This window comes from Lepus europaeus, chromosome 8 (assembly GCF_033115175.1).
Source record: "Lepus europaeus isolate LE1 chromosome 8, mLepTim1.pri, whole genome shotgun sequence".
Lineage (NCBI taxonomy): Eukaryota > Metazoa > Chordata > Mammalia > Lagomorpha > Leporidae > Lepus > Lepus europaeus.
In genome coordinates, this window is record NC_084834.1 from 15,183,472 (window position 1) to 15,432,184 (window position 248,713).

The following is a 248,713-nucleotide window of genomic DNA, read 5'->3' on the forward strand; positions in this document are numbered from 1 at the left end:
GTAATTTCAGCTCTATCCTCTGTTTTTCCTTCAGTGGAAGAGTTTTGCTTTACTTGTTTTTACATAGTGACCTTTTAATTTAAAATTGCCCTAGGCATTTTCTTTGTTTATCTACTATAACATATATACTATAGTATATCTACTATAGCATACAGTAGAAATGTATATCTACTATAGCATACAACCAAGACTCATCAGACTTAGTAAAACATTTTCTATCTATTTTGAGGATAATTTTGTGGAAGAAATAATAATGATTTCTATTTCTAGAAGGCACTTTACACTTTTTCAATGAAATGCATGTGCTGAGTGAAAATTTTACACTAACTGAAAAAAAATGTTTGGTAGTAAAAGAAATCTGAAAGGAACTGAAATACAATTTAGCCTAGAAAAACAACTCAAATAATTTATTTTGGGGGGCAGGAAACAAAGTATATTTATTTCCTGCTGTGTTTTCAGACCTAGGGAAGATGGATGATTTTAATGTCTTGTCATGAGTTGCCAAGGCTATGGAAGCATTTTGAGTTCGCCAACTCCGATCTTATTTAGACAAGATCATAGTCAAAGTAGAAGTTCTCTCCTCCCTTCAGAGAAAGGTACCTCTTTCTTTGATGACCTGTTCTTTCCACTGGGATCTCACTTGGAAAGATCTTTCATTTAGTTTTTTTTTTCCAGAGTGTCTTGACTTTCTATGCCTAAAATATTTCCTAGAGTAATATTTCAAGTCCTTACATGAGGATAGTAATACTATTAGATAGGAGCAGTTTAAAAATGTGGCTCAGTTTCATGAGGTTCTTACAGATCAATCATTTTTCTTCCTATTTAATTTATTTCTTATCTTTTTTATTATGGCTATGCTTACAGAAAAATGGAATTGACAGTGAAATGTTAAAAACATGAAATAACTTAAATAAACCACTCATATCAAAGCAATTATCTGAGTAAAATTTATTTTTGAAAGGCAACTCAAAAGCAGGATGTTTTCCTGAATTGTCTGTACAACTCTGAACTCTACAGTTCATTCCTGGGAAGAGAAATGACCTGAGTATCATTTTCACTGTACATTCTTTGAATAGGATGAATGACAAAAATCAATGCATGTCTCTTAGCTTATAGTTAGCCAAATGCAAGCATGATTTTTATTTTTCTCCTATATGTCCATTTCCTAGTGCAAAACATGTGAATTTCTCTTCTGGAAAATGGCATAGGTGGTATTAAATGAAGGATTTCTGGAATCACAATCAGTTGGTAATTTATTTCATCACCTGTAAAACTGGGCTATTATTAGTACCTGATTCACAAAGTTGTAGTAAGGATCAAATGAGTTAAATCTAGTAAACACTCAGAAAATAATTAAAGCAGAAACTTGTGTATTTTTTAAACATTTATTTTATTTGAAAGGCAGAGTTACAGAGACACAGAAGTAGAGAGAGAGAGGTCTTCCACCTGCTGATTCATTCCCCAGATGGCTGCAATGGCCAGAGCTGCGCAGATCCAAATCGGGGCCCAGGAGCCTCTTCTGGGTGCAGGGGCCCAAGGACTTGGGCCTTCTTCCACCGCTTTCCCAGGCCATAGCAGAGAACTGGATTGGAATCGGAGCAGCTAGGACTCGAATCACTGCCCATGCAGAATGCTGGCACTGCAGATGGTGGCTTTACCCACTATGTCACAGCACCAGCTCTTAAAGCAGATTCTTAAAGAACCTCATGCTCCCAGGTTCATGGAATATTATTTACAATAGTTAAAGCTGGAAGTTAACCAGATGTCCATTGATGGATAATGAATAGGGAAAATATGGTATGTACAGGATATTTGGCCCAGTGTGTGTGTGTGGGGGGGGGGGAATAAAAACTAAGGAAAAATAGAAATGGGAGGAAATTTCTTTTAAAAAATGGTAGATTTTACATGTAATTTGCCGCAATAAAGCAGAAAGGTAATGGGAAAATTTTAGATGCAAGGTCTTATTTTACCTTCAAAAAACCTACTTATGACAAAGGATTTCAATAAAAAATAACTATGGTTTTTCTTTCTTTTGGAAATTTTCTGATGCAAAATTATTTCCTTTATGGTATCACATAGACATTTAATAAGCATAGGAGCAAATCTCTGGATTCAAATGGAAAGAAGGAACTGATATTTTTTAGGGTTGTTATAGGGGCCCTGGGTGGGTATAAGTCCTGTGAGGAAGGAAACGCTTGAAATCTGATATCCAGGCAGGGATCAGAAGTACAAGTGCTGTGCTCACTGTGGGGTGGCAGTATAAAAGGTGACAGTCAACCATTGCTTATGGAAAGGAAGGAGGGCTACTAGTGATTCTAGCTCTTGGTCCAGCAGTAGGTCACTGTAAACTCTCCACAGGTCTTAAAAGGAGTATAAGATGTGGTCACTGTCAAGCACATGAGGAAGAAATGATGTTTGCCAGACCTATGGTATTCAAAGCTCACAGCCTGGGTACTGCTCAGAGCTGCAGAGGGACTAAAGAACACTATAGGACACAAGAAACACAACAAAGGGACCTAACCATTGGAGAAGGGCCTATGAATTCCAAATACTTTGTAGTAAACTCAGTATGAGACATGCAGTGGTGACAGTAAAGAAAAGCACAACATTTTAGCGAGGAATCTAAAAGAAGCTCTAAATAAATGTAGTAAAATACCTTGTTCTCATACAGCAGGTGTGCACCCACGGCCATTGCTCTGCTTGCTGTGCACGCATGCCAGTGCTCAACACGACCACCATGCAGCAGTTGGTAGAAAGGCGGCATCTGGTGCTCAGCCAAGGCTTTCAGGAAAACATGAAGGAATAGGAGTGGGAGGGACCAGCTCTGTGAAAAACGGGTGAAATGGTGAAACAAGATTGTGTCATCACTTAGCACGGCAAAATCCTCATCATAAAAACTTTAGCCCTGGGAGAGAAATTTAAAGAAACTACAGTTGATGGCAGAAAAACTCAGACTATCTGCACTTTCACAGACCTCGAATTGGCTTAGTGTGGTGGGATGGTTTATCTGCGGTAGGATGGGAGGGAAAGCACAATAGCAAGGGTCTTGCAAGATGGGAAATTAAAGGTAGACTAAGTCATGTGCATTGTCACCTGCCATCAGGTCTATGAGAAAGCAGAATAAAAATCTCATAATTACTTTCAACAGGCATTAGCTACAAGATTGAACAAGCTCAGTTCGAGGCCCAAATCTGGACCATTGCAGCTGTTTTCTTTTTTTTTTTTTTTTTTAATTTCAGGGCTAGGTTCAATTATCTTTATCACAAATATTTTGTATGCAACTATTCTGAAAGTGTTGGTTTAATTGGAATCATCTCTGGGCATTACATAATGTGCTTGTGTGGAAAAAAAAAAAGAACTTTGTTCTTTGATGACAAGAAATTGTTAAATTTCATACTTCCAGAATATAAAAAAGCAAAACCTTGAAAATAAAAATTTCAAAATTTCAAACTTACCACTAGAGTAATTTTACATTGATAATAATAAAGTAATTCCCTTTAAAATTCCAATTCCAAAATTTATGTAACAAAAGAGTAGAGTGGAATTCAAACTTTAAGCAAAAATATCTCAACAGTGTAATTCTGGCATGATACCAGAGGGTTCAACGAAAAAGATTCTAAGTCCAATGACACATCCAAACTATAGATGGACTTAGAATTAGTAAATTACTTTTCTATCCAATAGGAAAGTGTAGGATTTTGAGAAATAGTTGCTTTAAATTTTTAACTCTGGGAAGATACAGTCATATTTATTATCTACCAGCACATTTATCATACATTTGGATATGTTTGTGTGGTATCAACAATATATGATGCTTGTTTATTGTGTTAATTTATTTTTAAAAAACCAAATGGCTAATATAAATTAGAAAAAATTGTAATTTGAAAGTGCAAATTAAAATAATGCGATATGTATTTAGACCATTCTATTGGCATTTAAAAAATGATAGTACAGGGGCCGCCGCCATGGTTCATTTGGTTAATCCTCTGCCTGTGGCACCGGCATCCCATATGGGCGCCCGGTTCTAGTCCCGGTTGCTCTTCTTCCAGCCCAGCTCTCTGCTGTGGCCCAGGAGGGCAGTGGAGGATGGCCCAAGTGCTTGGGCCACTGCACCTGCATGGGGAGACCAGGAGAAGCACCTGGCTCCTGGCTTCAGATTGGTGCAGCACTGGCTGTGGTGGCCATTTGGGAAATAAACCAACACAAGGAAGACCTTTCTCTCTGTCTCTCTCTCTCTCACTGTCTATAACTCTACCTGTCAAATAAAAAATTGACAGTACAGGTGCCAATGAAAAGAAAATATGGTATATATACACTATGGAATACTATTTGGCCATAAAAAAGAATGAAATTCTGTCTGTTGTAACAAAATGGATGCAACTTGAAACCATTATATTTAGTGAAATAAGCCAGACCCAAAAAGACAAATATCATGTTCTCCCTGATCTGTGGCAACTAACAGAGTTCAAAAAGATGTAATGTATATGAGTGAAATTGACATTTTGCGATTTGATTATTGTTTACAGCCCTTGTCTCTACTGTTGAGGAACAGTGTTTTTTTTCTTTTCTTTTCTTACTATTTCTTGAATTCTTTATTTAGTGGAGCTTATGATTATAAAATCAACTTAATGTATGTCATTGTAAACATTAAAATAAAGAATAAGAAAGGAAGGAGAAAGGAGGGTGGGACTATGGGTGGTTAGGGTGTTCCTAAATTTGTATACATGAAATATACAAAAGTTGTTCACCTTATTATATTAACAAATTTTACAAAGAAACCAGGAAGATTTCAAAATCTAGGAATATTATGAATATTATACAACCCAAATATCTTTCTGCTGCAAAATGCCCACAAATATCAGATTAAAAATAAATTTATTTTGGTACTGCTGGGGGAAAGAATGAGGAAGGGGGAAGGGAAGAAGGACAGGGAAAAGAGGAGAGGGGAGGAACGGAGGAGGGACAAGGAGAGGAGGAAAACAGAACCAATGAATTTATGAGTTGAAGCTTCAACAGCCTCAGAGGAGTTCATTAATATCATAAATCAAGGGACACTTTTATTTGACACATAATAACTATGCATGCTATGGAGTACAAGGTGACACTTTAATATACATATGCAATGTGTTATGATCAGAATAAGTGATATATATATCACTTCAAGCATTTATCATTTCTATTTATTGGGAATATTCAAAATCCCTGCTACTAGTTGTTTTAAAATACACAGTTATTTTCAACCATAGTTATCTTATTGTACTATAGAACATTAGAAGTTATTCCTTATATCCTACTGCACCCTAGTACCTATTAACCACCCTCCCTCTGTGCCGCCTTCCTCCTGTCACCCTTCCCTTATAACTACTTTTCTATTTACTTGCATGAAAGCAAAATTTTTAGATTCCACATACAAGCAAGAACATGCAGTGTTTATGTTTCAGTGTTGGACACACTATGTCATCTATGTTGTTGAGAATGACAGAATTTCATTGTTTTTATGGCTGAATGGTATTCCATTATGTTTATATTTGTATCACATTTTACATTTTCAAAAACAGCTTTATTCATTTATTTGAGATTCAGAGAAAAAGCAAGAGAGATGAGCAGACAGAAGAGAGAGTTCCCATCTGCTGGCTTACTCCCCAAATGCCTACAATGGCTGGGACTGGGTCAAGACAGAAGCTGGCAGCTGGGAACTCAATCCAATTCTCCCCCATGGGAGACTGAAACCAAATTATTTGAGCCATCACCTCTGTCTCCCAGAGTTTGCTTTGGTGAGAAACTGGAGTCAGGAGCCAGAGCCAGAATTGAACCCCAGCATGATGTGGGATGCAGGCTTCTTAATCACTTAGGCCAAACATTCTCTCTGTTACCATTTTTTAATAATCCACTCATCCATCAACAAACACCTAAGTTTATTCCATATCTAGGCTTTTCCGAATTGTGCCACAATAAACGTGGGAGTACAGATGTCTTTTTGACATACTGATTTCCTTTCTTTTCGACATATACCCAGCAGTGAAATTGCTAGATTATACAGGTTGTTTAAATTTTAGGTGGCTTTTTTTATTTTAACACCTAAATTTTAGGTGTTTTTTTTTTAATTTCCATACTGTTTTCTAGAATGACTGTACTAATGTACATTCCCTCCCACCAGTGTATGAGAGTTCCAGGGACCTCTTTTACATGTATGACATAGATTGAAAAGTTTCAAAAGTCAAGCCTTATAAAAGACAGGTAGGGAAAGACTTATTTTCAAAACTTTCTTTTAACTACTCTCTAAAAGCAGTAATTGTTATCAGTTTCTTATGTATTCTTAAAGTCTATGTTTATTGTTACATATATGTTGAACTGTTAAAACTTCATATGACAGCACAATATACACTGTTATACACTTTGCTTTCTTTATTATAATAAACTATTCCACTCCTACATACAGAAATGTTTCTCATTCTTTTTTATAAACAATGCACAGTACTTTCTTTAATGGTTGAACCATAATTACTTAACCAATAGACTATAGGAAGGCCTTTAGATTGTTGCCTATCTTTATTTTAAAGAAAGTTTCAACTGGTAACATTGAGCATAGTTTATTATGCACTTACATAAGTGTGTCTGAAGAAAACAAAATCCTAAGAAGTAGAATAGCTGTATAGAGAAATACAGTAATTAGATTCACTTGGCAGAGTGGTTAAGAAACCTGCAGCACATATCAAAGTGCTTAGATTTGAGTTCAGCTCTCCTCCTAATTCCAACTTCCTGCTAACACAACACCCTGGGAGGTAGCAGGTGATGGGTTAGGAACGTGGACCCTCCCATCCACTTGGGAGATTTGGATTATACTGGGTCCCCAGTTCCCAGGCATTTGAGGAGTGAAACAAGGATGGGAAATTATCTCTCTTGCTCTCTCACTTTCTCTCTCCCCCAACCCCATGCTCTCTCTTAAATAAAGAAATAAATAATTTTAAATTTTCCTTGGCTATTTTATCAAGCCAATCTCTACACCTACTATCTGTGGGGAAGACTATAACCATAAACTCATACTCTGAACATTGTTATGAAATTTTTGCATCTTTGCCAATTTAAGAATGGAAAAATATTGTCAGTAGTGCTCTAATTATAGCTTTATGAGTGACTTTGAATATCTCTTCCTAGGTTTAAGGACCAATTGCATTTCATTTTTCATGAGCTGCTCATATCTTTTCCTTACTTTTCAGTTGTATATCTGGGTTTTTCTTATGAATTTGGTAGAAGACTTTATGTTGTGAAATTTGGGAGCAGTATTGTACTGAGGTTTGTTAAACAACTTCTTTGGACTCTTGCATCTCATATCAGAGGGCTTGTTTGGGGTGCTGGCTACTCCACTTCTGAGTCATCTTCCTGCTAATGTGTGTCCTGGAAGACAGCAGATGATGACTCAAGTACTTGAATCCCTGCCACGTACATGGGAGACTCAAACTGAATTTCAGGCTTCTGGCTTCAGCCTGGCCCAATCCTGGCTATTGTAGACATTTGTGGAGGGAACCAGTGAATGCAAGAGATTCTCTCTCTTTCTCTCTCTCTCTCTCAAATTAAAAACAGTGTTTTCAAAAAATCTTCAACTCAAAACCTAAATTGACGGTTCCTATTTCTAATTTTGATGACTAAGATTTTTTTCTTTGTATTTCTTAACATCTCTTCTATTCTAATGACCCTTTAATCATTATTGTGTACTTGCCCAATTAGTTGTTGTGCATTTAGTCTTTTACTTCTCTTCTATTGTATTTTCTCTTTTTAGATTCCCCCTTATAACTCTTTCTAAATCTTAACCCACATTTCAACTTTATTAGAAAACACATGCTCTTTTTCACTCAAAATCTCATGTACTACTTACTTGGAAGCAAAAGAAGACCACTCAATCTTGAGTTCAGTTTGGAATGATGTGATTTAAATATTTCAAATAACATGGTAGTTTCAGTCAACCTACATTATCTAATTCTGTTGTAAAATTGAGTGCTTCTTAGTTAATTCAATATAGGCAATATCCAACACAAATAGACTAAACCATCTTATATACTTTTTCAAACATAAACAATTCTTTTTCTATAATTTACTTTAGAATAGATATTCCTTTTGCATGAATTTCATTGACCAACTTTGACTTAAAAATGTCACCAACTGTAGAGAAACCAGAGATGAAGATGTGATTCTTCCTTTAAGGAGTGTTTAACAGATCAGGAGATCAAGTGTTTGTAAATAAGCACCTCCCCCCCACACCTCAAGACAACAAGGAAAACTAAGTTTAGTGCTTCTGTAAAGTTACTAACAAAGTGCCTTGTGAAAAGACAGCATGTGTGGATGGCAGGGCAAATCTGTACTAAGAAGTAATTTGAGTTATTAAAGAGGAGGAAGTGCAAGATCATATTACAGAGAAGGGCACAGTGACATGAAAGGGTGTGTGGGTATAACGTGTATGTTGTAGAAATTGTCAGCATGTTTATAACATGTTAAGTCATCCAGAGTGAACAGGGATTGTGTAACTTGGAATTTGGGGAAATCAAAACTTGGAAGAACTTGTCTATGATCCAGTAGTACATACTCTTAAAAACAGAGATGAGCCAAGAATGGGTGACATATATAAAGCCAACAAGATTGTCTGTGTTTGGGAAAGACAAAGTGGCATTGAAAGTTAGGAAGGAGCACAGAATGATGATGTTATAAAATAACCAAATTGTAAACAAAAATACTATGAATGTGTGGGTGCTGTTAAATTTCAATATGTTTACAGCAACAAGTTAAAACCAGGCAAATTTCAAATCGCTGTAAGTATATTTATTTGAGTCATGTAGTAACTTATTAGTCATCTACTATTGACCATGAAAAAATGAAGCTGACATAATGCAGCTACTTTTTATTAGTTACTATCTAACCTGCTTTCTTATTCCCAGTGTTTATAAGACTATCTAAAATTATGAAATTCACATATCTTAAAGCAAAGAGAGAGTACAGCATAGTGATGACATCTCAGATATGAACGAAATACAAGGAAGGTGACAAACAGCATTAAAATAACCATGACATCTAAACAGAACAACCATAGGACCCAGTATTTTCACTTTTGAGTAGATATCTAAGGAGTTGAAAACAGGATTCCGATAGACACTTGCATAGCACAACAACCAGAATGTGGAAACAGTCCTAGATTGTCTATCAATGGAGAAATGGATAAGCAAAATTGTGGTATACATGACAGTGATTCAAAATACACCCTCATGACTACTTACTATGAGGAGGATCCTCTGCTCCAAATGCCCACCTCCTAATATCACTTTGGGGATTACGATTTCAATATATGAATTTTGGGGGTACACATTCAGTCCATTCATTTACCAATTTATCTTTATAACATTATGCACACAACTGATTATTTTAGAGATAGCCTCAATATGAGAACATCAGTGTTTTCTCTAAGACCACAAAGTGATCACTGGTGGTAGGTACATTTTAGAGGGAAATCTTAAATTAAAAACTGTATGTTATCATTCCTAAAGTGAACAAACCAAGCAGATACCTCATCAAATGGAGATGGTCACTTCTTCAGATAGGTGCCCAGTCTTGGAAAATGAGCATACTTAAGACACACCAGAATGCAACAATTGCATGTACACTCACTTCATGAAGTCTCATCGCTGCTATGACCTGATCCTCCAAAGCTCCAAACCCATTGTATTTGACACTTCCCTACAAGTGAAGAAGGCTTTCTTTGTGTGGATGACTGATGGTGTGCCAGCTCCACTTTGTGGGATAGTAAGAAGAAAAGTTGTGGGCAAGCTGATTGTTGCTGACTTCATCAATATCCTGCACTGCTGCTATAAATCAACCTTGGGACAAATCTATGAGCTAGAAGAACCTAAGATAGAAACTTGGAGAGAAGTGTACCTACAAGATTCCTTCAAACCACTTGTCTGTATTTCTCCTAATGCCAGCTTGTTTGATGCTCTCTCTTCATTAATTCTAAACAAGACCCACAGACTGCCAGTTATTGGCCTGGAAGTAGGCAACACCTTGTTTGTCCTCATCCACAAGAGCATCCTCAAATTTATCTCCGACCTCATCAAGCTGCAATCCATGTCCAAATCTCTAGAACAGCTACAGAATAGCACATATACCAATATTGCTATGGTCTACACAAACACCCCCATCTTTGTGGCTCTGGGCATCTGTATCCAGTATTGAGTTTCAGCCCTGCCAGTGGTAGATGAAAAAGGGCTTGTGGGTCACATCTACTCCAAATTTGAATTTAGCATTCTGGCAGCAGCAAAGATCTATAATAACCTAGATGAGTCTGTGACTAAAGCCCTGCAGCCTTGGTCACAGTACCATGAGGCTGTTCTTAAGCGCGACCTGCGTGAGATTCTGGAGACCATCATCAACAGACTGGCAGAAGCAGAGTTCACTGACTTGCAGTGGTGCACCAGATGTGACCAAGGGTATTGTATCAATACCTGACATCCTGCAGGCCCTAGTACTCACAGGAGAGATGTCATACAGAGGATATGTCCATTCACTGCCTGGCACAAGCTCTGGGAATCAGATGAAGCCTTGGGAGAATTCTGACTGTTCACTGCTGAGCAGCCCCTTGCCCTTGTCCCTCGGGAGTGGTGGAGGCTCAGAGGGAAGGAGGCTAATGGATGTTTGGCTGCCTTACCCTTATACATACCTGAGAAAAACTTTTGGCCTAGATGACTCAGCCCCTGTTCTCTTAGACATAGCTCCTTTCTCGGTGATCTGTGAACTGTCCCCATCTGGCAAACTTTGATCTCTAAGCGATCCCAGGACCTCACCCACCTTTGCCTCTGACTGTCTCTGCCATGACTCTATCCTAAGATAATAGCACAACAGAATACTTTGTAGAGATATCCTTACTCATCCTCTTTCGTGCTATGTAGAGGAGGTTGAGTCCAGTTAGTGGCATTTCCCATCATGCAAGTGAGGATTGTGGACAGGAGGGCCCTGGGGTTCCTGTGATATGTTCTTGTAAAGGGACTGGGAAGGCAGGAGAGGAGGGCAGGCTGGTTAGCCACAAAGTTATTGCTTTTCATGGCAAATCAGATTAACTAAGATTCTCTTCATGGCAGAAACAAACAAAACTATACCAACTATATCTTATTACCAAATCAATTTGGATGTTTTAAAATCTGTGGGACATTTGGTGAAATTGGAAGAAGAGCATTAGTCACAGAATATTAATAATGTTAACACCTTAGTTTTAGTAATTGTAGCATGGTTTATAGAAGATACTACCTTTTGGAGAAACTGGTTGAAGTCCATACTTGTATGCCACAGTTCTGAAGGTCTGAAATTACTAATTTTTGAATTAAAAAAAGTAAGTGCTAATTTCTCCATACATAACTGTAAACTTCTGAGTAAAGCATAGATTTCCCCTTTTGCAATCTCAGGCTTTGTGCAAGAAATACTGAGAAAGCACATAGTCTAGGACAGTAAACATAAAAGGGTAGTGATCGTGGTCACCCAATGCCTGCGCAAACAGCAGCGAATATGAGGAGTTTCCTCCCAGAGACTCAGCTGCCTTTTTGATGTGCACAGGAAGGCTAGGTACCAACAACCAAAATGATACACCTGTCAAGTTGTCAATTCATGACTTTTTCATAACAATGACATTTTTATTTGCAAAAGTCAAATGAAATGAGGAACTTGGAGCCATGTGGAATATGCAGGAAGGTGGGGATTAGTGGCATTTTAATTTATTGTTAGTATGCAAGAAAGTTTACAAATTAATGCTTTGTTAGTCTTCCTAATAATAGAACATAAGTAGATTTTTATGAATTTCTTCTTGGTACTTTCTTTCTGTGTGTCTGCATGAGTTTATTACAAGTTCTCCCTGTGTTCAACAAAGCTGAGGTAACTCTTGACCTTTTGTTAGGTAAATAATAACACCCTGGAGTCTTTTTAAAAACAGAGTGGCCATCAATTTCACAGTCATCATTAGATAGTAACAAAGCATGAGTCTTATTTTAAAGATAAAGTTCCAAGATGTAGAGCTTGTATGAAATACAACAAAAGGTTAAGTTGATAGGCTTCAAGTCAGTGACCAGAGGAAAATTCAACGAACTATTTTGTTGAGATGGTGCCAAACACCCAGGTGCTGTGAAGTAGATGGTTTTACAACCTGTTAGGTTCTTTTTCTACCTTCCTAATGTGTCAGTGAGTTGAATACAGGGCCAGCTCATGAGCTTGCAAACTTTGCAGTAGCATCACCCTTCCTTCTTTTTTTTATTTTTATTTTTATTTTTTTATTTTTTATTTTTTGATAGGCAGAGTGGATAGTGAGAGAGAGAGACAGAGAGAAAGGTCTTCCTTTTTGCCGTTGGTTCACCCTCCAATGGCCGCTGCGGCCGGCGCACCGCGCTGTTCCGATGGCAGGAGCCAGGTGCTTCTCCTGGTCTCCCATGCGGGTGCAGGGCCCAAGCACTTGGGCCATCCTCCACTGCACTCCCGGGCCACAGCAGAGAGCTGGCCTGGAAGAGGGGCAACCGGGACAGGATCAGTGCCCCGACCGGGACTAGAACCCGGTGTGCCGGCGCCGCAAGGCGGAGGATTAGCCTGTTAAGCCACGGCGCCGGCCTACTTAAGGTTACCAAATATCTCTCAGTACCTATTACAAAGTAAGCCCCCAATTAATGTTTAAACAAAAGTCTCTAAGACTGTTATAAACAAAGTAGAAGAGAGTCACTTCCCTCGATGTTCTCCAAATGCCAGCACTGAAACTGCTGTCTCTAGGCAGGGGATTAGCAGCTGTATGAGAAGCTAAACTACTCAAGAGAAAAGATCTACAGATTCTAACCTTTGGGCATCCAAACTGGAAAACTCCTCTGGTCCTCCAGACATGTGCTGATGGAAGTCCTTTACCTGCCTCCAGAACTTCCAATCAATATTTTAGAGCTTGGCCATGCAAAAATTGCTGGGTATTTAAAACAGGTCTCCCACAAGGATGAGAAAGATCACAAACAAGTTTTGAAGAACTAACGAAGAAAGTTTTTGAAAGAAGAAACAATGAAGGAGAAAACTTCAATGAGACCATGACACTATGATTGATATCCTTAGGGATTTAATTCTATTGTAGTCATTTGTTCCTAATGTCTTATCAGAGAATAAAACAAAATTTTTGAAAATTACAAATGAGTAATAGGAAAAAAAAAGGATGTGGAAACTTTGCCAGGTAAAGTTGAGGAAATAACTAGAAAAAGGGACAAAAGGAAAAAAAAAAAGAAATAAGAAAAGTATTTCTAAAAATCTAAGATACCCATATATGTCTTATAGAAGGGTTAGAAAAATCAAAATATAAATAAAAATATGAAAGGAGGAAAGTATCAATAAGGCCATAGGAGGATATCTACAATAGATGAAAATGGCTGCTCTTCTTGAAAGGACTATTATATTTATATATGACTGTCCAGATTGAAACACTGCCATGGTGATAAGATGTTTACCTGAGTAAATTCTTAAGGAAATGCAGATCAACAAAGATAGGAAAAAAATTATAGATAGAATAAGTGTCACATTCAACAGATTTTAGAGATAATGATATCAGACTTTTCAATAGCATTGTTCAAAATTCTAGGGAGATACAAGTTTTGAATTAGACTTCCAAGAAACTGACCAAAGCAATAGAAGGATACCAGGATGCAAGCTTGCAAATGTAACACTGAGTAGAACTGGAAGCCTCTTGCCTCTTGTACAGCCTCTATCAGAAGTAACCGGAGGATATGTTGCATCACATCAGATGCAAGACTTGAAAGAAAAACAAAGAAATGCAGGAACAGTTGAGATTCCAACAGATGTGAAGGATGAGAAGTTCCCATTGGAGCAGGAGGAACAGCGGTCCCAAGGCATTATCTCAGTAGGTACAAGAGCATGAACTTGTTTGTCCTGTGGTAAGAGACAGCCTGTTTGTGCATGGCTCACAGAACCCACTGTGCATCTCTTTTCCCAATGCCACATTCAGTGACATCACATGAATACCTTGTAACCTATGATTGTAGGAATGTTTTACACCATGAAAAAATAGAAGAGTAGCTATTTGTTGCCAAGGTTGTCCCCACTTGAGTTTCCCACATCCCATATCTCAGGGCTTGGATTTGAGTTATGGCTCTGTTTCTGATTCTAGCTTCCTGCTAATGCACTCCCAGGATGGCAGCAATGATGGCTCATAGAGCTGAGTCCCTGCCATCCACATGGGAGATCCAGATTGGGTTCTGGATCCTGGGTTTGGCCTGGCTTGTCTTCAAATGTTGTGGGAATCTGGGAAGTGAACCAGGGGATAGAAGATCTCTCTCTATAAAACAAAAGACAGTATGTTACCCCAACTCTGGGAGAGTTGGTAGTTAAGTATTTATCAGCTCACTTCTAAACTTAGCAGGTTTGATATAAATTTGACACAATGGAAATTTATAATGAGTGATATTTTACAGAGTTAGGGAAAATTGTAGAAAATTTTCTCTATCAAGTCAAAGAAAAATAGAGAAATAGAGGCAATTAACATCCTTAGGACCAAATTATTTGATAAATGTAATTTTGTGTATTATCTGGCTCAGATATGAGCAAAATTACACTAACCTAATAATGAAAGCAGTGAATATGGATGTAACCCAAATGTGCATATAATTATATTGGAGGGAACAATAAAGGGAGGGGTCTGTGTAAAGTAAGTGAAACCCTCTGCTATCATATTGCAAGTGGCAGCAGGCATGAGAATGCCCTTTCTCAGATATCCAACTGCAGGGGCATAAGTGGCCAAAGGGCCCATTGCACTGTGAAATCCATCACCACTCTCACACAGAGGCCATGCTTAGCTATGGGCCATCCTCAGCAAATGACGAGGAGCAAAAGGTATACTGTGGTAGGTCAGTCCCTGGGACACAGTGGCGGCCTCAGAAGGGAGACTGAGGCTTGAGGACTTATTAACAGCTTTGCAAATATTCCCTTAGAACTGCTCTGCAGCCCAAATTGATTCTACCCCACCCTCCTCCCTTCTCTGTCTCCTGTCCTTGGTGAGACATCCTGCATGACAATCTGTCAGCTCTTACACTGTGTCCCCACTTGTGTCTCCATTTCTTCTCAAGGGGACTTTCCTAATAAATATCTGGCTTTTGTAGCTGGCTCTTGGAAGATCTGAACTAACACAGAAGTCAGTTAATATCTAAAATTGATTAATCAAAAGATGGCTATATGTGTCAATTCTTCTAGAAATATGCATGTCAGCAACTGAACTCATGGCTAAGAGGGGTGAAAGAGGTGGAGGGAACATATCTTTTTAAAATCTTCAATGCAACTTGGCTTTTTAATATTCTATATGTACATCAATCAACTGCTTCAAAACAAATTGTTTAAAAAGTGAAAGACCACTGCCTTAGAACTGAGGACTTCAGGTTAATGAGAAAAAACAATTTTCACCTAAACTTTATCATTTGTACTTCTAGCAGACAATGAGTCTGAACAATGACTCCTTTCATTGTCAGTGTATTAGCGGTAACAGCTGATTCATTAAACTCTTTGCAGACAGCTCCTCCCAGAGGCAGCAAAATGATCTGCAGTGTAAGCATCCAATCTGAGATGAAAAGCACTACTGACAAGGACTTTGAGTTGTTTCAGGGTGAAACACACACATGGAAGCATAATACCTTAACATTTTTATTTCAGAGGAAGAGAGATAGAGGAAGGGAGAGAGATAGAGGAAAGGAGAGAGATAGAGGAAGGGAGAGAGAGGAAGGGAGAGAGAGATAGATAGGGGGAGAGAGATAGATAGATGGGGGAGAGAGATAGATGGGGGAGAGAGAGAGAGAGAGAGAGATAGATAGAGGGAGAGAGATAGATAGATAGGGGGAGAGATATAGATAGATAGATAGGGGGAGATAGATAGATAGATAGATAGGGGGAGAGAGATAGGGGGAGAGATATATATGTATATATATATATATATATATAGAGAGAGAGAGAGAGAGAGAGAGAGAGAGAATGAGAGAGATCTACCATCTGCTCATCTGCTGGTTTACTTCCCAAATGGCTGCAACAGGCAAAGTTGGTGAGGGATGGCAGAAACCAGGAGCCAGGAACACAATCCAGGTCTCCACATGGGTGGCAGGAACCCCAATTACTTAGGCAATCATCATCATGTTCCAGAGTTTGTGTTGGTCAGAAGCTGGAACCAAGTGCCAGGGCTGGGGCCGGGCAGATTAAGCTGGGGCCTGCAGGGCCGACATCCCATATGGGTTCTGGTTCGAGTCCTGTTTGCTCCATTTCTGATCCAGCTGATGTGCCTGGGAAGGTATCAGAAGATGAACCAAGTCCCTGGGCCCCTGGGCCCCTGGCACCCATGTGGGAGATCCAGAGGAAGCTCTTGGCTTTGGCCTGGACCAGCGCTTGTTTTTGCAGCTATTTGGGAAGTAAGCAATGGATGGAAGATCTCTCCCTCTCTCTCCCTCTCTCTCCCTCTCTCTGCCTCTCTCCCTCTCTCTGCCTCTCAGATAAATAAATATTTTAAAAAAAAAATATCTGGAGCTAGAAGTTGAACCCAGGTGTCCTTATGTGGGACATGGATATCTTATTCACTAAGCTAAATGACTGCTCTCCCCCCCAAAAAATATTTTTAATACAGAGAGGCAGAGAAAGATACAGAGATCTCCTATCCACTATTTCGTTCCCCAAATGCTGGCAATAGCCAGGACTGGGCCAGGCCAAAACCAGGAGCCAGGAACTCAGTCCTCGTCTGCTACATGGGTGGGGTAGCAGGAACTATACAACTTGAACCATAACCTGCTGCCTCCCAGGGTATGCATTAGTATGAATCTGGGATTGAGAGTGGGGCCTTGACAAACCTAAGCACTCCCTAATGGGATGTGGGTACTCCAAGTGGCCTTTTAACTGATGTGCCAAATGCTCACCCTATGGAAGAATAATATTTAAAGATACTGTGTTTTCTTCCCTCTTCTCATTTCAGGTAGATAAGCCTTAAGTTTTACTTTGTCTTGGGGATTTTTGAAAATGTTGCCATGAAAATTTATCTAAATACTCAAAAATTTCCCTAGAATATTTAAAAAATATCCAGGAGGTTCATTTACACCTCTAAAACAAATATTTGCAATTGTAGGACAGTTTACTGAGATTCTACTTTATTCTCAAAAATAAAAAAAAAACACCATTCACATAATTCATGGTACTTGAAGAATATTTTTCCATGTTGTGCTCAAATATTTATGAGAAAGCAGCCTAATTCTAAATTCTCTAATTTAAAGTTTAGTGTGACATTCTTGCGAAATTAATAGGCTGAAACATAGACTTACCACCAGTCCCTCTCACAACTCCTCTAAAATAGCAAGGAAGCAATCTTTAGAAGGTACAAAGTTGCAGGACATAGAAAAGAAAGATTACAGCAGAGAGTAAAGAAAGCAGATGAATGTTTGGTGAGCAACCTAGCTGAACAGAGAAAACTGAACTATAAACTCCCAAAGTGGGAAACCAAGAAGAATTAAACTGATCTGCTTTGTACATAAATTTTTAGAAAATAAAAGCAAAAAAGCAAGCAAATATCATAATATACTCAAAGATAAAAGATGTGGGGCTGATATTATGGCCTAGTGTGTTAAGCTGCTGCTTGTAACACCTACATATCGTATTGCAGAGTCTGGGGTCAAGTTCTGCCTCTGCTTCTGATCCAGCCTCCTGCTAATGTGCCTAGGAGGCAGCAAATGGAGGCTGAACTATTTAGGTTCCTGCCACGTACTTAGGAGACTCAGATGGAGTGCCTGGATCCTGGCTTTGGCCTGGTCAAGCCTTGGCTGTTGTGCATATTTAGAGAGTGAACTGGCACATCTCCATCCCCATCCCCATCCCCATCTCCATCTCCAGTCTCTCTCTGTCAGTTTGCCTCTCAAGTAAATAAAGGGGCTGGCATTGTGGCACAGAGGGTTAAGCTGCTGCCTGCAACATCACCATTACAGTCTCTGCTGCTCCACTTCTGATCCAGCTCCCTGCTCATGCACCTGGGAAAGCAGCAGAAAACGGTTGGAGTGCTTGGGCCTCTGCCACCTATATGGGAGAGCAAGATGGAGTTCCTGGGTCCCAGCTTTGGTCTAGTTCAGGCACAGCCGTTGTTGCCATTTGGGGAATGAACCAGCGGATCGAAGATTCATTCTCTCTCTCTCTCTCTCTCTCTCTCTGCAACTCTACTTTTCAGATAAATAATTTTTAAAATTTAAATATTTTTAAAAGGATAAAAGATACTATATATCCTTAAAACAAGAAATACTATATATTCCATTTTGTAAATAAGTAGCATATAGGAAATCAAAGGAGAAATATTGGATATTTAAACACATTATTATAGAAATTATAAATGCACCAAAAATTTCAAAAATGAAGTCAATGAAATCTTGCATCAAGTAAAACAGAGAGACCTGAAGTAAAACTGGAAGGCTATAAGAAAATAGGAAAACTGATGGTGTCCCTGTGAGTGGAAGAGAAATAGGGAGGAAATTAGAAAAGAACAATTACCCCAAAACACCCCTATTCACCTAGCTGTGAGGTTGTTTATTCACTTTGTATTGGGTACTTACTGTGTGCCAGGCCTGGTGCTAGGTGATGAGAATTCAGCAGGAAACAACAATAGTGATTTCCTGGAGCTTCCTTGGCAACGAAGGCTGCAGAGCCCAGTGAGCGTCACATGCAATAAAGGAAAAAAGCTGGCAGTGCGGCACATCATCAAGACAGCATCAAGGGTTTTCAGACACCATTGGTGATGACAAGCACCTAAAATCTTCCAGAAAGAGAAGACTGTTCATAAACAAGATTGTGAGCACCAACAAAATTAGTGAACTTCTCATCACTCACTTTGGAAGCTAGGAGACAATGACTCAATCTTCATAGTCCCTGGGGAAATAATTTTCTAATTAGAATGAAATTCCCAACCAACTAGTCAATGTAAGAGTAAAATATAATCATATACAGGTATTCAAGAATTGTTTAATCCTTTCTCAGGAAGCTTCTAGAAAAAGTTCTCTTCACAATGGGAGGTAACCTTCACAATGGGAGGTAGGATCAAGAGAAAAGGGAACCTAACACAAAGGGGTAAAGGAAATTTTAGGTCTGGAGTTGTTCCTCATCCCTAGAGAACATCCAGTCCCAACAGAAAGAGAGTGCCATGAAAGGAGAGAGTGTTTATACAGGGAGCCAGACTGAAGGCTTATCTACTGCAGAAGAGGAGTGGGCATTTGACCTACAAGTTAAGACCTCCAAGGTCCATGTTGGATGTACTTGGGTTTGACCCTTGACTCTAGGTCCTGATTACAGCTTTCTGATGATGCAGATGCTGGGACAGGTTGGTGGTGGCCCACATGACTGTGTCCCTACCACCCACATGGGAAACCTCGATTGAGTTCTCAGCTCCAGGCTTCGCTCCACACCATCCTCACTGTGGGGCATTTGGGGAGGTGACTCAGTGGATACAAGCTCTATCTGACCATCTCTGTGTGTCTGCCTCTTAAAAACACTATTTTTTTAAAGGAAGAGATTTACCCTGCTATCATGGATCATGCATAGGGACGAACGCTGTGGCATGGTTAGCTAGGCCTCTGCCTGTCGCATAGGTTGGTGTGCAGCTGCTCTTTTTCCAGTCCAGCTTTCTGCTTATGGCCTGGGAAAGCAGAAAATGGCCCAGGTCCTTGGGCCCCTGCAGCCAGGTGTGAGACCTGGAGGAAACTCCTGGCTCTTGACTTTGGTTCAGCTCAGCTCTGGCTGTTGCATCCATTTGGGGAGTGAACCAGTGTATGGGAGACCTTCTCTGTCTCTGTCTCTGTCTCTGTCTCTTTCTCAATTCTGCCTCTCAAATTTAAAAAAAAAAAAATAAAGAATCATAAATAAATAAACAGTGGGCAGACTAAAGGACTAAGCTAAGATAAAGGCTACTACTAATTCTTTTTTTAAAAAAAAAGATTTATTTTATTTTATTTGAAAAACAGAGTTACAGAGCGAGGTAGAAGTAGAGGCAGAGAGAGAGGTCTTCCACCTGCTGGTTCACTCCCCAGATGGCCGCAACAGCCGGAGCTGAGCCAGTAGCCAGGAGCTTCTTCCGGGTCTCCCATGTGGGTGCAGGGGCCCAAGGACTTGGGCCATCTTTTACTGCTTTCCCAGGCCATGGCAGAGAGCTGGATAATAAGTGGAGCAGCCGGGACTCTAACCAGAGTCCATATGGGATGCCGGCGCTTCAGGCCAGGGTGTTAACCCACTGCACCACAGTGGTGGCCCACTATTAATTCTTAAGGGAAAAGGAAATATATAGTCCACGAATAGTTCACTTGTGTATAATGCTTAAGAATTGATAATAAGGTGAGCTCTCTGGGCTTCAGTCAAAAGGACCATTTACCTATATTGGGAAATTGGAGGGTAAACCATGTGTGTCACTGTCCTGGCCGAGACGGCCAGCACTGGCTACCACTGGCTACCTGATGATCACTATCCCAAGCAGGTGGTGGCCGGGTTTGGGCCCTTTGGCTAAAGGGCTGTGTCCAGGAGTCAGACAGAGTCTGAGCACAGGATGTGCACCCGCGTCCCAGTTTCTCACCAGATTCTCAAGGTCCAGGCGACTCGCCCGCTATGCTTTCCACACTCTGCCCTTCTTGTTCCTCTGCTGCAATCCCAATCTGTCCCCAACGCCCAGGAAAGCAGTACACTCCCGTGCCCCGGCTGCGCACTGAGCAGCTGCCTCCAAAGGTTCAGGCTTCTTCTGCCTTGTCTTCAGCGGCCGCTGCCGCGGCGTTTGACCACGAATCCCGGAGAACTGGCCTCCGAGGTCTCTGTGGACGCGTGGTACCAGCTAGTCCTCGGTTCTGTCGCTACGGTGCCCCTCCTCCCCCCAGCCCCCATGCGTCCGTTTGGAGCTCCCCACAACCCTCAGGCCAGAGCCTTCCTTTGGGCGGCACAGCCCTTAGCAGAAAAGCGAGGACAAGGAGATTCGCAGGCCCATCCAGGGCATGGGATGGGGACAAACGCTGACCGCTGTCACTAGGGGGAGGCTTGGGTGGGTGCGGCGGGGAAGGGTGACAGCTTTTGGGCTTCCCCTAGCTTCCCCACCACGCCAGGCCAGGGAGAGGTACAGAGGGGCAGCGGAGCCGCTGGGACCCTGGAGGACCCTGCCGACCTGCAGAGTGCGGCATCAGACAGCGTTTTAGGGGAATGGAGGTTGGGGAAAACAGGAGGGCTGGAGGGACGCTGGAGGAAGGCGTGTGAGCCGGGATGTTGGAGAAACGTCTTTGTTGCGGGGACACTGGGGATGGGGCGGGACAGGAACGCACTTTGGTATTGGAACTTTGCTTTAAGAGGAGCGCGGAGGGGCGGGGCTTGCTGCAGCGGCGGGTAAGGTGGCAGTTGGGCCAACGGCCTCCCGCGTGGGCGCCCAGCCTCCCAGGGCCTCCTCTCCAGCTGTGGGTCCGGTCCCCTTCTGACTAGCGTCCTGCTCCTGCTCACCCTGGGAAGCAGCAGGTGACAGCCAGTGGTGATGAAGTGAAAAACCCAAGTAAGGAGACGCCCTTGCGCCGTGGAGGGCTGCACCCTCCGCTGTTGCATGGGGCCCCACAGGCACAGGCCCCTCACGTTTCTCCCCTCAGGCTCCGGCAGTCGCCTTAGGCAGGCAGCCTGCAGCATTGCGGTGGAAAGAGTAGGGGTTTCCTGTGATGTCTAAGCAGGTTAACTCGTTAACTCCGCCGCTTGAAATAGGTCCACAATGTCCCACGGATGTCCGTCATGTCTTTCAGCGAACTGAAAACAGCTTGAGGTGCTGGGAATTCCAAGCGCCCAGTTGACTCCTGCTGGGACCACATAGATTGTGATATTTAGCCCCGATTCGCTTTCCCCGCTGCTTCCTAGGTCACTACACATGCCCTTCAGATATACCGTGCACTTCCTTATCCCTGAGCCTTTTGTGATGCTGTGCAAACTCAATCTCCACTTCCCCCCTAAATCTCTTTGCAAAGAAATCTCATATTCACCCCTGCAAGGCCTTCCGTGAACATCACCCCCCTCGTGGGAAATTATCCCCATGTTCATACCTCTGAGCAAACTCATCTGTATTTCCAATTTAGTTTTCATCATATGCCTTAGTAAATACTTCTGGTCCCTGATGTCATCCATGAGTCCCTGTATGGCAGACTCTGCCTTGTTCATAATTGTGTCTTCCTGGCGCACTGGGCAGTTCTTTATTGATCAATGGCATTCAGGAAATGTTTGTGACTGTAAACAAGAAATTTTAGTGCAGAAAATGTGAGATGCTCCTACAGTAAGAATTTCTGAGAATTATCAGAACATTTGTTAACTGCACAATTGGGATCTCCTTGGGTTAGAGATATGTATATTTTTCAAAGGGCAGATTTCCTGGAATTTGCTATGACATTTTCAAAGTGGTTGATACCAGTTTCTGCTGTTAGTGGCAGTGTATGAGACTTGCAGTTGCTTCATATTTGCACTAACATGTCTAAATGTGTATAGCTTGATTTGGTGTGTGGGTGATGTTTCTAAGTATCAACTGATTTCTGTCCTTCATTGGAGCATTTCATCCATTTTAGTTTCTTTGAGAAGAAAGAGATCTTTCACTCCCTAAGTGACCTCAACAGCCTGGGCTTGGCCAGGCATAAACCAGGGTCCCAGAACTCCATCTGGGTCTCCCACAAAGGTGGAAAGGGCCCAAAGACTTGAGCCATCATCCATTGCCCTTGCCCTGCCCCCAGGATGCATTAGCAGGAAGCTGGATCAGAGGCAGAGTAGCATAAAGTTTCAATAGGCACTCAGACATGGGATGTGTCTGTCTCAAGTGGTTACTTAACCTGATGCAGCACCACCCCACCACTCTGCTCTACTGATACTCATATTTGCACAGTATATATAAAAATATTCCAAAGATTTCTCTACTACTACCTTAGCACCATGGCACAAGTGCTGAAATGTGGAATTTCATCACTGTCCATTTGTATTCTGACTTGTATTAAGTGTTCCCACATAACTTGAGAATCATTTCAAAGTATGGTCTTTAAGTTCCAATATGTAGACTTTGGGAGATGATTTTATTGCCTCTGCTCAGAGAATGACCTTTGCATCATATTCATTGCCTTTCCATTGCTGAGCACTGCTTTAAGGACAGATACGGGTACCTGTGAAGTGAATGCGCTCTCTCTTTGTTGGCTCCTGTATGTGCCCACGAGAGCAGGCTTACTACTTGATTAAGCCCATTTATTTCTTTGTTTGCTTAGTCCATAAATATCCAAGAAAGGTATATTAAAATCCCTCTCTATAATTGAGAATGGGTCCACTTCCTGGTTTTCTACCATTTTTCTTTGTAAGTGTATCAGCTATATTTGAAGTTGATACAGGTTCAATACTGTATATATGTACATATATGTGCATATGTAATTAGAAGTGGATCCAGATTTAATATTTAATATTATTAAATTATTATTATTATTAGTTTAATATTATTAGTTGATTTTATGTTTATGGCATACAAGATAATATTTTGGTATGTATTTTGTGACTGCACATATTTTTTTCTTTTTTTGTAGTAAAACATTGAAACTCTACTCTTAGCAGTATCAAAACATACAATATATTGTTATTAGCTATTAATACACGCATTCCATACAATGAATGTCTTGACATTAGTCCTCTTGTCTCATTGAAATTTTGGACACTTTGACAATTCTCTAATTCCTCTACCCCACAGCCTCAGATAGCCTCCATTTTATTTTACTCTTTTTCTATAAATTTAATTTTTAAGGTCCCACATCTACGTGAGATCATGGAGTATTGCTTTTTCTGTGCCTGAGTTATTTCACTTCTCCAGGTTCATCCATGTTGTTGCAAATTAGAGTATTCCCTTCTTTAATAATCCTAAGTAGGATTCCAGCATGTACAACATATACACTCTTTTTTCATCCACTCAGCAATTGATAGACACTCAGTTTGACTCAATCTTGCATATTGTAAATCATGCTGCAATGAACATGGCAATGCAGACATCTTTGACCCACAGATTTCATTTCCTTTAGATAGAGATCTAGTAGTTGTGTTGCTTGATCGTATGGTATTTCTATTTTGAATATTTCGAGGAGCAGACATCCTGTCTTCTATAATGCTGGCATTAATTTACATTCTAACCAACAATGTGTTAGTGTTTCAACTCAAGGGAAGCATTTGGTGCAGGAGGTAAGATGCAACTTGGCATGCACACATCTCAGGATTAGTTGGGTTGAAGTCCCAGCTGTTTCCCAATTCAAGCTTCCTGCTCCTGTGTATTCTGGGAGGATGGCTCAAGTGCTTGGGTCCTGCTACCCATGTGGGAGACTCAGATTGAGTTCTGGGCACCTAGCTTTTCCCAGAACTTCTTAAAGAGGGCATTTGCAGATTGAACCAGGGGATAAGAATCTCTTCTCTTTTTTTCAAATAACTAGTAAATGAATGAATATAGAAGGGTCTCATTTCTCTACATCCTCACCAACACTTGATTTTCTTTCGTCTATTTGAGAATAGCCATCCTGGGGTGGATGTTTGGCTCAGCCTTGAAGATACTGCTTGAGATGCCCACATCCAATATTGCATTCCTAGGGTTTGAGTCCCAGGCCTGCCTTGGATCCAGCCTCCTGCTGATGTGCATCCTGGGAGGCAACAGGTAATGACAAGTAGTTGTGTGCTGCACCTACATGGAAGACCCACATTGAATTTCAGGTTCCTGGCCACAGCCCAACCCTATTGGTTGTCAGCATTTAGAGAGTGAAGCAGCAGATGGAAAGTCAGTCTCTCTCTCTCTCTCTCTCTCTCTCTCTCCCTCTCTCCCTCTCTCTCTCTCTCTCTCTCACACACACACACACACTTTGTCTCTGTTTCTCTGTCTTCCCAATACAGTGAAATCAAACAAAAATGTAAAGATAATAGCTATTCTAGCAGTTGTGAGGTGATTTTTAAAAGATTTATTTATTTGAAAGGCAGAGTTGCAGAGAGAGAGAGGGGTGGGAAAGAGAGAGGTCTTCCATCCGCTGCTTCACTCCCCAGATGGCCACAACAGCTGGAGCTATGCTGATCTGAAGCCAGGACCCAGGGGCTTCCTCTGAGTCTCCCTCGTGGGTGCTTTCCCAGACCATAGCAGAGAGCTGGATCGGAAGTGGAGTAGTAGGGACTCGAACTGCAGGTGGCAGCTTTACCTGCCACTTCACAGTGCCAGTCTTGAGAGGTGATTTTAATTGTAGTGTTAATGTGAATTTCTCTCGAGATTAGAGATGCTAGGCATCCTTTCATATATACCTGATTTCCATTTGTGTATCTTTTGAGAAATATCTGTTCAAGTTATTTATCTTTTTTATCTGATTGCTTTCTCACTATTGAGTTGTTTCAGTTTTTTTTTTTTTACTTTTTATTTATTTTTTATTTGACAGGTAGAGTTAGACAGTGAGAGAGAGAGAGAAAGGTCTTCCTTCAGTTGGTTCACTCCCCCAAATGGCTGCCATGGCCAGAGCTACGCCAATCCAAAGCCAGGAGCCAGGTGCTTCCTCCTGGTCTCCCATGTGGGTGCAGGGCCCAAGCACCTGGGCCATCCTCTACTGCCTTCCTGGGCCACAGCAGAGAGCTGGACTGGAAGAGGAGCAACTAGGATTAGAACCCTGCACCCATATGGGATGCCGGTGCCACAGGCAGAGGATTAACCAAGTGAGCCATGGCGCCGGCTCCATTTTTTTTAATTATTTTATTTTTTTATTTTTCAAATTTCAGTTTCTTATATATTTTATATATTCATTTCTTATGTACATGGTTTGAAAATATTTTCTCCTTTCCATAGGTTGTTTCTTCTCTGAATTGTTTTCTTTGCTGTCCAGAAGCTTTATAGTTTGACATAAACACAGAGTCTGTTTTTGCTTACCTTTGGGTTCATTGCCAAGAAATCATTTCCCAGACCAATGTCATGGAGCTTTTTCTGTTTTCTTCTAGTACTTTGGCTGTTTCTGGTACTATGTTTTAGTCATCAGGGTGTTTTGAATTGATTTTTGAATGTGCTAGGAAATGCAAATCTAAATTTATTCTTCTGCATGTGGATATCCAGTTTTCCCAACCCCACTTATAGAATAAACTTGCTATCCACATTGAATGGTCTTGGAACCTCTGTCAGCAATCAATTTATGATAAATACATGACACTGAACTTGTTTATTCACAAAAATTCTGATACTAACACAGCCACCTAAATTCATGTGTCACTGCAACAGCTTAGCATCTAGTTTTGAACATTACTTGCACTTGTTGGTGCCCTCATGTGTTAGGCGTCTCCTTTTTGAACAGAGCTATGGCTAGAGTCTTCACATTCGTTTGGAAAGGCTTTGGTAGTCTCTTTTAACTTGAGACATATTTATATTAATTAAAAATTGTCATAATTTATTTCCACCTTTTGTTGGATAATTTATATGTATGATGGCTTTTGCTTCTTTTTTAGTAGCCCACCATAAATAACATTGTGTTAGAATTGGGCAAATTTTATTGATTTCCTTTTACCTCTTTCTTCTTTAAAATATACATTTCTTTTTTCTGTGGCTGAGTTGTGTGGAGATTGGTCATTACTACAAACCACAATATCCAAACAATATATAAATTAATTCAGGCTGCATCCCAAGTGGCAGTCATTTCCTTTGAGCTCATTATAGGAGCCATGATAAATCAATAGAGATCTCTTGGCAGAGGTGACTTAATGAGTAGAGCTGCAGGTATTGTTGGGTCCAAGGTTCTACCTTTGTTTATGGTTTTGTTTTGATTCTACTTGGTGCATAACCAATATAGTGTTCATCATGGATTTTAGAAAAGATTGAAAATTATTGTAATGGCTGAACATTTGACAAGTAATGTCCTTGACAGAGATCAGAGAATTTGTATTTTTTTTAATGCATCTAAATCTCGTTGGAAAGAAGAGCTCTTTGAGTTGTTAACTGCTATGAATCTGTATTTCTGTATACCCTTTGACCTGCTACAAATTATATATGACAACATATGGAAGCTGTTGCATGTCTGCAGATGGAAAATGTCCTTATCTCTCATTGTGAATGTATAATATTTTCTTATGTCCTTGGATATGTAATTAAGCTTTGTAAATTAATAAATATCAGGTATTTTAAAATTTAGGTCAATTGTGTTTAGTTGATGGGAAACAAGAAGTGATCACAAAAAACAAAAAACTCCAGGAATGGTTTAACCAGTCTCCATCACTCTTTAGAAATTTTTTCTTGCATTTAATGCAGCCATTGGGACAAGTTGGAATTTTACATAATAATAACATTCACTTAACATTTAAGAACATATGAATGATATATTCCTATGTATTGTGCTTATTTTCTATGATTAAACTGAAGCAATTAGATTCAGATCAGGAAAATAAAATTAGGTTTAGCCAGGAAACTAAACTTCAAAGAAGGAAAACAAATCATCACTAAACAATAGAACATTGTAGTGTTTTGTTTGTAAGCTGGTTCCCTTTTTGTTTTTGAAATCCTTCTTGTGACTCAGCACACCTTTTCTTTTTTTAAGAGTTTTATTTCATTTTTATTTAGTCTTTTTTTAAAAAAGATTTGTTTATTTATTTGAGAGTCAGAGTTACACAGAGAGGAGAGGCATAGAGAGAGAGGTCTTCCATCCACTGGTTCACACCCCAATTGGCTGCAATGGCTGGAGCTATGCCGATCTGAAGCCAGGAGCCAGGAGCTTCTTCCAGGTCTCCCACATGGGTGCAGGGGCCCAAGGACTTGGGCCATCTTCTACTGCTTTCTCAGGCCATAGCAGAGAGCTGGATTGGAAGTGGAGCAGCCAGGTCTCAAACAATGCCCATATGGGATGCTGGCACTTCAGGCCAGGGTGTTAACCCACCGCGCCACAGCACCAGCCCCATATTTTTATTTAGCCCTAACAAATGCAATATAGATACAATTCTTGGGAATAATAGAGAAAGGAGGAGAAAGGGTGGGAAAGTGGATGGGAAGAAGGGTAGGGTGGGAAGTCTCACTACGTTCTTAATCTGTACATGAGAAATACATGAATTTTATTTACCTTAAATAAAGTCTAATAAAAAGTGTTAAGTAAACATACATTTTTCATGTATATAATATATGCAGACTTAGGAGCATAGTAATATTTCTTTCTGGTCTCCCACATGGGCATAGGGGCAAAAAACCTGGGCCATTCTCTTCTGCTTTCTAAGGCATATTAGGAAGGAGCTGGATCAGAAGTGGAACAACTGCTACTCAAACCAGCACTCATATGGGGTGCCAGTGCTGCAAGTTGAAGCTTAACTCCCTATACCACAAAGCCAGGCCCAGTTCCCCTTTCATAGCAGCTGTCACAATTATAATTTATATTTTTAGTGGGATGATTGCATAGATGACCATCTCCGGTGCTCTTCTCTAGCATCAGTGTGTTCATAATGCACTCATCATCCAGTATTTTGTGTGGTATGAATACTGTGAATTTTTTAAGATTTTATTTAATGAATACAAATTTCATAGGTACATCTTTAGGAATATAGAAGTTCTTGCCCCCATACCCACCCTCCCACCTCCCAATTCCATCCAAGCTCCTGCTACTTCTTCCATGCCATTCTTTATTAATATTAATTTTTACTTCTCTTTATATACAGAAGCCCAACTCTGTATTAAGTAAAGATTTCAACAGTTTACACTCATGCACACACATGAAGTATAAAGTACTGTTTGAAGACAAGTTCTACAGTTAATTCTCATAGTAGAACTTGTTAAGGACAGGGGTCCTACATGGGGAGTAAGTGCACAGTGACTCCTGTAATGTTGATTTAACAGTTGACACTCTTATTTATGATATCTGTGATCACCTGAGGCTCTTGACATGAGCTGCCAAGGCTATGGAAGCATTTTGAGTCCATGAACTCTGTCAGTATTTAGACAAGCCCATAAGCAAAGTGGAAGTTCTCTCCTCCCTTCAAAGAAAAGTTCATCCTTCTTTGATGGCCCCTTCTTTACCCTGGAACCTCATTCACAAACATCCTTCATGATGATCATTTTTTGCCACAGTATCTTGGCTTTCCATGCCTGAAATGCTCTCATGGGCCTTTCAGTCAGATCCAAATGCCTTAAGAGCTGATTCTGTGGTCAGAGTGCTGTTTAGGGCAATTGTCGTTATATGAGTCTGCTGTGTGGACTGCTTTCCACGTTGGATCATTCTCTCCTTTTTAATTCTCTCTATTGTCATTTGCAGACACTTGGTCTTATTTATGTGATTCCTTTGACACTTCATCCTATCTATATGATCAGTTACACACTTAATATGATCACTTTGATTAGTAAGATGGCATTAGTACCACCCAGCTTCATGTGATTTGGAGTCCCATGGCAAGTTTTTAGCTTTACCCTTAGGGGTAAGTCCATGGAAACTTTTTGCTGAACTGTACATCTCTTCTCTTTCTTATTCCATTTCTTATTTTTTTTAACTGAGATCTATTTTCAAATGGATTTAAACAACTATGATTAATTCAATGTTAAGAGCTCAACCAATGGTATTAAGTAGAAAAAGAGCATAGTGAAAACAATAAAATCATAAACTGTTTCTCGACAGTCAAGACAAGGGCTATTCAAGTCATGGCTTCTCTTAGTGTCAATTTCACTTCTGGAGGTTTCCTTTTAGGTGTTCTGTTAGTTGTTACAGATCAGAAGGAAAGTGATATTTGTCCCTTTGGGACTGGCTTATTTCACTAAGTATGGTGTTTTCAAGATTCCTCCATTTTGTTTCAAACGATGGGATTTTTTTTTTTTACCGCAGTGTAGTATTCCATAGAGTACATATCCCATAATTTCTCTATACAGTTTTCCATGGATTGGCATTTAGGTTAATTCCACGTCTTAGCTATTGTGAATTGAGCTGCAATAAACATGGAGATACAGATAGCTCTTTTGTTTGATGATTTCATTTCTCTTTGGTAACTTACAAGGAGTGGGATGGCTGGGTCATATGGTAGGAAAATAATCAGACTTCTGAGGCTTCTCCAAAGTGTCTTCTAAAGTGGTTTTACCAGTTTGCATTCTCACCAATGGTGGATTAGGGTACCTTTTCCCCCACATCCTCACCAGCATTTGCTGTTTGCTGATTTCTGTATGTGAGCCATTCTAACTGGGGTGAGGCGAAACCTCATTGTGGTTTTGATTTGCAGTTCCCTGATGGTTAGTGATCCTAAACATTTTTTCATGTGTCTGTTGGCCATTTGGATTTCATGTTTTGAAAGTCCTTGGCCCATCTCTTAACTGGGTTGTTTTTTGTTGTTAGGGAGTTTCTTGATCTCTTTGTAGATTCTGGTTATTAATCCTCCTTAGTTATATAGTTTGCAAATAATTTCTCCCATTCTTTTGGTTGCCTCTACACTTTCCTGTTTCTTTTGCTATACAGAAAGTTCTCAATTTGAAGTAATCTCATTTTTAATTTTGACTCTGACTGCATGCACCTCTGGGGTATTTTCCAAGAACTCTTTGCTTGTGCCAATGTCTTCCAGGGTTTTTCCAATGTTCTCTAATAATTTGATGGTGTTGGGTCATAGATTTACGTCTCCAATCCATGTTGAGTGGATTTTTGTGTGAGGGGGTATGGTAGGGGCCTTGTTTCATACTTCTGCATATGGAAGTCCAGTTTTTCCAGCACCATTTCAGGAAGAGACTGTCCTTGCTCCTGGGATTGGTTTTTTTAGCTCCTTGATCAAAGATAAATTGGTTGTAGATGTGTAGATTGATTTCTGGTGTGTCTAGTCTGTCTATTCCATTGTTCTATCCATCTGTTTTTGTACCAGTACCAGACTGTTTTGATTATAACTGCCTTGGAGTATGTCTGGAAAACTGGTACCGTGATGCCTCAGGCTTTATTTTTGTTGTGTAAGCTGACTTGAGCTATTCAAGGTCTCCTGTGTCTTCAAATGCATTTCAGCATCATTTTTCTAGATCTGAGAAGAATGTCTTTGGTGTTTTGACCAGTATTGCATTGAATCAGTAAACTGATTTCAGAAGAATGGACATTTTGATGATATTGACTCTACCAAAGCATGAACATGGAAGGTTTTTCCATTTTTTGGTATCTTCTTCTATTTCTTTCTGTAATGTTTTGTGATTCTCATTGTAGAGATCTGTGACATCCTTGATTAAATTTATTCCAAAGTATTTGACTTTTCTGTCTTGGTTATGAGTCTGTTTAAGTTTTCTATGTCTTCATGCCTCAATTTAGGTAGCTTATATGTATCTAGGAATTTCTTCTATGTTTCCCAGTTTGTTTGTATATAGCTCTTTATAGTCATTTCTGATGATTTCTTTTATTTCTGTGGTGTGTGTTGCACATTTCCTTTTTCATCTCTAATTTTATTGAATTGGGTCTTCTCTTCCCATTTTTTTTTTTTTTGGTTAGTTGGTGTGCCAATTTTGTTTATTTTTCAAAAAACTAGTTCTTCAATTTTCTGATCTTTTATATTTTTTATTCAATTTTGTTGATTTTTTTCTCTAATTTTTTTTTCTTTATTCCTACTAGTTTTGGGTTTGGTTTACTGTTGTTTTTTCCAGTTCCTTGAGATAAACTTAGCTCATTTATTTGGTGCTTTTCTAGTTTTGTGATGTAGGCAGCTATTTCTATATACTTTGTTTTTAACACTGCTTTGCTATATCCCATAAGTTTTGATATGTTATGTTGTTGTCTTCATTTGTTTCCAAAATTTTTTTGATTTCTCTGTTGATTTCTTCTTTGACCTGCTGCTCATTCAGGAGCATGTTTGTGGAGCATGAACACGGCCATGGCACATCCAGGCCAGGCCCGGGGGCCCCGCATGTGTAGCTGCCTCCCGGGTGCCCCTGCCCGAGCTACGTGGAATGGAGCCGGGTGGAGCCAAGCCTGCAAACTAACCCGAGCCAGGGCCGGTGGAGCCAGCTGGCGGGTGTCCTGGGGATGGCAGTGCAGGGAGGGACCTGGTGTGCATGCACATGGCCCCGGCCACTACCATGGCAGACAGTGACCCCGCAGGGTGCGGGGCGGTGGCAGCTCTAGCCCCTGGACCGGGCGGCACCAAGGAGGGGTCAACATGGAGCTTGCCTAGCTCCAGGAGGTGCAGGACCAGCTGCAATGCCTGCAGGAGGACTTCATCTACAGCCTGCAGGCACTGGAGGAGCAGGACTGTGGGCTGGAGCATGTGCACAGCTACTGCCATGATGCCACTGTGCCCAGAGCCAGCCATGAACAAGCTGCTGTCGTGCGAGGAGGGGGAGTGGATCCTGGAGCAGCTCGTGCGGCTGCCACAGCCCTCCCTCCTCCCAGCAAGAGGACTGTTGGGAACCAGAGAGGGACCAGGCTGCCGACAATGATGCTGGCAGCCTCCTCTCCAGCGGGCCCTGCAAGAGGGGAAAAGAAAATGGCGCCCAGGGGAACTCAAACGCTAATTGGCTACACAACATCAGGGGAGGTAACAAAACTAGTAACAAGTGTATAGACATATGGCTAGTCCTATAAAAATCCCCCCATAAAGTGATCTTTTAAGTGATTGGTTGGTCCTTAGCCCTGCCCCAATGACTCTGCAGTTTTGTGCTATAAAAGGTTCTGTTACGCATGAAATAAATGAGTCCTTGCTACTAGAGATGGCTCCCCGCTGTGTCTGATTGTCTCCGGGATCAGGAGGCTGGGGAATGGGCGAGCGGCATACTCACCTTTCCTCGGACCCAGTCCATCCTGTACAGGTGGACTAAGACCCTGCACATGTTGTTCAGTCTCCATGTTTGCTTATGCTCTAGAGATTTCTGAGTTGCTGATTTCCAGCTTCATTCCATTGTGGTCTTAGGAGATGCATGGTATGATTTTGATTTTTTTTTTTAGTTTGCTAAAACTTCCTTTATGACCTCATATGTGGTCAGTCCTAGATAAAGTTCCATGCACTGCTGATAAGAATGTGCATTCTGTGACTGTAGGATGAAAAGTTTTATAGATCTCTGTTCGGTCCATTTGGTGTATAGTGTCAATTAAATCTGCTGTTCTCTTGTTGATTTTCCTTCTGGTTGATCTGTCCATTGCTAAAAGTGGAGTATTGAAGTCCCCCATTACTGTTGCATTGGAGTCTAATTCTCCCTTTAAAGCCTTTAACATTTCTTTTAAATGGCCAGTTGCCCTGAAATTAGGTGCATATATGTTTATAGTAGTTACATGTTCCTGTTGAATTGATCCCTTAATCATTACATAGTGCCCTTCTCTCTCCCTCCCCCCCCTTAAAGATTTATTTATTTGATAAAGTAGCTATCTGCACTTCAATGTTTATTGCAGCTCAATTCACAATAGCTAAGACATGGAATCAACCTAAATGCCCATCAACAGTAGACTGATAAAGTAATTATGGGATATGTACTCTACAGAATACTATACAGCAGTAAAAAGAATGAAATGTGGTCATTTGAAACAGAATGGAGGAATCTGGAAAACACCACGCTGAGTGAAATAAGCCAGCCTCAAAGGGACAAATATCATATGTTCTCCCTGATCAGTGACAACTAACTTAGCATCTAAAAGGAAATCTGTAGAAGTGAAACGGACACTATGAGAAACAATGACTTGATCAGCACTTGTCCTGACTGTCAAGGAAAAACTTACTATTTTATTCCCTTTAGTAATTTTTTTGTTCTGCTTAATACTAGTGGTTGAACTCTTTAATTTACACACAATTATTCTTAGGTGTTTAAATTTAACTGAAGAGTGATCCCTGTTAAATATGAGTGGGAATAGGAGAGGGAGGAGATGTATAGTTTGGCACATGCTCACTCCTACTTACCCCAATGGTAGAGCTAGAAATGTTCCATGGGATTCCAAATCAGTCCCATCAAGGTGGCATGTACCAATGCCATCTTACTAGTCAAAGTGAGCAGTTTCAGCTCATAATTGATCAAAAAGATAGGATTAACTGTCAAAGGGATCACATAAACAAGACTAGTGTCATAAATAAGAGTGTCAATTGTTTTATCAACAACAGGAGTCACTGTACACTGTTCCCAATGTAGGATCTCTGTCCCTAATATGTTATACTATGCGAATTAATGGTAAAACTAATCTTCAAACAGTACTTTATATTTTGTGTATCTGTGTGGGTGCAAACTGTTGAAATCTTAGTATATACCAAGTTGACCTTCTGTATATAAAGATAATTGAAAATGAATCTTGATGAAGAATGGGATAGGAGAGGGAGTGGGAGATGGGATAGTTGCAGATGGGAGGAAGGTTATGGGGGGGAGGAAGCCACTATAATCCAAAAGTTGTACTTTCAGAATTTATATTTATTAAATAAAAGTTTTTTTAAAAAGAAAAATAAGATTTATTTGAAAGTCAGAGTTACATAGAGAGAGGAGAGGCAGATAGAGATAGAGAGAGAGAGGGAGAGAGAGGTCTTCCATCTGCTGGTTCACTCCCCAGTTGGCTACAATGGCTGGAGCTGTGCTGATCTGAAGCTAGGAGCCAGGAGCTTCCTCCAGGTCTCCCACACAGGTGCATGAGCCCAAGAACCTGGGCCATCCTTCTTTTTAAAAATTTTTTTGACAGGCAGAGTTAGACAGTGAGAGAGAGAGACAAAAAGGTCTTTCTTTTCCATTGGTTCACCCTCAAAATGGCTGCTATGGCTGGCGCGCTGCATCAATCCAAAGACGGGAGCCAGTGCTTCTTCCTGGTCTCTCATGCAGGTGCAGGGCCCAAGCACTTGGGCCATCCTCCACTGCCTTCCCATGCCATAGCAGAGAGCTGGACTGGAAGAGAAGCAACCAGGACAGAATCTGGGGTGCCAGTGCCACAGGTGAAGGATTAGCCTAGTGAGCTGTGGCACCAGCCCTGAGCCATATTTCTACTGCTTTCCCAGGCCATAGCAGAGAGCTGGATTGGAAGTGGAGCAGCGAGGTCTCAAACCAGTGCCCATATGGGATGCTGGCACTTCAGACCAGGGTGTTAACCCACTGTGCCACAGCACCAGGCCTATCCTTTGTCTCTTTTAACAGTTTTTGTGTTAAAGTCTATTTTGTCTAATATTAGAATGGCCACACCAACTCCTTTTGGTTTCTGTTGGCATGGCATATCTTTTTCCACCCTTACACTTTCAGTCTGCATGCGTCTTTCTTGATGAGATGTGATTCTAGTAGGCAGCAAATAGATTTTTTTTTAAATCCATTCAGCCAGTCTGTACCTTTTAATGGGGGAGTTGAGGCCATTTACATTCAAGGTGACTATTGATATGTAATGACTTTTTCTGCCATTCTCCCAAAAATATTCTTATTTTTTTACTTCAAATTTTCTTTGAATTTTTACTGATTCATTTTCTTCCTTCACCTTCTTTCATAGTGATGACAATGTTTCTGTGTGCAACTCATCCTTAAGCATTTTTTGTGGGCTGAACAAGTGGTAACAGATTGTTTTAATTTCTCTTTGTTAGGGAAGGTCTTTATTTCACCTTCATTAATAAATGAGAGCTTTGCAAGGTATAATATTCTGGGATGAGTTTTTTTCTCTTAAGACTTGGACTATATCTCACCATTCTCTCCTAGCCTATAAGGTTCTGATGAGATGTTTGCTGTGAATCTAACTGGAGATTTTCTGAAAGTAATCTGCCGTTTCTCTCATGCACATTTTAGAATCTCTGTTCTACTGTGGTGAGTTTGATTACAATGTGTTGTGGTGAGGATATTTTCTGGTCATGTCTGTTAGGTTTTCTGTGTGTTCCCTGTACTTGGATGCCCTTTTATCTCTCCAAACTAGGGAGGTTTTCTGTTAATATTTCACTAAAAAGGTTTTCTAATCCTTTTTCTCTCTCCATGCCTTCAGGAACTCCTAGAACCCAAATGTCTATGTTGCAACACCCAGGTTTGGCATGATAAATCTCGTCCTCTCTTTTTTATCAGAAGGGAAAGTTATTCTGCTCAGCCGAGCTCCTCTCCTTAGGGAGACCAGTGCCTTAGTGCTAGCCCCAGTGGCTATAATATTCATCCACTCTGTCCCAAAGAGCACACAATTCCTCAGTGTAAGTTCAGATTCCCCAGCGATGTCTCTCTTCAGGTAACCAGGAAGCCCTGAGCATGTGGAGTTTCCCAGTGTGAGTGTCCAGAGTCCCAGCCGTGCTCCCTCCCACACTCCCTCAGTTTTTTTCACAGTCCCAGTAGAGAAGCCTCACATAGTCACAGGCTCCTATCCCCCTTGTTAGTTCTCCCCACCAGTCAGGGTCTCCATTTGGCTGTTGCTGGGCACAGACATCAGCTGGCACAGCTGTTACATATGTTTAAAATGGTGCCTGCTCTATCGGCTTGTTACAGGATGCCATTGTAAAGTGATTGTCCTTTTTTTATTTCCCTCCTCTAGTTTACCTGGTACACTATCCCCCATGGGGTTCCAAACACCTCCTTCCTGGCAGAGAGCCGAGGATGCCACCGCAGCTCCAGAGCACAGGCCAGGGGTTCGGGACCAGGAGTCGCTAGGCGACAGCTTGCCAGTCCCGGAGGGAATAGGAAAGCCACCTTCTCGCTCCAGGAGCTCCGGCAACCCCACGGGCACCCAGGGGCAGAAGACACAAGACACCCGGGCCCCTACCGTGGTCAGGATCTGTGTGCATCGTCGTGGTCGTGAGTGCCGATGGCACGTCCGGCAGAGGTTCCCGGGCCAGGCTCGGCGTCTGCGGAAGAAGAAGAAGAAGAAGAAGAGACATAGCACACTTGGCCTGAGTGAGGGTCTTTTCAGACAACACACCTGCCTCCGCCTAGAGGACCAGGCAGAGAAAGGTTCTCCCAGGCCCACACCTCCCCACGCCTAACGTGGGTGCCTAGGTCGGTGCGCAGACAGCATGGGCGCCTGCCGAGGCCACAAAGACTCCCGACCAAGGGAAACTGATGGCACCAGGGCCAGGGCAGGGCGGGAAGTCCCCCTGCGTTGGGCCGCACGCTCAAGGCCTTGTTGCCACCCGACCCTCCAAGTGGGTTCCCCTCCTTGGGCAGGGCTCGCGGGCTACGAATGGCCCTTCCCTTCCACAAGGCAAGGCGCCGAGCAGGGGAAGTCAAAGGATCCAGGAACTAGGCAAGCGCCACCTCCGGGTTCCAGCAGGAGCCAAGAAAGAACCTGACGGCACCCAGGCCCTGTCTCAAGGAGAGGCCAGGTGGGTCCACCTGGAGCAATCCTCTGGGCCCTCCAGGACAGTAACTGAGCACTGTGTCCAGCATGGGCTCAGTCCAGCCAGGCAACGCTGGATGGCTCCCCCCATGCGGGTAAGAGGGGAGAAAAGCAGACAAAGCGACGGCGCCCTCTCTCATCTGCCCTCACTCAGGGCACAGAGGACAGACGGGCAAGCATGGCTGGCTACACACACCAGCCCGGGTCTGGTCTTGTGCACGAGCGGACGACCGGCAACTGGCCCATCCAGGACACTGGGTCTGATTCTCCCGTTGGCCTGACGGACTACGCGGCGGACAACGCCCCGGATGACTGAGGGCACGGCACGGCTGGAGAACACACGCTCGTGCCAGCGTCAGAGGGCAAATGGATGACGTGTCCTCAGGAAGCAGCCACGCCTCCTGGACGCTGTCCCGGGAGCCCGGAGGCCAGCCAAAGCCAAGAGGAAGGCAGGGACGACATCGCAGGAGAAGCAGAGGCCCAGAGAACCATCCTTGCGGAGCCCAGCGTGCCTGCGCCTAAGTCCCCTGTGCACACTGGGCCACCAGGGGCAGTGGGGCACTCCACGGCGGGTCCCATGAGCCTTCTGCACTCGCAGCCTGCGTGGCAACTCAAGACATGCTGGTGGGACTGTTGCACCAGAGTCATGGCAGGAGCAGACGTGGGGAACACGAAGCATAGCCCCCTCCCGGACGGGTTAGGAGACCCAAACGGAAAGAAACGGACGATTTGCGCACAGGCTCAGGCAGCATGCAGCCAAGCCGAGAACCCAGGAGGACACAAGGCCCCATGTCGGAGCACCTGACTCACACAGCGGCCCCTCTGTCTGCCCTGGAAGCACATCCTTCCTTGGCAGAGAGCCGAGGACGCCACCGCAGCTCCAGAGCACAGGCCAGGGGTTCGGGACCAGGAATCGCTTAGCGACCGCTTCCCGATGCCAGAGGGAATTGGAAAGCCCCCTTCTCACTCCAGGAGCTCTGACAACCCCACGGGCATCAGGGGCAGAGGACACAAGACACCTGGGCCCCTACCGTGGTCAGGCTCGGTTTCAGCGGTCACGGTCATTGTTGCGGGCGGCACGTCCGGCAGTGGTTCCCGGGTGCCGGACTTGGTGTCTGCGGAAGAAAAAGAGACATAGCACACTTGGCCTGAGTGAGGGTGTTTTCAGGCAACACCTGCCTCTGCCTAGAGGATCAGGCAGAGAAAGGTTCTCCCAGCCCCACACTTCCCCACGCCTAACGTGGGTGCCTAGGTCAGTGGGGAGACAGTGTGGGCACCTGCCGAGGCCACAAACAATCCCGACCCAGGGAAACTGGTGGCACCAGGGTCAGGGCGTGGAGGGGCTGGGACAGGGTGGGCAATCCCCAGCGTTGGGCTGCACGCTCAAGGCCTTGGTGCCACCCGACCCTCCAAGTGGGTTCCCCTCCTTGGCCAGGGCTCGCGGCCTACCAGCGGCCCTTCCCTTCCACATGGCAAGGCGCCCAGCAAAGGGAAGTCAAAGGATCCGGGAACTAGGCAAGCGCCACCTCTGGGTTCCAGCAGGAGCCAAGAAAAAACCTGACAGCACCCAGCCCCCTGTCTCAGGAGAGGGGCCAGGTGGGTCCACCTGGAGCAATCCTCTGGGCCCTCTAGGACAGTAACTGAGCACCGTGTCCAGCATGGACTCAGCCCAGCCAGGCAACGTTGGATGGCTCCCCCCATGAAGGCAAGAGGGGAGAAAAGCGGACGAAGCCACCGCACCCTCTCTCAGCTGTGCTCCCTCAGGGAACTAAGGACAAGACCGGCAAGCATGGCTGGCTACACACACCAGCCCGGATCTGGTCTTGTCCACGAGCGGACGACTGGCAACTGGCCCATCCAGGACACTGGGTCTGATTCTCCCGTTGGCCTGCCAGACTACGCGGCGGACAACGCCCCGGATGTCTGAGGGCACGGCACGGCTGGAGAACACACGCTCGTGCCAGCGTCAGAGGGCAAATGGATGACGTGTCCTCAGGAAGCAGCCACGCCTCCTGGACGCTGTCCCGGGAGCCCGGAGGCCAGCCAAAGCCAAGAAGAAGGCAAGGACGTCTCAGGGAATGCAGAGGCCCAGAGAACCATACTTGCAGAGCCCAGCGTGCCCGCACCTAAGTCCCCTGCACACACTGGGCCACCAGGGGCAGTGGGGCACTCCACGGCGGGTCCCATGAGCCTTCTGCACTAGCAGCCTGCGTGGAAACTCATGGCATGCTGGCTGGGACTGTTGTATGGGACGGTGACATGGTAGGAGCTGACATGGGAAACACGAAGCATACCCCCCTCCCGGACGGGTTAGGAGACCCCAGCGGAAAGAAACGGACGCCTTGCACACAGGCCCAGGCAGCGTGCAGCCAAGCTGAGAACCCGGGAGCACACACGGCCCCACGTCGGAGCACCCGACGTGCACCGCGGCCCCTATCTCTGCCAGGAAGCACAAACTTCCTGGCAGAGAGCCAAGGATGCCACCGCAGCTCCAGAGCACTGGCCAGGGGTTCGGGACCAGGAGTCGCTGGGCGACCGCTTCCCGGTCCCGGAGGGAATAGGAAAGCCCCCTTCTCGCTCCAGGAGCTCCGGCAACCCCGCGGGCATCCAGGGGCAGAGGACACAAGTCACCCGGGCCCCTACCGTGGTCGGGCTCGGTTAAAACGCCGGTCATATTTATGCATGAAGGCGGCACGTCCAGAAGAGGTTCCCAGGTGCTGGGCTAAGTGTCTGCGGAAGAAGAGGAGACATCGCATCCTTGGCCTGAGTGAGAGTCTTTTCAGACAACACACCTGCCTCCGCCTAGAAGATCAGGCAGAAAAGGTTCTCCCAGCCCCACATCTCCCCTCGCCTAATGTGGGTACCTAGGTCAGTAAGGAGGAGCATGGGCGTGCCTACGCAACAAAAAATCAGCTCAGGAGAAGGAGAGGCCCAGAGAACCATCCTTGCGGAGCGCGGCGTGCCCGCGCCTAAGTCCCCTGCGCACCCTGGGCCACCAGGGGCAGTGGGGCACTCCACGCCAGGTCCCGGGAGCCTTCTGCACTCGCAGCCTGCGTGGCAACTCAAGGCATGCTGGTGGGACTGCTGAACCAGACGGGGCCACGGCAGGAGCAGACGTGGCGAACAGGAAGCATACCCCCCTCCCGGACGGGTTAGGGGACCCCAGCGGGGAGAAACGGACGACTTGCACACAGGCTCAGGCAGCGTGCAGCCAAGCCGAGAACCCAGGAGGACACACGGCCCCATCTCGGAGCACCTGACTCACACAGCGGCCCCTCTGTCTGCCCAGGAAGCACATCCTTCCTTGGCAGAGAGCCGAGGACGCCACCGCAGCTCCAGAGCACAGGCCAGCGTTTCAGGACAAGGAATTGCTTGGTGACCACTTCCAGGTCCCGGAGGGAATTGGAAAGCCCCCTTCTCGCTCCAGGAGCTCCAGCAACCCCGCAGGCATCCACGGGTAGAGGACACAAGTCACCCGGGCCCATACCGTGGTCAGGCTCGGTTTCAGCGGTCACAGTCATTGTTGCGGGCGGCACGTCCGGCAGTGGTTCCTGGGTGCCGGGCTTGGCGTCTGCGGAAGAAAAAGAGACATAGCACACTTGGCCTGAGTGAGGGTGTTTTCAGGCAACACACCTGCCTCCGCCTAGAGGATCAGGCAGAAAAGGTTCTCCCAGCCCCACACTTCCCCATGCCTAACGTGGGTACCTAGGTTGGTGCGGAGACAGTGTGGGCGCCTGCCGAGGCCACAAACAATCCCGACCCAGGGAAACTGGTGGCACCAGGGTCAGGGCAGGGCAGGCAGTCCCCCTGCGTTGGGCCACACGCTCAAGGCCTTGGTGCCACCCGACCCTCCAAGTGGGTTCCCCTCCTCGGCCAGGGCTCGCGGCCTACCAGCGGCCCTTCCCTTCCACAAGGCAAGGCACCGAGCAAGGGGAACTCAAAGGATCCGGGAACTAGGCAAGCGCCACCTCTGGGTTCCAGCAGGAGCCAAGAAAGAACCTGACAGCACCCAGCCCCCTGTCTCAGGAGAGGGGCCAGGTGGGTCCACCTGGAGCAATCCTCTGGGCCCTCCAGGACAGTAACTGAGCACCGTGTCCAGCATGGACTCAGCCCAGCCAGGCAACGCTGGATGGCTCCCCCCATGAAGGCAAGAGGGGAGAAAAGTGGACGAAGCCACCGCACCCTCTCTCAGCTGTGCTCCCTCAGGGAACTAAGGACAAGACCGGCAAGCATGGCTGGCTACACACACCAGCCCGGATCTGGTCTTGTCCACGAGCGGACGACTGGCAACTGGCCCATCCAGGACACTGGGTCTGATTCTCCCGTTGGCCTGCCAGACTACGCGGCGGACAACTCCCCGGATGTCTGAGGGCACGGCACGGCTGGAGAACACACGCTCGTGCCAGCGTCAGAGGGCAAATGGATGACGTGTCCTCAGGAAGCAGCCACGCCTCCTGGACGCTGTCCCGGGAGCCCGGAGGCCAGCCAAAGCCAAGAGAAAGGCAAGGACGTCTCAGGGAATGCAGAGGCCCAGAGAACCATATTGCAGAGCCCAGCGTGCCCGCGCCTAAGTCCCCTGCACACACTGGGCCACCAGGGGCAGTGGGGCACTCCACGCCAGGCCCCGGGAGCCTTCTGCACTCGCAGCCTGCGTGGCAACTCAAGACATGCTGGTGGGACTGCTACACCAGACGGGGCCACGGCAGGAGCAGACGTGGGGAACAGGAAGCATAGCCCCCTCCCGGACGGGTTAGGAGACCCCAGCGGGAAGAAACGGACGCCTTGCACACAGGCCCAGGCAGCGTGCAGCCAAGCTGAGAACCCGGGAGCACACACGGCCCCGTGTCGGAGCACCCTACTCGCACCGCGGCCCCTCTCTCTGCCAGGAAGCACATCCTTCCTGGCAGAGAGCCGAGGATGCCACCGCAGCTCCAGAGCACAGGCCAGGGGTTCGGGACCAGGAGTCGCTGGGCGACCGCTTCCCGGTCCCGGAGGGAATAGGAAAGCCACCTTCTCGCTCCAGGAGCTCCGGCAACCCCGCGGGCACCCAGGGGCAGAGGACACAAGACACCCGGGCCCCTACCATGGTCGGGCTCGGTTAAAACGCCGGTCATATTTATGCATGAAGGCGGCACGTCCGGAAGAGGTTCCCAGGTGCCGGGCTAAGTGTCTGCGGAAGAAGAGGAGACATCGCATCCTTGGCCTAAGTGAGGGTCTTTTCAGACAACACACCTGCCTCCGCCTAGAAGATCAGGCAGAAAAGATTCTCCCAGCCCCACATCTCCCCTCGCCTAATGTGGGTACCTAGGTCAGTAAGGAGAAGCATGGGCGTGTGCCTACGCAACAAAAAATCCCAACGAAGGGAAACTGAAGGCACCAGGGCTGGGACGGGGAGGGGCCGGGGCAAGGACAGCTCAGGAGAAGGAGAGGCCCAGAGAACCATCCTTGCGGAGCGCGGCGTGCCCGCGCCTAAGTCCCCTGCACACACTGGGCCACCAGGGGCAGTGGGGCACTCCACGCCAGGCCCCGGGAGCCTTCTGCACTCGCAGCCTGCGTGGCAACTCAAGACATGCTGGTGGGACTGCTGAACCAGACGGGGCCACGGCAGGAGCAGACGTGGGGAACAGGAAGCATACCCCCTCCCGGACGGGTTAGGGGACCCCAGCGGAATGTAACGGACTTTCACACAGGCTCAGGCAGCATGCAGCCAAGCCAAGAACCCAGGAGGACACACAGCCCCATCTCGGAGCACCTGACTCACACAGCGGCCCCTCTGTCTGCCCAGGAAGCACATCCTTCCTTGGCAGAGAGCCGAGGACGCCACCGCAGCTCCAGAGCACAGGCCAGCGTTTCAGGACAAGGAATTGCTTGGTGACCACTTCCAGGTCCCAGAGGGAATTGGAAAGCCCCCTTCTCGCTCCAGGAGCTCCAGCAACCCCGCGGGCACCCAGGGGCAGAGGACACAAGTCACCCGGGCCCATACCGTGGTCAGGCTCGGTTTCAGCGGTCACGGTCATTGTTGCGGGCGGCACGTCCGGCAGTGGTTCGAGCTCGAGCTTCTCCCGTGACACCTGGCAGGCTTGCAGTCTGGTTCTTAGCAAAGCAGTGAAATTCTCCCAGAGAACCTGGCACGCTGGCCCTAAGATCCCACCTCAGGGAACTCTCACCTAGGCCGGCAGCACTCTGCCCCGCAGTGGCGATGACTTGCCGGCTACTCTCTCCAAAGTTTCTTTTGGAATTCATACAGCTCTTCTTAGACTTCTGGTCATCTCCAAATATTCTGGGATAACTTGCAATCATAAACTCCACAAGGGAAATCTGTGACACAAAAGGGTGGACATGGGGTGCTCTTTTCCACTTGGTCTGTTTAGGAGCACAAGTCCTATGTGAACTGTGAACATCACAAAAATGTGAAATTCTGGATTCTAACAAAAATTTGCACTTGACATTAACACATACGAACCAATTTTATCTCCTAAATGACAGTTACACTTTCAAGAATACTATGTACTTTGTCCAAAAACACTTCTCATTAGAAGACCAACATATTTTGTGGCCTAGTTGAATGGCTAATATTTTGATATCACTTGCTTCTTTGGCAAAAATAGGATAACTGTCAGTTAACCTATGCAGGATGTTTGAAGTGAAGATGTAATCATTCCACACTAAAACATGTCAAGTACTCGAGAGAAGAACACATGTGAAATGTGCTTCTCAAGTGAATTATCTTAAGCTTGAGAAGCAGAGTTTCTTTGTGGATCCTTTGACGTGAAAGGAGTCAGTGCAAAGAAACTGTCTGCTTGGTTAGCTGAAGTCTCTCCACCAGCATGGCTCTGACTCAACCCAGCATTACATTCTGCATGAGCTTGAGAAGAGCTGTGAGTATACTGGAGATGTTATGGGCCCACTACAATGCTCCGGAAACCTTGATTCACCTTCACATTCCAGTAGCAGAGATGAAATTGCACACCAACATTTCTCTGAATGAGCCACAGCAGGTGGATGAAGGTCACTGGTGGAAGGAGAAGTGTGCTCATCTTGCCCAAGCACACAAGGCAGTGTCACTACTGACCACTACTGACCACTATTATCACCACTGCCATCACTCAGCTCAGGAAGCCATGAAGAAAACTTGGTTCAAGTCTGCATGGCTCTCAGTGACAGAGACAGAATTGCACCTTAGATTGCCCAACTACCAAAACTTGGTTTCCTTCTATCATGTTACATGAGCTTCTTCTCTCTCCATGTTTAAGTCATATCACTCTTCTGTTTCCTACATAGGAAAGAAGTAACTCACTGCTATCAATTTCCTGCATAACACCCCACCCTTCCACAATTCCCAATACAGAATAAGTGACCTGACACTGTAAAATGGAAGTCTTCACGGTTAAAAAAAAAAAAAAAAAGGCTCATCAGAATGCAAATCCTGACTTTCACTTTCCCAATGGGACTGTGCTCCTCAACACATACAAACAGGGTACCTCATTACCTTTCTCCTCAATTCGCCTTCGAGGGCTGGGCTTGTTGAAGTAGATCGCCAGACACACAGAAGGCTCGGGGTGATGCACAAAGCTAACTTTGATGTAGTCATTTGATTGTATGATGCATTACGTGAGATTGCATATAATGATGAAAACAAGTGTCTTAGGACAGCTGCGTTAGCTCTGGGCAGATGGGCTAAAAGCCTAAACACAAAAAAAATGGAGTCTTGTAACAAGTCACATAATCCAATGAAAATACAGACAAAAGAAGCTGTAAGTCTTAAAAAAATTCCTATGATTTTTTGCTGTGTTTTCACTTGGGATAACTCTGTCAATATCTAATTGAACACAGGTATATTAAAAACAGATGTGTTACAGAATGTTCTCAGGTGAGAGCTTACTGAGGAAACTCAACAGCAATTAATTGAAAGCATTGCCCTTCTTTGAAAGGTAATAGTGCAAGAATGCTGCCTCAAGCCAAGAGTCTAAAGTAGTGATGGAACAAACACAACCCAGGCATGAATGTATACAAAAGTGCTTGACTGACTTCAATTCCATAAGCACACACAGCGATCTCCACTTAGTTGCTCCTGACAATATGACGGTCAGACCCGTGGTCAACTGTTCTTGTACCATGTCTCTGACACCAGCAGGCTTCCTCTCCACCAATGTCATACATTTAGAATGTGTACAATATCAACAACTCGATAACAACACTATTTGGGGAGAAATAAGAACTCAATGACAATGGTAGAGTCTACATGTCTTCTGATTCTGGCTGTGGTGTGTGGGACTACAAGAACCCTCTTCACAATGTGCACTCTTTTAGTGGTTCATGCTCGAGAGCAGAAGAGAATCTTTTTCTCAGACTATGTCGGTTGCTTTCTGAGGCATGTCTGGAGTACAGTACCAATTATATATAATCACCTCTGGATGTCTCTGGCCTCCTCGTCATTGCCTTCATCAAGAACATTCAGCCACTGATCATAGAGGTCAGCTGAAAACAGTGTGCTAGGAAAGGCTCGAAGGCAATCCTTATAGAGATTAAAAAAGAAGTTATATCAATTTGTTGGCAAGTATAGACTGGAGAAGTTACAAAGAAAACATTTAATTGCAATATTTCATTTAATCTCCGCTTTTTCTCTAGACGCTCAAACTGTGACCTCCATAGAGTTTGGCCTCTCATTCCCACCATTGTGTACATGCAGAAACAGGTGCTTCAATTTCTTCTGAGTTTCTTCTGACTTCTCAGAGTCTGAGAAGTTTTGGAAGGGAAGAAAAACCTCATCTTATTGTCTCAATCATCTTTTGGGGGGTAGTTATTATGGCATAGTGGATTTATCTGCTGCCAGGGATGCCATCAACTCATATCAGAGGGTCACTTCAATTCCTGGCTGCTCTACTTCTGATTCAGCACATTGCTGAAGTGCCTGAGAAAGCAGTGGGTAACTGCCCAAGTACTTGGGGCTCTGCCCTATTTCAGAGACCTGAAACAAGTTTTGGGTTCTGGCTTCAGGTTGGCCCAGCCCAACCTGGGCCACTGCAAAAAACTGGGGAGTGAACCTACATGTGGAAGATTGATATCTCTGTATGAGCATGTGTGTGTGTGTGTGTCATTGTAAGCTTATTTATTTATGTAAAAGATGGAGTTGAAACACACACACACACAGAGAGAGAGAGAGAGAGAGAGAGAGAGAAACAGAGAGACAGAGAGGGAAACAGAGAGAAATCTTCCATACACGAATTTACTCTGCAAATGTCCACATTGAATCCACAAGCCAGGAACTCCACCCAGCTCTGCTATGTGAGTGGCAGGGACCACAGTATTTGGGCCATCTTTTGCTGCCTTCCCATGTCCATTCGTGGTAAGTTCAACCAGAAGCAAGCAGCTGGGACTCAAATCAGTGCACATATAGGTTGTCTGTGTTGCAGGCAGTAGGTAAATGCACTGTGCTACACTGCCAGACCCATACGCGTCTCTTTCTATCACTCTGCCATTCAAACATATAAAACAAATCTCTATAGTCTTCTTTGCCTATATTTTAGCAAAATAGTACAAACTGACAGATCTGCTTATGGGTCATCCTAAATCATATTATGCACTGAGGACATGTAAACATACATACTTCACATTTTGATTTCAGACTAATCCTTTTAAGTCTTAGCAGCAAAGGTTCCGAACCAAATGAACTAAATATACACACGTGTACTCACATAAAATAGGAAGTAAGGACTGGACATTTTGACTATGTCTGTTCCCTGGGGCAAAATACTCTCCTAATAGCCTCATTCGACTTTCCTTTTCACTAGCTGATCCGATGGCAGGAGCCAGGTACTTATCCTGCTCTCCCATGGGGTGCAGGGCCCAAGCACTTGGGCCATCCTCCACTGCACTCCCTGGCCACAGCAGAGAGCTGGCCTGGAAGAGGGGCAACTGGGACAGAATCTGGCACCCCGACCGGGACTAGAACCCGGTGTGCTGGCGCCACAGGCGGAGGATTAGCCTAGTGAGCCACGGCGCTGCCCTTGATCAACTCTTCACAAATATAACCAGACGATGGTGGGATTTATATTTCCAGTTCATATCCCGTTGCTAGCTTTCTTTCCACTGGTCTTACTATATGGCCCATGACACGTTTAAATAGCAGTGAGTGTAGGAAACGCCTCTCAGTAAGTGTTGTGTTCATAATCCAGACATTGCTCGCTCATTCTAGTATTTCTTCAATAGTCATTTATGTCATATCCAGTTTGGACTACTGGGGATAGAACAGTGAAGAAAATGGACAAAATCCAAGCCCTCTTATACCTTGACTATGTCACTCGTGTCCAATACTCTCCCACTGTAGTTACAGCCTTCGACTGTTTCCCAAGGAGTATGTCCAATATGTGTGGAGCTCTGAATGATGTGGAAGTCTGGGATGGTTCAGGAGTAGCTTTGTCTGCTGAGTACTTACTTCCATGCATGTGGGGTATGTGTCCTCTCTTGGCTTTCCCTGTGCTGCAGGATGAATAGACGGGGCATGTTGTGGAAGCCACACTGTGAGCCAAGAGAATATGTGAAGACGATTTGCTGTTGTACCTCTGCTTCTAGGTAGCTCAATGGCAAATTCAACTCGATGATTGCATTTATTTTTAGCCTGGACCAACTCTCCAGGTGATTCACATGGTATTTATCAAAAATCAGACTCCAAAGTCCTCAGAGGGGTAAACCCTATATCTTGTTGGAAAATGACATCAACTCCATGTACAACAGAAACACCACAAACATGTGACTGTCTAACCTAGTGTATATTTTTATGATTGAGTGATGTACGTGTGGGCCTGTAAGTCATTACAGAAGTGTAACCATTTAACATGTGGCCAAGCATTGATGGAGGGTAAGGAAAGAGCAAGTGTAATGAGTGTTTCGAAGAATGTAAGGATACTTTTTGTAGTGATTATGGCATTACCACATGTTTGTTTCACAGCTGTTGAAAATACCAACAATTCAATTTTCCCTCATAGAAATGAACCTGGATACTTGTGATTTTACCATGTAACTTTGAAATATATGTGTATTTTGCATCACCTTGGTTTTTAGAATTCTTTGCTCGGGGCTGGCACTGTTTTGCAGCAGGTTAACTCCTTGGCCTGAAGTGCCGGAATCCCATATGGTATGGGCACGGGTTCGAGGCCCGGGTGCTCCTTTTCCAGCCAGGTTCTCTGCTATGGCCTGGGAAAACAGTGGAAGGTGGCCCAAGTCCTTTGGCCCCTGCACCCACGTGGGAGAACCAGAGGAGGCTCCTGGCTCCTGGCTTCAGATTGGTGCAGCTCTGGCCATTGCAGCCAATTGGGGAGTGAACCATCACATGGAGGACCTCTCTCTCTCTCTCTCTCTCTCTCTCTCTCCCTCTCCTCTCTGTGTAATTCTGACTTTCAAATAAATAAAAAAAGAAAATTCTGTGCTCAATGGGCAGAGGCACAGAGAGCGAGACACACATGCACATACACACACACTGTTCATGAATGAGGAAGAGAGACAGAGAGAGATCCTACATAAAAGAATGGCTGCAAAATCCAGTTCAGACCCTGGTTGAAGCCAAGAGCATCATCCTTGCCTCTCACATGGGAGGCAAGAACCTCAGTACCTTGGCCATCTTCCACTGCCTTCCCAGATGCATTGACAGGATGCTGGATCAGCAGCACAGCAGCCAGGACTCGAATTGGTGCTCTGATACACGACGCCAGCATTCCAATCCCCAGCATACCCTGCTATGCCACAACACAGGCCCAACATTTTAAAACTTCTAATGTAGCTTTGCCTGCTGCAACACTTTCAAAGTCAGATTTACAAGCTGAGCTTTGTGCTGGGGCTCGTTGCTATGTAACTATAACTATGAGTATTGGCTTAAGTACAATGGAAATGAACATAAGATGCCAACAGTAGTCAAAATGAAGGCAGCTCCAAATAGCAGAGTCCTGATACCATGTGTGAAGCAAAGGCATAAGAGACAGGGGAAAGAATGACAATGGAAAGAATGGAATTTTCTTGGCATTTATGTGTATGTGTAATTCATTTTTTTTTACAATGGCCTCCCCCCTCCCATAACTTCCCTCCCACCCGCAACCCTCCCCTTTCCCGCTCCCTTTCCCCTTCCATTCATGTAAAGATTCATTTTCAATTCTCTTTGTATACAGAAGATCAGTTTAGTATATATTAGGTAAAGATTGCAACATTTTGCCCATATAGCAACATAATGTGAAAAAATTACCATTGGATTACTAATTATAGCATTAAATAGCAATGTACAGCACATTAAAGACAGAGATCCTGCATAATTTTTTTTTCAAATTAATTAATTTTCTATGCCATTTCCATTTTAACACCAGGTTGTTTTTTTTTTCATTTCCAATTCTCTTTATATACAGAAGATCACTTCAGTATATAATTAGTAAAGACCTCATCAGTTTGTGCCCACACAGAAATGCAAAGTATAAAAATACTGTTTCAGTACTAGTTATAGCATCACTTCGCTTTAGATGACACATTTGGGACAGATCCCACATGGGGTGTAAGTACACAGTGACTCCTGTTGCTGATTTAACAATTTGACACTCCTGTTCATGGCGTCAGTAATCTCCCTAGGCTCTAGTCATGAGTTGCCAGGGCTATGGAAGCCTTTAGAGTTCGCTTTGATCTTATTCTGATAGGGTCATAGTCAAAGTGGAAGTTCTCTCCTCCCTTCGGAAAATGGTACCTCTTTCTTTGATGGCCCCGTTCTTTCCACTGGGATCTCACTCACAGAGATCGTTCATTTAGGTCTTTTTTTTTTTTTTTCCATGATATCTTGGCTTTCCATCCCTGCTAACTCTCATGGGCTCTTCCGCCAGATCCGAATGCCTTGAGGGCTGATTCTGAGGCCAGAGTGTTGTTTAGGACATCTGCCATTCTATGAGTCTGCTGTGTATCCCGCTTCCCATGTTGGATCTTTCTCTCCCTTTTTAATTCTATCAGTTAGTATTAGCAGATACTTGTCTTGTTTGTGTGATCTCTTTGACTCTTAGACCTATCAGAGCTATCAATTGTGAGCTGAAATTGATCACTTGGACTAGTGCGATGGCATTGGTACATGCCATCTTGATGGGATTGTGTTAGAATCCCCTCGCACATTTCTAACTCTACCATTTGGGGCCAGTCCGATTGAGCATGTTCCAAATTGTACATCTCCTCCCTCTCTTTTTCCACTCTTAGATTTAACAGGGATCACTTTTCAGTTAAAATTTAAACACCTAAGAATAATTGTGTGTTAATTACTGAGTTCAACCAATAGTACTAGAACAACAACAACAACAACAAATACTAAAAGGGATAAAGTATTACATTATACATCTAAAGTCAGGACAGGAGCTGATCAGTTCATTGTTGCTTATAGTGTCCATTTCACTTCAACAGGTTTCCCCTTTGGCGCTCAGTTGTCACCGATCAGGGAAAACAAATGATATTTTTCTCTTTGGGACTGGCTTAATTCACTCAGCATGATGTTTTCCAGATTGCTCCATCTTGTTGCAAATGACTGGGTTTCATTGTTTCTTACTGCTGTATAGTATTCTATGGAGTACATGTCCCATAATTTCTTTATCCAGTCTACTGTTGATGGGCATTTGGGTTGGTTCCAGGTCTTAGCTATTGTGAATTGAGCTGCAATAAACATTAATGTGCAGATGGCTTTTTTATTAGCCAAATTAAGTTCCTTTGGGTAAATTCCAAGGAGTGGGATGGCTGGGTTGTATGGTAGGGTTATGTTCAGGTTTCTGAGGAATCTCCAGACAGACTTCCATAGTGGCTTAACCAGTTTGCATTCCCACCAACAGTGGGTTAGTGTCCCTTTTTCCCCACATCCTCTCCAGCATCTGTTGTTGGTAGATTTCTGAATGTGAGCCATTCTCACCGGGGTGAGATGGAACCTCATTGTGGTTTTGATTTGCATTTCTCTGATTGCTAGTGATCTTGAACATTTTTTCATGTGTCTGTTGGCCATTTGGATTTCCTCTTTCGAAAAATGTCTATTGAGGTCCTTGGCCCATCTCTTAAGTGGGTTGTTTGTTTTGTTGGTGTGGATTTTCTTGATTTCTTTGTAGATTCTTGTTATCAATCCTTTATCTGTAGTATAGTTTGCGAATATTTTTTCCCATTCTGTTGGTTGCCTCTTCACTTTCCTGACTGTTTCTTTTGAAGTACAGAAACTTCTCAATTTGATGCAATCCCAAATGTTAATTTTGGTTTTGACTGCCTGTGCTGTTGGAGTATTTTCCAGGAAGTCTTTGCCTGTGCCTATATCTTGCAGGGTTTCTCCAATGCTCTCTAATAATTTGATGGTTTCGGGTCGTAGATTTAAGTCTTTATTCCATGTTGAGTAAATTTTTGTGTAAGGTGAAAGGTATGGGTCTTGCTTCAAGCTTCTGCACGTGGAAATCCAATTTTCCCAGCACCATTTATTGAATAGACTGTCCTTATTCCAGGGATTAGATTTGGATCTTTGGTCAAATATAAGTTGGCTGTAGATGTTTGGATTGATTTCTGGTGTTTCTATTCTGTTCCATTGGTCTATCCATCTGTTTCTGTACCAGTACCATGCTGTTTTGATAACAACTGCCCTGTAGTATGTCCTGAAATCAGGTATTGTGATGCCTCCGGCTTTGTTTTTGTTGTACAGGATTGCTTTGGCTATTCGAGGTCTTCTGTGTCTCCATATGAATTTCAGCATCATTTTTTCCAGATCTGAGAAGAAGGTCTTCGGGATCTTGATGGGTATTGCATTGAATGTATAAATTGCTTTTGGGAGAATAGACATTTTGATGATATTGATTCTTCCAATCCATGAGCATGGAAGATTTCTCCATTTTTTGGTATCCTCTTCTATTTCTTTCTGTAAGGTTTTGTAGTTTTCATCGTAGAGATCTTTAACGTCTTTGGTTAAGTTTATTCCAAGGAATTTGATTGTTTTTGTAGCTATTGTGAATGGGATTGATTTTAGAAGTTCTTCCTCAGCCGTGCCATTGCCTGTGTATACAAAGGCTGTTGATTTTTGTGCATTGATTTTATATCCTGCTACTTTGCCAAACTCTTCAATGAGTTCCAGCAGTCTCTTAGTAGAGTTCTTTGGGTCCCCTAAATAAAGAATCATATCATCTGCAAAGAGGGATAGTTTGAGTTCGTCCTTCCCGATTTGTATCCCTTTAATTTCTTTTTCTTGCCTAATAGCTCTGGCCAAAACTTCCAGAACTATATTGAATAGCAGTGGTGAGAGAGGGCATCCCTGTCTGGTACCAGATTTCAGTGGAAATGCTTCCAACTTTTCCCCATTCAATAGGATGTTGGCCATGGGTTTTTCATATATTGCTTTGATTGTATTAAGGAATGTTCCTTCCATACCCAGTTTGCTTAGAGTTTTCATCATGAAAGGGTGTTGTATTTTATCAAATGCTTTCTCTGCGTCTATTGAGAGAATCATATGGTTTTTCTTCTGCAGTCTGTTAATGCAGTGTATTACGTTGATTGTTTTGCGAATGTTGAACCATCCCTGCATACCAGGGATAAATCCCACTTGGTCTGGGTGGATGATCTTTCTGATGTGTTGTTGCATTCTATTGGCCAGAATTTTATTGAGTATTTTTGCATCTATGTTCATCAGGGATATTGGTCTGTAATTCTCTTTCAATGTTGCATCTCTTTCTGGCTTAGGAATTAAGGTGATGGTGGCTTCATAGAAAGAATTTGGGAGGATTCCCTCTTTTTCGATTGCTCTGAATAGTTTGAGAAGAATTGGAGTTAGTTCTTCTCTAAATGTCTGGTAGAACTCAGCAGTGAATCCATCTGGCCCTGGGCTTTTCTTTGTTGGGAGGGCCTTTATTACTGTTTCAATTTCTGTGTCAGTTATTGGTCTGTTTAGGTTTTCTATGTCTTCCTGGCTCAATTTAGGGAGGTTGTATGTGTCCAAGAATCTGTCCATTTCTGATAGATTTCCCTGTTTGCTGGCATACAAGTCCTTGTAGTAATTTCTGATGATTCTTTTTATTTCTGTGGCGTCTGTTGTTACGTTTCCCATTTCATCTCTGATCCTATTGATTTGGGTCTTTTCTCTTCTTTTTTTAGTTAGTTGGGCCAATGGGGTGTCAATTTTGTTTATTTTTTCATAAAACCAGCTCCTTGTTTGGCTGATTTTTTGTAATGTTTTTTTGGATTCAATCCTGTTGATTTCTTCTCTGATTTTAATTATTTCTCTTCTCCTACTGGGTTTGGGTTTGGTTTGCTGCAGATTTTCTAGATCCTTGAGATGACTTGAAAGGGAGGGGGGAAGCCATTGTAACCCATAAGCTATACTTTGGAAATTTATATTCATTAAATAAAAGTTTAATAAAAAAAAAAAAAAGAAAAGCTAAAAAATACAGTTGACATTCAAACTAAGTGGAGTCTCATAATCTACTTCATGCTAAGTCACCTTTCCCTATGAGATTTCCTGTTTGGTAGTCTGAATGCCCAACCTCCAGCAACTCACTCCCATCAAAGAGATCTGCACTTCATGACACAAGCTCCCTGATATCACTCCACCAGCCTCTGCCTCCCTCCCTCACTCTTCAGGGTTACAAAGCTTAACCTGTTCCCCAGGTGACTTGATTCCACCTTCTTCACCTGGTTCCCAAACGAGTGGCAGGATCCCACGCCGAGCCGTCGCGCGTCGGCGAGCTCTTCCAGCGCGACCTGCGCGACCTGCGCGCGCAGCTGGAAGAGGCGAGCTCGGCCTCGAGCGCCGGGTTCTGCGTCTCCAGCTGGTGCACCTTCTCGATGAACACGGCGAAGCGGTCGTTGAGGCCCTGCAGCTGCTCCTTCTCGTTGGTGCGGATGATCTTGTACTCGTTGGTACGGGCCGCCGCTTGACTCAGGTCCAGACCGTCGGACGCCGGTAGCCGGCGGTAGGCCAGGCCCAGGCCGAGGGACGAGGCCGAGGAGCAGGCGCCCGAGGAGGCCGCATTGCAGCGGGTCAGCGACTGCGAGCGGAAGCCGCCTGCGCCGCCGGCCCCGGAGAGGCGCGCGGACAGGTGAGAGCCGTCCCCGAACACCTTGCGGTAGGAGGAGGCGGAGCACAGGTAGTGCTCCGAGCCGAAGCTCATGGTGCCGGGATCGACGCCGGGCGTGCGGCTGCGGCTGGAGGTACGGAGCAAAGGCGAGGTGGGCAGGCGGGGTGATATGGTCTGTTCTAGGAAGAGGCAGAATAATGGAACTGAAATGGCTTTTAGTACAGAACATGAATCCTATTACTATAGTTTACATCTCTCTTTGGGCTTTTTGCACTTATAATATTCCCTTAAACCCAGAGCTTAGAAACCAAAATATACTGTGCTTGTCTCAATTCTGTTTAAAAAAATTCTTAAAACCATCAACATTTAAAATTACTGCAGTTGGATATTAGGTTTCCCTGACACATAATATTTGAGTATAGGGTGTAGTATGTTTAGTGATCAGTGACTAAGTGTATTAGGTAGAAATGTTTAGATGCTTATACATTTGGATAAATAATCAGAGAGGAGAAGGCTATCTGTGTTGTGGTTTGGGATTTAAGAGATTTTCTGTTTGCCTCATCAACTGCAAATTCATAAATATTGATTCAATGCACCTGCAAGTTGGCAGAGTTCAACAAAATTTTTTCAGGGGAAGGTATTTGGTCTGACAGTTAAGATGCTCCTTGCCACACCTGCATCCCGCCTCAAGGTGGCTGGGTTTGAGTCCTGTCCAGTTTCCTGTTAATGCAGACCCTAGGAGCAGCAGGTGAGGGCTGAAATAGTTGGGTCCCTGCCACTCGTGTGAGAGACCTGGGTTGAGAACTGGCTGTGATCTCAACTGTTTACAGCCTCGACTGTTGGTAGTAGGGAAGTGAACCATGAGGTGGGAGATAAGTGTTTCTTCCTATCCCTCCACCCTATCTCCCTCCCCCTTTGTCTTTCAGAGTGAATAAATACATAAATAACTATTGTAAAAGTCTTTCCTGGGCCGGCGCCGTGGCTCACTTGGCTAATCCTCTGCCTGTGATGCCGGCATCCCATATTGGCACTGGGTTCTAGTCTCAGTTGCTCCTCTTCCACTCTAGCTCTCTGCTGTGGCCTGGGAGTGCAGTGGAGGATGGCCCAAGTGCTTGGGCCCTTGCACCCACTTAGGAAACCAGGAGAAAGCACCTGGCTCCTGGCCTCGGATTGGTGCAGTGCCGGCTGTAGTGGCCATTTGGAGAGAACCAACAGAAGGAAGACCTTTCTCTCTCTCTCTCACTGTCTAACTCCATCTGTCACATAAAAAAATGTCTTTCCCATGACCTTCAATCAGAACCATAGTCATAAATGTTTCAAATGCAAGAATTTTTAAATTCCCCACATTTCCCTAGACACTCAGTTGTAGCCATAACTTGTTTTTAAACAAACAAACAACTGAATCTTCAAAATGAACTCTGATGAATATTTACTTTCAAAAGCTTCCACATGCACTGGCCAGTCCTTATGAAATTCAGTCATTGATTTCCCTGCCACATAATATTCTGGTCCTTGATTCTTGGACAGTCACCTAGGTACAGAATTCAACTTCCAGAACTCTAAGGTCATCCAAGGGAGAAGATTCTACCCTGTAGACCCTGGCCATCAACTTGAAACAGCACCCTGCACCATTCTCTTTTCCTAGCAGCCTGATGATTCTGGAGCTGCTCGTTAGCCTCCAGTGGAGCAGATGTGCACAGGGAAATGGAACTTTACACATCAATGTCTTGACAGGCAAAAGACTCCCTGCCCCTCAGCCCCACGAGGAAGGAGGGGAGGATACAGCTTCTCTTCACCAGCCCTGAACTCCTTCAAAAGGTCATGCGTTCCCTTGTCAGACTGACACTCATGGGTCTTACCCTTAAATAGAGGCCAGTCCGCAGAGTGGACACTTGCCTGTTTCTAATCACTGCCTGCTTAGATAAGTCTAGGGTGAGCACGCTGCGGGGGGATCAATCTGACAGTGACCTCAGAAGCTTCCTTGGTAGTGAACGGAGCTTAAAGGAATCAGAGACGGAGGAGAGAATAGAGAATTCAGGGATGGAAGTATTTACAGAAAGGACTGGGTGTGGGAGAGTGCAGGGGGTTCTGTAGGGATGAAGAGGTTAGAAAGGATGTGGCTGACTTAGTAGAATAGGAAATGTGGTAGGGACGTGGCAGGGGTGAAGAGGTGACGACTGGAACCAAGGGTGCATAGAGAAACATTGAAAAACGATAACTGAGTGTAGTAATAAGTGCTTTCTATAAAAATATTGGTTTGTAGGTTATTATTAATATTAAAGTCATGACAAGTGAAGAGTTATTTCATACATAAAATTAGAGAAAACTATTAGCTGCTCAGAACAACTGCTTTGTCATCCTCCAAGGGCATCCGTCCTGCTTTGCTCAATTGATTGTTTTTTTGCTAGAAAGTTCATGAAGTGTGGCAGCCAATTCACTTAAATGAATGAGCTGGGTCCTGTCGCTTGGGATTTCAATTCTTGAGATGGATGCTCTGAGCATTAGAAAACCACAGTAGTGGCTTCTACCATGGAGCTTTGTTTTTCACAGCAGTACGTTATCATCCGTTCAGAGTTGTGACAAACTTAGTCTGCTGCAAAAGCCAAGTCACAGAATTGATTCCTTTAAAATAATAAATAAATCTGGAGCAATTTACATGGGCGGTCAGCTTCTCTTTTATTAAAGATTTATTTATTTGAAAAGCATAGTGATGGTGGAAGGAGGGAGAAGAGAGAGAGAGAGAGAGAGAGAGAGAGAGAGAGAGAGAGAGATTGAGGTTTTCCATCTCCTGGTTTGCTTCTCAAACAGCTACAGCAGCTGGGGATGGGTCAGACCAAAACCAAGAGCCTAGAATTCCAGCCACATATTCCACACGTGGGTGGGCAGGGGCCCAAGAATCCAGGCCATTTCCCTGTGCCTTCCAGAGAGGAGCCGGAACTGGCGCCAGCACTCTGCTATGGGAAGCTGGTTTCCAGAGCAGTGGCTTAACCAGTTGTGCCACAGCACTGAAACACAAACATCTGATGCGAATCAGTGTTCATCTCATTCCTTTCTTTGCTGTATTGGACAAGTATTAGCTTCCTTTCAGAGTATCTGAATCAATTTCTCAGTAACTGATTATTGTAAGTGATACTGTTTTAAATCTACAATACTTTATGACTTTCATAGTTTATTCTATTGTGAATTTTAAGTTCCAACCTAAATGGGACCAGCCACCTCCACATATCTGTGATCAGTGTATATAATATGTTTAAGAAGACAGAAAACAAATTTTAAAGTTGTCTCTAACAGAATCATTTCACATATTGCTCATAGGTTTTATGTTAACATTAGTGAACTTGAGGGACATTTTTTGTCATGGGGGAAATCACAAAAGTTTTCGCCAGTTTTATGTCTTCTATAAACCACCTAATTTTAAAATGTGACAGTAAAATTATTGCACTTGTGGGCATTTACTTCACAATAGAAAATGTGATTTTTTATTTATTTATTTTTTATTTATTTATTTATTTATTTTGACAGGCAGAGTGGACAGTGAGAGAGAGAGACAGAGAGAAAGGTCTTCCTTTTTGCCATTGGTTCACCCTCCAATGGCCGCCGCGGCTGGTGTGCTGCGGCCTGCGCACCGCGCTGATCCGATGGCAGGAGCCAGGTGCTTCTCCTGGTCTCCCATGGGGTGCAGGGCCCAAGCACTTGGGCCATCCTCCACTGCCTTCCCGGGCCATAGCAGAGAGCTGGCCTGGAAGAGGGACAACCTCTTCCAGTCCTTAAGCGGGCCCCTTCCGTACAGCCCCTCCAAGCCAGGGGCCTTTCCCACTCAGGGCCGGGCCAGGGTCCCGTCCTCAGCAGATAGGGTGCGCGAGGCCCTGGCGCGCGTGAACCCGGCCCTTGCTCCTGGCGCCATGGCCTCGTCAGGAAGGCTGGCCAGGACCTAGAGCCATCTGCGCCTGCGCGGGCCGGCGGGGCGGGGCCAGCCGGGGGCGGCCTGGGGCGTGGCCTGCGTGCGCAGACGCAGTGGGCTCCGGCGCCTCTTTTCGACGCAAGGGACGCTGGGAGTCACTTCCGGGTTGTCCTGGAAGCCGGGGCCAGGCCGGGGGGCGCGGGCGGAGCGCGGGGCGGGCGGCCTCCCGAGACGCTGCTTCCAGGAGCTGAGCGCCCGGCGAGTCAGGTGCCCGGGCCGCTCCGCAGCGGTCCGGAGTGGCCTGTCATTCAGCCGCTTGCAGCCAGCAGGGGACGGCTGGCTCTGCCGCTGGGCGGTGCGGACTGGAAGCGCAGTTGTCGCTGGACTGCCGTGGGCGCCGCCTGGCCTGCTGTCCTGTCCTGGGGCTGGCCGTGGGAGACGCGGCCGGCCCATGGCACCTGCTGCCCGAGCGCGCGCCGGCAGGGCGGGGGCTGCGAACCGGAGGCGCCCGCTCAGGGGACCGCTTTTCCCCCGTGGATCCGTGTCCCGCGCTGCCGGCAGCCGCTTCCACCGGCTCACCACGGTTCCTGCACACCCCCCGCAGGGGCTGGCAGACCGTGCCCTCGGGGTGCCAGACACCCGCGAAAAACCTGAGGGCAGCGGCAGAGCCAGGGCCCCCTCAGACGGTACTTAGCGCCTCACAGTGCAGCCGTGGCTGCTGAGCGCCTGCCCTTTCGAGCTTCCTCTGCAGACGCTTCCAGTCAAGACTGAAGCTTCTTGGCAGTCGTGCGGCTCTCACGGGCCTCCTGTCGCCGTCCCGCTCGACTCTGGCACAGGAGACTTGGGCAGCTTGGATGTCAACTGAGGGTTCTGGACCTGGCCGAGGGCAGGGCTGGCTGGTGGCAGAGGGCGCAGGCAGGTGCCTGGGCCCTGGATCTGAGCTGTTACCCGGAGAGGCTTCGGTACCCGGTTAACATTTCAAAGGACGTTTTCTCACTTGGGGGAAACAGGTCCGTAGGCCCACGGTTTGGAGAATGTAAGTTCTTAGTGGGCTGTTAGAAAGCAAGGCTGCTACTGTGAAGTCCTGACTAAAGCTGCAACCCTGGGGCCGGCGCCGCGGCACAGCGGGTTAAGCCCCGGGCCTGCAGCGCCGGCACCCCATATAGGTGATGGTTCGAGTCCCGGCTGCTCCGCTTCCGATCCAGCGCCCTGCTAATGTGCCTGGGAAAGCAGCGGATGATGGCCCAAGTCCATGGGTCCCTGCACCCACGTGGGAGACCTGGAGGAAGCTCCTGGCTTTGGATTGGCTCAGATCCAGCTGTTGCGGCCATTTGGGGAGTGAACCAGCAGGTGGAAGACTTTTCAAAATAAATCAAATGAAAAAAAAAAAAAAAAACCCACTAAAACTTATTTGAGAGGTGAGTTGGAGGAGAGACAGAAAGGTGTTCCACCTGCTGGTTCACTCCCCAAATGGCCGCAACAGCGGGAGCTGGCTGGGCCAGTCGTGCCAGGAGCTTCCTCCAGGTCTCTCACGTGAGTGCAGGGCCCAAGGGCTTGGACCATCCTGCGCTGCCTCAACATCAGCTAGGATTTGTCACTGACCAAAGCCACCCGAACGGAGGAGCGCAGTGCACAGGTTGTCTAGAAATCCCCAACCACGGTGTTGACGGCATTCACCCCGGAACCCCTGGGGAAAAGGAGGTTTCACACTACGGTGAGTCACGTGAGCTCACTAGGGGAAGGCGTTTAGCCTAGTGGTTCGTGCTGACATGCCCACATCAGGGTACCTGGGTTTGATTACCGGCTCTGGACTCTGATGCCAGCTTCCTGGGACGCAGTGGGGACAGCTCAAGTGACTGGGTCCCAGCACCCACGTGGGACACCCGGACGCAGTTTCTAGCTCTCAGCTTCAGCGTGACCCAGCGCCAGTTTGGAGAGGGAACTGGGATATGGGAGCCCCCACCCTACCCCCGAAAACTAAAAGGAAATCGCTAGCTCATCCTCTCTGACCAAAGGAAATGAAAGCGATTTTTGGGATGCCCCTTGTACCCGCCAGTCAGAGGGCACGCTGCTCCGCCAGGCCTGACGGGGCCGTGGGAGGTGCCCTCACTGCGGGCCCTGACGTGCAGGGTGGGTCAGGGGCTCTGCTGATGGTCACGGAGCCGGCTGAGGGGCAGGGCTTCACCAGAACCTGCAGGTCCTCCTCCACTACGGAGATGGACGGCCAGGCTCCTGGACCACGTACAAGGAGCGCTCCGCATGCTGGCTAGAGGCTTTCCTGCTTGTTAGTCTGGAGAGGGCACTTGGCGAACACGGAGCCGTCTGCCTTAGTGACAACCTGGGGCCGGGAGGACCAGAGCGGCCTCACTCCACTGCTGTCCTAACACTTCCCACGGCTGCTGCTGGCAGCGACGGCCCTAACACGGCGTGAGCTCACGGACTAGAGTGCCTCGCTTTATTTGAACACTCCGGCCTGTGATTTCTGCAGAGTAGACCGGGGGCTATCACTTGTGCGTGAACTTGCCAGGTGTGACGAGTAACGCAGCCCACCCCACAGATGTTAGAACGCGACATTTGTCTTCTGGGGCCACCACTGTGGCACAGTAGGCCACAGGGGCAGCAGCCCGTGCTCCACTTCTCATGCAGCTCCCTGCAAATGCGCCTGGGAAAGCAGTGGACATTTGCACCACCTGGGAGACCTGGATGGAGCGCCAGGCTCCTGGCTTCAGCCCGGTCCAACCCTGACTGTTGTGGCTGTTCGGGGAGTCAATGGTGGGTGGGAAGTCTCCCTCTCTCTCTCTCTGCCCTCCAAATAAGTAAATTAATGAATTCAGAACAAAACAGAACTAAACTTGAGCTTTTCCCACTTACTCCTTGTGTGCTGGTGATGACCCGAGGGCTGAGAGGCAGACGGGCTTTGCTCACACATACACCCGCTAAAGCAGCCCTACTTTTAAAAGGGATGGGGTCCGACGTAATGCAGTGAGGAACAGGTGGACCCTGTAAGGGGCAGGGGCGTGCTCTCCACTGGCTTTTGCACACCCCAGCTTCAAGTCTCCTCCTGGTTCTGAGAGCGCCCCGTCCCTGGACACACACTAGACTTGATGGCTGCAGCCGCGTCAGTAGAAACCATTGAAGTTTATTGGCGGTCACAATGCGTACACCGTAGGCAGCAAACACCCTCACACGTCTATCCCAACCTGATCACGCGAGAAAGGAGTCACCGCAGTCGCCAGAGAAGGGAGGAACTCGACAGGCTTGTTTCGGGGTGGAGGAGAAAGAAAAACAGAACCCAATTGATGAGTGCCCGTGGCAAGAGCTGAGCCGGAGGTGGGTACAACCAGCAGCGACAGTTGCGGGGAAAGTACAAGGCGCGTAGCTTTCTCCGTTGCTTTTCCTCTGTAGGTTCATTCTTTTTAAATATTCCAAACATTTACTATGGTTCTCATTTTATAAAAACGTATACTTTGAAGGGGGGGGGAGGCTGCTGACTGCTCCATGCTAGGTAGGCCTTGTCACTGAGAACCCCTCCTCCAGTCCGTACATTCGCGAGTGCAGGTGCATATATAAATATCCACACGCATACGTCCACACGCACTGCCTCAGGGCTGGGGAAGACAAAGGTATTGGCCACACGCAGCTGGCCTCTGGTGGCCTCATCCAAACTGCTCCGCACGAGAGCACCCGGCGCCATGACCTCTCTGCCAGAACCCCTCACACACACTGACACCCAATGAGCAGAGGCATGTGCGGGAGGCTGAGGGAGCCCCGCGGGAGGGAGGGTGGAGCGAGGACACCGAACACTGTCAGGTGGGCCGCGCGGCCCTGGGGGGCCGGGGCGCTGCTCTGGCATGGCTTAGAGTCCTTAAAGACCAGGGTTCATACAGTAACAGGGCGTGACCACTGCCGGGGCGAGGAAAGGGCGATACGAAAAAATAGACATTTGGGATTTTTACTTCTGCCTCTCTACACTGCGTCACTGAACGTGCGCGCTCACACACCCCTGTCCAGTAAAGCTGCAGGCCACCAGTAACACGTCTGCACTCGCACACAGCCCTCACACCAGCACTGGAGCACTAGACTCTGTAGAAAGTTTTCAGTCACACTTTTTGTTTTTAAACTTGAGTCAATATAAACCTTGTTCAAAATGTTATGAAAAAATGTACATGTTTATACAAGGCAGGCTGTGGCAGGACACTGGGGGTTCTCCCCCTCGGGAGGCCCCGGGAGGAGGGGCTGGAGGCGCAGGCGTCCTGTCTCTGGCTCCTCTCCTCCCACCACCCTCCCCACCCCGTCCCCAGGAACCAGCAGCGCCCTGCCCCGAGTTGAGTGCACTCACACCCGTTCCCCGGGGAAGCAGCCAGGTGACCTTTGCCCTCTCCCCCACACCCCGGGAGGAGGGAGCCAGGAGCAGCCAGGCCCTCTCCCTTGCAATTGTTCACCCCTCTGGGCCAGACCCGAGGGACGCTGCTCTGTACAGGTAGAGTCTGGGGAGGTGTCAGCTCATCATGTCATTGCTGTTCACGCCGTACGTGGAGCTCTTCATCGAGTCGTTGACTTCTCGACGGAACGCCGACAGGTTCTGGGTGAATCTGCGGACAGGACGCGTGGGGGCTGGTGGGAAGCCGAGCGTGGCACGGTGCTTCTAAGCCCGCAGGCAGCTCGGCGGCACTGCTGGGGGCGCAGGGAGCCCCGCAGGCTGAGGGCAGCAGGAGGAGGAAGCTGCCGGGAGAGCAGTGGGCTCGGCGGCGCCGCCCAGTGTGGGAGCGCTCACCACACAGCAGTGGGCAGCGCGGCCAGGGCAACCCAATGAGGTAAGTTAACCATTCATGGAAGCCCCAGATGTGCAGTCTGGGCCCAGATCAGGACTCTCCAGCCTAGCGCCCGAGTCAGGGTGCTCTGGGTACGTGCACGGTAGATGGGGTTCTGAACACTCCGTGCCGTGAGAATGTCCAAATTCTCACACCCTGACATCCGTATCCTTGGCTACAGACTCTCGGAACCTTCAGCTGTCGGCTTTTCTGCTGGACGGCGGGTCTGAGGGAGCGGCCCCGCCCCCCGTGCCCAGGGCCCCTGCGCTCACCTGTCTCTGTTTTTCGTCAGAAGATTGCGCTCGATGCCTTCCATCAGGTTCTCGAAGCACAAGTGCATAGCCTGCTGCTTCTCTGGTGGCTGGCTGTTCACGATACTGTTCCTTAGGTCCGAAAAATACTGCGGGGCAAGGAGTGGGAGCGAGGGTCAGAGGCCGTGGGCAGGACGGCTAGTCCTGTCGCCTGCAGGGCTGTGGGAGACAGCTTCCGCTAAAACTGGGTCCTTGGAAAACAGTCAGGCAGCCACTGGCAGGACGCCTGCATCCCGCTGCAGGTCACCAGTGCGACATCTGGCCCTGACTCCTTCCAGGCTGTCCGGACCGGCCCCGTCGCCGGCAGGCAGAGGCACACTCTCCCTGTAAAGGGCCTCGCACACTGCCCAGAGGAAACCCCGCCTTCCACCCAGGCGGACTCTGACCGTCAGTGGGTGGGTGGGGTTCCACGTTAGTGACCGCCTCCTTTTCCCTGCTTTACCATCCCTGGGTATTGCTCTTAAAACGTTTATTTCTTTGTATTTATCTGAAAGGCAAAAACACACAGGGAGAGACTGCCCACTTTCTGGTTCACTCCCTAAATGCCTCCACCGGCCAAAGGCTGCACGTAGCAGGCAGAAGCCAGGAGCCTGGTGTCTGGCGCCCAAGCCAGGCCTCCCGTGTGCGGGAGCCGTCACTGCTGCCTCCCGGGACGCTGGAGTGGGAGCAGGACTCACACACTCCAGCAGGATGAGGGTGTGAAGTGGGGACTTTCCACGCCTGCCCCACACGCCTGCCCCAGGGCGCTTCTGAGAGCTGCTTTCCTCTGTGCCTGGCCCCTGAGAGCGAGGCACAGCCAAGCCCTGCCTCCTGTACCTTTTCGTTTAGGAGTATCAAGCCAAGCAGAGGTCGGGACATGGACCACTGGTTCCTACAGTCTTCAAAGATGATGATGTTCAGCACCGTGGACAGCATCTAGAGGGCGAGAGAGAGGCTCGGAGGCAGAGGCCCAGGGGGTGCTGGGCTGCAGGAAGGTGAGCCGGCAAGCGTCGCGTCTTCATTTCAAGGTCAGCTTCTGTCTGTGCTATTTCCGTTCCTGTCTTTACAGTGCTCTGATGACCCCATCACAAGGGGGCCACTCCGGTTCCCCTGACTGCAGGGAACCAGGCAGTGTCTCTGAGCAGACCGTGTCCTCGTGGCCGGCACGCTGTTCTGTCTGGCAAACAGCAGCACAAGCCAGAAGCGGGCTGGACACCTGGCAGCTCACGCTCTTCCATGGGGGAGGGACAGAGCTCAGGAGATGGGTCCCAGGCACATGGGCTGCTGTAACACTCAGAACCTGACTGCATCAGATCTCCTGCATCCGGCAGTTACTTGGCCAGCTCGGCATCCCCTGCCACCTGCCATGTCGACCCCCAAACTTCACCGCGGCAGCACGAGCCCGGGGAGGTGCTGTCGCCCGGCCTGGCCTCTGGCCGGCAGCGCTTCTCCCTGTTTACCTGCTGGATCATCTCCGGATGCTGCTGCATGATGTGCAGAAAGCGGTCGCTCTCCTGGCTCAGGGGCGTCGTCCTCTTCTTGGTGCTGCGCGACAGCTGCTTGAAGAGGTACGTCACGATGTGGTCCAGGCAGGAGCAGCAGCCCGTGCACACCATGGTGTCTGCAGGGAGAGAGCGGGGACGCAGCACAGCTATGGAGCTGCCCGTGGACTGCGGCGTGTCCGCCAAGGCCACGGCTCAGGGTGCTGCGGCTGATTTGTAAGTCTGGAAGCGAGTGTGTGCCACAGGTCACATGACCACAAACAGGATTGAAACCACTTTTTAAGCAGATTTGAAAGGCAGACCTATCTTCCTCCTGCTGGCTACTCCACAGACGGCTGCCACAGCCAGGTCTAGGCCAGGCCAAAGACAGGAGCCTGGAACTCCATCCTGCTTTCCCAGAAGCATCAGCAGGGAGCTGGACCGGAAGTGAACCAGGGGGGACCTGAACGGTGCTCTGATACGGGACGTCAGCACCGCAAGGCGGTTTAACTCGCTGCGCCCCCATGCCAGTCCCAGACACAGTGCTGAGCTCCCTACGGGTACGCCAGGAGGCAGGTATTCCACTTCACACACAAGGGAACCAGCGTTTGGGAAGGTTATGCTGCTGGTAACGGAAGAGCTGTGCTCAGATGCCAGGAGTCAGAGGTGAGCCCGTGTTCTGGGTTACCTGGGGGAATCTCATGAACCCCACAGCCCACTGCACAGCCGTGGCATCTCTGGGGGAACCACAGATTTGGAACAAGAACACACCCTGCACAGAGCCAACACTGTGACTGCTGGAGGGCTGACGGTTTACGCAGTGGCCCCTGTGTTTCCCAGAAGCAAGCTGTCCTGCCTTGACTGGGTTGCATTAAACACGGCTGTCACCAGATGGCGCTGAATGACAATCAAGTGGTAGTGGTGGTGGGGCTGGAGCTGTGGCATAGCAGGTAAAGCCATCGCCTGCAGTGCCAGCATCCCATGTGGGCGCTGGTTAGAGTCCTAACTGCTCCACTTTTGATCCAGCTCTCTGCTGTGGCCTGGGGAAGCAGTAGAAGATGGCCCAAGTGCTTGGACTCCTGCACCTGCATGGAGACCCGGAAGAAGCTCCTGGCTTCGGATCAGCCCAGCTCCTGTCATTGCGGTCATCTGGGGAGGAAACCAGCAGATGGAAGACCTCTCTCTGCCTCTACAACTCTGACTTTCAAATAATAAATAAACCTTTAAAAACTTCAGTAATAAATACTTTCTTAAAGTGCAGTGATATAGCTCCCTCACCACAGATCATCCAAGTCATTCTGTCTAACTTCATTTATGGTCTGCTCAGCCTAACACACACACACACCTATTAAGACAGCTAGAAGGTAGCCTAGAAAACAGTGGGTGGGGGCCAGTGCTATATGGGTGCCAGTTCGAGTCCCAGCTGCTCCACTTCTGATCCAGCTCTCTGCTATGTATGGGAAAGCAGCAGAGGATGGCCCAAGTGCTTAGGCTCCCCCTGCACCCGCATGAGAGATCCAGAAGATCCTGGCTTCAGATCAGCCCAGCTCCAGCCAGTGTGGCCATTTGGTTCATTTCCCAACAGATGGAAGATCTCTCTCTCTCTGCCTCTCTGTAACTCTACCTTTCAAATTTAAAAAAAAAAAAAAAAAAAAAAGTTTTTAAATGAAAACCATGTGGGGCAGAGCCATGGGGATGACAATGGAAACCTCACTGGGCAAGGGGCTGGAGCCTCCCCACCCCATCCGTGGCCCTCATGGGGCTTCGGAGCCACAGGCCTGTACCTGGGTGCGGTGGCGCCAGCTGCCTGGCTTTCTCCTGTCCAGACACAAGTGCCTGCTGCTCCGACTGTCGGGGCCCCCTCCTCCTAACCCGGGCAACAGCGTCCAGACGCCGCTGTCTCTCAGCCCTGCTCAGGCCCTTGTCGGTCAGCTTCACCCAGCACAGAGGCTGTGCTGCACCTCACTGCCCCACTGCCTCCCATGGTGCCCGGTACCGGGCGGTCTGTGTGCTGGGCGCAGGGTACGCAGCACGTCAGGGCACGCTCCCCTCGTTACTTAGCTAGGAGACGGGCGGGCCAGCCAGGTGCTTACCAAGCGCAGTGAGGCCTTCAGAAATGGAAGAGAGGATATACATGATGACGTGAGGCTCCAGGCTGGCAATGAAGTTCATGTGGTCCTGGGTGAGCACTTCCAGTAGTGAGTAGTAAGACTGGCTGAGCTTGGGGTAGTCCTAGAGAGAGGAGGAGGAGCTCGGGCGCTGCGCACCTCAGCGCCAAGGAGAACATCTGAACCAACGGCTCCGCCCCTGCAGCCAGCCCAGACGCTTACCAGGAGGTCGCTGTGCGGAATGGAGAGGAGCAGCTTGATGAAGGTCTGCAGGGCGTTGTCCAGGGCGTCGTCGCCGTAGAGACGGAAGACCCCGAAGTTGACGTAGCTGCCGCTGAGGGCCGCCTTCAGCATGGAGAAGCAGATGGAGATGCCCTTGAGCTTCAGGGCGTAGACCTGGTCCTTGGGGACCTCTCCCAGTGTCAGGATGCGATTGCCTGGGGAAACACGGGCTCAGGTGTTCAACCACGTCGGGACGGACGGTTTTTATCCCCCACAGGCTGCAGGGATGGCTGGCACGCCAGAGGAATGCAGCACGCCGTAACACTGTCCTGGCCACGGCGCTGCTCACGGTGTGGCCAAAGAGCTCAAGGTCCCCGGCAGGGCCAGTGCCTCTGAGCACTCACCATACATGGTTATCATCTTGCTGGTTTCCCGGAAGAGTAAGATGCCGTTGGGAGAAGAGACATCGAACTGCAGCCGCTGGGACCTGAGCGGGGCACAGCAGGGAACAGTCAGAGGTGTTGTCGGGCACGGACTGTGGCACTGCAGGCTCTCGGGAGTCCCCAGGCTGCTCTGCAGTGAGACACGCAGACGCCTATCTAACGTGAGAACCAAGCTGGCTGCAGGTATGTAACCAGGGGCCGGCACTGTGGCTAGCAGGTAAAGCCACCACCTGCAGTGCCGGCATCCCCTATAGGGGCCAGTTCAAGTCCCAGCTGCCCCACTTTCGATCCACCTCTCTATTATGGCCTGGGAAAGCAGCAGAAGATGGCCCAAGTGCTTGGGCCCCTGTAGCCACATGGGAGACCCAGAAGAAGCTCCTGCCTTCAGATCAGTGCAGCTCTGGCGGTTGCAGCCAATTGGGGAGTGAACCACGGATGGAAGAGCTCTCTCTGCTCTCTGCCTTTCCTCCTCTCTCTGTGTACCTCTGACTTTCAAATTAATAAATCTTAAAAAAAAAAAAAAAAGTATGTAACCAATGATGTAGCTTGTGTCTTAAAAAAGTATTTAAAAGGCAGAGAGAGAAAAAGATATCTGTTTAATCTGCTAGCTCATTCCCTAAATGCCACAACAGCTGGGGCTGGGCCAGGCCAAAGCCAGGATCCCCGAATGTCACCTGGGTCTCCCATGCAGGCGGCAGGGACCCAAGAACTTGAGCCACACCTGCTGTCTCCCAGGCCTCCTTCAGCAGGAAGCTGACTTGAACCAGGCACTCTGACAGGGACGTGGGTATCCAAGCAGCTGCACCACAATGCCCAACCCCGCCTGTTCACTGTTCACTGGATTCAAGGGGGTAAAAGGCTCCCATCCGTGGTTCTTCTCTCCCGTGTGCCCCTGAATCCATCCACTGCCTCCCCTCTGCCCCACCATGGTTCCTTCCTTCACACAGCAGGTGGCTAGGACGGCACCACTCAATACTGTAAATGAGCTCACTCACCCCTGCCTACACCCTCCTGTAGCTCCCCACGTCAGTGAGGCTAAATGCCCGCCCCGCCGTGGGGGAGGGTGTGTGTGTGCGTGCACGTGCCAGGTGCCACGCTGTTTAGAACAGTCCCTGTCTGTGCAGACGACCAGAACCTTACCTGTCATCCGGATCCCAGCACGAGCGTCAGTCTCCAGGCCTCCCCCGCCCCCAGTCCGTTCTGTGTCCCTGCCTTGTTTTACCCTCTCCACAGCACGCGTTACTACCTGCAATCATCTCTGGTTTCCCGTCTCTCCCACTGTCTGTGACGTCAAGGAGGCAAACAGCTAGGAAGGTGTTTGGCAAGAATAGCTAGCTGCTTCCACAGGCCGGAGCTGTGGCGCAGTGGGTTAAAGCCCTGGCCTGAAGCACCGGCATCCCATATGGGTGCCGGTTCTAGTCCTGGCTGCTCCTCTTTCCATCCAGCTCTCTGCTATGGCCTGGGAAAGCAGTGGAAGATGGCCCAAGTCCTTGGGCCCCTGCACCCGCGTGGGAGACCTGGAAGAAGCTCCTGGCTCCTGGCTTCAGATCTGCACAGCTGTAGTCGTTGTGGCCATCTGGGGAGTGAACCAGTGGATGGAAGACCTCTCTCTCTGTCTCTCTTTCAAATAAATCTTTAAAAAAAAGAATAGCTGCTTCCAAATACATCTTCTAGTGAGTACCTCAGAACACAAGCCTCACCGTGAGGTACAGCCCATTCCCTCACTCGGGCAGCTTCAAAATGACTAACTCTCAGGACGACCGTGAGAGGCAGACACAGCAAAGCTAAGGTGCTTACTTTTTCCTTCTTACCATCTCTATAGTATTGGGAAAGTCTACAACTTAAACAAATATATTTTCCTTTTATTTGAAAGGCAGAGAGACAGAAGTTTTCGTGTGCTGGTTCATTTCCCAAATGCCTCCAAGAGCTGGGGCTGGGCCAGGCTTCGGTGAGGAGCCGAGAACTCCATCCCAGGCTCCCATGTGGGTGGCGGGGAACCAAGCACTTGGGCCTCCACCTGCTGCCTCCCAGGCTGCGCGTGAGCAGGAGGCTGGATAGGAAGCAGAGGAGCCAGGACCAGAACCGGGCACTCTGGTAGGGAAAGCGGATGTCCCAAGTGGTGACTTAACTGCTGTGCCACACTCACCCCTCCATTAAAAAAAAAAAAATCTAAAATGTACAGAGATCCTCCATCTCCTGGCTTACACACCACATGCCTGCAACAGCTGGGACTGAACCAGGCCAAAGCTAGGAGTCTGGAACTCCACCCATTTCCCACACAGGTGTGGGAGGCAGCACCTGAGGACTGGACCCCCCTGTGCCTCCCAGGGTGCACATCAGCAGGAAGCTGGCACTGGGAGTGGAACCAGGACTCGGACACAGGCCCTTCAACGTGAGATGTGGCTGTCCCACGTGGCATGCTAACTACTGGATCAAACGCCTGCCCCAAAGCGGTAATTTTGTTTTGGAAGTCTCTCACTTAAAAAAAAATCCTTACTGATCCACCTGTAATTTACTGAATACATGCCCTTCCTGAGAGAGGGTATTCTTGGACGCATCCTATCGTTTTCAATGGTCTCTATGAACTAAGAGAGGGCACTACTGCCACATGCTTGCCCTTTGGGTATTGGTAACAAGTGCTGTCAGATGACCCAAAACTCCTTTGTCTGTACCCTTCTGTGCATTTCATGGTACGTATGCTGTATGTTTGAGACTCTCGTCAAAGCGATTTATCTCCTGCAGGCAGCTTTGTGTGGTGGGCGTATCTCCCTTCATACACACACACCTGAGCTCTCCCGTTGGACAGCAATGCATCCCACCCTGTCACAACACGTCCCAGCGCCAGGTAAGGCAGGTTCTCGCCCATGAACAAGCAGCCCTGCTTACCTGTTGTGAACGAGTTCCGCCATCAGCTTGAGCACGGGTGTGGTGCAGGCTGGGTCGTGGTACCACAGCTCGATCGCCCGCTGCAGGATGGGCATGTAGGACGGGTATCTGGACGAGAAGCTAAGGCAAACTCCCTGCACCCAGACGGGAAGCGCGGCTCGAGCACAGCACCCGCTGCACTTCTTCCGTTCCTGCGCCTTGCATTCTAACCTTGGGGCCCGACCAGAAGGCGCTCGAGTGACCGTCCTTGAACAGGCTTCTGGGAACGCGTCCGCTCACACAGCGCCGCCTTCTGAAGAGCACCGTGTGTGTCACACTGCTACTACTTCTCTGAGGGGACAGGGCAGCAGCTACTCCCTGGCACGGCTGGAGAACAAGGCCCCAGGTCTGAGATGACCCGGTCTGCGACGCTGGGCCTGCCGCCTTCTAGGAGCTGATTCTGCAACAGGCCGAGATGTTTCTCCTTCCTGCAACACTGCACGGCCGCTGTCTACCTGGGGCCACCCAAGGAACCAGGAAGCCACCTCCCTTGTGCGCGTCTCAGACAATGCTACGCCACCGGGCCACTGCAGAAGGCTGCGTAGACCTCTGGGGATCGCTGCCACCTTCTGGCCACACCACACCTCGCTCCCCTCCCCCAGTGCCCATCAGCTGCGGCCTGCTGGGGCCGGCTCCTGGACTGAGGCAGGATACATCCATTCAAACAGCATCATGAAGCTGGTCTTGGCGTTGAAGGCGAAGGCTATCCCCCTCAGGTCTCTCACCAGGCCAACTAGAGTGCGCTGCAACAGAGGGCAGAAACGTGTTCACAGGAGAAAACCAAACCCGGAACCAGCCGACCAGGGTGGGGGCGGGGTCTCCCTCCCACACAGCTCCACAATATTCCAGGTCAATCTTCACCATACCAGAGCGGAATCTTTTCACATAAAAGCTAGCTTTGGAAGCTTCTTCTAAGAAACAGGATGGTTACTGGGCAACTGTAGCGAAAACAGAGCCTGAAAAGCTTTCAAGATACTAAAGTGATAAATCGTGTGTAAAAAGCTGGAAGGCAAAAAGGCCCGTCCAACAGGCAGGAAAGCGCTACATCTTCAAGGCCGTGTCCCAGAGGGACGCCAATGGAACCCTGCCCCCAGGGAAACAAAGGGGAGCCTGTGTGGCTCTGTCCCTTCGGCTGGGGTGCCTGGCCATCAGGCGTACAGCCTGCAGCGGCACAGTGCTCGCCCACGGTGGTGCGGCTAGCTGGCAGGAGGGCCCGGGCGAGGAAGCTCAGCAACGTGCACTTGCTGGCCAGGAACAGTAGTCAGGACTTTTTTTAAAAAAAGATTTATTTATTTGAAAGAGTTACAAAGGGAGGTAGGAACACGAGAGAGATCTTTCATCTGCTGGTTCGCTCCCCAGATGGCTGCAATGTTGCTGGAGCTGAGCTGATCTGGAGCCAGGAGCTTCTTCTGGGTCTCCCGGGTCTCCCATGTGGATACAGGGGCCCAAGGACTTGGGCCATCTTCTACTGCTTTCCCAGGCCACAGCAGAGGGCTGGACAGGAAGTGGAGCAGCCAGGACTAGAACCGGTGCCCATATGGGATGCCGGCACTGCAGGCGGCGGCTTTAAGCTGCCGCACCACCGCGCTGGCCCCTAGGACTGTTTTTAAAATCAGGAAGTCACCAGGGTGGTCGGAAAGGTAGCAGACGCGGTGGTCCCACCTCACTTTGGCAACAACCACTGCACTTCTTTTTTAACAATGTGCTATAAAAGCAAATAGTTTGGGGGCCAGGGCTGTGGTGAAGAAGTTAAGCCTCTGCCTGCAGTGCTGGTGTCCCATATGAGCACTGGTTCAAATCCTGGCTGTTCCATTTCCAATCCAGCTCCCTGCTAATGGGCCTGGGAAAGCAAAAGAAGACAGCCCCAAGTGCTTGGGCCCCTGCACCCACATGGGAGACCTAGAAGAAGCTCCTGACTCCTGGCTTTGGCCTGGACCATCCCCGGCCATTGTGACCATCTGGGGAGTAAACCAGAGGATGAAGATCTCTCTCTTTCTTTCTGCATTTCAAATGAATGAATAAATCTTAAAAAAAAAAAAAAAAAAAAAGCTGTGTTGCTAAGAGCAGTCTTCCAATCTACATGGGACATGACACATGTGGGAGACAGCTATAACCACCTGTGAGGCGATTCTTCTGGTTTATTCTACTTGTGCTGTGCTGGGGACGGCGCTGGTGATCCCTGACAGCTCTCAAGAACATCTGTCTACTGATGGGTGCTCTGGCTTCAGTCCCCAGCGTGTTCCACCTTCACACAGCCCTGAATGGTGACTGCCTCAACCCCAAACCCCAAACCGACGTATGGTCATGCGCTGCTCAGTGAGCGAAGGTGAACTGAGACCTGCCTCGGCATTCGGCAGGTGCCTCCGCCGTGGTGTGGACACACCCACACGGTACAGCTGCTACACACCTAGGCTACGGGGAATAAGCTGTCATGGAAGGGGTCCAGTGTGGACGGAAACGTCGTGAGTGGTGCAAGACTGGATAAGGAGCCGAGCCGGGCAAAGTGGTGCTGCTCTCTGACTGCCCTGCTGATCTGGAGACAAAACCCAAGAGGCTTTCCAAGCAGGAGGAAGGAGAACCTGGGAGTGAGGTGCAGCCTGTCTCCTTCCTAGCTACGCCGACCGTGTGGTGGCTCCAGGGCGAGGCTCAGTGCCCAGGGGCACCAGCTCCAACACCCTGGGGCCGCTCCTCTGCGGCAGAGGCGGCGCAGGCTCAGGAACACAGGTGTGTGTGCGCAGGACAGGAGGGCAGCAATCAGGAAACGACTACAGCACCTAACAGTCCCTGTGTACGGAAATGCACAAGGCTTCCCCGTGACCGTGTGGCAAAGGAAAGAATGTTAATGGAAACCAGCAGCTATGAAGACCCAAACGACAATGCGTCCCATACACTAACCCTGTGGGCTCTGCTTCACAGTGCTCAAGCACTAACCACCAACTCAACTACGTCAAAATGACCAAGACGGCAAATTTGACAGTTTTTTACGTTAAAAAGCTCCTAAATACGTGGACTAATATACACAAAATTTTTGGGCAATTTTAAATGATTATATTAGGAAAGAAGAAGGGGGCTGCAAACGAAGAGGTTAGAACCACAGATAACTCCAAGGAAAAAAATACACACAAACGATGAAGAGTAAAAATTGGATAAAACAGAAAACAGATAAAATGCAGGCAAAAAAAGAAAAAAGTGATGGAATTATCTGGCCAACAAAATGCAGTGATTTCTTACAGACTAATAAAATGGATAAGCTTTGGGAGGACTGATCTAGAGAGAGTGAAAGCAGGAGTAACAGTATTAAAAATGAACAGGGCAAATAATTAAGATGCAACAGAGATGAAAAGGACAGTATGAAAACTCCAAATAACTTTATGCTGATACATTTGAAAACTTAGAAAAACCCCTCAGAACTGCTCAGAATGTAATGTAAAAGCAGCATCTATAAACCTCTGCTGTTCTTCAGTGAGCTCCCGGAAGCCCCAGCCTCCAGGTAAGAAGCGGAAGCAGGGCCGGCTCCCGCTCTGCGCAGTGCGGGCAAGCCCGGGCCCCAGCAGAGGCGCACAGCTCCCGGCCCAGGCCTCACCTTCGCTTCCTGCTCGTTGAAGCTGTTAGTGCTGAACATCTGGGCCACAGCCTCGAACGCCGCTGTGAGTGGCAGCATGAACTGCTCGTACTGATCTTCGTCCTCTCCTGCAAGGGAGACAAGCTGGGTGTGGCCGCACACCAGCTACTCACGGCTGTGGGCGCACAGAGATCTGGGAGACCCAGGGAAACTGAAGGGGGTTCCTTTACTAACCCAACAGGCTATCGGTAGTACGTGGGGAATAACATGTACACACACAAGCAACTGTTAAGCCAGAACACAGCAGAAATCAGTAGTCTAGGGATGTCCCAAGTGGACCAGACTCCCAAGTGTGTGAAGTGCTATGTGGTTCGTTTGTTTTCTATGAAGTGACGACCAGGTGAGCTGCTTGTGGAGACTTTATAGTCGTGAGCATTGTCCCCCGTCATCTCTCCTAGCCTCCAAAGGTTTTATAATGTCATTTTAAACTTAAATAGCTCAAAATGCAAATGGCATCTTCGAACTTTAGTGATTAGCTACCCACACACTGCTCTCACGACCACCAGAGCCATAGAGGTGACTGAGTTCCTGGTTCATATGTGTTACAGACAGGATGATAAGAAGTTGGCTGTCTTAAAAGCAAGTTTGCAGGATCAGCATCATGGCAGAGAGCGTTAAGCCACTGCCTGAAACGCTGACATCCCATATGGGAGCTGGTTCAAGTCCCGGCTGCTCCACTTCCAATCCAGCTCCCTGCTAATGCACCTGGGAAAGCAGCAGAGGACAACCCAAGTGCTTGAGCCCCTGCACCCACATGGGAGACCCAGAGGAAGCTCCAGGCTCCTGGCTTTAGACTGGCCCGGTTTTGAACACTGCGGCCATTTGGAGAGTGACCAGTGGATGGAAGACATCGCTCTCTCCCCTCCCTTTTGGTAATTCTGCCTTTCAAATAAATAATAAATCTTAAAAACAAGTGGGCTTGCACTTCAGTGTGGAATGATGAGAGCTATCTGGCCAAAACGCATGTAAGAAGCTCACTGTGCAATTCTCTTCCTTTTCCAGGAAAGGAAACGAGAACATTCACGTTACAGCTAGCGCCGTCAGACGGAAGCCTGCAGGGCACTGTCACTCTTGGCCAGTTACAGGGACCGTAAGGGCATGAGGGGTGCTTGGTGCCATCTGACTGCTGTTTCAGATGGCTTGGCTACTGCTGAAACGGCAAAGACTTCCCGAATCTGGCCTCTGTCCTCAGCTAACAACGTAGAGCAGTGCCAGGTGGCTTCGTAAGCCTTAGGATTTACTGCAGTACCTAAATCCACCATGAGGAGACGCCCGAGTGCTGTGTAGAAGGTAGTCCGACACCGCATGTCTGTCAGGTTGGATTGATTGTTAATTCCCAAAAATGAAAAGTGCTCGCTCTATTGGGGGAGAAAACAAAACCAAAAACACGCCATCACAGGTTAGAGGCGGAAGGCCAGCCAGTAATCTGAGAGTTCCGGAGCTCTTTCGCGCACAGGGCTACATGGTTGTTTCTTCAGGACCTGAGGGCAGAGTCTCTGTGTTGAGATGATCCCTGAGGTGAGCACAGTCCCAGTGACTTCAGCCTAACTCAGCCCTCTGGATCCCCAGTGGCACACAGGACCCCCCCACGCGCCCCGTGGGGAGCAGTGGGCGGGGTGGCTGTGGAGGGGGCGTAGGCGCTCACCGAGGGACTCCCCCCACGCGCCCCGTGGGGAGCAGTGTGGGCAGGGTGGCTGTGGAGAGGGCGTGGGTGCTCACCGTGGGACTCCCCCCATGCGCCCCGTGGGGAGCAGTGTGGGCAGGCCGTGGAGGGGCGCGGGCGCTCACCGCGGGACTCCCCCACCATGCGCCCCGTGGGGAGCAGTGTGGGCAGGCCGTGGAGGGGCGCGGGTGCTCACCGTGGGACTCCCCCCATGCGCCCCGTGTGGAGCAGTGTGGGCAGGGTGGCTGTGGAGGGGGCTCCGGCGCTCACCGTGGGACTCCCCCCACGCGCCCCGTGTGGAGCAGTGTGGGTGGGGTGGCTGTGGAGAGGGTGTGGGTGCTCACTGCAGGACTCCCCCCACGCGCCCCGTGTGGAGCAGTGTGGGCAGGGTGGCTGTGGAGGGCACTCTGGCGCTCACCGCGGGACTCCCCCCATGCGCCCCGTGTGGAGCAGTGTGGGCAGGCCGTGGAGGGCGCGGGTGCTCACCGTGTGATTGTTCAGCATGAACTGCACGGCGCTGAGCTTCACCAGCTTCCTGACGCTACTGTAGGTGAGGACCACGGAGGAGTCAAGGAAAGGGGCGCACACTGCGAACACGGCAGGCAGAAACGTCGCAGGATGCACGCGCGACTGACACCTGGCTTCTCCACATCGCTCGCCAAACAGAAAAGAGGTGTTCTCACCTAAGCAATAGGTCACTGACCCAGAAGAGAACACCTATTCCAAACTCCTGTCTGGAGAAACCAGGTAAGCTCCAGCGGTCTCCCTGAAGAGCCACCACATCCCAGGGCGGCTTTCCTCAGCAGGGAGTCGGGTTCCCCTGCATTGCCCAAGGCATCACCAAGGACAACAAACCTGTCACCGCCCTGCAGAGCAGTCGCTCTGTACAGCGACAGCCAAGCGATCTCACGGGCTGGCCTTCTCCTGCAAAGCCCTGTGGACCAAGTTCTCCTGGAGCACGCACTCTCAAGCAGGCATCTGTCACAGAGCCTGCCGACGGGACACCCCCAGAGGGCTGTGCCGCCTGCAGAGGGTGCACCTACGGGAAAGGCCCACGGGGTGTTTCTGGGCCTTACGATCAGCCAAGGATAAACCTGTAGTTGACGATGAGGTTGTGCGCTGGCTCATTCTGGAGTCTACGGTTATTTCTACACCGCGCTGTGGGTATTGCCTTTGACTCCAAGGAATACAGAAGACGCTGGAGCCCACAGCTGAATGAGTGAGAAGGCCACAGGAGGCCATGACTTCGCGCTGCACGCACTGCCTGCTGTGCACAGGCGCTGGCTGAGCAAAGGATATCCAATGGACAGGTCGTTGAGAAGCTGCAGGGTCTTGGAGGTGATGGGTTCACAGCGGCCCCAGTACTTCAAGTTGGTGATGCTGGGGGACACAAAGAGAAGAGAGCAAGAGCCACTTTTGACTTGCCTGCTTTCCTCGAGCACCGGGAGAAGAAAATCATCCATCAAAAGTCACCACACATCTGCATCACCAAGTCACAGACATCACGACCACAAAAAAAAAACAAAAGAAAAAAAAGAAAAAAGGGCATAAAATCTCCGTACTTACATTTGGCGGACTAGAAAAATTATCCTTCAGATTATCTTCACTACTTGGTTCCAAAGCTACACTGGCCCATACCCAGGCCCTTGGAATTCTGGGGCACTCCAGGGCAGAGTTCTGCAGCAAGGGCAAGAGATTTCTGCGGCAGTGACGACATGCAGACGTATGCAGTTCTGACCTGCACCATCCACTGCCAGCTGCAGAGCTCTTGTAGCCCTTGCTTCTGCATTCTAAGCTGGCAGAGTCCTGTAGACCCCCTTGGCTCTTCCTCTGACATGATCAACCAGCTCACCGACATGAGAGTTTAGGGCTAGGATGGCTGGAGGACGCAAAATGTCACATCGCACACAGCCCTGGGTAATGCAGTTGGCTCCTAGTGTGCTTTGGTGAACCGAGCATCCTAAGAAGTGGGAAAAGTTAATAAAGGGGCACAACTTAAAAAAACAAACAAAAAGGGGGGGGAGCCAAATAGGAGCGCCACCTTTGAAAACAGTTCAAACAACAGCACTGCACTGGAGACTCGAGACGCTCAGAGGCCCATTTACAGTGGGGCTCTGCTCCCAGGGGATGCCAGAGGCACTGGGCGGCAGAAGCGGATGGCCGCGCTGGCAGCCCCGGCGGCGCGGCAGAGCCCGATCGCTCAGCAGGGAGGGCTGTCTGTGAGTGCCGCGCCAGGGCGGCACCCGACCCCAGGGGCTGAAGAGAGCTTCTGCAAGAGCAGCGCGAACCCTCGCCTGGGCAAGCCTGCAATGCTCTGGGGCCGGGCCATGTCTCTAAGCACAGCTTGTCACACACGCAAATGCACAATGTTCGGACGCAAACCATCAGTGCTGCAGTCCCGAGGCACTGGCAGCACAAGGCCAAGCTCACAGTGAAGCTGTGACAGGACCGCGAGGGGCGCCTGCTGGCGGCCGGAGCACTTACATCTTCCCTATGAAGACGCTGAGGACCATCGTCTCGTCACTCAAGCCCAGGACCTCGGAGAGTCGGCGGTACAGCTGGCGTCGAGTGAAGGGCAGACAGAGAACCAGAGAATACGGATCAGCATGCGCCCCTTCACTCTGTCCACACTCGAGGGTAAACAGGCGCAAGAAAATGGACCACAATCCTGGGAGGCTGCGCGGACGGGGCGACTAAGTACCGCCACGTGAGGCAGAGGTGCTGAGCTATCTCACTGCTCCCCGCAACCCTGAAGTGACCGAAACGCTGCCACACCCTTTGCTGTTCTGAGCAGTGATCCACTGCCGACGAAGGGGGGGACAGCAGATGCTACGACTGCCATTTGGTAAGCATATGGAGCACCAGAGAAAGGGGCCCAATCCTTCAATGAGCTTCCCAGAATTCTACAGACTGAGAGAAAACATTTAGACCGTCCCGCTACCTCAAATCAGCAGGCTGTGTCTGAACTGCTACCAACTGCCTCCCTCCATCAGCCATTCCACAAGCAAGGGAGAACGCAACGGGGTCGACTGTGACTGTGTTTGTTACCTTGGAGGATTTCTGCACCTGGTCCCCAATGTAGATCTTACGAAACTGTTCAAAAAAGCTCAGCATGGCCAATTCTAGCTTCTCGTTACCCGCCTGAGCCAGGCGAGAGTCTGTCAGGTTCATGAGCTGCAGCACCCTAGGGGAAGAGGAGCAATGATTCTCGCAGCAGCAGGATATCCTGGTCACTCCAGACACCCCGAGCTCCCTCGCCGTCCACACACCGCCTCTCCTCACCTGGCCTACCTGACGGGCATTCCCTGCAGGCCCTACGCTCTGGGGAGGGAACACGTTTCCCCATTTCTGCCCCACGGGAACCACCGTGGGAGAGTGAAGGGGGAGATGGTTACCCACTGACACAGCGGACTGGGGAACACAACAGCAGCGTAAGAACAGTGGCAAATGCTGGCAGGCAGCGTAATGGTCTTTCCTGAAGCTTCTGTGAGACCTGGGCAGAGCAATTTCCCGTGTCCCCGTGCATCTGTGTAAACGACGGAGACGGCACGAGGCCAGCAGTTCTGGGTCAGTTTTGTCACAGAGCCATGAAAGGAACGCAGGCACATACAGATGGCGTCCACAGGCAGGTGACCTGTGACTGCACCCCTCTGTCCTGAGGAGAGCACACTGGAGTGCACGTGAGCGAGTGCCGAAGGCCTGAGAACGACGCTACGGTGAGCGAGGCATCGGACAGCCCGCTCGTGTGAGCAGAGGCAGCACGCTGCCGCGTCGTGAGTGGGGCTCAATCTGTGCGGGAACGCCCACGCTGACAACCCGACTAGAAGACACTGTCTACACTGAATGCACACTCTGAGCCACACAGGAGCACCCAGGCTGCAGGCCGGAAAGGGACTACATCCCACTCTTAGGAAATCTTTGCCCGGGTCTCCAAATACGGCAGTCAGACAAGGCCACAGAGACTTGTCCGGATCCAGGCTCCTGAGGGCAAATGGGCGCGTGATAAACAAAAAGGAGATAGAAAGATACAGACGGGGATTTGCAGAGGGAGAATATGGACTCAGACACCCAGAGACCAGCGCAGTCCACGGCATCCTGTTACACTGGGCTCCTTCTGAAAGCGAAGCCTTTAGGTTGGTGGCCCTCTGCCAGGTCATGTAACCATGACACTGGAATATTTTCCGCCCTTTTCACTTGCCTTATCTCACGACACAGGGGTAGCTTCCCAGAGGCTACAGGTCATGTGACATCACAACAGGCTGGATGCGGAAGCAGGGCTGAGAATCCAGCTGACTTCCGTCACGCCAGACATTAAAACTTGCAAATATGCCAACCACTGCCACTCTTCTCATTCTTTACAGTATTTTTCATAAAATATATTATGCATTGATCCTTAAAGTGAACAGACAGATTTTTTAAAAAATTATTTATTTGAGAAGCTCCTGGTTTACTCCCCAAATGCCTGCAATGGCCTTGGGCTAGGGAGGCCACCAGGAGGTGAGAACTCAACTATGTGAGCCGTAATCACTGCCTCCCAGGGTCTGTGTTAGCAGGAAGCTGGAGCCAGGGATTCTGATGTGGGACAAGGGCATTCTAGCCAGCATCTTAACTGCCCTCCCAATAAGTACTTTTTTTTTTTTTTTTTTTTTTTTGACAGGCAGAGTGGATAGTGAGAGAGAGAGAGACAGAGAGAAAGGTCTTCCTTTACCGTTGGTTCACTTTCCAATGGCCGCTGCGGCCAGCACACTACGCTGATCCGAAGCCAGGAGCCAGGTGCTTCTCCTGGTCTCCCATGGGGTGCAGGGCCCAAGGACTTGGGCCATCCTCCTCTGCCTTCCCGGGCCACAGCAGAGAGCTGGCCTGGAAGAGGGGCAAGTGGGATAGAATCTGGCGCCCAACCGGGACTAGAACCTGGTGTGCCGGCGCCGCAAGGCGGAGGATTAGCCTGTTAAGCCACGGCACTGGCCGCCCAATAAGTACTTTTAAATCAAATGTTCTTTGAGGTCTTCATGCTTTTTAAAAAAGTAAAACCTGAGATCAAAAAGTAAAAACAAACAAAAAAACCTTGAAAACCCCCTATGTTAGGATATTTTTAAAAACCCTACACTGGGACCAGTGCTGTGACACAGGTTAAGGAACCGCCTTGCCATGCTGGCATCCCATATTAGAGTGCTGGTTTCAGTCCCAGCTGCTCTGCTTCCAATCCAGTTAGCTCCCTGCTAACGCATCTGGGAAAGCAGTGGAAGATGGCCCAAATACTTGGGCCCCTGTCACTCACATGGGAGCATGGGAGGTCCACACAGAATTCACGCTTCTGCCATGCCCAGCCCTGGCTGTGGCAGTCATTTAGGGAGTGACCCAGCGGATGGACGACCTCTTCCTTTTTCTCCCTCATTCTTCCAAATAAATAAACCTCAAAATCAACAAACTTTTCATGGGGCAACTTACTGTGCATCCAAAAAAATATTCTTTTTATTTTTGTTATGTAAATTTTTAGAAACCAGTAATGATGTTAAGTTTTCTTCTCTTCAATTTAGAAATACAATTTTCAACAAGCTTTAATGCTCACGTAAATGCTTTTATGAGAGAATTACACAGATACAAAATAACCTGAAGTCCTGGAGGTGGACAGGGAATTTTAAAGGTTGCAGGAACTGTCAGTCTCCTGTTTGGCTGCCTCAGAACCATGGTTTCCTCTACTTACCCTGGCCCGGCAAAAGCAGCCTGCATTTCACCTGCCGGGCTACTGTCTACATGGAGCAGCTACTCCGCACTTCAGTGTTCCTACTTCTGCATCCATCATCTCCTCGAGGACTTACACATCAAATGTTTTCTCAGTAAAGACTTTAGGCAGAATTCTCGCTGCACTTAGAAGAGCCTCGAGGTGGCTCTGCCAGGCCTCATAGGGCTATGTTGTGTAAATGGGGAGGAAAGCGTTCATGGGCAGGCGGTCAGAGCAGCAGGTGAAGACGTGCAGGGAGGCACTTACCGACAGACAAGCTCGCCGTCCATCGCATCCTGCTCATCAGTACTCGCAAAAGACACGCGGCCGCCAATCACCGCTCCGATGATGTACACCAGCCACGTCAGCCTTCCTGCAGCGGGAGCGAGAGCCTTCAGTCCAGCTCCGAGCCGGCCCGAGAAGACGCTGCTCCCTCTGCCCGTGCTCAGTCCTCAGAGCCCCGGGAAAGCCGCAGGCTGCCCTCCTCAGAGGACGGCGGACACTGCTCTGCTGCGGCAGTGCCAAGGGGGCAGTTCACCAGGTGGTCAGCGTTCCTCTCTCAGTCATGTTACCGTAGGTGGCAGTACTTCCTTAGGGCTACCAACACCCACTGCGGACAGATTTGTTATTCTCCCTAGTGTCTTGGGGCTGGTACTCACTCACCAGTATTCTCTTGTGTATATGAAGGTAACTGAGATGCGAGAATCCCCGGGAAGGAGGCATGGCAGGGAGCGAGAAGTACCAAGGCACACCCTCCCGGGCCCAGGGCTCCCTGCACGCCGCACTCACCCTCCTGCACTGCAATGTCCATCGGGCTGGCGCTGGCGCTCTGCAGCAGCTCCTGGTAGGACTGGGCCGACTGGTCGAACAGCTGCACAAGGAGTGCACACGTCTTCTCGTACTCACAGCGCCCGATGGTGGACAGCTGGTCCAACTGCTGCTGGACCAGCCCCGTGTCCTCCAGGGGATCTTCCAAGCCATCTCTGCTCCCGAGGGAAGAAGGAAGCAGCTCTCTTAGATCACACACTGACTCCCCAAGGCAGCGGCCTCCCCAAGGCAGCGCTGCTTCTACTGACAGAGGCTCCCGTGTCAACACTGCCTTTCTCCCAGGGAGAATGTTTAAACACCGTGAGCTCTCCTGTCCTAGCATCGGCCTTCCCTTAGGTACCCCCTGCTGGCCGCAGAGTGGCCTTCCCACACTTTAACACCTGCTGTCTGCCTGGGCCTCGCAGTCCCAGGCATCTCTCTTCTGAGCTCCTGGCTTGTTCCTGACTACAGTATGCTCCAGGACTGCCAGCGCACAGCCCTCGTGTGAGGCCACTGCGGCCAGTGGGCTCTAGAATCCAGACAGCCTCAGAATGGGGAGGCAGTATGATGCTCTACCACATAATGTACAAACCTCAATGCTTTCTGGGGCACACCAAGTTCAACATTCCTGTAGCACAATGATGACTACCATGAAGTAATACTAAGTCGAATTTTTGAAAAAAGTCAGTAAATGATCTAATAATGGCTTATGATAAGCTCTGCCATCAAGTAAATTCTGGTGCCAAGCCGACGGGGAAACTGTCTCACATTTCGGATTTCAGGGCTACAGGTGAGGCACTGTGGATCTGTAGCAGCTCCTGCCTTGTGGGCTGGTCCCTGGGTTTTAACACGTCCTGTGATGAGCTCTCTCTACAGTCACAAAGTGTGACAATGCCAGCGCCAACAGCACGCCAGCATACAGCAGCTCACTGCGGTGTGCTCACCATGTGCTACACTCTATTCCACTCACAGTAATCCAGTCGTTCTACGAACTTTATTAGATAGGTCTGCTACTTGCATTTTACAAATGAGGGAACCGAGAAACCTGCTTGCTCTCTGAGCCCCTCCCCAGAGCACCCCACTGACAGGACAAGGCCTTCCAGGGACCTTCATGAATACTGTTTCTGAGTGACTCAGATCACAACTAAGGCTGTAACATGTAACAGGCAAAATGCGAACTGAGCATCTGACTTAACCAAAGTAGTCTCATTCTACACAGGTCTTTTCTGAAGGCCTGACATTGCTTTAGCTACAGGTTTCTGGTCCAGGTAACAGGCAAGGTAGAAAGAAACTGTTACTGTGATGCAATCAATCAGAGATGAGCCGCTGAGAACTGCTATGTCTTCTAACAGGCACTAGAATCAGAGCTGATACCTAGATGGCCTAATCTTGCCTGTCCACTTGTTTCTTTAGGAGTTCACACTGAGCACCCAGTTCACTGTATGCTGTAAGGGCTTTCCATGTCTGAAGAAAATCAGTGGTAAGGACAAACAGTACACGGGCATACTTGGTAGTCAGACATTAGTATGGATGCCAAAGAGGGAGACACAAACAGGATGTTAGAGAGGAAGAATTCTTTCAGACTTATACTCTCAAGTGCTACTCTGCTGTCAAAGCAAATGAACCAGTAACAGTGTCAGCGCTGCTACAGCTCACGACAAGCCCTCTGCTAGCCAACCGGGTGTCGGACAGCAGACCAACGAGACTATCAGTGGGCGCCTTACCGCAGAATGATGTGCACACTCTCCAGGCGGGATGTGATGTAGGCTTTGGTGACCTCGGGGGTGTAGGTTTCCAGCATGTGGGGCTCTGTGGCTTTGACGTATGGCACAGAGGCTGCCAGCCGCTGCCACAGGCTTAGCAGATAGTGTACACTATTTGGGGCAAATTCCCAGTGCTAAAGGAAACCAGAAGAGCAAAAGGCACATTTTTTATTTCTGTACACATTAGTCTTATGTCCCAATACAAACGGTAGAGGCTTTTTTTGAAAAAAGATGATGGGGGGCAGGGCCGGCACTGTGGTATAACAGGTAAAGCCACTGCCTGTAGTGTCAGCATCCCAGATGAGCGCCGGTTCAAGACCTGGCTGCTCCACTTCCGATCCAGCTCTCTGCTGTGGCCTGGGAAAGCAGTAGAAGATGGCCCAAGGCCTTGGGCCTCTGAACCCACATGGGAGACCAGGAAGAAGCTCCTGGCTTCAAAAAGGCACAGCTCAGGCTGTTGTGGCCAACTGGGGAGTGAACCAGCAGATGGAAGGACCCCCCCCCTCCACGCGTGTAACTCTGACTTTCAAATAAATAAATAAATCTTTAAAAAAAAAAAAAAAAAAGATGGAGCAGGCATTGTGGTGCAGCGAGTTGATAAGCCGCTGCCTGTAATGCCGCAAACCATATGAGTGCCAGTTTGAGTCCTAGCTGCTCCACTTCTGATCCAGTTCCCTGATAATGCACCTAGAAAGGCAGCGGAAGACAGGCCAAGCACTTGGGTCCCTGTACCAACATGGGAGACCTGGAAGAAGCTCCAGCTTTGTGGCTCCGGCTTGGCCCAGCCATGGCTGTTGTAGTCTTTTAGGGAGTGAACTAGTGGACGGACCATCTATCTCTGTCCCTTTCTCTTAACTCTGCCTTTCAAAATAAATAAATACTTTAAAAAAAGGGAGGGGGTAAACCCTGATGGACTTTGTTCCACGTATGGCAAGTAGTTTAAGGTCTTTATTTTTAGTAGTATTTTGGAGACGAAGTCTCCACCGAGAAGAGCAGCTCTGTGCTGCTTGTGTAAACCTTACCACAAGGAAAGGCGGACACAGTGGCTCTCAAACATTACCATGAGGGCCGGCACTGTGGCGCAGTGAGTTAAAGCCCCGACCTACAATGCCGGCATCCCTTATGGGCACTGGCTCTAGTCCTGGCTGCTCCACTTCTGATCCCGCTCTCTGCTATGGCCTGGGAAAGCAGTGGAGGATGGCCCAAGTCCCTGGGCCCCTGCACCCGTGTGAGAGACCCAGAAGAAGCTCCTGGCTCCTAACTTCAGATCGGCTCAGTTCCAGCCATTACAGCCATTTGGAGAGTGAACCGTGGATAGAAGACCTTTCTGTCTCTCCCTCTCTCTGTCTGTAACTCTAACTCTCAAACAAATAAAAACCTTTAAATAAAAATTACTGTGCATGAACATTGCCTGGCAACTTGTCAGACCTACAGCCGCCAAGGCTCCACCCTGGACCAGCGAACCAGGAATTATGTATTTTCCATGGAGCTGCCAGAGGATTCTGATGCAAGTCAGAAAGTAAGACCCACTGTCCTATACTGCATGACCAAGGGACAGGCACTAACGCTCTCTCCCAACTCCTCTCTCGTCCCCACTCCACCCCTGCCTTTTTCAGGGTGATGCTGAGGAAATTCTCTCTGCCTTAAATCTGAATATTATCCTTTTGGTTGCCATGGTCTAGCCACACCACTGCACTTTCATACACGCAGATTTATGAAAAGATCTCAGTAGCAACTACTCCCTAGGCTTCTCTCTCTCACACACACACAGTCACCCTTCTGGGAAAAAGTATCTTCTTAGGAACTAAAGCCTGGAGCACGCAGAGAGGCCCTGAGGAGGAACGAGCCGATGGCCGACACACACCTGCAGGCTGGTCACGGTGAAGTTGGCTATCAGCCGGATGACCTCGGGGTAGTTCTCCACCTTCACCAGCTCTCCCAGCTGATAGTTACTCTTCAAACGGGCCAGCAGTCTGCAAAACTCATGGTAATTGTTTGGGTCTGACAAACTCTGCCAACAGCACATGAGGAAAATAAGATACAAAACGTGATTCAACATATTTCCAAGAGCGACATAAACTTGAGGTGGCGCCAGCAAGGGAGAACTCTGCTCTGTGCTTCTGTGTGGAAGACCACGATTCAGAATGACAGCCGTGAAGTATTAGAAGCAATTTTGTAGATGGGACGGTTTCCTGTCCTGTCTCACCTGCTCCTAACACCCACCCTGTGAGGGGATCATCAGCCCCGGCCGAAGGAGTTGGAAAGCCCAGGAGGGGCCACTCCTGGCTTGAGGTCGCACGGGTGACTGACAGCAGAAAGGGCACCACCTAAGACGTGACCGGCTTGCTCGCTTGCTTCTCGTCCATCAAAGGAAACGGAATGAACTTTCCCTCCCATGTGTCAAGCTGATCACCAAGCACAACGGCACGCTGACACTACAGCGGCAGAGCTGCGTCCGAGTCTCCTGTACTTCCGTTACGCCGTCACGACTGTAACACACTCACGCTCTGTCGGTGTGTTACTGTATCATGCACTTACATGAAGCACTGATTTGCCAACACATCACACCAGCGTGTGTCTCCCTGTGTCCTCCTCTAGCGGTCCCTGGTGGCACAGGTCCCTGGCACAGAGTAGCGGCTGTATAGTTTACTGAATAGTAAATGAGAGCAGGAGTGGGCACTTGGTGCAGGAGTTTGATGCCACTCGGGACACTATATTCTACACAATTTGAGTCCCCAGTCCGGCTTCCTGCTAATGTGCACCTGGGAGGCAGCAGATGACGACAAGTGCTTAGGTCCTTACCACCTCTGTGGGCGACCTGGACTGAGTTCCAGGTTCCAGGTTTGGCCTGGCCCACCCCTGGCTATTGTGTGGAAATAAATAAATAAAAATAAATAAAAATCTTTATTTAAAAAGGAGGGACAGAACTGAGTGTATTTAAAAACTGCTTTTGAGATTTTTTTTTTCTATCATTAGAGGAGTGATACCTCGAAAATTGTAGGAAGTGGCTGAATTTTGGGGACTGAAAAAAAAAGTAAAAAGGGCAACTGAGTTTGGAATGAAAATTTGAAAACGGAATGTCCCTTCCCACTTCAATGCAGCCCTGCACACTCAGGTGAGCAGTAAACCTCAAAAAATTTAATGAAGACAAAAGAAAATTTCCCTGAATTTAGTTTTGTTTCTTGGAGAAAAAGACCGACTTTGTTCCTGATTTCCCGCATCAGCGTGATCGTTTCCCACAACACACCGACTCTGAAGCTGGAGAACACAAGCCCTTCTTTTGGGCAAACGCTCGCAGCATAAACCTGCAAATACAGGTTCACATAAACTCTCCAAACACAGAAGTTCTTGTTTGGAATTTGTGCCATGTGCAGCTTCCGGGTGGATGTCTTCTGACATCCGAGGCACACACCAATCCGATACGTACATAAATTCTCAAAAAAAGCTTACCTGTGGATTTTCCAGTATTCGCTTAACACCATCGACAAGATGAGAGAGAAACTTGGCCCTCTCTGCGTTGTTAAATAGGGACCTCCTGACGGAGGCGATCTGCACTAAGCAGGATAATACCTGAAATCAGGGCACAACACAACAAGGGATGAGCACGGCGCGGCTATTCCTGCACCACACCTTCCCCCTCCTACAACACTCCTCAGCACGTCTGAAGCAGCTTTATTAAAGACAAGAAAGAAGAGCATTAGATCCAAGTCGATAACAGCAACTAGGCAAATTCAGTTGGGAAAATTCTCGTGGGTACTACTCTGACACAGGATGTGGGAGTCCCAAATGGTATCTTAAGCACTAGGTCAAATGCCTGCTCCTGATTCTTGCTAAGCTATATGCTTAAGGCTTGGAAATATCCATCAAGTTACAATCTAAAACAAAGCTTCAGCCCTGTTTTATTAAGGCTCTTGGGCTCCTTAGGCTTGCTACATAGCGCTATCATGAGAGAACCAAGTCAGCCCTATGGCCTTCCACACAACCGCACTCTCTGCCCGCCCTCCAGATCTGTCTGCCGTCCTTCTCCACCCTGTGCGGCCCCTTGTCCCCTGGCTCCGAGCTGGCTTCACCCACTGTGAAACGAGGCGGCCGGCCGGGCGGTGGGAGGGGCAGTCTCCCTGTGGGGGCCTGCTCTTGCTGTGCAGCCCTTCCCTGAGGCTCGGCTCCAGCTCTCCTCCCACTCCCCTGCTCTGGGCCCTGGGGGCTCACTCCTGGGGGCGCAGGGGATGGGCACCGCAGCCTTTGCTGGGTTCCCCTAATTCTGCCCACATCCTTACAAACGGCCCACTCAGTCATCACTCCTCTTGACTGGGCTCTCTTCTCCTGTAGTCACCTTAGTGATACACACTCACTGAATTCACACTTCTGCTAAAGCTAATGACAGGAAAGTAGTCGGCTGCAGAAACACCCGTTACTTCTCTGTGTCTTGCTGAATATCTGAACTATGCACCAAAAGCATTTTACAGCCTGCATGAACTTCAATTATTTGAGGTCAGTGATGGCATTAAGGGAGAACTACACTATTCCTGGGAGATTTCAAAGGGCAAGTATGCAAATCAACCTCCCACTGGGGTTTCCATCTGTCACGCTGTAATGTGAGCCTGAGGGGTTTCCAACAACCTTCTCAGTCAAGACAGTCTTAAAGGCTCAATCAGACAATCTCAGGTGACTGGGGCACTGCTCTCCAGCCTGCGGTGACCTGGGGTCAGGCATTAAGATACAAGAGGACACCAGAAGAGTTGGCCGCCCACAGGGACTGCCAGCAGGCAGGACCCATCTAGACACCGTCCAGGCTCTATGCCAGCACCTGAGGCGACACACTGACAGGCACACAGCTAGTAACAGCCCCAGTGTTCCCAGGCTTTCCTGCCATGATTTTGTACAGCAGACGAACCCAAGGTTCATTCGACACTGCTACTTTCTAGAAACAAACTAGCGCTGGAAATGGGGTCCTGACTCACCAGAGGTGAAAATGAAGGAGGGATGGAATGATACAGGTCAAAAAACAGCTGCAGGGTCGAAGAATCCAAGAATGCTGAAACAACACCAACAAGACGTCATTGTAGCGCGCATGTCGCAAAGTGCTGTGGGCACACTGCTGCCACCAGACATACCAGCAGCAAGCCCTTCGGACGCTTCGCCTTTCAGAATGCTTACTCCTTGGAGAGTGAGAAGCCAACAGAGGCTTTTTGTTTTCCGCTTCTTTTTTAAAAAGTATGTACTAGTATTAGCTCCTCTAAGAAACATTCTTTCAATTTTCTGGGCACTTAAGACAGTCCAATAGCTCTTTCCATCCCAAGAATTTTACATTTTTATCTTTAGACAGAAGCACAAGTTCTTCTGTTTGATTTTGTTTATAAAGACAGATGCTACCCTAAATAAATAGATAACAAAAGTCTCTAGGCAATTAAAGCAAGATGGTAAAATACATACCCAGGATTCCTCCGTAATCAGGGGTTCTCCCACCGCCTCTAGCGCCCCTCCCCCCATGCCCCTCGCGGGGACCAGCGCGCCACCTGATCTCCAGCTGGTGGGGATCTGCACCGTGCACAGGTCGTCTGAGGACTCGTCCGTGGACGTGCCGATGAAGTCAAAGTTCAGGCAGTTGTGGGTGAGCTTGAGCAGCTGCATGAGCAGGCCATGCTGACTTTCATCGTTCAAGTTCAGATTCTTCCCTGAAGCCTGCAAAAACGACCACAGAATGAGCCCCACGCAATCGCTCCTCCTTTCCCAGCTCGCTCCCAGACTCCCAAGAAGACGGCTAAGCTGGAAAACCGAAGTCCCCCTGCCAACATGCTACGTTCTGTCACCTGACTGCTACTAAAACACCAGGCTCCTCACTGGCCCTCCTGCCAGGGAGCTGGTACGTACAGAACGCCTCCTTCTAACATGTACTCTTGCCCTGCTGCAGGCAGAGTGGCCACAGGCAACCAGGATCATGCAGGGTGTGGCTACTTCACTTGCCTGTGAGATCTGGTTATTTCTGGACAGGGTGACGACTACATTCTGGAGGGAGTTTTGAGACGGTTTATATGCTGCTCCACTTCCTTCTTTCCTGCTATTAGTGCCGCCATCACCACCAGCACCCACAACCTCTCACCCCACAACTAAAACATGATCACCGTGGGATGGTCTATTAACACAACTGCAGTGCCTGATACAATCACTGAACACTGGCCCGTAGCTACTGGGATGCTGAGACCCCCAGGCCATACCAGCGCGGTCTCAGAGCTCAGACACTGGCTTGCTAATTATTGGTTGTTGATAATATCACTTTTAGTTTTCTCAAAAGCTTTCCCCTAGTGGGTATAAGAGCTCTTGCCAGGCAGCCTGCCTAACCTGAGGAATGTCTTCCAGCTCTCTGCTATGGCCTGAGAAGGCAGTGGAGGATGAACCAAGTCCTTGGGCCCCTGCACCCGCATGGGAGACCTGGAAGAAGCTCCTGGCTCCAGATTGGCTCAGCTCCGGCCACTGTGGCCATTTAGGGAGTGCATGGAAGATTCCCCTCTCTCTTTCTACTTCTTTCTGTAACTCTTTGAAATAAGTAAATCTTAAAAAAAACAAACCCTGAAATTGGGGAATAATGGAAAATGGAGAAACACAAAATGCCAGAAGGCCAGGCCAGAGGCTAGTGGCAGTCAGCGTCCCAGGGGGACTACACACCCAACTCCGGTCAGGAACACGGGGGACCCTCGGGTGGCAGTTCTTCCTCACTTCAACTCTTATCAATAAACAAACAGAAACACTAGCTTTCCACTTCAAAACAGGTAATTTCCTTATGTGACACCGTCTACCCCTTTAGGTTATTAAATCTAAATGGATGGTAAAAACTCAAACTCCACTTTTCCTTGCAGATGCTGCCTGTCTCCTGGCTGCTGTTAGCTCAGCAGGGGTGGGGGTGAGCCCACTTCTGTACGTGACAGTGCAGTCTGAGCCGCTCTGAGCGCCAAGAAGCCAAACACCATAAAGTCAACACGCTGTCACCCCATCCAGAAGATTTTATGTGGCTATAAAAACCCAAACAACAAAACCCAAACTTCATGGCAAAATGTGTTCCTTCAAGACGGGAGCATGGGATAAGGGTTCACGTATGGCTCTTCACCTAGGGGACAGATCCAACACAGGGAAACACAACCGTGTCTCTCGCTTCAGTGCCCAAGCTGGCACCTTCCCCCAGCAACTCTGAGATGACGACGAAGTCCTAGCGGTCAGCTAGAACTGACGCCCAGCCAGTTCTCAGTCGTCCTCCCCAGCGTGACGGCCGCGTGACCTGGCCGCAAGCTCACCTGTTTCAGTAAACTGCAGGACAGTGTGAAGATGTCGAATAACGATGAGTCCCGGAAAGAAGAGGCTATCTTCCTGTGCTTGGTTAGAGGATGGCTGGTGTCTGCCTGGGAGAAAATAATGAATCGATGCAAGTTTTGGAATTAATTGCCATAAAAAATAAATAAAAATAATTCTTTACATAGACTTCACATAAACTGAAGATTTCCAATAAAAAAACACAAGTACAAAATACATTTAAAAAAAAAAATTTATTTGAGAGGCAGAGTTAGAGAGAGAGGGAGAGACAGAGAGAGGGGTTTCCAAGTGCTGGTTCACTCCTCAAATGGCCACAATGGCTGGAGCCAGGAGCCAGGAGCTTCTTCTGGATCTCCACAGGAACAGGGAGCTGGACTGGAAGTGAGCAGCTGAGACTCAAGCCAGTGCCCATATGGGATGCCGGCGCTGCAGGCAGAGGCTTAACTTCCTATGCTACAGCACCGGCCCCACAAAACACATTCTTAGATCTCAGTTACTAAGGCCGGTGCTGTGGCACAAAAGGTTAAGCCCCCGTCTGCAGTGCTGGCATCTCAGGTGGGTGCCGGTTTGAGTTTCAGCTGCTCCACTTCTGATCCAGTTCCCTGCTAATGCACCTGGGAAAGTAGCGTAAGATGGCCCAAGTGCTTGGGCCCCTTCCACTCATGTGGGAAACCCGGAAGAATCTCCTGGCCCCTGGCTTCAGCCTGGCTCAGCCCCAGCCACTGCTGCCATTTGGAGAGTGAATGAGCGGATGGGAGACCTCTCTCTCTCCTTCTCTGTAACTCCTTCAAATAAATAAACAAATCTAAAAGAGCAGCAGAGTTATTGTTACAGTGAACCTGACAAGAGACGCAGAGCAGGTCCACTGCTCACAGGTGAGCAGGCATCCCTTCTCTGCAGCTTGCATCAGGAAGACAGGAGACGGGCTGTTTCCTCTCTCCTCACCAAGGTACAACTTCTTAATGGTAATTATGTAATTACTGCCAGACACTGCTAACAATGAGTGTCATGTCACACTGAGGCTTGGTCTTAGAAACAGCAAGTAATAAGGCTTCAGTTTTGGCAAACAAGCCATCCAGGGTTGACGTTACTGCAGCATTTACAAAAACAGTCATTAGCTAACAGCCATGAGCTTCAGGTAAACGACAAGAGCCTGTCCTTCTGTCTTTGTCCAGCCGACTTGAAGCTACAGGCTGTACCTTGCGATGAGAACTCACTTTAACTGGCTGGATTGGTCTCTCACTCCTGGACTGCGGTTAAGGACTAAATCTTTTACTACTTTGGTATGCCTCTATTGTACACAGTAGGCACTCAAGAAGTGGCATCAAAGAATCCCAAGGTTACTAAGGGTGTCTCTGATCTAACCACCTGTTGACAGCATCCATCTCTTCTACTGATGGACTGGCTTATTCACAAGTAACACTCACGAGTAACACAGCCAGATTTCTGTCGAAAAAAAAGTCTTCCTTGATTTTATTTCTAAGTTCAGAGAGGAATGGTGACAGAAATATACTCATATTGACATCTGACAACCAAAAATGCAATGGTGCGCTAAAGTTATTTAGAGGTCCAACAAGACTCCCTCAACTCCAGCCTCAGTGTCACTGCTACCACACGCATCCCTTACACGGCGGCATCCTGCTGGATCATACAATGTACTACACACTTGAATAACCCGTCACCCTGGACGCAACACAGGGATAATCACGTTAGGTGACAGACAGATCTGCATCGTCTTTGTGAGGAAGACACGGATGTCTTGGGCAGACCCCGTAAGCCCACGCCGCCCTTGCTCGGTCAGCGCTTGCTCTCCATGACAAAGGTGACAGTGGTCACACAGGACGCCAGCTGTTAACACTGTAGGCTCCGAAGCAGGACACCTCTGCTTGCCATCTGTGAAACCTCAGGTGGCAAACTTAGGTAACCTTTAGATGCCTCAGTTTCCTTACCCAGACAAAGGTACCCACATCACAGCGGGCTGTGAGAACAAAACCAGTTAACGCACGTGCCATGCTCCGAACAGGGCTGCCACGCAGGAACGCCGCTGCCGTGTTAGCTGTTACTGCCTTGGTGACTACTGATCACAGCGGGAACTACAAGGATTCGGAACACAGCCTGCAGAGCTGGCCAGGCTGCAAGCCAGGACTGCCGACTCAGAGTCAACATGTGCACAGTTCAGAAAATGTCTGCGTAGTTAACACAACAGCAACAGCACTTCTCACGTCCTTAATACGCTGACAAGGGTGAGATGCTGCCACTAACATTAGTACTGGCCTGCTCAATAATTAACGGAATTTTAGCTAGTTACAAAAGTAAATCACTGAAAAATATAATAGCCAGCAGGGGGCGGGGAAGCCAGCGGTGTTTCCTCTGTAGTACTCTGTGACAGCAAAGACCAGCCACCAACTTGACTGGGATCTACAGCAGAACATGGCTTGCACTATGAACAGATTACTGACACAATTTTTAACAGCAGCACAGGACGCTGGATGCTGAAATGGTTCTAGAACTCATTAACACACACAGGACAGATGACACACAAGTGACACTGGTCCATTCGATCTCGTGTTTGGGTGCCTCGCCATCAGCGAGGCAGTATGTCATGGTCGTTCTGACTAATGAGCACCGCTCTCATCTCTAAAACAAACACGAAAGCTAACAAGGAAAAGGTGAGAGGGAGGGTCAGACACCCTGAAGAGAAAGCAGACCAGGACAGTCAGGTAGGTTGTACCTACAGAGGAAAACCAAGGAGCTCGTTTGTTCAAAAGGGCCTTGGCACTTACCGCAAAAGCGCACACCTGCCAAGCGCGGTCACCCACACACAGCAGAAAACACCAACACTAAGAGAAAATATGGCACTTACTTCAACGAGGAAGGCTGTAGCACTTACTTGATTAATTTCATTGGTTAGCTGAGATAAAATTGTGACGCCGATGATGCAGTACTCAACACTATCCTGGTAATGAAATGAGGGCAGAGAACTGTATGGGTATTTGACTTGGCATCGGAAACGCACACATACGCTTGAATGGCAGATTCCTGGGTCACCAGGAAAGCTGCCGAGACAAGGCAGCAAGGAATTATAAAGCTGCTTCCCAGGATATAAAAGCTAACTGCCATAAAGGAACACTGTGAAGTCTGCCTTCATTGAACAATTCAAACTTTCGTATTTCAAAAATTCCCCTAAGCATCAGAGCCTACATATCATAAAAAGATAAACTGCAGAACAGTTTTAAGGTAAGTGATGAATGAGTAACCCAGCTTACAAAGAAACTGTGTGTAACAATAAGAAAAAGGCAAAGAATCTGAAAAAAATGAACATAAGATGTAAACAGATGATAGGGCTGGCGCTGTGCTGCCGTGGCAAAAGCCGCTGCCTTCAACGACAGCATCCCTGTAAGCGCTGGTTTGAGTCCTGGCTGCTCCACTTCTGATCCAGCTGCCCAGTAATGTACCTGGGAAAGCAGCGGAGGACGACCCAGTGCTTGGGCCTTGGCCATTCATGTGGGAGCCCCAGATGGGAGTTCCAGGCTCCTGACTTAGAGCTGGCCCAGCCCTGGCCATTGTGGCCTGGGGAGTGAACCAGCAGATAGAAGATCCCTCCCTTCCTCTCTCTGTTTAACTCTACCTTTCAAGTAAGTAAATAAATCTTTGAAATTAAAAAAAAAAAAAAGATTTTAATAAATAGATGGGGCAGACGTTTGGCACAGTAGTTAAGACCTGCTTGGGACGCCTGCATTCCATTTGGGAGTCCCTGGCTGGAGTCCTGGCTCCGCTCCCGATTCCAGCTGCCTGCTAATTCACACCTGCCGGGGGCAGCAGGTGACAGCTTACGTACTTGGGTTCCTGTCTCTCATGGCTGTGGCCTGCCCAGTCCTGGCTGTGGTGGAGAATAAGTTAATGGGCCAAAGACCTCTCTTTGTACCTTTCACATCAAAATATACATAAATAATTTAAAAAATTAACAGTGTAAACAGGAAGGTCACAGAAAAATGTAAGCAGTAAAATACAATGAAAATTTGTCCAGTTTCACTCATAAACTAAACAGTGAGACACGAATTCTTCACCTATTAAATCGGACAAATAAACACCTTTGCAAAGCAAGTACCCTGACAAAGGGTTGGCAGAAGTGTAATCAGGTGTAACTTCTTTGAGGCGGATTTGGAAATACGCTTGAAAGGAAAAATACATACATTCCTTTGATGGACCAAGTCCAGGTTCAGGCCAGGAAGTCACTCCACAAACATGCAAGATGTACATAATAGAATATCTACTCAAGTACCTCCTTAACAGCCAGAAACTGGAAACAAACTCAGTGTCCATCTACAAGAAATTAGTTAACTGTGTTATTTTAGCTGGGAATAGTATGTACGCCTTCAACAGAATGAGGCAGGGTTTGTTTGTGGTAACACGTAGACACTGCCAAGACATGTTAAGAGTAAAAAAAAAAAATGCAGAAGAGAACATACCAAATAATTCCATCTGTGCAGTTTCTATGCCTATGCTGCTGTGCCACACCTTCACATCCAATACACACATCGTACCTGCAAAAACCTCGTGACGTCCGTGATCGCGTTTCTGAAGACATAGTCATCCTTCTGACAGTCAAACCAGCCCAGCTTTGTGATTCTGGCGTACAACTGGATGAGCGCTTGTGTCACAAAAGTAGCCAACTTTGGCCGGGTGGCAAGGTAGTTGAGCACATAGTTCCCTGTGAAACAGAAACGATCCCTGGAATGGAGAGCTCCACAGCACAGGCTGGCGGTGAGGAGGCGGCTCAGACAGTGCACCCTAAAGCCTTCCTAATTCTTCATGCTACAAGAAACCCAGACTAGATATTCCGCATGCTTTGCTTAAATTTAAGCATGTTATCAGGCAAACTCATAAACTGAACTTCTAACACACCATAAGCAGACTGAATTGTTCTCCAGACAGACGGGAAATTCTGTACTTACGAATATCTATGCGTTGCTCCAGTGGCAGGGGGTTGTTTGTGCGCGACACAAGCTTCGTCAGGCATGTAGCTGCCAGTAACTGGGAGTAAGAAGACTGTGAAGAGAGGGGGGAAAGACTTCAACTTGCATCGTCACAAGGTTTGCCAGCTGCACGTTCCCAAGAAAAGGGAACCTGTTTTACTTTATTCAGTCTTTCAGATGCTAGAGGGTCTACCACTCTGAGGAAAAATGAGTCCCCTCGAGCACAGGGCTTAGCTGACTGCAATGCTGGACGAGGGGCGAGTGAACAGCCTGATGGGCCTAATCCAACATGGACACCGGCTTCCCTGAAAACAGACACTAGAGGGCACCTTTCAGAAAGCTCCCACAAACCAAGAACTCTTCCCCTCAATACCCCTATTATCCTGATGTCTCAAAAGGACTACAGCATCGCATCAGAAGGAAGAAACAGAACTCTGAGGAACCCCACAATGCTATCTACTTAACCCCCAAATTCTCTATCAGCACAGCCATTTTATCTGCTATAGCTTTTGGGATAGCAGATGAGTTTTAAAATAAACTGAAAAGACATTTGTTGAGAAAGAAAACTTAGGTCCTAAGCACCAGAGTAGCATTATCATATTTTCAAATGTGATTTTTAATGAATTTTCATTTTATGAAGAATTAAAGCATTCCATCTGGTCATAGGATATAAGAATCATGTGACAACATTAATTACATAATGTCACACAACAGAAAGAGAATGAGAAGTAGTAACTAACTTAATCCAGGGTCAAAGATAATTTTTCATGAAACTAAAGGTCCTTAAGGTAGGAGGCTATTCATTTATTAAAAAAATTTAATTATGGAAAAACATCATGTCTTTGACATGTGGTTTTTATTCAACATACCTGAACACGACTTAGACTGATTAATGCAGGCATGTGAAACCATGACTAAGAGACTGTTCTAACTTTGCACATAATATATAACTGTATAATGAATATATGTTCTTAGATATAATGCAATAAATCTGACAAGTCATTGAGAAGTCAACAGAGATTAAAAAGGCAGAAACCACTCTGGTTTCAGCATTGTCTCAGTTCTGTGTTCTTCAACTTGTCAAGAGTCAACAGGCAGGAGCTGGAGCTGACAGTGTCAAAGTCTGCACTGTGGGTTGGCACCATGGCTCAACAGGCTAATCCTCCGCCTTGCGGTGCCGGCACACCGGGTTCTAGTCCCGGTCGGGGCGCTGGATTCTGTCCCAGTTGCCCCTCTTCCAGGCCAGCTCTCTGCTATGGCCCGGGAGTGCAGTGGAGGATGGCCCAAGTGCTTGGGCCCTGCACCCCACGGGAGACCAGGAGAAGCACCTGGCTCCTGGCTTCGGATCAGCGCGGTGCGCCGGCCACAGCGCACCGGCCATTGGAGGGTGAACCAACGGCCAAGGAAGACCTTTCTCTCTCACTGTCCACTCTGCCTGTCCAAAAAAAAAAAAAAAAGTCTGCACTGTGGTGGGGGTGGACTGCAGAGCTTGCCATGCGCCTCCCACAGGACACATTTAGGTGGATCACTCCCAACACCGAGTGATTTAAAAGAAGTATACGAAGTAGTACTAGTACGTGTACAACTTACAACAGACTACTACATAATCTATCACTTTGCAGTCTTCAGATATTTGGAAAAAAGAATTCGATCTTTAGCTATTAAAGGATAATTCTAACTAACTCTTTGTCGCATAAACACAACTGTGACACTAATGAAAACTCAAAAAGGAAGTCAGTTAGAAGTCTATCTGCCGCAACAATTTTTTTTCACGATTTATTTATTTAAAAGGCAGAGTTACAGAGAGGGAGAGACAGATAGAGACTAAGATCTATCTTTTGGTTCACTCCCCAAACAGCTGCAATGGCTGAAGCCAGGAGCCAGGAGCTTCATTTGGGTCTCCCAGGTAGGTGCAGGGGCCCAAATATTTGGGCCACCCTCCACTGCTTTCCCAGGAGCACCAGCAGGGAGCTGGAGCAGAAGTGGGACAGCCGGGACTTTAACCAGCACCCACACAGCATCACAGGGCAGAGGCTCAGTTGGCTGTGCCACAATGCTGGCCCTACTCCCTCAACAAATTAAATGCTTTTATTTGTCCACATCTCCTTCCAGTCCAAAGGATTTTTTTTTTTTTTGAAAATGCTATGTTATTACCCAGCTCTTCAGGGATATACCTCTGTTCAGGACACAGCACTGCACCATCACTTCCACTTTTCTTTCCCTTTTTTTTTTTTCTTTAAGATTTATTTATTTATTTGAAAGTCAGAGTTGCACAGAGAGAGGAGAGGCGGGGGGGGGGGGGGTGTCTTCCATTTGCTGGTTCACTCCCCAATTGGCCGCAACGGCCAGAGCTGCACTGATCCAAAGCCAGGAGCCAGGAGCTTCCTCCAGGTCTCCCACATGGGTGCAGGAACCCAAGCACTTGGGCCATCTTCCACTGCCTTCCCAGGCCATAGCAGACAGCTGCAATGGAAGTGGAGCAGCCGGGACACAAACCGGCGTCCATATGGGATGCTGGCACTGCAGGCAGAGGCTTCCCCGGCTATGCCACAGCACCGGCCCCATGACATTTGAGACATCCACTTTCATCTCCAGCCCGCCAACAAGAGCGACAGTGAGGCCTACTGGCTGCACAGGGTACACAGGCCAAGGTGCCTGAAGACCTGTGTGAGCACGAGGGAAAAGGAGGACTGCACCTGACGGCACGCTCTGTCACAGAGGGTCAGTGCTGCCCACTGCAGGCCTGCTCTGACGCCCTTGCAGGACTTCCTCTCCATTCTGCCGAAAATAGTCACTTTATCAAGTTAGGTCTCAATCGAAGCATCATTTTGATCACTGCCATGCCATTTCTAGGCTGGCAGGGGTTTGAATTCCATTTAAAACCTACAGTTTCCTGTCAGTCATTTTTCCTAGACTCACTGTAAGGTACAGAGGAGGAAGACACAAAGAAAACTGAGGACCTTGTAGAGTGACAAGGACTCAGGACCAGAAGGATCACTTATACCCAGCCCTGCCCTCCTGTAATAAACAGGAGATGGCAGGGCTGGTGCTGTGGGGCAGTGGGCTAAGCCTCCACCTCTGGCACCAGCATCCCATATGGGCACCAGTACATGTCCCAGCTGCTGCTCTTCCGATCCAGCTCCCTGGGAAAGCAGTGGAAGATGGCCCAAGTGCTTGGCACCTGTAGCTGTGTGGGAGACCAGGAAGAAGTTCCTGACTCCTGGCTCCAGATCTGCCCAGCTCCAGCCGTTGCAGCCAACTGGGGAGTGAACCAGCAGATGGAAAACCTTTCTCTGTCTGTAACTCTGCCTCTCAAATAAATAAAATAAAACAGGAGGTGGCACTTATGCATCACAACAGAAAGCAAAGGGCAGTGTATGGACAGCGGGTTAAGCCCCTGCCTGTGACATGGGCACCCCTTACCAGAGCACCGGTCCCAGTCCTGGCTGTTCCGCTACAGAACCAGATCCCTGCTGGGACAGCAGCAGAGGACAGCCCAAGTGCTTGGGCCCCTGCACTCACGTGGGAGGCCTGGAAGAAGCTCCTGGCTTCATCTCTCGGCCGTTGATGCCATTTGGGGATTAAGCCAGTGGATGTAAGACAGATCTCTCGCTCTCCCTCTCCCTCTCTGCCTTTCAAATGAATAACATAAATCTTAAAAAACAAAACAGAAAATGAGTCCCTGAAGTTTATTTCAAGATGGGAAACAACAGGACAGAAACGAATGGTCAAATATATTTTCCTGGTGGGGTTTTTGGCCTTTCTCACCAACCTGGCAAGTATGGCACTTTTTTTTTTTTTTTTTTTTTTTGGGGACAGAGTGGACAGTGAGGGAGAGACAGAGAGAAAGGTCTTCCTTGGCCGTTGGTTCACCCTCCAATGGCCACCACGGCCGGCACGCTGCGGCCGGCCACCGCGCTGATCCAAAGCTAGGAGCCAGGTGCTTAACCTGGTCTCCCATGGGGTGCAGGGCCCAAGCACTTGGGCCATCCTCCACTGCACTCCCGGGCCACAGCAGAGAGCTGGCCTGGAAGAGGGGCAACCAAGACAGAATCCGGCGCCCCGACCGGGACTAGAACCCGGTGTGCCGGCGCCGCAAGGTGGAGGATTAGCCTATTGAGCCACGGCGCCGCCTAGTATGGCACTTTGTAAAAGTAAAATGAAGAAGGCAGGACCACCTAGAGAGTCAGAGAGCAGAAGCTCTCCCGATCCATCCCTCGCCTGAGAACCGGAGTACAGTCTCCTAAACTGCTCTCTTGCCTTCAGGATGTTTCAAACCTTACGTACACTTCCTCTCTCAAGGAGTAGCTGGCACTTGCTCAGGCAGTCGGGGCTGTTGGTGAATTCCACCAAGGCTTTCTCCGCCTGCAGGCGAGTGGTTGTGTCTGTTGTTTCATACAGCTGTTTGCACAGGTTTTCTAGTTGGGCCAGGCTCTGGAAGAGATCAGTGGAGAAAGAAATTAGTCCAGTCTGTTATATCCACAAGGAAGTGCGCTCGAAATCACCGGGAAGAAATAAATAATACTTAGTGAGCAGAGACCTGTTCCTGATCCTGAGGACAGCCAGGGGGACCGTGATCTGCTAATAACCACGCCAGCTCTCAAGACAAAGTGACAGGCTTAAAACATGCATACACGCGGTCTCTCTATCGATCACAAATGCTATTTTCCCCCATGCCAATACCCATCCCGCTACGCTTTTTGAAAAGGCTTCCAAACACTCAAAACTTACTTGTTCTGCCATTAATTTAAAAAATACAAATACGCTGCCACTACGACTAAGCACATGATGTAAGCACCACACATAGCTCCATGTAGTTCAAACACTCGCCCCTTGAGGAGCTGCTATGAGCACCCACTAAGTGTGTGCCTCCAGACGATGGCCAGCCTCCGTGAGCAAACCTGAGGGCGGCACAGCAGAGATCTTACCCACCTGCACCCCCGGGTCCCTCATGCTGAAGTTCGGCAGACACGCTGCTCCTGCTGCACTTTAAACTGGCTCCGGTTCCAAATTTAAAATGGAAGGGTCAAAATAAATTCAACCCTAGCATATGCTCACCCACAGATAAGACAAGGGACACGCCCCCAACAAACCCTGCTCTACAAATCTTGAACCGGCTCCAGCAAGGCAGGGAGGGTGTGGGGGTGTGTGCGCTTTGGTCAACGCCCCACAGGGATTCACATCTACTTCCACTTAGCGTGAGGTCGCTAAAGGCAAAGTGGAAAGGCACTAGTTACGAACACACTTGGCTATCACTCTTCACCTCCCGGAGAAGAAACTCAGCATTCGTTAGCCTTGAGTGGTTTGGACTTTAGGAAGTTGTCTGAGGCCACTGTCACCAGCGGTGACAAGAGCTGGTTTCGTTTGAGGAGTTCCCCCTTCAGAAATGACCATGCTTACAAGAGCGAACGCAGCAACAACAGTTAAACAAACCAAGCTGTGTAAACTGCCTAAAACATAGTATATATTGCTAGTCTGTCTAAGGCCTCTCACCGTCACTTTAACGTATTTATACGCTGTAGCTTTATAAACCACAGCTTTCCCACTGGCCAGGAAAGCCCTCAGGGCAATCCCTATTTTATTCAACCTGATTAATAAGTTTCCAACATTAACCCAAAGCAAACAAGGAAGACAAATACTGACAGTCTGGATTGTCAGTCTCACTTCAGAGAGCTCCCACTGCCCCCAGACAACCCCCATCCTCAGAACAGAACACAGAGCTCTTCAGTCAGCCCGGACTCTGAACGTAGGCCTACTACGTGCGACTTCCTCCCTGACTCCAGTGGTCCGCGGGAACACCTTCATTCAAAAGCACAGAGACGCTGCAGAGGCCACGTCTGACCTCAAGCAGGGAGGCAGCGCTAGGCGTTTCACATGGCACATGAACACCAGCACACCTCCGAGCCGGGCTCGTGAAGGTCATTTCTATGCTTGCGTGTACTGGCTCAGGACTACTGAAAATGTAATCAGTTTGACTATAAATCCCTACGTCTACTGCACAAGTCTGTGCTTTACTCACTCCCATAAAACAACACGCTTAAAAGAAAAGGTGATACAGACGACATCAACAGAAGGCCATGGCAATAAAATGTTAGGGTGAGCCTGGTTATGAGGTGCTGGGCCAACAGCAACCTCACAGCCTCCACAGCCAACACCCCGCACACACTCCCTGCTTGGGGCGTAAGGATGCTCAGTGCTGCCTGATCAGGCAGTGGGTGCGGCGGCTCCCCTACCGTGGGACTCTTGTTTATGTTTATTACAGCAAAGCTGTTCACACGCGATGGCTAAGCATCTGTCACAAGGTCCTTACTGCTAGGTTAGGCTATGGTGGCTTTTGTTCTGTTTTGATTTGCTTTAATTCAGCAGACAAAACACACTGCAGGGTAAGTCTGGTAATGAGTTCTCAACTCAGGAAACAAGACTTTAAAAAAGAAAACAAGTAATGCGACCATTTATACAACAGTTTGAAGAACTACAGCTCTAATTCTCTGTTTTCAGAACAAATGGGAAACAATTTTGTTTCTCAAACAATTAGTGGAAGCCTCTAAGACACACAGGTGAGCATGATTCTATTTGAGTGCCAAGACTGCCACGGAAGGGTGAAGGGATCAAAGGTGACATTCACGGTCTTTGGGTTCCTACGGCCTCCAAAGCAAACCTAATGTTAGGATCATTAAACTTCCTCCTTGGGGGCTGGGTAGAGAACCAACATAAAACAATCTACGTGGGGCTGACGCTGTGGCGCAGCGGGTTAAAGTCCTGGCCTGGGGGCCGGTGCCGTGGCTCACTTGGTTAATACTCTGCCTGCAGCCCCGACATCCCATATGGGCCCTGGGTTCTAGTCCCGGTTGCTCCTCTTCCGGTCCAGCTCTCTGCTGTTGCCTGGGAGGGCAGTGGAGGATGGTCCAAGTGCTTGGGTCCCTGTACCCACGTGGGAGACAGGGAAGAGGTACCTGGCTTCCGATTGGCATAGCTCCGGCAGTTGTGGCCATTTGGGGGATGGACCAACGGAAGGAAGACCTTTCTCTCTGTCTCTCTCTCTCTGTCAGTCAAAAAAAAAAAAGTCCTGGCCTGAAGTGCCCATATGGGTGCCGGTTCGAGACCTGGCTGCTCCTCTTCTGATCCAGCTCTCTGCTGTGGCCTGGGAAAGCAGCAGAAAATGTCCCAAGTCCTTGGGCCCCTGCACCTGTATGGGAGACCCGGAGGAAGCTCCTGGCTCCTGGCTTCAGATCTGCTTAGCTCCAACAGTTGTGGCCAACTGGAGAGTGAACCAGTGGATGGAAGACCTCTGTCTCTACCTCTCTAACTTTTTCACATAAATAAAATAAATCTAAAAAAAAAAAAAATCTACCTTACAATGATTTGAGTAGCTATTAAAGCTACTACCCACTCGGGGTGGCACAACACGCCAGTGTTCTCTGCACCTCTGCAGGTAACACCATTGTTCGACATTTCCCTACCCTGCAGCTCTTATTAAGGACACCTCTCCTGTGATGCCACTTTGGTCACACAAAAGTCTCCAGGAACAAAGTCTATTTCCTCTTTTTTTTTTTTTTTTTTTTTTTTTTTTGACAGGCAGAGTGGACAATGAGAGAGAGAGAGAGAGACAGAGAGAAAGGTCTTCCTTTTTGCTGTTGGTTCACCCTCCAATGGCCGCTGTGGCCAGCACACTGCGGCCGGCGCATCACGCTGATCCGAAGCCAGGAGCAAGGTGCTTCTCCTGGTCTCCCATGGGGTGCAGGGTCCAAGCACTTGGGCCATCCTCCACTGCACTCCCTGGCCACAGCAGAGAGCTGGCCTGGAAGAGGGGCAACTGGGACAGAATCCAGTGCCCCGACTGGGACTAGAACCTGGGGTGCCGGCGCCGCAGGCAGAGGATTAGCCTATTGAGCAGCGGCGCCGGCATAAAGTCTATTTTCTGTTACAGAGACTGTCAAGCCTATACAACTCATAGAAAAACTTCCATCTGTTCCCACTATAACAGAAAAGGACATTTATAAAACTGGAAGGTGGGGGCGGCAGTGTGGCTTAGTGGGTTAAGCCTCTGCTTGCGGTGCTGGCATCCCGTATCGGTGCCGGTTCATGTTCTGGCCGCTCCACTTCAGATCCAGCCCCCTGCTAACGGCCTGGGAAAGCAGCAGAGGGCGGCCCAAGTGCTTGGGCCCCTGCACCCACATGGGAGATCCAGAGGAGGCTCCTGACTTCATCAGCCCAGCTCTGGCTGTTGCAGCCATTTACAGAGTGAACCAGTGGATGGAACGCTCCTCTCTGTAACTCCGCCTCTCAAGTAAATAAAGAAATCTTAAAACACACACACACACACACAAAACTGGAAGGCAACCTTCAAAGTATTGCTTTAGTACAAAGACTTGACCAAGTAATCCCCAAATCTAGAACTAGATACATTTCCCCAACAGCGGCCCTAGTGATTGATGGTATTAACATTTAGCAGCAACATTATGGTATAGTCTTTTTTACTTTAACAGAGAAAACGTAACTTGGGTCACTCTCATTTCAATATAAGGTGCCAAATGCTGGGGCCACAGACCTCAGCACACACTACCTTACCGGGAGAGCTGCCTCTGGGTAACAGGGTCATAAACACTGTTTCTGTACATAAGAAGTTATATTTCTCAAAGCAGAACATCTTGGAATTCATTTCGTCTGTGTAATATTTCTTTTTAAATAGCCCAACAGTGCAGCTATTCCATGGAGTACGTCAGAACAGGTTCAAGGATTCCCTGTTGGTACCGAAGTCCCTCACACATGGGTGGAGTAGTACTTACATGTAACTCCCACGTTAACTCATCTCTAGACTGTTCCTAGCACCCACGTATGCCGTCTGGACAGGACGACACACATTCAGCACAACCTCCCCCAGAATGCCCCTCCACAGAGGGCTGATGGCGCACACTGTGCCTGCACAGGGCCTGCACCTGCTTGGGATCTCCGAGCAGGACGAGGACGCCTGTCCTCAGGAAGCACACGGTGACACTCTGGGAACGTTGAGCATGGTCCTGGACCACTGACGGGCTCTACACAGCACACACTAACCAGTCGCCAACTGCCCGCCGGAGACCAGGAGCCGCCACAGTCTTACTGCCAAGTGCAAGTGCAATGCTAACGTCAAATGAAGAATACAGAATAGATTCACCAACTCAGCAGCTGAACTTCTCTCATCAGGACGCCTCAAACAGGGAAACAATGCTTTCAACCTGTGCACAAACCCTATCAAGTTAAGTCCCCTTAGCTGGAATTTTCCTCTCTCTCCCATCCCCCACTTTTTATTAATTTTTAAATTCACTTTTTGACAGAACTTTTTAAAAACCAATTTATTTATTTATTTGAAAGTCAGGGTTACAAGAGAGAGAGGTCATCCATCTGCTGGTTCACTTCCCAGTGGTGTGGCTGCAATGGCCAGAGCTGAGCCAAGCTAAAGCCAGGAGCCAGAAACCTCAAATGATCTCCCATGTGGGTGCAGGGGCCCAAGCACTTGAGCCATTTTGTGTTGCTTCTCCTAGGCCATCAGTAGGGAGCTGGATAGGAAGTGGAGAAGTTCGGACACGAACTGGAATCGTAGACAGCGGCTTTATCCGCTATGCCACAATGGTGGCCACAAGAGGACATATTTTTAATACACATTATAGTCAAAGACTTAATGGCTTCACTAAGTAAAGAGTTCAACAAGTAAACACAGAAAGGCATAGTCCTGCAGGAAAACACACAAGGGCGAGAAACAAAGAGCAAATGAAAGGATGCTCAACTTCCCTTATCCAAAATAAGCTTAAAAATACTCACAAAATCACTAATACTACACTAGTATTCATGTATAATTCCCATCAATTTGCTTCATAAATATTTAAAAGAAGTTTGGGGACCAGTGCTGTGACATAGTGGGTTAAGCTTGCAGAGCTCGTAGCCAATATGGGCACAGGCTGGAGTCCTGGCTGCTCCAGTTCTGATCCAGCTCTCTGCTACGGCCTGGGAAAGCAGTGGAAGATGCCCTAAGTCCTTGGGCCCCTGAACCCATGGGAGACCTGGGTCCTGGCTTTGGTCTGTCCAGCCCTGGCTGTTGCAGCCATTTGTGGAGTGAACCAGCAGATGGAAGACTTCTCTCTCTCTGCCTCTCCCTCTCTGTAACTCTTTTAGATAAATAATCTTAAAAAAAAAGTTTGATAGGCCGGCGCTGCGGCTCACTTGGCTAATCTTCCACCAGTGGCACCAGCACCCCGGGGTTCTAGTCCCACTCGGGGCACTGGATTCTGTCCCGGCTGCTCCTCTTCCAGTACAGCTCTCTGCTGTGGCCTGGGAGTGCAGTGGAGGATGGCCCAAGTGCTTGGGCCCTGCACCCGCTGGGAGACCAGGAGAAGCACCTGGCTCCTGGCTTTGGGTCAGTGCAGCACACCCGCCGTAGCAGCCATTTGGGGGGTGAATCAACGAAAGGAAGACCTTTCTCTCTCACTGTCTAACTCTGCCTGTCAAAAAAAAAAAGTTTGATAAAAACACTGTATTTGCAGTAAAACTGATACAGATGACACGGGCAATTCTTTTTTAAAAAAATTTTACCTCCAATATATGAAGGAAAATGTGGTATCTGTGTCTGGTATATTTCACAACATCATGTCCTCCATCCAACCACTCTGCTGCAAACGCCAGGCCCTCATTCTGTTTTAGCTGATTAGTATTCTAACCTGGACCCATTCATCTGATGGACACCTAGGCTGATTCCATAGCTTGGCTATGAGCAGTGCTGCTGTAAGCATGGTGGAGCAGGTCACCTCTGACACAACGTGGTCACGTCTCTCAGGAACTCTAGCAAGTACTGTGCTAAGTAAACTCAAAGATGCACACTAACCTTGTCAGAAAGCAAACCATTTTAAAGGCTGAGAAGGTTAATAAAACCAACATGAATTACATTTTTAAATCTATTCAACAAGGCATTTTAAAAAATATTTATTTATTTGAAACTCAGAGTTACACAGAGGAGAGACAGAGACAGAGACAGAGAGTGTTCCATCCACTGATTCACTCCCCAGATGGCCGCAACAGCCAGAGCGCGCCTATCTGAACCCAGGAGCCAGGAGCTTCCCCCAAGTCTCTCATGCGGGTGCAGGGACCCAAGGACTTGGGCCATCTTCTGCCTTCCCAGGCCACAGCAGAGAGCTGGATCGGAAGTAGAGCAGCTGGGGCTCGAACTGGCGCCCACACAGGATGCTGGCACTGCAGGTGGCGGCTTAACCCGCTACTGCCACACCCTGGCCCCAACAAGGCATTTTTATTGCCAAGAGGTTATCTAATTATTATAGATCATTTAAAAAAATATTTAGGTTAAAAAGCAACCGGCAGGGTATATTATCATTTGTGATCTCTTAGTAAATGTATAAAAAGAGAATCAGGATGAACACAAATCAAACTTAATTATCTCTGGGAGGTGAGACTACGAGAGACTTCCGGTTTCTATTTATACTCTCATGTTTCTGTAATTGCTAATTTTTTTTTTTTTTAAACCACAACCATGTTACTCTCTAGGTAGGGGGGGAAAAAAAAACCCTAACTATAGATATAAATGAAAAAAAAATTTTTTTTAATTTGAAAAGGTGGGAGGGGAGAAAGAGAGAAGGAGCAAGAGAGACTGATCGAGATCCCATCTTCTGGTTCACTCCCAAATGCTTGTAACAGCAAGGGCTGCCGGGCCAGGCCCAAGTCAGGTGCCTTGAACTCAGACTGGGTCTTCCACATGGATGGCAGGGACTCAACTACCTGACCCATGCCTGGGTGCCTCTGAGTGCGAACCAGCAGTAAACGGGCTGGAGAATGCAGCCAGGCCTTGAACCCAGGCTCTGTGACATGGGATGTCTAGTGGCATCTTAACTGCTGCATCAAACAGCTGCCTCAGGTCTATAAACATATTTGTTTAAAAGATTTATTTATTTTATTTGAAAGGCAAAGTTAGAGAGAGAGAGAGAGATATCTTCCATCTGCTGGTTTACTCCACAAATGGCTGCAACAGCCAGGGCTGGACAGACCAAAGCCAGGACCCAGGTCTCCCATGGGTTCAGGGGCCCAAGGACTTGGGGCATCTTCCACTGCTTTCCCAGGCCATGGCAGAGAGCTGGATCAGAGCTGGATCAGAACTGGAGCAGCCAGGACTCAAACCAGCACCCATATGGGATGCCGGCACTGCAGGCGGCAGCTTTACTTGCTATGCCACACACCAGCCCAGGTTATATTCTTTTTCTAAATTAACTCTTCCAATTAATAACATTTTACTAATTAACTGTTAATTCTGTTATCAAGCAGAATTCCCAACATAAACTTATAAAACTAGAAAGGCAAAAAGGCTATCAGAGAGGTTAATTAAAAAAAAAAAAAATTCCTGTTGGGCCGGCGCTGTGGCTCAGATGGTAAAAGCCAAGGCCTGTGGCAATGGCATCCCATATGGGAGCTAATTCCAGTCCTGGCTACTCTACTTCCTTTCCAGCTCCCTGCCAGTGGCCTGGAAAAGCAGCAGAGGATGGCCCAATGTACCCACATGGCCCCTGTACCCACATGGGAGACCCAGAAAAAGTTCCTCGCTCCTGGCTTCAGACCAGCCCAGCCATAGCTGTTGCAGCCATTTGGGGAGTGAACCAGCAGATGGAAGAGCTCTCTCTCTCTCTGTAATTCTGCCTTTCAAATAAATCTTTTTTTTAAAGAAAGAAAACAGCTTACAAAGTCAGAGTGAAAGATACGAATATGTTTTAAGAAGATACCCAGAAAAAGTGGGCAATCAGAATAATCACTCAGAAAATGCAAAGTCAAACCATGATGAGCTATCCATTAGAAGACTGGAATGAAAAAAAGCCAAGACCGAATACTGGCCGCGACATAGACCTGGTACCTCAGCTAGTGGAGTCTGAGTTGATCCAAACACGGTGGAAAATTGGCAGTGGTTATTAAAAAGCCAAACACATTAATATCCTCTGATCCCGATACTCCACTCCCAGGTAGATACCAACGGAGAAGTGTGCGGGGGCCGGCGCGGCGGCACAGTAAACTAAGCCTCCACCCGCAGCGCTGGCATGCCCTCTGGGTGCCAGTTCATGTCCCGGCTGCTCCTCTTCCCATCCAGCCCTCTGCTATGCCCTGGGAAAGCAGTGCAAGATGGCCCGAATGGTTGGGCCCCTGCACCTGTGTGGGAGACTCGGAAGCAGCTCTTGGCTCCTGGTTTTGGATCGGCACACTATGGCAGTCGCTGTCATTTGGGGAGTGAACCAGTGGATGGAAGACCTTTCTGTGTCTCTGTCTCTCTAACTCTACTTCTAAAATAAATAAACAAAATCTTTCCAAAAAAAAAAAAAAAGTGAGCTAAGCTTACCAACCAAACCAAGCCATGTACAAGAAATGGTCACAACAACACTAAAAGCTTCTCTTCTCATCGTGTGTCAGTTACCGAGGCATGCTCACCCTGAGAACTCGCTGACTTAGATATTCACACTCTGTATTTTTCTGTATGTACAGATGAGTGCCGCAGCTCTCCCCGAGTCCTCCAGGTTCTTAATCTTATCTATTACTTTCTGAAAGTAATGAAAAAGAGGCTCACCAATTGCCTACAACTGCACTGTACACCCAGAATGCCTTAGTTTCACATCAATGTATGTTTTTAGCACCAGGACTCCTTTTACCTTCTCAGGATATAATTAAGGTAGGAGATTTGCACATACTTGGGAGCTTTCTCTTTCTGAGGTACTAAGGGGGAAGTAACACTTTTGCTTGTAGATGCTGTGTAATGTCTCCTGCCTAAAAACAAGATAAACACATATTTTCCAGAGTGATAATGCAACGCCAGAGCAGTGCATGCCTTAGATAAGGATGGCGAGTCTGCCAACACATGAATGAGACTGCAGAACTCCACCTCTAACTTCAAAATACTCATCAATTCTAACTTGCAACAAACACACATGATCATCCCATCTGGGGCAACATGTGGCCAGAACACATGTAAATAAACTTCAGGAAGTACACACGGCCTGCCTGGTCACCTGACAAGGTACCGACTCACACATGTAACCGTCCCTAGACACAGGGTGGAACGAAGCTGAGCTCCGAGAGCGGCAGTGTGAGCAGAGAGGCCGGCTGGCAGCCGGAAGCTGGCTGGCAGACGTGTCTGTTCTTGTCTTGAGTGTGGGTTTAGGTTGACGCAGTTGCCAGCACGTCACGACCATGGGAAGGTCTGGAAAGAGCAGACCTGTAAGGTGGGGTGTCGCTGGCCGGGGCAGGCTCCCTCTGCAAACAGTGAGTCCCTCCCTGCTCTGGTGCAGCCTGCGCTCCTCTCACTGGTGCATTCCAGCAGGTCAAGCTTACACAAAGTACGAGCATCAACAGATCTGGGTCCACCTGTGAGCACCAGCTCTCTGCTGAAGATGGTTAAAAATCTGCGAGTACAAAGGGCCACACGACACTCTGGCAGAGCAGAGGCAGTGGAGCGAGCAGCTCCCTGGACGTCCCTGGGATGCCAGGCAGGTCGTCCCCCAGAGGCGTCAGTGGGCTAGCGTGGGAACTGAGTGGAACTTCAAAGATGTTCCTGACTGCAATATACTACTCCTCTGATCTTAACCATGTAAGTCAGTCATCACAAAAAGCAAGTCAGTATTAAAAACAAACGGATCATGGAAACAATGGACAGGACACTCCTTTCCAGAGACAGTATTACCCTGACATCTTCGTCACTGCACAGGAGCTTTATCCAAACAGCTTCAGTGACGAGACACAGAAGGACACGGGACCTTTCGGAGTTCAGTACACAGTGATGGTTAAGACTTTAGGGGACAGGCAAATGCTTACTCCTGCATCCAGGAGCTGTGGGAAAATAAGTCACTTAAGTCATCCAATCTAGATTTTCTTTTTTAAGACTGATTTCTTTATTTGAAAGGCAGAGTCCCAGAGAGGCAGAGGCAGAGAGAGGTCTTCCATCTGCTGGTTCACTTCCCAAAAGGCTACAATGGCCGGAGCTGCGCTGATCTGAAGCCAGGAGCCAGGAGCTTCTTCTGGGTCTCCCATGCAGGTGCAGGGGCCCAGGGACTTGGGCCATCTTCTACTGCTTTCCCAGGCCACAGCAGAGCTGGATCGGAAGTGGAGCAGCCAGGACTGGAATGCTGGCACTGCAGGTAGCAGCTTTATGTGCTATGCCAGAGTTTTCTTCTTGAAACAGAATTAACCCCTACTTTCCGAAGCTGCACAAGTGAACAAGGTAATGCATGGGAGCTGCCAGCCAGCAGCGACACACACCGCAGAGACACGCACAAAATCCGCAGCTTCTTCTGACTGGGGGGGGGGGGGGGGGGGGCTGTGGTAGCGCAGGACACTTGACGGATGTTTACAGCAGATGCTGTTTACAGGAATTCACCTGCTTGGTAAAATACGTCTGCACATGCTGCAGTTCTACACAGACCTTTGCAGGGCTGCTACTGACACACACTGCAGGCCCAGGGCCGTGCTGTGGCACACACACTGTCACACTGCTGTACAGCACACTGTCACACTGCTGTACACCACACTGTCATACTGCTGTGACAGTCACACTGTCACACTGCTGTACACGCACAGTCACACTGCTGTACACGCACACTGTCACACTGCTGCAACACGCACACGGTCACACTGCTGTACAGCACACTGTCACACTGCTGTACACCACACTGTCACACTGCTGTGACAGTCACACTATCACACTGCTGTACACCACATGGTCACACTGAGACACGCACATGGTCACACTGCTGTAACACACTGTCACACTGCTGCGACATGCACACTGTCACACTGCTGTACACACACACTGTCACTGCTGTACACGCACAGTGTCACACTGCTGTACATGCACACTGTCACACTGCTGTACACCACACTGTCACACTGCTGCGACACGCACAGTCACACTGCTGTACACCACAGTCACACTGCTGTACACGCAGTCACACTGCTGCGACACGCAGTCACACTGCTGTACATGCACACTGTCACACTGCTGCGACACGCACACTGTCACACTGCTGTACACGCACACTGTCACACTGCTGCGACACGCACACTGTCACACTGCTGTACACGCACTGCCACACTGCTGTACACGCACAGTCACACTGCTGTACACGCACACTGTCACATTGCTGTACACGCACAGTGTCACACTGCGACATGCACACTGTCACACTGCTGTACATGCACACTGTCACACTGTTGACATGACAACTGCAGGTCTACAATCGTTAAGGTCCCTCTGTGCTGCACTGATGCTGTGTCTTATGCCGTTCTGTGCCTCCGACATCCCCCAAGAAGACAGTGGAAGTGCTGGCAGTGCTCCTAAATCCGAGCAGCTGTGGTGCGCCTTGTGGAGAAGGAAAACATGAGGCGAAGCTGGTTCCAGTGCGACTCACAGGGCTCTGGGCCCTGATGCGATGGTAATGAACCCAGCTTATCTACGACGTGAAGTGTCTTTACATAGGAACACAAATAAAGCAAGCAGATGCCCTGACTGGTTGATGACAACGTTACGACCGCAGGCTGGCAGGACCCGAACCCTGCACCTCCCCTAGGAGCAATGCTTCAGTATTTGCTAATCCAGTGTTCCCAGCAACGTCACAGAACATGACTGCAAGCAATGGTGGAGCTACCTATGTTTCCAGAAAATATATACTAAGTATATATTTCCCCCAGGAAAACAACTCTAGCTACTGCCACCATTTAAAGGCACTTGGCCAGAGGTATTTATGAATCTAGATATATAATTTCTATGCTAATGTCTACACTGATTCCTTAAATTCTTGCACAACTGTCCCAACGCTGACTTAAACTGCCATTTGGACTCATTTATTGTGATTTTCAGTGTGTGAGCACTAATGTACACACTGCATGGGAAAAAGAAGAGTGTCTGGCACACAGCACAAGCTTAATAGTTAAGTCAAACTCTTAAAAAGGCTTCTGAGTGACTCTGGGCCGAAATGGCAGACTGACCACACACTCAGCTTTTCTCCCCAAACCCAACTAAAACAACAATGAAGGGCTTTACACACACACACACACACCCACACACCAGAAACCCTCAGAATTTCCACAAGAACAGGGAAGACAAAGGAGGGGGCTATAGCAACAGAAACGAAGAATTCTGAAAAATCAATGGTAAATGACTTAAATAACCCAAGAAAGAGAAACCCCTTGCCACGGGGAAAGAAGCCAGAAATAACCTGATTTCTCCCACCTGTTCAGATGCCAGCGAGAAATATTTCTGACGAGTTAGACTCCTTCATATCCCCGCTTACTCTATGCCTTGGAGTGTCCAACTCTCAGGACTAGCAGACAGGCTAGTCAAAGACATAACTGAGGCTACGGAGATGACATGAGGGTATTTCGAAAAGTTTGTGGAAAAATATAATTAAAAGGTAAGTTTATTTTAGTGCTAAAAATTAAAACTCATGCAAAATGTTTAGACAATACACATTTCCCATGGACTTTTTTAAGGCCCCTCAGACACGCATGAACTTCAAAAAAATTTTTCACCAAAATAAACTTACCCTTTCATTACACTTTGCATAAACTTTTTAAGATTTATTTATTTATTTGAAAGAATTACACAGAGTGAGAAGGAGAGGCAGAGAGAGAGAGAGGGAGAGAGAGAGAGAGAGAGATCGATCTTCCATCCGCTGGTTCACTCCCCAAATGTCTGCAATGGCCATGGCTGTGTTGACCCGAAGCCAGGAGCCAGGAGCTTCTTCCAGGTCTTCCTTGTGGGTGCAGGGGCCCAAGGACCTGGGGCATCTTCTACTGCTTTCCCAGGCCATAGCAGAGAGCTGGATCAGAAGTGGAGCAGCCGGGACTCGAACTGGCGCCATATGGGAAGTTGGCACTGCAGGTGGCGGCTTTACCCGGTATGCCACGGTGCCAGCCCCCAACTTTTTTTCTAAACAGAGAATTTTATGTTTGTGATTAGGTTTCTCTGCTGAAAATTTATCTGGCAAGGGGCAAGCAGGCTGAGCTGCTCCCTACAATGCTGACATCTTATAAACACTGGCTTGACTTCCAGCTGCCCTGCTTCTGATCCAGCTCCCTGCTAACGTGCCTGGGAGATCAGTGGAGGATGGCCTAAGTGCTTGGGCCCCTGGCACCATGTGGCAGGCCTGGAAAGAGTTCTAGCCCCTCACTTTGGCTTGGCCCAGCCACGGCTATTGCAACCATTTGTGGGAAGAGAGCCAGGGTTCAAGGTGTCCCAGCTGGTACCTTCACTGTGAAGCCAAATCCCTGCTCCTCCTCAACTTTTCCAAAGTGCCCTCATAAAGCAAGAAGCTGATTAAGTGGCTCTGTACACAAGGGGTGATGCTGAGTCTCCCTCACAGGGGTCCACCAGAAACATCGGCATACACCGCACTCTTTAAGTGGGGGTTTGGGAGGGTCATCCCCCCCGCGCCCCTAAAATCAAGTTACAAAGGAAACAGCTGCAGACACAGACACAGGGGACATCCAACAGATGGGCTCCAGCACACAAGCCTCACACACACTCTTAGAGCTTCCAGTCAGCTTTGTATTCTATTAATCTTGACCGTGAGCAAATGATCAGTCTCCCAGCAATCTGAATGAAGTCTTTAACATGGAAGAGAGAGAGTTAAAGCATGCAAAAAGCAATCTGGGGCAGAACTATGCAGTGAGAGGGAAACTGGACAAAGGAAGCCCACTCAGAGATAAGAATTACCGGACGCTGTACAGCAAGAAACAGCAGAACGCTCGATCTCAGGGCGCAGGCACTTAGTCTTCCAGACTCGTGGGTGAGCACACTGCAGAGTCTGGGACTCCTGGCTCTGGATCCTGACCCCAACTTTCTGTCAGTGTGGATCCTAGGAAGCAGCAGTAGTTGGGTTCCTACCACCCCCGTGGACGACCTGGATTGCATTCCTCGCTCCAGGCTCCTGCCCAGCCATTGCAAGCATTTGGGGAGTTAACCAACAGATGGGAGTTCTCTGTCCCTCATATTAAAGAAAAAGAGTGAGCGAGACCTCAGGACATAGAAATATGATAGAGACAAAATATTCTACTGGAAAGCTGGTAAAGTTAATAAAACATTTTATCCATTTGGAAGACAGAGTTGGAGAGAGACAGAGAGAGAGACAGAGAGAGAGAGAGAGATCTTCCATTTGCTGCTTCACTCCCCAGAAGGCTGCAACAGCTAGGGCTGGGCCAGGCTGAAGCCAGGAGCTTCATCCAAGTCTCCCATGTGAGTGCAGGGGCCCAAGGACTTGGGTCATTTTTGCTGCTTTCCCAGGCACGTTAACAGGCTGCTGGCTCAGACGTGGAGCAGCCGGAATTCTAACCAGCTCCCATATCAGATGCCAGCATTCTACTGGCAGCTTAACCTGTTATGCCAAGATGCCAGCTCCAAGTTTTATACAAAATTAAACCTACTTTTACCATATGACCTAGAAATTGTACTCCTTAATAGTTACCCAAATGAATTGAAAATTTAAACTACTCCAAAATCTTAACACAAACATTCATAGCAGCTGTCTTGTAATGCCAAAACTTGGCCATCAAAAAACAGAGGAACTTAAATGCTTACTGCTAAATGAAAGAAGTCAACCTGGAAAGGTTACATACTGTACAATTAAACTGACTTTTCTTTTTCTAAGATTTACTTTATTTATTTGAAAGGCAGAGTTAGAGAGAGAGCGAGAGACAGAGAGGTCTTTCATCCACTGATTGGCTATAATGGCTGGAAATGGGCCAGGAGCTTCTTCTGGGTCTCCCACATGGGCACAGGGGCCCAAGCATTTGGGCCATCCTCCTCTGTTTTCCCAGGCCATAGCAGAGAGCTGGATTGGAAGTGGAGCAGCTGGGGCTTGAACTGGCACCCTTATGGGATGCCGGCACTGCAGGCGGCAGCTTAACCCTCTATGCCACAACACAACTCCAACTATCTGACATTCTTAAAAGCTGAACTGTGGAGCATGAAAAACGATGAGTGTGTGAAGGGTTGGGGAGGGAAGCATGGATAGCAGTGAAACTACTCTGTATGGCAGCGTAAAGGTAGATGATGCGCATCCTTACATGCCTGTCAGAAGCCCACAAACAGTGGACTGAGGTTAACAGGAGAAACCAAGGGGGACATGGAGAATGGGGGTATGTGGTAACTCTGCACTTCTGGCTCAATTTTCTGTAAATTAAATTGCTCTTAATAATAATCTAGTAAAAACAAATCCAATTTTCCAGTATAAAAAGTTCTATTCTTCCTAGGGCCGGTACTATGGTACAGCAGCTAAAGACGCTGCCTCCAATGCCAGAATACCATATAAGCAGCTCTGTCTGATGCTCCACTTCTGATACAGCTCCCTGCTAACCTGCCTGGGAAGGCAGCAGTAGATGGTCCAAGGACTTGGGCCCCTGTTACTCCATATGGGAGACCCAGATGGAATTCTAAGCTCCTGCCTTCGGTCTGGCTCAGCACAAGCCTTTATGGCCATTTGGGGAGTGAATCAGCAGATGGAAGATCTCTTTCTGTAACTAACTCTGCCTTTCACATAAATAAATAAATCTTTAAAAAGAAAAAAAAATGAAGACTACTGACAGATCACATAAAGCAGTGAGTTTTTCTGAAGTCCTACTCCTGCTTCCCAAAGTTAATCTTCATATTGTCTCGTTTACTCACCAGTGTTCTCCACTGAAACATAACCTTTTATACCTTAGCTCTCACACCCTGCCTCCACCCTCCCAGCTCCATCTGACAGGGCAACAGAATGGGCGCTGTGGTGTAGCAGGTAAAGCAACAGCCTGCAGTGCCGGCATCCCATATGGGTACTGGTTCTAGTACCGAGGCTCCACTTCCGATTCAGCTCTCTGCTGTGGCCTGGGAAAGCAGCAGAAGATGGCTCAAGTCCTTGGGCCCCTGCACCCACGTGGGAAACCTGGAAGGAGCTCCTAGCTCCTGGCTTCAGATTGGCACAGCCATGGCCATTGCAGACATTTGGGGAGTGAACCAGCAGATGGAAGACTTCTCTCTCTCTTCCTTTACCTCTCTGTAACTCTTTCAAATAAATAAATATATCTTTTAAAAAAATCTTTGATACATACATGTTATCAAACTGTCATTCATAGTCAAAGACGATGGAACAGAATCCATACAGTACTCAACAGCTGTTCAGTATCCTGCTCCAAGGCCCCAATAGGAAAGACCTTCAACAGGTCTATTTCTGAGGCCATCCCAACGTAACACTCATACTGCAGTAGTTTACTGCCACTTTTCTAAATTATTCTTTACCATCTGTCTAAACATGTCTGCATTCGAGAGGTCAGCCGAATACATCTTGGTGATGTTTTCTATCTTAGACAGCCGTCTCTGGGGTTCAGCCCTCCTCTTTAAATTCTGAACACAATTCTAACACATTTCAACAACTGAAAACATTTTAAGTTCCAACAGCTTAATAATACATTTGTTTCCATTTAAAAAGCAGGAAAAGAACTGAGGTGACAGTAACTTTTAAATTTGTTTCCACGTGTGTAACAAAATGTGCAGCAATAAAAAAAGTTGGTTTGCAATACATTAATAAGCTTTATAACATCTTTAATATTTTCCACTCACAAACTTGTTGCAGGAAATGACTACAGGTATCTCACCATTGTAAACTGGCCCATGTTTTTTACTAAAAGAAAGAAGCCAAATGCAAGTAATAGCCTAGTCATGCGGAGTGCTGGCTGCCGAACACACCGCCGACAGGACCGAGGTCCTTTCCCACACTGAGCAGATGCTCACGGCTGAGACCGGGTTACCCCGGCCACTCCTCATCTGATGAGCGGCCGTGTGCTCACACTTCCAGGGACTCCCACCATCCAGAGAGCATCACAGTCAATCCGACAGGGGACTCACGACCAACCACACACAACATATACTCACAGTCAACATCAGACCTTAACGAATTCTAGTACCCTAAATACTCTTCAAAAGGAATTTTCCAAAACTGCTGAGAACATGAGGCTGTGAAAAACACAGCAGTAGCAAAGAGGTGACAACATATATGTAGTGGTTTCTCCATGTCTGACCAAATGCTGACAGGCTGCATCAATTTTTAAACTAAAGGGGCAACTGGGCAGACTAAGGGAAACAATGGAAGAGCAGTGAACTTGACGGGAGGTTTTAACTGGTGGTCCCAGTTGAGCTCTGCGGCAGACTGACTACTTCTGTGCCACTGAAGTCCGGCTCCTAAAAGAATGTCTCCACCCTATCAAATGGAAGCAGGATGAGCTCAACTGCAGACAGAGCGCCTACTCAGGATGTACTAACTACAGACAGAGCGCCTACTCAGGATGTACTAACTACAGACAGAGCACCTACTCAGGATGTACTAACTACAGACAGCGGGCGCCTACTCAGGATGTACTAACTACAGACAGAGAGCGCCTACTCAGGATGTACTAACTACAGACAGAGCACCTACTCAGGATGTACTAACTACAGACAGAGCGCCTACTCAGGATGTACTAACTACAGACAGCGGGTGCCTACTCAGGATGTACTAACTACAGACAGAGCGCCTACTCAGGATGTACTAACTACAGACAGAGCGCCTACTCAGGATGTACTAACTACAGACAGAGCGCCTACTCAGGATGTACTAACTACAGACAGCGGGCGCCTACTCAGGATGTACTAACTACAGACAGAGCGCCTACTCAGGATGTATTAACTACAGACAGAGCGCCTACTCAGGATGTACTAACTAGACAGAGCGCCTACTCAGGATGTACTAACTACAGACAGAGCGCCTACTCAGGATGTACTAACTACAGACAGCGGGCGCCTACTCAGGATGTACTAACTACAGACAGAGCGCCTACTCAGGATGTACTAACTACAGACAGCGGGCGCCTACTCAGGATGTACTAACTACAGACAGAGCACCTACTCAGGATGTACTAACTACAGAAAGAGCGCCTACTCAGGATGTACTAACTACAGACAGAGCACCTACTCAGGATGTACTAACTACAGACAGAGCGCCTACTCAGGATGTACTAACTACAGACAGAGCGCCTACTCAGGATGTACTAACTACAGACAGCGGGCGCCTACTCAGGATGTACTAACTACAGACAGAGAGCGCCTACTCAGGATGTACTAACTACAGACAGAGCGCCTACTCAGGATGTACTAACTACAGACAGAGCGCCTACTCAGGATGTACTAACTACAGACAGAGCACCTACTCAGGATGTACTAACTACAGACAGAGCGCCTACTCAGGATGTACTAACTACAGACAGAGCACCTACTCAGGATGTACTAACTACAGACAGCGGGCGCCTACTCAGGATGTACTAACTATAGACAGAGCACCTACTCAGGATGTACTAACTACAGACAGAGCGCCTACTCAGGATGTACTAACTACAGACAGAGAGCGCCTACTCAGGATGTACTAACTACAGACAGCGGGCGCCTACTCAGGATGTACTAACTACAGACAGCGGGCGCCTACTTAGGATGTACTAACTACAGACAGAGCACCTACTCAGGATGTACTAACTACAGAAAGAGCGCCTACTCAGGATGTACTAACTACAGACAGAGCGCCTACTCAGGATGTACTAACTACAGACAGAGCGCCTACTCAGGATGTACTAACTACAGACAGAGCGCCTACTCAGGATGTACTAACTACAAACAGCAGGCGCCTACTTAGGATGTACTAACTACAGACAGAGCACCTACTCAGGATGTACTAACTACAGACAGAGAGCGCCTACTCAGGATGTACTAACTACAGACAGAGCGCCTACTCAGGATGTACTAACTACAGACAGAGCGCCTACTCAGGATGTACTAACTACAGACAGAGCGCCTACTCAGGATGTACTAACTACAGACAGAGCACCTACTCAGGATGTACTAACTACAGACCAACACCTACTCAGGATGTACTAACTACAGACAGAGCACCTACTCAGGATGTACTAACTACAGACAGAGCACCTACTCAGGATGTACTAACTATAGACAGAGCACCTACTCAGGATGTACTAACTACAGAGCGCCTACTCAGGATGTACTAACTACAGACCGAGCACCTACTCAGGATGTACTAACTACAGACAGCGGGCGCCTACTCAGGATGTACTAACTACAGACAGAGCACCTACTCAGGATGTACTAACTACAGACAGAGCGCCTACTCAGGATGTACTAACTACAGACAGAGCACCTACTCAGGATGTCTTAACTACAGACAGAGCACCTACTCAGGATGTACTAACTACAGACAGAGCGCCTACTCAGGATGTACTAACTACAGACAGAGCGCCTACTCAGGATGTACTAACTACAGACAGAGCGCCTACTCAGGATGTACTAACTACAAACAGCAGGCGCCTACTTAGGATGTACCAACTACAGACAGCGGGCGCCTACTCAGGATGTACTAACTACAGACAGAGCGCCTACTCAGGATGTACTAACTACAGAAAGAGCGCCTACTCAGGATGTACTAACTACAGACAGAGCGCCTACTCAGGATGTACTAACTACAAACAGCAGGCGCCTACTTAGGATGTACTAACTACAGACAGCGGGCGCCTACTCAGGATGTACTAACTACAGACAGAGCGCCTACTCAGGATGTACTAACTACAGACAGAGAGCGCCTACTCAGGATGTACTAACTACAGACAGAGCACCTACTCAGGATGTACTAACTACAAACAGCAGGCGCCTACTTAGGATGTACTAACTACAGACAGAGCGCCTACTCAGGATGTACTAACTACAGACAGCGGGCGCCTACTCAGGATGTACTAACTACAGACAGAGCGCCTACTCAGGATGTACTAACTACAGACAGAGCGCCTACTCAGGATGTACTAACTACAGACAGAGCGCCTACTCAGGATGTACTAACTACAAACAGCAGGCGCCTACTTAGGATGTACTAACTACAGACAGCGGGCGCCTACTCAGGATGTACTAACTACAGACAGAGCACCTACTCAGGATGTACTAACTACAGACAGCGAGCGCCTACTCAGGATGTACTAACTACAGACAGAGCACCTACTCAGGATGCACTAACTACAGACAGCGAGCGCCTACTCAGGATGTACTAACTACAGACAGAGCACCTACTCAGGATGTACTAACTACAGACAGCGGGCGCCTACTCAGGATGTACTAACTACAGACAGAGCGCCTACTCAGGATGTACTAACTACAGACAGAGCGCCTACTCAGGATGTACTAACTACAAACAGCAGGCGCCTACTTAGGATGTACTAACTACAGACAGCGGGCGCCTACTCAGGATGTACTAACTACAGACAGAGTGCCTACTCAGGATGTACTAACTACAGACAGCGAGCGCCTACTCAGGATGTACTAACTACAGACAGAGCGCCTACTCAGGATGTACTAACTACAGACAGAGCACCTACTCAGGATGCACTAACTACAGACAGCGAGCGCCTACTCTGCGCCAGACACCATTCTAGACGCCTGTTATACATCAGGAACAAAATAAAGACATAAAGACCCTTTCCTTCTTGGGGCTGACATAGTGAAGGAAGACAAATAGTAGCAAGCATGGTAAGTTACAGGGTATGTTAGATGGAGATAAATGCAATTAAAAAAAATAAGGACCAGTAAACAGAGAAAACATAAGAAAACATATGTAGACATGTGGACATTTCAAAGTTTGAGGAAAAATGGAATTGAAATGTGTTTATTCTGGTGCAGAACATTTTGAAATCCATGCATAGTTTTTTCATAATATTCATCTCCCACAAACTTTTCAAAGACCTCTTGCACTTTAGGAGTAGGGAGAGGTGCAGGCTGCAGTATTCAATAGGGTAAGCAAGGTAGGCCTCATTGAGAAGTAAAAAGAATGAGCTCTAACTTCTCTTTGATTTATTTTCTTTATTTGAAAGGCAGAATGAGAGAGAGGGAGAGACACACAGAAACATATTCTACTTACTGGTTCAATTCCCAAATGGTTGCAACAGCCAGGCCTGGGCCAGACCAAAGCCAGGAGCCTGGAACTCTGTCCCGGTCTCCCACAGGGGCATATGGGCCCAAGTTCTTAGGCAATCTTTTTCTACTTTCCCTGGCATGTTAATGGAGCTGGACTGGAAGCAGAGCAGACAGGATGCAAACTGGTGCTCCTATATGGGATGCCATGGTAGCAGGCTTAACCCACTGTGCCATAACACAGCAGACCCCAACCAAACTCAGAAGGTGAGGGAGTCAATCAAAGGCAAGCACTTCTACTTACGTCTCCTAACAAGGACTCTTACTGGATCTGACAACCAAGTCGTCCCAGGAGAAAGACGATACCTTTGCTAGGTACTGACTGTGTGCTGATTCCTGCTCTAGGCATTTCATATACATCATTTTCTACACAAACTTAAGGTAGGGCGCTTGAGTGTTGTGCACCGCTTGAAATGATTTCATCCCATGTTCTAGCTTCTCTGCTTTCAATCCAGCTTCCGGCTAATATGCCTGGGAAGGCAGCAAATGGTAACCCAAGTACTTGGGCCCCTGTCACCCACAGCAGAGCCCTAGACGGAGTTACTGGCTCCTGGCTTCAGCCTGGCCCAGCCCCAGCTGCTGCAGGCAACTGGGGATGGAAGATCTCTTTCTGTCTGTCTCTGTTGCTCTTTCAGATAAATAAATCTTGAGGGGAAAAAAGGTGACTTGAGACTGACCTGACTAGCAGCTGAAATGAAAGCAACAGCAGCAGAGCTAGAAGCAGGTACAACACAAGCTAACATGAACCACACCAACAACATGTATTCATCTGATGGGGAGAACAGGGAACAAAAAGTAGCTCCTGTTGTATAGGAACATGAAATACCTCTTCAGGGAATGCTACTGATGCTAATTAACTGAACCTTTTTTCAGAATGTCCTTCAATGTCTATGAAGCAAGTGAAATTAACCTGTGTCTAAGGAAAAGATACAATTTTAGATCCATTCAACTCAACTGGATACTGAAATATTTTAGACCCCAGATGTGAGTTAAGTACAAACCCACCTAATATGTATGCTAATTTGCTTTGAAACCTCAAACAAAACAAAATGTAGACCTCATTAAGCATGACCTTAAACATATACTCTGGAATGCACACTCCTGTTTCCACTTTGGCAATTAGCTTTGAAGCAAAGTGCTCAGAACTGCCAGTAACGAACTCAGAATGGAAGACGGGGGGGCCTCCGGGCCGCAGCTGAGATGCTGCTTGAGAACCCCAGCACTCAAGCTGGGGCTTCACCCTTGACTGCAGGCCCTGGGAGGAGCCGGCGATGGGGCAGCAGTGGGGTTACGGCCACCCACGGGGCATATCTGCACTGAGCTCCTGACTGCCAGCTTCAGTCTGCCCCGTCCTGCCTGTTGCAGGCATCTGGGGAGTGAGTGGACAACAAGCAGATCCCTCTCTCTGTCTACTGTGTCTCTCTTTTTCTCCCAAATAAATCTTAAAAATTTTAAAATAAATTTAAGACTTTTTTAAAGAAAAAAAAAAAAAAAGAAGAGGGACCGGCGCTGTGGGTGCAGCAGGTTAAAGCCCTGGCCTGAAGCGCTGGCATCCCATATGGCGCCGGTTCGAGTCCTGGCTGCTCCTCTTCCAATCCAGCTCTCTGCTGTGGCCTGGGAAAGCAGTAGAAGATGGCCCAAGTCCTTGGGGCCCTGTACCCGTGTGGGAGACCTGGAGGAAGCTCCTGGCTTTGGATTGGCACAGCTCCAGCTGTTGTGGCCATCTGAGGAGTGAACCAGTGGATGGAAGACCTCTCTCTCTGTCTCTACCTCTCTCTGTGGCTCTTTCAAATAAATAAAATAATCTTAAAAAAAAATTTTACTCACCCACTTGAAAGGCAGAGTTACTGAGAGACAGAAAGAGCTTTTCCATTGGCTTGTTTACTCCCCAAATGGCCACAACAGGTGGACCTGGGCCAGGCCAAAGCCAGGAATTTGGGACTTTGTCCAGGTCTCTCACATGTGTGGCAGGAGCCCAAGCACCTGGGCCATCATCTGCTGCTGCCTTCCCAGGCCATTAGCAGGGAGCTGGAGTGCAAGTGGAGCAGCCGGGACACCAAACATTACGCATATGGGATGCAGGCGGCAGCTTTACCTGATACGCCACAACGTCGGCCCTGGGACATCTAGCTTTGAACACAGGGATTAGCAAACCCGTAGAAAATTACTTTGATTTGTGAGAAACATTCGCTTGTTCCCACTGAAGGACCCTCCAAACTGTTAATGCTGCGGAAGCCCGCAGGCCTCGGGAAGTATGAAGGGCCTTCAGGAAGTTCATGGAAAATGTTTATGACAAACACACAGACCAAAACTGCATGGTTTTCAAACCAATAAACTTACCTTCTACTCCCATTTTCCCAAGAAGCTTTTTGAAATACTCTCGTATTTCCTGGTGAGGACTCAACAACCCATCAATCCATATATTCTGTACTCATCTTTTTCTTTTTAAGATTTATTTTATTTATTTGAAAGACAGAGTTACAGAGAGAGGCAGAGACAGAGGGAGAGGTCTTCCATCCGCTGGTTCACTCCCCAGATGGCCGCAACGGCTGGAGCTGCGCCAATCCGAAGCCAGGAGCTTCTTCCAGGTCGCCCAAGTGGGTGCAGGGGCCCAATGACTTGGGCCATCTTCTACTGCTTTCCCAAGCCACAGCAGAGAGCTGGATGGAAGAGGAGCAGCAGGGACTCGAACCGGTGTCCATATGGGATGCCGGCGCTTTGGGCCAGGGCTTTAACCAGCTGCGCCGCAGCACCGGCCCCAATGTACTCATCTCTTTTGAAAGGAGCCTCTGGGAGGAGCCAAATGGCTTGTTTGTGAAACAATCCCACAGCTGCTTCTCGTCTGAGAAGGCGTCATCTGTGGTGCCTTCCGGTGTGTGGAACTTTAAACAAATTCAGGAAGACCTTGGGATCCTCCAGTTCTCAACTCTCTACGCTGGATCCAACACGCTCATCCATTCCCAGTGTATAAAATTTCCTAGACTGTAATTTCACCATAAATATTGGACTTGGTTTTTAACTGAGTCTTGTCGTTTTTCCTGCTCGGATTCATTCTGAGTGAGCATTCCCCGTTTCTCCTGTCCTTTAGGGCCAGGCATGAAGGCAGTGTCTGATGTGTGCGCGTGGGAAGGTGAGGAATCCAAGCGCTGCTCACACTTGGCGCGCGCGTGACGGCGAGTCTTTTCTTTAATAAGCTCATAAACGGCTGACAGTCATCTGTGCAAGCACTGGGTACCCCTGTCTCTGCAAGTGCTCAGAGCTCTGCACAGCTCCAGCCACGGTCTGGGGCCTGGGTTACAGTACCTGGGAATGTCAGCTGCAGCTCCCTCGCCTTGCACAGAGCACAGGTGGTTTCGTTTTGGCTTTTGACCCTAAAGCAACTCTGACTTCACCAGCCCCCGTGCTACAGTTTGAGTGCATCCATTTAGATTAATGGGTCGTGTCAATGCATTGACAAGCAGGCTTATTCAAACCTGAACAGGATCTATTGGCAGTGACAGGGTACGTGAGCAAAATGAGTTTGCCGTACAAAGAAGCAGAACTCTTCTTACTCATTTTGATCCCTAAGGGATTTCCCTTACAGTTTTCTTTTTTTAAGGCCAATTATGTAGTTAAAGACATTCACATTAGGCCGGCGCCGTGGCTTAACAGGCTAGTCCTCCGCCTTGCGGCACCGGCACACCGGGTTCTAGTCCAGTTGGGGCGCCGGATTCTATCCCGGTTGCCCCTCTTCCAGGCCAGCGAGTCTCTGCTATGGCCCGAGAAGGCAGTGGAGGATGGCCCAAGTGCTTGGGCCCTGCACCCCATGGGAGACCAGGAGAAGCACCCGGCTCCTGGCTTCGGATCAGAGCGATGTGCCGGCTGCAGCGGCCATTGGAGGGTGAACCAACGGCAAAAAGGAAGACCTTTCTCTCTGTCTCTCTCATATCCACTCTGCCTGTCAAAAAAAAATTAAAAATAAATAAATATTTTAAAAAGACATTGACATTAATATTTTACTAAGCATATTCGGACACACTGTGCCAAAGTGCTAGAAATTTAAGAAATTCTTTTTGTGCCCCAAACATGCTGATAAACTAGATTCTCCCATTTATGCCTATATAGATTTTCTGTACCTGTATGCACTGCTTGCATTCATATACATAAATTTACCTTGTCAGATGTGGAGAGGTGTTTCAGTCTAAGCAGATCTTTTCCAGTTCTTAACAACCCACCCACCCCTTTACCCTCTACATAACCAGCACATTAAACTTCTGTTCCACCAGTTGTTTATATGACAGTGAGATTAAAGGGTAATTCCTTTGAGATTAAAGGATAGCGCTTAGTTTTTATTTTCGAGGACAGTTAGAATATATAACTCAAAGAAAGCATTCAATAAGCGTGCACTGAATCAATGTCCTTAAGTAAGTTACTGATACAAATATTTTTATCTGCTAAGAAAAAAAAAAAGACGGCACAAGATAAGGCCATGCTCAGATCCCTGGACCATAAAAGAAACCCTGTTCCCAGCTATCAATGATCATTCCTTGATAAGCATTCTTGGCTATGGCCATTCAACTATTTACTCTATGATCCAAAAATATTTCACACTGTATTAAACCGTACATCTCAGCCAGTGAGCTCATGTCTGGGAGGGTAAACTGACAAATCCTACAAAGCACTCTGCTCCAACAGACCCACAGCGTGTCACACTTGCTTTTCTCTAGCATTACTGAACTGCCCTAAGTCCTCCGCAGAGCCCCTCCACTGATGCGGACCCACGAGCTCTCCACACAGCCCTGCTCTCCACAGTGCAAGTTACTTTACTGCTTTACGACAGTAGAATCTTTTTAATTTTTATTTCTATTTAAGTTATCCAAGTTTCATGTATTTCATATATACAGATTTAGAAACAGTGACATTCCCTCCCTCCCTCCCCGCCTCCCCACCCATGCTCCAACCCTTCCTCCTCCTCCCTCTCCCATTCCCACTCACGATTTTTACAAATATCTATTTTCAGTTTACTTAATGATCATACAGTTAACCCTACACTAAATAAGAGAGTTCAACAAATAGTATGAACAACAAAAAAATCCACACACACACATATTGTTTCTCAATGGAAGAGAAAAGGGTTGTGAACAATCACTGAATCTCAAAATGTCTATTTCACTACAATGTATTACATTTCAGGCACACTATCAGTTACCTGGGATCAGAGAAAACATGCTATCTGTCTTTTCTGGACTAGCTTAGTTCACCAAGTATAATGGTCTCCTGTAAAAGGACTTCTTTTTTTCTTTTTTACAGCTGAGTAGTACTACATAGTGTATATATACCATAATTTCTCTATCCCATCAACAGCTGATGACATCTGGGTTGATTCCATATCTTAGCTACTGTAAATTGTGCTGCAATCAACATGGGGTTGCACATAATTTGTTCATATGTTGATATTTTGGTTTGGATAAACTCATAGAAGTAGAATGACTTTAAAATAATATTGATTTGGGGCCAGCGTTGTGGCACAGGGGGTTAATGCCCTGGCCTAAAGCGCTGGCATCCCATATGGGCGTCAGCTTGAGACCCGGCTGCTCCACTTCCCATCCAGCTCTCTGCTATGGCCTGGGAAAGCAGCAGAAGATGGCCCAAGTCCTTGGGCCCCTGCACCCACGTGGGAGACCCAGAAGAAGCTCCTGGCTTCGGGTCGGCACAGCTCCAGCTGTTGTGGCCAATTGGGGAGTGAACCACTGGATGGAAGACCTCTCTCTCTCTCTCTGTGTAACTCTTTCAAGTAAATAAATAAATTTTTTAAAAATACTGATTTTTATTTGAAAGGCAGAGAGACACACAGACACAGAGAGAAATCTCCCATTCTCTAGTTCACTTTCCAAATACCTGCTACAGCTAAAGCCAAAAACTCAGTCTGAGTCTCACACACGGGTAGCAGGGACCCATCTGCCTGGGCCTACCAGGGTGTGCATAGCAGGAAGCTGGAACTGGGAGTGGAGCCAAGACTTGAACCTGGGCACTGTGACAGAGGAGGAGGGCATCCCAAGTGGCACTTTAAAAAAAAAAAAAAAAAAGCTTTTTTATTTATTTGAGCAGTAGAGTTACAGAGAGGGAGAGATAAAGAGAAAGCTCTTCCATCCACTGGTTCACTCCCCAAATGGCCCTGACAGCCAGAGCTGAGCCAATCAGAGCCAGGAGCTTCTTCCAGGTCCCACAGGGTACAGGGGCTAAGCAGCTGGGCCATCTTCTGCTGCTTTCCCAGGCCATACCAGGGAGCTGGATTGGAAGAGGAGCAGCTGGGACTTGAACCGGTGCCCATATGGGATGCTGGTGCCACAGGCAGAGGCTCAGCCTACCAGCCACAGTGCTGGCCCCCTAAGTGGCATCTGAACAGCTGCATCAAACACCTACCCCGTAGACTGTCTGTTTTTAAGGTTTTATTTATTTGAAAGGTAGAATTACAGAGAGATCTTCCACCTGCTGGTTCACTCCCCAGATAGCCACAAGGTCGGAGCTGGGTCGACCAAACCCAGGAGCCAACAAGAGTTTCTTCCCAGTCTCCCACATGGATGCAGGAGCCCAAGCACTTGAGCCATCCTCTTCTGCTTTCCCAGGAGTACTAGCAAGGAGCTGGATCAGAAGTGGAGCAACCAGAACCCAAACTGGTGCCCACATGGGATGCTGGCACTGCAGCTGATGGCTGAACCTGCTGTGACACGGCACCAGCCCATTTTAATGCGTGGGATGTTTGAGGAGAAAATGTGAACTCTTGGTCCCACCCTCGTTTATGGAAAAATGTGAGGAAAGAAAACAGGATTCTGTATTCAGTTTCCCTCAAGGGAAGCAAATAAGAATGCTGTGTGTTTAATAAAATTACTAATTCTAAATTATCAAAATCTACTTTTATATCCTTAAATTTTATTTCTTCAAATTATAGCAACAAACACCTGTGAGAGAAATGTATTCAATGATAGCAACCTAAAGAGCAAAGGAGCCTGTACATTTCCCAAATGACGTACAACAGAATGTTGTCAAACACTGTCAATCACCATAGCACCCTAACACGATAGTCCTAAATATTTTTTTTTTTTAATTTTTTTGACAGGCAGAGTGGACAGTGAGAGAGAGAGAGAGAGAGAGAAAGGTCTTCCTTTTATGGTTGGTTCACCCTCCAATGGCAGCTGCAGCCAGTGCACCACGCTGATCCGAAGCCAGGAGCCAGGTGCTTCTCCTGGTCTCCCAGGCAGGTGCAGGGCTCAAGCACTTGGGCCATCCTCCACTGCCTTCCCGGGCCATAGCAGAGAGCTGGCCTGGAAGAGGGGCAACCGGGACAGAATCCAGCGCCCCGACTGGGACTAGAAACTGGTGTGCTGGCGCCGCAGGCGGAGGATTAGCCTAGTAAGCCGTGGCGCCGGCCCCTAAATATTTTATTTCACTGTTGACACTCAAAAAGAACTGTCCAAAAATCAAGTTCTTAATTCTTGACATGCCAAAGAAAACCATCTTGTGCCAATTCCTTAAAAACACAAGAAATTATTTTGCTTCTATCGGCTGGTTCACTCCCTAGATGGCTGCAATGGCTGAAGCCGTGCCGATCCAAAGCCAGGAGCCAGGAGCTTCTTCTGGGTCTCCCACGTGGGTGCAGGGGCCCAAGGACTTGGGCCATCTTCTATTGCTTTCCCAGGCCATAGTGGAGAGCTGGATCAGAAGTGGAGCAGCCGGGACATGAAGTTATTTTCACATCCTTCTCAAAACACAACCAAGATGAGTGCTGACTACAACAGCCAGCAGGAATACACAAAGCTTACTAGCTCAGTGGGTCTTAAATGTGCTCCATGGGGCTGGTGCTGTGAGGCAGCAGGTTAAGCAGCTTTCAATCTTGCCTGCTTTGTTTCCAGTCCATCTTCCCACTAATATGCTGTGGTCAGCAGTGGATGATGGCCCAGTGCCTGCCTGGGCCCCTACAACCCGTGTCAAAGACCTGGATGGAGTTCCTGCTTCCTGCAGCCATCTGGGGAGTGACCCAGCAGATGACACTCTGACACTCTGCCCTTCCACGGAGCCCTGGGTAGTACTGAGATCCAGCATGTCTTCCTAACAATACTGAGACAGTTTTATCTTCTTCACTGTACTGACACACCAACGGTGCAAAGGCAATAGTGGAAAACCCGCCAGTGCCTTAGTACAAACCAGGTGCTGGCAGTCAGTGGTCCTCACTGCTTCACTCACACAGACTGAAAACAACACTGCAGCCGGTCTCAGTCCTTGAAGGAAAGAGAAATTTCTTAGCAAAAATTTCATCCTGAGTATTCCATGTGACAAAATGGGAAGCATGTATAGAGTATTTCTGCTGCATACCAATGGGTGCCTTGTTAACAGAGTAAGGAAAACTCAGGTATGGCTTCAGATCCCACTAACCTTTACAAAGCCACTTGCTGGGGCAGGTGTTTGGGGGGTCTCCCAATGTCCCACGCTGGGGTAGCTGGGTGTGGGCACCTGCCTCCAGCTTCATCTCCCTCCAGACCCCAAGAGGCAGCAGCGATGGCTCAAGCAGGTGGGTCCCTGCTACCTGGGGGGAGACCTGTGTAGAGTCCCAGGCTCCTGGCTTTGGCCTGGCCCAGCCTTGCTGTTGGGCACATTCGGCGAGTGAACTGGCAGATGGAAGCTCTGTCTGTCTCTGCCTGGGAGCTTCCTCTCTACCTGTATCTATCTCTCTGGCTCTCAAAAAACAACAACGGGGAGCCAGTGCTGTGGCATAACAGGCTAAGCCTCCGCCTGCGGTGCTGGCATCCCATCCGGGCGCAGGTTCATGTCCCAGCTGCTCCTTGTTGGACCCAGCTCTCTGCTGTGGCCTAGGAAAGCAGTGGAAGATGTCCCAAGTGCTTGGGCCCCTGTACCTGCGAGGGAAAGCCAAAAGCTGCTCCTGGCTCCTGGCTCCGCATTGGCGTTGCAGCCATCTGAGGAGTGAACCAGCAGATAGAAGACTTTGAGCTCTCTGTCTCCCTCTCTGTGTCTGTAACTCTGCCTCTCAAATAAAATCTTAAAAAAAAAAAAAAGTCATGTGTACCAGATTTTAAAAAAATAACACTACAAATAAGTAACAAAAACCTAACACTTGCTGAAGTACCGAAGAATATCCAGTTAGCTGAAAAGACTATTAAAACACTCTTCATCTTGCAATCACGCATCTGTGCAAGGCTGAATTTTGTTCCTACACTACGACCAAAACAATGTCTCATTATACACGGAATGCAGAAGCAAATGTAACAATCTGTCTTCTGTTAAGCCAGATATTAAAGAAACCTACCAAAAAATCCACAGTACCTTACTTTTTGTGTTGGAAAACTGTTATTTTAGCTCTAACCCGCATCAATAAAAGCTCTTTGTGGTGCTCAATATTAAAAAGGACAAGGGGTTCCAGAGACCAAGTTTGAGAACTGCTGACAGAGTTGATGAAAAGTGTCACCTGGAGAGCCCTGCTCGGGCTACAGCAGCAGGACCTACAAAGTATGTAATGCATCCTACCCAACAAGAACACTTGGGAATTGTATTGGCTACCATTTATCTTCCCCAGCACTGCAATGTATAGCCAACTGAATTATTAAGAAGTGATGTCGCTGGCGCCGCGGCTCACTAGGCTAATTCTCCGCCTTGCGGCGCCGGCACACCAGGTTCTAGTTCCGGTCGGGGCAGCGGATTCTGTCCCGGTTGCCGCTCTTCCAGGCCAGCTCTCTGCTGTGGCCAGGGAGTGCAGTGGAGGATGGCCCAAGTGCTTGGGCCCTGCACCTGCCTGGGAGACCAGGAGAAGCACCTGGCTCCTGCCATCGGATCAGCACGGTGCGCCGGCCACAGCGCGGCTGCCGAGGCGGCCATTGGAAGGTGAACCAGCGGCAAAAGGAAGACCTTTCTGTCTGTCTCTCTCTGTCCACTCTGCCTGTCCAAAAAAAAAAAAAAAGAAGTGATGTCACTGGGGCCGGTGCTGTGGCACATCACCGGACCCCAAATAAATCTTGAAAAATAGGGGCCAGCCCTGGGGAATAAAGGGTTAAGGCACCAACTGCAACACCAGCAGCCCATATGGGCACCAGTTCAAGTCCTGGCTGCTCCACTTCCAATCCAGCTCCCTGCAAATGCGCCTGGGAAAACAACAGAAGCTGGCCCAAGTCCTTAGGCCCCTGCACCCATGTGGGAGACCTGGATAAAGCTCTTGGCTCCTGGCTTCGGCCTGGCCCAGCCCTGGCTATTGTGGCCAGTAAAGGGGTGAACCGGTAGATGGAAGATCTCTGCCCCTCTCTCTTTTTGTTTTTCCCCCTCTCTGTAATTCCAACTTTCAAATAAGTAAATAAATCTTTAAAAAATAAAGAGGTGTCGTCAGTCGGGTCCAGAAATGGCATTTTGCCAACTCCCCAAAGCTCCTGGCTGAGCCCCACACACACACAGCACGCCCTCTGCCACCAAGTGAGCAATGCTACCTTAGTTTTTGGCTATCAGTTCCTTGCTGCTTTCCTCTTATGCTTTGAGCATTCGCGTGCGCTTCCCTAGACATTAGTTTGCTTTTGCCCATTCACAAGAAAAAGCATCTTTTAGGTCTCTTCTAACCCACAGGTTTCTCCAGCACCCCTTCTGCTTCTTTCTAATCTACTTACCAAAGAACCCAAGCTGTCTGCCTCACAGTGTTTCCAAGGTATGGGTTTTACTGATTATGTAAGAGAATATTTCCAACATTTGTGAATTGTGGAATTCAAAGTTTAATCTGGTGCAAACATTTTTGGAATGCATGCATATACAGGATCTCCTAAATATTTAAGGGAAATATATGACAATACGATGCACAGACTGAAATGTCTACACCAAAATGAAGCGATCTTTTAACTCCATCTTTCCATGAATTTCCTGCAGTGACCTTGTGTCCCTGGTTCCTGTCTGGGGTGTTTCCCAGAAGCAGACAAACTCAGAGACTGTGCGAGTCTCAGGCTGCGTGCTCCTTTCCCAGGACACAGAGGCAAGATGACAGGGGCTCACAATTCCTGCTTTTCTTCCTGTGACCTTAGGAGCCACTGATGCGTACTACACGTTTATTCAGTCTGGGGACTGTACAATGGTGAAACTTTAACCCTACCATTTCTTTTTCATTTATTAGAATACATTTATAACCCATTTTGCCCCTCATTTACTATTTGGTCACCACTGGTTCAGTTTACATGGAAAAGGTAAATCCCTGATTCTTTACCAGTTTTCAGGACAGTGGTTCCCTGCCATCCCTTGAAATGACTATTAAAGAGAGTGAGAGAGAGAGAGAGACCTATCTTCTAGCTCATTGCCCAAATGCCTGTAACAGCAGCCAGGATTTGGCCAGGCCACGCCAGGAGCTAGGAATCCAATCCAGGTCTCCCAAGTAAGGTGGCAGGGATCCACCCACCACCTGCTGACCTGCAGGGTGCACTAGCAGGAAGCTGGCATCAGGACCCGGAGCTGGGGTTGAATCCAGGCACTCCAACGTGGCAGGTGCCTTAACTATTAGGCCATTGCCTACCCTCCAATTGTTTCTTAGAGATTTACTCATTTGAAAGGTACAGTGACACAAGGGGAGATACATGGAGAGAAACAAAGAGAGAGCATGCACACATGGTATCTTCCATCTTCTGGTTCACCCCCTAAATGGCGACAACAGGTAAGTCTGGGTCAGGCAGAAGCCAGGAGCCAGGAACTCCATCCTGAGCCACCCATATGCATGGTAGGGGCCCAAGTACTGCTGCCTTCTCAAGTCCATTAGCAGGAAGTTAGATTGGAAGAAGAGCAGCCAGGAATCAAAGCTGCACTCCGCTAAGGGATGCTGGCGACACAAGAGGAAGCTTTGCCCACTAAACCACAATGCTAGCCTCTGTTTTAATTCACTCAAAAAGCAGCAGAGAGAGACAGAGGGAGAGAGATGTCTCCTTTGCTGGTTTACTACCAAATGCTCCACAGCGGCCAGGCTGAGCAAGGCTGAAGCTGAGAGCTAGGAACACAATCCAGGTCTCCTGTGTAGTAGGCAGCAGCCCAACCACCCGAGCTGCTTTACTGAGAGAAAGGAATCAAACCCAGTCCCTCCGCTAAGGGACCCTGACATCTTAACTTCCAGATCAAACACCTGCTCCTCAGTTATTTTTATTATTACTTTTAAAATATCATTAAAACCTTATGGTCTAAACTTACTTGATTGCCTGCTTTGATAATTTTCAAACAACACGTTCTGGCTAATGAGGAACCTATTTAACTGTGTTACCCTGAGTGCTAACTTTACACTTGCAAAGGCACATCTCCATAAGCAAAGGCATTTCAATTATGAAAAAGGCTAATCACTAATTCTTTTTTTTAAAGATCTACTTATTTATTTGAAAGTTAAAGTTCCACAGAGAGAGAAGCAGAGGCAGAGTGAAGTCTTCCATTGCAGGTTCATTCTACAAATGGCCGCAACAGCCAGAGCCTGGCCAATCCGAAGCCAGGAGCTTCTTCTGGGTCTCCCACATGGGTACAGGGGCCCAAGGACTTGGGCCATCTTCTACTGCTTTCTCGGGGCATAGCAGAGAGCTGGATTGGAAGTGGAGCAGCCAGGACTCAAACTGGAGCCCATATGGGATGCCGGCACTGCATGTGCCAGCCCAAATTTTTTTTTTCTTTCACTAATTCTTAAATACATGATAGATTCTAAATAGATTAAAAAACTACTATGAGGGGGCCGGTTCGAGTTCTGGCTGCTCTACTTCTGATCCAGCTCTCTGCTATGGCCTGGGAAAGCAGTGGAAGATGGCCCAAGTCCTTGGGCCCCTGCACCCGGCATGGGAGACCTGGAGGAAGCTCCTGGCTCCTGGCTTTGGATCAGCCCAGCTCTGGCCATTGTGGCCATTTGTGGAGTGAACCAGCAGATGGAAGTGTAGTTTTCAGAATAAAACTGAGCGGCATTAGCCAGCTCATAAAGCATGTCATGACTTGATCTCTTCCCCCTCATCTCCCACCACGCCATCAGTTAGTCTCTGATCTTTTTGGGTAGTATAAAGCTTTTGATAAAGTTGTATCTCAGACCAATGAGATGTTTAAATAGTTATCTATAAAAAATCGGACAGCTCACTTCACAACTACTGTAGAAGAATCTGACACAATCAACTGTGGCATTAAAAAAGAAAGAGAGTCACTGAAAGTAATCACTCTAACTTTAAAAATCCAGAGATAAATTGTCCCTTACAAACAACAGGCACGTTCTCTCCCTCCCATCCCCACCAAGGAAACCTGTTATTTAATGGGTACAAATTTCACAGTACAACTTTAGGAATATAGTGATTCTTCTCACCATACCCCCCATCCACAATCCTACCCCTCCACTTCCTCCCTCTCCCCTTCCCAGTCCCATTCTCCATTAAGATTCATTTTCAATTAACTTTATACACAGAAGACCAACTCTATACTAAGTAAAGATTTCAACAATGTGCACACACACACACAAAAACTGTTTGAGAACAAGTTTTACAGTTAATTCTCATAATACAACTCTTTGAGGAGAGAGGTCCTGCATGGGGAGTTAGTGCACAGTGACTCCTGTTGTTAATTTAATAATTTATACTCTTATGTATGATGTCAGTGATCACCCGGAGCTCTTGACATGAACTGCCTAGGCTATGGAAGCCTCTGAACCCACAATCTCCATCAGTATTTAGACAGGGCCATAGGCAAAGTGGAAGTTCTCTCCTCCCTTCAGAGGAAAGCACATCCTTCTTTGGTGGCCACTTCTTCCCACTGGGGTCTCTCTCAGAGATCCTTCATGTAGGACTTCTTTTTGCCACAGTGTCTTGGCTTCCCATGAATAGGCACAGTCTATAGGCCAACCTACATCTACCTATTTTTAAGCAATGGAGATTATAAGAAAATAAGAACATTTTATTATCAATTTGCAGTTTCTAAAATGGAGCATTTCTCATATTCCCAGTGAAAATAATTATGTAAATAAAATCTTGTTTTCATAAAAATGGATATGAATAAAACTTTCCTAAAAATACCCAGCAGCAGTGCCATTATCCTAAACATTCACAGGTATAACAACAGATGTAATATACCCATGCCCCACATTCCCGCTAAGAAGTCCATCCCAAACCGCCACAACCACTTCTCACTGTTTCTCAGCCTGGGGTCCTAGACAGGGTCTCAGTGCTTCCTGAGCGCCAGTCAGAACTTTCAAACCATGCACCTTCTCTTCTATTACGAAGAAGGATACTGGCGTGTTCTGGATCACCTGGCAGACCACCTTAAAGTCGTCGCGTCAGGATTTTGGTGCTCAGGTGCCTGTGCAACTGTGCACCAGGGCCGGTGGTTACATTTTAATATGAGGGCTAACGCAAAAGGAGCAGAGGTGAACTTAGTCAGTAGAAGAGGCATTTCTAGCAAATGAAGGCCAAATTATGGTACAGCAGCTTCTGGGTGCCCCCAGTACAGAAAAACGTGAGAGAACAGGGGCATCATGGGGCACCCAGCAGTCCTGGCAAGCTGAATTCAAGAACTCCCAGTGACTACTGGGGATGGGGTTTCTTCCTGGGGGAATAAGACCATTCTGGAGCTAGTGCTGACGGCCGCACAGCACTGCAAATGCGCTGGAAGCACCTGGCCCACACACTTCCAAACGCACAGTGCATTTTACCTCACTATAAACAAAGAACAGGACGTGTGGTGACCCTCGGTCCTGCAGACAAGGACCTTGCTCATCTGAAGGTACTTGGCTCGTAGCTGTCTTAAATCTACAAATCAGTTCACAGCCGAACAAGAGGAAGAATGCTACAGAATTTACACCTGATTTTATATGTTAGTATGTGTTTTATGAAAACCAATATCATCTGAACCAATTCTAGGAGTCTGTGAGACACCATCCGCCCTTTTAAAAGGGGGCTATATATTAAGAAAGTGAAAAAACAGGAATGAAATACTCACAAACATCATCCAAATCCTTTTTCTCCAAAGCCTTAGGAACAAAAGTGGGAAATGAATGCAAATTATATCTTCTTTATAAATTACCCCAAGACCTTTGAAGATTCTCCTGTAACCATATGTAACATTTCTTTCTTTCTTTCTTTCTTTTTTTTTTTTTTTTTTTTTTTTTTTTTTTTTTTTTTGATAGGCAGAGTTAGACAGTGAGAGAGAGAGAGAGACAGAGAGAAAGGTCTTTCTTCCATTGGTTCACCTCTCAAATGGCCGCTACAGCCGGCAGCTGCGCCGATCCGAAGCCAGGAGCCAGGTGCTTCTTCCGGGTCTCCCATGGGGTGCAGGGTCCAAGCACTTGGGCCATCCTCCACTGCCTTCCTGGGCCACAGCAGAGAGCTGGCCTGGAAGAGGAGCATCCGGGACAGAATTCGGCACCCCGACCGGGACTAGAACCCGGTGTGCCGGTGCCACAAGGAGAGGACTAGCCTAGTGAGCCATGGTGCCGGCCCACATATAACATTTCTACTTGCAAAAACTGAGTATCCATTTGAATATAATACCTGCGTAACAAATATACACTGCTTTCAGAAAAGAGGAACAAAAACACCAAGATTTCCTGCTTGATCTTCTATAATTAAACAAAGTTACTAGTCAATAACTTCTAGTCACTTCAGTGAGAGGTGTGGTAATTAATAAATTCAAAAAACAGAATTACAGGGCTGGCACTGTGGCACAGCGGGTTAAGCTGCTGTCTGCAGTGCTGGCATCTCATATGGGCACCGGTTTGAGTCCCGGCTGCTCCTCTTCTGATCCAGCTCCTTTGCTAATGGCCTGCAAAAGAAGTGGAGTATGGCCCAAGTGCTTTGAGAGTACATCCACAAGGGAGACCTAGAAGAAGTTCCTGGCTCCTGGCTTTGGCCTGTCCCAGCCCTGGCCATTGCGGCCATTTGGGGAATGGAACAGGCAGATGGAAGACCTCTCTCTCTCTCTAATTCTGACTTATAAATATATTTTTAAAATCTCTCCCCATTTGATTCAACAGAGTTCAATCTCTCTCTATTACAATAGTCTCTTTGGAAAAAAAAAAAATAGAAACACCTTTCCTGTGCTAAAGACTGGCTAGCTGTCACAGACAGCGACACTGCAGGACAGGAGCAGCAGTGGGAACAGAGGAGGACAAGTGGATGCTTCAGAACCTCAAGGACTCAGTAAGACGAGCGCTGTCTGAAAACCCGAGCACCCTTAGCTTCCGTGCGGTCCACCAGCAGCTACCAGAGTCTCTCCTTTCAGCACTGAGTGCCACGAGCTCTGCTCTCCTTGGTAGCAGAGGCACCCAAAGCACTGCAGCCTGGGACAGCGCATCAAGATGTTCGAAAAGGCAAACCCAGGGGCTGGCGCTCAGGCTGCAGCCTGGGACACAGGCCTCCCCTAACAGTGCTGCTGCCAGTCCCAGCACCTGTACTTCCAGTTTCGCTTCCTTTCTCTCTCTCTTTTTTAAATATTTATTTCTGTATTTGAAATGCAGAGAAAGAGAGAGAGATCGGGAGGTTTACCCCCCAAAATGGCCGACCCGAAGCCAGGAGCTTCTTCTGGGTCTCCCCCGGAGGTTCAGGAACGCAAGCACTTGGGCCATCCTCTAATGCTTTCCCAGGTGCATTATTAGCAGGGAGCTGAATCGGAAGTGAAGCAGCCAGGACTCGAACTGGTGCACATATGGGATTGTCGGTGTTACAGGTGGTGGCTTTACCCGCCATACCACAACACTGGCCCCCAATTTAGCTTCCTTTCTAATGCATCCTGGGAGGCAGCAGATGATGATGGCTCAAGCAGGCAGGCCTCTGACTTGGGGGGGGGGGGGCTCCAATCGAAAAGGAAACAAAGTTGCTAAGCCTTTGCTCCACAAGGCCCAAGCCTTTGCTCGAGTTTGCCGCCCTTCGGCATCTCAGTGACTCAGCATTTCCAACAACCCAAGATGGCCCCCGGGGGAGGTACCTAGCCTGACAGGAGACTTCCGTATTCATGGACAGTACTGTGTCCTCAGCTGTGATAGGCCCTTGAGGGCGTGCCGGGCTCGTGTCCTGCCTTACCTTTCAGCTGGTTGGCTCACTTCCCTTGCGCCCTGGACAGCCCCCTTTCTGTGTCTATAAAAGCTCTTCCCCTCCCAATAAAGTCGAGAACCCGGCTGCACCGTGGGCCTTGACTGATCTCCCGGCTCTGGTGTGGTTCCTTTGCCGCCGACACTCATCATCCCGCTGGGCCCCTGAGCCCCCCAGGCTGGCCCTGAGGAGCTCCATCGGACCTGCTGCCCCGTGGCGAGCAGCACCTGACATCCACATGGGAGACCAGGATGGAGTTCTGCTCCTGGCTTTGGCCTGGCTCAACCTTGGCTGTTGCAAGCTTCTGGGGAGTGATCCAGCAGATAGAAGATCTCTCTGCCTTGCAAGTAAAGGAAAATTAAAAACAGTATAAAGCAAATAATTTATAATGACTGAATTCAAGTGTGTCTCGGAAATACATCCCAAAAACCCAAATAAGATTTACCAGTTTCGGGGCCGGCACTGTGGTGTAGCAGATAAAGCTGTCGCCTGTAGTGCCAGCATCCCATATGGGTGCTGGTTCAAGACCTAGCTGCTCCACTTCCGATCCAGTTTTCTGCTGTGGCCTGGGAGAGCAGTAGAACACAGCCCAAAGGCCTTGGGTCCCAGCACCGATGTGGGAGACCCAGAAGAAGCTCCTGGCTTCAGAGTAGCACAGCTCCAACCGCTGTGGTCAATTAGAGAGTGAACCAGCAGATGAAGACCCCTCTCTCTCTCTCCTCTCTCTGTGCAACTCTGACTTTGAAGTAAATAAATAAATCTTTAAAAAAAGAAAAAAAAAAGACTGACCAATTTATTCATTCAACCAATAGGTATTTGTATCTGTTCTATGGCAGTCATTTATAATCTACCAATGATTATATAAATTACACATAGCACTCTAGGTATTGTGGAAAACTCCAGAAAATTGGTAGTTGTGAAAAAACTTGAGACCGTATCATGCTAGGCTTTAAAAAAAAAAAAAAAAAAAGAGTATTGTTTTGTTTTGTTTTTTAAAAAAAGAATGACTGATTTCACTTGAAAGTCAGAGTTACAGAGAGAAGTAGAGACAGAGAGAGGTCTTCCATCCGTTGGTTCACTCCCCAGTTGGCTGTAACGGCTGGAGCTGCACTAATCCGAAGCCAGGAGCCAGGAGCTTCTTCTGGGTCTCCCATGTGGGTGCAGGGGATCTTTAAAATCTTTTGGGAACTGCCAAGTTTAACAAAGTAAAGGTATTTTTACCCCTAAACTAAAGGACTTCTAACAGTCTTCAGTATGCTAATGTACACCATGAATTTCTAAGAGAAGGACACAACATGTTGCTTCCAAAGAAGGAAAGAGTAAAATATGGACCATGAGTCTAAGAATTTAATGGCTTTTGGATCTTTCAATGTATACAGCAGTGTCATATCATTGGAAAACTTTAGATTTGGATTCGAATTCCTACTCTGTCCCTTACTGTGTTGAAACTGGATGCCTCAGGTTCCTAACTTATAAAATTAAAATGATAGTATAGGGGCAGCGTTGTGGCACAACAGGTTAAGTGGCCACCTGCAACACCAGCATCCCATGTGGGCACAGGTTCACGTTCCAGCTGCTCCACTTCCTATCCAGCTCCCTGCTAATGCACCTGGGAAAGTAGTGAAAGATGGCCCAAAGTGATTAGGCCCCTGCACCCACATGCAGGCTCCTGGCTTCCACTTGGTCCAGCCATTTGGGAAGTGAACCAGCGGAGGGAAGATCTTGCTGTCACTCTTTCAAACAAACACACAAATAAATAAATCTAAAAAAATAGCACATACCTCATTGTGCTATCTTAAGGCTGAAATTTGATGATGTGTGTAAAGCATGTAGCAGAATGCCTGATGTTGTGGTAAGAGCTCAAGTGAACTGGCGTTATTCACAATCAGTCCAAACAGCGACTGAGAGCAAAACTGCTAGGGAAAAGGTCTACTCCACAGATTGGACAACGCATCTACCAAAAATGAGAGAAGTGGACTGACTCCTGGGGATGTGCAGAAATGAGAGCAAGCCGCCCCATACCCCTCAAGGGGGCTGGCTCTGCACGGGCAGGAGAGGCCCTGACACCACCTGACACATGTGATATACTTTTACTTCTAACAAAACTGATGAAGTGCTGTTAGAAGTTATTTTTGTCCTATCACTGTTAAATAGATTAAATTTAGATCTTGCTGTGACAGACATGTAGTTACTTCCATATTGCAGTGCCAAGTTCAAGTCCCAGCTGCTCCACTTCCAATCCAGCTTTCTGCTATAATGTGCACCCTGGGAGGCAGCAGACGATAGCTCAAGCAGTTGGGCCCCTGTTACCTATATAGACCTGAACAGAATTCCAGGCTTGGGTACTGTGTGGCCCGGCCCTGGCTGCTGGGGGCACCTGGGGAGTAAACCAGTGGATGGAAGTTCTCTCCCTTTCAAATACAATGAAACAGAACAGAACAAAACAAAAAACTTTACGTCTTGTTTAAAAAACCCAATGCTCCTGGGTGGTGTGTGGCACAATGGGTTGAGCTGGGGCCTGGAATGCTGGCATCCTGTTTGAGCACTGGTTCAAGTCCTGGCTGCTCCCCTTCTGATCCAGCTCCCTGCTAATGGACCTGGGAAAGAACCGGAGAACAGCCCAAGTGCTTGGCTCCTGCCAACCATGTGGGAAACCCAGATGCAGTTCCAGGCTCCTGGCGTCAGCCTGGCCCAGCCATGACCACTGCAGCCATTTGGGGAGTAAACCAGCAAATGGAAGATATTATAATTTCTGTCTCTCCCACCCTCTCTGTAACTCTGCCTTTCAAATAAATGAAGAAATCTTAAAAAAAAAAAAAATGCTCCTCCCACTAAACCATATGAGCACTGTCTAAAAACATCAATTTCTCTTAAATTCCTATATATGAAAAAGATACAAAAGGCCAAGCTATTCAGTGAAAACAAATATATACACCAAGTATGTGAGTTAAGACTACTGGGGTGGGGAGGGGAAGCACTGTGGCGTAGCGAGTAAAGCCATCACCCTCAGTGGTTTTATAGGCGCCAGTTTGAGTCCTGGTTGACCCACTTCCTATCCAGCTCTCCACTATGGCCTGGGAAAGCAGTGGAAGATGGCCTAAGTCCTTGGGCCCCTGCACCCACGTGGGAGACCTAGAAGTTCTGGCTCTTGGTTTCAGATAGACCCAGCTCCTGCCATTGCAGCCACTGGGGAGTGAACCAGCAGATAGAAGACCTCTCTCTAGCCTCTCCTCTCTGTAACTGTGCCTCTCAAAAAAACAAAACAAAACAAAAAACACCTAGAGGAAAAAAAATACTATTACAGGGGATGGCGCTGTGGCATAGCAGGTAAACCCGTCAACTGCGATGCTTGGATCCTGTATGGGCACTAGTTCATGTCCCAGTTGCTCTACTTCAATCCATCTCCCTACTAATGGCCTGGGAAAAGCAAGGAAAGATGGCCCAAGTGTTTGGGCCCCTGTCACCCACATGCAAGACCTGTCTGTAACTAAGGACTGAAACTCTAGTTTAAGAAACTTCAGGTGCAGAAACCAAAATTCAAGTTGGCTTTGGGCCAATGACACTTCTGCACCAGGCTGAATTAAAACACAAGACCTCCCTGGAAGAGGGCACTTCCAGTCTAGGTTACATAAAGTCTATCTGACAGATATACCTCTATCCTACTTTAGCTCATGATCTAAACTAGACAATAGACCTGAGAATAAATGTTGAAGTAATCAAAGCCTTAAGAAAGCAAAACACCATGAATTAAGAACAGGCAGATTTGAATAAATAAAACTTCCAGGGCTGAAGCTGTGGCTTAATGGGCAAAGCCGCCACCCGCAGTGCCAGCATCCTACATGAACACCGGTTTGAGCCCCAACTGCTCCACTTCCAATCCAGCTCCCTGCTAATGTGCCTGGGAAAGCAGTAGAAGATGGCTCAAGTGCCTGGGCCCCAGCACCCATGTGGGAGACCTGGAAGAAGCTCCTGGCTCCTGGCTTCAGATCGGTCCCACTCCAGCCACTGAAGACACTTGGGAAGTGAACCAGCAGATAAAAGATTCTCTCTGTCTCTCTCTCTGTTACTCTTTCAAACAAATAAAATCTTAAAAAAAAAAAAAAATGCAAGGACCATGTCTATTTTGTTCTCTGCTTTATCTTCCATAGAAGTGAAATACACAATTAAACTACTTTCTTATCCAAACTTATTCTTGTCTAAATCCTCTTCAACTATATTTACTTGTACACTGTCCTTCATTGCACTAACTACATAACAAAAATTAGGATTTCAGTGGTTGGAAAAAGAAAAATTATTACATTGTTTCTTAAAAAAAAAAAAAGGCTGTATACAGCTAGCTACTGTCTACAAATAAAGTGTCTCCTCTAGCTTAAAAACTATCACACTAATCCTGCTTCATTAATTTGATAACAATATTATTTTGGTTACCATAGACATGTAGTAAATTACTGCATCCATAAATAAAATATTCTAAATATTTAGCTGTGGGTAAAGCAAAACTGCAGATTCGGTACAGAAATGTTAACTGGCTTAGAAATGCTTTCTTAATACACCCACATTAAAAAAAAAGAAACACGAAGCTACTGTTTGCTGTCTCTGTTTAAAAGCAAGGGTCAGAGCAAGACTTAGATGTTAAACAAACTTGTATATGTAACTGGGGAACTAATGATTTACACAGCCTTGAAACCTAAATTAGAGGAATTTCCAAACTATAACACATCATCTATTAAACCACAGCGACAATAATAACACTGTAAAAGCCAGCAAAACGAGGAGAAAGATGTCAAGTGTTCCCTAAAACCTCAGAGGACACACACCTACAATCCTGGCAGTACACTACACCGTGTACCACTGGCCAATTAATACTTTCTTGCCTTATGCAAAGAAACACAATCTAGATCCTCTCACAGAGGTCAATGTGAATATTAAACACAGGACCCCCAACTTCCCTTGAATGCGCCCATTTCGTATGTTTTCTTTATACTGGTATCTCACAGATGCAATGGACAGCTTTTAGTTTCTCAGAATGGCTGCTAGCACATTAAGGCTTAGCATCTCCTCTGGTCTTCCTAACAAAAAGTTAGGAAGAACGGGGTCAGGAATTCGGCAAAGTGGCTGAGATAACACTTGGGCCTTCACCTGAGTGCAGGGCCCAGCTCCACGCCTATTTCCAGCTTCCTGCCAATGGGCAGCGCGGGAGGCAGTAGGTGATGGCCCGTGTAGTTGGGTCCCTGTCACACGGGAGACCTGCATGGTGCTCCCAGCTCTTGGCTGTTGTGGGCACTTGGGGAATGAACCAGTGGATAACAGATCTGTCTCTCTGCTTTTCAAATAATAAATACAACTTGGGAAAAAAAAAAAGAAAGAAAGAAACACAGGCAGAAAGGGAGAGGACAGCAACTATTTACTGGCATAAAAATTCAGAAGAAATCTTCTAAGCTTTCCTTATCTTTTTCCCATGAGAAAACCCCAAACACTACATGTACTCCTTCAGAAGACTCACAAGAAAGAAGAAATTCAAATCAGAACATTAAAGGGAGAAAAGATGAAAGCAATCACAAATACTTAATCTTAGAACCCTGAACTTTGATTCAGAGAAGCAAAGAATTCAAAGTTCCATCTTTAGCCTCTGACAAAAAAAAGTAACAAAGAGTACTGAGTGCACATTTCTTAAGAGGTTTTGGCATGCATGCGCCATACGCTCTCCTCCTCTGGAATCCTAAAACTGTCCCTTAACAGTTCTATAAAGCATCAGTGTGCTTTTCAAGTTTGTACTACTATATGATCTGTGAAAAATGCTTTCCAGGGATTGGCCAAGCCAGCAAATAAGGGAAACCAGGCAAACTGCAGAACAGAGGAGTCAGAAGAATCTTCTGTAGGAGTTTTTTTCTGGATGTCCCTGAAACAACAGTTGATGGAGGACAAAGAAAAACAAATCTGGTTTCTCGAAAGTTAAAAATGGGATGGAGAGACAAAAAAGAACAAGGACAGATAAAGCAGAATCTGTTTCAGTTACCTTAAGAACAAAGAGGTCTTTTAGGAAACAGTGTTCACTGTAGCCAACACCACACGGCTGCTTCCAGTTCCTGAGAATATGACCTCTTCTCTTTCGCACTAAATGCATACCAGTAAATTAAACACAGGCCATACCCATGCTGGTGTCCAGAGCATCTTACTCTTCAGCACAGTAACAGAATCTGAGGCTGTTCAGGCAAACAAACTGGAACAGAGCATCAGGGCTGCGCTCACGTCTTGCAGTACCCATAAGTTAATAAGAGGTACATATTGCAAGCAGCCAACATTTTGCCTATTTACGTCATGTGCAGACTACTGAGATGAGTTTTCACTATGAAAACACAGGTTCTAACCCAACTTGATAACAGATAAACAACTGCCTACTGGACAACTCTACTCAAATGTACATGAGTAGGGCCAGCACTGTGGCGCAGTGGGTAAGCCCACCGCCTGCAGTGCCAATATCCCATTTGGGTGCCAGTTGTAGTCCCGGCTGCCCCACTTCTGATCCAGCTCTCTGCTATGGCCTGGGAAAGCAGTAGAAGATGGCTCAAGTTTTTGGGCCCCTGCATCCACGTAGGAGACCCAGAAGAAGCTTCTGGCTCGTGGCTTCGGATTGGCACATCTCTGGCCATTGCGGCCATTAAGGGAGTGAACCAGCAGATGGAAGACTTCTCTTTGCCTCTCTCTGTAACTCTTTCAAATAAATAAATAAATCTTTTTTTTAAAAGTATATAAGCAGCTTACTCTCCACGTATACAAGCCTGACCCTACCCTCTTCCTCAACATCTTGTTCACTCAGCTGTCCAGAATGTGGAAGCCTGCCCCTCACTCCACACACTGAGCTGTAGCCAAGCCTTGCGGGATAAGCTGGGTAATGTCAACCTCCTAGTGTCCATCTCTGCAGCTATTACTTCAGTTCAGGCCTCAGGATTCTGTTTTGTTTTTAAAGTGTTTATCTACTTACTGGAAAGGCAGAGTTGTGGAGACACCCGCACTCAGAGGCAGCTTGTAGCCGCTGGTTCACCCCTCAAATGGCTCCAACAGCCGGACTGGCCAGACTGAACCAAAGAGGCTGAAACTCATCTGGGTCTCCCATGTGGCTGCAGGGACCCAAGCACTTGGATCATCTTCCACTGCTTTCCCAGGTGCATCAGCAGGGAGCTGGATCAGATGTAGAGCAGCCGGGGACTCAAACAGGTGCTCAGAGTACCACGCTGGCCTCAGTTATTTCTTAGGCAAACTACTGCTTCAACTCCTTGTCTGTTTTCTACACCATCCCACCTCTTACAACAACGGGCTCCTCGTCTCCTGCTCCCTTCCCACCCTCCGCCTCATTTCTCACCTTGCCTCTCTTTAGTCCCTATACAGGAGGACCTTGGTTTTCATTTTCCTATGGCACTCTCTTGGCCTGGTGCACGCTTATTGACCTGAAGAATGGCAGGTGTTCTTGGACCTGGCTTAATCACTCACCAACTTAAGAAGCCTTTCCAGACTCTTCAAGGGAGGACTGGTGGTCCTGTCATCTCACTGATGCCATTCTATACATTACTGGCATACATTTCTAGCCATTAACATCCTCGTCGACACTGTGTCTTAATCATATTCACGTCGCCACTGTCCAGCAATCTGGTATACAGACAGCATAGAAAGCACACGATTAAAATACCAGCTGAGGGTGGGTGTTTATCTTAGTGGTCAAAATGCTTGTGCCCTACATGGGGGTCTCTGGGTTAAATCTGGCTCTGTTTCTAAATGAAGCGAACTGTAGCTTCTTGCTAATGAAGGCAGCCATGGAAGACCAGGACTAAGTTACTGGCTCCCAGCTCTGGCCCCGGCCTGGCCCCAGGTCAGCCCTAGGCACTGCAGGCAGCTGGGGAGTGAACTAGATAATGGGAGCTCCCTGGCCCTCAAACAAACAGTAAACAAACAGAAAAAGGTGAAAAGAGTGTGTACTGATCATTTCTTCTATTTAACCATATCACCAAGATGATAACACACGCACTGTTCCCACTTTTAAATAAAAACTTAATTTATTTGAAGGCAGAGTTAAAGAGGGAAGGAGATGGCGATAGAAGGGTACCTTCCATTTGCTTTTCTCTCTCCAAATGGCTGCGACCACTGTGGCTGGGCCAGGCCAAAACCAGGAGCCAGAAACTCCATCCAGGTCTTCCACGCATGTGACAGGCACTCAATGCTGAGCCACCTTCCACTGCTTTCCCAGTGGCATTAGCAGGGAGCTGGACTGCAAAGTGGAAAGGCTGGGACACAAACGAGCACTCATATGGGACAGTGGTGCTGCAGGAGGCATCTTAACCCACTGCGCCGATGCTACACTGGCCCCCATGTACTATTCTAAACAATATTATTTTTCAAAATAGCAAACAGGTGACACATAATTTAGGGTACATATCAGAGACATCAGGCGGGTTTAAGACATGACAAGATACACTTGAAATCAGAAATGACATAAGCTGTTTTAAAATTTACCTTTCTGAAAACCTCTAAAATACTCATTTATTACATATTTCCTTACACTTAACACAAGAACACTACCAGAACAGCTACATCACTTTCGCAGTGTTAGCTGATACACTTAGATGCCTACCTTCAGCAAACCGTTTCTATGACGGATCAGGAAGACACTCACACAAGTGCTGAACCACCACAAACGTACACACTGCTCTAAGAACACCTCTATGTTAACAAAATAATTCCTAATCATTACACAGTCTGTTTGCCACAGAAGAGAAGGACTGTTCAGTAACGTGTTCACTGACCTCCACACTATTCAGAATCAGGTAGGTAGGTCTGTCCCTCACAGGAGAATCATATGAAGCAGTCTCTGGTAAAGAAATGCTTTTAAATTCTATCTTAAAAGAGACCAACTTAGGCCGGCGCCATGGCTTAACATGCTAATCCTCCACCTTGCGGCGCCGGCACACCGGGTTCTAGTCCCGGTCGGAGCGCTGGATTCTATCCCAGTTGCCCCTCTTCCAGGCCAGCTCTCTGCTGTGGCCCAGGAGTGCAGTGGAGGATGGCCCAAGTCCTTGGGCCCTGCACCTGCATGGGAGACCAGGAGAAGCACCTGGCTCCTGGTTTCGGATCAGCACGAAGTGCCGGCCGCAGCGGCCATTGGAGGGTGAACCAACGGCAAAAAGGAAGACCTTTCTCTCTGTCTCTCTCTCTCACTATCCACTCTGCCTGTCAAAAAAAAAAAAAAAAAAAAAAAAGAGAGAGAGACCAACTTAACCACTTGAACTCAGGATATTCTGGGGTATTTTCAAAGCTTAAGTTATCATTATGAAAACCTGTAAAGTCAGTAGCACTCTAAAGCTAGAAGCTGAAGGAGCCAGGATTGCTAGTACACCAGACTGCATGCTCAATATTCTCTCATTTACAAACTGGTTACAAATACAGCAGAATGTTAGAAGGCTTATTTTTGCAAACTGCTTTGGGAAAGGATATACTCAAGTGTTTTTTTAATTATTTAAATCCTTAACACACTATCTGTAAAATCCTGATTTTCTTTTCTGAGTTAACTGTTTCCTCTCATCACTCAGGAACAGAACAGAACACAGCACGGACTAGGATGTGAACGAGAGGTAATATTAAGTCAAGTATTTACACTCCCTGGGGGGATGCAGAGCTGGCTGATTTTTATTGGCTTGCAGGTCTGCTTCTCATCTCTCTGGTTCACTCAGAAGTTCTTCCGATTCTAGAGTGAGCACTGTACAATAGGAATGTATGTGATAATAGAAATATTTTATATCAGCACTGTGCCAGCAGACACAGGTGCTCTGTGAAATATGGTGAGATTGCAAAGATTAATTCTCAATTTAAATGTAAACAGTGACATGTGGCTACTGCTTACCATCTTGGACAGTACAACAGGAACCCCGGAATGCCAGGCCAATGAACTCCATTAAGTTATTTCCAATTCTGATCTGGTTCCTGCCACGCTGGCCTTGGGTTAGAAACATACTGAGGCCCGGCACTGTGGTATAGTAGGTTAAGCCACAGCCTGCAGCACCGGCATCCCATATGGACACTGGTTCGAGTCCCAGCTGCTCCACTTCCAACCCAGCTCTCTGCTATGGCCTGGGAAAGCAGTGGAAGACAGCCCAAGCACTTGGGCCCCTGCACCCATGTGGGAGACAGGAAAGAAGCTCCTGGCTTCAGATCAGCCCGGCTCTGGCAGCTGTGGCCATTAGGGGAGTGAGCCAGAGGATGGAAGACCTCGCTTGCTCTCTGCCTCTTCGTGACTCTGCCTTTCAAATAAATTTAAAAAAAAAAAAAAAGAAAGAAAGAAAGAAAGAAAAGAAACATACTGAGTTAGCCCCGCTTGCACCAAAAGTCAGACGACAGATGTGAGAGCACATCACCAGAGAAGATACACCGGAAGTCAGCACCCTTTTCCTGAGGTGTCGGATGTTGGCATTCTCCTTCCCCACTCCCCAGCCAACTCCAAGAACCTTAACTACATTAAGTTTACAATAACGACCACCACCACGATCATCATCCAAATCTTCCAAGGACACTTAGTCTTTTAGTCAATCAATTTCAAGAAAAACTCCAGAATGGGGTTTGCCTAGTGGTTGATACATGTCCCGTATCGGAGTGCCTGGGTTTAAACCCCAGCTCGTGCCCCACTTCCAGCTTCCTGCTAATGTGGTGCCTGAGAGGCAGTGGTGATGGCTCAGTCAGGTTCCTGACACTCGAGGGAGACCTGAACTGCAATTCTGGCTCCTGGCTTTGGTCCAGCCCAGCCCCGGCCACTGTGGGCATTTGTTCCTGCCGGTTTCTCAAGTAAGCAAAAAATTTAAAAAAGAAAAACTCCCATTTTAATTATTTCTACAATGTCCACCTTACGATGGAGTTGCTATGGGTATCAAATGAGATCACATAAAGTAGCAAGCAGCTAAAAATCCGATTACTGCTAGTGTGACACGGTCATTCTTTCCTCAAACACATCCTTTCCCTATTATGGCAGATGTGTGCGTGCAACATGTGTGTACACACACAAACACATGTGAAGCTGTGAAGGGCAAACAGAAATGCCCAGGACTACATATATATATATATATATATATATATATATATATTTTTTTTTTTTTTTTTGGACAGGCAGAGCGGATAGTGAGAGAGAGAGAGACAGAGAGAAAGGTCTTCCTTTTTGCCGTTGGTTCACCCTCCAATGGCCGCTGCGGCCGGCACACCGCGCTGATCCGAAGCCACGTGCTTCTCCTGGTCTCCCATGCAGGTGCAGGGCCCAAGCACTTGGGCCATCCTCCACTGCACTCCCGGGCCATAGCAGAGAGCTGGCCTGGAAGAGGGGCAACCGGGACAGAATCCGGCACCCCAACTGGGACTAGAACCCAGTGTACCGGCACCGCAAGGCGGAGGATTAGCCTGTTAAGCCACGGCGCCGGCCCTCAGGACTACATTTTTATAACTCCCATCTCTCCCCAAGATTTTGCTATGGCCCCTACCCCTGCGGTCATGTTCCAGCCTCATTCCACTGAGAACTCCATGTTAGTGAGTCAGTATCCAGGTGAGGAGTAACTGTGCTCCTCAGGTGGACTGCAATGGAGGCGAAGGTAACAGGCTCACTCAAGAACACAGAGACAAAATCACAGTCTCCCCACAAACTGCCGACGCAATAATCCGAGCTCCTTTTATTTTCCCAGTTCAAACGTAAGGCCCCTGGAAGCAGGAGACCACGTCTTCTACTTCTTTCCATGTGTCTGCACAGCAGTAACAGATCATTAGTAGATGCTTAATGGCCACTATTAAACATCATGAAGAATACAGTTCAGTATTTAAAACTTCAGTTTGCTGAGGCAGGCGTTTGGTGTAGAGGTTAAGATGGCACCTGGAGTGGGGGGCAGGGCGGGGAGCGTGCTAGTGTTGTGGCACAGCGGGTAAAGCCACTGCTTGCTATGCCGGCATCCCATATGGGCGCTGGTTTGTGTCCCGGCTGCTCCATTTCCAATCCAGCTCCCTTCTTTTTTTTTTTTTTTTTTTTTTTTTTTTGACAGGCAGAGTGGACAGTGAGAGAGAGAGACAGAGAGAAAGGTCTTCCTTTTCGGCGTTGGTTCACCCTCCAATGGCCACCGCAGCCGGCGCATCACGCTGATCCGAAACCAGGAGCCAGGTGCTTCTCTTGGTCTCCCATGGGGTGCAGGGCCCAAGCACTTGGGCCATCCTCCACTGCCGTACTGCCGTCCCGGGCCACAGCAGAGAGCTGGCCTGGAAGAGGGGCAACCGGGACAGAATCTGATGCCCCAACCGGGACTTAGAACCTGGTGTGCCGGCGCCACTAAGCGGAGGATAAGCCTGTTGAACTACGGCGCCAGCCTCAATCCAGCTCCCTTCTAATGCACCTAGGAAAGCAGTGGAGGATGGCCCATGTTCCTGGGCCCCTGTACCTATGTGGGAGACCCATAAGAAGCTCCTGAGGGGCTGGCAGCTGTGGCGCAGTGGGTTAATGCCCTGGCCTGAAGCGCCGGCATCCCGTATGGGCGCCGGTTCTAGTCCTGGCTGCTCCTCTTCCAATCCAGCTCTCTGCTACAGCCTGGGATAGCAAAGGAAGAGGGCCCAAGTGCTTGGGCCCCTGCACCCACGTGGGAGACCCAGAAGAAGCACTTGGCTCCTGGCTTCGGATCAGCGCAGCTCTGGCCGTTGTGGCCATCTGGGGAGTGAACTAGCAGATGGAAGACCTCTGTCTCTACCTCTCTCTGTAACTCTGCCTGTCAAGTAAATAAAATAAATCTTCCAAAGAAAAAAAAAGCTCCTGGTGTCACAGTGGCCTAGCTCCAGCTGTCGTGGCCATTTGGGAAGTGAACCAGCAGACAGACGACCTCTCTCCGTCTCTCCTTCTCTCTGTGACTCTGCCTTTCAAATAAATAAATAAATAAATATTTTTAAAATGTTCTTGTTTTTTTAAGATTGATTTATTTATTTGAAAGGCAGTCAGAGCTGGCGCCGTGGCTCACTTGGCTAATCCTCTGCCTGCAGCATCGGCACCCTGGGTTCTAGTCCTGGTTGGGAGCCGGGTACTAGTCCCAGTTGCTCCTCTTCCAGTCCAGCTCTCTGCTGTTGCCCAGGAGGGCAGCCCAAGTGCTTGGGTCCCTGCACCCGCATGGGAGACCCGGAAGAAGTACCCAGCTCCTGGCTTTGGATTGGTGCAGTGCCAGCTGTAGCACTGTCTATAACTCTCTCTCACTGTCTAACTTTGCCTGGCAAAAAAAAAAAAAAGGCAGAGTCACAGAGAAGCAGAGGCAGAGAGAGAGAGAGAGAGAGAGAGAGAGAGAGAGAGAGAGAGGTCTTGCATCTGCTGGTTCATTTTCCAATTGGCCACAACAGCCAGAGCTACACTCATCCAAAGCCAGGAGCTTCTTCCGGGTCTCCCACGCAGGCGCAGGGGCCCAAGGACTTGGGTCATCTTCTACTGCTTTCCCAGGCCATAACAGAGAGCTGGACTGGAAGTGGGACCCGAACTGGTGCCCACTTGGGGTGCCAGCACCGCAGGTGGCGGCCTTACCTGCTGCACCAGTGCTGGCCCCAATAAATAAATCTTAAAAAAAAAAAAAAAAGGCCGGCGCCGCGGCTCACTAGGCTAATCCTCCGCCTTGCGGCGCCGGCACACCGGGTTCTAGTCCCGGTCGGGGCACCGATCCTGTCCCGGTTGCCCCTCTTCCAGGCCAGCTCTCTGCTATGGCCCGGGAGTGCAGTGGAGGATGGCCCAAGTGCTTGGGCCCTGCACCCCATGGGAGACCAGGAGAAGCACCTGGCTCCTGCCATCGGAACAGCGCGGTGCGCCGGCCGCAGCGCGCTACCGCGGCGGCCATTGGAGGGTGAACCAACGGCAAAAAGGAAGACCTTTCTCTCTGTTTCTCTCTCTCTCACTGTCCACTCTGCCTGTCAAAAAAAAAAAAAAAAAAAAAAGTGGCAACTTGGGATGCTGAAGTCCCGTTATCAGAGCCTGGATCTGAGTCCTGGCTCCACATCTGATTCCACCTTTTTGCAGGTAGATTCCCCGAGTGGCAGCAGGTGCTGGCTCCGATGGTCAGATCTGCCACCCACACGGGAGGCTCAGCAGGAGACGGGAGAGCTCTCTGTCTTCAAAATAAATTAAATTGAAATTTAAACAATTCATCTTGCAAGTAACTGCCCTGGAACACATACTATGTGACACTGACCCTTCAAATATGTCAAAAGAGAAATACCTGTAAATCAGCTTCTTAATAAAACATCAACATCTTCATCAAAAAGGGACAACCCTGAAGTCAAGGCTCATGAACGTTCTTCGGCTGTAGGCAAAATCTGGTGTCAGGGTATTTGTTTCCCAGCCCTGTCAGGGCATCGGCAACTTCCACCAGATTCTTAATGAAAAACAAAGACGTCTCAAAGCTTAGTAACTACTACTTCTGCACCTGGCCTGAAGGTATACTCTCGAATTCTGAAAGCGTGTTTAAAAATCAAACGACAGGACAGTATGAGTATAGGTAGTTACTCGTGGCATGCTGGGGGTGGTGGGGGAGAGCACCAAGAGGACTTCTGGGCACTGATAATATCTATTTGATTTGGGTGCTGGTTACAAAGGAGTGTTTACCTTGTAAAAAAAATCCATCAAGCTGAACACTTGGGATTTTTGTCCCTACCTGTAGGCAAATGAGATTTCAATAAGAAGTTAAAAATATATAACAAAGACATCACTTAAAACAGAAAGGACACCAGTAGAGACTTTAAAAGAGAAGTCCTTAAAACGGATGCACCCGCAGAGGCCCCCCCCCCCCCCCCCCGTCAGAGTGGAGCTGGGATCTCAGGCCGCCAGCCTGCGAGTGACTGAGGTCTGCAGAGGACCACTCCAGGGAACTGGAAAGCAGGCCTTGAAGCCGACCGCAGTACCCGCTGACAGCTCACCTTAAAGGGGAGCCCAGAACCCTCCAGATGAGCCACTCCCAGATAATAAACGTTCGGTGTTTAAAAAAAAGATGCGATTTCAAAGATCCTCTTCCTCACAATAATGAGGCGAGCAAAGTAGGCCCAGCAGTTGTACCTACAGAGAGCCATTAGCTTATTGATTTAAATTGGCAACTCTGCCTCCTCAAAGGACTGTGCTACAACACTGCTCTCAAAACCCAACTAGGAAAGAAAACACAGCTGGCGAAGATGCACATCAATTTCTGGATCAAATGGAAGCTCCTTTCTCTGTAAGACAGAGCAGGGGTCTTCTTGATATGTCTTCCCACTCCACCCATGTAAATTAGAGACCATCCATCACAGTAATGTAGCTGGTGTTTTACTGTGTAAGTGCTCAAATGATACTACTTGCATATATATATATATATATATATATGTATATATTCCTTCATTTTTCTCAAGGCATTTCTCAAGAGAAAATATACTAAAGGTCAAAGTTACGAAGTAAGCATGAATATGTTCTTTAGTTTATCTGCAAGGCAGAGAGAGAGAGTGAGAGAAAACAAGCGCCCCCCCACCTGCTGGCTCACTCCCCAAATGCCTGCAAAGCCAGGAGCTGGCAACTCTGTGCAGGTCTCCCATGTGGATGGATGCCAGAAACTCAATTCCTTGAGCTGTAGTCAGGAGCTGCAGCTCAAACCCAGGTACTCTGATATGGGATGTGAGGGTCTTTACCATTAGGCCACATGCCTGCCTCAATATGTTCTTTTAAAACATAGGCAGGGGGCCGGCACTCTGGTGTAGCAGGTAAAGCCGCTGCCTGCAGTGCTGGCATCCCATTTGGGCGCTGGTTCGTATCCTGGCTGCTCCACTTCCAATCCAGCTCTCTGCTATGGCCTGGGATAGCAGTAGAAGATGGCCCAAGTCCTTGGGCCCCTGCACCCACATGGAGGAGGCTCCTGGCTTTGGATCGGGGCAGCTTCAGCGGTTGCGGCCATCTGGGGAGTGAACCAGCAGATGGAAGACCTCTCTCTCTCTTCTCTTTCTCTGCCTTTCTTTAACTCTGCCTTTCAAATGAAATAAATAAATCTTTAAAAAAAAAACAAACAAAAAAAACATAGACAGTATTACTCCCATGAATCCACAAAAAAGCTAGATCCAGGCTGTCAGGAAGAGTTGCAGGTGAGGGAGGGATGTGGCTATTCCAACAGCATCCAACACGACGCGGCCCATGTGGCAATCAGCACACTCATGCTAACTTGTGCTTCCGAATGCGACCCTCAGCAGCCTACCCAGTGTCCTCTCACTCTGAATCTTCCGCAGAGGGCCTTGCACACACCAAGCAAATTCTGGGACTGTATTATTTTAACCGAAAAAGTTACAGAAGTTACTGTTATTTCCACTGAAAATTCTCCAAGCTGTCCAGGACTCCCTTCCCAAAATGGACTACCCATGGTGAAAGCCGCAGAGACAACCAGGTTTTGCCATGATCTGGCTAAATTTCTGCACCCTTGCTACATTTTAACCTGCTAGCAGTCACACCAGCAGTCAATGTTTAATCACTGCATGTGGAACGCAAACCCAGGGCTACTTTGAAATTATTCTGTACTACAGCAGCAATGCAGAGAGCAGCCAGCAACACCCGAAGACTGCGGGTGAAGCCCTGGGAACAGCACGCTCCACACAAACCCCCAGAATTACTCACGTGTAATGATTACACAGTTCACACACTCAAGTCAAACCCAACTCAGACGTTTCCCCTTTTCCTCCCAAGCTCCACTGCTGAAGCCAACACTCTCCTCGTCCTCCACGGAGGGCTGTGCTGCTGCCCTGCCACGACCAGCCAGCATGGAAGACGCGGAACCCTCAGCATCTTCATTCGACCTGAGGTTTGTCTCTGCAGTGCAAGGAGGGCCAACTGAAGATGACTGGAAACAAAATGAATCTGCGCCCGTCCTTGCCTGGCAATGCTTTGCAAGCCCAGCCTCTCTGGTGGGAGTTAGATAAGGTTATCTGGAGCCAAGAGTAAGAAACCCCATCACGCGGGCCAGCGCCATGGCTCACTTGGTAAAACCTCTGCCTGCAGCGCCGGCATCCCAAATGGGCACTGGGTTCTAGTCCCGGTTGCCCCTCTTCCAGTCCAGCTCTCTGCTGTGGCCCGGGAAGGCAGTGGAGCACGGCCCAGGTGCTTGGGCCCTGCACCCGCATGGGAGACCAACAGGAAGTTCTTGGCTCCTGATCGGCACAGTGCCGGCCGTGGTGGCCATTTGGGGGGTGAACCAAGGGAAGGAAGACCTCTTTCTGTCTCTCTCTGTCTATAACTCTGTCAACAACAAAAAAAAAAAGAGAAAGAAGAAGAAAACCCATCACAGCAATGGGTTGCTTCAGGCCATTGTCTACAGACAGGGCTAGGAGACAAATCAGATGCTATCATTCTTCCCTTAGTGAAGTTTTATTTATGGCACTTAAAACCTTCAGTAAGGTACACATTCTAAGGGCCCGCAGTGTGGTATAGTAGCTAAGCCTCCACCTGCGGCGCTGGCATCGCACTGGGCGCTGGTTGAGTCCCAGCTGCTCCACTTCCGGATCCAGCTCCCTGCTAATGTGGGAGGCTGGGAAGGCAGTGGAGAATGATCCAAGTGCTTGGGCCCCTGCACCCACACAGAAGACCCCAAAGAAGCTCCTGGTGCCCAATCAGCCCAGCTCCAGCCGCTGCGGCCATCTGGAGTGAACCAGCGGATGAAAGTCCTCTATCTCTTCCCTTCTCTGTAACTCTGCCTCTCAAATAAATACTATTAAAAAAAAAAAAAAGATACCTGTACTAAGAGAGATGGCGTGCAATACTTCAGCCTTCACATGGCACTTGCTCAGCATCAACTCTAACAAAGTTGAGAAAAGTACGAGACACCATGATTCAACTACGCAGTTCTACGTACCCAAGTTCCACACCACCAGCATCTTGATCTGGGACGGACTCTGAGAACTTCACTTTCCAGCGGTGCTAGGAGCATCCCGCCTCGTGGCTCTGCTGACCGGCCTCTGCTGGGGCCTTGCGTCTACCTGCTCTTCCCACCTGGGGCATGGCACACCTTTCCCGAGAGGCTTTTCTGCCACCATGAAGTCTCAAAGTATCCAACACCAAAGTGGTCCCCAAAGGAAAGCAAGCTGTCCTGTTCTAAAGAGGAAAAATTCATTCACAAATGCATCCTGTTGACAGAAGGACCACTAACCACCGATCTGGAGTAACACGTCACAGCTCTTGAAGGCAAATAAAGGGGACTGGTGTGTGGCCTAGCGGGTAAAGCTGCAGCCTGCAGTGCCGGCCTCCCACATGGGCAATGGTTCCCGTTCCGGCTGCTCCACTTCCCATCCAGCTCTCTGCCATGGCCTGGGAAAGCAGTAGAAGATGGCCCAAGTCCTTGGGCCCCTGCACCCACGTGGGAGACCTGGAAGATGCTCCTGGCTTCCGCCTGGCCCAGTGCTGGCAGATGTGGCCATCTGGGGAGTGAACCAGCGGATGGTAGATCTGTCTCTCCTCCTTTCTCTCTGTTACTCTTTTAAATAAACAAATATTTTTTAAAAAGTAAACAAAGAGTAAAAATAACACAGTGTCCAACATACTCCCCTTCGATGTGAAAAGTTCATAACTTCTTGGGACTGGCGCTGTGGTGCAACGGGTTAAAGTCCTGGCCTGAAATGCCAGCATCCCATATGGGCGCCGGTTCTGGTCCTGGCTGCTCCACTTCTGATCCAGCTCTCTGCTGTAGCCTGGGAAAGCAGTAGAAGATGGCCCAAGTCCTTGGGTCCCTGCACCCACGTGGGAGACCCAGAAGCTCCTGGCTCCTGGCTTCGAATCGGCGCAGCTCCAGCTGTTGTGGCCAATTGGGGAGTGAAGCATCAGATGGAAGACCTCCCTCTCTGTGCCTTTGCCTATCTGTGTAACTCTGACTTTAAATAAATAAATAAGTCTTTATTAAACAAAAAAGTTAGCAACTTCTCATCTCGGTTATCTGTTTTGGGTCTCCATACTAAAATTCAAACAGCCCCTCCATGGAGCAAACAACACAATGAACACTGCTTTGACATATTCCACTTCCTCACAGGGATAACAACATTTCTGCTTCCAAAATGGGAATCACACTGAGAGTTCATTCCCGACAGGAGACAGAACAGATGCATATTCATGAAAAGTACCGTGGCTCAACAGGCTAATCCTCCGCCTAGCGGCGCCGGCACACCAGGTTCTAGTCCTGGTCAGGGTGCCGGATTCTATCCCGGTTGCCCCTCTTCCAGGCCAGCTCTCTGCTGTGGCCCGGGACGGCAGTACGGCAGTGGAGGATGGCCCAAGTGCTTGGGCCCTGCACCCGCATGGGAGACCAGGAGAAGCACCTGGCTCCTGCCATTGGATCAGCGTGGTGCGCCGGCCGCGGCGGCCATTGGAGGGTGAACCAACGGCAAAAGGAAGACCTTTCTCTCTGTCTCTCTCACTGTCCACTCTGCCTGTCCAAAATAAAAAATAAATAATAAATAAATTAAATTGAAAAGTACTGCCTTCCCCTGCACCCCACAGCATCACCGGGAAAGGCTACCAGCTACTGGGAGCAGGTTCTGGAGTGCTCAGGAACACTGGGTCCTCCCCCAGAGGTATGACCCCCGGATTCCCATCCCCAGACTCCGGTCCGCGCAGCCTGACAAGTCCTCACCCAAGCCACTCGTGAGTCTCGCTTCCGCGACTCCTTGAAGTGACTTAAGGAGCCAACTTGTGCCTACTTACTCTGAACGTACAAAATAAAGCCGTTTCATAAACCCGCAGGCTTCTTAGAGGACAGCTACAGGCGCAAGGTGCCACGCTGCTGTCACTACTGTTGCCGCCTTGGGTGCACCGTGCTGAACGAGGCCACGGTGCCGGCCTTCCAACTCCACGCGTCTCGCGGCGAAGTTTCTGGGTGCCACTGCGCCCTCACGCTTTGCAGACCCAACCCTCCAAGTCCCGGACGCATCCGCAGCCAGCCCGGTCCCCTCTAAGGGGCGAAGGCGACACTTCCCGCAGACCCAGACCTGCACGGCGGGTTCCAGAGGCGCCCCGGCCACGGTCACAGGAGCGCGGGACGCGGGGCGCGGAGGGCAGGAACTTCGTGCAGGCTGCAGGCCCGGGCGCTGCACGGCCCCCTGCCAGGGCCCTGGGCTCGCGCGGACACACCCCCCGCACCGCGACACGCAGGGTGGGCGCGAGGGGGCCGGAGGAGGCGGGAAGCCGCGTGGGGAGCGGGGCGGCCCGCGCGGGCTCCTCTTTTTGTTAGCGTGGGGGGGGGGGCGGGCGGCGGGGACCCCTCCTCCCGCGTGTGCGTGTGCGGGGCGTGGGGGAGGCGCCGAGGACTCGCGCGGAGGCCTCCCTCCGGCGGGGCAGGCACGGGGCTGCCGAGCGGCGTGGGCCGAGCGCGCCGGGGCCCTGCCCCTGCGGCCCCTGCGGCCCCGCCGGCCGGGCGCGAGGGGATGGCAGAGGCCCCCGCTGCGGCCCGGGAGGCGGGAAAGGCCCCGGGGCCCCGGGGCGGCGGCGGCGCGGCCTCGCGAGCCCGAGGGCCGCGTGCGCCCCCCGCCCCGCTGCGCGCCCCCGCCCCACTCGCCGCTGCTCTCACCTGCACATGATCCGCCATTTTGCTCCATTCATGCTCCTCTCCGGCCCCCCCCTCCCCCCCGGCGCGCACCTCGGCCGGGGCCGCCGCCGCCGCCGCCGCCGCCGCTGCCGCCGCCGCCGCCGTCGCCGCCGCGCCTGCGCGCTGGGGGCCCGTCGCGCTGCGCTCGCGGCGTAGCGTCGCTCGGCTGCGCAGGCCGCGGCGCGCGAGCCCGGGTTGGAGACTGCGCAGCGGCGCCGGGACGGCGTCGAGGCGCGCGCGACGTCAGCGGCCCGGGGACGCACGCCGGGCCGGGGGCGCCGGGGGAACAAAGCTTTGTTTACATGGGGCTTAAAGGGGCCGCGCCGCTCGGGCGGGCCGGGCCGGGCTGCGGCGCCGCCTCTGCCGGCGGGCGCCCGCGGGGGCCGCGTTCCCCGGAGGACGCGCTCCTGGGTCTGTGGCCGTCCTGGCTCCGGCGCTGGCCCGCGCGGAGAGAGGGGCAGCACGCGCAGCCTCCCGGGGGGCTCCGAGGCTGGGGTCCCTGTCCCTGCTGGCGCCACGGAGCGCCGCCCTCCGGCTTCCCCGTGTGACCGGGGCTGCCCCGGGCCGTGCACAGCGGGTGGGGGCGAGTGGCCCTCCACTCCGGGGGTGCGGTGGCCTGGCCCTGGGCGACCGTGGCCGCCGCTGCCGGCCTCCTTTCCGGTGCGTCTTCCTGGTTGCTCAAGGTAGGACGCACCTACAAACTACACTTCCCAGGTGTCCCTGCAGCTGGGGGTTTGCTGCGCTGGCTTAGACCGCCAATAGGATCGATTTAGGGGATTTGCGAGGCAGGAGCGAGGCAGAGCTGCTGACCGCTGCTTCTGGCAAGCCCGGCCCCGGAGATGTCCAATCCTGGAGCGCCATGCGTGCCAGGAGACAGGGGCGGCGGGGTCGGAGCCTGAACCGATTGCTCTGCCGCGGAGCGTTCCCGGAGCCACAACTGCACCGGCAACCTTTGCGTTCCCTGCTTGACCGGCTGGAGCAGAGGTGACCGCGTCCTGCCGCCCTAGGCCCAGAACTGTCCGGGCTCATCCACCCTGCACCTCACCCGCTCGGCGCTTGCTGTGGCTCTCACTGCCCTGCCTCACCGGCTCACAAAACAGACGCCCCGGAGTTATCTGGATTCCTCAAGGCGCGCACGCACTCAGCCAATCTGCTGGCAAGCCCGGTTGAATCTGTGGCTGACACACACCCACCCAGATCTGGCCGCCGCGAACACCCCACCCGGGCCACCGCTACGTTTCTCCTGGGCTCTGGTTGTAGACTGCAGTTTCCCTGCCTGCTGCCTTGCTCCCGGATAAGCTGCTATCCCTACAGCCGCGGGACAGCAGTGTTGCTTCTATTGTAGTCCAGATAATTCACACCGCTGCTTAAAATCCTGGACCTGCCGTTGCATTGAGAGCCCAAGTCTTTGCCCAGCCCGAGAGGCCACCTGTCCATCCTGACCTCCTCTCTCCCATATCCCCTCTTGCTCAACGTGCTCTGGTCATTCTGGCCTTCCCTGCAGTTCCTCCTAGGCAGGGTGTTCCTGCCCCAGGACCTTTGCACTCACAGTAACTCCTGCCGGGAGTGCTGTATTCGGGCCTCAGCTGTCACCCCAGAGGAGTCTTCTCCCCGCCGTCTGGAAAGTTGTCCCGACCTCATCAGTGTCCTCGGCACTGACCCCTGTTCATGTGACGTGACCCACATAGTCTTCTCATTATCAGGCTCACCAGCTCGAACTGCACAAAGAAAATAGAGATTCTGTTTGTTTGTCTTATTTATCCTGTGTCCCTAGTACCTCAACAGAGAGCTGGTGTTCAGTAAATGATTTTTTTTTAATATTCAAAAGGCAGGGTTACAGAGAGACAGAGGCAGAGAGAGAGAGAGAGAGAGAGAGAGAGAGAGAGTCTTCCATCCGCTGATTCACTCCCCAGATGACTGCAATGGCCGGAGCTGCACCAATCAGGAGCCAGGAGCTTCTTCCTGGTCTCTCACGTGGGAGCAGGGGCCCAAGCACTGGGGCCATCTTCCACTGCTTTCCCAGGCCACAGCAGAGAGCTGGATGGGAAGTGGAGCAGCCAGGACTAGAACCGGTGCCCATGTGGGATGCTGGCACTGCAGGCAGCAGCTTTACCTGCTACGCCACAGCACCAGCCCCAGTAAATGATTGTTGACTGTCACTTCTTTGTGTCTCATTCTGGGGTATGGGCCCGGGGCTCATATTGAACATTAAGCCCTTGAAGTTTTATGTCAGTGTTAGGTAAGATCTCTAGGCTCTCCTCTGTCTTAGAGCTGGGAGAAGCGATGGACGCAATGGCGAGAGGGGGTGCAGGCCCAGAAAGAAACTGGGCTTGAGCTTCCCCCCATGGCCAGGAGCCAGTGGGGGTGCAGGAGGCACAGATGGGACCTTGCGGAACCTCTGCACACCTGCTCCTCTGCTCCGTCCTTGGTCCGCTCGCTACCCATCCTGCATGTCTTCTTGCGGGGTGCCAGAGCTGCTCCTCGGGGAGCTGCCCCCTTGTACACCTGTTGCTGGCCACCTGATCCCCCAGCCAGCGGGAGAGCCGGAGGCAGTCTCTGCTTCTTTCTTCACTCAAGTCCTTCGTGTGGGGTCCGTTATCATCCCTGCAGGAGAACAGGACCGGGAAGTGCAAAGTTCTTGGAGCCCTGGTTTCTGACCTGTGTTGAGTCCTCTCTCCTGCTGAGAGAAACCACTATGAAAGAAAGGGTCCCAGCAGCCCAGCCGATACCTGAGGCACGCGTGGGGTCTAGGGTGCCCCTTCCTTTCCAGTCGAAGCAAAGAGTTGTCAAGTCCCACCTGTGCCGCGTGGAAGACACTGTAGGATCCTTTGCACCACTTTCTCTTCCCCTCACTGATGCCTGGAATGCCTAGGGCCTCCCTCTACTTCTCTGCCCCTCTTTTGTGTCTTAGAGCAGTCTGGGGCCCCTGTGCCCAGGATTGCCCTGTCCTGGGTGAACACTCCTCTCGAGGGGCCCCAGGAGGAGTCGCAAGGGCCTCCGAAGGCCACAGCTGTGTGGCTGTGTGGCCCTCTTGCTGCAGGCTGGGGATATGGACCAAGTCGGGCAAGGAGGGGGAAGGGGTGCTTGCCTTACCTGGGGCTCAGGCCTCCAGGTGTCAAGTGTTGGTGTCATCTGGTAAACTCGGGTGCCCCCCTGTGGTTCCGGGTGGAATGTGACCGCCTGGGCCATGAGAGCGCCGGAGAACCAAGGCTCTGTGGGGTTGGAGCGCAAAGCTGCCGCAGAACTGGCGCTTTCAGTAAGATCTGCCCCAGAGTTCCAAGGGCAGCCCTCAGGGGGGCCTCACACGCCCCTCCCCACCCCTCCGCAGGCGGCGCTGGGTCTCCTTTGGGACTAGTGACACAGAACCACAGAACGGGCCGTGTCCCATCTCCATGCTCCTAACCACGTCCCCAGGTGCGTGCGTCTCCCCTAACAGTGGCTTAGTCTCCCTTGGGCTGGGGGCTCAGCCTGTGCTAACTAACCCATGTGGCAGAGCTGCAGGTGACTGAGCACTGAGCACCCCCTCCACAGACCTCAGCCATCCCAGGAGCTTGGATTTCTCAAGGCAAGCAATTCATCTACTTGCACAGGGTCTGGATTCCAACTGGGGGCCCAACAAAACTGAACTAAAGAGCCGGAGCCGGGGCCTGTCTGCGACACTGGCATCCCGTGTGGTTTCTGGTTGGTGTCCCTGCTGCTCCACTTCTGATCCTGCTCTCTGCGATGGCCTGGGAAAGCAGCAGAAGATGGCCCAAGTGCTTGGGCCGCTGCACCCACGTGGGAGACCCAGACAATGCTCCTGGCTCCTGCCTGGCACAGCCCTGGCTGTTTTGGCCATTTGGAGAGTGAACCAGCAGAAGGATGATCTCCGTCTCTCCTTGTCTGTAACTCTGCCTTTCAGAAAATCAATCAATCAACCAGGAACCCTGGGCTTTGCGTCCTCCTCAGCCTCCCAGCTGGCTCTGCGGCTCTCAGCAAGCTACCAGCGGGTGTGTTCAGACCTGGTCTGCCTTTGTTGGGTGACTGTGTGGCTGGTGAACGTGAACTGTGAAGCATTTTAGAATATGTATGGAGCCGGCACTGCGGCTCAATAGGCTAATCCTCCGCCTTGTGGCGCCGGCACACTGGGTTCTAGTCCTGGTCAGGGCACCAGATTCTGTGTCGGTTGCTCCTCTTCCAGGCCAGCTCTCTGCTATGGCCCGGGAAGGCAGTGGAGGATGGCCCAAGTGCTTGGGCCCTGCACCCCATGGGAGACCAGGAGAAGCACCTGGCTCCTGGCTTCGGATCAGCGTGGTGTGCCGGCCGCAGCGGCCATTGGAGGGTGAACCAACGGCAAAGGAAGACCTTTCTCTCTGTCTCTCTCTCTCTCTCACTATCCACTCTGCCTGTCAAAAAAAAAAAAAAAAGAATATGTATGGGAGGAGGGGGTGAGTTTGGCCTAACTGTTGAGCCATGTCACTCCAGAGTGCTTGGGTTCAAGCCCCAGCCCTGCTTCTGACTCCAGCTTTCTGTTACTGCTTCCCCAGGCAAGCAGGAGTGACGGCTCAGTGGTTGCGCAGGTCCTGCTACCCACATGGGAGACCTGGATTGAGTTCCCCGTTCATAGCGTCAGCCTGGCTCCGTCCTGGCTGCTGTACTAGCGGATGGGAGCTCCTTCTCCCTGCTTCTCTCTTTGCCTCTCCAATAAGATAAATAAAACTTTAAAAATCATCTATATTGAAGTTGTTGCTACGTAGATCACGCTTGCAGGACCCCCTGTTGTGGCGCAGGTTAAGCCACTGCCTGTGATGCTGTCATCCCATATGGGGTTCAAGTCCTGGCTGCTCCACTTTCCTTCCAGCTCCCTGCTATGGCCTGGGGAAGCAGTAGAAGATGGCCCAAGTGCCTGGGCCCCTGCATCCACGTGGGAGACCCAGATGAGGCTCCTGGCTCCTGGTTTCAACCTGACACAGCCTTGGCTGTTGAGGCCATTTGGGGAATGAGCCAGCAGATGGAAGATTTTCTCTCTCTCTCTCTCTCTCTCTCTCTCTCTCTCTGTATCCCACCGTGTGTAACTCTACCTTTCAAATAAATAATAAATCTTTTTTAAAATCACTTCCAGATAAGCCCTGTGACTTCCTGATGCTCCCAAAGGCTGGGAAAAAGGTGAAATCCAACAGCTGAGAAGCGCTTGGTGGCGGTCAGTGCTTGCTCCAGAGGGGATGTCCCTGGTTCCAGGCCATGTGCGCGGGCGGTAGGCAGGGTGAGGGAGTGTTCCCACGGAGTGGGAAGGGCTGTGTGTGTGCGTGTGTGTGCAGTGCTGAGTGTGCTGCAGCCCTCAGCCAGTTGAGAGACCTGGCTTCCAGTCTGATGACCTTGAACAAGTCCTGAGACCCCGCTCTGAGCCTGGGTTTCCTCGTTTCTAAGTGATTTGGGCCCGTTGCCTTCTAAGGCCTCTTCCAGCTTGGGGGTGCTCAGCAGCAGCCAGCCGGGGCAGGGGCCTGGGGCCTGCTGCTCTGAGTCTGGCTTGCAGACCGGGTTTCTGGGCCTCACTGTTCTTGGGTGTCAGCCGCTCTCGCTGGTGACTCCCCATGCTCTCCCGTGTCCCTGAGTTGCTGCTCTCGGAGGAGCTTTTCGGGGACATAATTTCTTAGTCGCTGGAAATGCAGGAAGCTTGAGTGTGAAGCTCACTCATCAGAAACCAAACACACACACACACACACACGCAGAGCAAGAAACCACAAGCCTATCTGCCTGTCGTCAGCGAGCAGGCTAGAACAGTGCAGAAAACCCTAGGCAGAGAGGAAATGAACTTGAACTTGCAAGAAGGGGGAACACAGGCTGAGAAGAGAGGGGAGAGGCGGAGGGCGGAGTGGAAGGAGGGAGTGGACGCCAGGGGCCCGAGATGGTGAGACGATGGAGGCCGTGGCCGTGAAGCAGGGCTGCCTGTACCTGCAGCAGCACCAGGCCTTTGCGAAGGTGGGAGCCGGGCTGGGCGCAGGGGCTCGGGGGAGGGGCTGGCCAGGGGCTGGAGGGAGCTCCAGGTTCCAAATCCCTCTGTGGGGACTCTGCCGGGGTTCCAGCTCAGGCAGGCGCCTTCCTTTCCATGCTTGCCTCCCAAGCCAGGCTCCAGCATGCACCCCGTGGCACAGGCGGGGGTGGAGAGGAAGGAGGGTGCTGACTTAGCTCCTGCTCTCTTGTGCTCTCTCTCGACTTCCTCTCCTGGGGCAGCTTGGACAGGGATGGAAGGCATGGGGTGGGGGGCAATCGGGCCGATGCTGGAGGGTCTTCCTCCCTTTCCCCACCTTGTGGAGTGGTGGTTAGGGGGGGAGTGTCTGGCCGGCATTAAGCAGCTCAGGGGCCTCTGGGAGCTGCAGCCTCAGGGCGTCCAACCTCCTCCTCCTCTCCTGGCCTCCTTGAATGAGGAAGTCTTGTCCCCAGCGGACCCACCCGGTCAGTCTCTGTTTCTCTCGCCTTTCCCTCCACTCCCCCACACGCCCTACCTGCCAAGCAGAAAACTTCAGGGGGGGTCGGAGAGAGGTTTCTGGAGACAGGTCCTCTCTTGTGAACCTGTCCAGGGCAGGCCCCTGGCGATCCCCCCAACCCCTCCTCTACCTCTGGAGCTCACTGGTGCTCTTCCCTAGACCGGCACCTGCAGGACGGGCCTCCCGCTGCTCGCAGCCTGCTCCCCCTGCGGCTCACTGCTGCCTTCAGCAGCCTCTCTGTGGCTTCTGGCCCATCTCCTGTCCTCGCACTCCGTGGGCCCAGTTACTCTCTCTGCCTCCCCATCCGTCCCCATCTCCCATGCAAGCCCCCCTTCCCTGTGGTCACAAGCTCTCTCTCTCTCTCTCTCTCTCTCTCTCTCTCTCTGGGTGGCTCCCTCCCCGGTGCTCCCTCTCCCACGCATCTGGGCTCAGAAATGGCGCCGGTTCGGGGCCGTGCTGTACGCAGAGTCGGGCTGCGCCTTGGCCCGCCTGGAGCTTCAGGAAGGCCCAGAGAAGCCACGTCGGGGAGACGCTGGTCGGAGGGTCATCCGCCTCAGTGACTGCCTGCGGGTGGCCGAGGCCGGCTCCGAGGCCAGCAGCCCCCGGGACACCAGCGCCTTCCTCCTGGAGACCAAGGAGCGCCTGTACCTCCTGGCAGCCCCCACGGCAGAGCGCAGTGACTGGCTGCAGGCCATCTGTCTGCTGGCTTTCCCCGTGAGTCGTTCGGAAGGGGTGGGGGTGGGCGGTGGGGGGGCCCTGGCCACTTCCGGTGGGCAGGTGTTAGAACGTCCAGGTCAGGGTGTTGGAGTTGGCGGCCCTGGTGGGGACCCCCGGTCCAGAGAGTGCACCCGGGGCTCAGGGGCTGGAGGACAGCCTGGAGGGCAGCAAAGGTGGTGAGACCCCGGCCTCCTCCCCTTGGGGCAGAGGAAGGAGCTGCAGGCGCCCGAGGGGAAGAGTGGCCAGCCCCACATGGAGATCAACGAGCTGTACAGCCCGGCCACAGGTGAGGCTCCCTGGGGTGTGGGTGGGAGGAGGTTAGGGGCCCCTGCCGGTCCCCCGAGTCTTCCTGTCTTGTGGTTGTCCCCAACCTGGGCCAGTCGCCTTATCAGCCTTTCCCCCTTGCTTCCGGTGCTGCCCAAGGTGGGGGAGCCCGCCTCCCTGAGTACCACTGCTGGTTCACCCCGTCTTGTTCAGGCTGAGGGGCCCCACGTGAGGTTGCTGCTCTTAAGTCCTCTGTGCTGGGACCCCAGCGATTGTCTGGGGGAGGGGAGAACAGAGAGAGAGAGAGAACTTTTCTCTCTGTGTGTGCCTGTGCAAGTCTCCTGCCGCTGGGAGCTTTTGGGTGACAAGGCAGGTGCCACTGTCACCGGCTCTTGTCCTCTGGGCTGTGTGTGTGTGCCTGTGTGCGTGCTTGTACAAGCATGGCTGGCGGATACAGAGTCCCCTGTCCACCTAAGCCCCCCCGCCCCCCAGGGCACCTGCAGGCATCAGCAGTGGAGGCAGGATCGGGCTTCCCCTGAAGCTGTTAACAGTGGGAGTTGGGGAGCCAGCTGGTTTGTGGGTGAGAGGTGAGATGAAGCCCAGGCTGTGGGCCTGGCAACACCAACAGGAAGCTTGTGAGCACAGGATCGGGCGGATGTGCCCGGGGTGGGTGGACACGCGTGGGCGTGGAGGTACCTGGCCGGATGACCCCCCAGCTCAGCCTACACCATCCAGACAGGTGCTCCCCACCCCCACGCCGGAGGAATTTGTCATGCTTTTCCTGGAGGCTGCTCCCCCCTCCCCCAGTTCCCGACTTTTCTCTCCTCTCTGTTCCCCAGTGGTCCCTTGCAAGGAGTTTGCGGTGACCATGAGACCCACAGAAGCTAGCGAGAGGTGCCGGCTCCGGGGCTCCTATATCCTGCGAGCCGGGGAGAGCGCCCTGGAGCTGTGGGGTGGCTCAGAGCCCGGCGGCACACGGCTGTTCCACTGGCCCTACAGGTTTCTGCGGCGCTTCGGGCGGGACAAGGTGAGCGGAAGCGCGAGCCAGGGAGGAGGGGGTCGGGAGGGCCCAGTGCCCCTGCTCGGGCCGCTGACCCCCGACCCCTGCCGCCTAGGTGACCTTCTCCTTCGAGGCGGGCCGGCGCTGCGCGTCCGGAGAGGGCAGCTTTGAGTTCGAAACGCGGCAGGGCAACGAGATCTTCTCGGCCCTGGAAGAGGCCATCAGCGCCCAGAAGAACGCGGGCCCCGCGCCGGCCGCCGCGCGCCCCGAGAGCCCCTACGCACAGCCGCTCGACTCGCTGCCGTCGCCGCCGCCCGCCGCGCCCCTGCCCGCGCCGCGCCCGCGGGCCGCCGAGGGGGACTACGCGGTGCCCTTCGACGCCGTGGCCCGCCGCCGGGGCCGCAGCCTGGCGCGCCCCTCGTCCCCGCCCGACCCGCTCTACGCCAGCATCGAGGAGCGGCCGCCCGCGGGGCCCGACCCCATCTACGACGAGCCCGAGGGTGTGGCCGCCCTGACCCTGTACGACCGCCCGCAGGGGCCGGGGGCCGAGGCCTGGTACGACAACGTGGTTCTCAGGAAAGGCCCCAAGTGACCCGCGCTCCCCTCCCCTGGCCGCGGCTGGGTCGGCGGGGCTGCCCCTCCCAGAGCCTGCGGGGTGAGTCACCACCCGGGGCAGGAAGGGTGCCCTGGAGGCACCCACCCACCCACGCACCCTCCTCCTCCTCCTCTTCCACTTCCTCCTCTGGCGCGCGGTCCGCAGGGCGCTGGGGGGCAGAGGGCAGACCTGTGGCTCCTGCCGGCGGATTCCACCCCCACGCAGACACAGGCCTGGCTCTGCGCGGACCCCCGCCCCACGCCCCTGGAGAGTGGCCGCAGCTCTCGGGCAGGTGTCCGACTTCTCTGTAGCATTAAAGTTCCCCAAGTATTTTCGTGTGGATGAATGCTAGGGGGTGTGGGGGAGGGGAGGGAGGGGAATGGGCCTGCCAGAAGCCAACCCGGAGCGCTGGGACTGCCAGGTCCCGTGTGCCTGTGCCCGCGGAAGTGAGAGTGCACTGGGAAAGTGGTTGGTGGGTTGTTTTATGTATTAAATTAATTAATCTGAAAGAGAGAGAACTTCCATACGCTGGCTAACTCCTCCGATGCCCACAACAGCCAGAGCTGGACCAGACTGAAACCAGAAGGCAGGAACTCCATCTGAGTCTTCCTGGTAAGTGGGCAGGGGTCCCAGGTACCATCTTCCGCTGCTTTCCCAGGAGCATTAGCGGGAAGCTGGATCAGAAGCAGAGCAGCCGGGACTGGCATCAGCACTCAGACAGGGGATGCCGCCGTCACAAATGAGGGATTAACCTGCTGCGCCACAACCCAGGCCCCTTTGCCCCTTTGCTGTTGCTGTTTGGGTGGTGCCACGGAGCACAAGAGCTCAGCATCGCAGCAGGAGAGCTGGTTTGCATGACAAAGCCACTCCCTCAGTGACCGGTTCATCCATTCTTCCGCCCTCCTGATTCAAATTCAAGGTGCACAGGGGCATAGCAGGTGCAGCGGCTGCTTCATCCCACGTGGGCGGCTGCTTCATCCCACGTGGGCGCCCTCTGCTCCACTTCCCATCGCGCTCCCTGCTCATAGTGGAGGGAGACCTGGAAGCGGCTCCTGGCTCCTGGTTTTGGCCTGGCCCAGCCTTGGCTGTTGCAGCCATCTGGGGAGTGAACCAGTGGATGGAAGACTCTCTCTCTCTCTCTCTCTCTCTCTCTCTCTGTCACTCTGCCTTTCAGATACATAAACAAACAGGTGTTTGGCCTTGCAGCTCAGGTGTCTGCATCCCGTACTGGAGGCCTTGAGTTCGAGTCCTTACTCCGCTCCCGATTCCAGCTTCCTGCTCATGTGCACCCTGGGGAGTGGCAGGCGATGGCTCACGTACTTGGGTCCCTGCCACCCATGGGAGACCTGGGTTGAGTTCTCAGTGTGTGGGGGTTCAGTCCAACCCAGACCTGGCTGTTGTCTTTGTACCTATCATATGGTTTTAAAGATGCATTTATTTATTTGAGAGGCAGAGTTATAGACACAGAGAGGGAGACAGGTCTTCCATCCACTGTTTTACTCCCCAAATGGCTGCAGCAGTCATAGCTGGGCCAATCCGAAGCCAGGAGCCAGGAGCTCCTTCCGGGTCTCCTGGTGGGTGCAGGGGCCCAAGCACTTGGGTCATCTTCCACTTTTCTCCCAGGTGCATTAGCAGGGAGTTGGATCAGAAGTGGAGCAGCTGAAACTCAAACCTCAAGCATCCATATGGGATGCCAGTGCCACAGGCAGAGGCAGAACCTAGTATGCCCACAGCCCCGCTGCCCCACTCCCCCTTTTTTTAAGAAGGAGAAAGAAGATCTGGCCTTCAGAAGAGATAAGTCTTTGTTGGGGGACCAAGACAGGCTTCATATCAAAGGTGGCATTTAAGGTGAAGGACCCTAATCCCCGCTGGGTCCTTTAGATCGCGACCCCAGACTCAAAAATTCTCAGACCAGACGATGCAAATGCAAGAGGCGGCTTTATTTACGTTTTGCACAAAACGGACCCCTCCCTCCTGAGAGAGTGAGGTACTGGACAAGGGTTACAGGCAGTATTTAAAGGCAAAAACCACAAAGTTATCTTAAGCAAGTGAATACAAAGGGGAAGGATTTTTGTTTACAGTAATTTCACTTATCTTAGTATACAGCATTCCTGCTTATCTCAGTACACATCAGTTTTACTTATCTTAACCATTGCACAAGGGGGGTTTCCAAACTGCTATTCCCTGTTATCTGCTAAGTTGCAGTTTCCCAGAAACTAACTGACCTTTCTTGAAACTTCCTAGTTTTTTAGCAGGTAAATTTTCAGAAGTCCTTCAAAGGTGCACCTGTAAGGGGTATGAAGAGAGTAAGGGGAGGCGTGTGTCCAGGACGGATCTGTGCTCAGAGATGAGGAACGGGCGACAATCTAGATTTCCCCTCACTTAACAGGGATTCCACCCACCTGGCGCTTGTGGACTTTACCGCAGTGTCAAAGCAACAGGTTCGGTAGAACCCATACGTCACCTCTGAGATTGGATCTTAGCCCAGGCTGGTGCTGCGCAGGCCGAACCTTCTGGTGATACGGGTAGCAGCAGTAAGGGCAGCCCCGTGACCACAGCGGGAAACCACTGCCCCTCTACGGGTGTGTGTTGTGGAGCTGGGATGCTTGGAGCTTAGGTGGTTCCAACTCATTTTCCTGTTTCCCACTTCCAAGGGGTTTATTAGAACATGGAGCAGCTAGAGCTGGGAAGGCAGATTTGTGTTATGGGGGAGGGGTTTGTACTTGATTAGACAGGAGGGGGATGGCTTGGGCTTCCAAACAGGGACTCCGATAAAAGTTGAGCTTTAGGGCAGTAACCTCAGTAGCCCTGTGGAAGATGGGCTTGGGGTGGGATGAGGTGTGTTAGGGGCTGAAGGGAAATTCACAGACTGTGAGTTCAGAAGCTGTTAGAGGGGCGAGAGTTTTGGCGGTTGAAACCCCGGTCGGAACACCAGAATCCCACATTGGAGGGCCTGGGTTTGAGTTCCAGTTCTGCTCCCTATCCAGCTTCCTGCGAATATGCATTGTGGGAGGCAGCAGGTGATAGCACAGGCGCCTGAATTCCTGCCATCAGTGTGGGAGCCCTGGATCGGGTTCCTGGCTGGTCGCTGTAGGCCTCTGGGGAGTGGACCACTGAATGAGCGCTCGCTCGCTCGCTCTCTCTCAAAACCAGGCATTATAGAGACAGCACCTGCAGATGGCGGGGTCCCCGGGGATGGAGACGGAGATTTGCTAGATAAGCTCAGGTTCTGAGAAGATGAACTTCATTTCTGATATGTTGATATTAAGAAGGTGGTGATAACGAAAAGAGAATTGAAATCCATGAATAGTTTTTTTATAGTGCACATTTTCCACATGTAAAAACGAATTTTTTTTTTTTGCATCCAAATAAACTCATCCCTTTAGTTCCATTTTTCCAGGACTTTTTTTTTTTTAAAGATTTATTTATTTATTTGAAAGAGTTACAGAGAGAGAAGGAGAGGCTAAGAGAGAGAGAAATGTCTTCCATCTTCTGGTTCACTCCCCAAATGTCCGAAGCTGGTGGAACTGTACTGATATGAAGCCAGGAGCCAGGAGCTTCTTCCAGGTCTCCCATGTGGGTGCAGAGGCCCAAGGACTTGGGCCATCCTCTACTGCTATCCCAGGCCATAGCAGAGAGCTGGATGGGAAGTGGAGCAGCTGGGACTCGAACCTGTGCCCATATGGGATGCCGGTGCTTCAGGCCTGAGTGTTAACCCACTACACCACGCTGTTGGCCCCCGCATTACCCTCTTGAGGCTAAAAAAAGAGCCAGCAGGGGCTCTGGAGTGTAAGTGGGAAAGGAGGGACAATTGGTCTCCCGGGTGTGCAGCAACCTCCACAGTGTCTAGTGTGGAATTTGGGCTGGGGGCGAGCAGCTGGAGAGAGTCAGGGAGGGCCTTCCTGGGGTCCTGCCTCTGTTGTGTAGGCGGAAGCGCTGTGACTGTAGACACCTCGGCACCCCAGCCCCAGGGCACACCGTGGGGAGGAAGGCCTGGCGCCCCCACGGAGCGGGCAGACCGCTCCCACGTCCTCGTCCGCGGTGACCACCCGGATCAGCCCAGCAGGGGGCAGTGTTAGCCTGTGGAAAAGGCCACTGGGGCTTCGCCGCTGCCAAGTGCCCGGAAGGAAGGGATTCACCTGCGGGAAGGGATTCACCTGCGGGCTCTCCGACCCTGACCCTCCAATCCCACTTGGAGCCGGCGCATCCTCACCTCCCAGAGGTGAGGTCTTACGCTGAACGCTGCGCCTCCCCTCGCTCTGGGGGGCGGCGCGAGGTCTGGGCGTCTGGGGAGCGGGCGATGAAGGCGTGACGTGGACACCGGCCGAGGGATCGGTCGAGGGGGCCCCAACAGCCCACGAGTCCCGCGTGCTCGGCCCCTCGTGGGGGGCGGCGCTTGCTGCGTGGGTGGGCGAGCCCCCTGGACCCCTTAGGGGACTGCCCCGCCCGGAAGGGGTCTCCGGAGAAGCTCTGCGGTGACCGGGATACTTAGGAACAGGCCTTTGGAGGCGAGGTCCTGAAGGAGCCCCAGCACCTGGAGACCCACGCCGGCGGGGGTCTGCCACGTGCACAGTCCCCGAAGGCTGCCTTGGCCTTTTTGCTTCCTGGCCTCTCTGTCTTCCCCCTGTGTCTTTTCTGTTTTAGGATTTATTTGTTGGGGTAGCCTTGTGGCACAGCGGGTTAAGCCACCGTCTACAGTGCCGGCATCCCATAGGCATCCCACATGGGCGCCAGTTCATGTCCGGCTGTCCCACTTCCCATCCAACTCCCTGCTAATGTGCCTGGGAAAGCAGCAGAGGATGGCCCAAGTGCTTGGACCCCTGCATCCATGTGAGAAACCTGAATGGAGCTTATTTGTTTATTTTGAAGTTACAGAGAGAGGGAGAGGGAGAGGCAGAGAGGGAGGTCTTCCATCCACTGGTTCACTCCCCAAATGCCCAAGGTCGAAGCCAGGAGCCAGGAGCTCCATCTGGGTCTCCCACGTGGGAGGGAAATCCCAAAAACTTCCTGGTGAAGAGGCGTTAACAGACAAGTTGGTTGTGAGTGCAAAAAGGTTTGAGGGCCTTGCATTGTGTAATGGGTAAAACCTACAGTGCTGGCATCCCCTATGGGTGCCGGTTCGAGGCCCAGCTGCTCCACTTCCAAATCCAGCTCTCTGCTGTGGCCTGGGAAAGCAGTGGAAGGTGGCCCAAGTCCTTGGGCTCTTGCACCCACGTGGGAGACCCAGAAGAAGCTCCTGGCTTCTAGCTTTGGGCCAGCCCAGCTCCGGCTGTTGCGGCCACTTGGGGAGTGAACCAGTGGATGGAAGATCTCTCTCTGTCTCTTCCTGTCTCTTTCTGTAGCTCTGCCTCTCAAATACATAAATAAATCTTAAAAAAAATATTTTTTTGCAGTCCATGGGTAGTTCTTCCACAGTACACATTTCCCATGGATTTTTAAAAGCCCCCTCAGCCCATGATGAAATATGGAATAAATGCAGCCTGGCTCACCACGGCTCCTGTGTAATAACCAGGTCCCCACGGCTCTGCCAGGCAGCAGGGCACAGCCTGCCCCCTTCATCCCAGAAAGCAGTGAGGGATCGAGATGCAGGGGTCCCTCCTGTCTGTGGAGGGTGGGCCGAGGCCCTGTGGCCAGGGAGGAGCAGGAAGAAAGAGGAGCAGAGAGATGTTCAGGGGGCGGGGCCGAGAGCCAGCTCCCTGCACTCGGCTGTCTGGGCGGCTCCTCCCACACGGTGCAGGGCGTGGCCTAAGTGCCCAGGCCAGGGAAAGCTGCTACTAGCGGCTGCTTCCCGGGTTAGGAGACCTGTGGCTTGGGGCAAGGCGGGAGCAGGCAGCCTCCTGGGAGAGCTCCTGCTTTCTTTAATTCCAGCTGCTGCACAACCCCCTCTACACCCCCCCCCCCCAGGCCTGGCTGCTGGCACATGAGGGCACCCAGCGGGGCTCCTTGCTGTTGTGAGCGCCTGGACCCCGGGAGCCTGCTACCCAGCACGGGGAGTTCCGGGATCTTCCATCAGTGATTCACTCCCCGCTAATGGCTGCAGTGGCCAGGGCTGGGCCAGACTGAAGCCAGGAGCCGGGAGCCACGTGGGCGCGGGGACCCAAGCACTTGGGGTCATCCTCCGCTGCTTTCCCAAGGGGCGTTAGCAGGGAGCTGGATCGGAAGTGGAACAGCCAGGATGCCGGTGCTATAGGACAGCGCCGACCCTAGATAACTGTTTTTTGATTGAAAGAGTAAACGAAGCCCAGTCTGCTTGGATGGTGGGATGGGGGTGCAGGTGCTCTCCAAGGTGGAATGGCAGCAAAGCAGAAACACGGCTTCCACTCGCGGCCGGCGGCATGGCCCCACCCAGCCTGCAGGTGCACTGCAGTTGGTCAGCTGCTTGGCGGCAGCCAGGGCTGCATCAGAGGGGGCACAGAGGGGCCCTCAGTGTCCACTGCATCTCCTGTGCTCATCGCCTTCCCTCGGCTCCAGCCTGCACAGCCCAGGGCCCACTGGGGGCACGGGGGGGGGGGGGGGCTTGGAGAAGCTCCTTGCTCCAGAGATTTCAAGGAGCAACGCTGAGTCCTCCTTTTCCACGCTGAGGCCGAATTTATTTTTAAATCCCTCTCCAAGGCATGCAGGGTGGATAAGATTTTGTTTACAGCCCTGCTCGATGCATCCCCCCTGCGGAGGCTGCAGCGTCCAGGGGGAGGCCGTGTGCGCTTTCAGGCGCGTGTGGGGAGGGGCGCAAGGTACGGGGAATCCTGGGTCCCAGGCCCGCCCTTCCTGCAGGGGGCCGGAATTTCTTTCCCTTCCTCCATTTGCAAGTCCCTGAGCATTTGCAGGGGAGGTGTAGCTGAGCCAAGGGCAGCCGAGCCTGTGTCTCCTGCTGATTCCCTCACTGGTCCGAGCTGCCAGGGAGGTTCTGGGGGCCCCTGACCCCTTTTCCTGTGATAACTGCCACCCCTGGGGATGTCCTGGGCCCTGGTGCCCAAGGGGTAGGTTCTCTGGGCAGTGACTTGGAGGCAGGGGCAGGGGCAGGGGCCAGCTCTTAGCTCACATGCCTGCTTCCAGCCCCAGGCAGGAAAGGCTGGGTCCCTGGGTCTGTAGGAGGTGGCGCAGGCTATGGCGGGCTGGTGAGGCCACCTGGGAGGGTGTGGCTGGGCCGCGGCATGTGGACCCAGGAGGCAAGGACCTGAGATGGTGACTGGGAGAGGGGCTTGAGGAAGTTTGGTCACGGGGCAAGGAGAAACCTCGCGAGGTTCCAGCCGGCGGGAAGCAGGGCGGTGGCCGTAGCCCGGCTGCGGTGCCAGGGGCTTAGTTCGGCTGCTCCTGGGTATTCCAGCTGGATTTCTCAAGGATTGCTGGCTGAGACCGCGCGGGCACCTGGCAGGCTCTGGGGGCCGAGGGCGCCTGCAGGGCAGGCCAGGCCAGGATGGCCTCAGGGCAGAGAGCTCAAGGCCTGGCATCTGGAGGCAGTGCCACAGGACATCGGAGAGGCCCTAGTCCTGGGCTCTGGGCCCTCAAGGAGGGCAGGAGGGGCCAGCGAGGGCCAGCAAACTGAGCTGGATCCTGTAGCACAGACGGGGAGCCCCCCTCCCTGCAAGTTTGCTGGAACCTGCAGCTTTTTTTTTTTTTTTTAAAGATTTATTTATTTATTTGAAAGGCAGAGTTACACAGAGAGAGAAAGAGAGGCAGAGAGAGAGAGAGAGAGAGAGAGAGAGAGGTGTCTTCCATCTGCTGGTTCACTCCTCAGCTGGCCACAACTGTCAGAGTTGCGCCAATCCAAAGCCAGGAACCAGGAGTTTCTTCCGGGTCTCCCACACAGGTGCAGGGGCCCAAGGACTTGGGTCATCTTCCACTGCTTTACCAAGCCATCGCAGGGAGCTGGATCAGAAGTGGAGCAGCCAAGACTCGAACCAGTGCCCATAGGTGATGCGGCACTGCAGGCGGCGGCTTAACCTACTATGCCACAGTGCCAGCCCCGGAACCTTCAGCTTTTGATGGACTGTCCTGACAGCCAGCCTGTGCGCTCCCATCCTGACTTCTGGCTTGGTGGACCCGGCACAGGGCCATGCTCCCCAGCGGACAGAATAGAGGAAGCAGGAAACCAGGTCTCACACACACATACACACACACACACACCCCGCCACTAACTGGCCCTGGGAGCTGGGGCAAGTCTCTTCCCCTCTCTGGACTTTATTTTCCCATCTGCAAAATGGAAGGCCTGGGTTAGGAGACGTCCCAAATGCCCACTCACTGTACAGTGCTGTGTCTGGGGGAGATTGCCCGGACAGCAAGGGAGCAGGAATGATCGTGCCAAGAGGGAATATGGAAGATACGGGTGCAAAGTCTGTATTAAGCATGGGGTGGAGCCCACTGCTGGGAGGCAGACAAGTGCAGAGGACGGGCGAGGTGAGGACGGAGGCCCTCCCTGCACAGAGCTCGTTCTAAAGGAGGGAGACAGCCTCGTAGGATCTCCGGGCATGGCTGTGCAGCTGGAACAATGAGCAACCTTGGGCTCGGCCATCTCCATTCGGGCTCAGGCAGGCACCACTGACTTGAACAAGGAATAAGCAGTGAGTTCCAGGGAGATGGGGTGCTTGGGGGATGGTACAACTAGACTCGCCAGGTACGGCTGCACAGGCTGTGTGCTGTATCAGTCCGTTAGACCACAGAGGAGCCGTGTCTGGGTGTCCAGCTCTAGGACCTGATTCTCAGCACCCCTCTTTCCCTTAGAGCCCTTGGGGGCCTGTGCCTCTTGCTGCATACCTGGGCATCCCCCCAGTTGAAAAAGGTGGTGTCCAGTGGACACGGAAGTGCAGCAGCAGTGGCCTTATTGGAGGTGGCAGCGGTGCCCGGTGGCAAGCCTGCTCCTGGGGCCAGCCAAGCCCTCCGGGGAGGCACTTGTCATGTGCAAGGGCCTCCTCTTGGCAGGTGCCTTTGCCCTTCCTCGGAAGTTCAGAGAGACCGGACGCCTTGTCCCCCAGCCCCCCAGGCTCCTGTGTGGCCATGCCAGGGCTCAGCTGAGCCCCTCCTCTGCTGGTCCGGATCCCTGTAGCAGACTTGTTCCTTTGTGACAGAGCAGGAAGGACAGGCAACTCCAGGGACCACTGTGCTACCTTCGGATGGACCTATGGGAATGGTGGTGGGGTTTCAATCAGATCACGCGCAGGTGAGGGAAAACAGGGTGCCGCCACTCAACCTGGAATTACTGTCTCCTATGGCGTGAAAATGCCCATGGGGCTCTCAGCTGGTATCTCAGGGGTCATCTGAGCTTCCACGAGGGGTCATTTGAGAGCCACGGTGGTCAGCACACAGGATGGGCTGCGACATAGAGAGTTCTTAGATCCACCTGTTCCTGGCTCACCAGTGGCCGCGCAAATAGCCAGGCCCAGAGCAAAGGGCTCTGCGCAGAGGGAGGCTTTGGTCCCTGTGGACGGCTGATGAGGCCCTAAGCGGGGTGGGAGGTGGGGTGTGGGGCTCCTTTAAGAGACTGCCTCCCCCTTGCTGCTCCAGGCAGGTGGACAGATGATGGACGGCTGCTGAGTTGGGTGGGGGAGGGCTTGCTGGAGCCGCAAGAAGAATGGGATGGAGAGCTGACCAGTGGACAAAGTCTGCAGCCCTTCAGTCAACGGAGACCCTGTGTGGACGGCGGGGCTGCAGTCGGGGGCTGGGCAGTGAGTGCTGGACCCCCTGGAGTCTGTGGTGTCCCCCCACCCCCCAGAGAAGACCACAGTGCTGGCAGGAGCCCTCCTTTATTCTAGAGCAGCCCAGAACACCCCCCTGCAGATCCCGCAGCAGGCAAGGCATAGTGGGAGAGCCGAGGGTGTGCGTGGGAGTGATCCTGCTGGCTGTGCCGGCTGGGCAGGTGCAGTGGCGAGGGAGGGTGGAGGGTGTGGGTGGGCTCACATCCTAAAGCCTCCAGGTTCATCCTTGCTGGGGGCTCCCTTAGGTCTCTACCAGCTTCCAGGAGGTGGGGCCTTGGGAGGGCAGGTCTGGATCTGGGACTGGCCCTGCCAGAGGCTCAGCGGGCTGGCACCTCCTGCACGTCCACTTGATGGGCTCCCCAGAAGCAGCCCGGGCCCTGGACAGATCATGAAAGTGGCAGGAGCCAGAGACCTGGGCCCAAACACACCCTCATGCACCTGTAGGCGAGTAGGTGGATCGGCTCCCCGACTGCCCTTCCCCCTGAGGGGGACGTAGTTCCCGGCTCCATCCATTGTCATTTTGGCCTGTGCTGTAGATGCTCGCGCCTGGAGTGCCGGCGTGCCTGCTCTTCTGGGTGCCCGGGGTCCTGGCCTGGCACGCGGTGCTGGGATTCCAGGGGCCTCTGAATGCTGAGGACCGGGCACCCCCAGCCCTGGCTGGGCACTCCTGCTCCAGAGGCCGGGCGTTCTGGTGTTCCAACTCCAGGCCTCAGTGCCAGCCAGACTCTATTTGAAAGTCAGAGTTTCAGAGAGAGGAAGACACACACACACACACACACACAGAGATATCTTCCATCTAGTGTTTACTCCATGAATGGCCACCACTGCTGGGGTTGGGCCAGGCTGAAGCCAGGAGCCATGAGCTTCTTCGGGGTCTCCCATGCGGGTGCCGGGGCCCAAGGGCTTGGGCCATCCTCCACTGCTTCCCCAGGTGCATTGCAGGGAGCTGGACCGGAAGTGGAACAGCCGGGACTTGAACTGGTGCCCATATGGGATGCTGTATTACGAGTGGCAGCTTTACCTGCTACACACAATGGCGGCCCCTCCACTCAACTTTTTAAACAGAGACGAGTGAGCCTTGTTGGGGGTGGGAAGTAGTAGCCTTGCTGGGGAGGGGCAGCAGGCCGGGGATTCCAGACAAGAGCCAGGGGTGAGGTGGGCGGATCCAGAGTGCCCTGGACCTGCCCTCTGCCCTCTGCTCTTGTCCATCCTCTTCCTCCGCCCAATACTCCAGGAGCCACAGAGCTCCTGGGTCCCAGGAGAAGGGTGGTGGGCAGGCAGCCCCTTGGCAGTCCACCAGCTGGAAATGTTTGCTGGGCTGGCAGGAGGGAGCCAGTGGGGCTGCAGGCTGTGGACCAGCCCAGGTCAGTGGGGAGTCTGGGGCGGACTCAGCCCGCAGGGTGGGTTTGGATGGGGTCTCAGGAAACAGTGCGGCCTGGAGGCGTGGCTGGGCTCACTCCCGCTGAAGAGTCCAGCTCTGGGGGGGGGGGGGGGATGTGGGGGGCGGGCTGAGGGTTTCGGGCAGGGGCACGGGAGGCAGGTGCTGGGTCTTCCTGCCTTCCGTGCTCCGCTGTAGAGGGCGTTTGTTCTCCCAGGTAAGCGGGTGGGGAAGAATGTGGCCCAGCCCTGCCTTGAGTCTCAGGGGAAGGATGGAAGACCCTCGGGGGTATGGTGTGGTCATGCGCTGGGGCCCACAGACCTGGCACTGGGGTGCAGGTGCCCAGAGGAAGGAGCCCACTCTGCCTGGGCAGCAGCGGCCCTAAAGCAGAGGAGGACAAAGGGGCTACGGGTGTGGAGGCAGGATGGTTTGGCCGCTCTGGTGTGGACCACAAGTGAGGGTGTCAGGGTGGGGTGCAGAGCCTGGGGATCCTCCGTGTCCTGAAGGAAATGAGGAGAGACCCAGCAGCCTGCAGCAGAGGGCACTTCTCTGAGAGCCGTGCTCACCCCGGACAAGGGCAACCAGTGGCCTGGGGACCATCTGGGCCAATCCTCTTCCTTCTAGATGGGCGGAAGACCATTGCCCAGGGCCGCGGAGCTGTGGACCAAGGCAGGTTGTGGCTCTGGAGCTGTGGGGGTGTATGACAACAGCAGCCACTGTCTGAGCCATTGACTTTGTGTGGAACCCGTCCTTCATCACTCAGCCCCTGGAGGTGGCCACAGCGGTTAGCATTGCCCCATTTCTCAGATGAAGAAGCTGAGGCACAGCTGATAAGCAACGAATTCAAGGTCAGCTCGTGTGTGTGTGTGTGTGTGTGCAGGGTGGGGCCCCACAGCTCCATCTGAGCAATCCCAGAATCCTCTATGCTCCTGGAAAGTCCCGTCAGGGCCCCAGGCTCCCCCGTGGTGTGTGAGGTTTTGCAGGTTCCAGGCAGAGAGGTGACGGCCCATTCGTCCTGGCGAATAAGCAGCTCTGGGCGCGGAAGATGGCGCCGTTAGCTGTTGCAGCATTTGCTGATTTACGTGGTGGAAATATGAGGATCCTTGGCAGGTTCGTTTTGGTGTGAAGCAATTTTGACATCCGTACATAATTTTTCTGTAATGTGCATTTTCGTGAGCTTTTTGAAGACTCCCTGGTTTGCATGGATTTTGAGGCTTTTTGCACTAAAATAAACTTACATTTTCATTCCATCTTCCACACATTTTTATTTTTATTTTATTTATTTTTTTATTTTTTGACAGATAGTGAGGGAGAGAGACAGAGAAAGGTCTTCCTTCCGTTGGTTCACCCCCCCAAATGGGCGCTATGGCTGGCGCTGCGCCGATCCGAAGCCAGGAGCCAGGTGCCTCTTCCTGGTCTCCTACGCGGGTACAGGGGCCCAAGCACTTGGGCCATCCTCCACTGCCTTCTCGGGCCATAGCAGAGAGCTGGACTGGAAGAGGAGCAGCCGGGACTAGTACCCAGCGCCCATATGGGATGCCAGCGCCGCAGGCGGAGGATTAGCCAAGTGAGCCGCGGCGCCGGCCCCTTCCACACATTTTTTAAAAAAAGATTTACTTATTTATTTGAGGGAAAGAGGGAGAGAGATTGATGTTCACTCCCCAAATGGCCACAATACCTCGGGCTGAACCAGGCAGAAGCCAGGAGCCAGGAGCTTCCTTTGGGTCTCCCACTTCGGGCAGGGGCCCAAGGACTTGGGCCGTGCTCCACTGCTTTCCCAGGCACTTTAGCAGGGAGCTGGATAGGAAGTGGAGCAGCTGGGACTCAGAGAGGCGCTCATGCGTGAAGCCAGCATTGCAAGTAGCAGCTTAGCCCGGTGCACCACAACCCAGCCCCTTCTTCCACGAAGTTTCTTGAAATGCTCTCATATTCCCACCAAGGCCGGTGTCAGGCTATTAAGGGCATGTCCATCAGTGCAAAGCTTCTGAGAAGTCTCACTGACATGTCAGTGTGGGCCAGCCCCAGGCACCCTGCACTGTGCACCCCCCACCCCCACCCCCGCCCCCACCCCCACTTCCTAACACTGCCCCAAGTCCCCCTTCTCCCTTCTGGCCCCGCCTCCGGTTAAGCAAGCCTCACTAAAGCAGGGTGATGTGAAAGTTCTCACCTCAGGGCTCAATAAAAATCGATAAACGATTGCCCGAGTGCTTCCCACCACAACCCTTTCCTGCAAGGACCTCGGTGATTTAGTTCAAATCCCGGTTTTCCAGAGACAGGCAAATCCGCGCTGGAGTGAAGAGCCTGGCCTGGGGGCACACAGCCTGGAAGTCACTGACCCCAGCGAGGAGCCGGGCTGCAGGTCGCTCTTCCTCCGCCTCTCTCGGTGCCCTTCCGGGTTCCGGCAGGCGATTCCAAGGCAGAACACAAGCGCACTCACTTTACTCACTGAGACGAAAGCACAGGGCGATCATTCAAAAAAAAAAAAAGCAAGATGGCGGGAGGGCTGGGAGCTCATGTCTTTAAGGCGCTCAAGAACCTAGCGTTATCAGTTTACAAACGCAGGTGTCTGCATGCCCATCTACATATTCACAGGGACACTGGGCAGACTCCGGAGAGGTGGCGGGAGGGGCCCACACAGGGCTCACGAATGGGTAGCACGCTGGGCGACGCCATTCCCAGTTCGAGGAATGGACATCAGGATCGCATGGCCAACGATGCGTGCAGAGCCGTGGCGAGCGGAGAAGGCGGACCGCAGTGAGGACGCTGGGCACACAGAGGTGCGGCGAGGGGAGAAGGCGGACCGCAGTGAGGACGCTGGGCACACAGAGGTGCGGCGAGGGGAGAAGGCGGACCGCAGTGAGGACGCTGGGCACACAGAGGTGCGGCGAGGGGAGAAGGCGGACCGCAGTGAGGACGCTGGGCATACAGAGGTGCGGTGAGGGAAGGCGGACCGCAGTGAGGACGCTGGGCACACAGAGGTGCGGCGAGGGGAGAAGGCGGACCGCAGTGAGGACGCTGGGCACACAGAGGTGTGGCGAGGGGAGAAGGCGGACCGCAGTGAAGACGCTGGGCACACAGAGCCGCGGCGAGGGGAGAAGGCAGACTGTAGTGAAGGTGCTGGGAACCCACGTGGTCGTATTTCTCCCGGGAAATATGAGCTGTGATAACCTCGGTGGAGGGTAATGGCGCAGCCTCTCTCAACATGTTGAACACACGTAGCCTCTGACCAAGCAGATCCACCTCTGGGGATTCGTCCTTATGCATCTGCGTAAGTGCTGTGTACCGCTGCTGTGGCACGGATGCCTGTGGAGGAAGACCGGACGCAGTGTGAGTGCTGATCACCAGGAGGCTTGCCGGGGCCGGCGCTATGGTTGAGCCTCCTCTTGCAGTGCCAGCAGCCCATATGGGCACCAGTTCAAGTAGCCGGTAAAGTCGGCAGCATTGCCTACAGGCGCAGGTTCAAGTCCGGGCTGTTCCACTTCCGACCCAGCTCCCTGCTCATGCACCTGCACACAGGTGGGAGACCAGCGATGCTCCTGGCTTCAGCCTGGCCCAGCCCAGCCCTTTGAAGAGGAGTCTTGTTAAGAGATTTTCCCTGTCCCAGCATGAAGGAGTATGACGCAGCGGTACAAAGGAACGAGAGACCTTGGACCCGGCGTATGAGGCGCATCAGCAAGGAAGGAAAGCAAGGCGACATTTTAGGTTGGAAAGGGACAGGAGAGAGTCCCAGACATACAGAATGACATTCTAGAAGGCTCTCTGGGGCACAAAAACCGCGGCTGCCTGTGGGGAGCAAGGCTGCCACACGGAAGGGGAGGAGACGGGGCACGGGGAGACTCTTTACTGTTTATTTTAATGTCTATTACAGTTTTTTTTTTTTTTTTTGTGGTGCGGAAGATTAAGGGTCCACTCATGACACCGACATCCCACATTAGCATGCTTGTTCAAGTCCCAGCCGCCCTACTTCTGATCCAGCTCTCTGCTAATGCACCTGGGAAAGCAGCAGAAGATGGCCCAAGTGCTTGGGTCCTTGCACCCATGTGGGAGACCTGGATGGAGCTCCTGGCTCCTGGCTTTGGCCTAGCCCAGCCCTGGCTGTTGCAGCCATTTAGGGGGAGTGAACCAGTGGATGGAAGATATATATATATATATCTCTCTCTCCCTCTCCCTCTCTCTCTTTCTCTCCCCCCTCTCTCTCCCTCTCTCTCTTTTTCTCCCCTCTCTGTCAGGCTGCCTTTCAAATAAAAAAAAAATCTTAAATTTTTGAAGGTTGTGAATGTGTTAACAATTCAAAAAGGTAAATTAAGAACTGCCTTTTAAAAAAAATTTATTTATTTATTTGAGATGCAAAGTGACAAAGAGGGAGATCGTCCATCAGATAGTTCACTCCCCAATAGGCTGCAATGGCTGGAGCTTCGTGGACCCAAAGCCTGGAGCCAGGACTTTCTTCCAGGTCTCCCACGCGGGTGCAGGGGCCCAAGCACTTGGGCCATCCTCCACTGCTTTCCCAGGCTTAGCAAAGAGTTGGATCGGAAGTGGAGCAGCCAGGACTAGAACCGGTGCCCTTATGGGATGTCGGCACTGCAGGCAGCGGTGTAGCCCACCACGCCACAGCGCCGGCCCCAGAACTGCTTCTATAAACCGGAAACCACCGCAGAAACGGCAGTAACTTGGAGCAGGGTGAGTATAGACGGGCTAGGACCAGGCTCTGCAGGGGCCACCAGAGGATGCTGGCGGGTTCTGGAGGCGCTGCAGCAGGGTCTTAAAGGGAAAGCGAGCCTTAGCGTTGGTGAGAAAGTGTTGGTCTGTGTGCCACGGCGGGCCAGGCTCGGTGGCCAAGACGGGTTTTCCAGGCTCCGGGGTGGCTCTCTGCCCACAGCTGAGCTGCCGCACGCAGCATGCAAGGGGCACTGGAGCCAGGCCTCCTCGCCCTCCTTTGCTCAGGGGTGCTGGCTCCAAAACTCCCGCACAAGAAGGCTGCGGGGCCGCGGGAGGCTCCGAGCTCCCCCTGCAGCAAGCCCCTCCCGCCCTCACACCAAGGCTTGGAGCCGCCTGGCAGGTCCCCGTCCCTATCTCACACACGAGGGCACTCGGGCATGGAGAGGTCCCGCAGTGGTGGCCCCGGGCTGTGACTGCAGCCAGCTCCTTAACCACCCCGCCACTCTGGGTAGGCCCCTGCTTTCTCCTCTCCGCCCACGCCCACCAACTTTCCTCCTCCTCCTCATTGCTGCTCTCTGCCTGGCTCTCCGCGGGGAGCAGACAGCCCCCAGCCAGGCGGCCCCCTTGCTGCCGGTGGTCTCCTGTCCGGCAGCACTACGTAGGGCAGGGCGCCAGCCCTGCTGCTCTCTCCTCTCCTCTCTAAGGGGCCTCGTCCACCCCACCCCCTCCATCCTCCTAGCAGACAGAGGCCTCTTGTCAATTACAGGCAGGCGGGGCCTCCTATCGGGACCAGGGATCTGCAGGGGAGGCGGGGCTGCGGCCAAAGGGAGAGCCTCCTGTCTCCAATTAAAGTTCTGAGGATCCATCTTCCAGCTCAGCCCCCTCCGAAATTGACATTTATTAGGTTGTCAAAGTGGATTTTTCTTCCTGGCCCTTTCCTGCCCCCATTTCTGTGTGTGTGTGTGTGATGTGTGATGTGTGTGTGTGAAATGTGTGTGTGTGATGTGTGTGTGATGTGTGTGTGGTGTGTGTGATGTGTGTGTGATGTGTGTGTGATGTGTGTGTGATGTGTGTGTGTGATGTGTGTGATGTGTGTGTATGTGTGTGTGATGTGTGTGTGTATGTGCACACGCGCTCAGACATGCATGCACATCAATATCTATGTTCTGTTTTCCAAAAATTTTAAATGTAGTGTTTTGTGTGATGGCTGAATGAGTGGCGGCAGATCTGAGATGGGAGTGGCCTTGTGCAGACAGAGCTTGCCAAGTGTGTCACTTTGGAAGTGCCCCTCCCCCCACTCTAAGTGTCCTCTCCCCCATGTACCCTGGAACCTGGAATTCCACTTCCTGGGACTCGTTCTTAGGAATTTCTTTATTTCTTTCCTGAGGTCTAGTTCCTTCAATTTAATTTATTTTGTATTTGAGAAGGAGAGAGAGAGAGAGAGAGAGGAGAGCGCTTCCATCCACTGGTTCACTCCCCAGATACCCACCAATGGCCAGGCCTGGGCTGGGGTTGAAGCCGGGAGCAGGCAAGATCCCAAGGACTTGAGCCATCACTTGCTGCCTCCAGGGTCTGCAATAGCAGGGAGCTGGGGACTTGAACCCAGATACTCTGATGTGGGATATGGGTGTCTTTTTTTTTTTTTTTTTAAGATTTATTTATTTAAAATAGAGAGAGGAGACCTTCCATCTGCTGGCTCATTCCCCAAATGGCCACAACAGCCAGGCTTGGTCCAGGCCAAAGCCAGAAGCCAGGAGCTTCTTCCAGGCCTCCCACATGGGTGCAGGGGCCCAAGCACTTGGACCATCCTCCGCTGCTTTCCCAGGCCATAGCAGAGAGCTGGATCAGAAGTGGAGCAGCCAGGACTCAAACCTGCGCCCATATGGGATGCCGGCACTGCAGACAGTGGTTTTATCCACTATGCCACAGCACTGGCCTCAGTATGGAATTGTTTTAAGAAAAATTTATTTATTTGAAAGACAGAGAAAGAGAGAGATCTGGTTCGCTTCCCAAGTCAGCATCTTAGCTGGAAGGCCACACACCCACCGCCGAGGTCTCTCTGCAGGTGAGTGGGGGAGACAGGAACTCACCACCATCCCGAGAGCTCAGGATTCAGAGCGGGGGGAGGCCCTGAAGGGGACCCTGTCTTCTTTCTTGGACAGGAAGCTGCCCGCAGTCGCTCATCTCAGGAGCGATGGTGCCAGCGGCTGCGGCCCGGATCTACTGAGCCGATCCGGGTAGGACCAGGCTTATGAGATTGGATTCCTTGGGTGGCAGAGGGAGGCTGGCCTCGCCCAGGAAGCGACAGACCCCGTGACGACAGCGCTGCCTCCTGGCTCGCATGCTGTTTTCACCGTGACCTGCTCTGCACGTCCGAGGGGGGACGGTTAGCTGAGACGAAGCGGCTCCCTGGCCTCGGCTCTCCTTCGATGGTTAACCACCGGCCGGCAGTGGCTGCTTCCTCCTTTGCTATTTTTACTGTATTTTTTTTCTGCCCCTCCTGTGAATGTGACATAACGTTTTCCCTGAAGTTAAATCATTTTTAAACTTCGTGTGTCCATCTGGGGAGGAACGTGTGTGTCGCTGTGGCGCAAGCAAAGGCAGCGATCACTTGCCAGAAATAGGAGGTGACCATAAAAATAAACCTAATGAAATCCAAACAGTGCTGGTAACATCTAGCGAGGGGCCGTCCGTGCCGAAAGCGCTTGGCCTGCGGATGCTTTTCTTGGTGTAAAAGGGAAAATTACCAAGTGTCGGGGGAGGCATGGGAAACCGGAGAGTCCCCAGGTGAGACTTTGTCCTGCTGCAGGTCGTCAGCCGCTGTGTTCCATTCCTGGGGCTGGGAGGCTTACCTCTGTCTGGAGTCCAAAGTCAAGGTGTAGGCAGGGGTGTTGCTCGCTGAAGACTGTAGGGAGGGTGGGCGTCAGGCACAGAGGGTAAGCTGCTTCCTGGCGTGCCTGCAGCCCGCCTCAGGGTGCCGGGGTCCCAGTCCTGGTTCCTGCTCCATTGCCAGCTTCCTGGGAGGCAGCGGGTGATGGCTCAAGTACTTGGGTCCCTGCCCCGCACTGGGAAGACCCGGATGGAGCTCCAGGCTCCTGGATTCTGCCTGGCCCCACCCTGGCTGTGGCAGTGTCTCAGGGGAGTTCTGTCTCTGTCTCTCTGCCCTCCAAATAAAATGAAGACAAACCCATAAAAATTCAAGCTGCGGGGGAGACTTCTCACCTGGCTTTTGCGGCTTCTGGTGGTGGCTGGTGGTCCCTGGGGTTCATGGACTTGTGGGCGCCCCTCCCCGACTTCTGCCTTCCTTGTCACGTGGTACGTGGTACGTGGCACTCTCCTTGGTGGGGGTCCCTGGTCTCCACCAGGCTCTTTATCTTGTAAGGTTGGAAGTCCTAAGTATGGCGTCATTTTTTTTTTTTTTTGAGATTTATTTATTTGAGAGGGAGGGAGAGAGAGAGAGAGAGAAAGGTCTTCCATCCGCTGGTTCGCTCCCCAAATCGCAACGGCAGGAGCTGGGTGGATCGGAAGCCAGAAGCCAGGAGCTTTTTCTGGGTCTCCCAAGCACTTGGGCCATCTTCCACTGCTTTCCCAGGCCACAACAGAGAGCTGGATTGGAAGAGGAGCATCTGGGACTTGAACCAGCGCCCACATGGGATGCCGGCACTGCAGGTGGCCCCAGTGTGACCCACCTTAACTAATGACATCTGCAGCAGCCCTGTATCCCAAAGGGTCACACTTGGAGGCAGTAGGGTTAGGGCTTCAACATGTCTTTGTGAAAATTACTTTTATTTATTAACTTATACAATGTATTTGAAAGGGGGAGAGAGGGAGCCAGAGAGATCTCCCATCAGCTGGTTCACTTTCCAAACATCTGCACAGCTGTGGCTGAGCCAGCCCAAAGCCGGGGACCAGGATCTTAACAACTTGAGCCATTGTCTGGTGCCTCCCCAGATGCTCGTTAGCAGGATACCGCAAGCAAAAGCTGACTGAGAACTTGAACCCAGCCACTCTGCTTCGGGATGCAGGTGTGGCAGGTGCTGTCTTCACTGCGGTGCCCCACGCCTGTCCCGCGTACCTTGCGTGTGGGGACACGGTCAACATGCCAGAGACGGCCTTTGAAAGAGCATGGAGCGAGAACAGCGTCTCACCGTGCACACACACTGCTGCGGAGTGCCTGCCGCGGGACGCACCCACGCCCGGGGAAATACTGCATTGTGGGGGTGCAGGGAGGTGGGGAGGCCGCTCCTGAGATCCCCTTCCCTCTCAGAGGCAGGTGGGCTCTGGGGTCAGAGGGTGCCATGGGTGGGCGGGCTCAGCATGGGCACAGAATCAATGTGACAAAGACCTCTGTACTGCAATCAACCCACGATTACAGCAGCGAGACTCTGGGGACAGAGGAGGGGCAGTGCTACGGGATGCTGGCATCCCAAGTGCATCTTTGTCGCTGTGCCGCCACGCCGGCCCCTGGTTAACTTGACGTTAAGTAGATCATCCTGCCACTGTGCTGAGAACCACAGCCTTTGAGGGGTGGGAGTAGAAGCCAGCAGTGGTGCTCCTCCAGACAAGGTGATGATTTCGTAAGCCAGCTGACCCTGGTGAAGGTGGTGAGGGGCCAGAAATGACCCACTTACATTTAGAGTAGAGCAGTCTACTGATCGGTGAGCTGGGAGAGTGTTCTCGGGGGCATCGACCCCAAGGCTTGTGGTCTGAGAACGGAGTAGCCATCGAGCAGGCTGTGGAAGGCCACGGAAGGCTGCAGAAGAAGCCATTCTGGAGGGGGGATCAAGGTTTCCAAGTGGGGTAGGCTGAGGGTGAGGGGCAGCCAAGAGGTGCTGCACGCTCGGAAGAGAGAAGGCGCCAAAGGGGCTTCGGGAAATGCGCTCGCTGCGGGCGGCAGCTCCGGAATTTCCCCGTTTGAGGGGTGGAAGGTATGGGTCTGGCCGGAAGCGGCTGAACACCAAACTCTCAAAGCCAGCGTGAAGCTGGGAAGCCTGCAGTCCTTGGCTGTTGTCTGTTTTCCATGGCTGAGCTTCCTGGGAAGGAGGCGGTGTGTGTGTGGGTTCACAGTTCAAGATCAGGTGGCGCCGTGAGTCTGACGCCGGACGAAGGCAGGCGGCGGCAGAGCAGGTGCAGAGGGGAGAGGGCACGGTGGCCCTGGAAGCAGAGAGACATAAGGAGCCCGCCCTGCGCAGGAAACCACCTGTCATGAGACCTACTCTCCCCCAGTGACCCACAGCCTCTCCCCAACCCCACCCCCCAGATGCCACAACCATACCAAGTCTCTCCTTAGTGATTGGCCTAAGACTTTGGGGCTTACACATCTATGTGAGTTTGGAGGGGGGGCGAGTCCTGCTCAATCCATCAGTTCAGGTCAAGTACAAGAGGGGCTACAGGGGAGAAGACTAATAAGAGCTCTTGGGACCCCAGGGGATGGGTCTCATGTAAGGGTAGCATGAACCCTACTGCAGCTGGGAGCCGAGATCCCCTCTCTGGCCACCGCAGGCCAACCCTGGAAATGCAGTGAGTGGGGTGGGAAGGACGGTGCAGAATAAGACAGGAGGACATCCGGGCACTCGGTGGCCAGGCTCATCGGGGAAGAAACTTGGTGACGCCCTTTCACACCCCCCTCCCTCTCAAAGTATCAGTCAGGTCTAAGGGGCAGTGTGTGTCTCTAGGGTACTTTGGTTGGCTAAACACCTCCCACCCCACCCCCGCATACAGGTGGCGCACGTACACCCACATGCATGCACACGTAAACACAAATCCACACACCTGAGTAGTCACCTTGGGAGGCTAGAAACTTCTTGCAAAGGTGTTGCTATGGCGCGAAATATTCCCGAAGCTCCTTCTCGCTACAACCCGCTGAGCCCGTGACACACTCTGTGACTGCTCTCAGTGGGGGTCACCCCTCGCCTTTCACGGGTAGATCTGATTTCTGGAAACAGCCTAGCGTCATCCGGACTCAAGTGTGATGGCTAAAATTAGGGATTCGAGTCTTTGTGGCCACGGGTGAGGTTTGATAGAGCTAGAACAAAACCAGCTTTGTCTCGTTCCCAAGCCGACAATTCCTCTTTCATAGGACGTAATGAGGTCTAGTGTGTGAAGTGCTTGGCACGGTTTTTGACCCGCAGCAGGCATTTCATAATTGCTAATTATTAATATTCCTAAAACAGAGACCCTGGAATGAATAGTGGCATTATTGAACTCAGTGACACTTGTGTCCCCGAAGGTGACGGCTTTGCAGGGACACACTCCGTCTAGAGCTGGAAATGTGGTTAAGTGTGCCTGAAAGAAGCAAATTCAAACTTTAAAAAAAAATCATGTGTTGGTTTATTTGAGAGGCAGAGGATGAGGGTGAGAGAGAGAGAGAGAGAGAGAGAGAGAGAGAGGAGGACCGAGAATTCCCATCTGCGATTTCAATCCACAGATGGTTGCAATGGCCAGGAGTGACAGGCACTGAAGGCAAAACACCCCGCGCTCAGTTTTACGCAAGACTTGCTCTGTGGTTTCTTTGCCAAGGGGGACAAGGGGCAGCTTCGGCCCAGGGCTGTGCACAGTGAGCGCTCCCAGGGCACCTTGCATAGGGACCCGGTGTTCATTGCACTCTCCCTAACCGGGTGAGCAGTTTGGTTCTGGCCTCTCTGGGCCTCAGAGCAAAAGCAATCCATAGCTTGGGGCTCCACCAGTGTTTTCCAGATTTTTTATTTTTCATCTTTTTTTTTTTTTTTTTTTTTGAATAGGCAGAGTGGACAGTGAGAGAGAGAGACAGAGAGAAAGGTCTTCCTTTTTCTGTTGGTTTACCCTCCAATGGCTGCCGCAGCCAGCGCACCGCGCTGATCCGAAGGCAGGAGCCAGGTGCTTCTCCTGGTCTCCCATGGGGTGCAGGGCCCAAGGACTTGGGCCATCCTCCACTGCCTTCCCGGGCCACAGCAGAGAGCTGGCCTGGAAGAGGGGCAACCGGGACAGAATCTGGCGCCCCAACCGGGACTAGAACCCGGTGTGCTGGCGCCGCAAGGTGGAGGATTAGCCTAGTGAGCCGGGGTGCCGGCCTATTTTTCATCTCTTTTTAAAGATTCATTTATTTGAAAGGCAGAATGTTAGAGAGAGAGAGAGATATCGTCCACCTACTGGTTCACTTCCCAAATGACTGCAATGGCCAGAGCTGAGCTGACCTGAAGCCAGAAGTCAGGAGCTTCTTCCAGGTCTCCCACGTGGGTGCAGGGGCCCAAGCACGTGGGCCATCTTCTGCTGCTTTCCTAGCTGCATTAACAGGGAGCTGGCTCGGAAGTGGAGCAGCTGGGACTTGAACTGGGATATGCCACTCTGATACGGTGATGCCAGCATTGCAAGGTGGCAACTTAACCCACTGCACCACAACGTTGGCCCCTGTTTTTTCATTTTTTTTTAAAAAAAAAATTTATTTATTTGAAAATCAGAGTTACAACGTGAGAGGGAGAGGGAGAGGGGGAGGGGGTGGGGGAGGGGGAGGGGGAGAGAGGAAACAGAGATCTTCTGTCTGCTGGGTCACTCACTCCCCAAATGGCTGCAACGACCAGGGCTGGGTCAGGCCAAAACCAGGACCCAGGAGCTCCACCTGAGTCTTCCACATGGCTGCAGGGGCCAGAGAGCTAGATCAGAAGTGGAGCAGCTGGGGACCAGTGCTGTGGAGCAGGGGGTTACAGCCCCGGCTTGCAGCGCCAGCATCCCTTATGGGCACCAGTTTGAGTCCAGGGTGCTCCACTTCTGATCCAGCTCTCTGCTATGGCCTGGGAAAGCAGTAGAAGATGGCCCAAGTCCTTGGACCCCTACACCCACGTAGGAGACCTGGAAGAAGCTCCTGACTTCTGGCTTCGGGTCAGCTCAGCTCTGGCCATTGCAGTCATTTGGGGAGTGAACCAGTGGATGGAAGACCTCTCTCTCTCTCTCTCTCTCTGGCTCTATCTCTCTTTGTAACTCTTTCAAATAATTAAAATAAATCTTAAAAAAAAGGAAGTGGAGCAGCTGGGTCCTTCTCGTACATTGAGTACATTGCGAACTAGTGTATGTCTTTGTATTTGTATATGCATGCGAGGAGACATCAAAAAGTTCATGGAAAATAGTTTTAAAAATGTATTTTGGTGCAAAGAATTTGAAGTTCGTGCATGGTTTTTTTCATAATATGTATTTCCGTGAAAGTTTTGCAGATCCCTTGTATACCAATACACAGGCATTTGTGTGCGTATCTATCCATCTATCATCTCTGTATTTGTCAGAACCCAAAATTGCAAGACTTGCAGTTTGCGAAATATGAGTGGGAGCAGCTGACAGTGCGCTTTCCAGTTCTCATCGCATAGGCTTATTTCCAAGCCAGTCATTGGTTGATTGGTTTCAGGTGCAGTCACAGGTTACAGGGCCATGTCTGTGCCAAGCCCTTAGCTGGGTCCAGCCTGGGGCACTGCTCCTGTGGCTGTTAACGGATGCTAGCCTGGGGGTGGTTTCAGCAGCCTGGAGCCCTCTTCCTCATTGGCTTTTCCTGCAGGAGCGTCTCATTTCCAGCTGTGACCTTTAAATGACCTTGAGATCAAAAGGTTTCCCCAGGTTTAGTCTCCTGACCCCTCTCCCTTCATGTGGACCTACTGAAACCCAGGCTGTACACTCAGGCCATCCTCTGCTGCTTTCCCAGGCCATAGCAGAGAGCTGGATCAGAAGAGGAGCAGCCGGGACTTGAACTGGCGCCCCTGTGGGATGTTGGCACTGCAGGCCATGGTTTAACCTGTTCTGCCACAATGGTAGCCATGAAATGAGTTTCTTTCTACTCATCATGTGCTCTTTCCTGGGAGGCTTTTCTGGCCGTCGAGACCATCGGATGGCCCGAGAGTGACCGGCCCTCCACCTGGGGGTCCGGGTGCTGGGGGAAGCAGGTTAGTGTGGGAGAGGAGGAGCTCCGAGCAAATGTGTGGGCGCCCTTAAGGGATTTCGGCCAATGCCAAGGGCACAAGTTCTGGAAATGTTTGATGAAAGACCCAAGGATTCCTTGTCCACCACTTCACCTTTTCTTTGCAATAGTGGGGCCCCTAACTCTTTCTCTCCTGTCCAGCAACCAGTCTAATAGCTTGGGCTTGCCCACGGAGAGTGGAGTGGGAGAGAGAAGGAAGGAAAACAAGGGATTGAAGGCAGCACTTATCCTCGACAGCACTCACTGGTGATGGTAAGGTGTGCTTTGTGGAGTCAGGATCATGCTGGCCCTTTTATGTCTTTTTTAGAAAAACTATTTCAACAATTTTACTTATTTAAGAGAGAGGAGGTTATTTAAAAGACAGGCTGTTTGTTCTTTTTTTTTAAAAAATATTTTATTTATTTATTTGAGAGGCAGAGTTCTAGATAGTGAGAGGGAGAGACAGAGAGAAAGGTCTTCCCTCCACTAGTTCACTCCCGGGGTGGCCACAGTGAATGGAGCTGCACCGATCCAAAGCAAGGAGCCAGGAGCTTCTACTGGGTCTCCCACGTGGGTGCAGGGGCCCAAGGACTTGGGCCATCTTCTGCTGCCTTCCCAGGCCATAGCAGAGAGCTGGACTAGAAGAGGAGCAGCCGGGACTCGAACCGGCACCCACATGGGATGCTGGCACTGCAGGAGGAGGATTGGCCTACTCCTACTGCACCACAGTGCTGGTCCCAAGGCTGCTTGCTCTAATGGAATTGTTTGCTCTTCGCCTGTAGGCACTTGAGTTTGAAAACTCCAAGTGATGGCCTTGATTCAGAGGAAGTGGCTAAGGAAATGTGAGTGTGGTTGCTGGACGGAAGACATCTGAGTCCAGGGAAGAGGAGGTAAAGACAGAGGAAAACCTGCAAGCTCCCGTCATCCCTGGGTCAGGAAGAGGTGCAGGCTGGGCACTTCCTCTTTTGGCCAGCAGGTGGCCTCACGTGCCACGTGCAGCTTGGTTGCTATTGGAGGAGGGGTGGCCGGGCGGTGCTACAGATTCAGGATTTCCGTGTTCTGCCGGTGATTGCTACTCTCTGAACTCAATTCTGGAGATCCTTCCCAGGGTGACCCCCACATTCATACGTGCATGCCCCCCAAAATATTTGAAATCAGGCATAGTTTTGTCATGATACCCAGTTGCCATGAACTTTTGGAAGACTGCTCATTGCATGGATTTCGAAGTCTTTTGCAATAAAATAAGCTTAGATTTTAATTTGATTTTCCGTGAACTTTTGCAAGACCCTTGTATGAACGGTGTCCTTCTAAGAGGAGGAAGAACCCCCCGGGATCTCTCTCTTTTTCTGTGGGAGCACAGAGCAAGAGCCACATGTGGGCAAGTGAGAAGGTGGCTGCCGACAGAAGCCGACCCTGCCAAGTCTGGCACCCCCGGCTCCAGAACCACGAGAAAATCAGTGCGCTCTTTTGAAGTAATTTATGCACTTTTTTGGCAAGCGGATCAAGACGTGTGTTATTTTATTCAATGACTTAGCCACTATAACCCCCAGACCAGAGGGGGCTGGGTTGTTTTCTGGTTTCTTCCTGCTTGGTCTTTTTTTTTTTTTTTAGAAACTATATCCTTAATTTGGTGTGACTATTTTTTTTTTAATTAAAAAAAATTATTTTTGACAGGCAGAGTGGACAGTGAGAGAGAGAGACAGAGAGAAAGGTCTTCCTTTGCCATTGGTTCACCCTCCAATGGCCGCCGTGGCTGGCGTGCTGCACTGATCCGAAGGCAGGAGCCAGGTGCTTCTCTTGGTCTCCCATGCAGGTGCAGGGCCCAAGCACTTGGGCCATCCTCCACTGCACTCCTGGGCCATAGCAGAGAGCTGGACTGGAAGAGGAGCAACCGAGACAGAATCCGGCACCCCGACCAGGACTAGAACCCGGTGTGCTGGCTCCGCAAGGTGGAGGATTAGCCTATTGAGCTGCAGTGCCAGCCAAGGGTGACTGTATTTTTTTTAAAGATTCATGTATTTATTTGAAAGTCAGAGTTACACAGTTACACAGAGAGAAGGAGAGGCAGAGAGAGAGAGAGAGAGAGAGAGAGGTCTTCAACCCGCTGGTTCTCTCCCCAATTGGTCGCAACGGCCAGAGCTGCACTGATCCAAAGCCAGGAGCTCCCTCCGGGTCTCCCACGTGGGTGCAGGGGCCCAAAGACTTGGGCCATCTTCTACTGATTTCCCAGGCCACAGCAGAGAGCTGGATGGGAAGTGGAGCAGCTGGATCTGGAACCAGTGCTCATATGGGATGCCAGGGCGTTAACCCACTGTGCCATGCCACAGCACCGGCCCCATCCTGCTTGGTCTTAATGATCTTGTGCTTCCTGGTCTGAGGATGCTCCTCATGGCCGTGCCTGTGTGTGTCCCTGGTCTTAGACTTGAGGGCGTCAGCTGGGAGCTTTTTTTGAAAGAGTTATAGAGAGTGGGGGAGAGAATGATCTTCCATCTGCTGGTTCATGCCCCAGATGACCACAATGAGCGGGGCTGGGCCACGCCAAAGCTAGGAGCTTCCTTCGGGTCTCCCACGTGGGGGCAGGGGCCCAAGCACCTGGACCATCTTCTACTGCTTTCTCCCAGGTCATAGCAGGGAGCTGGGTGGGAAGTGGAGCAACCGGGACTTGAACTGGCGCCCATGTGGGATGCCGGCATCACAGGCGGTGGCTTTAACCGCTGTGCACAGCGCCGGCCCCCTTGCAGGCCTTGTCAGCCACCAGCTTGTAGATGTGTTCCATGAGAATCTACTCATTTTGGAGCGTGTTCTCTTTGACCTGCAGGTACAGGCTGTGATGCACGTGGTGGCGAATCTTCTAAGAGCAGCCGCGTGGGGTCCTCCTACTCCTCCCCTTCCCTCTCCCTCCTCTCCTCTCCCCCCTCCCCAGTTTCCATCTCCGGCATTCGTGCCCAGGCTGCACCCTCCTGCTGACCGATGCCTATGTAGCTGCCCTTCCCATGGGCCGAGGTGTTTTTCTGGCATCCAGCCCGCGGATGCACAGGGACGGGCTTGTGGACGGCCAGCCCAGCCATGATCAGCTTCCGGATCGGCCTCGGCGCTTCTGCTCTCATTGGCCGCAGCAGAGGGCACTGGAGGTGGCCTCTTTGGAAGCCTGAGTGCACGCGTGGCTGCAGCCGAGGCCGCGAGAGCAAAGGCTGCCCGTTGGTGAGGCTCGCAGTCTGCGGTTTGGCTATGGCTGCCGGAGCTGTCCCGGAAGGCAGCACCCACCATTCATTCATTCAGGCAAACCGTACATTGGCACATAGAGATCGCCCAGCAGGAGTGCTTCCGCGTGTCTGGGTTTGAGGAATCATGTCGAGGTCACTCTGGGTCAAGTTCTTCCCGACGTGACCCGACTTTCCCAGCTCAGCATTTCCCTCAAGTCCTGTCTCGGTCCAACATGGTGCACTCTGGCCTCCGAAGAAAGAAGCCACTGCGGGTGCTCCCTTCTGTGTGCACACGGAAGTGGCTGTGTGCCCGGGGCCACCAAGCCAGCCTCAAGGTCACCCAGGAATCTGCAGGAGGGGGCTCTGGGCATGCCCGTGACTCGGAGTCCCGCCTATGTTTGCTTGCATAGAGAAGGCTAGGCGTGGAATCTGGGTGGGAAGGAAATGCTGGCTCCCGGCTGCATTGTCTTGGGCAGGTGGGGACCCCCGCCCCCACCCGGAAGTGCTCTGTCCTTGTCAGCTGGAGTGGAGCTGGATGGATAAGGGAGGAGAGGCACAGCTCTGGAGCTCCCGGGGCTGGGGGAGTAGAAGAGGGGGGAAAGCCCTCCACGGCGGGGTCTGCAAGATGATGGGGGCTGTGGGGAGGGGGCACAGCCGTCTCTCTGCTGCTGCTTCTGTTCGTTGAGCACCTACTACGTACTGGGCACCCCTGCGGCAGCCGGCGGGAACTTGACCCTGGAGGAGAGTGTGCGCTCCGTGAAACATGGTCACGCGGATGGGATGAGATGCTGCGCGGGGAGCGAGTTTATAAACTGTAAAGTGTGGTGAAGCACCAGGGGTGGTTATGAGGGCGATTCGTTTCCCTTCCCGTCCCCCTGCCCGCCCCAGACCGGCCCCGGCAGCCTCCTGGTGCGGAGCCAGCACCCACCTTGCCCGTCTCCTTCCTGGCTAATTGGGGAGGCTTCTACAGGCCTGATTTATGCGGCCCCTCACACATTCTCCCACTGAACATTATTCTAATCAGACACCTCATTATGGGAAGCCTGCCTCCTCGGGCTGCCTGGACAGGGATATTACAGGATATTATACAGACCATTTGCATGGCTACCTTCAGGTCATTTCCATCACTTTAAGCCACTTACTGGCCCATTTTCTTCCCCATAATATTTGCCTAATTCGATTACTCCGCGGCCTCCGCTGGCTCCAAATGGAATCAGGAGTCAGAACCGGGAGCAAAGTCAACTGGATCCGGGCACGCCCTTGGTTCTCCGGGGGCCCACCTGGTCCCAGGTGACTGCTGCCACAACCGGGGCTCCAGTGGGGGAGGGGCACTTCCGGGCCTGGTGCAGGGAAGAGGGGGCGGCGGTGGGAAGAGGGCGGCCGATTGGACGCGGCTCCAAGGATCGCGTCCAGGGCTCTGAGTTTTCTGTCTTTTGCAGTCTCTCGGAGCCCTGTGCGTCTCCCCGCTGAGCCTTTGCAGGCTTTCCTGTGGCCTGGGGGCTGAGCCGTGTAGGCGAGGGCACAGACTCCGCTTTGGTCTCTGAATCCTCCACCTCTGGCACACGGGCAGGGGGGATGCGCTGTCTGAGTGCTGCATGCACTCCCCGGTCCAGCTCTGAAGGGTCCAGCGGAGCCGTCTGTTTGCATCCCGCGCTAGTTCTGGGCCGGAAGCCTGGGGGCGTTCACACCCGGGGACTCCCGGGGCACTGTGGCCGCCGTGTCTGCAGAAGCTTCAGGTTGTCACAGTGGTGCCCAAACTCCCGGCGTGCACCGGCCAGCCAGACAGGCTGCACTGCGTACCGTGGCCTCCCACAGCCCAGATGACCCGGTCCCACACACCAGGGGGCTGCAGAAAGTGCTTGGAAGATGTACTTACGCAGAAGCTTAGCCATAGCGCTGTTTCCCACCTGCCTTTTCCATCAGCAGTGGGGAGGCGGATGCATAGAACAGCTCATGAGCCGAGGGAGGGGCGTTGGGCTCTCCAGGGCCAGCTGCATTTTTCTGAACTTGCAGGGCAATTTTTTTAAAACAAAATATTTATTCAGAGCAAAAAAGAGAAAAGGGACAGGGAGCAGAGTGAGTTTCCATTTGCTGGTTCACTCCCCAGGTGTCTGCAACAGCCAGGGCTTGGCCAGGCCAAAGCCAGGAAGTCAGAACTCCAGCCAGGTGTCCCCCATGGGTGGCAGGAACCCAAGCCCTTGGACCCTCACCTGTTGCCTCCCAGGTGCATTAGCAGGGATCTGGATCGGAAGCGGAACAGCCAGGACTTGAGCCGACACTGGAGGGGATTTTATTTTTTATTTATTTTTTTCTAAATATTTATTTATGTATTTGGAAGGCAGAGTTACAGAGAGGCAGCGGTAGAGAGATAGAGGTCTTCCATCCGCTGGTTCACTCCCCAATTGGCTGCAAAGGCTGGAGCTGCGCCGATCTGAAGCCAGGAGCCAGGAGCTTCTTCCGGGTCTCCCACGCGAGTGCAGGGGCCCTAGGACTTGGGCCATCTTGTGCTGCTATCCCAGGCCATAGCAGAGAGCTGGATCAGAAGAGGAGCAGCTGGGACTCGAACTGGTGCCCATATGGGATGCCAGCACTGCAGGCGATGGCTTTACCTGCTGTGCTACAGCACCAGCCCCAGGCTACATTCTTTTTCTAAATTAACTCCTCCAATTAATAACATTTTACTAATTAACTGCTAATTTTGATATAAAGCAGAATTCCTAATATAAATTTATAAAATTAGAAAGGCAAAAAGGCTATCAGAGAGGTTAACTTAAAAAAAAAATCGCTGCTGGGCTGACGCTGTGGCTCAGCTGGTAAAAGCCAAGGCCTGCGGCACTGGCATCCCATGTGGGAGCTAGTTCCAGTCCTGGCTGCTCCACTTCCTTTCCAGCTCCCTGCTAGTGGCCTGGGAAAGCAGTAGAAGATGGCCCAAGTCCTTGGGCCCTTGCACCTGCATGGAAGACCCGGAAGAAACTCCTGGCTCCTGGCTTCAGACCAGACCAGCCCTGACTGTTGCAGCCATTTAGGGAGAGAACCAGTGGATAGAAGATCTCTCTCTCTGTCTTCCTCTCTCTCTCTTTGTAATTCTTTCAAATAAGTAAATGAATCTTTTAAAAAATTGCTTAGAATAGTACCTAACAGAATATTATTTAAAAAATTTTATTTTAAATTTTATTTATTTGAAAGGCCGGGTTTCAGAGAGAGAGAGAGAGATCATGTGTTCACTGGTTCACTCCCCAAATGGGCCTCGGCCGGGTTGAAGCCAGGAGCCTGGTGCTCCATCTAGGTCTCCCACGCAGGTGCAGGGCCCCAAGCTCTCGGGCCATCTTCTCCTGCTTTCCCAGGTCATCAGGAGGGAGCTGGACTGGAAGTGGAACAGCCAGGACTTGAACTGGTGCTCACACGGGATGCCGGCACCGCCGGTGGTGGCTTCACCTGGCTGCAGCACAATACCAGTCCCCCACCTTGTCATTTTTCTCATCCACCAGGCAGAGCCCACGTTCTTTCCTGAGCCACCATAGGGGGAGGATAGAGGAGAGATCACAAAGACCCACAGGGAACAGGTGCAAGAAGGGCCCAATGCAGCCGAGGGACCCGCTGCCCCTGCCAATCTACCAGACACTTGACCGCAGCCTGAACTCCTGCAGTTCCACAAGCCTCGTGGGGAGGGGCCTCGTAGGCCGCAGTCCGGGCACTGCACTCGGCCTGGTTCTGGCCCGTGCCCTCCAGCTCTACAAGCTTTGCAGATTCCCTGCCCCACCACCGTGCCCTGAGGGCAGCCTCTCGCCAGCCTGGTTTGGGGTGGTTTTCTGCACTCTGAGTGGTTGAACACATCAGCCTGTCGGAGCGCAGATTCAAGGTAGAAGTTAAACGTTCAGTCCGGGTGCCAAGTGGGTGCTTCTCATCTCAGGGGTGTGGATGTCGTGGCAAAGGTGCATCCTTGGGCAAGATTTGCAGACGGCTAGCGCCGCGGCTCACTAGGCTAATCCTCCGCCTTGCAGCGCCGGCACACCGGGTTCTAGTCCCGGTCGGGGTGCCGGATTCTGTCCCGGTTGCTCCTCTTCCAGGCCAGCTCTCTGCTGTGGCCCGGGAAGGCAGTGGAGGATGGCCCAAGTGCTTGGGCACTGCACCCACGGGAGACCAGGAGAAGCACCTGGCCGCGGCAGCCATTGGAGGGTGAACCAACGGCAAAAAGGAAGACCTTTCTCTCTGTCTCTCTCTCTCACTGTCCACTCTGCCTGTTTAAAAAAAAAAAAAAGATTTGCAGAAAGAGTCTATAGTGCAAGGACAGGGAATTGCATTTTTTAAAGATCTAGTACTTGCTGGGCTGGCGCTGTGGTGCAGCGGGTTGACGCCCTGGCCTGAAGCGGCGGTTCTAGTCCCGGCTGCTCCACTTCTGATCCAGCTCTCTGCTATGGCCTGGGATAGCAGAGGAGGATGGCCCAAGTCCTTGGGCCCTTGCACCCACGTGGGAGACCTGGAAGAAGCTCCTGGTTCCTGGCTTCGGATCTGTGCAGCTCCGGCCGTTGTGGCCATCTGGGGAGTGAACCAGCGGATAGAAGACCTCACTCTCTGTCTCTACCTCTCTCTGTAACTCTTTCAAATAAATAAAATAAATCTTAAAAAAAAAATCTAGTACTTGCTGATTTGAAATGGACAGCGAGAGCGAGCGAGCGAGAGAGAGGAAAGACAGATCTATCTACTGGTTCACTTCCAGTATGGCTACAACAGCCAGGGCTGAAGCCTGAAGCCAGGAGCTCCATCCGGGTCTCCCACATGGGTGCAGGGCTCCCAGCACTTGAACCATCCTGCACTGCTTTCCCAGGTGCATTAGCAGGAATGCTGGATGGGAAACAGAGCAGCCAGGACTGGAACTGGCGCTCCAGTGTGGGTGGGACCCGAGCTTCGAAAGCAGCGGCCTAACCAGCTGTGCCACAACGCAGATCCTCATGGAGTCAGTTTCAAGACTTCTTGGCTCTTGTGATTAGCTGTAGCACTTCTTTTCTTATTTATTTATTTTTTTTATTTTTGACAGGCAGAGTGGATAGTGAGAGAGAGAGACAGAGAGAAAGGTCTTCCTTTTGCCATTGGTTCACCCTCCAATGGCCGCCGTGGCCGGCGCACCGCGCTGATCCGATGGCAGGAGCCAGGTGCTTCTCCTGGTCTCCCATGGGGTGCAGGGCCCAAGCACTTGGGCCATCCTCCACTGCACTCCCAGGCCACAGCAGAGAGCTGGCCTGGAAGAGGGGCAACCGGGACAGAATCCGGCGCCCCGACCGGGACTAGAACCCGGTGTGCCGGCGCCGCAAGGTGGAGGATTAGCCTAGTGAGCCGCGGCGCCGGCCTGTAGCACTTATTTTCAACAAACATGTACGTGTCTAGTTTCTTTGACAGGCAGACACACACACAGACACACACACACAAACACACACGGACGCATCTGCTGTTTTACTGGAGTGCCTGCCACCGCAGGCCTGGGCCAGGGTGAAGCCAGGAGCTGGGGACCCCATCCAGGTCTCCCGCATGGGTGCCAGGGAGCCAAGTACCTGAGCCACCACCTGCTACCTCCCAAAGTGTACACTAGCAGGAGGCTGCACTTGGGAGCAGAGCCAGGCCTCAAACCCAGGCACTCTGCTGTGGGCTGGCCTCTGATGGCTGTGCCGAACACCGGTCCTCGTGGGGCTCCTCGCCAATTTAGGGCAGAAGGAAGTGGGTGTTTAGCCTAACAGTACAGACACCTGCACCCACAAGGGCGTAGCCGGGCTGCCGTCCTGGCTCTGGCTCCTGACTCCAGCTTCCTGTTAACGAAGACCAGGGAGGCAGCCGTGATGGCTCAGGGAGCCGGGGGCCAGCCTTCAGCCCCAGCCCAGGCCTGGCCACTGTGGGAACGAGCAGAGAGGAGCTCTGTGTCTGACTCTCAAATAAAGACATGCCCCCGCAGTTAGGGCGGGTGCTGGCAGCTTGTGGCTGGCACAGCCCTGGTGGAGCGAGGTGCAGCGTGGCTGGCAGAGGGGGCGCTGTGTATGGCGATGTCCTGGTGCAGGCTTAGCAGCCCCCAAGGACTGCTTGTTGTTCCTGGCAGCGGCCTCAGAGTGTGAACCCAGCGCCGCTAGGGATGCCTTCCTAGTGAGAGTTGGGTTGGTCTGTGGTCACGGCTTTTCGGGGAAGGAGCCGCGTCGTCAAGGCTGGGAGCCGTTGGTCCTTCTGTTCTGGGAACAAGCACCTCGTGGGCTGTAAGAGCCCTGCCTTGCGGTGAAGAACCATCCAGCAGGGATGCTGGGATGGGAGCAGGGCCGGAGAAGGTGCAATTCCACCTCTCTCATCCTCCCCTGGGATCCCTGATGGGTACAGAGGGCGTGGGGCTTGACAGCGGAGTCATACCGCACTCCGCCTGCCCACCCGGGTCCTGGATAAATGCGGATCTTCTAGGGCAGCACCAGCCCTGTGTTTTAAGGTGCTCACCTGCTTACTGATGGTTGTCTAAGGGTCCCCAGCAGTAATTCTATGGACTCACTCTTTTGTTCAACATTTATTTTAGGGACCGGTGCTGTGGTGCAGTGGGTTAAAGCCTGGCCTGAAGTGCCGGCATCCCATATGGGCGCCGGTTCTAGTCCTGGCTGCTCCACTTCCAATCCAGGTCTCTGCTATGGCCTGGGAAAGCAGTAGAGGATGGCCCAGGTCCTTGGGCCCCTGCACCCATGTGGGAGACCCGGAAGAAGCTCCTGGCTCCTGGCTTCAGATTGGCACAGCTCCAGCCATTGCGGCCATCTGGGGATTGAACCAGTGGATGGAAGACCTCGCTCTCTGTCTCTACCTTTCTCTGTAATTCTATCTTTCATATAAATAAATAAATCTTTTTTTTAAAAAAACCTTTATTTTATTTATGTGAAAGGTAGCATTACAGATAGACTGGGAGAAGAGAAAAAGGGAGAGAGAGAACGAGAGAGTGAGAGAGAGATCTCCCATTTGCTGGTTCACTCCCAAAAGGACCACAAGAGTTGGGGCTGGGCCAGACCAGAGCCAGGAGCCAGGAACTCCATCCGGGTCTCCCACGTTAATGGCAGGAGCCCAAGGACTTGGGCCATCCTCTGCTGCTGTCCCAGGTGTATTAGCAGGGAGCTGGATTGGAAGTGGTACACCTGTAGGATGCTGGCGTCCTAGGCGGTGGTTTCCCCCACTGTGCTGCAGCTTCGGCCCCAGCCAGCAGCTTTTTTTTTTTTTTTTTAAGTTTTTTTTTTTTAAATTTTTGACAGGCAGAGTGGACAGTGAGAGAGAGAGACAGAGAGAAAGGTCTTCCTTTTTGCCGTTGGTTCACCCTCCAATGGCCGCTGCGGCCGGCACGCTGCGGCCAGCGCAACGTGCTGATCCGATGGCAGGAGCCAGGTGCTTCTCCTGGTCTCCCATGGGGTGCAGGGCCCAAGGACTTGGGCCATCCTCCACTGCACTCCCTGGCCACAGCAGAGAGCTGGCCTGGAAGAGGGGCAACCGGGACAGAATCCGGTGCCCCGACCAGGGCTAGAACCCGGTGTGCTGGCGCCACTAGGCGGAGGATTAGCCTATTGAGCCATGGCGCCGGCCCAGCCAGCAGCTTCTTGCAGGCCCCGTGAGCCTTCAGCTTGTGGGGTATGTTCCATGAGACTCTGCTCATTTTTGAGCACGTTCTCTTTGACCTGCAAGTGTCGTCGGTGGTGGCTTAGCCCTCTGTGCCACAATGGTGGCCCCTGGATCACTTTTAATAGGCTTGGACAGTCGGCGCTGTGGCGATAGTGGAATAAGCTGCCACCTGCCGCACCAGCATCCCATATGGGTGCTGGTTCGAGACCCGGCTGCTCCTCTTCTGATCCAGCTCTCTGCTATGGCCTGGAAAAGCAGTGGAGGATGGCCCAAGTGCTTGGGCCCCTGCACCCTCTTGGGAGACCCAGAAGAAGCTCCTGGCTCCTGGCTCCTGATCGGCACAGCTCTGGCTGTTGTGGCCATCTGGGGAGTGAACCATCGGGTGGAAGACTCTCTCGCTTGCTCTCTCTCTCTCATTCTACCTTTCAAATAAATAAATAAATAAAACCTTAAGAAAATAGGCTTGGGCAAGATCCAGCAAGCAGGGGGAGTTAAGTTGCTCCTGGGCTGGTAGATTTGTAAGCACATAACGCACACATGTACACACGGGAACACGGGCACACGGGCACACAGGCACCTATGTGGGATTCAAAGACAAGCTAATTTTGCTACAAGTTTGTAAACCCACGTGTCATTATTTCCTAATACTCATTTCCCCACAAACACTTTGAAGATTCCTCATACATACATTGTGCCCGATTAGACTGGGGTGCTGGCCTCGGCAATGCTCGCTGGGTTAGGAGCTGTGTCCGGACCACCAGATTTAATCATGGCGTGCGCTTTTTCTTTTCAGAACCACTGTGACATGTCCTGTATTCCAGAGATACTCAATCCTTCATTCACTCATTCATTCATTCATCTGACATCAGGGGTAGGCGCCAGGGGTCTGGAGCCTGCCCTCCTGGGGCTGCAGTCAGCAGTGGACACAGTGCACAGTGAGTGAGGGTGGAGAGACGGGCAGGGAGGTGAGCCGTGGGCCTGCTGCTCCTCCTGCGTGTCTGAGGACACAGCTGGCCCCGTCCTCAGTTGGGCTGCTCTAAAGCAAACTCAGGCTTCCTGTTCTTTTCCAAGAAGCCCTGGCCCCACCCGTGAGGCTGCTCCCAGCAGGTCCGAGGTGCATGCTCCGTCCCGCGGTCCCGATCGTGTGTGCTGGCTCTCGTCCCCTGAGCCCCGGGGCAGCGAGGGCCCTGGGAGGGTTTGCCTGCTGATCCCCGACAGGCCTCGAGTCTCGCAGGTGGCCATGTGGGAGTCACACTCTGAGCGCCCCTTTGAGGACATAGGTGCTGCTCGTGAGCTGCACCCCGTAGAGGAGAACCTTGAGATTGGAGCGGCTGTGCCAGTTAGTACAAGGCTCACCGGTGTCCAAAAGCCCAGATCTTCCTGTCACCCACGCCCTGCCACCTCCTCGGCTGGAGGCCTTCCTTGGCCCCCTAAATGCCGAGCTCGGTTTGGGTGAGAGATGACAGCGGTGGATTTTACCGTCAATTCCCCATGCAACGGGAGAGAGCAACTCATCAACCAATAAATGCCAAGGCTGCCGTGTGGAGATGGATGGTTCAAATGCGGCTGCCCTGGCCTTCCGGCCGAACCCAGACACTGCATCAGAGGGGACTGAGAACATGAGCAGTGCCTGCTGAGTGTCCTAGGTGGGCCCCTTGGGTCCCCAAGTGCCCATGAACCTGGCCTTCCTCCAAGCTCTGCTGGACGCAGGTGTCCTGGCCGTCGGGACGTGGTTCTTGCTGTGCAGTGCAGCTCCTGCTTGGGGTGATGCCTTCCTGAAGCCTAGCCTTGCTGGCTGGCGCTCGATCTCTGGAGAACTCTCCTAGCTCTTGGGGAAGCCAGGGCCGCCTTCTGCCCTCCAGGTAAGACCCTGGCCAGGATTCTGCTTGAACCCAGATGGATGTCTCTGGAAACAGTGAGGACTCCCGCTGGCACACCCTGTCCACTGGGCTCACAGATGTCAACAGTGTCTTGATGGGACTCCCATCGGGGCTCTGGGCTCTGGGGCCCAGGGGTGGGGTCTCTGCCCTGGGATCCGGGCTTGCCCCTGTGCCTGCAGGTCCACTCATAGGACGGCCGCAGCCTGGCTGTCACTGGGCCTCGCGGGTTGCACCAGCGGATTCCATCGCCAGGTCCTCACTCCGCTGCAGTGACTGACAGCGCTTGGGAGAGGCATGATTGCAATCACCCCTTAAAAGCTCATCACGTGTCCTGGCTGAGGTGGGGCCCGGGAGGCTCTGGGGGACAGCAAGTCTGTGCAGCCAATTTCTGGACCTTTCTCGTGGTCAGGAGGACGGCAGCTTCCGTTTCTGGAGCTGTGCTCCAGTGGCTCTTGGCTGGGGGGTCTTCCCCACCCTCGCGCCCAGGAGCAGCTCGGGGCTTGCTGTTGGCATCTAGGGTGTGGAGGCCAGGGATGCTGCTACACACACCCTACACCACGCAGGATAGCCCCTCCCCCACAACCGGGCTGTGAAAGCAGAGAAGTGTTGGGGGGGAGCACTCACACTCGAAGGCGGAAGCGCTGGTGAGCACCTGGGAGGGGCCCAGAAGTGGCCTTCCGAGGCTGGGCTCGGTGGCTGAGGTCTGTGGTCACAGGCGAGCGAGGTTCTGCTCCCTGCCCTGGGAGCTCAGTGCATTTCTGGGCCTGGTTCTCTCTTCCCACGCTCAGCTGGGAGCTCAGCTGCCGCGGTGCAGCACCGCTGGGCTGGACCTGCCGTGCTAGGCATTTTGGGGGAACACAGGCCATTCTGGAACATCTCAGGGGAGGGGCCCGGGGCTCCTTCCTTTGGCTTCTCCCTCCGTGTTCATTTCTTTTCTTTTTTCAAAAATATTTTATTTACTTGTTTGAAAGACCGAGTTACAGAGAGAGAAAGAGATCTTCCATCCACTGGTTCACTCCCCAGATGGCCACAGTGGCTGGGCCAGGCCAAAGCCAGGAGCCAGGAGCTGCTTCTGGGTCTCCCAAGCAGGTGCAGGGAGCCAAGCACTTGGGCCATCTTCTACTGCTTTCCCAGGCCATAGCAGAGAGCTGGACAGGAAGTGGAGCAGCCAGGACTCGAACCAGCACCCAAATGGGATGCCAGCACTGCAGGTGGTGACTTTACCCGCTACACCACACACAGGCCCCTCCCATCATTTCCTACCCCACCGTACTTTAGTCCCAGCCCACGTGCGTTCTGCACCCCAGGGTTTTCTCCCATGACAGGACATCATGATGACCAGACAGGAAGGACCCTGCCCCTGTCACTGCCTTCCCACTTCCCAAGGCCACAAGACACAATTCTTGTTTCCTCTCTGGGCAAAGTAAAGATAATCTCCGTGTCTGCATGTGTAGTGGAGAAGGATTTCTTGCTAAAGCAGCAAAAAACTGAAACCAAACACAAATCGAGTTCTCCTGGGTCACCACCGGCCCAGGCTCAGCAGGATTCTCTGCTTGGCACCAGTAGGCCGCTGGCGTCTCCAAGCCCCATCCGTTCTGTGTGGGCATTTCGGCCCCAGCCCAGAGAGGGAAGCGGTTGGCCAAGGTGGCTCCCCCCAGGGGGGAGCACCTGGTGTCCTGGCTCTGTTGACTTGCTCAGGGTCACTTTAGAGATAAGGGGACCTGTCCAGGGCCAGGAGGTGGGGGTGGGGGTGGGGATGATGGGGCTGCTGGGAGACATTGCTCCAGGGCCTTCTCCTCCTCCTGCCAGTCCTCCTCCTCCTCTTCTACACTGGTCACCACTGGATTCCCTCCCGTGACTTCCTCCCATTCCTCCCGTGGCTAGGTGTGGGCCACCTGCTTCGGTGCACCTGTAACCCCCGGGGTTTCAGAGGCTGCAGAATCTCGGTGGACAAATTATTGTTACCTCGGTTCTTTGTCTCACGGGGAAGAATTTCCAAGCGAACAGCAGAGAGATTTACATAGATTTATTACAGTCAAAGGCCTCCAGCCAGAGCGGCCTGGAGGGGGGCTTCCAAGAGAGGAAAAAGCCCAAAGGGGCTGCTGCTGGTGGGTTTTTTTTAATACAATTTCAAAGGAAAAAAAAACTTGACAATCAGATTGGCATTCAGTTACCAGGCAGGAGGAAGCCCATCAAAAGGCCTGACTTACAATTCTCCATCCTGTCTGGCCTGCCCAAGATAAAACAGAAGCCATCCAGAAGGGTGGGTTGGGTAACTTGTTTTCACAATAAGCTATGAACTCCCTCGCTAGTCTCATGGGAAATTTGGAGATTCCAAGGGGAGAAAGGAGGGCGGCCTGCTTGTTCTTGCTAAAGATAACAGTTTGGGGAAGGAAGCAAATATTTTACACCCCAAATTCCATTGGGATCCCCTGACTACCTATTAACCCATCTGCTCCTCACACGGGACAGTGGGGGAGGGGCTGTAGGATGGGGTCTGGACTCCCTCTGACCTTGGGCACCTGGTCGCTTCTCTGTAGCCCACCTGGACGCTCTTCTCTGTGGCCGGGTCTCAGTTTACCTGTCTGCAGAATGGAGAGAGCAGCTCCTGGTCCCTCCCCCCCCCCCCCCCCAGCTCGGGACCTAACTCTGCCAGAGGGAATTAGGAAACCTGGCAGGACTTACTCCAGCTAGAAGCCTGGTCTGCTCATTTGCATATCAGCATCTCCTCCCCGCCCAGTCCTGGCAATTTGCACCTCATTATGCAGGTGAGTCCTTGGTGCTTCCCTCCTAGGTGCTGAGCTGGGTTCAAGTTCGGCTCCTCTGGCCCTAAGAGCCTTTCTCCTACCTTTATGGCCCCTGGGGGCCTTAGCCTTGGCCTGCCTCTGTTGCTACAGCTGCAGGCTGCTTCCTGGGCACTCCATGGGGCCCCTCTGCAGAGCTGCCCCCCCACTCCCCAGGGCCAAGGAGAGCCTGCACCGGGCAGGGTGTGTGTAGGAGGGGGCGGGGAGGACAGAAGGCCCAGACCCTGGGCCCGGTCCCAGCAGCACAGCCGAGCCCTGCTGTCTCCCCGGGGAAGGCGGCCCCGTGTGCCTGTCTCTGATCCACGGGAGAGGCGCTGCAGGAGGTGGGATGACAGCATCCAGGGTGATCAGAGGCCCTGGGGAGGGAGGACAAGACCCCTTCTGGAAGGGGGTAGATTGTGGGGGGGCTGGATTCCCCAACTTGCTGTTTGCACTGCCCTGCTGCTCTGGATGTGGTCTTAAAGACACAGACACACCTCTCCTATGGTGGGGGCAGGGCAGGTGAAGATGGGCCTCGGGAAGTGTGTGGGAGTAGAACAGGGCCTGGCGGGCTTCCTGGAGGAGGCCGGTCCAGCCGTGCTCTGTCACTGAGGAGGGGTGCCGCAGATGAGCTGGTGGCCCCCGGAGGACCCTCGACTCCCCCTGAACAGTCAGGTCCCCTGAGCTGTTATCCCCATCTCATCACAGTCTCCTTCCAGAAGCTTCAGGGAGGTTGCGAATGAGGTGATGGGAGTGGCCAGTATGGCAGGTGGTTGGGGGCTGAGCGGTGGAGGTTGTGCAGGTATTGGGGCTTGGGGCAGGGGACACAGGGTGCAGCAGCCAGGGGACAAAGGGTCAGCTGGGCTCAGGAGACCAGGAGAAGAGGCCTTCCAGGGCCTCAGTATTCCCACCTGTCAAATGGCAGACTCAGGATAATATGTGGGGCATGAACACCCGTGACGGCACGCAGCGAGCTGGAGCAGGTGTTTGGTGCAGCGGCTGGGGTGCCCCTTGCGGTGCCTGCATCCCACACTGGAGAGCCTGGGTCCAGTCCTGATCTGCCTCCTACTCCAGCTTCCGGCTGATGCGCACCCTGAGAGGCAGCAGGTGGCCGCTCAGGCACTTAGACTGGATGGAGTTCTGAGTTCCTGCCGTCAGTCTGGCCCAACCCCAGCTGTTGTGGGCATTTGGGGAATGACCCAGTGGGTGGAGGGATCCCTCTCTGTCCTTCTGCCTTAAATACAACGATCGGTCCTTACTGTAGCACAGTGAGCTAAGCCTCCACCTGCCACGCCAGCTTCCCATATGAGCGCCAGGTTGAGTCTCTGCTGCTCCACTTGCTATCCAGCTCCTTGCTAATGCATCTGGGACAGCAGCAGAAGACGGCCCAAGTGCCTGGGGCCCTGCCACCCATGTGGGAGACCCGGACAGAGTTCCAGGCTCCAGCCCTGGCGGCTGGGGTCATTTGGGGGCACTGAACCAGTGCCTGGAAAACCTCTCTCTGTCTCTCTGTGTGTAACTCTGCCTTTCAAATCAATAGTTAAATCGTTAAAACAACAACAACCCCCAAAAGGATGTTACAAGTCATTATCGGGAGAGGTCAGGTGTAGGAGGGGAGGGGAGCAGCGCTGCCCCTTGCCCCCCCCATCACCTGCCGGGTGCACATTTAAGGAGGTCCTGTTTCTCAGGTGCAGCCTCTGGCCTACTCCTGGCACTACCCAGGAGGGAGGGCCTCCTTAACTGCTGCTCTGGGGTGCATCTCTCACCCGCCCTGTCTGGGCCCTGGGTGTGAGAGATGGCAGTCATTCTGGAGAGAGCACTTGGGGTAGCCCAGTGCATTCTTGCCGCATGTTTGGGGGTAGAGCCCTGCCTGAGTGAGGTGCAGGTGCCGTGCGGGTCGGGATGGCCAGCTCCTGCTGGGCAGTGCCTCTCACCGGCACCTGCGGGCATTAGTCTTCCCTGGGGACTTGCCAGCCATGCCACTCTCTACCCTCACCTGCAGACCCCCAGGTCAGAACCTCTGGGCCCAACAAGCTGCTTCTGACCCGGCTCTGGTGACCCCGCTGCCACTAGCCCGTGACAGCCGCTGTGCTGCAGGCTGACCATGGCTGGCTGGCTGGGACAATCCACCCCCTCCTTCTCCTCTCCCCTCCCCCGCTCCCCACCACCTCCTCCTCCACACCGGCCCCCCTACCCTCCCTCCCCCAAGTCAGGAATCAACCTCTATCAGCTGTGGTCCTTAAGACACTCTGCTTACCCTGGCAGGTGGAAATGTTTCCAACAATGCTTCCACCTTCAAAATGGAAAAAGAGCCCGTATTGTGGCATAGTGGGCTAAGCCACCGCCTGCATGTGAGTGTGGGTTCGAGTCCCGACTGCTCCACTTCCAACTCTCTTCTCTGTAACTCTGCCTTTCAAATAAATCTTAAAAAACAAAAACAAAAAACAAGACCCAATGACTCACAAGCATTTGCATAGATTGCATTGCCTTTAATCAGAGAATGAAGATGCAGGCTTTGCCCACATCAGAATTGCAGACACCGAGGGTGGGTGAGGAGGTGGGAGCTAAAGGCTCTCCTCCCTGCCAGCTAGGAGCGGGATGCCCACACTGCTGCCGGGAAGCCTCCCCGTCTGGAACCCGTGGGGCTGTTTACCTCCTTTGTCTTTGTATGTAGCACGCCTGTGTTTCAGATCGTGTGTGCCCGAGGCAGTTTACAAACACCAGCCGCTGCGATTTGAGTGTGGTAGAGGCTTAATCTCCCCACTGCAAAGGTTGACGGGTGACCTCTGGGTGAGGTCGGCGGGGAGGGGCTGTGCCCTCACCGATGGATCCGTGTGTTCATCCGAGACTGGCTTAGCACACGAGTGGATTTCTGATACAACGATGACCTTGGCCGCCTTCCTCTCTCCCTCGCTTCTCTCTTTCGCTCTTCTGCTTTCTGCCCTGGGATAACATCGGCCAGAAGATCCTTGCCCTCTGGAGGCTGCTTGCCCTTGAACTTCCTGGCCTCTGTTGCTTGCAGATCCAGGACACCAACTTCCCGGCACAAACCATGACTCAGGGCACCGAGTACCTCTCTGCCTTACGACCTGGTAAGGCGTACTCCCAAGACTGGGGTCCTGGGGTGAGCCTTTAGCCCAGTGGTTAAGGTCTTAGCTAAGATGCCGGTGATCCGCATCAGGGTGTCTGGGTTTGAGTCCTGGCTCTGCTCCGGACTCCAGTTTCCTGCTAATGCAGACCCTGGGAGGCAGCAGTGATGGTTCGGGTAATCGGGCTCCACTCGGGAGACCTGGGTTGAGTTCGAGGCTTGGCCATTAGGGGGCATTTAGAGAGTGAACCAGTCGGTCTCCCACTTGCTAACAGGATGTGTATAGGGTGTGCTGTCTGTGGCAGTGGGCACCTAGGGGGTCCTTGGTTGGGGTCTGTCGGCGGGGGATGGAGAAACAGCTGTGATGGGTGTACACCGCGGGGCTGGAATCACCTAGCCAGATACTGATAGCAATAAAGAGAGATCTTAACAACCTAGTGTTGGCTCGGAGAGTAAGATGTAGACTAACATTCATCACACAATACTATGTATGAAAATTCAAGACATGTTCTGGAACATGGAATCTCCCATCCGCTGGTTCACTCCCCAAATGGCCACAACAGCCAGGGCTGGGCCAGACCGAAGCTAGGAGCCAGGAGCTCCATCCAGGTGCCCCACAAGGCATTTGGGCCACCCTCTGCTGCTTTCCGAGGCGCGTTAGCAGGGAGCTGGATGGGAAGTGGAGCAGCCGGGACTCGAACCGGCGCCCATATGGGATGCTGGCACTGCAGGTTTACCCGCTACGCCACAGCGCCGACCCCCTGCCGTGGCATTTCATCCAGTTCTCACAGCTTCCATTGCACAGACGCAAAGACTGAGGCCAGGAGCAGCGTGGAGGCGGAGCCAGCGGTGGCCCAGCCCCCTCGGGCAGATTCTCCAAGAGTAGAAGCAGCCCTGGGGTGCGCGCGGGGCGTGGGGGGGTGTCCTACCCCTGCCATTTCTTTCCCCTGGAATCCCAGGGCACGCTCTCCTCCCCTGCAGGGCCTCACCCGTGGGGCTGCACCTGGAAGTGACCCGGAGAGCCCCTCCCCTGGGCCAGGGTGCCGAGATTCCGGGCTCCGCTCCCGAGCGCCCTCTGTTCCTCCCTGTGTCCTACTTAGCAGCAAATGGAGCAGCTTTACACACAACCCAGAAAGCAGCGCCAGGCGGCCCCCGCAGCCGCACCGCGCCTGCTCCAGAGCCCCAGCCCGGCTCCGGGGCTAGAGAGAGGGGCTCCGACAGAGGCGGCGATGGCGATGGCGGCAGGTGCGCAGGGCCAGGGGACCTGGGGGCAGCCCTGGGCTCTCTCCCCAGAGCTCCCTCTGGATGCTGGGGTTCAAAGCCGAGGCCTGGTGGCCCGGGGGAGATTCGTGGGGAGGAAGGCTGAGATTTCTGGAACTCCCTCAGGGGACACTTGGCTCCCAGCCGCACCGGGAGCAGTTTCCAGAAACAGACATTTTCTTTTTTTAACCACTTTTTCTCCCGCAGTGACCCAGTTCTGTCGCCGAGCCCCAGGCACTCTGGTCAACTCCCTGAATCTTTTCTGGTTTGGTTTATCCCGAAGGAGCGTTCCAGTTCCCTGTTCTGTGGTTGGTAACCTCTTCTCCTGGGGTGGTGGGGGAGGGGTGGGAGCCCTGGGGCTCAGGCCCTAGAGCCGTTCCCAGAGTCACTGTGCCCATCCTCTGCCCTGGGGTCCTTCCTTCCTTTCTTTTCTCTTAAGATTTATTGCTTATTTGAACAGCAGAGTTACAGACACACACACACACACAGATCTTCCATTTGCTGGTTCACTCCCCAAATGGCTGCAACAGCCAAGGTTGGGCCAGGCCAAAGCCAGGAGCCTGGAACTCTACCTGGGTCTCCTACTTGGGAGGTGGCAGGGGCCCAAACACTTGGGCCACCCTCCGCCGCCTTCCCGTTAGCAGGGAGCTGCCGGGACTCCATGCAGCGTTGAGGGTGTGGCTTAGCCTGCAGCACCCCAGCGCCAGCCCCTAGCGCCCGTGGAGCGACCATTCCCTAACACATCCAGCCCTGGGGAAGACAGGCTTGTGGAGCTCTGGGTGTAGCAGGAGGGGACGGAGAGGGGACTTGGAGGGTGCCACCGTGGGGGCGGGCTTAGGGACAGCTGTGCTGTGACCGGTGTGGATGGAGGAAGTGGAACAGGGACTCGCCCTTGCTGTCTGGGTCTGTCTTCCGTGGCTGCGTGTGCATGCCACAGACTGCGACACTTTCAGCACAGGCTCGCTGGGCTCCCAGGGCTGGAGGCCGCCAGGTGCAAGAGTACGGCCCGGCACCTGCGGAGGGCCTCTTGCTGCGTCACAGCATGGCGGAGGGTGTCATATGGGGACACAGAGCAGCCAGCCCACTGGCATCTCTCTTCTTCTTGCGCCCACTCGCGCCTGGAGTCCTGCCCTCATGAGCTCACCGAGCCCTAACCACACACATGGCACCAAAACCCACGTGCATACGCTCTGGGGGACCAAGGAGGAAGTCTGGGGGGAGGCGTTCCCCACCACAGCGTCTGCCCTGAGGGTGCACAATGTAGTTGTTGCACAATGTAGTTGTTGCACAAGGTAGTTGTTGCACAATGTAGTTGTCGCCCAAGCACATGCGCAGATGCCCCTATTATGACCAGTGTAAGGACGCCACCCAGAGAGGAGTCAGTGCAGAGCACTTAGGTTCTGTGGGTGAGGCTGGGGTCTTCGGAGCAGAGATGGGCCAGACGAAGGCAAGTGGGGGAGCTCGTGTGTGTACCTCATACGCAGGCGTGCAGGGGACGGCAGGAGCAAAGGGCCAGGGGCTTGCACCAGCCTTCTTTGTTCAGGGAGCCAGGAAGGAGACCCCTCTGCAGGGATGGCAGGAGACTAGCCCGGTTCTGTCCACGCGGCTGCAGGGCAGGCAGCCTGGGAGGCCCTGAGGGGTGAGTGCTGTGCCACCTGCTTAGTCCTGGCCTCAGGGGGCTGGCTCTGTGCAGGCAGTGACACCCAGAGGCGAGAACAGGCGCAGGAGCGGGAGGGAGACCAGGGCGCTGCAATCGTAGGGCTTCTTTCTCCTGCTGCCCAGAACCCAAGCTGCTTCCTCCTTGCCTCTCCTCCTCCTCCTCCTCCCCTGTCCCCTCCTCCTCCCAGCCTCTGCTCACAGCCCCTCCCCCTCCTCCCATGCCGGTCAGCTCCTTCTCTGTTTCCTCCATGGAACAGGTGTGATGGCCATCGGAGCTCTCAGAGTTGCCGTGGAGATGAACGGAGAGGCGCATCTCCCCTCCCAGCACAGGGCCTGGCCCTTAGCGAGTGGCCGGTGCCTGAGTGCTCATCTGGGTGTGGGCACCGCCCTTCTCTGTCTGGCTAACATCTTAGCATCCTCAAAGCTCCGCAGGGCCTCTGGCTCCAGACTGGGGCCTCTCAGTCCCCACACCCACCTGGGCACGCCTGCCACAGTGCATCCCTGAGGGCCACACGCCTACTTAGCTACCTGGCTCCCCCCGCACCTAGGGGACCCCTCCTGGGGACTCTGTGTCCCCAGGCCCTGGTGCCTGGCTGGTAGGAGAGGCTCAGAGCATTTCTGAACAGATGTCCGAGAACCATGTAAGCGCTTTGCAACTTGGTGAGAATCTAACAAAAGTTAATGAACGTGGGGCTTCTTAGTGAGCCGTGTGCAAACCCTGAGTGGTGCAGATGGGGCTGGAGTTCCAGGACAAGGCCTTTTCAAGAGCTCGGCCTGTGGGGATGGCTTAGGGGGTGGGGGCCACACCCATGCAGCTCCCTGCTCTCAGGGCTGGGGGCCGGGATCTCCTGGCTGAGCCGTTACGTGGCAGCCTGGTCCTCTTCCTGCCCAGGGAAATCTGCTTTTCCTGCTTCTAAAATCAATCATTGGAAAACGCTCACACTTGAAGCAGCGAGGAAATATCTGCCGTGGACGGGGAAGGGCCTCTCTCACCCACCTGTGGGTGCAGGGCGATCGATGGCCGTCATTTAGCGCGCGCCCTCACAGGTGGCTTTCTCCTGCGTTCTTTCACTCCTGCGCTCATTTATTTTGCAAAGGCAGAACCCTGCTAAGCACCACTCCGCAGCCTTCTCGCATCGCCGAGCCACAAACCGTGGCTGTGGCTATTATTCTTTTAAAAATTGATGCCACCGTCTTTTTTAATGGCCGTGTACTTTTCCATGGTGCGCAGGAGGCATCCCTTGTGGGGCTGGTCCTCCGCGCGGGAGCGCCTCTGGGCTGTGCTGGCCGTGACGGTGTGCTGAGCCGTGAGGGCGGGGGCTGGCCGTCAGCCTCGTGGTGGTCGTGCAGGTGTGTGCTGGACCCTGCTTCTGCTCCTTCTCCACCTCCTTGATGAAACAGCAAAATGACCCAGAGATGGTGAGGGGGCACTACGGGTCCCCAGCCCTCTGCCACCTGCCTGGCGTGGACAGCCGGGCCCTGCTCACGGCCCCTCGCCTGCCTGAGCCTGCCTAACTCAGATCCCCTCTGGGGTGTGACTGGAGCAGCAGGCTTCCTGGCCTAGGAGAAGACAGAGGCGGGCTGGGGAGTTGGGGGTGGTGGTGCTGCTGCTTGTTGGGGCATTCCGAAATCCGGGAAATTTGATGACCCAGACAAGGCCTCCTCCTCTTGTGTCCATGAATATTCATGAGGATCCTGCCCCTCAGAGCGCTGGGAGACCTCCAGGCTTGCTAATGACCCTTTACCTTGGGTCCAGGAGGCCTGGGTGAGACCTCCTTCATCCTGCCTGCCTGTTGTCCTCGCTCCCACTCTGTTCTTGGCCCCTCTGGCCTGGGGAGTGTGGTGGAGGCAGAGGTGGGGAGTGAGGCAGGCCTGGGGTCCCCAGGGTGTGGGTTGGGGTGGGACTTCCCAGGGGCCTGAATTCTGCCCCTTCGGCTTCTCTTCTCCCAGGAACACTGTGACCAGGGCCACCTCTAGGAAGGGGCATTGGGGCAGAAGCAGGTGATAATCAGAGAGAACTGGATAGAACCTCAGATACGGTTTAGAACAGGTGAGCATTTTAAAAATGATTGATTTTTAAAAAGATTGATTTAGGCTGGCGCCGTGGCTCACTAGGCTAATCCTCCACCTGCAGAGCCGGCACCCCAGGTTCTAGTCCTGGTTGGGGCGCCGGTTCTGTCCTGGTTGCTCCTCTTCCAGTCCAGCTCTCTGCTGTGGCCTGGGAAGGCAGTGGAGGATGGCCCAAGTGCTTGGGCCCTGCACCCCATGGGAGACCAGGAGAAGCACCTGGCTCCTGGCTTCAGATCGGCGCAGCGCCGGCCGTAGCGTCCATTTGGGGGGTGAACCAACGGAAGGAAGACCTTTCTCTCTGTCTCTCTCACTGTCTAACTCTGCCTGTCAAAAAAAAAAAAAATGATTGATTTATTTGAAAGTCAGAGAGAGATTTTTCCATCTACTGGTTTACTCCCCAAGTGGCTGCAAAAACCAGGGCTGAGCCAGACTGAAGCCAGGAGCCAGGAGCTTCATCCAGCTCCCCGACGTGGGTGGCAGGAGTCCAAACACTTGGGCCATCTTCCTTTTCCCAGGCCATTAGCAGGAATGCTGGATGGGAAGTGGAGCAGCTGGGACATGATCTGGTGCCCATGTGGGATACCGGCGTCGCAGGCTGCGGCTTTACCCACTACACCATGGCGCCGGCCTGGCTAAGAGCATCAGCACCTGGCCCACGGCAGGTGAGAGGACTGGGTCTCAGACCCAGGCATTCAGAGTGGGAGTCCTGCTGTCCTCTCTCTCTGCCCTCTCCTGCAGTCCCTGTGCCCCAGTGTAGCCCATGGAGGACTCTGTCCTGCGGCCCAACCCACCTGTGCAGCCCACCTCTGCTTCCTGGGCCCTGTGGCCCGTCTCGGCTGCCATGTTCACTCCACACCTGGCCCTGACGTCCTGGCTGGGCTGTTTTATCTGCACAGGGATCCCTGTGTGCTGTGGGCCCTGCCTTTCACATCCAGCCAGAGGGATGTGGAGACCTGCTTGCCAATCCAAATCGTGGGAGGAGGCCCGGTCAGTCCTACATGGGAAAGAATGGACAGATCAGGGCTGGCTCTGTGGTGCAGCAGGCAAAGCCTGCGCCTGTAGCATCGGCATGCCGTGTGGATGCCAGTTCAAGTCCCAGCTGCTCTGCTTCCGATCCAGCTCCCTGCTAATGCACCTGGGAAAGCAGCAGAGGATGGCCCAAGTGCTTGGGCACCTGCACCCACATGGGAGACCTAGAGGAAGCTCCTGGCTCCTGGCTTTGGCCTGGCTCAGCCCCAGCCTTTGTGGCTATTTGAGGAGTGAACCAGGGGATGGAAGATCTCTCCTTCTCTTTATAACTCTGCCTTTCAAATATATAAATAAACCTTAAAAAGGAAAAACAGCATGGCATTGGAAGTGGGCATTCAGCCTGCATCTAAGATGCCTGCGTCTGGGGCCAGGAGCATGGCACAGTGGGTTAAGCCACCAACTGTGATGCTATTATGCCATATTGCAGCAATGGTTCAAGTCCCGGTCGCTCGGCTTCCTGTCCAGCTCCCTGCTAACGTGCCTGGGAAAGTAGTGCAAGATGGGCCAAGTACCTGAGTCCTAGCCATCCGCGTGGAAGACGCCAGGTGGAGCTCCAGGCTCCTGGGCTCAGCCTGGCCCAGCCCAGGCCACCCACTACGGCCATTTGGGGAACAAGCCAGTGAATGGAAGACGTCACTCTTTCTCTTTCTCCCATCCCCCTCTCTTTCTGTAGTCCATGACGCACACCCACATTGGAGGGCAGAACCGGCAAGGCCAAGGGTGGGAAGGAGCTGGTTGGCCCCGGGGGTGTTGCTGGCTGGGGAGGAGGTGGGCTGCCCCTCTCATCCAGGGGGTGCAGCCCTCTCACTGCGCCCCCTGCAGGCTCCCGCGGCCGCCCCGTGCCCGGATAGCTGTCGGCCCAGCTGCTCACCCTGCATGGCCCCTTCTCCTCCCCTGATTCTGATAGCTCCTTCCGGGCGCAGGGAAGCCTGCGGGGCCCCTTCCCAGTGCTTCCTCTTCTCCCAGGGCTTCTGCAGAACTGCACCTGCGGCTTCTGGGAAGGGCCCTCCAGCCTCAGAGAGGAGGAAGATTGTCGCCTTGTCCTGGCAGTGCGGCCGCGACCTGTGGAGACCCGGAGGGCAGGTAGGGTTGCGTCTGCTGGGATTCAGGCATCCGGCGTTCTAGCTGTGCCTGTGTCCTGTGCCAAATCGCCCCGTGGTGCTCAGTGCCTCAGTTTCCCCATCCAGAGGAAGGCCAGTGTTCTGACCTTTCCTGCAGCTGTTGGTTACTATTCGAAAACAGATGGTGCTGAATGGGTGTGTCCACAGGTGTCGCAGTGTCCCCTGGGCACAGGGCAGGTGTGAGCCCTGGGGGAGAGTCCCTGTCTCCCAGGAGGCAGGTGCAGAGACTGGCCTGGGGGTGGCCTGGAGAAGCCGGCTCAAGTTGGGTTGCAGCAGCCCTAAACCTGGAGGCACCCGGAGTGGATCCGGAAGCCTAGGCCTGTGTTGCACCGCCACGCCCCAGCTTCAGGCTGGGCGCAGGTGCCAGCAGGGAGGGGCCAGCCCCTTTCAGTGCCCTGAGCTTTGGTGGTCAGTGGCCCTTGCCACCCTGGGACCCCTTGTGGCATGGCTTCCATGGCCTCCCCCTGTGTGTCAGCACACAGAGCTACTATCGTCTGACGCGAGCACCTGACCGCAGCCCGGACAGAGTCATCTTGTTTCGGTAGCGCCTCCTTGCTGGGTGATGCCACCTGCCACTTCCTGTCCCCGGATTTCTGTGCCTTCAGCTGCGAAAAGGGAGGAGGGGGTGATGGCAGGTTGGGCCTCTGTATCACCAAGGATGCCCCAGCTCAACACTGAGGTTTTGAGTCTAAAATTCCTTGCTGAAGAGACCCTCCGATGCTCTGGTGGCGTAGCGACTCTCTGCTCACCAGGTTCCAGGCAACCCCACCATCAGCTTTCTTCCTAAGATTCTGTCGAGGTGTTGCTGCTGCCTGATCATGTTCCCTGGATGGGAACTCAAACCCTGGGGGGGGTGTCCAAACCCACTGTGAGATCGCCATGGTCCCCCCAAATCATCTCAGCCTTCTCAGCTGTTATCTATCCATCCATGCTCTGCTGTTATCTGTCCATCCATCCGTCCATCCATCAATCTATCCATCAACCCATCCATCCATCCATCCCCACCCACCCATCCACAAACCCATCTATCCATCCATCCATCCATTCATCCATCCACCCACCTCTCCATCCATTCATCCATCTATGCTATAAATGGCTATTTGGTGTGTCCATTCTAAACCAAGTGCTCTGCTAGGCGCTAGACTTACAAAGATAAGAAGGGGTAGCCCCTACATCAGGGAGCCTGTGGCCCAAGAGTTTGTGAGCAGGCAATACACAGGCCTGTAACACAAAGCACAGTAGAGTTTTTGCATTGGCTGTGGGTGTGGTTTCTGTCTGCACTGGTCACCGAACAGAGAGCTGTGTGATCCTGTGTGAGTTCCTTAACCTCCCTGAATCTGTTCCTCCACTTGTAAAGCAGACAGTATAAATTTGCAATCGACTTCTATTCATTTGTAAAATAGACAATAGTACCGGAGGAAGAGACAGATTTTTTTTAAAAAAATTATTTATTTATTTATTTGAAAGGCAGAGTTACACAGAGAGAGGAGAGGCAGAGAGAGAGAGAGAGAGAGGTCTTCCACCCGATGGCTTACTCCCCAATTGGTTGCAATGGCCAGAGCTGTGCCGATCTGAAGCCAGGAGCCAGGAGCTGGTCTCCCACACAGGTGCAGGGGCCCAAGGACTTGGGCCATCTTCTACTGCTTTCCCAGGCCATAGCAGAGAGCTGGATCGGAAGTGGAGCAGCTGGGACTCAAACCAGCTCCCACAGGGATGCCAGCACTGGAGGTGACAGCTTTTCCCACTATGCCACAGTGTCGGCCCCGAGATGGATTTCAATATGTTTAGTGTCCTCTGTCCGTAAGAGAGGTACAAAAAGCATGGCACAGGATCTTCCAAGGCCTGAAAGCCTCAGGGAGCGAGAGCCTTGCAGGACAGAGGCCCTGTGAGTGGGGCTCCAGTGGGCAGAGGGGTGTCCCGGCGTGGTGCGGAGTGCAGCCTGGTCAGGGTCGTGTTGGGTGGGGGTGGTGGGGCCACGGCCTGCCAGCCTCAGAGGCCCGAGCAGGCTTCTGAGCAGGAATGTGAGATGTGGTTTCTGGGTCCCAGCCCTTGGTGACTAAGCCATGAGCCTGTCAACGGAGCCATCATCTGGAGGGCTTGGGGGAGGGCCGTGCACTGTCAGAGCCAGCTGTGAGGCCTCGGCGACTCCCTCCGCCTCTCTCCTAGGGTTAAAGCGGGTGTGGGAGCTGCCATCCCCAGGCGTGGGGTCCCTGTGTAAGTCTGTCCTCCGAGCTCTTTGGTGCCACTCCCCTGCCCATTTCCTGTAGGCAGAGCGGAGAAACCGATTGGCTCTGTCTCCCGTGCTGCACCCCGGGGCATGAGTCACGTCTCCTTCCCGGGCGCTGAGCGCCCCAGCTTTGCTATTGGGAAACTCCTACCCGTGAATGGTGAAGGGCTGCTTGGCACAGCTGTCTTGTGGCATCACCCCTGGCCCCCTGGCCCCCTGGCCCCTGCCATCCCCCAGGGAGCTGGGGGGAGGAGAGGATGGTGGGCAAAGCAGGAAACCAGGTTGGGCCAGAAAATGCCCAGCAATCACCAAGGAGGGGGTACCCCAGCCCAGAGACCCATGAACCCTGACAGCAGGCAGCTGGGGAGCACAGGGGGCCCTCGGGTGAGTGGGAGCAGTGACTCAGTGCCCCCATCAGAAGCTGGGCTGGCTGACAGAGCCGCCCTTGCTGGTGCCTGTGGCCGGGAATGTTCCATTAGGGCTGTGGGTGGGGCCCAGCGGCAACAGCTGCTGGGTATGGAGATATCTCTCCTCCCTGCCCGGGCAGAGCAGGTGACAGCCAGGACAGGCTCCAGGAGTGAGTGGAGGCCGAATCTGCCCACGGTGCTCTCTTGCTGCTCCCCTCCATGTCCTCCCAAATGCTTTTGTGACCCCAGGGTCCTCCCAGTAAAACTCAGCCGTCCCAGCACAGACTTAACTTACAATGGCTTCTGTCTCCGCTTCGATGCACTGGGGCCAGTGGCTGGCCGAGAGCTGGAGAGGCCCCTGCAGATGGCCTGGGACCCTGCAGGTAGGGGTAAAGAGACACACAGTCCCCTGACCACAGCCAGCCTCGCAGCCGCCATCTGTGTCCGCCCAGGCCGGGGAGGCTGCTGGGCTGGGAGAGTTCCCTGTGCTGGCCCAGGAGCAGCCCTGCTCGTGTAGGCTGAGGGTGGGACCGTGGGACAGGCACGCCCGGGTTCGCTTTGCAGCTGGGGGGCCACGGGCAGGGGGCTTCTCCCCAGCCTCAGTTTCCCCATCTGTGAGAAGAGTGTGAGCAACTCCTCCCCAGGGGAGCTGTGAGTTCTCGGTGAGACAAAGCAGAGAATCAGGACAGTGCCAGCGCCCAGCAGAGCAAGAAGAAGGTGCCGTCGACCCCGGAGGAGAGCGCCCGGGAGCTCCCATATTCCTGTCCCTGTGGGCCCCAGGCTGCCATCACCCTGTCTTTCTCCCGAAGCTTCTTTGCTCTCTCCTCCTCATCTCTCTATCACTCAGCTCCACTTTACCTCTGGCTGCTGTCACATTATCTCCCTGCCTATCTGGCTCCCCATCCCTCCCCCCACGCCCCCTCCCTCTGGCTACCTCCTTGCCATCTGTCTTGCCAGCGCTCGGTCCTGCTGCCCATCACGATCACCCCTCCCCTCCGTCTCCCCAGGACATCCCTGGCTGGCCCCCTATCCCAGCACCCCCCGCCCCATCCCGGGATGGCATGGAGTGGAGCAATGTGGGGAGATGAGAACGAACACGGTCCCCCGAGGCGAGGGTCGGGCCTGCTAATTCCCCCGCTCTGGGTGGAGGCTGCCCAGGCCTCATTCAATTATGTCACATCCACTCAGCTGCTCCACCCAGCTGATGCAGAGCAGCCCGCCCGGCCCTGCCAGCGCCTCACGGCGGGGGTGCTCCTTCTGCCTGGCCGCCCACGGGGGCCCTTCCCGGAGCAGGAGGGGCCCGGCCTTGCAGCCTGCCGGCTCCTGGCCCTCCTGATTTACTGTCTGCCTACGGTTGGCCTCTGGAGTTTGTCCCTTGCACCTTAATCGTTGCGGAGTTACATCTCAGTGCCACTCATTCCACCACTGTCCCCTGCCCTGCATGGCCCCTGGCTGCAGGAGCCATGTGGCTCTGCCTCTCCCATGAGCCTGTGGGTAAGTAGAGGAAGGTGACACCAGGACACAGGGCCTGGGGTGCAGCTTCCCTGCCTCCGTGTTTATTCTGGGCATCAAGTCTTTTTTTTTTTCTTTCTTTCAAGATTTTTATTTATTTATTAGAGAGAGAGAGGCTCTCCCATCCACTGGTTCACTCTCCAAATGCCTGCAAAGGGGTTGAATTTAGCCACTCAAACCAGGAACTCCGGTCTCCCACGTGGGTGGCAGGTGACCTGAGCCAGCCCTCGTGCCTCCCGGGGTGTGCATCAGCAAGGGGCTAGACTCGGAAAGAGAGCTGGGACAGGACTCGGGGCATCTCCGCTGGCATCTTTAACACGCGCCCCTGGGCTTCAACTCTTCACCGACTCAAGGCTGTGCCAGGTGCTCTGGGAGAGTCCAGAGGAGCCCCGCCCACCTCCCTTTCCAAGAAGCTTAGCCTGGGGAGCCGAGGTCTGCAGCATGAAACAATTACCCACCCGGTGCCGGCCGTTAATAGAAATGGATTCAGAGGAGTGGAGATCAAATATCCAGAGAGCGTGCACGTATTGTGTGTGTGTTTACCGGGCAGCAGGCTCGTCAGCTACTCCTCATCTGTGGGCGGAGGGACTGGGCCCAGCCCTTCTTTCCCCTCTGCCTCGGGGACTGGCGTGGAGGGGGGAAGGCTTGGAGGCAGGGGTTGGTGGGCAGAGGGGAGGAGAGAGGGGGAACTCAGGCAGGGATCCGAGAGGGAAGGCTGCTGTGGGGGCTGCGGGAAACTTGGAAAAGGGGCCAGGGCAGAGATGCAGGGCCGAGGGAACTGCCCGCAAGAGGAGGGCCAGAGCCCAGTGCGATGGGCTGAGCTGTGCCTCCGCCCCTCCCCCAACCCCAGCACGCGGGAGCTTGGCCCTGCTGGGACGAGAGCTCTTGGCAGGTGCGGTTGGGGATTTCAAGAGGAGATGGTCTTGGATCCCGGGTGGGTCCTAAATCCCACCACAGAAGCCCTCCTAAGAGAAAGCACCGGGAGCGGGGAGACCCAGAGAGGCAGTCGTGCGAAGATGGAGGCAGAGATGGGAGGGATGTTGCCACACGCCAGGGAAGGGCAGGAGCTGGAAGGGGCTGAAAAGGAGGCTCTCTGCCCACATCTTGTTTCCAGACCCGTGTCCAGAAACGTGGCGCAAAAGCATTGCGGTCGTCCGAAGCCACCCAGTTGGTGGTAACTTGCACAGGCAGGGGTTTGTCTGGATGGCCCAAGGTTAGTGGTGGGCAGGCGAGGCCAGCGGGCAGCTGCTATCTCAAGTGCATCTTGGGGCCCCACTACCCTCCCCACTGAAGACCCCTGAGGCCTGCCTGTCAGAGTTCCCCACGCATGGCTTATGGCAGTGGGAGCCAGAGACTTCTCTGTGCCATTGGCTGGGAGGACCTGCTAAGTCCCCAGGGAGCAGGTAGGCCCTACTTGCCCTGTGGCTAGATAAATCCATGGAGCCCTCCATGTAGAGGTCGATGACGATAGAGAGGGAGCTGAATCTTCCATCCCCTGGTTCACTCCCCAAATGGCTGCAAGAGCCAGGTCTGCCCCTGGCCAAACCCAGGAGCCAGGAACTCCTTTCAGGTCTCCCACATGGGTGGTAGGGGCCCAAGCATTGGGGCCGCCTTCTGCTGCTTTCCCAGGCGCATGAGCAGGGAGCTGGATCGGAAGTGGAGCAGCCGGGACTCAAACTGGCGTCCACATGGGATGCCGGCATCTCAAGTGGTGGCTTAACGTGTTGTGCCACAATGCTAGCCCTTTGCAAGTATTTGGCACCTGCCAGCCTCATTGGATAAGGGCATGGGGGAGGTAACTGCCCCGGCTTCCGCCCTCCCGGAAGTCAGCCCTCCAGACCACTTCCTGTTATGGAACCTGCTGGACAGAACAGAGTAGAATCCAGAATCCAGGACCCTGTCTGAATAGCCCGGGGCGGGGCAGGTGTTCTGCAGTCTCACCCCTGCCCGGAGCCCCAGCAACAGCCTGGCCGCAGCTGTACTGTGATCAAGACTACTGCCCCTTGGGGCCGGCGCCGTGGCTCACTTGGCTAATCCTCCACCTGTGGCACCGGCATCCCATATGGACACCGGGTTCTGTCCCGGTTGCTCCTCTTCCAGTCCAGCTCTCTGCTGTGGCCTGGGAGTGCAGTGGAAGATGGCCCAAGTCCTTGGGCCCTGCACCCCATGGGAGACCAGGAAGAAGCACCTGGCTCCTGGCTTCGGATCGGTGCAGTGCCAGCCGTGGCGGCCATTCGGGGGGTGAGACAACGGAAGGAAGACCTTTCTGTCTCTCTTTCTCATTGTCCAACTCTGCCTGTGATGGAAAAAAAAAAAAAAAAAGACTACTGCCCCTTCTGCGTGGCCCCTGGCTTCCACTTCTGGCTTGCACTCCCCGAGCAGAATTCGAGAAGAGAAACCTGGATTTGCTTCGGGAGAAGTTTCGGATGGCTTGGCTTGAGACAGGTCGGTGGGGGTGGGCGACAGAGCGTGGAGGCTGGGGACACACAGCCCCACAGTTTGCTTCCTCTGCAGGGCGCCCCCTGTTGGAGGCTGGGCAAGCAGGAGGGGCTGTGGAAATACACGGGGTGTTGGGAGGGGGTGGCGGGGACACTGCGGGACCCTGGGACCGCAGGCCTCCTCTCTCTGTCCCTGCTGACTGAAGCTCTGAGTGGCTGTGGTCCCCACGCCCGCGCTCTCCGTGGCAGTGAGATGTCCCCAGCCCGTCCTCCATGGAAGCCCCTCTCACTCCCCGCCACCAGCCAAAGTGACACCCAGACCATGTCAGTGGCCTGAGGCCTGCACTTGGCTTCTTGCTTGTTCTTTAAGGGACTCTTCTCACCCAGGGCTGACTCTGTTTCTCCTTCTGTGAAGGGTGGTGGTGAGGGGAGTGGGCAGCGGTGGTGGTGGGGGGTTATTTCAGGACTTTGGGCGGCCCTGGAGCGGGTGGAACTGGGTCTCCTTCTCTCTCCCCCTGTCTTTTCCTTTTCTGTGGCTCTAGCTCTTAGCTGACTCTCTTCCCACCTCCTCGTGGGAAGGCACCCCAAGGCTGCCGTGTGTGTGTGTGTGTGTGTGTACGTGCAAGCCCTCCCACATGGGAGCTCAGCAGGCTGGGCACAGGCCACCAGGGACCCCTGGAGCAAGGCCACTGCCCTTCTTCCTTGCAACCTCGCTTTCCAAGTCTCCAGAGCAAGCAGGACCCCGTGAGGTTCCTGGGCCCGGTCCAGCCGCCACTGTCTCGTGCTCCCCGGGTGGGGGCGGGGGTGGCCCACGCCTCACATCTGCTCAGGCCTCCACACGGCCTGCCTGGTGCCTCATCGCTTGCATCCACCTCCCCTCGCGCCACACGGCTGCTGGAAGGGTCCGGAGGCCCATTTTGCCTTTCAGGTTGGAACGCTGAGGCTGAGAGAGGACACAGCTGGCCAAGGTCGCTCAGTGGGAGGGCTTGGCAGGGCTGGGACCTGCAGATCAGGTGCTCAGACTGGGTGGATGCTGGTCCCCACCCCCCACATGAGGTCTTGCTAAGTAGCTGTTCCATACTGCGGAACTGGAGTTGGCACCCACGAGCAGCGCTGGGGGGGCCCTGCCTGACAATCCCTGCCTAGTTTGAGAACCCAAGAAGCCGTGTGTTCGTGCCTGGGCTCTAGGGGGCACCGCGACCCTTGATTTTGCCACGGATGCCTTTGTGTCCCTGAGGGACTGATACCCAGGGTGGGTGCCCAGGCACCTTAATACACCCCAGTGGCACCACTCGCCTCTCCCGTGGAGCGCCCCGGGGTCCTGTGTTACAGGGGTGCCTCTGTCCAGGACATGTCACAAGGGCCCTGTCCCCTCTCACTCCTGGCCCCCATGCCCCCTGCCGTTCCTCCTCTGCTGCCTCCCCCTCCCCCCTCTCTCCTCTCCAGGGCCTCCCCCCCAGATGCCTCCAGCCCCTTGGAGCCCTCTGGTCTAGAAGCTTCTGGCACTTCTCCCACGTTGTCTCACACCTGCCCGGGAATGTGGGAGGGGCTGCTGAGCCCTGGCTCCGCCTCCAGCCACTGGAAGCTTTCCTGTTAGAAGATTCACTGAGGCTGCCTGGGACACCTGCACCCTGTTCGGGAGTGCCGGGGCTCAGGGCCCTGCTGCTGATCCCAGCTCCCTGCTAATATAGACTCTGGGAGTCAACGAGCGATGGCTTAAGTAGCTGGGTTCCTGACACCCATGTGGGGAACCTGGATTGAGTTCCTGGCTGCCGGTGTTGGCCCGGCCTTGCCCCTGCTGCTGAGGGCATTTGGGGAGGGAACCAGTGGATGGGAGATGACTGTCTTTCAAAGAAATAAATCTAAGATAAACAGCTCGATTTACCCACTCCACAATGTAGGGATATTTCACATTGTGATTTCTTATACCATAAATTCCCACCATGTTGTCAATTAAAAATAAATAATTTTTAAAGATTTATTTATTTGAAAGGTAGAGTTATAGAGAGGCAGAGGGAGAGAGAGAGAGACAGAGAGAGACAGAGATGGAGAGGGTGGGGGGGGGGGGAGAGAGAAGGGTCTTCTATCTGTTGGTTCACTCCCCAATGGCCACAATAGCCAGCGCTATGCTGATCCAAAGGCAAGAGCTAGGAGCTTCTTCCAGGTCTCCCACATGGGTGCAGGGCCACCTTCTACTGCTTTCCCAGGCCATAGCAGAGAGCTGGATTGGAAGTGAAGCAGCCGGGACTCGAACCAGCACCCATATGGGATGCCGGCACTGGAGGCGGCAGCTTTACCCACTACGCCATAGTGCTGGCCCCCAAATAATTTTTTAAAAAGATTTTATTTATTTGGAAACCAGAGAAACAGAGAGAGGAGGAGAGGCTGAGACAGAGAGAGAAAGAAAGAGATCCTCCATCTGCTGGTTCACTCCCCAAATGGCTGAAACCACCCAAGCTGGGTCAAGCTGAAGCCAGGAGCCAGGAGCTTCATCTGGTTCTCCCATGTGGGTGGCAAGGCCCGACCACTTGGGCCATTTTCTGCTGCTTTCCCAGGTGCACTAGGCCGGGAGCTGGATTGGAAGTGCAGCAGCTCGTATGGGATGCCGGCGTCCGCTCGTATGGGATGCCGGCGTCGCAAGTGGCAGTGCACCTGCTGTGCCACAAGGTAGGCCCTTGGCTTATTGGGCTTTAAGTGTCACTGTGAAAGAGGGAGCCACGGCAGGTTTCAGAGCTGGGTGTGCTACAGCCCAGACTGGAGGTTCAGAGCCCTGCTTGTCCCCGTGGGGCCGAGGTGGGAGCCCAGTACCGCTGCTGTGTGCTGAGGCTGCACATTCGCCAGTGCCGCGGAGAGCGCCGTCTTGCTTCGATTTCTCTCTGCTGCTTCCTTCGCTCCCAGAAGCATTTGGCAATTGGGTGGCGCCTCTGGGAATTGCTGTCCCTCGTTCTTGGGCTTCTGGTCCAGGACTGCGGCTGCCTTTTCTCTGATGGCCTGCCAATCAGGCTTCCGGAAGCCTGACACCGGTCTCCCTGTGCCCACTGCTCTGCGCCTTAAGGGGACACGTGCACTCCCCTCTAGGGCCGCACGCCTCTGTCTGCCGGTTCCCAGGGATTTCTCCCTGGTGGGCCAGAGGACCCATGCCGTTGGCCCCTCCCAAACGTTCTGGGGCCGACCAGGCCAACAGCAGGGAGCATCCTGGGGTCTGGCCTGCTCTGTCTTGAGCGCGGTGACACTGACGTGGGTTTGAGTCACGGCTGCCGCCATGGCCAGACTCTGGGCTAGGCTGGAGATCTGTATCGGGATTGCATCCTTGGCCTTGTCTCCCCTCCCCCACCCGTGCTGCCCTTTGGCCCCGCCTGCGTCCTGAATGGTGGGCTGGGGGAGCAGAGATGAGGCCAGGTAACCGTCTCCACTTCACAGAGGGAAGAGACCCCAGCTCAGAGAGGGGCGGCCACCTGCCCACGGGAGTCAGAAACACCTGCACCCCTGGCACCCCCAGGCCACCTCGCTCCCCCCTCCTCCACAGCAGGTGACTCGAACCCCTCCCTGTCTCACCCTGCGCCCCGACACAATGGTACACCAGAGCCCCACAGTCTCTCTCTGCTCCCTACAGCACCTGCGAGTTCCCCTGTCTCCTGCAGGCCATCCCAGGACGGGAGGTCACTGTGGGCACGTGGCCATGGAGGAAAACTGTCATGCCCCCTGGACAGGCCCAGATGTCCTCTGTGGGAAGCGAAATGAGGGGTAAATCGGGGCTGGGGGCGACGTGGGCGTCCAGTGGGGACCGGGCCCTGGATGGCTGGAATCTGGAGAGAGCCCATTCTCTTCTGGCAGGGGAGCACCTGGATGTGAGTTGAGGAGAGGGCAAGAGAGGGAGGACCTCCCCCATTGCACTTCAGCCGTATTCTCCTCGGGGATGGTGGGCGGGGGGGGGGGGGGAGTGGTGGGTGTTGCTGCCTTGGGTGACAGCAAATAAATAGATCCGTTCTAGGGAGCCGCTCCATTCCCAGTGTGGTAGCAGCTCAGCTCTCGACTTCACTGCCTTGGGGTTTTAATTAAATGTCAAATATAATTTAGGGCTGGAGTGCTGATGGGTGTGTGAACATGGAGTCCATGTCTCATCTTTGCGGGTCTCCCCGGTACTGATCTAATTTGGGGAGGGGGTTAGCTGGTCACTTTTCCTTTGAATGCCACACGAGAAAACATTGGATTTTCCCTCTCCCCTCACCCTGGTTTGGAAGTAAGAGTTGGAAGAGCGAAAGAGCTAAACTTGCACGTGTGTGTGTGTTATAGAGAGAAAGAGCCAGACTGGGGCTTGGGTAATCTGGGACCAGCAGTTCACTTGATCTGTGGTTTCTCTTCCCAAATCAGACCAGGAACAGCATAGCTGTTGACCCATTTCCTCTGCTCAGCAAGTTTGGGGCTGAGGGCCTCGATGAAGCTGTCCCGCCAATCCTTCCCGTCCAGCAGAAGAAGCCGGGACTGGGGTCCCCACTGTCAGACGGATTCAGCCACAGGTGCGTTCCCCACTGGCACTGTGCAGGGAAGATGCTGAGGCCCGGAGGGGGAGTGACTCGGTCCAGGCCACGCGCTGCGCTGGTGGCCGAGCCCTAGGCACACCTGCACCCTTTCTGAGCAGCCGCTGGCTGAAGCAGTCCCGAGACACCCCCAGGGTAACTTTAATTCCATTCAATGCGTGTTGCGGCCGCCAGAACTCTGCTTTCCTTCTCCCACTCCACCCTGCTGTCTTGGACGTGTGTCTTTTTTGGTCCCTGGGCTCCACACCTACACCTGATGATGCCCAGAAATCGCTGCTGCGTTTGAGACAGGCGACGAGGGAGAGACAGCAGTCGGTGCATCTGTCGTTCTGCTCAGGAAAGCAAACCTCTCCTTATGTGGCTCTCGTCTCATCGTTGGCCCGAACCGCTGCTGGGTACAAGGCGGGCTGCACGACGTGGTGGAGGCCCGTGGGCGTGAGGACTTCGTGACTGCCGGAGTTAGAATCGCTCCTGGGGACCACGGTGTGGTCTGTGCAGAGTGGGGTCGGTGGGTCCAGCCGCAAGCTGCCCACCCTTGGGAAGTCCCTCTGAGTCTCCTCTCCCGGTGCCCACAATGCGTTGTCGCTTCTCCCTGCCTGCCCTTCTCTCTCTTCTGTCGTGGGATCCTGGTGAGGCCCTGGTGTCTGAAGCTGAGTGTTCAGTTCTCTGTTAGGTACCCAGAGACCTTATCGTTACTGATGCCTCTGGGCATCTCTGTGCCTGAGAGATTTTGCTAGAAGCTCCCTCAGTGCACCTGAGCAAGAGTACCAAGCTGGGAGAGCCAGGTGTTATATGTATCTACATATGTATGATTTATTTATTATTTATTTGAAAGGCAGAGTTATGGGAGTAGGGGAGAGAAGGGGAGGGGATCCTCCATCTGCTGGTTCACTCCCCAAATGACCGCAACGGCTGGGACTGTGCCAGGCCGAAGCCAGGAGCTTCATCTGGAGCTTCTTCTGGGTCTCTCACGCAGGTGCAGGGATCCAAGCACTCGGGCCATCGTTGGCTGCTTTCCCAGGTGCATTAGCAGGGAGCTGGATGGGAAGTGGAGCAGCCAGGACTCGAACCAGCGCTCCCATGACATGCTGCATTACAGGTGGCGGCTTTCCCCGCTGCACCCCAGTGCCGGCCCCAGTGGGTCAGTTTGGAGGCATGCCTTTGTATCAGGCTGTCCTCAGGGGCCAAATATGACACCACTGACTGGGTAAACTGTGGCAGAAGGAGGCTTTGGCTGGCAATGGCGGAGGCCCAAGGTGCGCTCTGCCTGGTGAGGCCGTTCTTGCTGGCAGAGAACGAGTGGACCCCGGCATCCCAGGGACCGTGTGTGCGTGTGTGTGCGTGCGTGTGCGTGCGTGTGTGTGACGGCCTCGCTCCAGCTTGTTAGAAAGCCCCCGGGATTCAGCCACAAGGACTCCATCTTAAAGACTGTCTGCACTCTCCTCCCTCCCCAAGGCCCCACCTCACGTCGTCGCCAGGGACAGACTCAATGCGCCCCTCTCTCTGCCTTCCAGTGGGACTGAAATTTCAACACAGGCTCCCTTGTGGGACATCCTCGAACCACGCTCAAACTATGTGGGAGCTAAAAAAAAAAAGTTGATGAAAAATGTGTGTCCTGAAAACACTAGGCACGGATTTCAATGTTCTGGGCACTAAAATAAGCTTATCTTTTCATTCCAGTTTTCCATGAAGCTTTTTAAAAAGATTTATTTATTTGAAAGGCAGAGTTACACAGAGAGACAAAGAGAGGCAGAGAGAGAGAGAGAGAGAGAGGTCTTCCATCCACTGCTTCACTCCCCAGATGGCTTCAGTGGCCGGAGCTGAGCCAATCCGAGGCCAGGAGCCAGGAGCTTCCTCCGGGTCTCCCACGCAGGTGCAGGGGCCCAAGGACTTGGGCCATCTTCTACTGCTTTCCCAGGCTGTAGCAGAGAGCTGGATTGGAAGTGGAGCAGCCGGGACTAGAACCGGTGCCCATATGGGATGCCAGCACTGCAGGCAGCAGCTTAGCCCACTACACCACGGCGCTGGGCCCTCCATGAAGCTTTTGCAGTGCCTGACTCCTGTTTCCTGGAGCATTTCGGTGGGACTGATCCTCCTTCAGACATCACAGGGGCAGGGGGCTTCATCCAGCAGAAATCCTGGGCCCCCCAGATGTTCCATGCTCCTCCCACGGTAGCCTCCTGCTCCCTGGCCCCCTGCTCAGGCTCTGCTTCGGGGGCTATCTAAACTGTCACTGTGTCTGTCATCCCTGTGTCTCCGGGGACTAGCACATGGCGCCAACCACCGGCAGTACTGTGGTGTGGGTAACCACCCAGCCGGGGAGACCTGCGTCGTACCCAGCACAAACACTCACTGTCAAGGTTCTCGGGGTCGGTGTTATGGCGGAGCAGGCAAAGCCGCCACCTGTGATGCCGGCGGCCCACATGGGCACTGGTGCGTGTTCTGGCTGCTCCACTTCCGATCCAGCTCTCTGCTATGGCCTGGGAAAGCAGTAGAAGATGGCCCAAGTCCTTGGGCCCTGCACCTGCGTGGGAGACCTGGAAGAAGCTCCTGGCTCCTGGCTCCTGGCTTTGGATCAGCCCAGCTCCAGCCATTATGGCCAATTGGGGAGTAAACCAGCGGGTGGTTTCTCTCTCTCTGCCTGCCTCTGTAACTCTGACTTTCAAATCAATCAATCAATCTTTTTTGAAAAATGTAAACATGTATGGTGATGCACAGTATGCAGTACTTGATAATGACAGGAAATGAGAGAAAGCGACAGGGAAAGAGAGAGTTCTTACATCCACTGGTTCACTTCCCAGATGGCAGCAACAGACAGGGCTGGGCCGGGCCAAAGCCAGGAGTCTGGGACTGCATTTGGGTCTCCCTGTGGGCGGCAGGGGCCCAAGCACTTGGGCCATCTTCCCAGGCGCGTTAGCAACCCAGCACTAGCTGGGCTGGAAACTGAGCCAACACCTGGACAAGAACAGGTGCTCATGTGGGATGCTTGTGGCGCCAGTGGTGGCGTAACCGGCTGCACCACAGTGCTGGCCCCCTTTGCACCTGGAGATTGGCCCGTGCCCTCTGGGTTTGCATGAGCTGCTCCTAGGTATTCCCATCACAAAGAAACCGGCTCTAGTGGCTTCTCTCAGACTGCGTGGGGTCACGGAGCAATGCACGGCCGTGATGCCGCCCCCCCACCTCCCCGGTATTCTACACACCTCACCCCCAGGGATGAGGGACCCAGCAGGCTTAGAGAGGCATGGGGACTTGGCCTTGGGCCCAGCCTCGTAGACTCCCTTCCTGCCCTGGTGTCAGGATTCGATCAAGGAAGCAGAATGGCTACCTGCCACCCTTGGAATTCCTCCACGGGCCTGGGCGGTGCGGCCTTGAACCCGAGTGGGACTGCACAGGCACTGGCCTGGGGTGCTGCGGGGAGCCCAGCCTCTCCCGCAAGGAGAGCGTGAGTTTAAATAACACACACGGAACAGAAACCGTCCAAAGTACAGGATGTCAGCGGTGGAATTTGTGGCGCCGAACTCACGGTCCTCTTAGTTTTACAACAGCGTAAAAATAACACATTTTTCATCAAGATGGAAATAAAAACAATAATAAAAACCTAATGTTTGCCGTGTGCTGATTATACTCCAGCGACGATGGTGGGTGCTTTGCATCTCATTGAATCCTCACGAGCGCTCTGTGCGGCGCCTTCTGTTACCATTCTCGTTCTGCAAAGAAAAATGAGGACAAAGTCAGTGTCACTCACCCGACGATGACACTCCGACCGGCCCCTCCTGGAGGGCACCACCGTGCCAGCGCCGATACAACAGTGCCTCTTCTCCCTGCAAAATTCACGAAAGCTTATTTATTCATTTTCATCTATTTGAAAAGCAGAGAGAGAGAGAGAGAGAGAGAGAGAGAGAGGGAGAGAGGAGAGAGAGAGAGATCTTTCTATCCACTGGTTCACTCCTCAGGGCTGGGCCAGTCTGAAGCCAGGAGACAGGAACTCAAATTTGGGTCCCCCACATGGGTGCAGGGGCCCAAGCACTGGGCCATCTTCTACTGCCTTCCCATGCCGTAGCAGAGAGCTGGATCGTAAGTGGAACAGCCAGGATTCGAACCGGTGCCCATTTGGGATGTCGGCACTGCAGGAGGCAGCTTTATCCACTAAGCCACAGCGCTGGCCCCGGTCCAGGTCTTCTAAGTGGGTGGCAGAGACCCCACCACTTGAGCCATCCACTTGCTGCCTCCCAGGGTCTGCTTTAGCAGGAAATTGGAGTCAGAAGGTAGAGACAGGTGTTAAAACCAGGTAGTTCGATGTGGGAGTGCGTTGTATGGAGCTGGAGCCCCGGGAGCGAACACCCCTGTCGCTTCTCGCATTTTCCGTTGCTGTAACAGAGCACGTAAGACCGGGTACTTTATGAAGACAAGAGGTCCGGTCTGGCTCGTGGTTCTGGCTGCAGTTTGTGGTGCAGACCCTGGGAGGGTCTTGTGCTAGAAAAGGAAGCCTGAGTGGCTGCCTCGGCTCCCGGCACAGCCAATCCCCGCCCACGAGAACCACATCCATCCAGAGTGTTGCACCGCTATGACCCGAACTCCCCTGGCTAGGCCCTGCCGGAACAGGATGGATTTTAACTCATTCATTCATTTCCGAGAGAGGGGACTGGGGAGAGACAGAGACAAGAGAGAGAGCTTCCGTCTGCTGGTTCATTCCCTACATAGCTGCAGCAGGCAGGGCTGGGCCAGGCCCACGCCGGAAGGCCCGAGCTCCATCCAGGTCTCCTGCGTGGGTGGCAGGGACCCACCTCCCCGAGCCCTCACCTGCTGCCTCCCAGGGTGTGCATCAGCTGGAAGCTACAATTGGGAGCTGGCGGCGAGACTCAAAGCGGAGATCCTGGTGTGAGACTCAGGTGTCGCATCTCCTAGGCCAACCCCCGACCCCCGTGCTCACCTGAGTTCTGGGGGGACAAGCCACCTCCAAGCCATGACACGCTCTCTGGGGTCCCTCAGTCCCTCCCATCATCCCACCCTGTAGATCCAGAAGAGCGGACATGGGGTGGACAGACAGCAGGACACCAGCCAGGGACTGTGACCTCCGGCTGGCCCAGTGCCCCGAGGAGGCGGGTAGCTCTGGGAATGTTCTCCTTGCTCCCCCGTGTTGCTTCCTTCCCTCTGGGCCCGAGTTTGCTGATCGCTGGCCACACGGCTCCTTGCTGCTCGTGCGGTGCAGGGCCATGCTGAGTTAAGCAGGGCCATTCCAGCAGGTGGCTCTGAAGACTTCCCCTGCGGGGACACCCGGTGCCACCCAGACTCCCTCGCTTCTGCCCGAGGTTGGGCTCTCTCAGGAGGAAGCTGCACGTCCCCCTCGGCTGTTTTCTGTTCCGGTAGCCTGGGGCCGACCAGTCCGCTACCTGCTGCCTGCCATGCTGATGACGGTCGCCCCAGATACTTGCTGTGAAAATTAGAAACCGCTGGGGGTGGGTGGCTTCGTGCGTGGCGCGGTGAGTTGAGCCGCCGTCTGCTTCACCGGCATCCCAGATGGGCGCCAGTTCGTCTGGCCTCCTACACTTCCCATCCAGCTCCCTGCTAATGGCCTGGGAAAGCAGCGGCAGCTGACTCAAGTCCTTGGGCCCGTGCCACCCACCTGGGAGACCTGGAAGGAGTTCCAGGCTCCTGGCTTTGGCTTTGGCCTGACCCAACCCTGGCCATTGGGGCCTTTCAAATAATTATTATTATTTTTTTTTTTTAAAAAAGAAGATAAGAAAGTGCTTTCTGTGCTATGGGCGGGGCCTGGCCTCCATAAGTGGCCCCACAGTAAATCAGGAGAACCCAGCCCCACCCTGGCTCTGGAGCTGTTCGACCGAGCTCGTGCAAGTCACTCTGGAGCCTCGGCTTCCTCGCGTGCAGAAGCGGCAGCTGGATCTGCGGGGCTGTTTCCGTCTCTTCCAGCTTTGCTGGTGTCTCTGACCCAGGAACCTGCCAGGGTGCAGCGTGATGTCCCAAGAGCTGGATTTCTTTTCTTCTTCTTCTTTTTCCCCCAGGATTTATGTTATTTAGTTGGAAGAGTGACAGAGAGAGTGGGAGAAAAGAGAGAGACATCTTCCGTCTACTGGTTCATGTCTCTAGAATGGCTGCAATGCTTGCGGCTGGGCCAGGACAAAGCCAGGAGCTCCATCCTGGTCTCCCTCATGCGTGCAGGGCCCCAGTCCTTGGGCCATCTTCTGCTGCTTTTCCTGGCGCATTAGCAGGGGCTGGATCGGAAGCAGAGCAGCCAGGATTTGCTCCAGGGCTCGTATGGGCTGCTGGCCTCGCTGGCTTAAGCCTCTGCGCCACACTGGATTTTGAGAGCTGGATTTCGAAGTCGCCTGCTTACCCAAGAGATCAAGTTGGCTTCGCATTTGCGACCAGGCAAGGTTGGACCCTTGACCGTCCAAGGCCTTGCTGGTGAGGAGAGGGAGGAGGACAGGATGACCTTGACACTGAAGCCTTGTGGCCAGGCCGGAACTGAAGGGTTGAGGGAGGGGCTCTGGTGCATGGCTCAACTTTCATCACTAGAACTCTGATCAGACTCGCGTCTAAGCCTTGGAATGAATTCCTCTGTAGAAAACTGTGCCTTTGTGGTGCCGGCACACAAGCGCGTTTGAACATCTGCAGTGGCAGCACCGTGAGCTCCCCAGGCAGGGCGGGCCGGCTGACAGATGGAGGTGTGCTTGCCGCATGGGTCAGAGCCTGCCGGGCGCACTCCCCACTCGCCCGTTCCCCGCCATCCCACGCCGCTGAGCCCCGGTCGCGATCACGGGGACATGAAGACATCTGTCAGCTCTGGGGAGAGGGGCAGGGACAGGTCCGATCCCGGTGGTCGCTGGCCCAGGTTCCAGGGGCCCCTGAGGGTGGTGGGTGGTGGGTGGGACAGCAGGGAGGGGCTGGCTTCGGGTGCAGCAGGTCCTCGCAGCCTGGAACTTTCTCTACCTCTGGAGATGATTATTCAGCCATTTCCATGTGGATTCTTGGCCAAACGCCAAGGCAGGTGACTGGAACGGATGATTTGTGAGTTTTTGGGAAAGGAAGGTGATTGCCGGCAGCCAGTGTGAGTTCACCGAGAACAAAGCCGATCGAGCCTCCCTTTCCTCCTGACAGCCTTTTGATTGGCCAATCAGCGTAACAGGGCACTCACGCCGGCGGTGAGCAGCCACCTTGCCCCATGCCATCCAGGGGCACGCGAGGGCCTGGGTGCGGCCGGCGGCCTTGCGGGCTCCGCCTCTCTCGGGTCTGCACTTTTGTCCTCAGCCTGCAAAGCGGCACGGACCCCGTTCTCACAGCGCTGGAGTGAGCTGGCTGGGCAGAGCGGCGACCCCCTCCCCGGGGCCGCCAGGGGGGACGCTGGTGCTGGTTTCGTGTGTCATCCGTGCCTGGTTACTCCTGGAGCCGCAGTGACCCAGGGCCTTGGAGCAAATCTCTGTCTTTCGGATTGAGGGGCAGTGCTGGGTCCCCGGCGGGTTTTGTGGTGTCCGCCTCACCATCCCAGCCTCTGCAAATCAAGCCCAGATCTGTGGACAGGCTAGCCCGCCGAGCCAGCCTCTGTGTATCTGCCTTCCGTACCGGGAGCAGCCCTGTGCTCTCAAGGAAGGCACCCCTGGGTGCTCCTGGGGGTGCCTGGCAGTCAGAGCCTTGGTTGAGTGTGTGGGGACTAAGCCCCTGGAACTTGGGTGTGATAGAAAAATACAAGCTTTTGGCTGGCGCCACGGCTCAATAGGCTAATCCTCTGCCTTGCGGCGCTGGCACACCGGGTCCTGGTCCTGGTTGGGGCGCTGGATTCTGTCCCGGTTGCCCCTCTTCCAGGCCAGCTCTCTGCTATGGCCCGGGAGTGCAGTGGAGGATGGCCCAAGTGCTTGGGCCCTGCACCCGCATGGGAGACCAGGAGGAAGCACCTGGCTCCTGGCTTCGGATCAGCGCGGTGCGCCAGCCACAGCGCACCGGCCATTGGAGGGTGAACCAACGGCAAAAGGAAGACCTTTCTCTCTGTCTCTCTCTCTCTCTCACTGTCCACTCTGCCTGTCAAAAAAAAAAAGAAAGAAAGAAAGAAAAGAAAAATATAAGCTTTTAGACTCACAGGCTCAGGAGGCCTCGCTACCCCGCTTGGCCAGCGCCTGAGCATGGCCTTGTGTGGCCTGGAATCTCAAGCCTGCCTCCCCGGTCTGGAAGCGGGCTCCCAGGATGCCCTCCTGCACCCTGTCCTAAGCCCTGATCAGCTCCACGGCTCCATCGTGACGTGGATGAAGACAGACAGAGCAGGATGATCAAATTTTTAGATGACAGTTAGAAGGCGTAATTGAGATCCAGAGAGAGAGCGAGCTAAAGATTTGAAAACATCCTGACAAGCTGAAATGATGCCTGAAACAAACAAGATGAAGTTTAACAGGGACCAATATTAAGCCCTATATTTAGGCAATAAAAATGAATTATGTAGGCACGGTATGGGAGAAGCATGACTGGGGAGATTCGCAAATTAAAATCCTGCAGCCCGGATGTGTTGAGCCGCAAACTCCCTGACGGGGGCAGCAGAGAGCAGAGCCGCTCCTGGGGGAGTGGGCTCGGCTGGTGACCACCGCCGGTCCAGGGAAGTGAAAGGGGACAATGGAGCATCAGGAGACGGGCAGATGAGAACTGGGCTGGGGTAGAGGCCCCAGGGACACGGGGTGTCTGCAGGGATGTGAGTGAGGCTGGGCTCCCTGCGTCCGCCCCAGGGGCCTGCCCTCACCAGCTCTGCCTGGTTCTCTGCTCAGCCTTGGGGTGGTTTCTCAGGGGAGGGAGTGACTGGAAACGGCAAAGCAAAGCGACAGAGATGGGAACCACATGCGTGATAGCCGGAGACTGGGGCTGGAGGCGGGAGGGACGTCATTGTGATGCCGGAGCAGCTCTGGCCCCCAGGCAGGTGTTGGTCGGCGGATCTGCGTGTGTGGGACCCAGAGCCTCGCAGACACGCTGTTCCCTGTGCGTTTTTACGTAAACTGTGACTGTTAAGGGTAACTTGGCAAAGGGCCCAGGACACTCTCCGAGCTGTTTTTAGAACTTCCTGTGCGGTGTGTCTATAATTTTTAAAATTGTTATTATTATTTTGGGAGGAGGGAGAGCGAGCGAGCTCTCCCATCTGCTGGTTCACTCCCCAAATTTCCACTTGGCGGGGAATGGGCCAGGCCGGAGGCAGGGGCGGGAACTCCAATCCGGGTCTCCCCCTGGGTGGCAGGGACCCAGCTGCTTGAACACCCAGCCAGGATCTGTAACAGAAGCAGAAGCAGCCTGGAACCCAGGCACTTGTCGGTGTGGGCTGTAGGCACCTTTACCTGGTTAACCACCAGGCCAACTGCCTGCCCAGGATTGTTCTTTCAATGTTAAATAATCATAATACAGCAGAGCCAAGCCCTCCTGGGCAAGGGTGTCAGGTGGGTAGGGCGGGGGTGGGGGCAGGTCTCTGGCCCCTGTGGGGAGGTGGGGGTATTGGTTGCTGGGGGATTTCAGGGTCCTCCTTTGCATTTGAAGAGCCGGTGATGGCCTGAGGGTTAAGCCACTCCCACAGGAGCACTGGCTGGAGTCCCTGGAGTCCTGGCTGCTCCACTTTTGCTCCACCTCCCTGCTAATGGGCCTGGGAAAGCAGCGGAGGATGGCCCAAGTCCTTGAGCCCCTGCCACCCACCTTGGGAGACCCGGATAAAGTTCCTGGCTCCAGCCTGGCCCAGTCCTGACAAGGGCGGCTCCCCAAGCTCACTGAGTGGCTGGGTGGCCTGCAGTGCTCCAGGAGTCAACCCTGCGAGGTCTGCCGCCCAGCCTGGCAACACCTTGAGTTCTCCAAAAGCTGCTAAAGCAACAGCCTTGTTTGCCTCCCCACTGGGAGCTGGAGTGCCCTGGTGCTGAGAGTCCCTGCCCCAGGCTGAGGTGTCTCCCAGGAGGCCAGCTCTTCCTCTGTCCTGGGGAGAGGCCCAAGGCAGCAGGCAGGGAGGGACATTGCCTGCTGGGCTTCTCTTGGCCCTGGTGGCCTTCCATGGACATGCCACCTGCTGTGTCCTGACCTGGCTCTAGTGTCCCGGGAGCACCTTGCTTCCTGCAGACGGCTCCCTCGTCTCCTGGGCACCGGGAAGCGGGCAGCCGCGGGCCTCTCTCCAAGCCAGCGTGGTCTGAACATGAACTTTCTGGAAAGGGGAGCAATGCCATGTCTGTTGCAGGCTGTGGAGAGGCGGCTCCCTCTCCTGCTGTCCTCACGGGAGGTCAAGTGGCTTTCCAGTTCCCCTGCTCCCCCGGGACTCCCAGGACTGACCTCCAGGGCAGGAGAATCACTGGCACCAGCTCCGCCAGCAGTAAGGGTCTGGGAAAGACCCCATGGCGGGAGGGGTGGCAATGAAAGAGACGGAGGCACCCGTGTGGGTCCAGGACTCCAAATCAGCCTGAGGCGGGGAGGAGGGGAGTGGAGGGAGTTTGGCTGGAGGCGAGCCGGAGCCCCAGCGAGGGAGAGCACCCGAGTTTGAGTTCAGCTGTGGTGGGCCACTGCCACCCCCACGTCCAGGGTCCCGGCTGGGGTCTGGCCAGGGGTACCTGTGCTTGTCAGAGAAGAAGGGAGGAAGTGAGGAGGTGGTGGGACAGGTTGGAAGGCGTGTGTCATCAAGTTTATTTGTTTTATTTGAAAGGCAGAGAGAGAGAGAGAGAGAGAGAGAGAGAGAGAGGTCTTCCATCTGCTGGTTCATTCCCCAAATGCCTGCAACAGCCAAGGTTGAGCAGGCTGAAGCCAACAGCTGGAACTCTATCTGGGTGTCCCCTGTGGGGGCAGGGACCCAGTTCCTTGAGCCACCACCCGCTGCCCGCCAGGGCACACATTCCAGGAAGCTGGACTCAGGAGCCGGAGCGGGGACTTGAACCCAGGCACGCTGGTGTGGGGGTGGGCTTTCTAAGCAGCGTCTTGACTGCTGTGTCGAACTCTGGCCCCTGTGTTTGCCTTCTCCTTGTGGAGCTGAGCCGGTAGGAAGCCTTGGCTCACTTATCCATTCCCGTGTTTCAGCGCCTGTGATCCAGCGAGGCCCAGCTTTGGGAGCCAGGCCCGGTCAACTCGGGCACCACCATGCTGCAGGGTGATGGTGAGCGTGACGTTCGCGGCTCCATCCCCGCACCTCCCCTCCCTCCTCTGCCTCTGACGTCACTGAGGCTGCTGGTCAAAGGCGCAACCAGGGTTGTGCGCTCAAGAGCTGTTAGCAGCCAGATGACAGCATCAACAGGAGGACGAGCATCCTGGGACAGGCAGAGGGGCAGGGCCGGGCCTTGGGGGCACCGGGGACTGTGATGGTTCAGCTCCACAACGTTCAAAGCCCCAGCGTCGGCACACGGCAGCTGTGGGATCTCCGGCCCATTCCCTGAGGGGGTCCCTTCGGCACAAATCTGGAGACCGAGAGGAGGTTCCAGAGCAGGGAATCGAGGCCCCGCTCATAAACCAGCTCCCTCCACTATGGTGGACAGGCACCTGCTTTTCTTTTTAAGATTTATTTATTTATTGAAAGGCAGAGTTAAGACACACATACACACACACACAACCTAGATCACTCCTCAAATGTTAGCAACAGCTAGGGCAGAGCCAGGCTGAAGCCAAGAGCTTCATCCAGGTCTCTCACATGGGTGCAGGGGCCCAAGCACTCAGGCCATCCTCCGCTGCTTTCCCAGGCCATAGCAGAGAGCTGGATGGGAAGTGGAGCAGCCGGGACTAGAACTGGTGCCCATATGGGATGCTGGTGCCGCGGGCAGTGGCTGCACCTGCTGTGCCGCGATGCTGGCCCTTTGGCAGGTGTGTGACTTCTCTCTGCCTTGCTTTACTTGGCTGTCAAATGGGTATTGCATCCTCCTCCACTTGGAAGCATTGTCCCCACGTGAGGCAGCTTCTAAAATATCTGTGATCGAAAGCGATAAAAATAAATGCAATGTGAAATCATTTTGCAATTGTACTATAAACAGTTTTCCTTGTCACTGGTAGAGATGTGGAAGTAATAGATAGGTTTCCAAATTTGTTTTCTATTTTCTTAAAAGATGTATTTATTTACCTGGAAGTCAGAGTTAGGGAGAGAGGGCGCGACACACACACACACACACACAGATATCTTTCATCTGCTGGTTCACTTCCCAAGATGGCTTTAATGGCTGGTGTTGGGCCAGGCCAAAGCCAGAAGCCAGAAGCTTTATCTGGGTCTCCCACGTGGGTGCAGGGGCCCAGGAACTTGGGCCATCCTCTGCTGCTTTCCCAGGCGCATCAGCAGGGAGCCGGATTAGAAGTGGGACAGCTGGGACTCGAACCTGCACCCATATGGGATGCCAGCACTGCAGACAAGCATCTTAACATGCTGTGCCACGGCAGTGGCCCCTCCAAACTTGTTTTCCTTGGCCTGCAGGGCCCTGAGGGCAGAGCAGGCCTGGTGTGGGCAGCTCAGATGCTGAGCAGGTTGCCCACTTGGTCCTAGGGCTGATCTTGCCTGAGGGAGTCTGGGCAGCTGGGCGGTGGTCCTGACTTCTGGCTGCGCCGTTAACATTGACACCAATGGCTGCTCCGTGCCTGGCCCTGGGTGGGTGCCTGGACACAGGGAAGACAATGCCAGGGGGTCATCCTACAGGGGCTCACCCAGAAGAGTCCTGGGGGCCATGCTGTCTACGTAGCTTGTCTTGAGAAAGTTGACTAACTGCTTCTCAGGTCAATTCTCCATCCTCTTCCTCCCGCCCAGCGATACTGGGAGGATGCAACAGACCGGGCTCTGATAAGAAAAAATTGCTATGCAAATGCTAGAAATCATCATCTCCATTCAGGGCTGCTTGAAAGTGATTTCAGAAATAATGGCGCCATTAAGGATCTGGGAGCTGACATGATGGAGAGGGAGGGGGTTTGCCTTAAAGTCTCTGGCAGAGGGTTTGTCGGGGGTCTGTGCAGGATCGGGAACCCAGGTCGCAGGAGGCCCCGAACATGGAGCTTGTGGCCACCATCCAGTGGGCGTTGTAGGTGGGGAAGTGGTTAGAGGGTGAATGGGGCCCCCTCGAAGTCCACGTGTTGAAATGCCAACCCCTAGTGATTCAGGAAGTGGCTGTATCTGGAGGTGGGTATTTTGAAGAAGTGGTTAAGAGCAGGTGGCTGGGGTGGGCCCGATGTACCCGGCGTTCTTAGAAGAGGAAGATTTGGACGCTAGAAGAGTGGGGCCCTTGGCCTGAGCAGTTAAGACGGTCGTGGCCCACGTTGGCATACCTGGGTTCTGTTCCTGGCTCCAGCTCCTGTGTCTGGCTTCCTGGGAGGCAGCAGGTGATGGCTCAAGTACTTGGACCCCTGCCACCCATGTGGGAGACCTGGATGGAGCTCCCAGCTCCTGGCTTCAGACTCAACTGTGCCCCGGCTGATGCCAGCATTTGGGGGGTTGGGTAAAGCAGCAAGTGGGGGAGATCTCTCTCTCTCTCTCTCTCTCTCTCTCTGTCTTGCAAATCAATGAACTAATTCTGGCCGGGGGGTAGGGGTGCAGGTACACAAAGGACCATGGGAGGACACAGGGAGCAAGCCAAGGACAGAGGCTTGGGAGACTCCCACCATGCTGGCCCCTTGATCTAGAGCCTCCGGCTTCCAGAACCATGAGAAAATGAGTGTCTGTTACATAAGCCGCCTGGCTGGCGGTGTGTCATTATGGCAGTCCACATGCAGGCTTGCGCAGCAAAGAGTGCGTCCGCTGCGTTCTCAGGAGCCAGGTGCTGTGCTGGGTACCAGAGACACGAGCATGAAGGAGGAGGATGTGGTTTCGGCTCTCAGGGAGCTCAAGCGCCCACGGGGACATCGTAGCTGCCTTCCAGATGGGAGGTCAGATTGAGGGGGAGAAAGGACCTGCCCGCCAAAGGCTCAGATGGAGAGACGCTGACTTCAAGTGGTAGAAGCTCAGAGAAAACAAAAATAAAAGAAAGTCACAAGGGAGGGACACTGGAGGGTCTGGAAGGACCCGGGAGAGGCAGATCTGGGTGGTCAGGCAAGAAGTAGCCACCCAGGGGATGTCACTCCCGGGGGAGGCGGCTGCACTCCAGGGCTGTGGCTGGGACAGACTTCTTCCCCCCAAGAGCCACCATCCTCCCCAGAGGCAGGTCCCCAGCTCTCCAGCCCCTGGGGCCTGGCCAGCTTCTGCGGTTATCTGCTGCCATTTCTCCAGGCAGATGGGGACTGCTGGCTGTTCATCAAGTTAGCAATTAACAAGTAATTCATTAGGCGCCTAATGAACAAATTATTAACCCGGCAAGCCATGTCCAGCCGCGGACTGGGGAGAGAAACGGCTATTAATAAGGTCTCAGAGTGGCAGCTGCGGGTCAGTGGTTATGGCACTGGGCAGGGTGACAGGGGCCGTGGGTTCTGGGCTGTTGGGCTGAATCGCTTTGTTCAGCTTCGCTTGCGTTGTGTGACAGCTCCGGGAGGGAGGGTGATGGAGAATCTGATTTGGAGCCAACTTGGATGTCCCTAGCAGCAAGTGTGGACTGGAGCCTTGGGTTGTATCAACTCTAAGGTTCCAGAACTCTGCCTGCCCAGGCCACTGTCAGGTGCACCGGGGTCATGGCCATCCCCTCTGTAGCCAACGAGGACAGCCGGGTCTCCACGCGTGCACGTGGGCTCCGCCTCTGTGGGTTCAGCCCACCCTGGATGGAAGGAATTTTTAAAAAGATGAAGTCTGAACAGAACACCTACAGCCTTTCTTGTTGTCTTTCCCTAACCAGTGCAGTGTAACAACTGTTTGCACAGCATGTACATTGTATTAGATGTTGGAAGTCATTGCCAGATGATTTCCAAGTGTGTGGGAGGAGGTGCATGGGCTCCAGGCAAACACTAAGTGAACCTGAGCATGGGGGAGATTTGGGTGTCTGTGGGGTCTTGGAGCCGGTCTCCACGGAGATCTGAGTATGATTGTATTCACTCGGTGCTTGGTGGACGCCAGGAACCATGCAGAGTTGTGCACGGGGACACTCAACAAGTCCGTGGAAACATGGATAGTAGAGATCAGTTTATTTTGGTGCAAAGAAAGTTTGAAATCCATGCATTTTTAAAATTTACTTACTTATTTGAAAGCCAGAGTTACAGAGAGAGAGTGTGGGGAGAGGGATATGGAGAGAGAGAGAGAGAGAGAGAGATCCTTCATCCGCTGGTTCACTCCCCAAATGGCCGCAACAGCCAGGACTGAACCAGGCCAAAGCCAGGAGCCAGGAGCTGGTCTCCCACACAGGTGCAGAGGCCACCTTCTGCTGTTTTCCCCAGGCGCATTAGCAGGGAGCTGGATTAGGAGTGGAGCAGTCAGGACTCAAGCCAGTGCTCATGTGGGATGCTGGCATCAGATGGTGGCTTTACCCGCTACGCCACACAGCTGGCCCCCGCAGTTTTTTCCATAGCACGCATTTCCATGAGCTCTTTGAAGGCCCCTCCTGGAAGGTGTTCCCTGCACCCAGGAAGCTTGCGGTGTGGGTGAAGACGTCTGATGTTCACACACAGCAAGCCGAGGGGCGTATACGGCCATGGAAGACAGGGCTAAGAGCCATAGAATTTCTGTGCCCCGGGATGGTGAGGAGGGGCTCACGGGAGGGTGGAGACTTGAGGCATGACTTCATTGTGTTTTTTCTGATTATAGAAATAACATGTGCTCATTCCCGCAGATCTCCAAATAGAAGGCATTGGAAGGAAGGAGATGGAGATAATCTTTAATCTCATCACCCCGAGATAACTGCGGTTGACATTTCGTGTGTATCCAGGGAGGATTTTGACAGGCGGAGAGGTGGGAGGCTGTTCTGGGCGCAAGGCAAGGCTCCGATGAAGGCTGAGGCTTGGAGAAGGGGAAGACGTGTGCTGAGCACTTTGGGGGATGCCTGGACCAGGAGTCCAGCGACAGAGTGGAGTCCGGGAGGCTGGAGTGGGGGGTGGGGGTGGACTGCCGGGGTGCAAGCTGGAGCAGGAGCGAGGGAGACCAGGAGCCGCTGTTGGCAGGCCAGATACCCGCTCTGTGCTGGTCACAGGTGATGCAAGGGAGTTTGTCGATGTAGCTGTCCCGCTTAGGAGAAATCCCGTGAGAACCTCTGCAGGAGAAAGACAGACAGACGTGAGCCGGTGGCTGAAGAGCCGCAGCCATCTGGGCCACGGAGGAAGAGCAGGCTGGGCCCCGTGGTTGGTGGCGGGGTCTGCTTCAGGTACACCAGCCACATGTCTCAGAGGGGCTGGGTGTGTCCCTCCTGCAGGTGCCACTGCCTCCTCCCTTGGGAATTCTAATACACACGGTTTTTGTCGGGTAATAGTGGAGGTGCTTACAGTTGACGAGGCGCTGTTCTGTCCACCAATGAAAATGGATAATAGATGGGCGTGGCAGAACCAGGCTGAGAACCCAGCCTTTGGGGCTGTGGATCGTGCGTGTGTGTGAGTGGCTCCGGGGAGTCGCAGGGCTTGGTGGTGAAGCCAACAAACAGGATTTGGAGACAGGACAGCTCTGCAGTCAATTTCCTGCTCTAAGATTTTCCTAATTGAAGATTATGAAGAACCTTGGACCAGCTCTTTATTATCATATATATTAGGAACTTCATCTTTTATTATCTTCACATATTAACCGGGGCTAACAATTCTGTTGATCTCCCTGGGCTGGCGTTCATTCAGGAGGAAGGGACTGGGCACATAGTAAGTGTTCAGCTAACGCTAGCTGTGCCTGAACGCTGTACTCCCTTGAGGCCCAGCAGTAACCCGAGCCTCAAGGCCATTCCTTGGTTCTCTGCCGTGGCTGGTGGCTCCAGAGTTAGGTGGGACGGATGTCCTGTCCCGGGCCTGGAGGTTCCGCCAGAGGACTCTCTGATGTGCCAAGCACCAAGTTCTGCAGGCTGCAGAGAGTTCTCCTTTGATCCATGCCCTCCTAGGCTGGTAGCTCCCGGATCCTGTCCCATTGAAGAGAGAGGTGATGTCTTCTAGATCTTCTGTCTCGGGGTCTACTCCAGAGCCGGCTCCAGTGCAGTACATGATCAGTGGATTGTTCCATTGATGACTGGGGAAGGGAGGTGGAGAAGGAGGCGCTAACCTGAACTCTGCATGGGACAGGCCCAGGAAGGGGCAGGGGACTCCTTCCTGCACTCGGAGACCCCCCAGGCCCTGCAAAGGTGGTGGGGCTGGGCTGGCTGCCGAGCAGCAGCGTGGCTCGTGGCTGGCTCACGCTAGCTGGCTCGCTCGTTCGCACCTGTGCAGACCAGTCAAGGCCTCCCGGAGTGCTCATTAGCAAGTGCAGCATCAGCCGTGGCTTCCTGCCTCCCCACTCCCGGCTCCTCCTCGTGGCAGCGGCGGGCGGGGGGCTTTCTCACTCCCAGTCCCACGTTCAGTCCTGGGTCCAGGGAGCGTGATGGATGGAGTGTCTGGGGAGGGAGGTTCAGCAAGGGTGGTGAGCAAGGCCTTGTGGCCCGCAGGGTTGTCGGGAGCCAGAAACCCTGCAGAAGCCGCGTTTGTCCTAATTAGCTGCTGGCTCCCACGGGGCTGCTGGTTTTTCTTGGCCCGGCAAGTCTTCTCCCACAAGCCCCCTCCCTGTCTGTCCCCCAAAGGGAGGTGGGAAGCTCTCCATTTCCTGAAGAGCCGTAGGGACACCCGCACTAGATTCTCACAGTGTCAGCCAGCCCCCAGCGCCACAGACCCCAGACTGGGCGGGTCAAAATCCATGGAGCCAGCACCCAGGGCAAGTGCAATAGGTGGCTCCTGTAGCCGCCTGGGGCCCTGCATCGAGAAGTCTCAGCTGTGATGGACGCAGGGCGAGGGAGTGGCGGGAGCCAGCACGCTTACCTTCTGCGTGCGTCTCACGACGTCTCCTGTTTTCTCCCACTAGACAGCCATCATCCTGCCTGTCTTTAAAATGTGCATGTGTCAGAGAGGAGGAACAAAAAGCTATGGAAGAATTCAATAACTGATTGAGATTGATTGCCAAAAAAAAAAAAAAAAAAAAAAGGACCATTATCAGTTTTGCTGGTTCTGGAAAGCAAGGTACTGACAGGCAGGATAAATCGATTAGCCCTTTGCTAAGGCTGTTTAGAGCCCTCCTAAGCTGCCCTTGTGGCCGTGGGCTGAGAGGTAAGGGTCCGCTTGGTTCATTGGCAAACTTGCAGCCTGCACCCACTGGCTGGAAAGTTCCCGGCGATGGGGACGCCAGGGGAATGGACACAGGGCGGTGCTGGCTGGGGGTGGGTGCACCACCGGCTGCACCTTGTTCTCTGATCAGAACCCCTCCCCCCCTGGGGAGGGG

General features: G+C 51.7%; 2 protein-coding genes and 1 pseudogene across 2 annotated transcripts; 2 read left to right on the forward strand and 1 right to left on the reverse strand.

Annotated features, from left to right (window-relative positions):
* The first annotated feature begins 9,558 nt into the window (after positions 1-9,558).
* Positions 9,559-10,798, forward strand: LOC133765223 (5'-AMP-activated protein kinase subunit gamma-1-like; annotated as a pseudogene).
* A 50,481-nt stretch (positions 10,799-61,279) lies between these two features.
* Positions 61,280-160,017, reverse strand: XPO7 (exportin 7). Its single transcript, XM_062199418.1, has 28 exons — positions 159,934-160,017; positions 100,583-100,729; positions 96,275-96,368; positions 95,864-96,030; positions 94,210-94,275; positions 91,304-91,408; positions 89,534-89,699; positions 88,979-89,052; positions 87,468-87,587; positions 85,882-86,028; positions 83,979-84,151; positions 82,237-82,430; positions 81,715-81,820; positions 78,774-78,909; positions 78,210-78,283; positions 77,025-77,105; positions 76,212-76,275; positions 75,312-75,420; positions 74,024-74,130; positions 71,095-71,183; positions 70,402-70,509; positions 67,477-67,559; positions 67,073-67,287; positions 66,836-66,974; positions 64,722-64,882; positions 64,099-64,197; positions 63,244-63,371; positions 61,280-62,752 (listed from the first exon to the last, which is right to left on the reverse strand). The coding sequence occupies exons 1-28, from the start codon at positions 159,949-159,951 to the stop codon at positions 62,659-62,661; spliced, it is 3,264 nt and encodes a 1,087-aa protein (XP_062055402.1). The 5' UTR covers positions 159,952-160,017; the 3' UTR covers positions 61,280-62,658.
* A 5,805-nt stretch (positions 160,018-165,822) lies between these two features.
* On the forward strand, positions 165,823-169,026 carry DOK2 (docking protein 2). The gene is made up of 5 exons (XM_062199043.1): positions 165,823-165,909; positions 166,848-167,129; positions 167,340-167,418; positions 168,236-168,423; positions 168,512-169,026. The coding sequence occupies exons 1-5, from the start codon at positions 165,847-165,849 to the stop codon at positions 168,986-168,988; spliced, it is 1,089 nt and encodes a 362-aa protein (XP_062055027.1). The 5' UTR covers positions 165,823-165,846; the 3' UTR covers positions 168,989-169,026.
* Positions 169,027-248,713: the final 79,687 nt, after the last annotated feature.

Excerpts from the sequence above, each read along its gene's own strand:
- DOK2 (XM_062199043.1), top strand. The coding sequence starts at position 165,847 with ATGGAGGCCGTGGCCGTGAAGCAGGGCTGCCTGTACCTGCAGCAGCAC. Across the intron at positions 165,910-166,847 it reads AGCACCAGGCCTTTGCGAAG|AAATGGCGCCGGTTCGGGGC; the intron begins GTGGGAGCCGGG and ends ATCTGGGCTCAG. Across the intron at positions 167,130-167,339 it reads TCTGTCTGCTGGCTTTCCCC|AGGAAGGAGCTGCAGGCGCC; the intron begins GTGAGTCGTTCG and ends CCCTTGGGGCAG.
- XPO7 (XM_062199418.1), bottom strand. Across the intron at positions 76,276-77,024 it reads CTCAACGACCTGTCCATTGG|CTACAGTAGCGTCAGGAAGC; the intron begins ATATCCTTTGCT and ends CGTGGTCCTCAC. Across the intron at positions 66,975-67,072 it reads TTCCGCACAGCGACCTCCTG|GACTACCCCAAGCTCAGCCA; the intron begins GTAAGCGTCTGG and ends TCCTCTCTCTAG.